The 288,358-nt window shown below is 41.4% G+C and overlaps 3 protein-coding genes and 1 long non-coding RNA gene across 11 annotated transcripts in view; 3 read left to right on the top strand and 1 right to left on the bottom strand.

Moving 5' to 3' along the window:
* Positions 1–48,096, top strand: part of ZNF423 (zinc finger protein 423) — a 333,988-nt gene extending 285,892 nt beyond the window's left edge. For all 4 annotated transcript variants that reach the window (XM_050922513.1, XM_050922511.1, XM_050922512.1 and 1 more), the window contains 3 exons: positions 19,953–20,084; positions 21,943–22,058; positions 47,470–48,096. In XM_050922513.1, coding sequence (XP_050778470.1) covers positions 19,953–20,084; positions 21,943–22,058; positions 47,470–47,499 — 278 coding nt within the window. In that variant the 3' untranslated portion in view covers positions 47,500–48,096. The remainder of the gene's footprint in view (positions 1–19,952; positions 20,085–21,942; positions 22,059–47,469) is intronic.
* Positions 48,097–70,147: 22,051 nt separating this feature from the next.
* LOC127034360 (plasmanylethanolamine desaturase-like) lies at positions 70,148–140,325 on the top strand. Its single transcript, XM_050923125.1, has 6 exons — positions 70,148–70,191; positions 105,810–105,929; positions 116,957–117,048; positions 127,597–127,741; positions 138,401–138,613; positions 139,723–140,325. Exons 1-6 carry the CDS (start codon positions 70,185–70,187, stop codon positions 139,842–139,844), a joined length of 699 nt encoding a protein of 232 aa, XP_050779082.1. The 5' UTR covers positions 70,148–70,184; the 3' UTR covers positions 139,845–140,325.
* Positions 140,326–142,433: 2,108 nt separating this feature from the next.
* LOC127034373 (uncharacterized) lies at positions 142,434–266,223 on the bottom strand. Of its 5 annotated transcripts, XR_007769369.1 has the most exons (6): positions 266,166–266,223; positions 237,338–237,451; positions 233,482–233,630; positions 153,653–153,799; positions 143,927–144,323; positions 142,434–143,250 (listed from the first exon to the last, which is right to left on the bottom strand). It is a non-coding gene; the product is annotated as an uncharacterized LOC127034373 (long non-coding RNA). The 5 variants fall into 5 exon arrangements; XR_007769367.1 differs by lacking the exons at positions 142,434–143,250; positions 143,927–144,323; positions 153,653–153,799 and adding exons at positions 218,272–220,401; positions 222,072–222,176; XR_007769370.1 differs by lacking the exons at positions 142,434–143,250; positions 143,927–144,323; positions 153,653–153,799 and adding an exon at positions 216,140–216,640.
* Positions 266,224–266,454: 231 nt separating this feature from the next.
* On the top strand, positions 266,455–271,266 carry CBLN1 (cerebellin 1 precursor). Its single transcript, XM_050923136.1, has 3 exons — positions 266,455–267,033; positions 267,581–267,700; positions 269,185–271,266. Exons 1-3 carry the CDS (start codon positions 266,776–266,778, stop codon positions 269,380–269,382), a joined length of 576 nt encoding a protein of 191 aa, XP_050779093.1. The 5' UTR covers positions 266,455–266,775; the 3' UTR covers positions 269,383–271,266.
* Positions 271,267–288,358: the final 17,092 nt, after the last annotated feature.

Here is a 288,358-nt window from a genome sequence, read left to right as displayed (position 1 = left end):
TATAGAAGTCTCTTATAAAATAATCTTTCAGTGAACACTACTCACATACACATCCTAAGAACCACCTCATCCCCATGAATCTAACGCCAGAACTAAAGCTGGTGTTCACTGGAAGATCTGTGACTTTCTATCTGAGAATTTTTGTCTTGTTTGATAGTTCATTCTTTGTGCCCTGCAGATCCATTTTGAATCATCTGAAGCAGGAATAAATCTAGTACAATAACTACTACTTTTTTTAAAATATAAGATGGATCTGTGAAGAGGTTTTAAAAAGTAAAAATGAAAGGCTGAAGTTGTAAGGCAAACCTGTTCACTGGACAAACCTGCAATGCAGTAAATAATAACCCCAGAGGTGAAAGACAGCCTATTCTAGAAAAAAGGCAATGGAAAAGACTTTTGTGTGTGTGAGAGGGGATAGGTCTAGGGGAGAATAGGTCCTTTATTCGTTGGTAACTTTTCTGATTTTAAATATGTGCTTGTCTGGTCATAAGGACCAAGGTCATTCCTACTGCTCGGGGCCTAGGCTTTGTGCCTGCTTTGGCGGTAGCTTCTCTCCTCTCTCTCCTTTTCCTCCCTCCCTCTATCTCTCCTTTTCTTTTTCTCCTGAGGTGCAGATGGCCACATTTGCAGGTTAACTGGAACAGCTGGAGGCGCATTATTAGCTTCCTGCTGCTAACTCATATTTGCTTAGATTTTTTTTTTAACAGCAACATAATTTACAACTAGTAGGCCAGTGACAAAGCTGGCATGTTCTAAATCCGCATCAGATTTATGTAATGCTGTTGCTTATCAGTGAATGAAGTCATAATTATTACTTTGTACCATTAAATAGCGTAAATATATAAACTGTTATACAAATTGCAGTGAATGTTTCCTCTAGGGAGCTCTAGACAAAATTTTAATGTAGTGCATTTGTCTGCGGTGGCAGTTTCTATGGTATATAATAATGTTGATAAATTTTACTGTAGCAAGTGACATTTTATAACATTAATCTTGGTGGTAAAAATCTGACGAATATTACAGCTATACTGGTGGGTGCAGTAAGAATGAAAGCTTTTGACACCAGCTGAATCAATTTTAATACTATTTTTTTTAAATGTCCAAACATGAGTATTATGCACAGATAACAGATCCTTAGCTAGGCTTGAAGATGACTCAGACAAGCATTAGAGCACCAGACACTGGGGAACTTTCCTTGATGATGGTAATAATTAATTTTTAAAAATCCTGACTTATCAATATATTTCTTTGTTTTGAAATGCAAAAAGAAAAAATTCAAAAGACACAATAATGAACTTAAAATCCTTACCAGTTATTTAAACTGTGTGCGTGTGATAAAGACCCTGTAATAATTAAAGATACAACACCTGGACTCAAATGTTATTTCAGATGTCTAACATGCAGATGCATGGCTTGCTAGAGTTATTACTGTCGATACTGACTACTGCTGAAAAGCTTTGCTGACAGAAGTTGAGCAGCCTCACTGGTGTGTTATCGGTGAGTGTGCAACCACAATCTTGTGTGTATGAAATTGAAACACAATGTCTCTTAAAGAAAGAAAGTAAATTTGAATTCTAAGAGTTATGAATCCATTTTTTTTTCATTTGCACCTTTCCTCTGATTTGGCCCGTGGTGTAGGAAGAACAGATCAATATTGCTAACATTTATAAAAGAATCTTCTGGTGGTGGTGTGTGTTTTGAGTTACTTTAAACACAGTTTTTACTAATGTTTTCAAAGACTGAAGCCACGATGTTGCAAACACTTAATCACGTATTTAATTTTGTTACTGTGAATGCGGCGCACTGTAGTAAAGTTAAGCCTTTGGGTAATTGCTTGTTTGCAGGGTTGGGGCCTTCATCATTTGGGCCCACTCCTGCTTCCACTGAAGTCGCATGCAGGATTGGGCCCATAATTGGTAAATAGTGAAGTCAGCCAGTCTGATTTCCTTCCCACAGAGGTATGCCTTGTTTTGAGGGAGAGGAGTGGCACTTAAGGATTATTACAATAACACATGCTGTATATATTCTGCCAGCTGTACAAGGACAGACCGTACTTTTTATTCGTGGAAATAAACACAATGTTCAAAGACCCCTGTTCAGAAACAATGGGCCTGATCCTGCAGGTCTTACTGGGGCAAAACTCAAATCACTGTCAATGGGAGTCTTGTCTGAGTTACGACAAGGGGCTGAATCCTTCTGTCCACTGGTGTGGGTGGAGGAAATAAAAACCTGGCAGATGCAAAGTCAGGAGAGTGTAAAGGGAAGGGAGAGTCAGTCTGGCATCTCTCTGACATCATATCCCTCTGTCTGGAAAGCCAACCACGTGAACGGGGTAGGGAGGGTGCAGACTATGAGTGTGTTTACGAGGAAGGGTACAGTACATGCATCGTACACCTCTTCCAGAAACCAGTAGAGAACAGCTGAAAATGTAATACAGACTCAGGCTCTAGTAGCTAGTATTTTTGCCATCCACTGCTCTGGAACCCTCCTTTAGGTGATATTGGAGAGAGAGAGAGATGCTAGCAGGGGGCAAACTCATGCTGACTCAGGGGACAGGATGCAAGAGCTACAGAGGGCCAGAAGGCAGCCTGTGGCTGGCCCTGACTTCTGGCTGTTCCCTTGAGATCTATTGAGCCCTTTGCTCATTCTGCAGTGGGAAGGGGAATGATGTGGTGGAGAGTCTGTGATGGGAACCCCTGTAAAGCTTCCTGTCTCCTGTATAGGTTGTGCCAGGGAGCGATGAGGCCTGATTTAGATTGGCAGGATTTTGTCTTATATAATTGTTTAGATCAAATAAAAAAGTGTTGCATGCATCTGTGCAAAAATTTTATATTCCTGGCAAAGAAATGACGTTGCTGGTGCTCAATTGTCTGTGTATTAATTATTCACGTGACTCCACTATTAAATAAAAATGCTAAGATGCTTCAGATGTCACTCAGTCTTTAACAGGACAGCTGTCAAACGCAGGTAAATCTATTCCATCCACGCTGTATTGATCATGGTGCAGAAAATAATTTAATGCATGAAACTGTAAAATATCCATTAAGGCAGCAATTTCTGTAACAAGCAAACTTAACTGAAATATTTAGTGTAAAATCTTGATGAAATAAACAATTTTCCCCCTTTTTTGCAACTTGAGATGAAATAGCAATGAATGATACAGTCTTTTGACTGATCATAAAGCAAATTAAGATATAAGAAAAGCATTGTTTGTAACACAGTGAGCGTCGCCGTTTAGCTCAGTCACTTCACTACTTTATTATTGAATAATCAACATTTCTCATCAAGCATGCAATAATTTCATGCATTTCAGTGCCACAAATGTTGTTTTTTTTACCACAGAACTTAATGTTGTTTTTTTTTAAAAAGCCTCAGTTTTCTTCACAAGAGCATGGATACAGCCCCTCGTCCTGAATTTGTTTTTTCTAGGGATTCCACCACTTTAGGAAAGTTTCCATGGTAATGAAGGACAATGTACTTTTAAAATTAAATCTAATTCTCTGAATGTTTTAGCTTCTTTTGGATAAATGTGGTTTTCTGTTAATGGTGTGGTTGGTTGTGTTTTGTTTTTGTTTTTGTTGTGTTTTTCAATCCCTGACACAGCTGTGAAGACATTGTGTATGGAGCTATAAAGTTGAAATCCTGTCCCATTGTCTTCCATGGGACTAGAATTTCACTCCTGGTATTCTAATCTTGAAAACTTTTAGGTATGTATATACATTTCCCTTTAGAGCAGTGGTTTTCAAACCATAGGTCGCGACCCAGCCTGGGGCACGGAATGGAAGGCACTGGGTCTCGGCAGCTCTGGTAAGCACCACCGACTGGGACGTTAAAAGTCCTGTCGATGGTACTGCCTGGCTAAGGCAGGCTAGTCCCTACCTGTTCTGACACTGCTCTGTGCCCCAGAAGTGGCCAGCAGCGGGTCTGGCTCGCAGGGGGCAGGGCATGGGGCTCTGTGCACTGTTCCCACCCCGAGCACTGGCTCCGCACTCTCATTGGCTGGGAAATGGCCAGTGGGAGCTGAGGGGCAGTGCCTGCAGGCAAGAGCCACGTGGAGCCGCTTGCGTGCCTCCTACTAGGAGTTGGACCTGCTGCTGGCCGCTTCCAGGGCACAGTGCAGTCCACGGTACCAGGACAGGTGGGAAGCCTGCCTCTGCACCCTGGCTGCGCTGCTGACTGGGAGCCGCTGGAGGTAAACCTGCGCCCCAGTCCTGAGCCCCACCAACCCAGAGACCCTTCCTGTACCCCAAACCCCTCATCCCCGGCCCCATCCCAGAGCCTGCACCCCCAACCCAGAGCCCTGACGCGCTCCTGCACCCCAACCCCCTTCCACAGCCCTGAGCCCCCTCCTAACCCAAAACCCCTCATCCCCAGCCCCACCCCAGAGCCCTGACCCCTTCCCGCAGCCCTCTTCCACACCCCAGTCCCCTCATCCCCAGCTCCGTTGGGTTGCGGGCATCAACAATATTCTTCAGCTGGGTCTCCAGAAAAAAAGTTTGAAAAGCACTGCTTTAGACAGTCCTCCTCTATGTCACTAGTGGATCTCTGAATGCCTAGATTTACCCCTACCTTAACTCCCCTCTACCAGCCATATATTTTTTCCTAACACGCTTCGTTTAGGGAAGGAGAAGTGGATGGGATTCATTGAAGAGCCAGTCCACAGCTCTCTCTTTAATAGACTGGTAACAGTTGAGCAATTTGAGGAATTCTTCCCCTCTGGGAAGTGAGTCCTTTGTTTCTCATGTAGCATGAGGAGCAAGAGGCTGAAATCAGAAATCCAGGCTTGTCTCCATATGACAGTTTAGGTCCCTGCCACTAAGAAAGCCCACGTGTGTTGACTGGATACAGATTGTAGTCCAGTATCATCTATTGCAGGTTTTATGCTTTTTGAAATTTCTGAAGTCAGTATTGCTTAAAATGTTGACAGGGGCCTTCTTAAATCCCTTAGTCCTGAGAGAGCTCATGATGCTGGTGTTGGTTCTGCTGCACTGTTCTTTTACAATATAAAACATAAAATATTACCACTTGTGCATACAAGCTATTTGAAAGAGCATAAAATGTCAGTTGACAGAGCAGTCTGCCATATAAATCCTCCATATCCCAAACTGTTCCCACTTCATGCTAGGGCTGTGAGACTATTTTACCCAGAATCCATCTGTGAGGATTTGGGTTCCATTACACCAGTTAGCATTAGCCCCTCTTCAAAACCTGTCAGCAAGACTGGCTTGATGATGATGGTATAGCCTACCCTTTTCTTATCTTTGAGAGGGTCTCCTGACCAATGCTCCATTTTGCTCCATTGTCCTACATTGGTGTCTTTCTCTCCATTATCTTTAGAGGCACCAGATAATGCTGCTTGCAGACCAGGTCATTAAACACATTTTGAAGAGCTGTCATATTCAGGGCCGGCTCCAGGTTTTCTGCTGCCCCAAGTGGGAAGAAAAAAAGGAAAAGAAAAGCTGATCGGCGGCACTTCGGCAGCAGCTCAATTGCGCCGCTCCATTCTTTGGCAGCAGTTCAGCAGCAGGTCCTTCACTCCCTCTGTTCCTCTTCGGCGGCAGGTCAAAGGGGAAGAGAGGGACTGAGAGACCCGTCACCGAATTCCCGCCGAAGACCCGGATGTGCCGCCCCACTAACGGACGGAGTGCTGCCTCTTTGTATTGGCCACCCCAAGCACCTGCTTCCTTCGCTGGTGCCTGGAACCGACCCTGGTCATATTGATAAGGGCTAGCAAGTTTTGAATGTGCCCCCTTCTCAAAATTGGCACCTTCCAGTAAACGTTTGTACCAATGCATTATGGCTTGTGCATGGGTTAAAAAAGAATTAATCTTTTGGCTGCTGTTATAGCTCTTAAGAACCAGCGTTTCTTATAATGCACCTCAGGAAATATTGACTCAGCAAAAAGGATTGTTTATTTCTGATACATTGAAGAAAGTCATCTTAGTTTGTGTCTGAATTATTGTAATGGTTCATTTACCTTGCAGTGTAGTGAATTCAGGCAGCCTCTGTTGACACTGGTATATTTTTAAATCATGCAGAGTAACTCATGGGTACCACCAGACTAATTTATACCTCAAGGGATTAAAGAAAAGTATTGAAGATTTTGCAAAATTGTCTACTTAGGTGGATTAGATTTCTGATCTGGATATAATTTTTGCACTCTACTCCTCTACTTTCCCCCAAACCTACAAAGTTCTCACTGTACATCCTCTGAAACTGGGACCTGGATGAGGGGAGGGGATTTGGGTGTATTGTAATGAATAAACCCATAATCCAGACATTCCACATCTCATGCAGATTACGTTTTGTAAAATAATCTGTGCATGGGTCAACGTAAGGCTATGGCCAACTAGAACACCGGCCCTCATTACGTTAACTTTTGCAAAGCTAATGTACATTGTGTCTGTACTGAAAGCGCTTATGCCTAAATTTGGCAAGTGATTTTCAACTACTGTAAATAGTTCCTCTTTACAGACCATAATAAAGTATTTGTGTAATGCTCCGCTTAATGTTTTAAGTGGACATTAAATACAAACGTATATTCTAATAGCCCAGTATTATTTCTATGTGGTCAAAAGCTGACTATCCCCATCACACCCATTACTGTGTACAATACTTAGCTACATTTGAAAAATGAGATATTGTTCTGTCAGCTTTTTTTCCTCCGCTTGTATTGCTTGCTGGATGTGAACACAGTGTGTGGACCTTACGAAACAATTACTTACAAAACCCAGCCATTGTGTCACACTTTGGTAACACTAGTATGGTTATTGCTAGAAGTAAAATGTCTAGCTCAGGTCTCCAGTGCTTGTGGCCTAGTGTGTTATTGCTTTGAGCTGGTGTATAACTAATCATATTTGGAAGGTGTAGGTGTTATATTGTCCACTGAAGCATGTTCCTGTTGCATTAAAGCATCATAGTGTTTTTTAAACTGGATAAAAGAGGTTTTCATCCAGGGTCGATTATTGGTCTGATGTACAGAGAGAACGTGAAGAATATTTCAGTGGTAATGAGGGCCTGTTTGGGAGAGTGTTGACACCTCATTTATAACACTGCTTCAGCTGATTTTCAAAGATACATTTTGCAGTGCCTACAGTTGAACTGAAGTAAGCCTCAGTACCTGTGAATACTTATAAATATATTGCAGAGTCAATTTTTGTGCATTTTGTATGGTGTCTTCAGTTACATTGATTTGGAAGCTAGTGCATATTTTCCCCAATCCCTCTTAAGGCTGAGCACTCATACTAGAGCTTCATCATTATGTAAACTGGCACAATAGTATTTGCTCCTATAGACACCTCTCCAGCCAACATAAAGACAGGAGGCAGCTTGAGCTAGTTGGATTCAGCTCCAGATCAGGGAAGCCATTCTACTTTGGTAGGGGATAGGGAGGAGGAGGAAATGTGCTTCACAATTACATGTATTCTTCCAGGGGAATTGACGTTTAACCCTACAACCATGGGTGTATGGCCAGGATGCATGGCAGGATTGAGAGGGTTGCAGTATCATTGAAGATAAAACACGAGGAAAACCATTTTTGAATTTACTCTTTGTGTATTGGGGCCTTTTATGATTCATCAGTAAGTAAATATAAGCTAAGGGAGTGATTTGTTTCTAACAAGCTTATAAAATACTAGAGTCATTTGTGAGTTTATTGGAGTGCTGATTATAAACATTCCCTCATGCACACTCCTTTATATCAAATTAACATTCAAAATACAAATATTATATCTTTGAATATTTCTGTAATCTCTTCCCGAGTGTTTGAATTCTGCACAATGAGAAACTATCTACGGTATGTCATGAAGAACGGTTGATTGCCCTGCAACTATTTTATACCCATTATTCATTTGTGGTGCATTTATTTTGCACATGCTGCGTGTGTGAACTGTTCCACACACTAGCTTTTCATTTATTGATACAACATATAATTGGTGCTCATCTGACTGCAAAGATTCAACTGTTCCCTGTGCCACACTGCCTGCATATGGCTTCTTAGGTTGTACATTAGGACTATTGGGAACAGCTAACCTTGTGAATGGAATAGGTATCCTGGGGCAGTCCTGTCTTGCTTCAGAGAGCCTTTGGCCTGATCTTCTCAGTGGGATTTGTGTGTAAAGGCTGCACCTGAGGCATGATGGGTCTCGTAAAGCACTCTAGAGAGAAGTGGAATTCTGGAGAAGTGGAATCATGGGCCTCTAGCCTAGCTAGAAATGTAGTCCAGGTCTCTCTCTTTCTCTTTGTGGTCTAAGGCCTGGTCTACACTGGCGGGGGATTGATCTAAGGTACGCAACTTCAGCTCTGAGAATAGCGTAGCTGAAGTCGACGTATCTTAGATCAGTTTACCTCCCGTCCTCACGGCGCGGGATAAACGGCTGCGGCTCCATCGTCGACTCCGCTTCTGCCTCTCGCCCTAGTGGAGTTCCAGAGTCGACAGCAGAGCATTTGGGGATCGATTTATCACATCTAGACAAGACGCGATAAATTGATCCCCAATAGATCGATCGCTACCGGCCAATCTGTAACACACTTACTGCTATTAAACAGGGGGGAAAAGAAAGAAACTCTTAAAAATTGGCATCGTCCGCAGTTAGTCTCCTTAGGTCTCGATCCTCATGCCCAATACCATTTGAGCAAGCAATGATTTAGCTTATTCATAAGAACTCCTAACTAGCTGAGTAGTTAAGATTCTCTGTACAATAAATTTAAAAATTAAATATACTGTACACTATGGGATGGAGTGTTGTCTTGTAGTTAGAACTAGGGAATTGGAAAACAGGGTGTAATGAGAGAAGACTCATCAGCGCGGCACCTCCTGCTGGTCGTCTTGGGAATTAGCTCTCCAGAGTGTGGAGTACCCTCTGCAGGCTGGTGTCTCGCCTGCCGCTGGCCCCATGTCCCTCCCAGACCCCAATGCCCTTTACTTCAGGGTTCTGCCCCAGCAGTACCCCCACTCTCTGTGTCTCCCCTCCCAGGGAAACCCGCAACTCTCTAAACCCACCTGGTCTCAGTGGCTACTGCCAGTCATCATCTAGCCCCTGCTCACTGGGGCAGACTGCATCTGTAATGGCCACTCATCATTAGCAAGGGGTTAGGACCAGCTGCCTCTGCCTAAGCCCAGGTGCAGCCTCTAGAACCCCAGTACCTATCTTTGCTTTTTTGCAAGACCCACAGCCTGGGGGTTTACTAGGCTGGAACTCCCCAGCTCCTCTTGCCTTTCCCCAGCTCTGCTCTGTTCCATGTATCCTGAGCGCCCAGGCAGCCAGGTCCCTCTCCCTCCAAGGCTGGAGAGAGATTCCTCCAGCTTCTGGCCCACAGCCCTCTTATCAGGGCCAGCTGGGCCCTTATTGAGCTAACCACAGCTGTGGCTGCTACTCCAATCAGCCCAGCTTGGTTGTTTTAATCCCTTTTCTCCAGGAGTGGGGCAGCCACCCCACTTCATGGAGCTTCTGGGTATTGTTCTTGGTTCTGCTACTGACTTGACGTATGACCTTGGGAAAGTCATTTAACTTCCCTGTACCTCAGTATAATTTTATCTGACTGTTCTTTTATTTTAGGCCCCACCCTAAGAAGAAGATAGCCATGCTAGGGCCAGTGAATGTACTGATTGATACATCGTCACATATTTCTCCTCTCATGGTTCTTTTGTTTTTACTAGGGACCTGCTGTGCACCACATTATGCATTAGCAAACCAGGAACCCAGAAGAAACATTAAGTTTAAAATACAATGATCATCAATAAGAAGTCAGCATTTGCCAATAGTCACCACACAGTAGACCAGAGATACATCTATCCGCTGAAAAGGAAACGGCTCTGGTAACTGTAGGCAAAAGTTAACATTTTAAATGGCAGATACTAGAGTAGTAGTAGTCGAGGACTACCTTGCAGGATTGTATTCCCCTAGTCATTTTCTTTTAACTTGGTTATACGTTAACTCTTTTTTGCAAGACTAGAAGAGGGTCAAAATCTCCTGCGATCAGCATTTCATCCTCCTTTAATTGAACAAAAAGGAAGGCTGTCCTCAATACTCTAGAATACTTTCTGCTGGAGCCCATCTATATCCTCTAGAACTTCTTACTCTTCAATAAATCAGTTTGCGTAGGTCTTCCTTTGGGGATTGGAAAGCTTGTCCAGACACTTAAAATGAAAAGATGATGGCTCTTTTGCTTAAAAAATTAAAGAAATAAAACCAAACTGTTTATCTTATTCAGTGAGAATGTACCACTATCAGCACTGTGTCTGACTGGACTACCACACAGCAAAATAAATACTTGAAAAAGGCAACAAAACCAAAGCAAAAACTTGGTTGAAAAGAGGATCCTGGGGGCAGGTTTCGCTATGTTGCCAGCCTGTTTAAGTTCAGAGCTGCTGTGCAAAATACACACACACAGCTGCATCTGGAGGGTTTACAGAACAAGTGTTTCATCACAGGTACTTCTAGGTCCTTGTGCTGGACAAAATCTGTGTCAGATCATAAGTGGGCCAACTCATGCAGAATGAAGAACAAATCTAAAGGTGGGGGTTTTTTATGTGGAGCAACTGGCCATGTGTTACTGAGAGTAAATTTCACATTTCATACTATGCATAATGGTTGTATGATGTTGAGATCTCTTTTAAGAAACCTTTTTGTGGGGGATTTTTTTAAGGCCAGGTTAATAAAAGATACATTCTCCACCTGATGTGTGATGCTTCAGTCAAGCAAATCCCATCAGCATTGGTGGGAGATGCTCTGCACATTGACTTGAGAACATGCCTCTAGTATGGAAATATAGAAATTTGTATAATGCAGAGATGCTTAAGATACTTTCTGTCCTCAGACAAAATCTTCTTTCTGATTGTCTTGAAGAATAGAATATGTTATTTGCTCTTTAGAAATCTTCACTTGTGAACATCTGTTTTTCCATCTACCCAGATATATATATGCACATGGCAGCTAAGTGATCGTTTAAGGTCCCATATAGTCATTGTTATCTGTCATGTAGAGGTGATTAGATAATTTTCATAATATTTTTCAGTGAAGAATATGACAATGATTTTGGTTTGGTTTGGTTTGTTTTTTTACCAAAATTGCTATACAGCTTAAAGCCATAGTGTAGAGTCAGTTATACTGGTGTAAAGGTGCCTGGTCCCTTCCTGTATGGGAATAGCTATACCATGAAGCACTTTTATACTGATCTAACTGTGCCCACACTTTAACTACATATAATTAAAGCAGTACAAATTTCTAGTGCTAACAAGCCCTTAACGTATGTGCTACAGTATACAGGCAAAATATTGGTGTTTAAAGGTTAAATTAATTCAATGGCTGGGAGATCCCTCTGTCCATCCAGTGAAGTAGTTTGTGTCACATTGCCTTTGTTTCTACATGTGTGTGTGTCCCTTTCCACACACACACACACACACACACACACACACATTATAATGGTTCTTGTTTTCCCCCAACACATATTGATGGAAGTGGTATGATACAGTTTTGTAAACTGTGTAGATGACAACAACTAGCTTGGAGCCTGTCTGTCATGTGAATTATATAATATTATAGACCATTAATCTGATGATTATTTACATGATAGATTTATAGATTTATAAATTTATATAAATAGATTTATAGATTTATTGTCTATTGTGTCAAAGTGTTCTTGGGAACTTTACTCTGAAGATCAGTGACACACTTCAGTGGGAGTTTAAAAAATTTAAAAATAATTTGTGTGTAATCCCAAGTATGCACTGTAAACCTGCATCTGGGACATTCAGTCTGTTAGAAGGGGCTGGGAGCTAGTGACTTAGCACTTTAGCCTTTCACCTCTCTATATCTAGATTGGATCACAAGCAAAGATGAGTTTGGTGGTTTCATCCTGATCCTCACTAGATGTGACAGTGTTAGGAGCAAATGAGGGAATTTTACCTGTTTTTTTCTTCATATTTTGCATTGGTCTCCAACTGAGTGCAAGTAGAGTTTAAGGTTTTGGTTTTAGTATCTCTTATATAATCCTTGAGTAGCTCCAAATTCCTGCAATGACCTACCAGCACCCTGTACATGATCATACTATTTTTATGGACACTGGGTTTATGGAGCTAAGAGTTTGCTAAAATAGCACGGGGGGCATTGTGTTTCTTTGCATCTGTGGTGGAATGCACTGGTCCTGTAAACTGAAAGATGTCATGGATTTCTCTTCATTTAGATTGGATTTTAAAACTTCCATATTTGAGATAGTACAATGGAATGCTATTTGGTTTTGATAAGACTTTATAGGAATTTGTTTTTATTTTTAATTTCCTTGGGGACATATATAACATAAAGGTGAGTAGATGCCATCTAGATAAAATTGATTTTTATGGTTTGTCCATAACACACAATTGTATTTGATACTGTCCAACTTGGCTCAGTGGAACACCAGGGCGGAAGTAGCAGGGGTGTTGCAGATTAGGAATGAGCTCCAGTGATAGAATAGTATGGAGAACAGACATGCAAAGATAGTAGACCATTTATTGATTGAGATGTATCAATTGGCAGAATTATTCAGGGGATACAAATACAGGAATTGTATAGATACTGCAGCTCATGGTTTACCACTGTATTACTTCAGTTTTAAAGTGATCTGACACCATTACAATGGGGAAAATGCCGTGGTGAATTGGGCCCATGACTAAAATACATAGGCAGAGATGTGCAGTATGAGGAAACTTGTCTACTGTGTTTGACTTTAGCCAATGTTACTGGTTTATCAATTTCATACAAATTAAGTTTGTGTGTGTGTGTAGGACTTCATTTACCTCTCATTATACCTGATTTGCACTGATGTCAGAGGAGACTCAGGCTCATAACTTCAGCCCAGAGGAAAATTTGACATAAACTAGAAAAAAGAAGTTTCTAGAGAAAGGCTGACAGAATTAACTCTAGATGCACTGTGATGCAGTGCAGCAATATAATTTATCCTAAACTTTATACAGTTGTGAGCATAACATTTAAATCTGAAATAAAGTTATATAGCAAGTAAATTGGGGGTGCACAACTTTGAACTTCCAAATTAAGTTTTCCTGGTAATATGAAAAGTAGGTTGGTAAAGAGAGAGGCTTGTAAGACACATCTTATGGGATTTTAACCTTTTCTTCCTTGGTAAAGTATTGTCACTAAACTTGCCACTGAAAAGTATCAATTCTTGAGTAACATTCAGGAGTCAGTCTGCAATTCCATTCCATAGGAAATCCCACAGCAATTTACACAGTATCATTCTCAGCCCCCTGGGAGCCTGCTTCTTTTAATGGCCATTTTAATTTTGCAATCTACTAACATGTACTGTATATAGTGTATACCATGAACTTCCATGCACCAAATAAATAATTTGGAATCTAATTCCCCTGCATGTTTTGAGCTCAAGAGTCTCATGGGATAATGAAAAGAGTTTAAAGTGTGTGTTATGTTTGGGCTAATTTACTCTGAAAAAGAATAGCTTTTTAGGAGTAGAGAGCCATGTAATGAATACAACAAAGGCAGTGTTAGAAAGTTTATTACCAGAGATCAGTAGAATGCTGCCTCTTAGTGAAATTTGAAAAGAGGTTCTGAGACTTTTATCTCTTCATATCTTCACTGCTTTCCAAAATCAACTTCATCAGCAGGGCTCCAGGAGGAAGGCATATCCACAATTTGTTTTTGTCAAACCATTATAAAGAGCTGTATTTCAATATACAGGAAAAATAAGGAAGATATAATTATTTTAATCAATAAACTTGGATCAAAGCCAAATATATGCTTCAAAAGCAAATGCATTTTGTTGAGTTTTCTTATGCACTATCTAGAAATATGAAACGCCTCGTGTTATCATTTTTCATTAAAGTGATTTTTTTAACCACTGTGGACAGCTGTCATATCCGTTAAAAACTTATAATAGTAAAATTGTCATAAGAATGAAGCAGAAATACAAGACTTTATTAACCAATCTTCAGCTCATAAAAAAAATCGGTTTTTGTGCCATTCTAGATCATAAAAATGTATTTCAAAGCAGAATCATATTTCATCTGCAAGATAAAGCACAAAAGAATATGAATTGCAGATGCCACGCTAAAATTTTAAACTCTGTAAGAGGTGTTCAGGTGTATATATATCTACATAGTCAAGTCTGTGGAATTGCATGATCTGGGAGCAATGGAAGAATTTGGCACTATATCAGTATAACCAACAATAAAGATACCTGTAGTTGGATTTTGTTACAGTATATAAGTATAGACTGTCCACATAAGTTTATTGAATAGTGTAGAAACATTAAGGGCCTCATAATGTAGCAGAGTTGTCAAAGGGAGAGATCAGCTTTACCTGGATAAATGGTATAAATAGTTTTCTTTCTGATATGTGACCAGATTATTTTCCAGTTGATTTCCAGCTATGGCCCCAAGTGTCCCACAGATCAAAAAAAGATAAGGGTCAGTTACAAGGTTGAGCTCATTCTATGTTGCTATAGTAACTGACCTCAAGCAACCCACAGAGGACTACACCCAGTTCCCCAGGTGATATTTCGCTGTCCATGCCATCAATCCCAAGCCTTTCAAAACCAGACTATTTAATTGTCAGGGTACTGTTTTGAAGAGTGCTTTGTCCCAGTGATGCCAAGGTAAGGCTAGCAGAGCTCATTTGTGTCTCCTGAAGACACTTGGGAGAAAAGACATGAGTCCCATCCCTCCAGACGGATATTGGGAAGCATTCTCAGGGGGTTTAAAGAAGGGTGCAACTATATCCTCCTGGATTAATTAAGAAAATATAAATGAGAACTATAGCTCAGATATTCTGTACAGTAAGACGCTTTCTTAAATAACAAATATTGGTGAAGTAACATCATCTCGCATGTCAAACGTTATAGTAACAATCTCATTTGAACATTTGTTGGTCCACTGTTTCCTGCTTGTGACCCTGTTTTGCTTATAGTCTACATGCTTCTTTGCTCAGAGCTTGGTTCTACGTTCTTTTTTGTGGCATTTAATGACAAATCAGTAGTAAAACAGTGCCATCCGTCTAGAATGAAAGTGTTAGTTTCCTTACACTGCTTCCATAGTCTTTGTTTGCTAATAGGCTTTCTTTATTGTCAGATCTTGTTTCATTTATTTGTTTTCCTAGTCTGTTTGTAGTCACCTACTAAATAACATCATGGTGTAAACGGCTTGGATTGTTTGTTTTAAATAGTGCTTTACTTGGAAATGAATGGCATAAATGACAGTTTATTCCATTTCTCAATTTATTTCCATGTGTTTATTCTAATATCTATTTATTTTTTACTATAACTAAAGCACCTCTTACAGGGCCCCATTTAATGTTGCCAGATTTATGACATAGAACATTAATGTTTGGTTACGCTGCATTTCACTATATCAAGATTCATTAGAAGTATAGGTAACTCCAGGATGTGCGCGCCTCATTGTAGCCTCCCCTTAACCTTAATTTGCTGCAATGAAGCAGAAATAATAGTGCTTTTTGGAAGAGCTGCAGTGTGGGATTTACATGCTGCTATCAAGAATGAGTGTCAGATTGTCTTAAATTTCTTCACAACATGGTCTGGGACTATTTTATTTTCTTCTGTAAGGGAGAATTTTGTTTTATTAAATCAAGTTGCAGAAAGAAGTTTTAACTAACAGTAAAGACAGTGCCTCTTTATTGTTCAAATCTCTCATTTGTTATTGGTTTGATAACGTCATTGCATGACAGTGTCAATGCACTGTTTTATATTGCCATAAATATAGTTATAATTAGAAATGAAGCTGATACAGAACATGGGTTTAATACAGCATTATTAATTATACTGCATCCTCGCCAGGAGGCTGCTATTGTCAGTTCTCTTAGTGGCTTAGAGACTCATTGTAATATGTATTAGATGCACATTGCTGCAACAGAAATAGCTTTATGGAGAAGCATATTCCCACTATAAAATGAGCAGAATGACAGTGTAAATGCTATTAAGCATCCTGTCAGCATATTTAGAACTATCACGTAAATGTGTTTGAACTTAAGAACAATAAACTGTGTGCTTCACCGCTGCAGTTCAGCTGGGTCGGGGCGACCCACTAATCCTCACTAACAGACAGTAAATTATGTACCTAAAAAATTATACAAATGCCTGCCTTTGACATCAGTGGGCACCACCCAGGTTTCACCTTCAGGATTCAGATAATCAGCTCTCATTCCTACTGGCTTCCCTCAAGACCAGTATGGAAATAAGTATGTGTCTGCCAGGGATCAAATGCTTTTGGAGACAAAAGTAGGTACTCAGAACATTACAGGATACTATCATCTCCCCATGATACTTTTACACAAAGCACTCTGTTCCTCTTTTGGCCTGACATAGTTTCAACCTGACAGAATCCAGCAGGCCTGCTTGTTTTAAACAAGAGCACATCCTATTATTTTTTTGAGAAATGAAGTGTAAAATTAATGCTTATTATTCTGAGCTGGGGTGGGGGGGAAGGAAAGAAACCTTAGAATCTTGTTTGGAGTGTATTGCTTGTTTGGTGTTAAAATCAATAGATCCACACACAGATACACTTAAGGAGAAATGGGAGAAGATCTAGCAAAGCAAGCAGCAAAAATCTGCATTTTATTTTACAAATGAGAAGGGCTGCATAATTCACTTGAGTTATGTGGGACTCTCTTATGGATGCCTGTCATGTTAAAAAATGGAATAAAAATGAGGGAAATGATGGCATGTTTTCTTTCACTAGCAGCACATGCTTGAATGGCGTGCTGGCTGTCAGACACTGTATTGTCACCATGAAGCTGTCTCACATGTACCTATGTGATCTTATATAATTCAAGAAAGTTATTCTCCAAAGATACACCTGGATCTCTATGCATACTCCGTGTTTCTATGTAAAATTCTATTAAATGCCATAGAGAAGAGAGTGATTGTAGCAGCAGTTCTCTCTGTATCTTTGGGCATTTTCATAGTTTGGATACACATGCATGAATAGAAAAATGCTTGTCGTGCTAACCAGGGTACTTTCCCTCCCCCAATACTCTTTTTTTCTTCCTGGATGGTTTTATAGACACAAGGAATACATGATGGACTCCTGTGGGAGTGGAATCAAAACCTCACTGGTGAGGAGAAGGCCTTACAATTTAGAAGTGGATTTGCAAATCAAAAGATCTTGCCTCAAGTGGGATAAATTTTCAGATCTGCAGGAACCTATTATATTTTATTATTTTTCATTCCAGGTTTAGTTTGTTATGGGTTTAACTATGTAAAATACTGCAGGGATCAGCCAAGAAAATATTCAATCAGTGTTACCTAATTAAATATCTGAAGATCCAGAGAATATAATTTCAGTCTCATATTGAATATTACATATATTTCACATTTTTAATTTTGCTGAAATTATAGGTATTTAGCCACAAAGGAAACATTTTTCCTAATGAGTGCTCACTCAGGACCATATGTTATATATGAATCACAGGTTAATGGGTTTCTGAATAATACAGTATATGGAAGTTAGAAAGTGAATGTCAAACATGATTTCTCTGATTTACTATTTGAAGGAATTCTTTCTATTACCATAGTATCAGCTTTGTACTTTACATGTTTATTATACTGCTATTTGGTTAAGGGTTCTACAGCATCTCCATCACAAAGCCATCTCCCTGCCTTTTTTCCCCCATGAGGTTTATTACTAAACTATGCAGATTTGCACAGGACTGAAACTGAGCACACAAGAGTCTCTTCTAGGAAGTCAAGATAATACAGGAGATTGGGGGAAGGGAAGTTTTAAAAACATATTCATACTTAAATGCTAAATATCTGCCCAGCTTCGGTGACTGTGCAGATCAGAAATTTTAAAAAATTCGAATTTAAAATCCTTGTGTTCTGACAAATATTCCGCCTCTTGGTTTTGGCTGTCTAGAGAATTTCTGGAGTAGTCAGAATGGAGAGTTGAAGTCCTGGGCCTCTGTACTCTCACCAGTGTTTTCTCTCTTCTCCTTTCTGTCTCCCTTTTCTATTTTTACTTCCTTCCCATCCCATCTGTCTGTCTTTTCCCCACTGCCCTCAATCTCCCTCTTCTTTCTCCATGAAACATTACAAAGAAAAAGGATAGAATTTCCCCCTCCAGTCTAAACTGTCTATGCACACTGTGGGGGCCTTTATTGCATATTCTGCAGTCATTTTATGAATAGAGGATCACAGTGCAGATCAGGGTAGAGAAACGTGCCCTACATGTTAGAGGTGCCTGGCATCCCCTCAGTGGGAGGAGCTATCCATTCATGCTTCACTGATGCTGCCTCTTCTCCTCAAGCATTTCTTGTCATCAGCATTCTGCTCTCTGCTCTGTATGTGTTACAGGCAGTATGGGGAACAGAGCACCAATTATAAGTGTGTCAGGAGCTTACCTGTTTTTGGAGCAGCATAGACAGCTCCTAATACAGGCAGTAGCTCACTACTGCACAGGGTACCACTTACAGATTTTTTTTAATATCCTCCTGGTGAGGCTAGGGCCCTTTAAGATACATGTACTCTGGGAATTCTCTCCAGCTGCATGCCACCAACCCTCCCCTGCTGGTCCTGTTTTCAACGAAAAGCCAGGTTCTAATATGCAGGCTGTGTGTGTGTGTGAGCTATTACAAGTGCATAATGGCTGCTCCATTTGCCTTCACTGTTACCATACTACTGTTATTTAACTTGTTACTTTGTAAGGGCTTTGAGATTCCATACGTTTCAGAGGCCTTATGGAAAACAATAATTTTCCTCTGTTCAGCCATTTTAAGGTTATAAAAAGGTAATATAAAAGCAATTATAAACAGAGATTTTCTATGCTCTTTCTCACATTATTTGAAGGATGCAAATACATTTAGCAGGAGGTTATTTCATTGTACACTATAATCACTTATTGCTATTCTGGAACTAAAAATGTAAATTAGATGAGATTTTGAGATGAAGACATAAAGTAGTGCATATCTCATAGGCCAGAACTTGATTTTTTTAAAATATATTTTCATGAGAATTTCACATATAATGTCCTAACGGGGAAGAAAATTTTCAGCTGGTATTCACAAAAAAACACTCGTAAAAACTGTGGGCATATTTATTGGCATGCACAAAAGAGGTATCTCCCCTGTTCTTCCTGCCCTCCTCCTTACAGATTATTTAATTTGTATTTCTGGGAGTCTTGAAATGTTGTTCCAATATCTCACAATATGTCCTAACTGCACAAAACACCAAAAGTGGCAAATTAATGCATTAGGTTAATATGCTGGTAAAAATAATAATATTAATAATAGTAAATGTTTATTTATTAATAAAACAGAATTTAAGGGGATTTTTAAATAGGTTCTTTGTATTCAGAACATCTCTATGAAAGGTCTTTTCAAAACCAATATATATGAAAGGGAAATTCAATTTAAAAATGCCATTTAAATACCATCAGTGGTCTCACTTCAACCTAAAAAAGGCATTACATGTAAAATGAAAACTGAGTTAGCCCTGCATTCCTGCTATTCTCTGTTAGTTTCCTCCTCTCTTCCTCCTATATACTTGCAATGTAATCTGAGGTGAAGATGGGATTTCACTCTGTTTCTGGTGGTGGTGGTTGAATTCACACTGTTCAATTTGTTTTAAATGCTGTTTGAGTGTTTAATAATAGATATCCAGAGCAACAATGTTCTGCCTTTATGGTAAGATGCAAGGTGCAAAGGTACAGTATTGTCACAGCCTGTAAACAGGCATATATGTTACTGGTGGTTTGATCACAGCATCACTTTCATCACAGCTGAAAATAAATGCCCCTAAATTTGACTTGCGGCTGTACACCTGAATACATTGTACAAGTGACTGTGTGTGCTTTTGTAATAGGGACACAGAAATTGTAATGTCTTTGGGTCCTTGAAGCTGTGCAATCCAGCACTACCATTTCTAGCAGACTGCTGCATTTCAGACACTAATCTGCTGTGTCACTAACAAGTTGTATCATTTGAACCTTGCAGAGGAAGGCATCAATCATGAGTGCAAGCTGTGTAACCAGATGTTTGACTCTCCAGCAAAGCTTCTGTGTCACCTGATTGAACACAGCTTTGAGGGGATGGGAGGCACATTCAAATGCCCTGTTTGTTTCACAGGTAAGACAGTAAGACCTAGACAAGCCTCAGTGTGCATGGCTTGATCCAGAAATGACACACAGGGGATTTTTAAAATACAGTATTCCATTCCTTGGGAAAAAGTGCTCTGCTTGGAAATGTTTAAAATATCACCAGTCTAAAACTGGAGCTAGGAATGAAGAACAGCACTGTGATTTTTTGACACCAGGCATCAGTTCTCAAGCGCAAGAAGCTAATTACAGCCTTTTTAAAGTGATATTTGTTGGGTAGAAAATGTGATACATTTAGTAGCCTGTAGTCAGTTCTCAGTGGAAGCACTCATGTGAGTAAAGGCTTGGTAAGATCAAACCCTAAAACTGTATAGTTTTGACAACTGCTGTATTCATTTTTTTCACTGTATGACCAGAATCTGCCCTCAGATACATATGCTGAGGTCTTGTTTTTTCTGTGTAGAGCACATATCTAACATCTTGCTGTTTATCCATCTTTTGTAGTTAACCTTAAGCTGTCTCCGCAAAGCAAATTTGGATGATCTTGGTTAAAGTGACTGTCTGTAGGATCTGTTGTCACCTGCTCTATATGCTTTTTAAAATTGCAATTAACATCTTGTATTTGTGAAATATGAAAGTAATGCTGGATGTGTACATGACTTCTGTCTTTCATTTCCTACATATGTGACTATGAGCTCAGAAAAAAATAAAGGGTTGAATCGTGAGGGGCGCTCAGCACTGGCAGTACCCCTTAACTTCAGTGGAAGTCGCAGGAAGACGCTCATGCAGTGGAAGACGCTCATGACGTCTCAGGTTTTGATCTGCAGTTTGAGACTGGAGTTTGTAGTTTTGGACTTAATTTGTCCTTTTCTGACCATGTTTACACTGCAAGCTCAGCTTGTGTACACATACTCTCTGTAGCCACGGGAGCTAATCCATGCTGAGTATACTCACTAGTTTCAGGCAGGTCTTTTGCTCTGCATGGCTAAGCCATGTCTCCGCTGCCTGTGCTACCGCAGCTGTTCATACCTGTGCTAGCTCAATGAGGTTCATGTGAGTACGTATACATGAGCAGGGCAGTCACACCACTACTTAGTAGTGTAGATCTAGCCTCTGAGACATGCTATAAAGTAAATCCTTAATAGTATTTCTTTAAATTCAGTTAATAAGAAGCTACTTTTGCATATTGCATAGGTCTAGAACTCATAAACATTGATCTAAAATGAGATGTGAAGTAGGCTGAGAAATTATCTTAACCAAATAAATCATAAACTCAGCATGCTTAATTTCCAAACTCTACTTGATAAAATCAGAATTACTTTCAGTTCAGAATTATAAAAGTGCTTAAGTGTAACAGTATTTATGGTATTGAATCTTATCTCTTCTATTCTGTATGGACAGAATAGTTATACAGGTTGTCTTTGCAACAGACTACATCTGCAGGTTCACACTTCCTTTGTAGTCTGCCAGAAATGTTGCATTGGTCACACATCTTCTAGATTAACCCCACAGGTCTCTTCTGGTCCAATTCTCCTGCATTATAAATAAATCTCATGCACTTATGATTGGCTCACAGCTCCCTGCAAAAGAGGTGACGCTTTTTTTCGATTATACAATTGGGTTCATCCAATTATGAACGGATAGCTGTGACTTTATGGTGGAATTTCAAAAATCGATATGATATTAACTAAGCTAAACATTATTCTTTAAAACTTAAATTATTAATATTGTCCACTTTTGCAGGATAATTGTACTGAAACACAAATATTGATGATTTATTGATAAATATCATTGGACCTTTTAGGATTACAACCATAATCAACGTGCAGCAAATATAGGGCAGAAGTTACCTAAAGCAAACAATTTCTGATCACATTGTATTATTTCAGTTTTTGTACAGGCAAATAAACTGCAGCAGCATATCTTTGCAGTCCATGGGCAGGAGGATAAAATTTATGACTGTTCCCAGTGCCCACAGAAGTTCTTCTTTCAGACAGAACTTCAGGTATGTTTTTGAAATAAGTAAATACAAACTGACAGCAATTATTTTGTTTGTATGTAATAACCCTCTCATCACTGCACGGCTTTTAGACCACTTCTTTAACCAATGCATAACCATGGTTTTCCCTCCCTCTTTGCAACAGCAGCAAACTCTCCTAGTCTCTCTTTCACTCTCTTCCCGTGGGTGCTATCAGGAGAAAGGGATCTCCGAGCCTGGCTGGCATAAAATAACACAAGACAGATATCATGATTCTTTATGAGTATTTCTCTTGACAGTAGCATTGCTACATACTGACATGTCTACATCAAGCACTATGTAAATAACTTCTTTTTCTCAATTAATAATGTAGGGAATCATTAATAGACAAAGACTAAACTAACGTTATGACATCCCCCCTTCCCCAGTGTTAAGTAAAAAGTTAAGGGATCGTAGCTATCTAGGTACCAGAGCAAAATGTACGTGCTACTTGAACATAGAATTCTAATCAGACCAGCTACAGCCACAGAGGCATAGCAGTGTGTAGCAGATTGTTAAAACTAGGCACTACAGTCCAATTTCACTGCTGGCATAAGTGGATGCAGCTCCATTGATTTCAGCCTTCCCAAAGTAAGCATGTGAGGGGTCCCCCATTCCCAGGGCCACCCAGAGGATTCAGGGGTCCTGGGGCAGGGCTGGGCCTTCAACAGCAATTCTGTGGTGAGTCCCTCTCGGAGGGAAGGATCTCCCACCGAATTGCCGCCAAAGAATGAAGTGGCGGCGGTAGAGCCGCCTAAGTGCCACCAATCGCGGCTTCCCCTCCCCCGCCCCTGGCCACTTGTGGTGCTTGTACTCACCGAGTGGATACCTGAGGCTTCGGAGGCACTTTCGCAGCGGGTCCTTCACTTGCTTCCAGTCATCCGCTGCACTGAAGGACCCGCTGCTGAAGACCCGGAGCAAGTGAAGGGCCCACCCCCGAAGAGCCGCTGAAAACCCGGAGGGGCTCATGGGGCCCCTGCGAGGCCCAGGACCTGAGGCAAATTGCCCCACTTCCCCCCCCCCCGGCAGCCCTGCCTCTTCCTGTCTCCACACGTGCAGACAGAAGTATGCATTGCACTTTTTCAAAAGACTATGCTGATCCAGATTCCCCTGGCCCTCCTGGAGGCAGTAGATCAGCCTCAGGCACAAGGGCTCTGGGAGCTCCCACAGGGGCAACTGCACCCCTTCTGCTGCTACTGCACGCATTGGCTGAAGAGATAAAATTTAGCACTTAATGTTGGAGGAGTTCTCAGAAGCAGTGTTGGGAATCATAGAAGTATAGGCCTGGAAGAGGCCTTGAGAGGACATCAAGTCCAGCCCCCTGCTCTGAGGCAGGGCCAAGTAAATCTAGACCATCCCTGACAGGTGTTTGTCCAACCCATTCTTAAAAACTTTCAGTGATGGGGATTCCACGGCCTCCCTTGGAGGCCTATTCCAAAGCTTTACCCTGAGAGTTAGAAAGTTTTTTCCAGATATCTAACCTAATTCTCCCTTGCTGCAGATTAACCAATACTTCTTGTCCTACTTTCAGTGAACACAGAGAACAATTGATCACAGTTCTCCTTATAACAGCCCTTAGCATATTTGAAAACTGTTATCACATCCCCCCTCAGTCTTCTTTTCTCAAGACTAAACATGCCCAGTTTTTTAAATCTTTCCTCATAGGTCAGGTTAGTGTTGAATCAATTATGCTTAAAATTAAGTTTTGACCTTCAGTGTTAAACCCGTTGAAATGCGGAGAACCTGCCATAGTGCTGTAACTTTGTGTTAATCTAGCAGCAAAGAAGAGCCCTGCATATCTAATTATCGCATAGAAAAATTGACTACCAGAGCTTTAACTTTTAAACAGATACACAGAGGTTCTCAATCTGGCCTTCCTTATCATACATATTTTACCTGTTTAGCATTTCTGCCAAAATACTGCTACCGTCCCCTGGTAAATGTAATCTTTTTATAGAAGATACTGTATGGCTCATTTAAATCTATTAGCTTTATAAACCATGATTTACTTAAACTTTGGAGGTTTTTTATTTATCTTGCTGAATTCCCAAGCTGATGCCTCTTGTGTCGTGCTGTCATACCGTGGAAGGATGGTTGATCTTTTCACTTTGTTGATTTTATATTTTTTCTCCCAAGGGAACATCTTCTTTCCCTTGTTCTAGCAACCTCATTTGCATAAGTGTACAAAAGTTTTAACTATACTTTGTTAATATTTTAATAAAGTCGGCAGATTTTGTTTTTGTGATTTCTCACTGTGTAGATTTTAGAAGATAATACTGGCTCACAAAGCGAGCTTGGATTTTTCCTCTCCTTTTTCATTTAAAGTGGTCTTTGGTCAAAATGCCAGCACAATTAAAATGGGTGCAGTGGCTTCCTAGGTCACTGCATTAACCTTTTAAATCAGATGGTCAAATACAGAGAACCGTGCTAAATTATAGTCCTAATGACCAACTGCTTTTTGCAATTAACCATTTTAATTACATAGTGTTCAACTTCTGAAGTGTTGTGCATAGCAAAATCTATGCAAATAGTAGCTTTCATCAGATAAATTTGAATCGTAATTTTCCAGTTTTTACACGGGATTTGTGTGCATTTAAAATTCCTGTGTTCATAATAATTATACAAGTAATTTTAAATGGTGTTGGCTGAATGAAAATTTAGTGTTTAACTACAGAGTTTTACTTGTGAATTTAGTGGTGACTCAGGATAAGGTGTTTACTTGAAGTAGGGGGGTTTATTGATTGAAATAACTGAGCCAAGCAAGGCACAGAGTATGTGAATAAATTAGTTAGGAAGACTTTTGAACTGGCAACCTTATTTAAGATGATTAACTCATCAGTTGCTTATTTGTAGGTTGCCTGTTTTAAATTCCTTGGCTGTTTATTAAATTTTTGTCTGCTAGTTGAGTAATGAAGATTTAGTATTACTAAGTGAACCGGTTGTTTAGCTGCTAATAACAGTTTAATCTGCATAGACCCTTTAGTCTCTTAGTTATGCAATTTCTCCTGTATGTTAAAGTCTCCGTCCATCAAACAGTTATGCTTGACGAATCTGACTTTTCAATTCTAATCTTGCATTCCCACTGGTGTAAATTAGGAATAACTCATTTTAAGTCAGAATCAGACCTGTTCTATTTTATTTTACTTACTTGTATTTTTTTGAAATCTTAATATTACATTACAAGGAGAAACTTTCCATTGTGCCCCTTTAAATATAAATATATGGAGATATACCTATCTCATAGAACTGGAAGGGACCCCAAAAGGTCATCGAGTAAAGCCCCCTGCCTTCACTAGCAGGACCAAGTACTGATTTTGCCCCAGATCCCTAAGTGGCCCCCTCAAGGATTGAACTGACAAACCAGGGTTTAGCAGGACAATACTCAAGCTATCCCTTAGGTTACAGAGGGCAGGAAAAAGGGAGCAGAGTGGGAGAAGGGCATATATTGGAAGAAAAAACTAATTAATTTTGCAAATGTAATGGCATGCTATAGGTTAGCCCTGCTGCTGTGTGACTATTTTTAAGCAGATTCCTTAGGTATAGTATGACATAAAGGGGCATATATGGACCATGTTAGGAAGGAGATTATCTTTTCAAATTCACATTTCAGTAGTTTGGGAAAAAATTCAAGTTACTGCATCAATAGCATGACATTTGCAGGTAGGCGGGTGGAGCCACAAAGACAAGATCCTGTTCTCAGTTACACTGATGTAATTCCAGAGTAATTTCATAGACCCCTGTGTAATAAAGAATAGAATTTGGTCCTGCTTGTTTAATATTGCGGAACTTCCACCATCAAAAGAAAAATTGAAAACATTGTAAGAATAAATACATTGTGATATATAGTGTGTAAAGATGTCCCACATAAGAGAAGGTAGGTACAAAACGATGGAACATGCCATTCTAGGTGGAAAACAATGGTGAAAGAAAATAGCAGATCTGTGGTTATACTGAGCATTTTGCAGCAAATTAGTGCAATATTATACATTCTGAACACTCAGGATGATAGCTAGTCTAGCTTAGATATCTATGAATGTGATGAAAGTCTTACGCCTTGTAAATATTTTTTACATCTAAGGACACTTAATAGAAGTAAATTTACACATAACCTATAATACTTTTGTTCTGTAGTACTTCATTGTACCTTCTGAAATTTATTTAATGAAACAAGTGTAGACTTATCTCAGGAGTTAAATGAAAATTGAATTTAGCCTTATTCATACTACAGAGAGACGAAAGAAGCCTTTGTGAAACAGAGGATGATCTCTAGGACTTATATTACAAACTAATCATTAGCTGCTGAGTGTGCCTTTAATGTACTGCCCTGCTGAAGCTGAAATAGTGTACAGCACAGCCATACTTTGGAAATGAACTAGTGAAAGTACTTTGCCCACTGCAATGGTAGTCTTTAGACTTACACTGAAGTAGGGAACCCTGCCAAGTTAGAAGACAGACTGAAATCATGACACATGTTGGGTGTTGATAGTTAAACTTGTGTTGTTAAGCAGAGTTGCGAAATCTAAATTCTTAATTGCTTGCATTAAGAATTACATTAAGCAAATTGTGAATGAATAGTGATTTTAGAGGAAACTCAAGGAGGTTTTCATCTGTGCTCTTTGCCCCACTGTTTTTCCAAGGAGCCGTGGCATAACCAATAAAATATTTGTATTTAAAGGATTAATTCCTGCTGTTTGCTTCTATGCTGCTAATCATACCGTTTCCCTCTAAATGATTGCAACTGATGAAAACTAAAGCAAGGGATATAATAAACAACACACAAATAATCCAGGTACTGAGAGAAAAGGGACCTGCCAGTTCCTTCCTAGTGCAGGTGTTCAGGTGCCTGCTAGGAAAGAAAGGCTTTCCTTTCTGTTCAGATTTGAAGATAAGTCAAACCACTGAATTAAGGGAGCTTCACGGGAAGATTTGGCTGTAATTTTAAGTGCCAAGTTTCTTTAAATGTCAACACATCAGAAAGAAAGAGGATGCCATGGCTCATTGGCTAGCATCATCATTTTTTTCCCTTTTCAGTGTATATCAAAAGCTGCAGATTTAAGCCATAAACTGGCAAAAATTGCTGCACACAAGCTGCACTCATTACATTAACAATGATTTGTCACTAATGTTGATCCAGTGCCCGTCAAAGTCACTGGGAGCCTTTTCATCGATTTCAGTGGGCTTTGGAGCTGGCTCTAAATCTGCTTCTTTAAAGGGGAAAAATAATGAGTCTTTGCATATATAATGGAGGGTGTTATCAGTTAAATATCTATGTCCTCCAAAGAGGGAATATATCCTGCCCCTGTTAATGGATCTACTCAATCTAATAAATCTCTGATTCCTATGATGCTAATAATCTTGGGCTTGATTGTGGCTTGGTCTAACTGGGCCAGATAGGGGAGTGTAGCTGTGTAGCCACATCAGTTTTCCTTCAGTTGCGGCTCTGGGTACAGCAGAAGATCGGGCTGAGGAGTGGAAGTAAGTCATGGCTTTACCCCAGTCCAGCAGCCAGTGGATCTGGCTAGGTTTTAGTGGGGGACCAGGTTTCACCCTGAAAAGAACTGCAGCAAAGTTCCTGCTGCCCTCCAGAGGAGGAGAGCAGGAATTGAACCTCTCAGAAGCCCAGTTTCTTCCTGTGGGAGCATCACAGCTGCATTCTGCCCCCTTCTCAGGGCTGAACCTTAAAGCTCAACTTAACCGTTAGTTATCAGTGCACAAATATAAGAGTTACAAAATCGAGGTTCTGTTCGTGGCTTTATCATTTCACTCTGTCCCCCTTGGGCATTTAATGTCTCTGTTTCAGGTCTGGAAAATGGGGATAATAGTATGTACCTACTTCCCAGTGCTGTGATGAGGCTTAATTTAACGTTTTGTAAAATGCTATGATATCCTCTTCCAAACAGCCCTCTCTATACATGCAAACATTTCAGAAATTGTCACTAAAGCTCCTGGTTACATCAGTGATGTAAATTCAGGCCTGAATTGTTGGAGGAGGTTTCACAAAATACCTCGTTGAAGTACCTTTTGCTCAAAAAAAAAATAAAAACTGTCCTAGAACCTGAGCTCTGACTATGGCAAAAAAGTAGCACTTTCCTTTATGATCCTCGTGCTGTGTTTTACAGTTTGTGCTTGGCTTAGATATTAAACCCCAGGAGACTCTTTCTGGAAAAACCCATAATAAATTCTTTCTTAATTTGGTGGAAAGCATCAATTAATTCAGTACATAATTTTGCTGTTTTTTCAAGTGAAGTGTGTGTTTCTTTAAAACAGAAATCCCATCTTTGTCTTTCAACTGTTGGTGGGCTCTCTCAGACCTAGCAATTCATACCTTTTTCCTGCTATCAGAACATCAGGCGTCCTCTAAAATCAGAAAAATGAACCAGACAGTACTCTAGCAGGCTTGGTTAGTGTTAAAACAAGTTGATTAGCAAATGTGCTTGGAGCGTTTTTAATGTTTAATCATTATTAGCTATAAAACTAATAAATTACAAGAAAAACAAGACCCATTCCAGTTACATCACTGGGCTTTCAGTCACATAATTATAACTAACAATAATTAAAAATTAAAAGTGCTTGAGGCACATACCCATTGTACTTAGTCTGTCTGACTGCACATCCTTTACGTATTGCAAAAAAGGAAGTTCTGCTTGTGGTATATTGTCAAGATTAGAAAGAAAACTGTTGTTAGGTCTCTGGTTTTCAGAATGCATTTATATGCTCAGTTGAAGAGGAGTGTGTCATTGGCTCTAAATTCTTATTTTGGTGCAGGTGAAGCCCATCATTAATTACCAAATTAAAGAAATATGGGCATGAGTTATTGAGGAGTATACTTATTGGCTCTGTACCAACTAATATGTAACTTGGCATCTAGAGTCTATGCCTAGTTCTGAAACTGAGTGCTTGCCACTACATCCCTCATTGTGGCTTGGCAATGTGCTTTTGTCATGGAACAAGACTTCACGCTTTCTGTGTGCACATCTGTTGCCAAGAAGGTAATCTGCTGAAGATGATGGACTGACTTGACGTGTTTAGAGAAAACATTGACATCCATGCAGTGATTGACTGCTTCTCCAGAAAGGTGCATAACTTGGTCCATATGTTATTTAATGCATTCTGTCTTGTTTTCTGGTGCTTTTTTTGTGTGCTGCCAAGAGAGTCTGTCTTCCGGATACCAGTGAAAGAGGAGGCCTGGCTTTGTGTCTTAGAATAAAACCTCACATCCTGGCTCCCAATTCCCCTCCAAAATCTGTTGCTTCGGTCTCTGTTCCTTTGTTCTCACTCAGTATGATGAGTTGATAATCAGGTAGGCATCATTGGGTGCCACTGTAACTCCAAGGATAGGGGATGGAGAGTTTAACATACTTCCTCTTTGGTCTCTGAGATGGCAGCTTTGATTTATTTTATCACTTGAATGGTAACATCTTAGGAAAATGAATGTATAGAGCAAGTGAATAATTAAATGGATGCCTAATGACCTCTCTGGCAACAGCAGGGGTCAACGGCAAAGAATCTTGGAACAAACAGATCATGTATTGCCTGTTCGCTGTCCTGGCCCTCTTTTAGCTGTGAACAGAGAAGGTTGCAAAGATCTTGAATTGTCTTGTGCCTTGATTTGGTTAAGGAACACATCATTTATCCTTTAGTTACTCAAAGAAGATTCTGATCAGCATATCAAAAAACTGCATCTGCATCATATGGCATCTCCTGTGTCATTTCAGCAAGATCCAGTGTCAGCTCTCAGGCTAACAAAGATTCACCTGAGACTGAGCTTGGAAATTACTGGTATTTCAGCAGTCTGTTCTGTACCATAAAAAGTCCCTCTGCTTCAAAGACTGTTAATGCTGTTGTGTGACTCACCCTGGGTAACAAAGTGTACATAACTTCACATTAGTATGTGCAGAATACCAAGCAGTGATGCAGAGTGGAAGAAAAGGGTGTCAGGTGAAAGCCATTGGTTGAGTCATTAATGCACTGAAGTGCACCCAAGTGTCAACATGTGTGATCAAGTGTAAGGAGGCATGTAGTTCCAATGTGGCAGTGCTGGCAGAGAGAAGGGACTTCCTACAGTAGAGATGGCACTTGGAACCGCTATTCAGGCTGCCCATCTAAACCCATTGTTGCCTGTCATCTATGCCCTAGGGCAAGGGTCCAGCCAACTTCTGAGCAGGCACCATGCCATCCTAACAGATGGCCATGAGTGTAAGCAGCCAAGACACAATGTATATGCATCAGTTGTGTTTATTGAAAGCCAATCCCTAGTCAGAAACGTCCAAATGACAATTCTGAGCTCAGATACTTTTAGTTAAAGGAATATGGAATTGCAAATCTGACTCTGAGCTAGATTAATTTATATATGTTGCAATGTAAACCCTATGACAGACAAGTGTGTGTGTGGTTATATATGTAGACGCACGTGCACACCCAGACAAATGTGTTGAATACATTGTCCAGTTCAAGGGCTCTGTCATGATGTTCACAACTCTCCCGGAAAGTGACCCTGAGTATGTGAGAGATCTTCTTTCCCTATGTGATCATGGCTTCCAATGATAGCTGTGTTCCACTAGAACTATGAAACTGCTAACCAATGAGAGAGGCACAGGAGCTCTGGAAAGGAACTTTCACAGGTGCTGGACCTAGACTATATAATTCACGGCCACAAGGGATGATAGTGTCCATGGATCTAAACACTTCAAGAACTAAGTACAAAATTTGTCTGTTTCCCTCACAAACACACATGCCTCTTACCAGGACTCCAGGGAGGGAGACCATGTGCTTACCTAGACAGGAAGGGTGTGTGTGTGTGTGTATGTAATAAATTCACCTAGCTCAGAGCTAGATGTGAGTTTACACATCCCTTTCACTAAAGGGATTTCATATATATGACAGAAAAAGAATAATATGATTGATGGAAAAGCCTCTTATTTTTAAAACATTGCTTACCCAAAAAAATATAATTGATGTACTCCTAACATGTAACATGGGGAAAGTGTGCTTGCATACTTTAAAGATTTTTTCCTTTGATAACTTACAGACTCTGTTCAAATAGGACTTGGTAGTGCTCTTGAAATAAGTGTTTTAGAGAAACCTTTGAATAAACAATTCTGTACTCATATCAGTGGAATAAAGATCCATTCATACAGTATGAAAATAAATAAATAAATACACTTCCAGGTATACTGTAGTTCTAACAGGATGGGAAGACATGAGTACATTGGACTGTTTTATTATTAAATATCCATTCATGACCAAATGGAGATGGCCCAGGAGAAGAAATGAAAGGTGGATTTTTTTTCTGGAAGACCAGATAGCACTCTCTGGCAATAACAATTACTAATGACATTTAGAGAGAAATTAACTATGAGAAATGCAAGGTGGCATTTCAGCGGTGCCAGTCAGTAACATTGCATCAGAGCTCACAGGAGAGAGGAGAAAAAGTTTATGGATGGAAAATTAATTTTGTTATGTCAACAATTAACCAACACCTTTTCTTCACTCTCTACCACATTATTACAAATTACAAGTGTGACCAAATACAGCAACTCAGCAGAGGAATGAAATGGTACTTTAAAAGCCATGCTCCTAGAGACAGTTTCACAAGCATGTGTTTCATTCCACTTTGTTCAACAATGAATGATAGCATTGGAAATCAGACTGACTGGGGAGAGAACAAGCTCTTGACTCTGTAGGGACAAATATTATCAGTCATCATCATCTATACCAGCGGCTTTCAAACTTTGTGAGCTGAGCCCCCCCCCTTTGAGTTACAATTTTTGTTTGTGCCTCCCCAACCCAGACAAAAATAGACACAATACCTTCCCCGCCCCTCTCGGGTTCTCAAGGTGTGGCAAGATGCATGCAACAGTCTCTTGGGGTGGAGCCAATGCTGGGTGCGGAGAATGCCGGGAGCTTAAAGTGGTGCAGCCGCAGCGGGTGTTGACACTGACCCGCAAGCTGGGTGGCCCACTGAGGTGAGTCCAGGGGTGGAGCTGGTGCCCAGGCCCGCCTGGCTTTGCCACTCACCTCCCTGAACATCCTCTGTGCCTCCCACAGTTTGGAAACCTCTGATCTATACAAAAAATTACCATATAGTTCTGCAGCACCTTCTATCTGCAGATCTCAGAGTGTTTTACAAATACTAATGAATTAAATTTCTCAGTACCTTTCCTAGGTCAGTGTTATCCCCATTTTACAAATCAGTGGGGGAAGTTAAGTATCTTGCCCAAACCCACTGAGGAATTTTTTTTGGCAGAGCCAGACATAGAGTCAGATCCTTTTACTCCCAGGCCTATGTTGTTAATCATAAGGTTCATCATCTCTCTCTGTGAGTGAAATAATACCAGCATCTGCGTGGAGTCACAGGAAACCCCTTTTCCTGACTGCGCCCATTGTACGTTCACACGGGAGACACCCATTATCCATAGCGGGGCTGTGAGTGCTAGGTGCAGGTGGGAGTGTGGGGATGACAGCTGGCATCTGCTGCTGGCGAGGGGACTAGCTTGATAAAACTGAATGAGCACTGGCTAGTCCATTTGAAGGGGAAGCAGGTCCTGGTACCCAGTGCTCTCCCTGCAGTACCCTGGAGGTAGTATGCCTTACAAAACCATAATACTTCCTGGTACTGATGCTCAGGCAGTGCATCTCCTCGCCTTTCCCAGTGTGGAGGTGTTTTGTCAGAGCCATACTTTAGTCCCAGACTATATTTCAAGTAGTAAATTCTTAAGACCTGCAATTAGATGACTGCTAATAAAACTGAACAGCCGTTTTGCCCCCAAATTTCTATCAATTGTCCCCTTGTGTCTACACCTCTGTCCATCCAGTGGGGGAAAGAAGAGGGAATATCTAACAAAGCCGCTGCTGTGATTTTCTGTTGCTTTCCTAGCTACTGTAACAAAAAGCTTGTGGTCTGGTAGCTGGTTAGCTCTGGTTCCTCCTGTAGGTGTCATTACAGTTTTTAAAAAACGATTTGAGATTTTTCAAGGATCATGGAGTGGTAAATTTGAAGGGGCAGAACATACACAAAATTTAAGCAACTACTGGAGCTTGTTCCACCTCTCGGGTTAAGAAGCTCATGGAAACTGGTGTGTGGCATGCTTCTGAATGAGCCATCCCTTCGTTTGCTTGCTGCTAGAGCAAAATTAGGTTGCTTGTCCAGACATAACAATATATGCCTGAGTGTTTTCACAAGAAACGTCTAGATCATTAAATATAATAGGTCTCAGCTGCAGTTTTGATCACTGAAGCATGCACACAATTCATCACAGCAAATTAGGTATGTCTTTGTAACTTATCTTTCTGCAATTTACTGGTGCTTTTGGAGAGCTGAAACTTATATTGTATGTGCTGCAGAAGCCATTTCAGATAAAATATACTGTGTTTATTGTAGGAGAACAAGGATTCATTAATAACAAACATGGAGCATTCTGTGTTTCTGTTCCAGCATCTTGCAGAACCAGCCGTAGTACCAGCAGAGATCCCTGGCCACATTCATTATTTATCTATTTTAGTGAATTTCTTGTCTGCAGTAAAAGAGATGTAAGCTTGAACATATCAGATTGTTTGTGCCAAGACCTATACTATAACCCTTTCAAGAAACCCAAGGCATCCTTCGTTCTAAATCATTACACAGGCCATTTATCTGATTGGCTTTTGTCCTGTCTGGCTTGCTAAAATGTTGCTTGTTCTTTAAAAAGCTCAATTTGGCCTTTTTTAAAGAAAAGGCACTTGCTATTTTTATTTATTTATTTATTTATTTTTTGGCAAAGTGAACCAAAACCAAACCTACCTTCATTGGAAATAGACATTCTAATGCCTCACAGGTACTGAAAAGCATTAACTTTATGTCTAAAAGAGGGCAGACGCTGGTGGACTCGGAATTACATTTTAGTGGATTCATCAGTATCAGTCAATAGTCTGTATGCAAATAGATATGTTTGTAATAGTTAGTATGAATGTATCCTCTGGATTTTTTACAGTAGCCTTCAGACCAGCAGCATTTGAACTTTTGGTTTGGGTTTGTTTTGTTTTGTTCTTTTTGGAAGAGATGAGGGAAATACTGGTTGTGTTCATAATTGCAGGATTTTCCTACATATAATAAGGTTCTTGATATGTTGCTGACTTAAAAGCAAGATGGCAAAATATTCTAGAAGAAATTCCCAACACTGCTGCGGGACAAAATAAACATCTCAATCTCCACATAGCTGAACCCCAGTGGACTGAGAAAATCCTTTTCCGTGGCCAGATATTTTTAACTCTGTGTACGAGACTGATACACACATACCTAGATATTTGCATCTATTGTCAGCCGCCCTGTAATTGGTTTTATTTCTTCCAATAGACTTTAAGATTAATAGTTAACACTACAACACATTAAACCTCCACCTCCCAAAATTAAAAGTGTAATGTATGCTACTGTAGGCACCACTATGTGGTATCTTCAGGGTTTGGGATTTCATTTAAATCTGAAATTTATATCCAGCAGAAATAAATTATTTTATTTAAAAACAGCTGGAGGGAGGGAAAACACTGTTTGTTTTGTCCTCTATATTATTTTTCCCAGTTTATGGCAACCATCTTCTTTAGCCCAACAAACTTTGAAAATAACGTGTATGTTTTAGCTTTGAGGCCTAAACTTGACACAGAAAATCCTGGATTGATCTCAGTCATATTGATATTTCCTAATACTGTGACATTCATGGGGATTTCAAATACCTTTACAATTAGAAGGTATTGTAAAAATAGTTGCATTTAAAAATTAAAAGGCTTTGGGTGTATCTCTGCACTGGTAAGCAAAAGACTTGGGTTTGAATGCCAGGCTGTGGCTCCCCAGGCTTTCATGACATGGGACTGCTATGGAAATAACATATTCATCCCTGGATGCTGGGCCGAGAAGACGAGAAAGGAGCTTCTTGTCTTGTGTCACATTGCTCAGGAGCAGCCTCGCCATCTGATTTAAAGAGTACAGATTGGCTTCAGAGAAGGTCCTATCCAGTTCTCATTGTTTGGAAGGATGGTGGCTATAGCATAGGCCTCCATGGTGAGCTGTGTGAAGCAGGCATGGTGGGAGGTCAGGAAGAAGGATACTCTGATAGATAGGGTCACAGAGAACAAAAGGAGATGGAGCAGTTAAAAAGTTGCTCGATAGCTTGCTCTTTTACCTCTGGGTTTTTATTCAGCCAGTGGAGTTGTTTCAACATTGAGGGTTTTGCCACCAAAGCTCTGTCAGTATTTCCATTTTTAACCATCTATTTTCTGGGAGTTTTAATATACCCGTAGACATACTGTATCTCCAGGTTAAAACTGAGCAATACACTTTTTTGAAAGTAACTTTAAATAGTTTGAAAGTGTTTGCAAATATGCTGATAAAATACTGTTTCTTAATAAATACTTTGTTGTCACAAAATACATTTTGGAGAGGAAATAGTTCTGTGATTCTTGGATCTGGTGGATGGTGGGGGAAATGGAAAAGCAGAAATAGTGCAGGAAACGTAGTTGGTTCGAAGATTGTGCTTACTCTGCATTGTCTGGTTTCCTTAGACAAAAATGGCATGGGAATGTTTCGTATACAGGCTTAGTGCATATGTGCAGTGACCTGGATATATACAATAAATTCTAATGGACTGATCAGTAACAACTTACTCTGTCTTTGCAAGTTTTAAAATGAATGGAATGCTTAGCAGTATTCTGTATGATATATTGTTAACCAATGCAGAATTGTTGTAACAACTCCAAAGAACATAGGTCATTTTAGATAGATAATATACAACTGGAATTTGGATATAAATGCAAATTATATGTATAAAATACTCTCTTGTTCCTCAACCTGTTTAGAGATTATTGTGTCAGTAGTGATTGGTTTTTAAAATCAGCTTTTCTTAAGAGTAACAACACTTGGTAACTTGACAGTGTTAGTTGGAAAAATGGACCTTTTCAAGGATACAATTGTACATGGCTTTGTGCCATCATGTCACAAGATGATATCTCATCACTGTTTTGTCTTGTGGTGCCTTGGTGGGAACATCTTGTCTCAGAAATATTTTTGCCCCATTATTAAACACACATGACCAAGTCCTGCTTGCCTTATTCACACAAATAGCCCCTTTGAGTTCATTTGTCTGAATCAGACAAGCAGAATGCTTGTCACAATTATGCTTGTAGGTTTCCATATCCATCCTGCACATACAGTAGTGGAGAGGAGTCATGTAAAGTACTTTATAGACTGAGGCCTTGTTATTTTGTAGCATATAGACTGTTTTATTCAGGCAGCGTATACCCCTTAGTACAAGAGACCTTTGAAGTTAGAAACTTGCAATTGTACTTAATTGTAATAAAAGAGCCCATATATCCTAGATGACACATCACATTCAATGGGAGGCTGATACAACAATACATGCATACCAGATTATATGGTTTCATGTTTATCTGCCTTCAAGAAAAATGTATCCATGATCCAAGTCAAGGGAGTCTGTCATATCAATATTCCATTAGATGGAGATTTAATTTAATTGCAGCTTTTAAAAAAGTTGCAGATGAAGGAACTGTGATGTTTTATAGCCTGGATGTAAGTGGACATAACTCTTTCAAAGGCCTGGTCTACACTACGCTGTTAAACCGATTTTAACAGTATTAAATCGATTTAACGCTGCACCCGTCCACACTACACTGCTCTTTATATCGATTTAAAGGGCTCTTTAAATCTATTTCTATACTCCTACAAAACGAGAGGAGTAACGCTAAAATCGATTTTACTATATCGGATTAGGATTAGTGTGGACGCAAATCGACGTTATTGGCCTCATTATTTTACAGTAGCTACCCACAGTGCACCGCTCCAGAAATCAACACTAGCCTCGGACCATGGACGCACACCACCGAATTAATGTGCCTAGTGTGGACGCGCACAATCGACTTTATAATATCTGTTTTATAAAATCGGTTTAAGCTAATTCGAATTTATCCTGTAGTGTAGACGTAGCCAAAGTCAGTGCTGTTGCACCTGCTTGTTCAAGTGCTGAATTTGTTCCCGTGGGCCAAATTCTGCAGTTCTCATTCAGACTAAATTCCCATTGACATCAATGAGGATACTGCCTGAGTGAAAACTGTAGAATTTATCTCTCTAACATTGTTTGTGACCAAATATAATAAATGTGTTAAAACTCACAGTTGAGGCTGAAACTCTCTGTTCCTTATCCTCATCTTCAGCTGAACGTTACCCAAGATTTGCAGCAAATGAGCTACAGTAAAATCAGCTGCTATTCAGCAACTCATGATACCCAAGAACAACTGAGCAGGTTAAGGATACCGTTTTAGGTTCAATGTTGAATTTCCTGGCTTTTGCTGGTTTCTATTCCCATAGAAATGTAACTTCAGCACAGCTATGAATTTGTCTATTTGTCTGTGCATTTCAACTGATGAGTTTAAAAGGTTCTCTGTAGAATGTTTTCCCCCTGCTATAAGTGTGGGCATAGCATGGGAAGGATCGAGTGGCATTGCCCCGCAAACTGCAAGCCTCGGAGAGGCACAGAATTTGCCGCCTCCCACACGTGGCCCATTGGCCTGCCTGGAGCTGCCCATCTCCCCCAAATACAGAAGTCAAACTATGCCTGTGGCTTTAAGTCTTTTTAGAATAAAAGGAGTATATGAGCACTGGTCTCAACTAAATCCTAAATTATAGAGCAAATTACTGCGTGTGCGAAGAAGATCCACCACAAAGACTACCGTAATGATGATACCAGCACTCAAAGAAATGAACAATGAACTGTCTTCAGCAATGTATTTTACTGTAGATCACAAAGACATTAACAAGATGTGCTGCAGATAGGTTTCAAATAAATCCACAAAGTTAAGATCCACAGTGACATATTTTGGCAAACAAAAGCTAACAAGCATTACAGGAAAATTAGATCCCTCCTCACAGACGATTTTGAAACACTGCTACGCGGAGTGGGACCTGTAAATGGATAAAAAGAAATCAGCACTGGAACTGCCACTGAAGTCTTTGGCATAATGCAGTGAGAGGTGTTGAGTGTCTGTCTGTGTCTGTGACAGTTTTAAGATGAGTGCATGGCCTCAACGTATTAGAAAAGTTTTGAATTAAGATATTGGCTTCATTAATACAATTTTGGAGGCTGATTTTCTTGTCTGAAAAACAAACAAGCAAACCAGGCAGGAATGGCTGCATGTTTAGTAGATGAACTGCTGTCTGTGCGAGCGCAGGAGCTGATGATTACAATGTGCACAGTGGTGCGTGCCCACATAGCTAAGATCGGAAGCCAGCTCTTTGTATGCATAAGTATTCCTGAGGACTTCAAACATTGGTGAAGAGGAGACATCAACAACTCCCCAAGAAAATTCTGGACTGTCCAAGTTGAGGTTAAAGGGCCAACTGTTGTCAACAGAACAGTGTGTTGGGATTCTGCATTCCCTTTTCTACACTTTGGATAAACAAAAGCTCCAGTACTCAGTCAGATGGAAATGATGGGGAGGGGAGAGTAAGTGTAGGAGTTCTAAAAATAGTCCATTTTCATGTGCTTCTGACAATAGTAATTAAATTTGTACACCTCTCTTTACATGTAAGAAGTGTAAGGTTCTTCCTACAGCTCTTTTTGATCTTCTGCATGGCAAACTATAGACTGCAAATCACAAAGTCATTGGCAAATTTGCATTTGTGAGTAGAATTCTCAGGGGCACGCAGTCCCCTAAGACGAGTATTATTAGCTCCCTTGTTTCATTGGGTGCCTGAGTAAATCATAGTGTTTACGGCTAGTCTCTCTAACAGAAGGTTCTGGTTATCACTTCATAGTGTATTCTCAAGTGGTCTTTATTTCCAAAGTGCTCTGGTAAAGACATTTTCCCATGGGCTTCAGTTTACTTTTTCACAACAGAATTTTATTGAGGGTTTTTCTACAGAGCACATAGACTTTTTGGTGAGATATTTAATGGAATATGTGAGACTGAGCCAGATTCAAACAAATATTTGGAGGAGTTCATTTTTTATTATTTCACCCTGCTTTTTTCTGAGCTTCCAGAGAAGAAATCTGCTGGGTGAAAAGTTTAGAAAGAAGGGACGCCACTATTTACCTAAATGGAAGGTTGAAAATGTGATGGGTGAGGTGTCAAAATCTGATTAGTTACAAACAATCTGAATTGGAAGTTTTTGAAATTCATAAATCACTTCATGTAATTGTGAATAAAATGCTGTAACTAGTGGAAAATATTAAACATCACAGAGAAAGTAATAAGTGGTACTGAGAATAAAATGGAAAATGTCACCAAACTGCAAGAACATTGTTACAGCAAAATGAGAAGCAGGGTGAATATAGAGGTAAAGCAGGATATACAGAGAGGTGAAACACTACCAGCTACTGAGACAGATGCACACAGGCCATTCAGGCACAAAATACACGTTATGAAAAGTTGCTTTTTCCTATTTTCTTTTAAGATTTAAAAAAAACATGTGCTGATACATTTCAATAAAGATTAAAACCATTATAGGTGGTATTTTTATCAAATGTAGATGGCAGATGACGTGTATAGAATAAGGCTTTTGTCTTCTGTTAATATTTTGTGAGTTCTGAATCCTTCCATTGACTACAGTCCATGAGCCTGATTCTGATCTCATTTATGCCATTCATACAGGGCCGGTGCAAGGAAGTTTTGCGCCCTAGACTAAACTTCCACCTTGCACCCCCACCCAGCTAACCCCCTCCCCATCGCAGCTAACTCAGCATCCCACCCGGGGAGCCCCCTCCCCCGCAGCAGTTACCCCCCGTACCGTGACAGCTAACCCCTCTCCCCCCGTCTCCCCATGGCAACTAACCCCACCCAAGGAGACTCACCCTGTCCCCCCACGGCAGCTAACCCTGCCTAGGGAGACTTCCCCCACCACAGCAGCTAACCCTGCCTGGGGAGACCTCCCCTCACGGAAGCTAAACCTGACCGGGTAGCCCACCCCAGCTCACCTCGGCTCCGCCTCCTCCACTGAGCACGCCGGCACTGCTCTAATTCTCCTCCCCGCCCAGGCTTTCGGCACTGATTGGAGGAGACTTAGAGCTGGGCTGTGTGCTCAGCGGAGGAGGCAGAGTGGAGGTGAGCTGGGGCAGGGAGCTGTTCCCCTGTGCGCCTCCCCACCCGTTACTGCGGATAGCCCTCCCTGCATGCCCCCCCACCCAGCTCACCTCCACTCCACCTCCTCGCCTGAGGGACTTTTAGGCGCCCCCAACCGTTAGGTGCCCTAGGCAGCCGCCTAATTTGCCTAAATGGTTGCACCGGCCCTGCATTCATACACTCAGTGGAGCTCTTGTACTTTTGCACTGGTGTAAGTGAGAGCAGAATCAAGCTGCCCTGTTCTGGTTACCTAGTGTGCACAGAGATGTAGATCACAACTCAGATTGATGGCCAGATTCACCTGGATGTAAACTGGGAGTAGTTCCATTTTCTGCTGGTACAACTGAGGGCTGAATTAGTCCATGAGGGTACGTAAACCTAGCGGTGTGGGGGGGGGAACACCTTTAATTCTTATTTCTCATTTGAAATATTCAACTTTGCTTTTTAACTGGTGAAGATCCTGCAGACCTATTTTCTTGAGTTCAATAATTTGTAAAGGATGGGCCCTAACTGCATTCATTCAAGTGCAATCCAAAAGTGTGTTAACCTTGAGACTGGCTGACGAATGGCAAGTTATCAGATTTCTGAGATGTGAAGGAAGCAGTAGCACAGGCAGACTTTCCCTTTTACAAAGGATATTCCACCTTCTGTTTGCCTCTACCACAATTTCAAGGGATTCTTCAAATGAAATGGGAACATGTGAACCTGTCTTACCTGACAATTTTTTTTATTGAGTGCCATTTTGACTTGGAGTTCACTTGTTAGAAACATTTCATATAGTGGGGAAACATCAGGGGAAAGGAAAGAAATAACACTGTATTTTCTGAAAAACAAAGATCTAAACACAGAAGTGTCACTGGATAAGAGTTACCTGAAACAACTGGAAGGGGAATTAACACCTGGTTCTACAGGAAACATTGGTTACCACTATCAGTTTTAATGAAGTGTATTAACTAAATTGTGTTCTGAGTATTCATTCAGCTCTGTTTATGGCACACTCTTGAGTACATTTACTGTTTGTCTGAAGTGCAAACTAGTGAACATATGAGGCTTTAAGACAGGCCATCTGTTAGTCTTAGACCCTTGGATAATTGTCAAACAGTTCTAAAAATAAGCACATACAAACTGTAAGGGGGTGCAAAGGTGATTTTTCTTTCAAGTACTAAAACACAGGGAAAAAAAGCAACCAATAAAATAAAATAAAGCTATTCATTCTGTGATCAGATTTCTTCTTCTGAGTAGTTTTCTGATTTTCCTCTGTGCTCTCTCTTGTTCGTCATGACATCCCTGAATGCCTCTCAAGTTTAGAGTTAGTTCAGCATCAATTTAAGACTCATTGTTTTTCCACGGGGAGCGATAATCTCTGATGGTTGAGGCAAGGGTCTTCTTGTGTCTTCTGTCTAAACTAATCTCTTTATAAAGTCAAGGCACAAAGATTTTGATCTTTATGGATGGATTGTTGTTAATTGAAAAAAACCCATAATTTATAAAATACGAATACATACATAAAAATGACATTTTCAGAAAGAGTTTTGGATCATTTTGGGTTCAGACAGTACAACAAAGGTTGTGATTAAAAAAAAAAAGACATTGCAGATAGTGTTTCCTAACTATTTAGACACCCTGGCTTGCGTTTGTCAGGAAGTTTAAGTATTCAAATGGGGACTCTTGTGTGCGTTTGCATTGAGGAGCATGATTTACTGGTAACTGAACTGGACGATTAGGGGTTTTGTGCATGTGACTCTCACCAACAGAACTGAATGCTATTAAATAACTGATTCTTTTCTCGGTAGTCCCCCACCCCTATAATGCCATAAAGGGTAGGTGAGGGAACATGGAGAGTAAGGGGGGGTGTTGGACTCTGAAAGGTGTCCTATGCAGTCCTCCTTGGCTACCAGGATGGTAGCATGAGGCCTCAAGCATTGGAGGAAGGAGAAGAAAATGGCCGGAGGAGGAATCCATGAGGCTCTTACAGAGAACTGGAGGACTCTCTGGTTGGGAGAAATACAAAAATTTATAGATATTATCTTCCTAGATGTCACAAGATTATGCAGTTGTATTCTTGCAGCATCAGTAGAGTCAACACTTCCAGTTTATGGTGTTGCCTGTAACTACACCTGGCTCGATGCAACCCAGTGTGCTGTCTGGTCAGATGATAATATGTTCACCAGGCTGAATTAAAGAGATGTGTGGGCAGTAAAATACTTGCTATCCACTTCTATTCAGAAATACCTGGGCCTGCTAATATTCATTGATCATCCAATGGGCTAAGCACCTGTTGAGTTTCATGTTGCTGTTTATTACACAAATCTGTTATAATTTCTGTTGAAATTATTTGAGGAGAGGTTGCTGTTCATCTTAATGGGAGTTAGAGTGAGAGACTTTATAACCTTTAATCAGAGTCCCCAGTCTGTTTATAAAACTGCTAGGAGGCTTATGAATTTCACTCCAGAAGGGCACATATTGCCAGTCTTGTGCCATCTCTTCACCCCGTACAACATACAGACTTTTAGGTGTATATGCTCAAATGTGTAGACAAAACAGCTTGGACGAAATACCTAAATATGGAACAGATGCACAATGCCACCATAGACTGGATGTATTATGGCCTCAAACCATCATCACACCCCTTGCAGTTGCATTTTATTTTTTTCACCTGCTCCTGTGTAGTACACCTGTGACTTATTGGCAGGGAATTTGGTTGCAGTGTGGGAGACTCCCAGCGTGAGTGCCAGCCTTGTAGCTCTGCTCCATCGTGTGCTGCTTTTGTTGAGGTTGTTCCCCCGGTCCTTATACAGCGTGTAAGAATTTCTAAGTTATTCTGTTTCGACCCTGTCTCCTTTCTTGTTGATCAAGTGCTCTGAAAATGGAGGTTGCTGTGCAAGTGCTTTGATTATAATGCACTGTGTACCCATACGATGACAAAGAAATTCTAATTCAAGATGTGCTGCAAAGTTTGCTTGAACCAACCACCAATGCAAGCACTGATGTTCCCAACTAACTATGCTGCGGGGAGCAATCACTGTATGTATATATGCCAGTTAATCCTTACAGTAAAACTTTTTATTGTCCACAAAACCTGTCACCCGGTTCCAGATGATTGGGGATGCCACAGTGAGTAGAAAACACCACATAAGCATCAAAGCACTCTTGGGGCCCAGGGACAATGCCCAGTTTTATCTGACATGGCTTTCAGAATTGGCGTCAGTTAAATCTCCCCACCTTGTCATATACTAAGGCAGTGACTTTCCTTATCTTGATAGGTTAGCTCAGTGCTGCTGCAGGTTTCCACTTGCCATGATGTCTTTTAATGGTTAGTTTATACATTATGCTCTACTCCCCCAACCACCAAACACACAAACCTACACATGCACAAAGGGCATGGCTGGAAGATGAGGAAGATTTAGCACAATTGTCTGTGACTGCTTCAATATTCTTTTGCACGTCACCTTTAAAGTTGGGTTTTTTTTATTGTTTGTTTTATGTTCTTGGTAGAGTGTAACTTGCTGTGTAGGAAAAACCCTTTGAAGCCATCCTGATTCCCACTGCAGTTCTGAACCAGCCCTCCATTGGTAGGAGATGAGAATTTTCACGCTGGTCAACAAACCGTTACTTAACGAAAGTAGAGCTGTAATATTGATATATTGGGAAATATACAGTGTTCACTGGCTTCAAATTTACACTTCTGCTGACCTGGTGTAATAGTTCAGTTTTAGTGCAAAGGGATGCAATGAAAAGGGATCTCTACTAGCTAATTTAAGATGTGCTAACGGCTTTTCTTACTGCCTGTGCTTTATTTCTCTAACTCTTGTCATTTTTTTTATTTATAATATGGTTAGCACATTTTCCCCAAAGGTCTGATATAGATTTTGAAGTTGGTACTGATAAGGTTTAAATTGTTTTGGTCTAAAAATCTGGTCATCTTGGTACACTGTTTGTTGCCAGCAGTGGGCATGCAAAAAGACTACTGTTAAAAGGTTTGAGCTCAAAAACATGAGATGATTGGATTAAAAATTTAAAAATGTTCATGTTGGGGAACAAAGTTATGAAATGCAAGGATTGAATGTAGCCGATTTTCAGCCTCACCAGAATGCAGTGGCAATAAGCCGCACACTCACACCTCAGGACGAGGCAGGGAAAAAAAGAAATGTAATCTTGCTGGTGAGTGGTAGAGGGTTAAAGGTCATCATGCTTTAACTGAATGGCTCATTTTTGTGGTCTGGAACATATTTTAACAAGTAAAAATGTATATTGGAAACACAGAAGATGAGCATATTTTCATAGGGCTTCCAGATATGCATCTGTGGTATTTGTAGGGTTAGCTGTTAGCATGTACAGAAACCCCACAGTCAAGGACTCACGGGCACTTTTATGTGCAAGTTTTACCCATTTAGCTTGTGTTGATTCAGTTTTCTCATAGATGGATGAAGGATTTCGTACACACAGACAGCTGTACCCATACATATTGTAAGTGCATTTTTGAGGCTCTTTAAAAATTTGGCCTTATATGTTAACTGTTTGATGCTGGGATTAGTCAGCATGTCAGTTGCCTGCAGTACAAGTGAGGGGAAGGGGGAACAGCACTTTCCCCAGGAAATCAAGATTTTCATATGGAAAGTGTATATCTGATCCATTCGACTGATGGCTTGTATATTATGTTCAGTATACGAGTCTTTACTTGAAAACAGATGACCTCGGCTCCATACAGCTGCTGGTTTGAGGTATAATTTGTTTGCATCTTTGTATAGACTCTGCTTACCAAAACACTATGTTTTTTATATTAGATGTGTGGCAGAACATATTATTACCCCATGTTTGAAGAGGGAGGGTTCACAATGAGTGCTTCATTATCAGATTTAGAGTCACATACCCTTCCTTTATTGACCTGCCTCGTGTAATCAATGCAGCAGCCACACAGATTTGAAATCATGTTCCCTGACTGTAGACTGTGCGCCCTGCATCAAGTGCTGATTGTGCATTATCTTTTAAATGACACTGCCTAAATAAGTATGGATTTGTCTACCATGAATAGTCCTTGCTTCGATTTGTGGATGGTAAACCCTTTTGCATTTTTTGATTGGTATTGAGGATGACCTAAAAATAGAATTACAATGAAGTGCGCTAGAAATAGCCATGGTTAAAATGCTCAGGAGCATGTTTGAACACAGGGATACCTATGTATTTTTCAACTTTTTAAAAAAACAATCTTTTCAATTGTCTTAATGTGCAAGCTCACTTATTGTGGTTTGAGCGTTGGCCTGCTAAACCCAGGGTTGTGAGTTCAGTCCTTGAGGGGGCCACTTAGGGATCTGGGGCAAAATCAGTACTTGGTCCTGCTAATGAAGGCAGGGGGCTGGACTCAATGACCTTTCAGAGTCCCTTCCAGTTCTATGAGATAGGCATAGTGTTACTGTTCCCCTATACAGCTACATTAGTCCTATTACATAACTTTGTTACTTGCTGTTCCCTTTGTGAATAATATGCAGCACTGCAAAGGTAGTTCTTCTGTATGATTGATAATCTCTCCATATTTAAAAAAGTCATAAATTGTCAGGTTTTATGCTTGGTTATGTTAAATCACTTAAAAGCAAAAAATACAGTTTCTTTTTACATTCCACAGATGTGATTCATAATACATTAGTAAGCTTTCCATTTCTCTGCACGGTAGTTTGGGTTATTGATCTCAAATATTTTAGCTTAATTTGTTGCAATATTCAGGGCATGGAATAGCCATGCTATGCGCTGTAGTTGTTACGCTAAGCAAGCTGTAGTTATTTTGCTATTTTATCAGTTGATTATTTAATTCACAAAATATAACCCTATGCATGTTTAAACTATAATATTTCCCCCTTTTCCTTAATCTTTCGTTATGTTGAAAGACTGATCATTGTGTAGAGTTTCATAAGAATCTGCCTGCCACAATATCTATTGCTGATAACTTTTGACATGATTTAGGAACTCAACAGCACTTCTGACACCTTGTGGTCAGTAGTTGGGAGTGCACAGTTCAGCAAATAATACCAGCTTTAAATGGGGTCACTGCTACCTAGAGAGACTAGGGCTGCAAATGGAAGGTTCATTAGTTAACTATTTCCACAAGACAGTTTTCATTAGACAGATGCCATTGCCATAATGAAGCAGAGGATCCATTTGTTTCTGATTGAGATGTAACAGTAGATAATTTAAAAGGAACAGATGATTTATGAAAAGTTAAAATATCTTCATGTATTTGAAATACATTGTACATAAATAATTTAATTCCAAATTAAGATATAATTTTAGAAACGTTTCCTTTTTCATTGGGAGACCTGCATGGTTCTATTACTAGGCAGATAGAAATTAGTAAATTAAAACTAGCATGAAGTGAAATGTGTGAATTTTTACTGGTAGATGTGGCAAAATTTGAAAACATTTAGGCCCCAATCCTACAAAGGCTTATGCACAAGTATATCTTTGCACAAATTATCCTTTTGACTACTCGTGCAAATAAAGTTACGTCCATGCACGTTTGCAGGATTGAGGCTGTAGTATGCAAGCAAAATGTATGGGTATGTATTGCACTGAAAATACTGCTTTGAGATTGCTCCTGGATTTATTTGGCTTCTACACAAAGTGGCATTACTGAACTGTAATGTCTCCCTCCTATGCTAAAAGAGCTGTTTGTGATTGCAGGTGGTGGTTACAACTCTCCTAAAAAAAAGGAGGGCTGTTCACAAAGATGTGCAAAATAGTCTATTCTGTAAAGAGATTGAACTTCTGGGGGACACATCAAGCACGTTTTCTGCAGTGTAAATTGCCCTGTTGCTAATACATGTGCTTCAGCTGTTATTGCTGGAGTATTCCTGGGATTGCGAAGTGTGTGTCACAATCTGGCGTCTCTTTCTGACAGTACTTCTACCAATGACTAGGGAGAATGAAGAGTAAAATATGGGAAGGGATCCCTCAGTGATACAGATTTTTTTTAATTGTTACAATTAAGTGAATAGCTGAAGGCAGATTTTTCTCGTGACGTGTTACCATTTTTTCTATATGTACTGAAAATCTTAAAAGCTGTACTTGGCTGGTAGAAAATTTTTTTTTCCCTAAGTTCATGCCAGCATTAACAGATCTATCAGTGCAAAGTAAATGTGTCATATTGGCAGCTGTTACTTACGAGTACTTTTTCTTTATTGCATTTTGTTTTGTAATAATTGAGAAGCTTTTATGTAGAACTCTGCATAAATGAGACTGAGTAGGAGGGTATGGGCATGCTTTCTATTATTCTGCCCCTCATGCATGTATCCTTTTTTCATCTTTCCAGAACCACACATTGAGTCAGCACGCACAGTGAGCCACTGGCACTACAGGACACCTCTCTGCAGAAGACTTGACGGAGGCACAGTGGGGAGGACCATTTGAACATTACATCCAATCAAAGTGTCATTTGCAACCCAGATGTAAAACTCTAATGATTTGGCCATGAGGCGCTGCTATTATAAGCAGCTGGAAATGAATATTAATGGAAGAGATTAAAAGTATTCCATGCTCAGTATTTTTTATTGTCCTGCTTCAGCTAGTGTACTTTAGAGCTTCTGCTTCTGCCTGAATTTATAGTGTTAGATAAATCGGCTTTGATGCTGTTGCCCTTTGTTGCTTCTTGTATTATATGGATAGTTAAAGATTAGGTGTGATTTTTTTAACTGCTTTTTAATTGCAATTTTAGGTAATTGTGCATTGTGGTGTGATTGCTTGGCTATTGTCGGAATATTTCTTTTGAATTTTTTAATTAAAGACTAATGCTTTGATTGGATTTGCCAGTTCACCGGACAGTGATTAAAACTATGTAATGAATATAATCGGTTTCAGTGCAACTGGATGGTCTGCTTTATAAATGTGACTTAATCTGATTGCAATAACTAGTACAGTTCAATAAAGGGAATACATGCGATCAGTGTCAGAGCTTCAGTGCATCTATCAGTACACGTTATGTCACTATCACCTGTACGTGTGTGTCAGAGGACTAGATATAAAATCATTTGTTGCCCTACACATGTAACCCATGAAGTAACCAGTGCTTAATTTGTGCCAGAGCTTGCCAGGGCTGAGCCCCAGCACTCTGGGCTTGGCAGTTCATAGCCCTGACTCCTCGGAACTTGCCACATCAGTTATGAAAGTAAAACAATTGCTTGAGCCCCGGCACCTCTTCCATTACACATTAAGCACTGGCAGTAACCCATGAAAAGTGAAGCCTTGAGGAGGGCAAAACATACTCTTGTGTTGAGCAGTGTATCCTCTCCTTGATGCATGCACAGAACTCCCTTTAAGGTTAATGGGAGTTAAGCACATGCATTATGATGGAACAGTTGGCACTTTAGAAAGTAACTGTATAAAACTTGTGCATAGAATTGTTTTGGGGTTGTTGGTTTTTTTGTTTTTGTTTCCAAGCCCTTGCCTATGGGGGGCTGGAGCACCCCAGCTCCTACTGATGCCAATGAAAATTGAGGGTACATAGCATCTTGCAGGATTGGATCCCTTCCTTCTGCTTTTTTGTTTGTTTCAACACAAGGTAATTAACATTCATGATTATATTCATATGCAGTAACTGCTGGGCCAGTTAGGAGACTGTCTGCATATCAGCCACATGAACTTCTAGACCTCCTGGTATGGGTTCTCTACTCAACCACTGCACATTTGACCTATCAAACTGCCAGATTATAATTAGGGCCCTACCAAATTCACAGCCATGAAAAATGTGTCACGGACCATAAAATCTGGTCTTTTACCTTATACTATACAGATTTCACAGGGGAGACCAACATTTCTCAAATTGGGAGTCCTGACGCAAAAGAGAGTTGCCGGGGGGGTGGGGGGGGCGGATTGCAAGCTTATTTTAAGGGGGTTGTGGTATTGCCACCCTTACTTCTGCGATGCTTTCAGAGCTGGGCGGCCGGAGAGCGGTGGTTGTTGGCCAGGTGCCCAGCCCTGAAAGCAGGACCCCGCCAGAAGTAGTGCAGAAGTAAGGGTGGTAATACCACTGCTGCCTTCAGAGCTGGGTGGCCAGACAGTAGCGGCTGCTGTCTGAGGGTCGGCTGTGCAGGCAGCAGCACAGAAATAAGGGTGGCAATACCATTCCATACCATCCTTACTTCTGCGCTGCTGCTGGCGGCAGCTCTGCCTTCAGAGCTGGGACCCCAACCAACAGCCGCCGCTCTCCAGCTGCCCAGCTCTGAAGGCAGCAGTACCGCAAACCCTCCTACAATAACTTTGCAAACTCTTCTCCCCCCCTCGCCCAACTTGTTTTTGGGTTAGAACCCCTACAATTACAACACTCTGAAATTTCAGATTTAAGTAGATGAAATCATGAAATTTATGATTTTTAAAATCCTATGACTGTGAAACAGACCAAACTGGACTGTGAATTTGGTAGGACCCTAATTATGATCTAATATTAATACTGCTAATTAGTAGATTCCTTTAACATACCAAAATTGAGCACAATTAGTTGTCATTGCCCTGTGTCTGAGCTTGGAGGATGTTACTAACACCTTGTAGAAAGTACTTTTCAGGGTCATATACCCTTCAGTGCAAAAACACTAGGTACCTAAATTGGTTTATGCAGTGCATTACAATTGGGATTGGAATACACTGTATAACAAATGCAAAGGCTGAAGGTTTTTTTTAGTACACCTCCTATACATCAGATTATATTTTGATGTTTAATTTCCTGCTAGTTTTGATTGTTCTCTGTTATGTTGGTGCACCACACCTTCAAGGCAGTGGGAGATACACTCTTGTAACTGAGGACAGAATTGGCCTCCTGATTATAAAGAGGGATTTGGGTTCATTCCTAAACTAGAAAGGACTAGGGCAGATGTAAATTATGCACAGCAAGAGAATGAGATTAATTTCCCTGTTTGGGCAAATAAGACCATTTTTATGTTTCCAGTTACTTTGCTGACATGAAATTGGTTAATTTTCTTCTTAGTGAAAGTTGACTTGGACACTGACAGGTAGTTTAGGCTCAAAATTTAGTTTTTATAAAAAAAAATTACAAAACTCAATTTTAATAAGAAAACTAGTTATAATTTTTCTTCATTTCAGTGAAAATGGGTCACTTTTTATTTAAATAAATTTTCTCTTGCTATGTTTGAAACCTAAGCACTGTTCTAAATACATCCAGTTCCAAAAATACTGCTGCAATTTTTAACCTTTTAAACAGTTTTTCTATGTAAACCACTAAATCGGTTTTAGCACTGAAGAACTGAATGAAAACTGCAGCAATTAATAATACCACAAATAATGTAATAATGCATTTCTAACCACACACTGTACCCACAGCCAACTTGCAGGCAAAATTTTAGTATGAGATTTTCTAAAGTGCCTTCGGGACTTAGACTTTCAACCGGCGTTGCATGCCTAACTCCATTACATGCTTTTAGAAAATACCATCCGTTAAATAGTGTATGTACCATACCTACTACCACTTTAAACTAAAACTTCTTATAGATAGGAGTTTAACCTAGGAGATCAAAAAAATGGTGTCTTCAGCCTGATTACTCAATTAACTAAATAAGAATGGTTTTGTACAGCCAATGTTTGAGTTAGTCTAAAAGAAGGCTTTTTCAGCTAGTAACTTTGTCACCTTTCCGATGGCGTAAAGAATCTGGCTCCTACCTCAAAACTGTCCAAGTCCCCAGCGCACAGCTCTCTTAAGCCTTAGCTGTGCTACAAAAATTACAGGTGCGGTTGATCTGGTGCTGAACAGGGTTTAGCTAAAAGTTTTTAGCCAAGGTCAAACTGTGCTCAATGTCATTTCAGAGAGTATGGTTCAAAGACGCTCATGGCAGTGGGATGGGAAAATTGCTTAACTGACCACCGCATGCCCTGCCACGTTACCCTGAGGAAAAGGGAACTATGAGAGAGAACTCTCTCCCAGCAGACGAAGAGTTTGTGTGTGTCCACATGCTAGTTTAGTTTTCCACTAAGTTAAAAGGGTAGGTATCCCCAATCCTAGGGATCAGGAATTGACTTTGTTCCATGCAGATTGACAAGGAGGTAGGTGTAACATCTGCTACTTCTCCTTGAAATAGAAGCTGTGCCAACTTGTTGTTCAGTGTTATCCACCAACCCACATGACTTCCTATACTGAATGAATCATTTTGGATGAGTTGCAAAACACGCCACAGTTGGATAGTCACCTGAATGTGTCTGAGAGCTTGCTCAGCACATTCTTGTTGCTCTCCTCCTGCCCCCAATCACAGTGGGTCAAGATGTAAACCATCTAGCAGGCTTAGGTCATCAAGAGAGACGTGATGAGCGTGCGATTTCCTTTTGCCTTTTCTGCCATCTGAGTCTTGTGGATGGGCAGCACAAGTTAGAAAAGAAAGGAAGGCTGCACTAGGCTGCACTTAGCACTCGAGGCTGGAAAAAATTGAGTTGCAGGTCTCTTCTCCAGTCTCTGCTGTGCCTTGCAGCACTTCAGTAGTGTCTGAACTCAAATGATCTGATTGCAAATGCTGACTTTTGTTTTCCTTTAAGACTCTTTCACTCCACCGCAGTGTGATCATGCCTACAAATGTCCAGTGACATTTAATGTAAATTACAGTCTAGCAAGTTGTTTTGTGGAATATTTGCCATAACCAGCGTTTATATAAAAGAACATAATGAAGGCACACACAATGACCAGCAATGCTGCCACCTCAATTACTGCTGTGCTTATGAACCAAATACTATGTAGGCAAAATGGCTGGAGTTGTTTTAATAAGTAATTACAAATTTCAGCCTTCTCTGAATATGAAAATGAAATCTGGTGCTAGGAAATGGAAGGAGAGGCCTCAGCTTTCACATTTACTGTCGTGATTTCTCTCTATGGGCTTGATCCTGTGAGGTTCCAAACCCCTGCAACTCATATTGACAATAGTTCTTAGCACATATCGGACCCTTCGTTGGTATATGTGTTGCTTTTATTACTGCATCTGCCTCTCATCACTGGCTCTGAGTCTTGTTCCTGTTTTTGTCTGTGGCCAAAAGGAGATATATTGGCCCAGAAGGTTATCTGAATCTATAATGTGTCATACTGAATGGAGGTGCTCTCGGAAAACCCCATGTAAAGTTTTATCTACTTGTCTATGTAACATTAACTTACTCTTCGAACTGGTGGCTGCTGATATGGATCAGGAGGATTCTGCTCAGATTCCAGTTAATGTGGAAGATGTACCGGTAAGTGGGAGCTCCATTGGTTAGATGGTCTGTAAACATGAGGTTGTATCAGAGAATTCACAAAACATGTTAGACTAACCACCCTTCAAAGTATCTCAGTGGTATTAGGGACACTGAGATATAAGCTATGAGAGTGTAAAGAAAAACTTTATTGCTCTTTTGTATATAAAAGTCGAGGAAAACGTTGACACACAGGTTAGTGGTAAATTTAGTTCAATGAAGCCAATACATTTGTAACAATTTAACATATTACCATTCATATATTGAATGATTTTACATTTTCCGTGTCTGCATACCTCCCTGTCATTAGCAGCGTTAAATACGCTGAACTAATCATAAGTTATTAAACAATGTTGCAGGACATAATTTTTACAGTGTCTGTATAGTCACCTTTTACATACAGTATTTGTGTTTTGACTGACCACAACTTCAGATCTTTGTCCGTTGACTAATCCTTAACCTCAAATATTTAAAACGTATTACTGCTAGCTCATCTTCTTCTTCTGGCCTCAGCCCAGTCCCATCCCAGGTTGGCCCTTTGAGTCCTACATTCCCAGCCTGTATTGAAACAATTCCTTGAAAACTCCATGGCTAATCAAATCCTTTTGTATTACATCCATCCACTTAATTTTGGGTCTTCCAGCCGTTCTCTTATCCTCCACTTCTAAGTTTATCACTCTCTCTTGGAGCAAATGGGAGTTTTACCATTGACTTCAATGGAGCAAGATTTCATGCTGCAGATTTACATCAGGGTGTCTACACCGATGCCAAAATCCTTAATTTAGAGAAGGTCCTCGGAGTTAAATTGAATATAACATGAACATCTCCTCGTCCTGATTTTTTCCCCCCTGCACCGTTTCTTTTCTCCCCAAACTCTCCTTTCTTGCAATTCTGTGTGCTCTTTAGTTTCACTCATCTTTCATCTAATTGCTATTGTCCTCATGACTGTAAGATTCTCTTCTTATAGTAACAGCCACAGCCTGACCTATGGTCTCTTTATATAGGAATTATTGTTACCTTTCTAAAGTTTAATAGGTAAAATGAGAGAGAGCAAGCACATGCCTATCTGTAGAAAGCATCCAAAGGAAAAAATAATCAAGCACTCCAAGAGTAAGATAAGATAATTACCACATCACCTACAGGATTCTTAACAAAGTATGAATCTTCATTGCCCTATTAATGAACTGTAATTTAATCGCTTGAGAACATCTCAGTACGGAATCAAAATGATTTTTTTATTATGACATTCACTACATGGACAGTTTTTATTTGAAACACGTGAAGAAGGTTTAGCTGGAGGTGTTTGGGAAAGCATTGCATGTGAATTTCATCTGTGTTTGGTTACTATGGTATTACTTAGTAAACAGATAAGATTAGGAAAGTCAATTTATTAATGAACTTTGTGTTTATTAAACCATTATTTTTTCTTAATTTTCTGGACAGAAATTTATTTTTCCTTTTGGTTTTAAGGGCCTGGTCCCACTGTAGTCAGATTGGCTCCGATTCAGCAAAACACTCAAGCACATGCTTTAATTTAAACACGCTTAAATTCCATTGGTTTCAATGGGATGTGAGCATGTGCGTAAGTGCTTTGCTGAATCAAGGCCTGGGAGTTTTCCATTGACCTCAGTGGGCTTTGGTTCTGTCTCCAAATTAGGGAAAGCAATTTTTCCCTGTCTGGAAACATTGTTTTAAATAATACCCTCAAGAAACTGGCTTGTGTGCGATGACTACTGTAACGGGGCCACTGCACCATGGATAGCCGTAAACTGAGCACTTCCCCCGCACCCCCTGTGCACCTCTTTGAGAGCCCCTGGCACTGCTGAGCAGTTGAGTGTCATCCGTTTGTTCTTCCTTCCCAGGGTGAGAGCCTTTCTAGTTTTCCAAGCTGTATAGTCAGCACTTCAGTATTAGCCAATCAGCGTTGTGTTTCCGCAAGATGCAGTTTAAAAAGAGAGAAAAGAAGGCAAGACGATACCTTGTGTAGATGCCACTGCTGGAAATTGTGCTAAGCTCTGTGGTGCAGGGACCAGCTCTTTGTTCTCTGTTCAGTGCCTAGCACAATGAGGTGCTGGTCCCTGAGTAGGTCCCCAAGGCCTGGTCTACACTACGCGTTTAAACCGATTTTAGCAGCGTTAAACCGATTTAACCCTGCACCCGTCCACACAACGAGGCCCTTTATATCGATATAAAGGGCTCTTAAAACCGGTTTCTGTACTCCTCCCCGATGAGAGGAGTAGCTCTAAAATCAGTATTACCATATCAGATTAGGGTTAGTGTGGCCGCAAATCGACGGTATTGGCCTCCGGGCGGTATCCCACAGTGCACCATTGTGACCGCTCAGGACAGCAATCCGAACTCGGATGCAGTGGCCAGGTAGACAGGAAAAGCTGCGTGAACTTTTGAATTTCATTTCCTGTTTGCCCAGCGTGGAGCTCTGATCAGCACGGGTGGTGATGCAGTCCCAAATCCAAAAAGAGCTCCAGCGTGGACTGTACGGGAGATACTGCATCTGATCACTGTATGGGGAGACAAATCTGTTCTATCAGAGCTCCGTTACAGAAAACGAAATGCCAAAGCATTTGAAATAAATCTCCAGGCTATGATACAGAGTCCACAGCACAGTGCTGCATGACAAGCGTAACAGAAAGCCAAAGAATCAAATGGACGCTCATGGAGGGAGGGAGGGGGTACTGAGGACTCCAGCTATCCCACCGTCCCCAGCCATCTCCAAAAAGCATTTGCATTCTTGGCTGAGCTCCCAGTGCCTGTAGGGTCAAACACATTGTCCGGGGTGGTTCAGGGTATAGCTCGTCAATTTACCCCCCCTCCCCCCCGTGAAAGAAAAGGGGAAAAAATTATTTCTTGACTTTTTAAAATGTCACCCTATGTCTACTGAATGCTGCTGGTAGACACGATGCTGAGACAGTGAAGAGCAGTATCCGCTCCCCTCCCCTCTCCGGTAGCAGATGGTACAATATGACTGCTATCTATCGTCATCATCAGCCCGTGAGTGCTCCTGGCTGGCCTCAGGTGAGGCTGGCCGAGGGCGCCTGGGTAAAAATAGGAATGATTCCTGGTCATTCCCAGTAGATGGTACAGAACGGCTGGTAACCGTCCTCATCATAGCAACGGGGGGCTGAGCTCCACCAGCCCCCTCCCTTTCATGTCTAAAGAAAAGCTTCTGTACTGCCTGGACTATCATAGCAGCAGGATGCTGGGCTCCTCTTCCCCGCACCGCTTAATGTCCTGCCTGGACTAGCATAGCAGCTGGAGGCTGCCTCCCCCTCATTTTAGCTCACTAACAAGTCACTGTTTCTTATTCCTGCGTTCTTTATTACTTCATCACACAAATGGAGGGGACACTGCCACGGTAGCCCAGGAAGGTTTGGGGAGGAGGGAAGCAACGGGTGGAGTTGTTGCAGGGACACCCCCTAGAATGGCATGCAGCTCATCATTTCTGCGGGATCTGACATGGAGCGGCTGTGCTCACTAGTTCTCTGATACACTGGTTCTCTAGTACACTTGCCCCATATTCTAGGCAGGACTGACTCTATTTTTAGATAAACCATAAAGGAGGGATTGACTGGACCGTAGGGGGACAGATACCATCTATCAGTGATGCAGTAGAGGAAGTGCCTGCATTGACTCCCTCTGCCTCCATGGCACCTGTGCACCTACATGGTCAGCCTCTTGTCTTGTCTCCACATGAAACTTTGTGAAATTTCAACCTAGAACTGGATTTCACCAACTGGCCTGTGAAAAATGTTAAGCTAAAAGCAAAATTTTGGGGAGGCTAAGCCGGCATGAACCCTGCTGGTGATTAAATTTTGTGCAAAGATTTTCACTAGTGATGTCCAGCTCTATTTGCACACACTTGATGTTCAGTAATGAGATTCTGCATTAAAAGTGACTTTAAAAGGGGGAAAGGATGCAAATACATTTGCTGAGTAACTGGGAAAACGCAAGAATTCACCTGCTAAATGTTGTTTCTCCTGGTGCCCCCAGAATGCTTATTGGTATTTAGAGTTTTGTACAGCACAGAGCCCACCCTTTGCACTTAACAAATAATATATGAAAAAATATGGCTTAGGGATCTAACAGTTCCAGAGACATCTCTTATGCTCTGTGTGGGAAACACTGCTGCACCTCAACCCAGAAGAAACTTTAAGTACAACCACCACACTTAAGCTCAAATAGTCACCTTGAATTCACCAATTATGCTGCCGTATCTCTTAAACCTTATGTGAGCTGAAGAGGTACCTGAGTCCCCAGCATGATTCTTACATCACAAATAAATACTTAAGCAGGAAAGCCTTCAAAACTTGGCATATCTGAGCAGCATACACTAGGTGTTTTTTTCATCGGGCCTTTAATTTAGAGACAGCATTTTTTTTCTTGGTTGGAAGTAATGTAATAAATAAGTTCATCTTCTTTCATTTGCAATTTATAGACAGTATCCTCAAGAAACTGGCTTCTGGGCATGAAAGCTATGAAATATGTATGTTGCTTGCAAAAGATATAGCTTCCATTGTATGTTTTCTGACTTATTCACAAAAGATATTAATATAATCTTGCCACAGAAGAGGGCTAAGGGAAGTGTGCAAGTGACCATGCTATAAAGCTACTGCTATTGTAATGAGACTAAGGGTATGTCTACACTACGAGATTATTCCGATTTTACATAAACCGGTTTTGTAAAACAGATTGTATAAAGTTGAGTGCACGTAGCCACACTAAGCATATTAATTCAGCGGTGTGCATCCATGTACCAAGGCTAGCGTCGATTTCTGGAGCGTTGCACTGTGGGTAGCTATCCCGTAGCTATCCCATAGTTCCCGCAGTCTCCCCCGCCCATTGGAATTCTGGGTTGAGATCCCAATGCATGATGGTGCAAAAACAGGGTCGCGGGTGATTCTGGGTAAATGTCGTCACTCATTCCTTCCTCCGTGAAAGCAACGGCAGACAATCATTTTGTGCCGTTTTTCCCTGATTGCCCTGGCAGACGCCATAGCATGGCAACCATGGAGCCCGTTTTGCCTTTTGTCACTGTCACCGTATGTGTACTGGATGCTGCTGACAGAGGCGGTACTGCAGTGCTACACAACAGCATTCATTTGCCATTGCAAGGTAGCAGAAACAGCCATTTGTGTGATGAAGTAATAAAGAATGCAGGAATAAGAAACACTGACTTGTTAGTGAGCTAAAATGAGGGGGAGGCAGCCTCCAGCTGCTATGCTAGTCCAGGCAGTACAGAATCTTTTCTTTAGACATGAAGGGGGGGGCTGATAGAACTCAGCCCCCAGTTGCTATGATGAAGATGGTTACCAGCCGTTCTGTACCATCTACTGGGAATGACCAGGAGTCATTCCTATTTTTACCCAGGCGCCCCTGGCCGACCTCACCTGAGGCCAGCCAGAAGCACTCACGGGCTGATGATGACGATGGATAGCAGTCATATTGTACCGTCTACCACCGGGGAGGGGAAGGGAGAGGATGCTGCTATTCATTGCTGCAGCACTGCGTCTACCAGCAGCATTCAGTAGAAAATGTCTTGCCCTGTGCGATGTATTGCTGGGTACTCCCAGATATTTGAAGTGAATGAAGTTGCAGCCTAATGAAACCACATGCATTGCCTCCTGTCTTTCTGCTGGCAGAGCCAGGCAATGGAGTCTAACAGATGGTGGATGGAAAAAGGGTTGATGAGTGAAACAGAGAGAGAGGCAACATCTGCATTGTCACATTTCACCAGAATCAGGAATGCTTGGGGAGTCCATGGTGAGTTTTTCCCTTTGCAGTGACTATCATGAAAATGATGGCTTAAAATACCAAGCACATTTTTTGTTTCAATCCAGTGCCATGGTCTAGTTCTGACTAAAGCGAACAAATCAAGGCCAGTTCAGAGTTTAAAGGCTGCCACTCAGTTCTTCCTTACCTCCTGCAGCTTTAGGCATTGCAGCCCCGGCACATATGGTGCTACCCACTGTACGAGACACAATGAGATGAAACAGCTCTGCAGCTCTCCACGGTTTGGAGGAAGACCAGCTGCCTGATTTCCTGGGTTGCCGTCGGAGTGCAGGGACCACTCCCAAAAGAAAGGGGCCCTGTTTAGTGGTGGCAGCTGAGAGACGTTTGGGGCAGGGTGCCTGTGGCTGTGTTTGCTAGATGTGTTCAGATCCAGTGCTGTGTTTACTCCTTTCCAACTTCCCCCCCAACAAAGGTGTCTTCATGTGTGACGGGGTTTGCAGTTTGCCAATGTTCTATTGAGAGTCTGTGCTAAGAGCACAGGCCATGGGTTAGGAATTAGTGATCTCCTTTTGTTCAGAGTATCTGGGCTGGGAGTGATTATCTGGGAAAGGGGGAGAAGGACTTGTGAGTTCACACTGCCCACGTTTGTTGTGATCTTTATAGCTAGGGCAGGTGGCTAGGAAGAGGCAAAGCTGAGACTAGGTTTTAACACATCCATCTCAGCGGGGAAGTGAGCTTTGCTGATAGAAGAGGGCACCTACTTTCTTCAGCAAATTCAAGTCCAACGTACCATAAAGTATTGAACAACCTTTTTCTAAGGTGTGTAGAACTAAGACAGGGCATAAACTATAAGCCAAAACTAAACTTTCCTGCATATTAGCCTTGCAGAAAGAATGTCTGATGCTTTAATTCTGCAGGGTAGCTCCAATTTTTAAGATACTGAACTCATCTGCTTTCTGGGCATTCTCTCCTTTTCCCTTTACCCTCCCCCCCACTACTGTCCCATGAATGGCAGCAAATTGCATTTCTCATCTTGATGCTGCAAACATCTAAGAATACGACTGGTTCTATTAACTTCAGTGGAATTGCTCGCATGTATAAAGCAAAGCCTCTGAGTAAGTGCTTGCAGGATCAGGGCCTGAGGCTGGAGAGTGATATTGTATATCTAGTCTGCTCAAAACCAAGTCTGAAATATGTTGGGGATTTTTGTTTTGGTTTGTGCTGGGGGTTTTCAGGGGCAAAATGAGGTTAAAATGCCTACAGGTTTTTAAATACATTTAGAAGGGTGTAAAATATTTTTTCTGTTGAAAATTATTCTTGAATTTTACATAATATGATAATAGAAAACTAAAAGAAGAGGAGATGCCAAACTATGTGATGAACCAAGAACATCCCTGCATTGTACATTGTCCCAAAGGATCAACAGGGAAAGAAGCAAGAGTATGAAAAATAAAGATTAAAAGCAAAGCTGACACACATGCCTACCTTGTAATAGCTGCACATTGGGCCTGAAAAACTGACTCTGCTTTCTGCCCAGTTCCATGCTCAGAAATGACATTTTGCTCCTTATTTGAGCCCTGCTGGTGCATTTCATTCACTCTGAGCTCCCCATTGACAGTGTTTTGCTCAATTTTGTGTTACTTTATCCATAAGGGTGTTTGAACAAATATTTTGTATCCAAGAGAGACTCATTAATGTCTTTCGAACCAGCTGCAAGTTTCTCATTATTCTTCTGCATAGCCCTGGTAATGGGAGTCTTCTCCAGAGATGTCTTTTGCAGTTGTCTTTCGGCAATGTTGATAGCATTGAGTAGGAATTGTATTTTGTTGAAAGGTTATCAACCTTTCCAAGTCCAGGACGTGAGAGTTAGTGGATTAAGCACCAGGAAGCAGGAATTCCTGATTTCTGATCCTGACTCAGACTCTGATACTGACATGAGAAGGTCACTTAAGTGTAAATTTTCAAATGTCCAATAATTCTGGGTGCCCAAGATGAACCACGTAGTGTCTGATTTTGTTACAAGTGCTAAGCACCCACAAGTCTATTTGAAGTCAATAGACTTCAAATAAACTCAGGTGCTGAGTTCCTCTTAATCAAAGGCCACTATGGAGGAAGTGGAGAGACACAGGCCATCTAATAGATCTCCAAAATTTGCAAGTTTTGGGGAAGAACCCCTTGATCCCAGATGGAAAAATACAGAGGAAACTGTGAATGGAGAGTCCCTCCCTATTCAGTCTCCTGATTGGCATTTTCCCGTGTAGAACATGATCTGGGCCTATATTTCCATCTGTTTCATAGAATTTATTTCCTTCAAGACAGGAACAAAATATATAAAATGGCTGGAGAATTCCTCTCTCGGATAACTGCAGAATGCAAAAGTAAAGGCCGACCAAGTCTGTGCAGGCGGAGTTGACACCTCTTACATACACTGATAAAGGACACCAAAGTTCAGCAGTGCAGCCATTACAGAATCATTTGTCTTTTCTGCAATGAGGTGCAGAGGGGCCAAATTAATTCCTGGAGTAACTCCACTAAAGCCTGTGGAGCTCCCCCAGGGATGAATTTGGCACATTAAGTATGATTTAGACTCCATGAAAGAAGCATTTCCCAATGATTCGTTCAGCTGTCATTAAACCAATCCTCAGCCAAGTCTTTCTGACAATTATCATCATGGACCTTTTTGTGGGCATCATTTTTTGTATTTGACCTGTGAATAAGACAAAGGAGGTAGGCAGGGGATACAAATAACTCTCCTGATACCCCAAGTGTAACTGTCACAGTGCATAACATTGCTGTGCACATCAAATGATTTACACAATAGTATTGATTTGAAGCTAGAACGCAAACAAGATAGGTTTGCCATACATTAAGATAGAAGTATGAGAATTGAAAAAATAAAAGAATATAGAGGGAAGAAGAGGAAAGAGTAACGTATGCCGATTCCGTACTGTCATTAGAACTATTTACTTCCATGAATTCTTTGGTCAGTAAATTTTGGGGATGGGAAAACACAGATTTAAAAAAACAACAACATACGTAATAAATAAAATAAACTGTAAACAACACCGAAGTTCCCACCAGCTCTTAAAAGCTGCGAATATAGAACTGTTTGGTAGAAATTGCTAAAGACAATGGCTTAGGACTTTACAAAGAAATCAGCCATTTAGGCAAATGTCCCTCCTGCAAGCAAATCCCTTTTCCAATGCAGTTCGCCTCAGTGCCAGGCTGGCTGCTGCCCAGTGGAATGAATGTGGCAATTTGCGGGCTTTGGCAGTGTGAGTCCCGCAAGCACTTAGCAGATGCAATTGTGTAGCTCTATTGAAAATCCCGCACAACACACCATGGGGAGGCAGCACTTTTTAGCTGTCGGCACTGTCGGTGACAAATATTAAAATAAAAAGCACGACAATATAGGTGCTTCAAAATTCAAACGGCAAGTTTCATACTGTGGGACTTCTAACCATGTAATAAAGTGCAGGGAAGAAGGCACAGTTCAGACCCCATGCTGTAATAAAAGCAAGAAAATCTTAAGTGTTCGAATACATAATTCATTCTATTCTGAGACTTTCTATCCAGTCTCTACTTGTAAAGATTTTAATTTGTGCCCTGGCAGATGCATTCTCTAACTTCTCTCTCCTCCAGTCCCTGCTCTAGCCAGAGGAGCATTGGGTGATAACTGCTTGTTAAGGTACAGGAGGGCAAGTGCTCCCAAAGATCATTTGCCACCAAAGATGGATGTGACTAATTCTGAATAGACAGTTCTGGGCAGACCATAATGGAAGACAAGGGTAAACCCCTGGATTCTACCAACACTATAAAGACACCTCCGATAAGTCATCCTTCACAACCATCAAGCTGGGGTTTTAAATAATAATAATAATATTTTGCACTTCAATAGCACCTTTATCTCAAAGAATTTACACATACTAATTATGTCCCATAATTCCACAGGAAGGTAATTATTATCCCCATTTGGGTAAACTAAGGCACAAAATGGTTAGGAGTCCCATCTCCCCTTTTCTTGCACTAACCACTAGACTATATTCTCTACTACTGTTTTGTTGAATAGATTTAAATAATAATTTTTAATTTTTAAAATATGTTTTTAAAACTCAATCATATTTTTACTTGATGAGTCAAATCCAATACATGAGCATTTACTGTATCTCTGTGCATTTTTTTTCTATTTTTGCTTTAATAGTTAACATACGTGTGTGCACAATAAAACACAGAGGGCAAATTCATCGCTTCTACAGTGATTTTAGTGAATTTGACCCAACTATGAAAAGAACAGGTTCACTTCACACAGTGTGGCCACATATCTCCCAGATGTAGGCAGGCATAGATTCGTAGGGTCAGAAGAGACTAGAACGGTCTTACCCCCGCCAAGATACAGGATTTGTTGTGTCTAAACCATCCCAGACAGGTTGCCATCCAGCCTCCTTTTGAAAATCTCCCATGAACAAGCTTCTACCACTTCCCTAGGCATCTGTTCCATTGTCCTGCTGTTCTTACAGTTAGGAAGTTATTTCTGAGATTTAATCTAAATCTGCAATGCTGTAATTTGAACCCATTGCCTCTTTCCTGCCTGCTGTGGCAAGAGAGAACAACTTTTCTCCATCTTTTTCAAGTATTTGAAGACCACTATTAGGTCCACCCTCAATCTCCTCTTTTCCAAACTAAACATACTCAGTTCCTTCAGCCTCTTTGTTGCTCACCTCTGGATCCTTTCCAGTTTCTCCACATCCTTTCTATACATTGGTTACCAAAACTGGACACAGTACTCCACATAAGTTCACTGAAGTCGATAAAGTTGCACCAAGGTTGAATTTGACCATTCCGGTTTCCTAATCTTTCCTCATAAATCAATCTGGTTACATGAGATCTACTGATGAAAATGCTATATAAAAGCTAGGGATTCTTATTATCATTGCATCCACCTATTCATCTCCCGGTACTGCTATCATTCTGGTACCAAAAAGCCAGTAACTAGCATTGTACTTGGTATTCAAGGTGTAGTCTCAGCAGTACAAAGATACTATCACCTCCTTTATTCATGGCACACGGCTCAAGCCTTCAAGGAGTGGTGTGCCCTCAACACCCATTGAAAAAATTGGAGCTCAGCATTTTCCAGCCCCTTTTCTAAGAGCGGGCCCATGACACATCTGTTTATGCAGGTCACAAAATCATATTGGCTCTTTTGCTACAACATTGTGCTACAAGCTGACACAATTTGCTGCCGTTTGGTTTTTGTCAGCATTACAGGTTTCTGGATAGCTCACTCCCATTGACTGACACTCCGCCCCCCCATATATACACAGACACACACAAAATATTTTGTCTTTGACAAAATCCTATTTTCTATCTGTCTTTAGGTCCCTTTCAATTAGTTCTGTACCCTCACAAGCACCTCTTTATTGTCATCTGAGAGTTTGTTTACCATGGTGTTTATCTCTTCAAGATAATTAACAACGATTTTAACAAAAAACAACAACAAAAAACCCATCTTGTCGACAACTGATCCTGGCAGCACGCTATTTGCCACCTTGCCAACCCAATATGCTGCATTGCATCATTACCCTTTGTCTGCCATCCTTAGCCATTTCTCATGCCCATATATGGCAGCATCCAGAACCAAGTCAATGGGAAATAATTTTGCCAAGATTTTGTGAGTCACTTATCAAGTGTGTCAGTACTGTCTAAAGATATCACATCAATTACATCCCTTCCTGCTTGAATCCTGTAACTCATCACACAAAACATAATCGTGTTCATCCACTATGCTTTGTTCCTTATGCTGATTATGGCAGTTACTTATGCTCTAGGAGTGAATCTCGCCCTGGTGTGGAGGGCCCTCATAGACCCCTTGGCTCTACTTATGCCCCCTGTGGGAGACGTTTGGGTGTGGAGCAGCTGCACAGAGACACCTTCAGCTCCCTGGGATGTTACAGAGCCTTTGAACAGGCTATTGGGGTGGGATGAGGAAGGTGAAATTGGATTCATGCTTACATGAACATGAGACTAACTGGTCCTGCGTAGGGGCCGAAAAGGGGCAGTAGCTGCTGTAACTTCTCTGAAGGCTGAATCAAACCCCATGTCTTTGTTGGTGCTTAAAATTCCACACGCCAAGCTTTGTGATGCAGTTGGCCGAGGGTGAGCTGCCGTTCAGTAGCATGACCATTTTAGAACAATCACAGATTTCATGTCCTTCATCCAGAAATGGGTGTAGCTAGAATCTCATGGTCATTCGTATGAAGCTGCCCTTGTGCACTCACGTTCTCAGTCAGATTAGTGGGGGATTGAAATTTGAGCTTCGAACAGGAAGGGATGGGTCAGTCCTCCTTTGCACTGGGGAGCCCCAGGAGGGACTTCCTGAGGCAATCTCCCCTGCAGCTCCCCCTGAGCTGGTGCAGCTATTCCCAATCCCCAAGTGAGGGCCAGTGCCCCAAGGCACAATCTGGTCCTGCTAATGCAGCATTCCGGCAATGCTGGCTGGTTTTTAGAAGCTTGGTACCTTGATTCCTGTTCCTATTCTACATTTAATCCTTTTAAGAAAATTATTATTATTCCACTCTTTTTAACAGTGATTTGGTGCTGGGAGAAGAGTATTTCTGGCATCTTACTGCAAAGGGCACGTGGTTACATGTCTGAACCCTGTGCTTCTTGTCAAAGAGCAACAAAATAAACATTTTTTAAAAAAAGAACCACCACCTCTCCTTCCCCCCACTTCCTGCTTTAGTTGAGGGGAAAGGGCTTGCTGATGTTACCTGCTCCAGTGCTGTGTTGAGGCTCTTTGACTCTGCTCTGAGACTTGCTGCCACTACCGATTCAAAACTGTATCAAGACACTCCAACTGTGATCTGAAACCTAGAGCGGAGTGGGAGCATCTTGACACAGTGTCAAAACAGTAGAGTCAGAGATCATGGATGCAGCAATGAAAAGGATTTTGTCTCTCAAATGAAAAAGATCAGGATCATTTTCTTTTTATTTTTAAGTAATAGCAGCTTCTCTTAATGCAATGTATTTGAATTTAAAAAGGGGGCGGACACACTTTCCTCCCTCTTGCCCCGTTGAATTATAGAGCACTGTGCTGGACAATAACTTCACTGTACTGTCCATGTCACGATATGAAAGTTATTTTGCTTTGGGGAACTGGCAATTGTTATGAAATTAAAAGGGCTTTAAGTCTTTCATGACACTACACACATAAAGGGTATAGTGTGTGTGTGTGATTTCTTTGGGGGGGGGGCTATATTTGTGAAGTGGTCCTTGTTTGGGCCTGAATCATAATTTAGGAACATAAAAGTTGCCTGCCACTATACTCTGTATCATTTTTGGGGCACATACAGTACTACTAGGTATCAACAAAAGTGATTGGTTTAATTGTCAGCTGATGACATGGCTTCATTTCTGAGACTGGTTTCTTTTCTAGAGATGGGACGGTGCTTGCAGTGCTATGCAGAATGATAATGTGAAGTGGGATTTCTCAAACATTGCACAGCATGCTATCCCTAGTATGGCAAAATAGGTGGCCCTTCCCTGATGTAAAGGCTTTTGCAAAAGGAACAGAGAAAACCTTCCCCTGGAAAAAAAAAGATGGTGCAGGTGTTTATAAATCAGGAGAGGGGTGCTTATTCATTTTTTCTTCTTGTTGGGCCATATTTACCTAGGAATTAACACAACCATCTACTGAATATTAAATATTTAATATTCAATACATGGTGATGTTTTTGCTGAATGTTAAATTAAAACAATCCACTGAAAATAAAAAATAAAAATTTTTGTTTCATTTTCTCTCAGGCCTTCCCAAAAGAGGTTGACACCGACCCAGTTTGAGAAACACTTACCTAAACCAATCATTGCCCAGCACGTATTCTCTGGGGCAACTTATGCAGGCATGATGCCATCCAAACAGATGGGCATTACTCTAGGCAACCAAGAGACCATGCATGTGAATCAAGTATGGGTGTTTACAGCATCATTTCCCCAATGAGAACGTCAACATGACAGTCCAGCCTCCTGGCTCAGTTAAAGATGTTTCACTAATTCAGCTCTAAGATGGACAACTCTAAAAAATAAATAATTCAAATCAGCTTGTGTGGGGCCGAGTCTATTTTACTTTGTTGAACTGGGCAGAATTTGGGTGGAAGGGGAGGGACTCATTAAAAATAACGTCTCTGACTCGTCTGCCCAAGGGAGGCTTTTACAGAATGAGACCAAAGAAGCTTGGAAAGCCCTGCTTAGTGTAATGTTACAAGTGAGCAGGGTGTGGAAAATCAGAGAATTGTTTAGGTCTGGAGGGTAGTCCTCAACTCAGGAAAGCATCTCTATTCAGGAGAGCACTTAAGTACACGCTTAATTACAGACAATGGCACTTAAGCACATGCTTAAAGTGAAGCACGTACTTAAGGCCCAGATTTAGCAAGGTCATGTGTTTAAAGGTAGGCACATGCTTAAACACCTTGCCGATTTGCTATCCTGAATAGAGATGTACTTATGTTCTTTACTGCTTTCCTGTATCAGGGCTTAAGATATTTAATTTATCCCCTATATCCATCTAATAGCAGGACTTCTACTGAGTTATCACTAGAAGTTATTTAACATCTATTACAAACAAGTACAGGAGCTAGGACTAGAATTAGAATCTCTTTCGTTGCAAACCAATGGCTTTATCGCATCTACTCTAACATAATAGACTTTGATAGATTGATTCTGGAATGCTTAGCCTGCTTAAGGGTATACCTCTGAAATGTCTGATCTCTGTCATTATGTGAGTTCACTTTGAATATTGGTTTATATATTTATTTATTTTACATTGAATCATGTGTATTTATGTAATTTTAATCACAGATATAGTCAAGCAACCTTTAGCTTTTAGGCAAAGTTATTTTTAAAGCCCTGCAAATCTGCAGATATCCACTTTGTATCCACGGATGCAGATATCTGCAGACCATGTTTGCAGATCACGGGTGAATGAAGATCCAGATTTTATATCTAGAGCCCTGAAAAGCTGCAGTTATCCACTTTATATCCACAGACTATGTTTGCTGATCAGATGCGAATACAAATTTTGTATCTCTACAGGGCTCTAGTTATTTTAATGTTATATATTTTGTCACATACCTCTGTGGGTGGCTGAGTAAACCCAACTTGAAGGATTGGGGTTTAAAATGTCTAAGAATATCAGGTATGAAATAACTGAACTAACATTCTCTTTCCTGAGAACCACAACAATACATATTTTACTGATGATAATAACTCTCTCTGTATTCTGGATCTGGATTCTTTGTTCCTGTGTTTCAAGAAATAACCTGATTTGTAGGAAATATATAGAGAGTTTCTTTTCCAGCCCCATTCCATTGTTTGTGAATTCATAGTCCATTTCTGTCATTTGCTTGGAACAAAGACAGATTATCTGAAAATGGTTTCTCTCTCACTCTCTCTCCTTCTGTTTGCAAAATATTTAATTTTTTTTTCATTTCAGACTATCAAAAGCAATCTTTTTATTTATCTCCTATAATCTGTTATAATGGCTCCGAGTCTGTCACTAGACTTGCTAAAATGTTCTGTTACCATGCATTTCATTTTCTATGGAGAGTAATGTTTATTTTCTTGCTTGATGTCATGGTAACAGAAATACTTAGATACAATATAAGGTAAGTTTATGTTTTAAATACAGACAATGCATGTTATAGATGGGTGTATATCCCATTTGAAACAGAGAGCATTAGCTAGGAGAAAATCCCTTCTGAGTGCCAGTGCACATTCCTGGCTGGTGCTTTGAGGCCACAGATGCAGTTAACAATGAGTTAAAAATACAGTAGCTGTGTTTAGGGACACCAGCTTAAATTTTCAGGGGCCTGATTATTCTGTCATTTGCACGTGTGCAATTCCCAGTGAAGGCAACAGAAGTAGTGCATATGAACTTGCCAAGATAATTGGGCCCCTGAATTGCACATGATTTGAACCCCAAAATGGCCATTGTTTCCTGTAGGTATCAGATCACTACATTTCATACAACTCCTTGACTTTAGGATTGAGTGCTATTTTTTCAGAGGACTAGGTGGGATCTCAATGAATCTGAAAACATTTGATCACCTGTGATGTATTACTATTGTGACAGACCCAGACCAGTGGGGTACAGGAGTCTGGTAGAGGGCAAATATAGTGGTCACTGGATGAGTAGTTTTCTGTTCCCTGAGTGACCAGAGCAGGGGCTGCACTAGAGTAATCAGGAACCTGCTAGAACCAATTAAGGCAGACAGGCTGATTAGATCACCTGCAGCCAATCATGGCAGGCTAATTAGGGCACCTGGGTTTAAAAAGGAGCTCACTCCAGTCAGGTGAGGAAGTGTGTGAGAGGAGCTGAGAGTGAGAGGGTGTGCTGCTGGAGGACTAAGGAGTACAAGCGTGATCAGATACCAGGAGCAAGGTCCTGTGGTGAGGATAAAGAAGGTGTTTGGGGGAGGCCATGGGGAAGTAGCCCAGGGAGTTGCAGCTGTTATGCAGCTGTTACAAGAGGCACTATAGACAGCTGCAATCCACAGGGCCCTGGGCTGGAACCTGGAGAAGAGGGTGGGCCCCAGGTTCCCCCCAAACCTCCCAATTCCTGATCAGACAGAGGAGGAGTTGATCCAGACTGTGGGGAAGATCACTGAGGTGAGCAAATCTGCCAATAAGCACAGGACCCACCAAGGTAGAGGATGAACTTTGTCACACTATCCACTAGTAGGAAGAAAAAAGAATAATGTGAGCTTAATTTAGAATCACAGAAACAGATGTGGTTAAAATGTTTTAAATCTAGGCTAAGGAATATTGCAATCTGTAAAATACTATACAGAGAAAAGGAGGATGAAATCCTGCAGTGCAAGGGCTAAGTAATAAAAGGAATAGCTAATGTACAAAGGTATAGTAAGAGAGCAAGGAATGACTTGGTTTAAAAGGTCACTCAGTTGATTTTCCTTATGGAAATATCCTACAGAATACAATAAATAACAAAATGTAATCCCTTGATACTAGATAATACTACACTTGATTTTAGTTAGAAGGTCAAGTTCAAACCAATTTGTCTATTATCATTCAGTTCCTGCTGATCTGAGATGACTACTGAGGTCCAGGTGAGAAACCATTACTTCTAATGTGGACCTATCTGGGTAGGGACACCAGACAACAATGTGAAAAACTGGGATGTGGGGTAATGGGAGCCTATATACGATCAAAAAATTGGGACTGTCCCTATAAAATCAGGACATCTGGTCACCCTAAGCATGGGAAATGGTGAAGGCTATGTTCTGGAGATTGCTGAAGTGCTAAAATTCATTAGTACTCTGTACAGTAGTTAGGAGTTGAAAGTACTGTCTCCATGATAAGTATTAGTAATGATCACTAGTTTTGGTCTATTTATACAAGTCCCCCGTACTCCTAGCAAAGAACGATGTCAATGAGAGGAAAAGTAGGAGTTTCCAGCCTTTGGCATGGAGAAATGCAACTATCTGAATTAAAGCTGTACCTAGAGGAGAGCTATGACACAAGAAGGAGCCCTCTGGTTCCTAACAAGAAGCGAGAGTTGTTTCAGTAGTTCATAATCACTCCCAAACCTGAACAGATGCTCCACAAATGGTACTTCTCCCCACCAACACATACACCTCCAGGCCAGGCCGCTGCCATATTTCGGAGGCCTGCTGCAAAGAGGGGCGGGTGACAGAGCTATACAGAATATGGTCCCAAGAATCTCAGAGTGGAACATGCCCCCCTCAAATATCTCCTTCCCCTGTCCAGGCCATTGCCCGCAACCTGGTCCCCACACAGCAGAGCAGGAGCTCTAGTCGGAGCGTTTCATAACCAAACCCTGCGCTCCAGCCCTGTCCCGGGGAGACCCGGGTTATTACCCGCAGCAGCGCGGGGGGGGGGTCGGGTAGCCGCGAGCTGCAGGCCTGGGGGAGCCCAGCAACGAGCTCAGGGGAGCAGCAGCAGCGAGCCGGGCCGGGCCGGGCTCGGCTCAGGGGGCGGCAGCAGGAGGACGGGACGGCTCGGCTAGGGGAGCAGCCGGGGTCGGGGGGCACCAGCCGGATGGCAGGTGAGGGGCGCGGCTGCGGGCGGGCGGGCGAACATTCCCAGCTAGCGAAGCGGGGCACCGCAGCCGCCCGCACCCCCCGGGCGCGCAGGAGCCGAGGCCGCGGGTGCCCCCCGCAGGGCAGGTCGCAGCCTGTCTCCGCCCCAGGCACTGGAAGCCCGGGATGCGGGAGCCCTAAGGGCGCGGGCCAGGGCGGGGATGGACTCCCCCAGTCTCCTCCCCCCCCCGCGCCTGTGCCGAGCCGGGGGGCTCCCCTAGGGCTTCCCCCGCCCCCGAGCACTGCCGCTGCCCCGGGCTGGGGACACGGACCGGGGGCTGCTCAGGGCTCCCCTGGGTGCGGGGGGAAACCCGGGGGGCTGCGGGCCCCTCCCCAGGGCTGACGCCCCCGCCCGGTGTGTGCGTGCGGCCGCTCGTGGGAGGGCGGCGCCGCGCTGGGCGCTCCCCGGCCGGGCTGCCGCCTTCTCAGGGGCGCTCGCCCCTCGCTTTGCTCCGCAGCGCCGCCGCCTGCTTCCCTGGGCCCCGCGCTCCGGCGGCTCTGCTCCGCGACTGGCGCTCAAGCACCGCTCCATGGCCGAGGAGGGGCCCGCCGGCTGGCCCAGCTCTACTCGCCCGGTAAGGCTGCGCGCCCCCGACCCGCCCGCAGCCGCAGGGACATAGCGGGAGGGGGGGGCGGATACCGTCACGGCCCCGGCTTTCCGGCGCTCTAATCTCCTCGTCCAGCCCCCGCCGCTGCTGCTTCATTCGGTTCATAGACCAGCGCGCTGCGAAGGGTCCGGAGCCACGCGGAGACCGGGGCGAATGTGGCGGTCCGGGAGCTCGCCCCGATCGCACTGATTTCCACAGCTGCGGAAAGTGGCTGGGCCTCCCCAGGTGCTGCACTCGTCTGTCGGCGTTAACTAGAGATTGCACTGATCTGGCCATTCCCTGAGCCCAGACTGGTGCTCTGCTTCACCCTGGCACCTTTTAGCTTCATCATCTAATATCCTTGCTTTCCATCCAAGCCCATCTAGGTGACTGTGGCTGCTTTTTAGTTCAGTGGGCTGAGTGAAACACTCAGGGTGACAGCTAGATGGACAGGGCTGCATTGTTGCATGTCCTCTGTAAAAATGTAATAGAACAACATATGAAGAAGTGATAGTGTTAAGGTGAAGTCTTTAAATATCATGTTAGGAATGAATGTTCAGGCCTGGGATAGAGGGATACCAAATCTAATTAATTTAAAAATAAAGAGTTAAAAGTAGTTTTGGATATTATAGCTGCCTCCGAGTCCCCATTAACTTTTGTGGTTTTACAATCATGTTTTCCAATCTTTTGAAAACATTTTTCTGTGCTATCTGAAAGGACCAGGCAACTAGAGTGGAAACTGACTATCTCCGTAAAGTGCTTTCAAATGCACAGAGTAAACTATCTTGGAAAATAGATTTGACATATTTTTCACCTTGTAATCGCTTTCTGTGGTAGTAACCTTTAGCGTCTAGGCACAAACGATAGTTTTCTAAAGTAACCAGTGATTTTTAGGTGCCCAAACTCATTGTCTGAAGGGGTCTGAGCTCCTGCTGTCTGATGTTCACACCTAGTATCACTAATCACTCCTGAAAATTTTGACTAGATGGGCTCTGTATCTTCAGTGAGAATTTTAGGCATTTTTTTCCATTCTTGGTCTAGCACTGGTACATTTACTTTGGTTCTTCTAGGAATGATTTAAGTACTAGTGTTGCTAATGTGTCTTCTATAGGATATTAATTCAGATTAGTGGAGCTGAATGGTAGCTTGTTATCGCATATATGGTAGCTCTTCAAATTGTGTGTTGGCTAACATTTCCTTTTTACTTACCAAAAGTCACCAGGCCTCCTTTTTGCCACTTTAAGTGTCAGACAAGTTGGTAGTGACTGGCTGCCATCTTCAGGTTGTTCAGTGGCCTACATGAAATGTATGTCTACGCTAACCACGTTACTGTGCGGCTGTGGCAGCACTGTGACATGGGCAGTGTGGATGCACTTTATTGCCGGGGGCAATAAACCCCCTCCCACCCCTAACGAGCGGTGGTAGCTTTATCACTGGGAGCATGGTTCCCAGTGATAAAGCGCAGTCTGTACTGGTGCTTTTCAGTGCTAAAACTTTTGTCGCTGGGGGGGAGGGTGTTTTTTCACACCCCTGAATGACAAAAGTTTTAGTGCTGAAAGTGGCAGTGTAGACACAGCCTTAGTGATCTCAGTCTATTTGAATGAGAGTCGACATGACAAAACCTAGCACTAATTGGTCTCCTTGTCAGCAGTCTTGACAGAGAGAATGGGGTTGAATGGTGCTTGAACTGTGGTCTCAATCAAAGAGGTGGTCCACCCCAGGAGTCATAGGTGAGACCTATTGATGTGGTGGTATACCCTGGCCTTGATCAAATGAGCTGCACACACACTCCCTCACACACTCTCTCTCTCTCTTCCCCCCCCCCCTTTGGCCTCAGGAGCACTCTGTTAGCAGATTACTGTTTGTTCTAACAGATTAGTGTTTAATAAACACTTGATAAATTGTTTTCAAGTTAAGTGTTACACTTGCTCAAGTTTTTTGGGGCCAATATTTTCAGGTTGGGTTTTTTATTTTATTTTTTTGGACAGTCCCAAATATGTTGAAGATGTAGAAAAGTTACTGTCATTTATATGGTGCATTAGTTATATATACCACTTTACAATTGCATAGGAAGATAAGGCTCTTTCACTGAAGAGCGCGTAATCTAATTTAGGCAGATACCACACAAATGACTGAGGATCAGGAACTGAGGGCTTTGGAGAAGAGATCAGCCTTTGAAGTATAAGTGAGAGAAGTAAGCACTGAGGAGGAATTTGAGTGAGAGTGAGGGTGCTTGCTTGGGGAAAGAGGGAAGCTGCTCAAAGTGGAGGGAACAACATGGAAATAGAAAGGTCAAGTGGAAGAGACAAGGGGAGCATTAGGGAGAGAGGATTGATTGGTATTCCGGCTTCTGTCTGGGGTGGAGGTGGAAATGAGTGCTGAGAAGTAGGCTCGAGCAGGACTTGGGATTTGAGAGTAAAGAGCATATGTTTGATAGGTGGAAGGCCTAGTAAAGTTAGTTGAGAGCAGAGGCAAAGTGGTTGGAATGCCAGATGATGTTCTTAGTTGCAATGTTTTGGATAAACTGGTGAAGTAGGAGGACAGAAGGTAGTTGCAGATCATGAGGTAAGAGATGATCATAACGTGGACTGGGTTTGTCATAATGTACAGAGAGGAAGGGTCAGATATTTAAATAGAGTGGAAGAAGTGACAGGACTTGGCAAGAGTGTGAATCTGGAAATGGGCTGAAAGAGAGCAGGGAGAACAGAACATTAAGGTTGCAAGCTTGCATGGTTGGGAGAGTAGTGGCTTTAATAACAGTGATAAAGTAAGTAGTGCAGTAAGGAAGAGGGTTTTGGATGGAGGCTAAGAAATTTGGCTTTTGTCATAGTGGGTTAAGGTAATGGTGGGACTTCCAGAAAGATGTGTCTGATGCAAGACTTGACAGGTGAGGAGAGGTGGAGTTGGGATTTAGTGGCATAAGTATTGTATCTGCATGTTAACTGTGGATATGTCACCTCCATAATTAGCATTGAAGGAGGAGACCGAAATGAGAACCCTATGGGTACCTACAGGTGTGGGGAGATGAGAAGATGAGACCTAGCTAGAGGAAATGCTGAAGGAGTAGTCCTGAAGTAGAGTGATAGCGCACACTGTGCTGGAAGCCCAAAGAGGGGGGAGTGTCTTTGTGAAAAGGCAATCCATGATGTTAAGGCAGGTAAGAGATCAAGGAGAATGAATAGAGTGAAGAGACCTTTGGGTTTGGCTCAGAATTGGTCACTGGAGACAATGATGACACTGTCAGTAATATGGAGAGAGCAAATGCTTTAAATTTGACACTCTCTGAAGAGGTTTGTGTATGTTTCTCATTAAAAAGAGATCCCATATGGTGGAGTACCCATATGTTTATTTCATGAAAAGCAAATTGCTAAGATGTTTGTAGTTTTAATGGAGATGGGGTCTGAAGGGTTAATTTTTCAACTGGTTTTGAAACTTTGTATTTTATAATGAAAAGGTCACGTTTGTGGATGGATATTAGGGGGTATATTTTTGGCACAGTGTGCCATGGATTGAGCCGCATGACTTCCATTAATGTTAATGTGAATAGCACAACTAAATCTATGTCCATTTTCCTAAAAATTTCTTGAGATGTAATTATATAATAGTAAAATCATTCTTAATTAGGCTTGAACAGTGACATTGTTAGGCTTCAGAGTGGTAACCAATTTATGTATGCAGTTTAAAACAATACAATTGTAATTTCAACATGTTTGTCACTAAAACATAAGAGTGAACCCTAGCAATCAAGAAATGGTGATAAGTTCTTTCTGCAGCTAAAAGTCTGGGTTGAATGTATATCCAGAATAGGAGAGTGTGCAGCTGAATAAATATAAGGTAAAAATGCTATTTTGTGAAGTCTCTCTTTGAATATTGAAGTTTTTGGTGTAACTTTTATTTTTGTTTAATACCACTATTACATATATAACTTGGAAACAGTACTCCTCCTCCTTGGAAAAATGCAGTTTGGATCAGTGTGTGGGGGGGTGTCACACTTCTGGAAGTTGTTTCAATGGCAGATCTCAAAGAAAAGGTGTGGTACTCCATGGAGCTAGGACCCAGTTTACAAATGCAGACTCTGTCTGCAAGTGGATAAGTAGTACAGACCTTTACACCTACACTAAGTTCTGGTGAAGCCAGTGGGACTCAATATATGTGAAAGGGTCAGTGCAAGTGCACCTGTTTGTGCAATCAAGGTCATGTTCTGCATGCACGCAGACACACAGGGGTTCTCTCTCAATCCGTGGGAGCCTGGGTTGCAGGCTTTGTAGACCCCAAGGACTGACTGAATTCATTTTCAGCATGCATATTATGGCTGTTATGTATAAGACGATACTCATTCAAGCAATTATATTCAAAACCAATATACCAAAGCTTTGATATTTGATTTTGAATTCCTGGTCTACTACGTTTACTTTGCACTGCTCAGGTGGCACCAAATGGAAGAATTCTGGTCATAGCCAGCAGGCAAAGAATTCGCCTCATGCAGGAGAATTTTCTGCTGGTATCAATGAGACACAGAAAGTGGAGCTGGCTCCTCCACCCTCTCACCTTTTTCCATGTCCAGACACAGATAATTATAATATCTTCAATAGTGGTTTGAGCACTGGCCTGCTAAACCCAGGGTTGTGAGTTCAGTCCTTAAGGGGGCCACTTAGGGATCTGGGGCAAAATCAGTACTTGGTCCTGCTAGTGAAGGCAGGGGGCTGGACTCAATGACCTTTCAGGGTCTCTTCCAGTTCTGTGAGATAGCATAGGTATATCTCACCCTCATCAGTAGATTTGAAAGCACTTTACAGAGGATGTCAGTATAATTATCAAATGAGCGTTTAGAGCCTACATGTCAAAGTTACCTTTCAGTCTCTTTCCATCTATTAAAAACTGCTGCACAGCTGGTTTAAAATAAGCTTTGTTGCATCACATAAGGAAAAGTGATGATTCTTAAGTTGGTAAATAAGTTCAATAAATGATCTACTGGTATTTTGACACTGGTTGGATGTTGCTCAGAAACGATCACATACACATTACACAATGACTCAATCAGTGCAGAAAAACTTGTGATTTTTTTGGTTTGTTTTTTTAAACCCCAACAGAGAAAATCCTGTCTGGCTACTCCCTGTGATAGTTTTATGCATATCTGTTTCAGTCAGTCAGTCACTCAGAAACAGCACAGAGGTATTGCTATCACCAGCACCTTATCCTGATTTCCTCTTCCATGTGTTTTTATGTACCTTGTGGAAGTAACTCTTTAATCTGATCTGTGTATTTACTTCTGAATCTTCACTGCAAATTTTTCACTAGTGTAGCTTAAATATCACCACATCTTCAGTGAGGGCCTGATTCTGTGACACATGCTCACACTGAGTAACTCTCTTGTACAAAAATAGTTCCATTAACTATGGGTGTTAAATGATATTCAGAGTGATAGCAAAGGTTACAGAGTCTCTGGAACTTGGTATTGGTTGGACTGGGTTCTGTTAAAAGTACTTGTTAGTATTAATTGCTCAAACTCTCATCACTTGCTGCTCAACAGCAAACCAATAAATTACTGTTGGATTACTTTCTTCTGCCTCTCATCTGGGTGTAGCCTTTTGCCTCCTTACAGTGATATTCCTAAAATCCAGATATATGCTACTCTTGCTCAACTCACAGCACTTCACAATGAAAGCAGTTATGCCCAGTCCTCTCCCTGCCTCAAATGTTTGGAAGTATAAGAGAATGGATTAAAACCCATTTAACATGGTTCATGAAATAGATGTTTACTTTATGTCCTTCTCACTTAGGTCCTGTTCCTTGGCATATGGTTTTAAAATGAATCCAATAACTTACTTTCTATAATTCCATTCTGGTCTAAGAGAGAGAGAGAGCAACTTGCATCTCAGCCTACTTTTTCACAAGTGTTAATTTTTTCTTTAAGGGAATTATATTCTTTTCTTGCTTTAGTTCTTCTTTCAATTAACATCTCTCCTAACAAGGTACAGTAGCATAATCTTCATAATAAAGATCAAAGAACAGATGCGCCTTCCTACTTTATTCTGTGTTTCCCATTGACCTCAAGATGTGATTCATTAATGTTGAAAAGAGTAAGTAAGAGAGATTCAGCACTTTCTATCCTCTAATCCTAACATAGGTTTTAGTGCCCTTGTTTAACTCCGTGAGTAACTTTGTGATCTTCCATGGCACATCATTTAACTCCAATAGCTTCCTCTCACCAAAGAAAATCATAAATGTTTAAAGTCCAGAAAACACGCCTACAGGTCAGATCCAAATTTCTAGTACTTCTCCATTATTTGTTATAGGTGGAAATTTAACTAAGTACTACTTTTTCCTTTCCTGGTGCTAACTTTATTCAGTTTCTTACTTATTTCAGGTGACCCTGTACCCTGTTTTACGTTTTCCTTGGAACCCTTAACAGGTCTGTTTCATGGACATTCTTAACACTTCTTTATGATTTCCTTGTTGTATGGTATAATAACTGCTTTTTTCCAGCCCTGTGTTACTACTTTTTTCTTTTTCTTTTTTTTTTTTTTTTTTTGCCCTTCAGGCTGCACAGATTATAAAATGAGGTTGCTGTGCCTCTTCTTCCTCTAATCTGCTGTCCTTTTAGTACCTCCACTTTGATTCCACATGTTCTTGGGTGGCCTTTCTTATCCCACCCCCTCTTTTGGATTTAGTGCTTTCTCTAGCTTTTTGGAAGCTGCTGCTCTCTCCATGTTCATTGTCTGTTTGGCATCAGCATGATCTGCAGCTTCGCTCTTTCTCTCTTTCATCTTTCAGAAGATCTCTGCTGCATATGGTGGCCACCTTTCTTTAAAACGACTTATGCAATCACTCTTTCAAACACTTAAGCAACCTGCCAATCTACCATCTCACCTATTCTTATCTTCAGTATCCCCCCCCCCCCCTTCAAGGTCTGTCACTCTGCATGATTAATTCAGAATAAATAGGATTGGCAAACAGTTTTGGTTCTTATATATTGGCTTTCTGTGGGTCCTAAAGTTTTTTTTTCCTCTCTGCTAGAAAACCTGCTTCTTTCTCTCTCTCGGCACCATCCCTTGAGCACTGTCTCTTTCTCTGCTTTTCTGTCTTTGTCTGTTGTCTCCAGGGCCTCCACTGTCACATCATACAGTTCTTCCATCATATCTGGCATTTCTGACCTGATCTACCTCTCTTGCTTGCCTGCATTTTTCTCATTAGTTTCAGAGCATCTCCTACTGATTCTGTCAAGCCATTTTTTTTAAACATTTCCCACAGCTTTTCTAATTTTTTTCCCAAGACTTTTAAAAATGTCCTCTAACAACTAAAGTGAACTGGTGGGGTTTTTATGTGTTAGCTTTCTTTTTTTATTTCCTGTAGTCTTTCTTAACAATCTTCAATCCATCACATTTGTATTACTTCCCACCAGTTACAGATGTATTTCTGAAACTACTGAGGAATGGCAAGATCCCATGTCAATTTGCTTTTACAATTTGTGATTTCAGTATGCTGTAGTTAACTGAGGGTAACTACCATGTAACTTTTGGATCCTGAGCTTTTAATGTGGTATGTTCCAATGATGCTTCACTAAGAGTTTATGCTGACAGCATGTTCTGTATTGCCTTGAGCTTCCAGTGTATAGTTTTAACAATTTTAACCTAGTGACATTCTCTTTCCCAAGGCCAGGTTTCCCGGGAGATTTTTCCCACATAGACACAATTCTCTCTAACTGGAGCACTGACATCTCTTAGCAAAATTAGCTCATCAGGCTTTACTACTATCTATGTGACACTCCCCCACATACAACACACACAGTGTTCATTGTAAACCCCTCCCTAAAATTGTTTGTACATAATCTAGGTAATTCTATTATTTTCATCCCCATGATAGCTGACCATATAGATTGTATTATTATTGCAGTGCCTGAATTTGATTTTAGTATACTAGATACATGGAACCCAAGAGACCAATGGATTCTACTAACAGTTTTGTAAACTCCTACTTCCCCCTTAGTTTTTCATGGGAAATGTAATGAAAGAACAATTCCAAAATATATTTCCAACTATAAAATGATTGAGGGCAAAACTTAATGTCACCAGCAATAGACCTTATAATGCATGTAAGATGTATCCACATTGGTAGGTGTAGACTATTTGACATAAAAGCAGGAATGTTGTTTTTGTTAAAATAACAATTTAGTTAATGTTTTTTTTTTATTCTGAGTAAACAGCATTAGGCAACTTGTTATAATTCTCTGCCATTGCTAGAAAACTGGACAATAGAGCACTCAGGTACCACGGTGATGAAAATTCCTACATAGTGAGATTGGGCAATAGACTATTGTTCATGATAAGAGACAAGCAAAGGAATCAATACAGCATACTCATGCTGTTTTTGTGAATACTTCCCAAATAATATATATATAACACTTTTATTGACTAAAAGTACAGTGCAACAAATAGGAACTGCAGTTTTGAGTATCTGTGCAAAATAATGCCCTTGGGTTGTAAAATTTGGGTAATTGTGAAATAATGCATTTGACATATATCATGATCTTTGTAATGTGGTACTGTAATTACAGTAGGACATAGGGAATCTGGAGGTGTAAGTTTTGTTACCAGCTGTGCTACAGGCTCTCTGTGTGACTTCAGGAAAATAACTCCTGTGTGCCAAATAACTTCTCTTTTCCATCTGTAAAATGGGATAATAGAATTTTTGAGGCTTAATTTATAGCTCTTTTGTGACACTGTCACCACCCCCTCAGCAGTCTCATGACAAGGCCGCAGACAAACTGCTCTAACCAAGCCATCTTTATAACTGTGTATGCCCTGCAATTACTACCTAACTGCATGTTGCAGTTCCAACTTCCTGTGCAACTGTTCTTCAGGTTGTTATTGCGAAGCTATTGTTAAAGGAGAAATCCATTTTAAAATGTAAAATGCTGTAGTTTTTAACTGGCACAATAACCCTTGTTCTGTCATGCTTTCCTCTTTCCTGCGTCTAATAACCCAATAAATATACATACACTTAATGGATTAAGAGTCAGCTGTTATACTTTCCTAAGTGTTTCACACCTGTTCTGTTTCTTACCATCTACCAAGTGATATAAAACAGCTTTTATGGGGACAAATGTCCCCATTCCTTTCCAGGAGCCAATCAGAATATTTATCATACACTGTGTTAGGTTGTTAAGTTCTGCCCCTCACTATAGTATCCAGATACTGTGTGTTGTCCTGTCCCCATCTAGCTAGTATGGTTAAAAGGTGATCTTAGTCAAGTCCTCACTGTTTCTAGTAGCGCTATTCCTGTTCTGTTGGTTAAATTAAACCAGAACTCCCTAACCTTGCTATCTTGAGTTGTAGGTATAGTGGTCAGACTCTGTTTAGGTGGTGCCATCCTCAAAGATGACAGAAGAGGTGGTTTCCCATCACAAAGGGCAAAGTTAAAAACTCCTATGAATCCCACCAATTGGGCTAGTGTCTTTGATTATGGCTGCAAGGATGCAGGAGTTATGTCAGTATATGTCATTGCTTGGGAGAATGGAAGGAGGAGGGAGTATACATTGGGATGCCTTTGCTTTGTGGCATCTGTATAAGAAAAAAAACCACTTTGCAGTTTTCCTTTGAAATAGAAATGTAGGGCTGGAAAAGATCTCAAGAGGTCAGCTAGTGCATCCACCTGCACTGAGGCAGGACTAAATATACCTAGACCTTCCCTGAAAGGTGTTTGTCCAACTTGTCTTAAAAACCTTCAAAAATGGGGGTTCCACAACCTCCCTTGGAAGGCAGTGCATAACTATCATTATAGTTAGAAAACTTTTCCTAATCTCTAACCTAAAATCTCCCTTGCTATAGAGTAAACCGATTACTTTTTGTTCTACCTGCAGTGGACCCGGAGAACAATTGCTTACCCTCTTCTTTGAAAAAGCCCTTAACATATTTGAAGACTGTTGTCAGGTTGCCCTTCCATTTTCTTTTTTCAGGATTACCAATGCCCATTTTTATCCTTTCCTCATATATCACATTTTCTAAAAATATTTTATTGCTCTCCTGTGGATTCTCTCCAGTTTGTCCGCATCTTTCCTAAAGTGTGGTGCACAAAACTGGATGTGGTAGTCCAGCTGAGGCCTCACCTCCCGTGTCATACATGGGACACTCCTGTTAATATAACCCAGAATGATGCTTGCCTTTTTCGCAACTTCACGTTGGTGGCTCACATTTAATTTGTGATCCACTATAACTCTGAAATCCTTTTCAGCAGTACTGTTGGCTCTCCAGTTATTTCCCATTTTGTAGCTGTGCATTTGATTTTTTTTCCCCTTCCTTAGTGAAGTGTTTTGCATTTGTTTCTAAATTTTATCTTGTTGATTTCAGGCTAACTCTCCAGTTTGTCTAGGACACTTGGAATTCTAATCCTGTCATCCAAAGTGATTGCAACCCCTCCCAGCTTGCGGTCATCCACCGATGATATAATTGTCATTCACACTAATTCATCACCCAAGTCATCAAAGTTCGGCTGACTTGTCTATAATTTTCTGGGACTTCTTTATTCCCCTTTTTAAAGATAGGTGCTATGTTTGCCCTTCTCCAGTTTTCTTGGACCTCACTTGTCCTGCATGAATTATCAAAGATAATTGCTGATGGTTCTAAGATTGCTTCAGCTTGTTCCTTAAGTACCCTAGGATGAATTTCATCAGGCCCTGCCGACTTGAATATGTCTAACTTATCTAAATATCCTTTAACCTGTTCTTTTCCTGTTTTGAGTGTGTGTTCCTTCACCCTTGTAGCTAATACTGTGTTAAGCAGCTGGTCATAATTTAACCGTTTTAGAGAAGACTGAAGCAAAACAGGCATTAAACACTTCAGCCTTTGTGATGTTACCCACTAATAGCTTTCCTTCCCTGCTAAGTAGTGGACCTCTGTAGGGAACTCTGTATTATCTTGCTTGCTAAATTCATTGTGGGGAACCCTGAAATGAAGAGGAGGATTAGGCATTATTTTGTGAAGGGGAGAGCGTCTTAAATGAATAGCTGAATAACCTGTTCCCTTATTATGTATGGATTTTTAAGAAGTTGTTGTGCCTTTCAGTGTACTTATTCTCACATAAAGGGGATATTTCTGAAATTTTGGGGGAATTTTAAAATCCTAATTTACTGAAAGATGTAATAAAAAGGGGGAAATAAATGCTTTAACACAGTCCATTGTCACATGCAAAATCCTTGATTTGTTAAAAGAGCCATGTAGAGAGGAAGCATTTTATCTTAATCTCACTGGGCTCTGTTCAGCAGAAAAGAACCACAGACTTTTGTGGTGCAGAAGTGCATACATCTGGCTCTGTGGTGGGTGTCTCCCATAGAGTTCTTGCTTAAGGTTGGAAAGCTTATACATTGAATCAGTAGGGCCCAATTATTAGCTTCCCCGCCACCCTCTTCCCATAGTACTGATTTTTGTGCAATCACATCCACAGTCACTAGTCAGGTGTGCCCTTCTGCTTGAGAGAAACACTGAAACTTTTTAATTCCGAGAGTTCTATTACTTGTGGTTTCTTTTTTAAAATATATCATCTTTCAGGGGTGTGTGTGTGTGTGTGTAATGCACAGCTATATATTCTCAAATAAAATACTTTAAATGAAAGTTACAGTTGCTTCAGTAAGTACTTTGAACCTTTATACAAAAACAATTCAAACAAACCTAAACGTTAAAGTTATCAAAATGACAAGTTAAGGTAATTTACAAAGCATATTCTAATACTACTTACTGCTGGTAAGCAAATGTATGAGCTGTGATTTACGCATTCCAATAGCCTTACCTCTGACCCATAAAATAGATGTATAAATACTTATTGGAGAGGCCTACACCAGGAGGTCTGCAGCAGGGGAGCATCCACTACATGGTTTGAAGGACAAAAAGAAAGCAAAGTAGTGCGCCATACTGCCACTTGTGCACCGTACCTACCGTAACTTTGAGATCTCAATTTTATTAACTTAGTCCATAGAATAGGGGTTTTACTATGCTTGGGAGGCTCTCATGTACAGGGACTGCACAACTACACAGATTGCTAAAGAAGTATTTTAGGGTTACAATCCTGGGACGCATTCATCACTGTATTCCACCAACTTCTGCTAGTTGCAAAAAACTGCCTGCAGCGGTGCCCGATAGTAGCGAGCCCGCTGCGGTGGGACAGAAGGGATCAGGAAGGCAAATGGCACAGTTCAGAAGGTGATATGGCCAGGTTGCCTGAATGTTGCTGAGTCATATATCCTCCATGCAGCTTTCCTTGTTTGGGCTCCTGTGAAAAATGCAGAACCAGTGTGAAGGGCAGCCATGAGAACAGCATATGGCCTCCCCTCGGGATGCATGCGCACATTATCACAGCTGCCTAAAGGTACAGTAGCTCATGTTTTAAATTAAAATGTGCTAGTCTGTATAGATATACATAGCTATCCCTCACCTGCAGACACTGTAGGAGGCGTGGCTGGTGCAAGGGTTTGTGTCTGGGTCTTCCCTGTGGTTTGCTGTTTCTCAGCTGCTCTGTTGGCCCTTTGGAGCAATTGGCAGCTGGTGCAAATTAGAGCAGTCTTCAGACTTTTCTATCTTATGCTGGCACACGGTCGTCTGTACAGTTCTCTTCTGAGTTTTACTGTGTGCTCCTTGGCCAGAGCCTGGAATCTGGACCTCTTAAGATTAATTTCTAATTTATGTTTCACCACTTCTGTTTGCTTTCTTCAGTTCATTCTGCCAGGAAGAACAAGGAAATACTCAGTTCTCTTATACTTATACAATGATGTAGTGTTTGGGCCTGCAAACATGGCAGGGACATATTTAAATTTAAACCAAAAAAAGTAGTTTTTATCTTGTGATTTCTGATGTTCGTGTGTTTTGTTTATTTTTTTCATATGCAAAACCCTAACTACATGATTGTGTCTCTTAAGTTTGTAAGAATGATAAGTTTAATTTAATTTGTCCTGTTTATTCGTTTATGCTCCCAGTTGTCAAAATACCTTTTAGTGTCTTTTCTTTGTCCTTTCATGAAAGCTCTTTTAATAGTTTTTAAAATAAAGATGTTACATTGATTTTTCATGTAATGGAAAGATTAGGTTTTTACTGTAATTCTCTTGATAACCCTCAGTAATGAAGTATCATATAAAAGGCTCTCATCTAAGAAGGCAAAATCTTCCTTAAAGTTAAAACACAATTCTTTTGAAGAACACTTATTAGCTCTTATACAAACTCTCTTTTCTTTATCTTTAGTGTCTTTGTTTGAGGTATGACTTCATTTTTGATCTTCTGTCATCTTTTATCATCTTTGCCCAAGCTTTTATATTGCAATTTTTTAATTCATACTTTCAGTTTTCTCTTATATGAGTGTTAAATGTATTAGATTTTTTTCCTCTAAGATTAGCTTTCTTCTCCCCACTTTTTAGGTCCATATGTTGTTTTTTTCCTCCTTAATTTAAAGCTTTACCTGCTTCAATGCAGTCTCTTCCTTGCATCATATTATTCCATTTCCTGCTAATTAGCATGGTGAAATTTTATTAAAAGTTTCTTTTTCCATCCACAACATCTCAAGGCTTGTGCCTATGTGAAACTGGCAGAGAACAGGTGTCTGGAATTAAAGCATACAGCTTTATAAACACAAACTTTTAAAAATGAAAAGTACTGTTTTTCAGGAACAAATCTAGATTAGCTTCCCAGCTGTTCTTTAGGAAAGAAATTCTTGCATAATTTTTGCTATTTTTGCTATACCAGATCTCATAAATCAGGTCAGTAGTTGTGGAGGAAACCTCTAAGAAACGGATGCTTTGGGAAAGTGTTGGTGATTCCTTCGATGTTGCTTTTCTCTGTTCTTCTGGAAGTGTCCTTTTTTGGATGGGACACAGAAGAGATTGTCTGAACATTTAAAGATACTATGGGACTTCTTGCCAAGGGTATGGGGTCCTGGCCAAATAACAGCTTGGATAATTACATGCCACCTGTTTGAATCCCCAGTGAAGTTTTCATTGGATGTGGTGGGTTTTGTTCACTTTCTGCCCTAAACAGTTGTGTAGTGCTGCTGTGTGTGTCATTAAACAGCTGCTATATTCCACCCCAGGGATGGCTGAAATTCAGCTGTGGATGAAGTAAATGATTCCTGTATCTGGTGGCTTACCTACCACTTCAGGGGCACTGTGAGGCTTAATTAATAAACATTTGCAAAGGGGCTTGAGATTCATTGATAGGTGAGTAGCTGGAGAAATACAAAAGTATTGATTTGAATTTTCGTTCAGTTCGGTGAACAACAGAGAGGCTTCTCCCTTTACATGCAGTTTTTGTGACAGGCTCCTTCCTTCTGCTGAAAAGCTATGTATTTTTAATATACAGACACTGCCTGGATTACACAAACCCAACTCACACAAACCTGTGCTTACAGAAAAAGTTCTGTAAGCCTTTTTTTTTTTTTTTTTTTTTGGTAATTGTCAGGTATACGTCCCCAACTTACGCAAAATTCGACTTGTGCAAGGTGTTCCAGAACAGAATGCTTGCATAAGTTGGGGAGCGTCTGTAATGGATGCAGTGTTAAACTCTCTGATGATAACCTATGCCAGATTTCACATGAATGAGGTCCCACCTGTGAACAATGAGGCTCAGCCAATTGGAAACTTGCTGTATCTGGCCTCTGTTCAAACAGCTGCTGCTCTGGTGGTGATTAAAGCAGAAGTGGTTGGGTGGTGATCATTATTTATTCATTCTTTTGGTTTATACACACAGCTATCTCTAACTTCCTAGGCACTTTTCAAACTTTAAAAAACATGTGCAGTGATCAGATTCATACTGACATTACAATTTTTCAGCCCCAAATACGATTCTCCATCAAGATAAAGCCCTCTACTCTCAATCATCCTCAAGAAAAAACTGTTAATGTGTCCTGAAGGTCAATAGATTCAAGCTCCGGCAGACTAAGCCAGGAAGCAAATTCCAGAGTGAAGGGCCCTCTGCTGAGAATGACTTGTCCACAGCTCCCAGATGAACAATTATCCAGGTGATCTCAAGTATTGAGATACCACCCAGAAAGAGGGGGTGTCACAGATACTGAGAGTCCACATTAAAAGATTCAAGATAGCAATTTGAATTGCACCTGGAAAGAAAGCAGCAGCCAATGCATCTTCTGGAGCATGGGTGTAAATACCTCCAAAGTAAGCTGGCAACTGCATTCTGCACTAGAGGAAGCTTCCAAGTGTGCCCTCATATAAAATGCATTTCAGTGACTTGTTTTGGAGGTGACAAAGGCACAAGTATTGATGACTAGGTCCACATCTGAAAGGATAGGTCTCCTTGCCAATGGCAGACTCAAAAAGTGTACTCAGCCACAGTTGCTCACCGTACAAACAGTAGCATCTGCAGGTTCAAGAGGGATCCTTAGTTGCAAATCTGAATAAAAAAAGACAGGCATATTCTCTCAATGGAAGGGTAGGTATTGCCTCCAACACTCAGGTAAGTGTGCTGGAGTGGTAGGGAAGTTAGTGGCTTTTAAAGAAGTCCGTGGGGCATGTTCAGCAAACCAATAGATGGTTGGGGAAGCAGAAATAGGATGAGGGAACTGTAGTGGTGGCTGTGACAAGAATAGGGGTGTAGAAAGTAGAACTATCCATGTATTAGATGAAAGAAAAAAGTGGAAAAATGTGAATGTTGGGGCTGTGCACCAAAGGAAAGAAGATGTTCTGCATAAATCTACACAGTCCATTTGAGATTCTTTGTTGTGCTTTTGCTGTGTCTCTACAAGATAATGTTATCGCTCTCATACTGGGGGTGCTTTAAGGGAAACATTCTAGACTTGTGGAATGTTGTAAAGGAGTGAAAGTGACAGATGATGGGTGTGAGGCAGGAGGCCAAATTATTCTTCTTTGTTGGTCCCTTTAAAACATAATGCTACTTTTTTTGTGCAGGTTTTATAAGTGAGCTCCAAGAGGAGAATTTATAGTTTTCAAAGTTACTCTCTCTAAGGACCTGATCCAAAGCACACAGAAGCCACTTGGAGTCTTTCCACTGACTTCAATAGGATTTGGGATTTGAATTAGGTCCTAAAATGCAGGAAAAGCCAATATTAGAAGAGGCTTCTGAACCAGATAGAAGTTCCTCTCATATATGCGTAGACAGAAAGCATTTGTTCAGTTGATTAATTGTCATTTATTTCAAAATCATATATGCCAATGGGACAGTCTTCCCACAGATTTTGTAGGAAGTGCATAAGGCATGCATTAAAGGAATGGCTATTACATAGGTGATGGAATCCAAAAGAACTCTTTTAGCAAACCAGTTAATCTTGAAAAAGAAACCAGAATTCCTTCAGCAACTGCTGATCTTTGGTGCTTCCCAAGAAAAGCAAGCTCAAACTGAATGATGATGTTTTTGTGGTACTACAACTACAACACTAATGTATAATATTGTGGAGGAATAAAAAAGCTGGCTTCAGCAACTAGCTCTATTCATGTTCTCAGGGGTGCCTCAAATCCATCAAACCACTGAACAAGGAAAATTGCCCATTTTCTGTTTTAAAATCCAGTATAGCTGTACATAGATCTGTAGGTTTTACCAAATTGGATTAATACATTAATTAATCTTGATGAATAAAATACTAGTGAAAGTCTTAGCACACCAACTGTCTCTAGCCCTACCACTACTCATTCATGCTGACCAGTCTGGCTTTATTCAAAGAGCAGGCACAATTCATAACAATTTCACAAGCATTTAAGCATATTGATCAAGTTAACCAAGTGAATTAATGTGGCTGCCTCCTAGCATTGGATGCAGAGAAGACATTCACCAGGGTTCTTTGGGGCTATCATACAGTCATAGTAGAGAAACTGAATTTTGGACATCAGTTTGTAACCTTCATCCAACTGTTCTACAGTTTTCCTTCATTTGAATGTCACCTAATATCAGAAGCTTTCTCCTTAAAGAGCACCATAAGGTGAGGGTATCCTTTGCCACCATCTTCCCTTTGCTGTTTCCACTGAACCAATTGCAATAGCTGTCAGAGGTTCTCTTGAGACTCAGGCCATGCCAAGCCGCTATAAAGAACATAAATTGTCCTTTCCAGTTGTGACCTCTTGCTTTATGTCTGGAAGTAGAACCTCTGTATTAAAGGCCTATGGCACTATAAATGTCCATGTATATTTAACCAAGGCTGAGATGAAACCATTAGGTACTAATTAAGCATATTCTAATTTTTCATGTCAATAATTCTGTCCCCACCCTTTGAGGGATTTGGACACTTGGGGATACAAATCTCACCCAATTTAATCAAACTCATCTATAACCCCTTTTATATAGCTTACATTGTGACCCTCAAATTATATGTTTTTTCTTTGTTTGCTTGATTCAACTTGATAAAAATGAATGATTTTCCTTGAATGTAACAGTTCCGGCAAATCCTCCCACTTTGACTACCTGCAGAAATTTTGTGGCATAGAAAGAGACAGATAATCAGCTTGTTGAGGTTGTCACAGTAGAAGGCAACTACACCTGTATTCCCCCTGCATGGTCTCTTGAGGGCACCCACTCTAGGCTTCTGGATCCTCAGCTGTCACTTCTCTTGGGCAGAGAATTTTTCAAGGACAAAGTTTAGTTATGGCCACATCCCAAGTTTCCCTAAGGTGGTGTTTCACATCAGCTAAGTCATCCATGTCCCCCCACCACCTTTTTTTCCCCCGAAGCCACATCAGATTAGGGAGGATGCTGCCTTCCATACTCTTGACGTCAGGAGAGCATTGTCCTTCCATCTGGGCAGAACCAAATCATTTAGAAAGTCTCCCAGGCTGTTCATCTCATTTTCTGTTACATCCAAAGGGTCCACATTCTTTTCCCAGAGACACTTGAGGTGGATTTTGGGGTGTATGATTTCTTGTTATGGATCTGCCGATATACAACCTCCTCCTAGGGAGTTAGCCCATTCTATGAGGTCTCTGTCTACCTTTATAGTATTACTTAAACATATTTCCATTGCTGAGACATGAAAGCTGCAACTTAGACTTCGATACATACTTTTCCCCAAGAATTATGCAGTGGTTCATTCTTCTAGATCGGATGCAGTCCTTGGGAGTGCAGAGTTGGCTTCAGCACTGGACTCTGCTCCAAAGCTCCCTACTGCAAGGATACTACTTGGAAGTCACCTGATGGGAAGCAGCCATAGGGACACTACTCGAAGAAGAAGGAGAGGTTACTCACCTTGTGCAGTAACTGGAGATCAAGATATGTGTCTTTATGGGTTCTCCAGTACCTTCCTTCCTTCCCTTTTGCTTCAGAGTTTCCTATGTGGTGGAGAAGGACCTGGGGCAAGTTTGCCTGTGCAGCCCTATCTATTTTTGATGCCAAGCATGAGGATGAGTTGGACGCATGCATAGGCTGAATGGCCACTGCTGTCGAAATTCTCCAATCAGAGATGCCTGGGGTTTATGTGCACCTGAAGTGGATCACTCACAGGCACATGCATCTCAAAGAACTCCAGTTACTTCACAAGGTGAGTGACTTCTCCATCTTGTGTAGTGAGTTCTATATATTATCTCCTTGCTTCCAGAGCAACAAGATGAGAAAATCCTCAAATACCATGAAAACTCTTAACATCATGCCTTCATCATTCACTATTCAACTAGTCTCCTTTTTGTTAAAAAATTATCTACAAGGTGAAAAAAAATGGTTTGTGCCCATTATTGCTGCTTTATCATGTAGAAGGTGCTTAAAAGGTTTGTTTTCTGCTTGTTTTTTACATTAGAAATTTGAGTTATGTTCTGTCTGGAAAACGTTATGATGACTAGAGAACTAGTGAAATGGTGACAACACAAGAGCCAAGAGAAGGAATGCGGAGTAAATGAGAGGGGAAAGGAATTTGAAATAGCTGTGCTAAAATTCGTGTGTGTGTGGTTAATACTTGTTCTTCAGCTGACATTTGGGAGAAAGGAATATTTTCCTTTGTCTTCCATTAAAGTGTTAAAGTTAAAAATATATGACCTATAAGTCATTCAGCAAGATCTGTGAAGAACAGACTTGAGATATCCCATGTTTCTCAAGTATAAAACAAGCAGGGAAAACCTCAAACCCATCGGGCTTTCTTTGATATATAAGCGAAGAAAAAAAATCTCTGCAAGTCTTTCAAATGGCATCTTGTATATTTATCTGGTCTTCCTTTCGTTTACATATTCCTAGGCTAATCTTACAGCCCTTGCAGCAGAAACTCACAGACTCTGTTTCTGTGGGTTATGTCCTGCATAACAGTATAAAAATAAACTGCCTTTCAGTTCCCCAGCTGATGTAGTAAGGGTGCAAGTGAGGTGCGCCAACTTATGTCAGAAGTGTAGTTAAGGTCCTTGAGCACAGTTATGGCAGTGTGGTTAAGGCATGGCAATGACCCATCTGGCACTCCCTTTTTTTCTTCCTTGTTAGTGTCTTGATATCTTTCCTTTGAACCGTGTAGTCTTGGTTTTGTTTTAATTTGTACTAGTCTTAAAAGAAAAGTCTAGAGGGAGAAAGGAGATGGGCAGAGGATTGTGATGGTGGCGGCAGCAGCAGCAGGAGGTTGTATTCAGAAAGGTCTGGATGCACATGATTAGAGCCCTGTGCAGATACACATTTGGTATCCGCATCCAATCTGTGATCTGCAAAAATGGCTCCTGGATATCCACATCTGCGGATATTTGTGGATTTGCAGGGCTCTGCACATGATCACAACCTGTTTTCTTCTCTGTGGACTCTAGCTATTCTTTCCTCCTCTGATTGTCTGATTGCTTTGACCTCCTCCCTCGCAATCTCTCTGCCTCAGGAAGAGTTTTGACCCTGAAAAGGGAGAAGTGGCAGAGACTCAATGAAATCCATGGCTATGGATATTGATTTTATGTGGAAGGTGCTTGGATGGCACTATAAAACCGTAGGTAGATTCAATCCCTCCACTGCCAGACTCCATGCTTCTTCCATCTCTCCTGTCTTTCTCTCTCGCTTTCTTTCCTTTTCAATGTCCCGTGTCTCTTCCTGCCTCATCCTGTTTCCTATTCATTCACCTGCTGCACCTCTCCCTGCCATATGTATGTTGTAGCAATGTGGGTCTCACCCCTGTGGCGCCTCCTGCTGGTCTCTTCCAGGAATTAACTCTCCAGCCGTTGGTGCACCCTCTGCAGGCTGGTGATCCACCTTACCACTGGCCCCCGTGTCCCTCCCAGGACCTGGTGCCCCTTTATCTGGGGTGCTACCTCCTGGCAGTAACCCCTTTCTCTTTGGGTCTTCCCTCCCCAGGGGCTCCCACACCCACTATCCCCACCTTGCCTCAGTATACGGCTACTGCCGGACATTGTCTAGCTCCCGCTCCTTGGGGCAGACTGCAGTATCAGCCTACTCATCGCTGGCAAGATTGGGTTTGGACCTGCTGCCTTTGCCTACCCTTGGGCTGCCCTCTGCAACCCCCAGTACCTATTTGCCTTTTGCTAGGCCACAGCCTGGGGCTTTCCAGGCTGGAGGTCCCCAGGTCCTCTGCCTTTCCCCAGCCCTGCTCCACTTAGGTACCCTGTCCCTGCAACCTGGCCCATCTCCCTCCACAAACAGAGACAGACTGTTGAGCTCCTGGCTCCCAGCCTCTTATATAGGGCCAGATGAGGCCTGATTGGGGCGTGGCCCAGCTGTGGCTACTTCCCCAATCAGCCTAGCAGCTTTTTCCCCTACCACAGCCCTCTCCCCGGCCTGTCTTTAAATCCCTCAGGGCAGGAGCGGGTGACCACCCCACTACATATATGTACAGTGATGAACATGGGACTAGTGGGAGTTGTTTGCCGAACTGTGCCCTAAATGAGACAGATCCAGTACATGGGCAAATAGTTAAAATGCAAGAAGGCATGGAGATAATGTTGGTGAACTGCTCAGTATGGGAAAGCTGCACAAAAATAGGCCTAAAAAGGTTTTAAGAAGGACTTTGAACCATTTTTGAGAACTAATTTTGATCTAGTTTGGACAGCACCTTCGGCTCACCCTCCCAAAGCACAATCCTATTGTACTTTCGTAGAATCATGGAATATTAGTGTTGGAAGAGACCTCAAGAGGTCATCTAGTCCAATCCCCTGGTCAAAGCAGGACCAACACCAACTAAAGCATCTTAGCCAGGGCTTTGTCAAGTCGGGCCTTCAATACCTCTAAGGATGGAGATTCCACCACTTTCTTCTAGTTCTTCACATCACTCTTCAAGGGCCTCCTTCCTGAGGGTTAGGAAGACCTTTACCAACTTTTCCAATTAAAAAATATACTATGACTAAGTATAGTGTACATATGCCCTTTACATTTTTAATTGTCTGGCTGTAAATCTAAATTTAATAGTGAATGAAGCACTTTAGGAGGTTGTGCTGGCTGTATAAATTAAAATTGAAATTTCTTAAAAAGAACGGAGAATGCGCTGATTGACATCGTTTTTGTATTTGACACGAGTTTACATCTGTTAGTAAATTTAAATGATGAGTTAAATGGTATTTAAATGGCAGAGTGCGAGGGCATATCCTCTACATAATTACTTTAAATACTTTTTATAGCTTCAGGATTTGTGCTTGTAATAGTAGCTTTATCACATTGCTACCTGACAGTCTATGTGCTGTAATCCTGCCTTCATGATGGCTTTCACCTTGTTGAAGAAGACATTCATTAGAACTCCCTTTTAACTGTTAATGATGATTTTATCAAAGAGGAGTGTGTAGTAACACTAAAATAACTTAAACAATACGAGAAAATGTAACGGCGTCTACAAGCAATGTTTACTTTCTTGAAACATCTTGTGACTGCCCCTAATTCTTGATCTCGAAGTACCCATTGATGAGGGTAATTTTAATAAAGTTGTGATATAATTTATAGGCCACTGTTAAAATCATGCATTTTTACATTTGAGAAAATATTTTTAAAAATATGATATGGTTTTGATGTGAAAATGTAATGGCACCAGACTGGTTAGAAATACCTTTCTAATTTTTGTCAAATCATTGTGTAGTGTGATGGAAGCTGAAGACTGTTAGTGATAGAGCCCAGATACTTTTGGCCAGCACTGGTTCCTATCTTCAAAGGTTGTAGAGCCCTGGAAAACTCCATGGCCTGCCTTGGAACACTGGCTCTGGGGACTGCTCCTTATTCCAAGGAACTTGCAGCCCCATGGCTCTCACTATATAAAGCTGGTTTTATTTTTATGTAGTCACCTGTGCAGGACCCATGCCCTGAAGTGCAGACTGCACATCCTCTACTCTGGCTGCTGTATATGGTAATTACACTTTGGGGAGCATTCTCCAGGCCTTACGGATTTCCCAGCAGTGGGGGAGGGAATACTGCTTTTCATAGCTGACTAAGTCTGTTGCGGAAGCCTTAAACTGAGGTCTCCTAGCTGATCATTTTGAAAGGGAATTCATTGTGTCAGAGCAAGTGGGCAATATACAGTCTCCAGCACCCCCTCTTCCGTAATCCAATGTACAGGTGAAGAGACGGGTGAAACCTCCCATTTCTTAAGAGAGCTTCCATCTGCAACTGTGGTGAGTAGTAGTAATAGGTATAGTGCTGAGGACCACAGTAACAACATATACCCTGTGCAGCCCCACCAGGGACCAGAGGAATGGGCTGTGAATTGGGAATAGGGCTGTTTTGGTGGGTTGGGAGGTTTATATATGAGCTCTGCTTTGTTACCCATGTTACAGAGGGGTTGTTGATTTTGTTGAATTACTTGTGCACAGGACAGGCCTTGGAGCAGAATGACTCTGTGCTCAGTTTCTTTACCGTATATGTCCCATAAGACCAGACATTCACTCTGTTGCTTTCAGTCCACAAGTAGGTCCTGCACACATCCTAGAGGCACATGTGTTCCATAAAAACCATTTACACCTCAGGAAAGTTACTGAATTTTCCAGAACCTGGATGTTGTAAGTGCACTAAATGCAAGTATATTTTAACAACTCTCTAAACGGTTCCTTCTTATATGGGGTGTTTCATATCAGATGCCCATATCAGACTACCTTGATACATATAAAGTTGCTGTTCTTTCACATTTGAGAGTGATTACTATTTCAAAATTGTGAATCATGAAATAATGAATTTATGGGAGAAGTTGAGCATGTTGCAAAGTGTGGTTCTACTAATACTTTGTTTTCATCCTTGTCCCACATTGATGCCTTAGCAGATTAAGATGTATATATGTAATTGGTATATAAGGGACTTGCAATAGCTTGTTGTACAGAAGAAAAATGCACTGACTAACCCTCTAAATCAGAAACGATGTAGCCTCAGTCAGCAATTTAAATCTTTTCCATTAGGGTGAGCTGGTTCCAGTGACTTTTGCTCCACTTTTCTTCCCTCTGAGTAGCCCTGCTGCTAGGTTTGAAAAGTCCTATACTGTAAAGTTGGAACCCTGGAAAAATAAAGACAAAAACCGCAAGAAGAAGTTCAAAAGAAGTAAAGACTAAGAATGAAGTTTTCAAGCTATGTTCCAAGGCAAGGACTTTTCATCTTTAAACCTTTGAATTGTGAATCAAGGCAGTAAAACTTACTACTAGGTTAAAGTTTAAATGGCATAGAAAAGGTAGGAAAAAGATTAAACATATTCTGTCTGGACAGTGGAACAAAGACTTTGAATCCTTGTCTATGCACCTGTCTATAGAGTATCCAAGTTCCAGGAGTCCTACAGAGGACATGCAATGAGCACTCTTATTGTTCGTATTAAGAACTGAAGTAATTGAAAGGAAAAGTAAGCTAAGGAAAATCAGAAATCAGATGTGACTGCCTGTATGGTTAAAAAATAATTTAAAGGGAAAGTGACTATCAAGCAGTTCATATTATGGAAATATGACCATTGAAGATAAAATAAAAAAAAGTCTATTATTCTTTAAAAGAGTTTTTTCTCTCCAAGACTTAAATATCATTTGAAAGCCAGCAATGTTCACTGAGTTCCTTACTGGTCAGTTGTAAGAGAATCTTTCAAATATATATTTTTATTTAGTTTTTGAATTGATAACGTCCTAGTTGGATGCTGAAGCATGGGAGGAGGGTTTTTTTTTTTTTGAGTAAATTTAAAAGTCTTTGGAATTGAGTAAACATGTTACAATTTTATGTTCTACTGCATTAAACTTCCTTCAGCTGCCTTTTTAACACAGCTTTCTAATTCCAAATGTTCTTTTATGGAACAGCTCCGTATTGAGAAAAGAGTAATAAATGTAATCTTTCACAATCTGAGTTAATAAATTGTGGCATTCACTCAGGTCTGAGTTCTTCTGGAGTTGTCTATTTCACAAAAATCTCTTGTCTGCCAATTTAACTGTCTGCTGTGTGGGAAATGGTTATTAGAACATGCATTAAAGAGACACATGGACATAGAGAGATTTTTCTTAAATGAGGACTTTGAATCATGATGAATGCAAAGCTCCTAAATTCTGGAGCACATCTGTTTAATGGAGAAAAAAGTAGTATAAAAAGAGAGAGGCAGATACACACCAGTATCTGATGTCAACTTTAAAAGTATCTGTAGTTTGCAAAATCAGCTACTCTGACAATAGTCACTATAGATTTACAAGATGTTTGGAGATTTGGAGATATACCCCCATGTATCTAAGATCCATATTGAACAGTACATGTTGAATAAAATCTTATACCAGGTAATGATGCATGCTTGGTGTTTGGATCTTATAATATATTCTGTTATGTGGTGGATTTTATTTTTCCTCTTTTTTTTTTTGAGGAGTAAATAAGGCCCAGTCTACATTAGTGAAATTTGCATTGCTGTAGCTATTTTGATGTAGTTACACTGATGTAATTCCCCAGCATAGACATGGGCTTACTTCAGTGTGAATTACTTGTCTACTTTAATTTAGGGATGTGCCTCAGTGTAACTACATCAATAGTTGCTTCAGTGCAAATTTCTCTAATGTAGACAGCTTGAGATTTAGCATGGAAATTTAAAATATTATAGAATTTTAACTGATTACCAATGAAACTTTTAATCAACTATTAATACTTTGGTTAACCATTCTGGGGATATAGATATGTATTATGGGTGTGTATAGTTATCTATAAATTAACCAAATATCCTTTTTCAAATGTATTTAAACTTTTTATTTAACTGGCATGCAGATGTTCAATTGAGTTTTGTCAGAAAAATATATTATAATGTTGTTTAAAATCTGGTTGCTTTTCATTGGGGGAAGAAGGTGAATTAGTCCATCTTAAAAATTACCGTGACTAGCTTTTTATAAGCAATTGTGCCTTCCAGTCTACCTGATCTAAGTCACACTGCAGACTTTCTTCATTCATTTAAGAGTCTTCAAAATATAAACTCAAATTAAAAAATACTGTGTACAAATGAGGGATGCTGGAAATAATTTTCCTAATAATTTTATTAAGATTTTCCGTGACTCAGTTTCCACACAGGTATTCCTTTATTAGTCCAAAACCAAGTGTTGATTACATCCAAAATACCAATATAAGTATATACTTACAGTCTTATATTCTATATCCTAGCCACGATACTGGGATAAGTATTGGCCAAAATAGTTGCAACGGGATCTGGTCTGGGAGATACCTTCCCATCATGGTGTGATTCCAGAGGGGTAAGGAAAAGCTCTGACAAAGAAAACTTTGTTTTATTTTTTACATTATAACAAACAATTACCATCATTGCTAGTTATCAGGCCTTAGCGAAGACCAGATGAAACAATGAAATCTGCTCTCTTTGTGATTTTCTTCTGGTCTAACTTTGCCATATTTCTGCCTAACCTTGGACTAAGCAATTCTTTATAATAAACTAAACGAGCCAATTAGTTACTGCACTTGGGGGTACCCAATTAACCATTTTTTAAAATTTCTATTTCCTACACCCAAACCTTAAATAAGATTACATCGATATTCCCAGGGTCACTAAAATTTTAACACAAACAATCCTCCTTTCTCATGAGTTCATTCTTTTTTGGTCACGTTTTGAGCCAATTATCCATGCCAGCATCCGATCTCAATTTAAAAGCATAGGTCACCCATGCCTAACATGGGACTATATTCCTATAAGGGGATTTTGTTTCAGAAGTCCAGTATTTCTAAGTTTGAACTCAAATGAATTTAGTTCCACTTGAAGCTGAAGTGCCTGACACACTGGGTCGATTCTAATTATGTAGATTACATGTGGAACTGGATTAATACATACTCATAGAAATTAAAGATGAAAAGTCAACTCTGCTAGTGCAAATTTCTTCCCTTCTTTATATTCTGCAGCTTTCCATCTTCTGATCAAGTTTTGTCAGGTTTTGCAAGCTAAGATCTGGATAAGAATGCTCTAGGGCAGGGTTTCTCAAACTCGAGTTGCCGCTTGTGTAGGAAATGCCCCTGGTGGGCCAGGCCGGTTTGTTTACCTGCTCTGTCTGCAAGTCCAGCCGATCGCAGCTCCCACTGGCCGCGGTTCACCGCTGCAGGCCAATGTGGGCTGCTGGAAGTGGCAGCCAGTAGGTCCCTTGGCTCGTGCCGCTTCCAGCAGCTCCCATTGGCCCAGAGCAGTGATCCGCAGCCAGTGGGAGCCGCGATTGGCAGGACCTGTGGACGGGACAGGTAAACAAACTGGTCCAGTCAGCCAGGGGCTTTCCCTACACAAGCAGCGACCCCAGTTTGAGAAACCCTGCTGTAGGGAGCATTTAAGGTGATTCTTAAGATGGAGCTGAATGGACCATCTTCCTCCAGGCAGTGCCCTACAGTGATGCTATTGGGTGCTGTGTTGCTGGAGGTGCTGACTGTCAGATTAGAGAGAGAACTTAAATCTTAATGATGTGTGATAATTATAGATTTCAAGCTGTTTCTGGCAAAAAAACAACAAAAAAGGTGTTTCCTATCCCATGTGTCTTGGCCAATATCCAATTTGGGAAATTACATTCTTATCAAAATTCCCAATAAAATTTGTTTGGGTAGATTATTCTTCATATCTGGTCCTAACCTGTTACATGTTACTGAACACTGTTAGCTGCTATGTTTCGCTTCATAGGTATCTGCATTTCACAGTTGGGTTAAATTATTCTTCCTACTCAGTCATTTTTTACAACAGCGGTTCTCAAACTATGGGTCAGGACCCCAAAGTGGGTCACGGCCCCATTTTAATGAGGCTGCCAGGGCTGGCTTAGACTTGCTAGGGCCTGGGATCAAAGCCCAAGGGCTTTAGCTCTGGGCATCGGAGTTCAGGTTACAGGCCCCCTGTAGGGTTGCCAACTTTCTAATCACACCAAAACCAAACATCCCTGCCCCATCACTTCTCTGAGCCCCTGCCCACTCTCACTCCATTCCCACTTGCCTCTGTCACCCACTCTTCCCCACTTCCACTCACTTTCACCGAGCTGCCAACTGGGGGTTGGAGTGTGGGAGGAGGTATGGGCTTTGGGTGGGGCTGCAGTCTCTGGGGATGAAAGGTTTGGGGTGCAGGAAGGGACTCCGGGCTGGGGCAAGGGGTTGTGTGTGGGATTGAGGGCTATGGATAGGGGTGGGACTGGGGACAAGGGGTTTGGGGTGCAGGAGGAGGCTCCGGGCTGGGCCAGGGGGTTTGGGTGCAGGGTCCAAGCAGCGCTTACTGAGCTCCGAGGAAGTGGCCGCCAGGTTCCTGCAGCCTCTAGGTGCATGGGTGGGCAGGTGGCTCTGTGCGGTATCTTCCCACCTGCAGGTGCCGCCCCCTGCAGCTCATATTGGTCGCAGTTCCTGGCCAATGGGAGCTGCAGAGCTGGTAGTTGGGATGGGGGCAGTGCATAGAGCCTCCCAGTTCCTGGCTGCCCTAGTGCCTAGGGGGCTGCAGGGTCCTGGGGGCTGCTTCTGGGAGCAGTGTAGAGCACTGGGCCCCTGCTACACTGCCGACCAGACTTTTAACGGCCTGGTCAGCAGTGCCGACCAGAGCCGCCAGAGTCCCTTTTCGACTAGGCATTCCGGTCAAAAACCAGACTCCTGGCAACCCTAGCTCCCTGCGTGGGAATGAAGCCCTTGGGCTTCGGCTTTGGCCCCTTCCCCACCAGGGCTTGGTCTGGCTCAGGCTTCAATTCCGTCTCCTTGGGTCGTGTAGTCATTTTTATTCTCCAAAGGGGTTGTGGTGCAATGAAGTTTGAGAACCCCTGTTTTACATCAACCAAAGTTTCTAAAGTACTTTGGGATGAAAAGTGTTATTTTTTTTAATGTATTATTCATTGCATTGTCTAGTCTTAAAAGCTTAAGGTGGGTAAATCAATTAACAAGCAATTTGTTAGATATTGTATTTTGTGTAGTGGTAGTCTTGTACAATTGGCACCTTAAAAGACATGGCTGAACATTCATGTTTTTAAAGCTATTTTAGTTTATTTTCAGGTACAGTATATTCTAGACACACTATCATTAATTTACAGAGTTTGTTTGTGTATTGTACATCATGTCACTTGGTCTTCATTTGTTAGCATGTGCATGTTATTTGTTGTTTGGGTCTCAGCTCACTTTGACACTAAATACATGAATGTGAAAAAGTACTCTTTCCAAACCTGACACTTTGTATTGGGTTACGTAGCTGATGCCTATTGGACACAGTAATGGGCACATGTTTTAAGGAATCAACGTCTGCGATGTGGTGTCAGATATAAGAATCTTAGAGCAGTGGTGAGCAACCGGCAGGCTGTCAGGGTAATCCTCTGACGGGCTGCAAGACAGTGTTTACACTGACCGTCTGCAGACACAGCCACCTACAGCTCCCAGTGGCCGTGGTTCACACTTGCTGGCCAATGGGAGCTGTAGGAGGTGGTGGCCAGCATGTCCCTGCGGCTCACACAGCTTCCCACAACTCCCATTGTCTGGGAATGGCGAACCGCAGTCACTGGGAACTGTGGGCAGCTGTGCCTGCAGGCGGTCAATGTAGACACTATCTCGTGGCCCACCAGCGGGTTAACCTGATGGGCCACTTGCCGCAGGTTGACCACCATTGATCTAGAGAGAGAAATAGGTAGTAGCATTCACCAATATTATACAGTATATCACTTCCTGCTCTTATGCAAGGGAGTATGTTGTGCCCTATCTCCTTAGTATAAATTTATTTCTCAAAGTCAGCTGGAACTGGCAGATTAGACTGTTTAGTCCATTGGAACTGGCAGATTAGACTGTATTAACTTCAGTATATCTCCTGAGCAGAATGTTTTGCCTTGCATGCAGTTATGAATGTAGGATAATTAACCATTGCAACAGCTTACCTAGGGATGTAGTGGATTCTTTGTCACTTTACTTCAAGACTGGATGCCTTTTAAAAAGATATCCTAATTCATCCAAAAGCTGCTGAACTAGATGCAGGAATTGCTAAGTGAAATTCCGTGTCCTGTGTTATACAGGAGGTCAGACTAAGTGATCTTCTGGAGAAGGTGCTTTAAGCCAACTGGAGGGAGTTCTCCAGTCTGCTTAATAACTCCTGCCTCTGTGTGAGAAGTGGTAGCTATGTTGATGGAAGAAGCTGTCTTGCTGACATAACACTGTTTACACAGACACTTAGGTCAGTATAATTTATTTCACTTGGGGTATGGATTATTCACACTGCTGAGCAATGTAAATTATACTGAAGTAATTTGCAATGTAGACATAGCCTTAGAGAGAGAGAGAGAACGCTTCTCTGTCCTGTCGCTTGAGGTTCAGAGACAGGTTTTGGTGCCTAGGGCCGTCACCCAGGCTTTCTGCTTTCAGTGATCTTTTTGCTTCCTCCTATAAAGTCATTCGTACCCTCTTCCCTCACGCAGTAGAGCAGGAGACTGGATCTTAAGCAGCTTTTGCACTTGCATAGTTTAGGAAGTTTCTTGCAGTCTCTAGCATTTGGTTTGGCTCCATAAAGGACACTGGGATATGCTGGTTTTGACAAGTCATTTTAGCGAGGCTTGCAACCCTGTGACTTTGCATGCTACCTTCTGATCTCAGTCCAGTTGTGACACAGGCCCATTGTTTAGGAGCACGTCAGTCTGTGATCGCTATACATATCTGCTCTTTGTTCACATACAGAACGCTTTAGGTACGGCACAGTCAATATAGTTGTGTGGCCATAATGACCGCAGCATGTACCAGTGGTGAACCCTTACAGAGATGGAACTGTAGAGACAGTTCTACTCAGAGAAAACAGTCCTGTGCCAGAGCACTGAGGACTAGAACCAGCGACAACACGTAAGGTTTTTAATTCACATGGGATGAAACTTTTGTATTGCAGAAGTTAGCTTGTTTTTTTATATGTGTATATACTCAGTTAATCTCATGTCTATGTACAATCCATAGCAGAGATTAGTACACTGCAAAATAAGTGATTACAAAAGCATACCTGCACAGATTTATTTAGGTTAAAATGCACCACGGGAATAGTTAGAAATTATGGCTCATTTGAAAGGAAAGCAAATGGTATCTTAAAGGGAAAAAAAATTGCTATCACTTAGACATATGTGAATTAGAAGTCTGCAGTTTGCAAAATTTGATCATATTTAAAAAAATTCATATGACTGGGGTTTTTTTTAAGCATCTAGCTGAGTGACCGTACACAAATATTTGAGATTTAGCCTTTTGTGATACAAGTGTAGAATATTGTGCTCTTTCCTATTATTTTGCTTCAATTGGAATTGATGCTGCTATAGAAGCACTGTCGTTCCTTTCTACATTCCGTGCCTGGACAGTTCTAAAGGAGCCCGCAGGCTATCTATTGTAGTTTGCCTCTCACAACACTTGGGGCCCAGTTTTGAATGGCTTGTGCATTAAAGAGACATTTTTCTTATTTCCTACGTGTTTGCAATGTTGCTCCATGAAGATGTTTATACATTTTATTTTAACATGGCTTAATACTATTTTTTAAAAAATAAAACTTATTGATCTTAATAGATGACACCTGGTTTTGTATTTAGTATGTCTGCTCAGATTGTATAGCGTGAGTCTGCGTGGGTGTAGGTAATGCAATAAATTATATAATGTTTTGTGTCGTGCCTATCTTCTGTTTTCTGAAATTGACTAAGGCTTGCAACTTCAAAGGTAAGGTTAGGCTTCCCTTTTGTGTTCGGATTGTGTGACTAAACTATTACGGCTGGCATTTCTGTGGAAGACTTGTGAGGCTTGTCCTTTGTTTTAATCTTTAAGTATCTTAGGAGTCATCCATAAAGGATATAGGCAGCAGGGGAGTTGAGGTCTTATGGACAGTTGGTGGAGGGGGCAGTGTGAAAATTCTGGAAAAATCTGCAGAGATCCTTTCAGGATTTCCACTTTGTTCCCTTTGGCTGTAACAAATCTTTGAAAATGGTGCTGTGGAAGTGGGTAAATGAAAGAGAGCTACATGGGGCTAAGGAATGGTGATGTTCTTTTGGGAGTTCAAGGCATTTATACAGCTTGAGAAAGAGAGTGGAGAGCTCAGTATTTGATAAAATCTACTGGAGCCCTCTAATTTGTTGGTAATAAAAAAGAAAAAAATGGGGAAAAAATTAGGTTATTCCCTTGTTTAATTTGCTAGACTGACACTAATTCTTCAGTTCACTTACTGTATTAGTTAATTTTAATATCTACCCTGCATTCTTGATTTCAACAGGGGAGAAGGTGGATGCAGAGGGTAAAAGGGTACACGATTGGAGGGGTGAGAGAAAGGAGCTTGGTAGCAAATTGTGCAGTCCCCTGTTCACAGCTGTACTGGCATCCTGTGTAATTCTGCTATTTCATGGGCTTTCAGTTGTGGGTTTGTCACCCCGTTTTATTTTATTGTAGCGTCAACAAAGTCATTTTTATTGGAAACTTTATGAAAATCGGTGGAGACCCTAAAATGAGAGAGACACGTGTTTAGACAAAATAAAATGGAAAATATCTCTTGACAGGTTCTATTTTTAAAGTTGCTGGATGTTTCAAGATGACTTAAATGTACAGAATGGTGGAAGATAGTTTCTTCATTGTTATAAATTCTACTTGCTAACAAACAACTCCATATTTTTGTATCTGCTTATTCTAGCAATGTTTCTTGAATTTCTGTTACAGCCATAAATGGTCATATGAGTACCTTGTATCCGATCAGGATATCAGTGGGAAGTTTTGAGAGCAGACAGTCTGCAGAATCAGGCCTTTCAAACAGAAGTTCTTCTATATTTCCAAATAGGAAACACAAAAATGTTTTCAGTAATTTTATGTACTCTTTTCCCGGATGAAACAGCAAGCCGAAACCAAAACAAACCTGAACATATTTCCTTGTAAGTATTTATTTTTATGTAGTAGAATAGAGACATCTTAATCATAAGTGCTCCTATATTAGTTCATCAACATAATGACAGGCATGCAGGTAATCTGTTAAAACAAACATCATGAATACGGTGAGGAGGGAAGGCGTTGCTGACTGTGAGGGCTGAAAGTGCTTCAATATGGCAAAATCATATTTTAATCACTCTGAGGAGTAACAGGTTGTGTTTTGGCAGGTCTCTTATTTAATGCTGGTGAGGTTTTTTGGTGATGTGATTGCCATAAAATATATTTGTTTGTGCATAAGAAATGGTATACATTCCATATAGTATGTATGTTGTCTTTTTGCACTGAAAGTTTATTTTAAAACTCTAAATCTCTTACCAGTTGAAAATCTGCCCAAACAGCATTTGTACTACTGACTTGAATGACAAGAGTTCTTTGTGAGGGAGCAAATGTGCAGCAGTCTCCCTACTGTACAGTTAAATTTTCTGTGCATAAATCATTTTAGTAGATTGGGCCAGTAGAGAATTGCTTATAGTACACTGTGAGAGATTTAATGTTATGCTATATATGATGTCGGAACTGAATTCCAGATCCAAAAACTAGTGTAATGTGCATTTGAAGGTTGATTCTACTACACTGTGTTTAGCCCAACATTAATGGTCCCAGCTTTCTATGCTAAAGTGCTTGTAGGTTCTTATGGAATTAAAAGCTTCTAAATTTCTTAATAGGTATCTGCAACATTGACATTTTAACTTGGCATACGACAACCTTAAAAGGCTTGATCATGAACCATTGAAGTCAATGGGAGCAGAATCAAGTTCTCAATTTCTATGAAGGCTTCTTTAAATAGCCTGAATACAGTAACTGGGGTTGCACGAAGAGTCAGCTGGTGGCACTGTAAAAAGGAGAGGTGGCTATTTGGACATTTACATTTCCAGCAAGTCAGTGGAAGACCATCTGAAAAGAGTTAACTAATTTCTGTGCACTTCTTCAAAGTTAATACTGGCATTAATTAATAGCAGTTTCACTTTTCCTGTGTGGTGTGGTGATTTTTCCAGAAGGTGCAAGAAGAGATGCTTTTGTTAGTCGAGGCCATTAGTCCTTACATAACCTGAATTATAAGGAATAGACTAGTGTCTGCCCTCAGTTTGTCATCACTCTCTGAGTCTGCCTGAGAATTAAGTTTTTTTGATGATTTAATCTTGGGGCCAGATCGTTGGCTGGTGTAAATCGGGCTAGCTCCATTGAGTTCAAAGATTCCATGCTGATTTTACACCAACTGTGGTTGGTTTCTAAATTCTATGCCCCTTTTAAGTAATTTAAATCATCTAAATCGACTGCAGGCCTTAATATAGCTAACTCCGCTGTCTTGAATGGCTTGGGAGATGTATCTGACATGGAAGTGGGAAGTTTAGGGTTGGGCAGTGCCTTTTGGATTGGTGAGCTGAATCAGTTGAGCAGTGTCTGGTCAGCAGACAGCAGTCTGGGGAGCCTGCTAATGGTGGTCATTATGCTGCTCTAAACCTCCAGCTGAAGAGGAGGATGGGCCATAAACCCAGGAGGAGATTCCGTGGCAGTTAGGAGGCCAGGTGGGAGAAGTGAATCTCAGAAGCAGGATGTCTGTGGCCCAGGACAGAACGTGGAGTTGAAGGCAGTGGAAGAGTGTATATTGGGGTCGGCCAGGTGCTAGAGCAGTGGTGGGCAACATGTGGCCTGTCAGGGTAATCTGCTGACAGGCTGACAGTTTGTTTATATTTGCACAGCCTCCTACAGTGGCCGCGGTTCACCATTCGTAGCCAATGGGAGCTGCGGGAAGCAGTGCAGGCTGCAGGAATGTGCAGGCCGCCGCTTCCCGCAGCTCTCATTGGCTGGGAATAGCAAACCGTGGCCACTGGAAGCTGCGGTCGGCCATGCAAATGTAAACAAACTGGCGGCCTGCCGGCAGATTACCCTGATTGGCTGCAGGTTGCCCACCACTGTGCTAGAGTCTTTACAGCTGAAGTTTGTGGCACTTGCCTCTGCTGTAGGTAATCTGAGGTGATACTAAACTGTGGCAAGACAGGATTTGGTACCATGACACTGCAGAAGACCCCATGTGTGGCTGACATTGATACTTAGGTTTGTCCCAGTGCACTGTCTCACACGCTAAATTTTATTAATTTAGGATTTAAATTATTTAAAAGGAGTAGAAAATTTAGAAAACACAATTTTAATGAATAAGTCCTAGCACTTTCTTCCCATGACCTCCTGAGAGAGATGATAAACTGAGGGCAGAGGCTAGTCCACTTGTATAACAAGATGTCTCTCTTCTCACAGCTTCTTGGAAAATACCTTACATATGGAGAAGATAGGAAAAGCACTTTGGATCCCTCAGCAAGGCTGAGGCCTTATTCGAGATCTTCTGACGGATTTCTTGAGCACTGCCTTGCTCCTCAGTGAACAACAAGTTAACTTCAGCTCTGCTTAATCCTTTCTTTATGCAGGTGCCCAAAGGAAAGGCTAGTAGCTGACTGCTTTCAAGATGGAAGGGTTCCTTGGGATGGTCAGGTTCCATACCCAAGCATTATTTTCCTCATTATAAACATTAGTCCTTGAGCAGACTGCAATTGGTTATTTCTTTTTCTTATGATCCACTCACTTGCATACCTTTAACGCCTGTGTTCTGGGCAAGATTTACTAAGGAATCACAGTAGAAGGACAAATAGTTTTTTAGTAAGACAAATAGTGTTTGTAATTAGTTTTTCCTTCTTTTTTTCCTTCACTTCTTTCCCACCACTTTCTTCCCCGGTGTCCTTCTCATTCCTCCTTTCCAGTCAGTTTGCACTAAATTTATTGTTTCTTATTTTTTCTCTTTTGTAGGTAAACGGTTGCAGGAATGGGTTTCTGTTATCCTTTGCATAATCTTGGTCACAGTTGACTTTCTGCTCCTGTTAATCCATTTTTCAGCAAATCATCTTTATAAAATAATAGCAGGTGTAGGTAAGTATTTGTCTTTTAACCCTCAACATATTTTAAAATTATCAATACGCACAGTTCACATCTTCACATTTTGCAGCAATATGGCAGATATTGTTGGAAACGTGTTTTTAATTTAGCTGTAAGAATTGCAAAAACAGAAATGTAGAAAAATGCAGAACTAAGGTTGGTATCACAACTACCCATGTACACAGGCAATATAGCAGTATTGTTCTAGGCCAGAGGATTTGAATAAGCACCTATGTTTTGTATTTTTGAAATAGCAGGATATAGAATTATAGGCCGAATCAGCAAAGCACTTATGTGCTTAACTTATGTATGTGTATATATAATAGGGTGACCAGATAGCGAGTGTGAAAAATCGGGATGGGGGTGGGGGGTAATAGGTATCTATATAAGAAAAAACCTCAAATATCGAGACTGTCCTTATAAAATCAGGACATTTGGTCACCCTAATATATTAAAAAAATGAAGAGAGAACACTGAGAGAGGATCAGTGGATTGTATTATCACATTTGCTACTTGATGAATTGGTGTCCATATAGTGTCTTTTCCACCATAATTGGCATTCACTTGGTGATATTACCTCAGGCTTATAGACTTTCTGGACATGGTTTTAATGCCATGTCTAAGTTGCTCTTTGTAGCATATGGTTTGTGAAATTTTCATCTGTAGTACTTAAATATATTGAAATAATGAGAAAAAGAGGGAAGAAATCTTAAACTTTAGTGCCATCCTGGAAAAAAATGTTTTGCTGATATTTTCGTCAAGGGGAAAAACTTGTTAGAAACTCTTGTGTAGTAGAGGAGGACTGTACTCTTAAAGATGCTTTTGTGTGGAACAGATCTGCAGGAATATTTTGGGATGAACGTGTTAAGGACAGAATTACGTTATTGCATCCTCTTTTTATCACTTTTCTCACCCTGCCAGCTTAGGTGTTGCAGATCTGTGACATGCTGGCAATGTACTCAGTTGCATTGTGGGGAAACTGTCAGGTTAAAAGCTAGACTTGTATATTTAATCCCATGTGTGAGCTATTTTATTTTCCTCTCTTCCAGTTACTTAGCTTCTTTGTGGTTTTATAAATATTTCACCAGCATTTCTAAAGTCTATTTCATCCCTCTTTTACACATATTAAATATAAATGCAGCAACAAATTTATGACAAGTCTGTCTGTAGCAACACAAACTCAAAACTTCCACTGAAAAATAAAAGAATTGGTTTATCACAATTTATCTGTATCTATTATTTGTTTTGCCACCTGTAGTATCTGCACTATCATACTCCAAATACTAAGGTACTTAGAGTGCCTAATTCCACTGTCTAGAAGAACCAATCAACCGTGAAGTCTATTTTAATGCCTCAAATGTAAATAAGAACCTGATGTACAAACATGGGCATTCTCAGGGTGCTATACAGATTTCATTTCAGGTGTCCTGTTAAAGCACTAGCTATTCCTCTCTAGTGAAGCCGACTGACTTTGCAATTGCAACGTTAGGTTGTCCAGCCAATTGAGCTGTGGAAAAACAGTTTAGGACCAGATTCAGTTGAAATCTCCATTCACCTTGTATCCCACAAAAGGCCTATCAAGTGCTGGGTATATGAGGCAGGGATGGGAGCACTTTATGAATAATGTAGTGCTCCTGTAGTGCTGGTATGAATTTAATTCACAAGGGGAACTTGTACAGAAGTTTGTTCCAGCCACACTCCATGAGTGTTATACATGGGAGAGCACAGTCTTGAGAAGTACGGATATATGAGTACTTTCTGATGAATACCTTATGGACATATCACAACCATAATACAAATATTTTAACAGCTCAGTTGCATTCTCTTCACCTTTTTCTCAAACAACTATAAAGACATTCTTGATTTAATTTCTAGTTTTCATTTCCTAAAATATTCTGAAGGCACTTGTTTGCTTTCAGAGACCAAAGACCTGATCCTGCAATCTGATCCACACAGCAGAACCCCAGTGACTTTTCTGGGTCTCCCTGCAGGCATAGGGGCCCAGCTCCATGGATTCAAGTGCAGGAATTTTTCCCATTCAATCTGTAATTGACACTGATTACTCACTCAAGCTCATGTAATCCAGTTGAGTGCAGTGGTATTTGGAATCGCATTACATGTCACTGAGGGCAAGTCTACACTACAGCACTACATCAGTACAGCTGCACCACGTCTGGTGAAGACACGCTGTACCAATAGGAGAGCGCTCTGCCATTTGCATAATTACTCCACCTCAGTGAGAAGCGGAAGCTTTGTCAGTGGGAGAGCGGTGTGGACAATTCAAGACTTGCATTGCTCAAGTAGGCTAGGGCTTTTTCACACTCCTGAGCAACATAAGTTAGACTTAAGCAGTTGTGTAGACCTGCCCTTACTTATACTGCTCGTCAGCAGCTTTTCCAGATTTTCCAGGTTGTTTAAAAATGTCCTTTCCACCCACTTCCCTTAGAAATTGGCAATATTTCCTATGTAATAAGCTGTAAAACAACTGCCTTGGGTCTTTGGGGCACTTTGGTGCCGGGTCCCTGAGCGGAAGGACCCCCCACCACTGAATTGCCGCCGAAGACCCAGAGCGGAAGAAGCTCTGGGGGCCTGGGCCCCGCGAGAGTTTTCCGGGGTTCCCGGAGCGAGTGAAGGACCCCGCTCCAGGGGCCCCGAAAAACTCTCATGGAGGCCCCTGCGGGGCCCAGGGCAAATTGCCCCACTTGCCCTGCCTGGGCATGTTGGTCTCATGTTTTTTTGTTCCTTTTTTTAGTTAAGTCTCTTTCCAATTATCTACATGTAGAGTTATAGGAAGGCAGTGTTGTTGTAGGTGAAGCATGGGAATGCCTTAAGATATTTTAAATCAGTTGTAATTATTGCTAATAGGTGAATAGCTCAGAGGTTTATCCCAACTATCTAAATCTCTAGAGCCTGCTGAAATAAGTGAAAACCCCTTATAGAAATGCTTTCTTGTACTTCTTGCTTCCACGTTGACTGTTTTGTGAAGTATTTCCAGCCCTCCTCTCAAACCAAAAAAGTGGAACTCACTAATGCAATATTTCTGAATCAGCTTATTCACCCAGCGTGGGGGTCCATTAGGGTATATGGAGGCCACAGACTGAAAAAGCTATGGCTCCATGGATATCTAGGGTCACAATCCCCATATCACCTTACTGGCTCACTCTGGTTGTACTTGCCCTTTGTACTGTATCCCAGCTGTTGATAACACACTATGACCTCTTGGAGGAGTGTGGAAGCATCACAGAGTGATATATCCTTATGTAGTTTCTGGAGTGGAATATACCTCTCCTGTGTGTCTCTCTCTCCTCCAACTCCCTCTCCAGTCCTAGCCATGTCCTGTTTTTGTCCTGCATGGCAGAGTGTCTACATGAATCTTCTTCAGAGAGGAGAGAGGCTGGTATGTGGAGTAGGAGGATTCCATTGCTATCTTCTCCTGTGCATGGCCCAGCAACAGTATCCCATCCGTGTCCCACAGTAGGAGAGGAGGGGAACACTGGAGTCTGTCTCAGGGGTCATGCTTTTAATTCTAGCAAGGCGAGCTACTGTGATCTGAATGGATTTGCTTTATTAACACCTTGCAAGCATCAGTGCTTTTGAACGTTTTAGAGAGTGAAGATTTAACATAGATTTCAGCTGTGCTTTAATAAAGAATGATTTAAAAATCTGTTCGGTTTTGTAAACCTTAGAATTTCGCAAGGGTTGTGCTGCTCACAAAAACCTGTGATGACTGAAGTACATTTCCTGGAGCTCTTTGTTTGTGTTTGCATTCAGTCATAATGAGAGATGATGGAGAGAGATTAGGTTGTTAAGAATATTGTATATACTGTAAGTGAATGCTGCTTTCCTTTCCTTTTGACCCAGGTAGTTTGTAGTTGTGAAGTTTTCTTCTTGTTTTGTAATTTAATACACTACTATTGATTTGGTTTGATTTAATGCATTTGAGTGAAGAGGTTCTGAAACAAGAGGTAGTGAGTTTTGCTTGGTTTTGATTGTACAAGGCAAAATAGAAGACTTCTGTAAACTAGTCTGCAGACTGTCAAGCTGAGTTTACAAAGAGCATGTAGGAAGCCCAGTATTCACAGAACATTTCTCTTTGGAAAACACCCATGTATGTGTTTCATTACTTTTCCTGCTAAGTGGACACTTTATAAAGTTCACACTAGAGGGCTTGGTACCTCCAAAAAGGATCCTCGCAAGATTAGTCCTAATAAGCAAAATATGTAAATTTAAATGTAAAATATTTTCTTAATAGAAGGTGCATAAATTATTCCCAGTGGGCACCTGCATGACAATAAATTTCACATGCTTGGGAATTAATGCGCCCCACTTATAGTACTTTGTTCCATTTTTAAAAAAATACATTATTCATTTAAACTGTGCTCTGTTCTACTTAGCTCTTTAAAAGGACATGCAACCATTTATTTTTTTAGCCCCAAATTTAACTTATGGAAATGTAAATCTTATCTAGTACATATGGAATGCCTGGATATATGATATATAACACCTTTACTGAATTCAGTGTAATTTAAAAATACAGAATAAAAGAAATGTACAAAAAGCGATACCACTTTGGTTGATTCTTATGATTGTTTGAAACAATATATACATTTATATAATAAAACCATGTTTGAGGGTGTTCAGAAGCTTTCTGTTTAACTCCTGATAAATTATTTCGGTCCCCAGTAACCCAGACAGCATACAGGCAATGTGGTTGTTCTAGCATGTATGTACCTGTTCCTGCTAGCAGCCACAGAGATCTGTGTTGGCTGTCCCTTGCTTGTCTGCGCAGCTGCCTCCGTAGTAGCTCCATCTAATTCTGTGCAGGGGCTAGACAACCTATGGCATGCGTGCCAAAGGCAGCACACGAGCTGATTTTCAGTGGCACTCACACTGCCTGGGTCCTGGCCACTGGTCCCGGGGGTTCTGCATTTTAATTTAATTTTAAATGAAGCTTCTTAAACATTTTAAAAACCTAATTTACTTTACAAAGAGCCATAGTTTAGTTATGTATTATAGACTTATAGAAAAAGACCTTAAAAGGTTAAAATGTATGACTGGCACGCAAAACCTTAAATTAGAGTGAATAAATGAAGACTCAGCACACCTCTTCTGAAAGGTTGCCGACCCCTGGGCTAGAGGGTAACAAGGTTGCTAGAATTTAATAATGATCCATATAAAAGTGATCTGTCAAGAAGGATTATGAAATCAGGAGCTGAAGATAGGTAGAGGGGAGACACAGAATCAGCAGTTGATAGGGATGAGTTTTTGGCCTTTTAATCCCTTCTGGCAGTGTCTGGTGACTGTTCATCTGGACGACTGTCAGTTTCTGAAAAGAATAAGGGCCAGCATTGCTGCACCCATCCTTGTGCTTAGTTAAACAGGTTCTAATGCCAAGGGTTTGTGCAAGTATAATGAGTATTCAGTTGGAGATACTTGGAATACCTAAATTGTCACACAAGCTTAAACTGTCTTCATGAAAACAATTTAGAGTGGGATTTTCAAAAGCATTTGGCACTGGCCTAACCCAACTCCCTTTCAAATCAATTATAAAGCTCCTGTTGACTTAATCGGGAGCAAAGTTAGTCAGTCAAAAGCTGAGCACTTTTGAAAATCTCTCCCTAAACTAGTGGTTCCCAAACTTTTGTACTGGTGACCCCTTTCACACAGCAAGCCTCTGAGTGCGACCCCCCCCTTATACGTTAAAAACACTTTTCATATATTTAATACCATTATAAATGCTGGAGGCAAAGCGGGGGTTGGGGTGGAGTCTGACAGCTCGTGACACCGCCCCCCCCCCGTAATAACCTCACGACTCTCTGAGGGGTCCCGACCCCCAGTTTGAGAACCCCTGCCCTAAACTGTAAATGAGAATATACATTTGAGGATATCACAACATAAATTTTTATACCATGCTTATGATTGTGCTATTTGAGTGACTTACATTTGTCACTTCCTCTGCTTGATGATGTCACTTCATCCGTTTGATGTGGATTTGGCACTGTAATTCATATTTACATATCATTTACTCTTTGTACTCATATGCTGTATCAATGGAGGCCCATATCAGTTGCCATATTAAAACCTTTCTGAAGCTCTCTAAATAGCGTAGTTATTTCATTACCCTGAAGCTTAAGAAGTTTTCTCCATTTTTTTCTTTCATGTCTTATGTATATGGACAAAATGGCTATCGACTAAATAAAATGTGATGTTATTTGGTTTGTGAATTTTTTCCTGATACATTTGACTTGATATTCTTTTTAAGTCTTTTGATATACGTCATTGTTAAATGTCATTCTAATAATGGAAATACTAAACTCTGACAGGTTTCAAAGAATATTTCAAATACTAAGTCTAGAGGTAACAGCTTTATTACTGCTTGATGGCTTGATCCACGTTTCCTAACATGATTTCCCTGCTGTAACTTGAAGTGAGTTCATGTAAGTCTAATGATGTCAGTTGACCTTGAGAGTAAAACTCAAAAGCTTGTGGGCGGTTTTAGTTTCTTGCACTGTTGTTAAATGTTCTTGCACTTTTTTTTTAAATGAAGTATTTAAAAACTTCCCATATACTAAAATATATATGTGTACAATTTATTTCAAACCACCAGTATTTTTTCCAGTTACTGATAAATCTCCAAATAGTGTGTTTTACAATACAGATGCATAGTGTAAGAATTAAACAGCATCAAAACACAATTATGAGAATACCTTCTATAACACACATGATGGTGGTAAATTGAAAGGCTGTGTGATAATGGTTATCAGACACCTTTGGCCAACTCACCATCACTAATCAGTCTCATCTGGGGCTACTTCAAACATTTAAATCCCTCCAGACAGCTGCCATTTATTTTTATTTTTAAACAACTTGCCTGTTTCCTCCTGTCTTGTAAATGTGGAATTTCCCACAGAATTACATTAGCCTGAAGCGTAGGAACAATTTAGGAACAGTGACAAGTTTAGAGTCAGATATCTATCTTGAAACCCATCAGACTAGAAACGTGAAACTTTATACCAGCCAGTGTGATGGGGACTTTGCCAGCATTCCAGTGCGTAAACCACTGGCTTTTAGCTCTGAGATGCCCAATCTTAAAACTTGCTTTGAGTCCTTGAAGAGCAAACCTTAAAAACCACATTATTCTGAATAGAAAATCTATTGTAATCACGTTTTAGAGGTTTCTAAAATGTATTTGAGAATCTTTATCATTCTGAGGCCTACATCATTGAACTAAGGGTTCTAAGAGAACCTGACCTTACATATGGAGAGAGATAAAAATTTTGAAAACTCCTTCAAACAGTTTCTAAAATGTTTTTTCTGTAAAGGATGTGGAATGTATAGAATACGTGACTGTATGGTATAAAGATTTTACTGGCACTGTTGATGTATTTGAATAATTTTCATGTGACTTTACCACTTGTCAGTAATGTGGCCATCCCAAGTTGATGTTGATACAACCTTCGTGCCACACCATCATGCCTTCTCTGTTTCCCATGGTGTGGCACTTCATCTCAGAATACATCACAGATCTATGGCATTTTCTCACTGAGTTTTCTTGGTTAAGTGCAAGATACAGACAAATAGGCATGTTTCCAGCAACTCTAGGTGTGGCAGTACATAGCCAGGCACCACTGGGCTTGCTGCATCAGTTATGAATGTTAAAAAAAATTGCTTGAACCCAGTCACCTCTTTCATTAGTAATTAAGCACTGTCTGTTTCTATACTACGGTGGTACTCAGTCGGGATACAGAAATGTTCCTGTCCACTCCAGCTCCTTCTCCCCTCCATGCAGCCAGACTCCCCAGCTGACTCTTGCCTGTGCTGAAGAAGCAGCAGGTGCTTCATGCTGAGGTGGCACCTTTTCAACCTGCTTCATTCTTCAGCTGGGAAAGAAAAAGAAGCTAGCCAGGAACTCAGTGCAGCTCCACTCTCCAGCACTTTATTGTGAGCCTGATGTGAACATGGGGCACTGGGTCCCCTTCGCACGTGGTCACTGGTTCACCTGAGGCAGGGCTGATAAAGGCACTTTCACTGTGCTTCAGACCACTTGTCACAGGGCTGGACAAGTCTCTTAGCTGCCCTGCCCCTGAGGTAGATGAAAGGAGGAAAGCAGTGTCGAGGAGGTTGTCGAGCCCAAGGTAAGGGGATCATTTACCCCTTTCTGTGCCCCCACTTTGAAAAAATTTGGTTCTAGAGGCCATTGCCTGTATCAGCGAGACATATGGAGCTTCCTTCATAGGTCGCCTTTTCTCTTTTTCACCTGCAATCTCCCTAACTGAGGGCCCTTTTCAGCTCTCTGACACACCTGTCTACTTCTGATCTTGTCCCAAGACTTCTCTGTCGTGGGTGGCAGAAAGGTGCTGTCTCTTTTGCCTCTTTAAATGGGATAAACTGGTTAAGGAGGTTTTTGAGCTGAGGTTATTACTAGTCAAACCTATTTGTGTAAGGCAGTGACAGTCACACCATGGGAGTGGACAGAAATGGAAAAAACATTTGGAAACTTTCACATGTTTAATTTGTGTTGCAAAAAACAGTTTAGTTGTTTTGACTATCCTGATGGTTTTCTGGTATGTGTAACAGCATACTGACAGAGAAGTTAGATAAAATACTCTTTATGGAAGGTTGCAGTGTAATGCTACTCTTTTCTTAGAATTCAGAATGATGAAACACAAAGCAGGTTGCTCCCTAAAACAGAGGCATAACTTGCCCCACCTTACTCTAGACTGTTTGTTTGCTGCTTTCATGCTTCCCTACAGAGCTCCCTAACCTGCAAGCAGGACCAGGAAACCCCTGAGCATTAGAATGCTAACTCTACAATTTTAATACATTTTCTGTACATCACATTTTCCAGGGCATGACCACAGAGGTACAGATGCCCACAAAGCTGTCTAATCAGATGTATAGCTTGGGCTGAGTGACTAAAATTAGGAAGTCAAGGCAGACTAATGTATATTATACAGACTTTGCAGTCATCAGCTGGAGAGTTTGCCTGCATGGAAGAGGAGGTAGAACTGTGCATAAAAATTCCTGTACCTCATGTGGGCACCACTGCTTACCTGACAGAAGACAAGGACTTACCCATTTGTCTGTACCAATGGTAGTCATGCCATAAAACAAAATTAACTATCACATTTGTTGTTATAGTGCTATTTTTGTTAATTACGCCCAGTTTGCATGTTAGAGGAAGACTGAATTAAGGATATAATCCTGCTCCCACTGAAATTATCTACATTTCTAGATTTTGACAAATAACATCTCCCAGAAGGAGGGAGAAATATTTTATGCAACATAGAAGACACTATTAGAAGGCGAAAATTTGAAGTCCTCGCTCTGTTTTTATGCCAGCCCGTGCTGAAGTAAACAACTCCTATGAAAATCCATCGGACTCTGGGGTTTAGCCCTTAAAATAGACTCTGAAATTAATGGCCCGTTTGAAATATTAGGATAAGTGTGGTTGACTTTAGGAAAATCCTTTAGTCTGAATACTAACATGCTTCATAGTGTTAGACTCAAGGAGCTCAATTTATTTAGTTTAACAAAGAGACGGTTTAGGGGTGACTTGATTACAGTGTTTAAATATCTTCCTGGGGAACAAATATTTAATAATGGTCTCTTCAGTCTAGCAGAGAAAGACATAACATGATGCAATCCTGGAAGTTGAAGCTAGACAAATCCAGACTGGAAATAAAGCATGCATTTTAAATAATGCAAGTAATTAAGTATTGGAACAGTGTACCAAGTGTCATTGTGGATTCTCTATCACTGACAATTTTTAAATTGAGACTGGATGTTTTACTAAAAGATCTGCTCGAGGAATTATTGCGGGGAAGTTAAATAGCTTGTGTTATATGGGTTGTCAGACTACATGATCACACTGGTCCCTTCTGGCCTGGGAATCTGCGAATACAAGTTCAGGGTGGTTATTAAATCTAGTTGTTGCAGTGACATGTCATACTGATTTAAATATATATTTTTTTAAATTCAGGACAAAGATGGTTTGCATGAAGAATTTATTTATTGTGAAGGGGAGTTTGTTTACATGGTAGCTAAGGAGGACAATGTGAAGAATTGATGGGGGAAAAGTAACGGGTACTATGTTTGTTTTGAATTGACTGCTGGCTTTAATTTGACAGGCAAATCGTGAATCTTGGAGTTAGATAATTAGCCCATTTAAAAAAATCCTTTCAGTTGTATTTGAATAACTAGAATTGAGTTTTATGGACAGTAGATTAGGTTACTGATATGCTGTATATAAAGCTTATGAAACAGCAATACAAATCTTCAGCATTTTTGCTAGATGTTAATATTGAACCAGCATTTGAAAATGAGGGAATAGTTCAATATAAGTAGCTCTCGTAGTTTGATTACAATAAACCCTGATCCAGTATTTTTGAAGCCTTGCTCTTGTTGAGCTAGAATATGAAATTAGGCATTCAGATCTGGAAACCCCAGTCTCGGGAGAATTTTGCTCTTTTGGAAAAGGCTCTCAGCACAATGGAACCATCTTATGTTGCTGGAATAAACGGCATTTCTGGAAGGTATTTCAGTGAAGATATGAAACTGTACAGGCCACATAGAGAAAGGGAGAGAGAGGGAGATAAGGAAGAATATGGTTGAAAAAATGTTGGAGAAACACTGGGCTAACCCCATTATTTTGTGCTAGGTTGGGTTAAGTAAACCTACAATAGAGAAACCTTTAAAAACTGATTAATGGATTACTATTAAAATGAAGTTGGCTGCTGCTGACTTGCTGCAGTTTTATATGTAAAACAGATTTTCTGATTCTGCATGATTCCAGAAGCAGCTTTTTAATATGTTTTTAAATAGAGACTTTACATTTCTTTTAATTGAAATTGATTTAAACTGAATTTTGCTAGTTTTGTGTGGTCTTATAAAAAATATTTTTGCATTTGGGAATCAGTGACTTTTTTTTTTTTAATTTTATCTGCTGCGTGGGGTAAGTGGTTGATGTAACTTCAGTGTGTAGATTAGCTTCTACTGGTAACATTCTTTTTTATTTCCAGTTGCTGGAATTATTACAGCTGATTTTGCCTCAGGCATGGTTCACTGGGGAGCTGATACCTGGGGTTCCGTTGATATCCCTGTCATTGGCAAGGTAAGGAGAAGTTGACTTGCATTCAATATGAGCAGTAGACTAGAAATAAATCATTTTAATATGCTTTCTGAAAATAAAAAAATTAGGAAGGGTTGTGGGTGTCTTTCTGGTTTTAAGCACTCATCCACCAGCAGTACCTGGGAACCTTGACCAAAACTCTTGAGACAGCGTTCATTCTTTCTTATGTATTGAGAAATAGATCTCACTTACACATTGAAGAAATTAACTTGTTTCAAAGAGAGTATTTTTCTGTGTACCCACCCAAAAAGAATTAATTTTTTATAAAGCGAATGCTGTAAAAGCATGAAATTTTAGTGCTCAGGTCATCCATTGAACAAGTTTAATCTGTGACATATAAAATGCAGTTCAGAAAAGCTTATGCACTGAATCTAGGTATTTGTAATGTGCCTCTTACTATAGTATCGGAGCACCAAAGTAACTGTTTAATTTTTAGAAATGCTTATTAGTACCTTGTATTGAGATATGTGGAAGGAGGGGTGTAATTGAGTGACTTTTGTGCAATTGTATAATATATTCATTTAAAAAAAAGATCAGCACTGGAAAAAAACAGATCTTATTAGAAACGTACAATTTTATGAAGTCTGCCGTTAGTGTCTGAACACCAGTGAAATAAGTTATTTCCTTGTGACAATGCCATATTTAGCACAGTAATAAAAGAGGGGAAAGAAAGTGATCTTTGATACGCTAATTATTTTTGATACTTGCATCAGAGTTTAGTAAATCAGCATGCTGCATCTGCAGTGCTAACCAAACTAATCTAAAATACTGGCCTCCCTGTGGAGGTATAGAAATGTCATAGTCCATGGAGACTTGCACTGCATTTATGCAGGTCTGCCTTTTCTGTCATAGATTCAACAGCCCTTCCCAGAGAAGATCTACAGCGCTTTAAACAACCTTAACATGGGGTTTAAAGAGATTAATGAATATCAGCCTTGTACTAAATAAATCTTTATCACTTGCTTTACCTACTACAGTAATTGCCTCAGTGCAGTGTAACACATTCAATCTGCCAGCTTGCTGTTAATCTCAAATACATCTTTGACAAAAGAATCCATCTTATCTTCATTTTTGTATGTGTGTGCGCACAGTTGCCAAATCTGGCACTTAATCAGGTCATTGAAATACTATATGTGAAGCTGTTTAGTAATATGAAAGTAACAGGGTTGATGAAACTGTTCGTATGATATACATTACAAAAGCTCCGTCTTATCCTCACTCAATTTTATATGTGATATAGCATATATACCTTCCTTTCACAAAACACAATATTAATAGACATAAATGAGGCATGGGCTCAAAGTGGTGACATCTGAGGTATATACAAATAAATAAAGTGTAAGAATGTATATGTGTATGTTACACACGGGTACACACACTATTTAGATATCAACAAGTTTGGTCATATATATCAGAGAGATGTTAGGTTTTGTTTGCCTATTTATGTTTTCATTTTTCCACTCTGACTTCTGATCTGAATTTTCAATATATGAATGCTTCTAGTTTTCATTAAGAAAGAGTGGATTATTTTAAAGGACTAGTCTCAAAATTATTAATTGCAATTTAGCAACACCTAGGAACAATATATAACAATGTAACTAGTGGTGTTTTGTACTTAAAATAATTTAACCTTTTTATTTAGCAGAAATGGTACAATTAAATTAATTATCGGTCTCCATCTAAAGTCAGTCCTGTCTAACATTATCTGGTGAATTTTTAAATGCATATTATTTATTTATATTTAGCTATTTGGTAGCCCTCACAGTATATTTTCCATTTGTAGTGCTGTAGCCGTGTTGGTAAAGGGATATTAGAGAGCCAGGCAGGTGAGTGAGACCAACTTCAGTTGGTGGAAGAGGCAAGTCCATCAGACTTTGTGTTAACTACTTATGCTAAACAATCTGTTCCACCTCGTGTTTAGCTGTGACACTGAGTTCCTTTTCTAGACCTGAAGAAGAGCTCAGTGTAGCTTGAAAGCTTTTCTTTTTTTTAACAGAGAAGTTGGTCCAATAAAATATATTGCCTCATCCACCTTGTCTCTCTAAGGTATTTTCCAGACATTCAAGAAGTTGAGAGAGATAAGAATGATTCTATAAGTCAACTAGATTCATGATAGGAAGGATGGAAGAAGTGGGTCTTAATTCTGGACATGGAAGGGGTCCTTGCAGACCAGCTTAATGTGCCTGCATAGATAGCTGCATGGCAGATGTCATGGAGGTCAGGTGAATTTGTGAGAAGCAAATGGCTGGAGACAAGAAGGAATATTGATGGAGTGGATGGTCTAGGGGTAGTGCTAAACTTGATATAGGTGGATATAAGTGAAATGGGCAGAGCCTTGAAATAGATGATGAGCTTATATCTGATGCAATAGTGGAAGAAATTCATACTGAAGAGTGGCATGCTCATCAGCTGGATCAAGGGAGATGACTTTAACAGCTGCCTTTTGTATGTATTGAAGGAGCAATATGTGTATGATCAAGGCTAGAGAAAATGGCCAAGATTTTTAAAAGTGCAGAGCATTCAGAGCTCCTCTTGAATTCAAGTCCCTAAATTCCTCAGGCCAAGGTAAAATGAATATTGAAGTCAGTGAAAGTGTTAGGTATTTACCACTTTTGCAAAATCAAGTTACTTATATTTTGAAAGTGTGTGTGTGTTATGTATATAATATCTCTGTTAAACTGAGAGGCAGTGTAATCAGGGCACTGGATTGAGAGTCAGGTGAACTAGGTTTTAATATCTGTTTCTGCCACTGACTACTTATGTGACCTTGGGCATGTCTCTTTATCTCTCTGTGCCTCAGTGTCCGTCCATATCTGTAAAATTGAGATTATATTTGCTTTTCTTTTTAAAATGCTTTGAGATAAGTATGTAAAAATAACTTATTCCTAAATTCTGAAGTACAACCCGGATTTTTTTCCCTGCCCTATTATATTCCAAATTTTCTTAAATCTTTGGGAAGATAGGCTTTTGTATGAAAGGGCTAGAAATGCATTGTGCATAACTATATGAAAGAGCTGTACCGTGGGTTTTAACCTCGCATTTCAGATAACCTGAGGTTGGATAGTTGAGACTGAACTGTGCATTTATTTTAACTGCTCTTGATTGAGGGGTGGGAATTTGCCCTTTACATTTAAGTGATAATTTTTATACCATATTTCTTGACCTTTCATGGCTGTGTTTGGAGCTTGTGGTTGCTAAGCACTTTTTACCTCCTTCTTTAAAAATCAGTCACAAGACAATGACGGGTTTGAGGCTGTATTTGAGAGGCTGGCAAAGTGGTTGGATTTTTCTCATACTCTCAGCAATCCTCACATATTTCTTGCTGCTGAGCTGCTAAGACCGTGACCTATCTGATGCTGTAATACTTCTTCCCTTTTCTCCTTTGACTCATTGTTTTCAGAGTTTCCTTAGAGTCCTGCCTGTGAACCACACATACTGCAGCTTGATGCCTCTGTGTGTAGCTTCTGGGTTTGCCCTTGCTCTACAGTTGACCTTGCAAGGTCTTTCTTTCCTGTAATGTTTATATTTTATTCATTTTCACGGTAGAATCCGTACCCTGAGAGTTGTCTTTCACATATTAGTAACAATCTCCATAGCAAAGAAATTTACAGTGAAGCTGTAATACTAAGACTATACAAACACATGAAGCTTAAATGTCAATCTCCCCATTTTTGAGAGTGTATCTTTTTCTCTTATATAATGCCAGAATTGCAACCATTAATTTTACTAATATCTCTGGGGAGGCACATCAGATTACAGGAAATATTATACCAATATTATCAGAAAGAGATGGGATATTATTTTTGAACCATTTTCCCGCTCATAACAATGTATTTAGGATCTAGCTAATTAATAACAGGCTATTTAAACTAAAAGAAGGCAAATAGCTATAGAACATTCCAGACTTGGGTGCCTAAAGGTTGACACCTAAATCCATGTTTTGGAACCTAAAGGAAGGGGGCTTGATTCCCAGAAGTACTTAGTTCCTACTGCTCCCATTGAAGTCATTGTGCAGAGGCAGGCATCATTTAGCAATTGGCTTGGAAACCTGACAAAGAACAGAGACTAGGAGAGAGAGGTCTCCAGCTTCCCTGAATGAAAGACACACTGAACAAAGGGACAAAAGATCTCCCCAGACTCCTCCCTGAAGCAGCAAAGGATTAGTCTGAAGTAATACTGGACACACAGGCCAGGGTGAAGGTCTATGATTTAGTGCCAGAATTTCATAATTCTGTTACACACAAGTGCACATGCAGTGACAATAATGTCATATTGCAGATGGGAGATTAGCCCTCTAATTGGCTGATATACAGACTCAGTTGCGAACAATGAGATGTGCAGTTATGGAAGGAATCTGGTCCCAAAGATAGACTTGGAGACCAAAATGTTCTAATTTGTCGTTTTAAATTAGGGGCCTGGTTTTCAGAGGTGCTGATGCACAATCTTTTCCCAGGGTTCTCTTGTGCAGCATAGTTTCTTGGTTTCCACCTCCCCGGCCTGTTTTCTAGCTGTCTAGCCAGAAGCATTCTGGAACTACCCATCCTGCAGATTCCAGGATGGAAATCTCAGGGCTTTAACCAATACAGCTCTTTGTCACATAGCTATGTCTTACAAGAGGAATTTCAGTCTTCTGCCAGCACAATGTCAGTTGTATATTTTGCTTGCCCTACCAGGATTGTTCCCCTACCACATCTTATCTTGGTGGTTACTTCTCCTGCAGCTCCTTGGTTATTTTGTTTGTTCACTATGTCATCTGTATCCTCTCAGGGCACCAGCCAGATCCTATTTTACAGGGACCCAACATGACTCGAGTAAACAGGGAAAAGGGCCTTGGGACCCAACAAGGCAAATTACTGTTTGGTTTTTTTTACTTTAAAAAAATTAATTGGAACTAGCCTATGACTTCCCAAGGGTAGCTAATGGGGAAAATTTCAAAGCTACCTAACAGATTTAGGAGCACAAGTCCTAGTGAAAGTCAGTGGGGATTGTGCTCCCAAATCTCTTAGTGCTTTTGAAAATCTTCCTCCTAAATTACCTTTCTAAAAGATTTTAAAGGCTAAAATCCTTTCTTTGCAAAGGCTAGAAAGCATTGTGCCCTCATACTTTTCATAACAGTTGTCATTGCGTATGCTGTGTATTTTAGCCAAAAGAAATGCCAAGAGATTTTATTAGTTATTTTAACACATTGAAGCTATGTCTCCCACTTAATAGCTATCAGTTAGCTTATTGATGCAGTTTGATTCCGGCATAGCTATTCAGATTACATGTTTACGATTCCCAAATTTATGTATTTATTCAGAGTATAGTCTTAGCAGTCATTTTTATCATTTGCTGTGTGATAGATATTCCTAGCCCGGTGGTCAGTGTTGACCATGGATCCATCCGTTCTTCCAGAGCCAGTGCAATAATGCTATTATTTTAGAAGGAGGTGGTATAGTTCTAATAGTGCCTCAGTACATAATTTTCTTTTTGTAGCAATTATTTTCATCTTCTGCTAAGTGGCTACTATACATCTTCTTTACATAAGTAGCATTGTTATCCCTCCATTGGAGGAGCTGTGGAGGATATGAGTATTTTAAATTTCTTACTGTAGAATTCCATATAATTACTTGGTTTAAATCAATTTTGTCTTCAGTTTTCTGCAGATTATTTATTCAAACAAATGAACGCTATTTTGTTATGTTTCCTTTTGTGTTCTTATTGTTCACTTTTTTCATGCTTCCTTTTGGAAATGTAAGAACTCTGAAATCCATCTATAGAGAAGGGTCTGCTGAAAATATATCAGTTTGCTTGTAACTTGCAGGACTTCACATCAGCATCATTGCACTTGCATTAAGCAATCATTTCAATATGTGCTCTTTCATGGTGACGTTTTGTGCTTAATTGAATACTTCCCATTAGCTCTCTTTTCTCAGATTGATTTCTGTACTTCCTTAGCATAATGAATATAGAGATTTGCAAGAACAAAAAGTGTTACTGCCCTATTAGCCATACCAGGAAAATAAATTGACACATTTCTCCAATTAAATGTGCTGGGGTTTTTTTAAGTTCTTTAAGAAATTCCTTGCTTCTTACACACCAGATAACAATATCTCTTAATGCCATAACCTCTTAGTAATGTGGGATCTTTCAGGTCTGAGGCTAGACTGTTTTATGCTTTCAAAGCATGAGTTACCAGAAAGGGACATTCTTTCCAAAAGACACAGTTTTTTGAGTAATGTCCTTATGGATGCTCCATGTCAAGTGTGTATGTGCTTTGGACTGGAGATTTTCAGTAGTAATGCCCGTTCAGCGCACTCATGCCCCCTACTCATCCTCGTGCCATGCAACAAAGGCTATGTAGGGCTGCAAGGATGAATCCCCCTCAGTTCCTTTTCAACCACCTTGGCCTGAGACGGTGATCCAGCATGCCCACTTCAATCAGCCAAGCCTGCCTCAACTAGTCTTTAGTTAATAGTTAGTTTTATTAGTTTAGTGTTTAGTATTGTTGAATTTGTTGGTTCTGCAGAAGTACAATTACTGTTTAGCCCTTAAAAGCAGGGCCAGGAAGAAAAGGGAGATGAAGCTGAGGAGGTTTTATGATGGAGTGCTTCCTCTGCCTCACCTCAGACCCAGGGCAGGAGATTTCCCCTCTTCCCTCCCACACCCACACATCAGTCTCTGAGCAAACACAGCACCCCGTCAGCCTCAGCCCAGTGTTCACCTCGACCTTCCATCCTAAAGTGACCCTTTGCGTCATCTGGATATGTGAAAATTAGGATTAGAATTTGGTAAATGGTCAGATACAGGTCAGGATTTTATTTTACGTGGAACAGTGTCTAGTATCAGAATGCTTGTTATGGACTTATACATTAGCTTTCAAATAATATTCTTAAATAACATAAAAATAATATAATATTCTTTGTGCAATTGATATTGAATATCTTATTTGTTAATGAGCTGGCAATTACAGTACCACTTAAAAAGTCACTATTTGCTGCTTGGCAATATTTTCAGTTCATGAAGTTTGTTCCACTGTTGTTCCACTATTCATGAAATCCCTTTTCAAGCACTTGTGAATACAGATGGTTGAAATACTATGTAAAATGCTTCTCTTAGATCCTCCTGAAAGCAAATAGCTCCTTACATGTGCAGTACTCCCATTTGGTCTGAAAGCATGGGATTTCTCTTTTAGAGTTGGACATGTGTTGCAATCCCATTTCCATGAAAGAACCTCAACATGGTGCTATTCTCTTCCATTTGCTTCTATAATTATGCATAAATAGCTGTATTATTTGTGCTGTACTATACATTTGGTGATGTTTCTAATGACATTCAGAAAGCTTTGCAATCTTTTAAATGTTGTGGGGTTTCTTTCTTTGTTTCTTTCAGCAGCCCACTTTGATGAATGACAGGTTTTCATCCTTTTTCATATGTGGGGAAAAAGCAGCTTTGATTCCCTTTCTCCTGAGAAATTTTACAAAATATTTCAAAATCATCTTCAGACCAGTGGTGTTTCCTTCTTTCAAGATTCTTGGGATCATTTTCTTTTTTCTGAAGTCATATGCCATCTTGTAAAGATACATAGCAGTCTTCAAATTCACTTTTGTGTCCTGGAAAGTTGATCTAAGAAATATATTTTTCTACGAGATGATAAACTTGTCATCAAAATGTAAAAATTGTCTTTCATCCAATCAGAATTATTTTTCTACCAGCTGAGACACTGATCTTGCAATTGACCGCATGCAGATGCACCGCTGTTCTTTCATTGCAATGGGTGGGGTTCCATGTGGATGCACATCTGTGCAGCTGCGCGGTCAGTTGCTAGATCAGGGCCTTAAGTAATAAACTGCATTTGTCTGCCTGCAGTTTTCCTTTTAGAGTCTACTAGTAACTGAAAAAAATATACTTTGGGAGAGCTCAATATACGGTTATAATTAACTTAGCGACAGTGACTGTCACACACAAATCTATTACTTATTTTGTGTACAGGATTCTAAGAGTTTTATAAAAATAAATAAATAAATATGTTAGTCTTTAAGGTACCACCGGACTCCTCGGTTTTTTAATAAAAATATAGCAGTTAAAATAAATTGAATGATTAGCAACAATCAGAGGAAGCTTACAGTGCTTGCTGGGAAAACGGATCCAAGATACGTTTATACCTCAAGCATAAATTAACTCTCCCTTACTTGTGAGAGCCTTCTTTTTATGGTTATTTGTATTGAGTGGCTATTTGTTCACTAGTCAGCCCCAAACGTGTTCTGGCTGCTTGACAGACAAGAAGGAGAATTCGTGTGAAGAGATTAGTATGGCTTTTTTCATGAGCACCAATACATGAGATATTTTGATGTTCTCTATCTGTCTGAGCTATGCCTACACTTGTGGTGCCATGAAGAGTACAGACTCTGCATGCCCCCTAAGCATGGGTAGAAATAAGCAGTGCTTCACCATCCACACTGCTGGGTGAGTAGAGCGAAGACATGCCAGAACCTTAGGTATGTACCCTGCATGGCTCTCGATATGCCTGAGCAGTGCCTCTCCTGTCTATGCTCTTATTTTTAGCATGTAGCATCCTGCTTCTGGAGCCTTTTCCTGCCACAGAGAAAGGCTTCAGCAGTGGAAAACTGCCAGAGCTTTTCCCTGCTACCTCTCCCCAGGCAGAGCTTTTCACTGCTACATGTAGCTACGTGCCACAGTGTGGCTGCAGCCTGCTTTCCTATATAAATTGTAGCTATACGTACCCTACATGATGCTGCCTGTGTAGACAAGGCCTAGGTAATGTTGTTACTGGTCAAGTTTTTATTGGAAATACACTTTGTTTAAACGTTGAATTGTACTAATTATAGGTTGGTTAACTTATTTTTTTAATAATCTAGTTTTTGTACCAGAGTTTCTCTCTCTCTCATATTGTCTTTTCTCTAATGAATTCCTTCCTTCCTTGTTCCATAGTGTCAGTCAATACCCATGTACCCATAGAATGTAAAATCTTGTAGTTGTAAAAGAGTGATATTAAATCTGGAAATTCAAATGCAGAAGTTGTAATTGTAATGTCTCTAGGGTTCTTTGTGGTTGTGTTAAGTAAACCTTAGTTTTGTTTGTGGAGTTTGGCTTACTTAGAATTTGCTTATTCTGTAAAGTAAATTATTCTGTTCATTGTGAGAATTCGAGTAGTAATCCTGCGACATGATATTCATAGAGAAAAGTATTTGAAAGTCTTTCTAGTGAGAGCTAGCTGTTCTGAGTTATAATACCCCTGTTGTCATTTAGGCCATTGTATAAGTATTTCCTTTGTAGAAGTGGGGATCCAAAAGAATTTTTACCATGTGTTTTTTTTTTAATGATTGCTTTCTTCCCACAATTTTACTTACTTAGCTTGCTGCAGTACAACAAATGAACCTGCTAGCAGCTAGTCTAGCATATGAATTGATATAATTACAAAACCTCCACAACCATGTGAGTTGTTAAAAAGCTAGTTGTCAAAGCAAACATTTTTCTAACTGTTGCTTCAGTTCTGTGGTTATAGGAGAGGAACACATGAAACCTGTAACTGTAGCAGTGTAGATGAAGTTCTCGCAGTCTCCTGAAGTAATGATATTTGTTGTCTTTCCACAGACATTTGATGTGCCGTTGTCTTGTCTGAACAGAATATACCCACACAGAAAATTGGGATCTTAAATGGTCACAAGTTAAGGCATTGCTCCAGTAGCAAATTTTCACCAAGATGTTCTTGTTCAATAATAACAACAACAATCCCTTGCTCTCATACAGGAATGCTAGTGCTTACATCCAAACAAAAACACAAACTTCTGTGATTTCTGTCACTTGTAGTTTTTGTGTTACATGCAAATTTATGTGTTCAGATTTGTGTTGTCATCCAAGATATTAATGTATGCTGAAGAATACCAGACCCACAATCAACCCCTTAGGGATTTGATACGTGTTCTGCACACACATGCCATTCTAATGTAACACCATTGATTACTGTGGCTTGCTATCTTTAGGCCGTATTTTTACCCACTTAACAGTAATTTGTTTTTTCTCCACTGACATTAATTGTGAACACAAAAATTAAAGCTGGACTTTGAAAATGTGGCCCATTTTGTCCTCTAGATGTGTTACACTCCTGCCTATTGGTACATAAAGCTATTTGCTGTGTTTGGCATGGCATCTGCGTCACGTATCTGTGTTGGCTATAACACTAAAGGTTCCTCTGCTGTATTGGGTAGGTTGTGGCTGGTTCTAGATGGTTGCAAACTAGGAAAATGTCTGCATTCCTGCACCATCACCCAACCACAGTCCTTGGGCTCCATAAAGCTTCTTAACTGTGAACGCTTTGAGTTCTGGTGATAATTATACTTTTTTTTTTAATGCTCTCAAGCTCCGTTTAATTGATAACATCATACTTTTAGTAATCTTTGTTAAATTCAAGGTTTTTCGTATTGGTAGGAAAATGGATTGTGTGTTCACACTGAACACACAAACTTGGGAAAAAGTCTGTAGGACCACTCCAAAAATAATTAAAATAAATCTTATTTTTTCTACCAACAGGCATTTATCAGGCCATTTAGAGAGCATCATATTGATCCAACAGCAATAACCAGACATGATTTCATTGAGACCAATGGAGATAACTGTTTGATAACCATAATTCCACTGGCCTTCATGTTACATAAATTCCTTTCTCAAACACCAGGTAAGCTTATATTATTTTTTTTTCTTGGTGGACAAAGAGGGGTGAGCACTTCTTGTCATAGTCAAGGGACTTCTGAGGTCTGGTTCTCTGCTGCCTTGGAACTTGTATTGTCGTTGACACCACTGAAAAGTTTTAATGTTTGCAAGTTGAAATTCTCCACTCACTCTGCACAGGTGTAAATGATGAAAAAAGGTGTGAGGCAATGGAAAATCAGGCCCTTGATTTTTACCACTGAGAGATTCTAAAGGTAAGGATTGTCTTTTTCCAAAGTGCAATCCCTTGTTCACAAGCTGTGGCAGCTGAAAGTGTGGGCTGGAGATACGTTTTGTCTTTAATGCTCAGCTTGTCGCTTGCTGTTCCTTTTTGCACAGAGTCTGTGCTGAAGTGCACTGACTGTGCTGTTGCGGGTGTAGGAGAATGGTGAACCAAGGATCGTGGGCTAAGTGAGCCTGGGAAAGTTCAGGTTTTGCAGGCAGCCACACAGATTGGTTTCAGATTCTGCAAATTTACCAATCTCATTCCTTTGCTTTGTGCTCCAGGGACTGAGTCTTGGAGAGCCAGACTCCTCTGGGACTCAGTCCGCGCTCTCCTCCTCTCCACGGTTCAGGGACAAGGACTGCTGCAGTGCAGGCTGCTTCTTAACTGACCTCATCTCTGTGTCGCAAGAGCTCCTTACCACTGAGGCTTCAAGGACCTAGTGTCCGAGACTGAGGCTGTCCTGGGCCAGTGTCTGAGAATTTCCTCCCTTTAGCCTGCAACCAGGTGGCGAGTCTTTGCTTGGCCAATTGATGCAAGTTGCAGTGGAATATCACAACATTCTCTGCTGAGCTGAACTCTGCGTTCAGGTTTATTTGGGTTAGGTTTGAAAGGTTTGGGTGCGGCTGGCTCAAATTTCCACTCACACATTCACCTGGCCGTGCTAATAATGAGCTGAATTTCATATTGCCTGTACTGCACAGCCAGCTTTCTGCACAGAATCTTAACAGCCTTAATAATTCCCCTAACCATCCAATTAGACTAATAATAAAGGCTTAATTACATATCCAGTTAATCATCAGATTTGTTCACGGAACAGCTTTAATTGGTAGATATAGCTGTTACAATTTTCCAGTTTGAAAGCTATCACCCATTTTTGCTCACAGCTATATTCATCCAACTGTTTTTATGATTGGGACTTGACCGGCATTATTAAGACAATAAAGAGGCTCAGGAACTAAGAAACCTAACCACCCACTGCTATTGCAGCACCCTTCTACCAAACGGTGCCTGTGTTCAGGCCTGACCCTCTAATTTATAGCGCTTTGTTCTGCACACGTTCAAGGAACTCCAAATAGCAAATGGCTTCTTTACAGGTTTCCAAAAATGAAGCTGTTCTGTATTCTGCCCAGGTAGTTCCCACAAAATGATTGTTAAAGACTTTGGGACATGGAAGCCCCTTGGCTTTGTATGATTCAGTAATGCACCACCTAAGCCATTTTGTAATAGATCCTTCAGTAGCCCTGAGTCTTTTCTTATTAAGGAAACACATAAATTGGCTCATCCTGTAAAACCCTTCAGTTTTAAAAATGTAAAACCTAATTGCCTTATGGACATTCAAAGAACAGAGGCGCTTCTCTGGGGAAGTTTTGCGCTGAACCAAAAGATGACAGAACTAGTTACTGATTAAAAAGAATGGAAGAGTTAACCTCTTGATGCCAGTTGTCAGGCTTCCCCCCACGTTCATATTTTCTGTGCGGCTTTAATTGCTGCTGTGTGTTTTTACACCACAAAGATCTGATTCTGTTTTCTTTGGGGTTCGATGGGGTGACTTTTTACAGCAACTTCCTTGTCTCAATCAGTTTTTCCTTTGTGTTTTTTGAACAAGTGATCGGTCCAACTGAGACTAGCCTTCCCTCATTTAATAAACCTCCTGATATCCCTTCTGTGCTCCGAAGAGCCATGTGTAAGGTTCAGCCTCGGCTGACAATATTGGTCTTTGCTATATGTTCCAAATGTGTCTCTTTGAAATCACCTTAATTTAAAAAATAAAATAAAATCTTCCACGTCCAGTGTGTCCAGAATAATGAATCTGCTTTTACATAAATAATTTTCTATCAAAGTCTAAGAAATGGCCATATTTTTAGGAAGCATTACACCCTAGGGAAGTAAATGACATATAAAAATGAACTTTCAAAGTGTTGGTCTATAGAAAAAGGAGCAGTGTGTGATGGCAAAAAATGAATTTCTGTGAATTAGCACAACTCATTATTCGTGCTACACACACCTTACTGTCTTACATTCCCTGTACTTAGCTGGAATATAAAATAAAAAACTGCAGCCCTTCTCCCTGGCCCTCAGTGGCGGTCTCTCTGATTGGATGCCACCTACAGCATGGCAGAGAGCATCAAGGAGCTAGAAGCTGGGAAACATGCAGAGTAACCGTTTCTTAAAGTGCATGTCACAAGTCAGCTTTATATATATTTTGTTAACGTATTCTAGATTTAACAGACACTTCAGTTTCCACTAACAGCTCATTTAAGAGGGGGAAGAAACATGCAGAGCAAGAGCACTTTGACAAAATGTGGTTCCATAGCTGAATCCTTTTAAAAAAAAATAGAATAAAAGATTTCAGAAAATACACAAATGGATAACTTTTCAAGTGAGAGGAATTGAGAATTATGTCCTATATAATGCTTAAATTCAAAGCTTTTTTTGGCAGGGGCTCTCTGGATTTTATCAAGTACAGCGCCAAGCATATTGCATTTAACAAATAATAAATGTGGTGTATAGATTTCCTATTAATTTTCCTTCAAATAATTTGCAGAGCTATCCACAATGCGCTTTTATTCCTGCCACCGCAACATTAACTTCTGTAATCTGGGTCGGGGAGATAGACACTAACTGAATAATCAATTCACCTCTCTGTTCATCAGCACTGTATTTTCGAATGTACATATGCAAACCAGATGTAGGTAATTTGGTCCAGAGCTTGCTCCTGCAAAGTGCTGAGCATTCTTGCAAGGTGCTGAGTACCCATAACTAACCCTGGCCTTAATAAGAGAATCTAGTCATGCCATGCAATCTTCATTTCCCCCCAGTGTCCTTTCCGTCGCACTCATGGGTATCCTTGTTAGCCATGTTGGAAGATTTTCGACAATGTCCTTCTTTAACTATGTTTTTAACTAGCTGATGGTATCTGAGCAGCTGCAGCTCCAAGTGGAAGAGTTAACTACTGAAAATCTTGGATTCGCATTTATGCAGTTTCTCTATCGTGGGGCTGTGGGCAACAATGTTATGAACCTCTACTAGTCATTAAAAATCTTTCTAACATGTCATGTTAGGTTGTTGACAAACCAGTTCAAAGGCTGAAAAAGGGACAGTGTGAAAAGGGGGCAAACAGAGAAGAGGCATTTGACCTCACATTCCACAAGGGATAGCTAATGTGTTTGAACTAAAACATCAGATCCAAACCCCCTCAAACTCGGGGGAAGTGCAGCTCTAGAACAGAACTTTGCAGGTCAGGCTCAGCTCTTTGGCTTAAGGTCATGTTAGAGAAGCTGTGGAAACTTTGGAAAGAACCTGTCAAGTCTTGGGGGATTTTTTGTAACCAAAATAAATCGCTCCCCTTTCCATTTTAAGTGCAAATGGAAAGAACCATGTGTGCAGTATGTTATGGAACAGTTTTGAATGCTGAGCCTCCTGTACCTTTAACAAGCCCAAATCTCACCTCTTTTTTATGTTTGGCCTTGTGACTGAGGAAGTAGATGAGACCAGCACTTCCTCTCCATTAGAAAATTAAAAATCCCCACTAAAGCTCTATGGTTTTATGACCCTCTGTGTTACTTCAGTGTTATCATTGGATTCTGTAGGAGCTTAACATGAAGCCCAATTTTGAGGTCCACAATCCTCCATGAAGGCTGTTCAACTTTTGTCCTCACCCATCATTCACAGGGATCATTTTTGTCTATTTAATTTTTAAATAGAATCTGTTTGTTTTTTTAAATCAAGCACTTAGAGTTCATTGGTTTTGAATTTAGCACATTGTTTTTATATCTGCTATACCCTATTCATTGTGACTACCAAATCATCAGGCTGAGATTCCGTGAATTATCCCTGCCATTATACAGTATAGTACCTGGCTTACAATCATATCAGGAATCATCTTTGGTTTATGATGGTTCATTAAGTGCCTACTATTAAGCATCTTTTCAAACTAAAATGTTAATTTTTTATGACATTTGGGTTCAGTACAAATGTCACATTTCAGTACTTGGCTCTTAAATACTTTATTTATTATGACTTCCTAAATTTACCTTTTTATCCCCTTTTTCAGCAGTTATTCTGTTGCTCGCTCTCACTTTTCCAAAGCTATCCGCCACTCTGCTATGCCTCTCTGACCCATCGCGTTTTCTTGCCCCTTACCCCTTTTGTTTCCCTCTCCCAGCTGCACCTCTCTCCTATGCACGAAACATGCTCTCTGAATCCCCGTTTACTGAGCCACCATTTAATTGAACTCACTTCTGCCTTATCACCCACAAGTGTGGTACTTTAAAAAACAAACATACATATCGCATGGAATATGACACACTGTGCATATGCCAAAATGAAGTTACCATGTGATCCTATAACTGTGGCTCTTCCCTGCCTCTCCGCTTCCACCAAGACACCTCCTACTCCCCCCCATTGTTCGTCTGTGTCTTGTCACTAATTAACATGTTAGTTCTTTGGGGCAGGGGACAGGTGTTTTAATATATTTCTGTACAGCACCTGGCAAGCTTTTGTGCACTGCAAGTACAGGGGAACACCCAGAGTCAGTCTAGTAAAATGAGTCTAATGGTCTCAAAATGTTCTCTCACTCTTTGGGCCAAGCTCTGCTCTGCACAGAACCCAGAGCAGGCAGGATATAGATGCAAAAGTGTCTTTATGCCATTTCTCAAACTTCATGGATTCTGGAGCTAATTAAAACTGCCACAGGACTGGTTTAACTTGTGCCTAGCTGCCCACAGGCTCATTCCAGCCTCAAGGAATAGCTGGCATGTAGAGGTACTATAGCTACTCCTTTTCTTCCTAGCCATGACCCCCATACAGCAGGCTGTGAACTGGAAATACTTAGCTGGCCAGATCCAGTGGAACTCCAGTTCTTTTGTGCCTTCAGAACATACAGGAAGTCCTGGATCTGGCTTCCATGCTTAGTTCATGCAAGAATAGATTAAGATAGTGTCTGTGGTTCTGGGATGAGAGGGACCTGTGGAGCCACAACATTTGGATTCTAGGATCCATGTAGAGGGAGTGTTGGTATTCACCTTGGATGGGGGAGGTAACATCAACTGGGAGAGCCTGGAGCAGGTTGAACACACCTTTTTTGGAGTGGGGACCTGGGGAACCTGGATCTTGTCTCAATTTTGGCGTGCTGCAGAGGTGTTATTTCCCTCTAGGTATAATGTGGGTCTGGGGCATAGAAAGAAATGGAAAGGAAACTTAAATTGAGATAAATATGTATTTTCCTTCTGGTATAAAATGTGTTTTCACAGCTGTATAGAGTGATTTGAAGTCAGAGCTACATTAACCAGGGCATGAACTGCAACTGGCCAATGGTGAATTTGTACAATTTCAAAAATTGCTTTGTCTAAACCATGAACACCTAGCATTTCCATTGGTTTGTTTTAGGACATGCCCATATACAAACTTCTAAATATACTGTTGTATTGCTATTGTTCTGCCATTGCCAAGCTACTGTGCTTACCACAGGGTAACCTGTCCTACTCCCTCCAAATTCCATTGTGATACCAAAACATAAAGTAGTAAAACAATGTTAGTGAGGAAAGTCAATCGGAAGTATTGTCTGCCCATTTGCACTGACAGTGAGAACCTGAAATGCCCTAGATGGATTGGCCTGTCTAGGAATTTATACAGCACTCTTCAATTCTACAGTTAAAACTAGTATTGCTTTGGGTCCATTTAAAAACAAATAACCAAAACCCTCCAATTTTTCCTTTTTAAATAGTTCTTGCCCTGCCGCTAGGACTAGCAGGAGAAACAAAAACATGAGCTGCTCAGTTTTACAAAAACACACATAAGAACGTGCAAAATGATTTATCAAAAAAGCTGAGAAGCTCAAAAGGTTTGGAGATTGGGCTTGGTAGGATAAGCACTTAAAGCTTTTACACCAAGCTCACCCAATCGTTCTGAACCTATGACCAACCTACCCCATGTCCTATGGTAACACTCTACTTACTCTCACAGTCCTGCAATGGGCCCCCTCTGTCCTTTCTTCTCCCTTTGTGTGGAACGAGTAGCCAGGTTGGCTACTTGGGAACATGTTTGGAGTCAGAGAGCAGGAGGTATCTCTTTTTCTGTCTTTCTTCCCCCCCCCCACCTTTTTCTTCGAAATTGTGAGTTCCCTCCTCTCTACCTCTTTCCCTTGTTTTCCCTTCACACCTGCTAGCCTTTCTGCTCCTCTCCTGACCATCACCCAAAGACGACATGTGCCCTAAGAAGGGGTGGGAACTGATAGTACTAATGCCACTAGATGTCCGGCTTCACTGTCTGACTCCTCTCCCTGGTGGCCTCTGGCCACTCCGCTCTCGCTGCCCATGCTCCTCCCAGCTGTGACCCTGCAGTCAAATACACAGAGCATGGATGGAGGCAGCATGTGTACAAGGAGCTGGCTAGAGAAGGTAGCTGACCTCCTCTCTGGCCAAAAAAAGCACATGCAACATGGAGTGGAAGTGAAGATCTAAAATACCGAAGGGCTGTAGCAATGCTAGGCAAAAGACAGAAATCGGGACATGCTGTCAGAAAAGGGCCCTGAAAGCTCATCGTTGTCTCCAAGAGACTGTGTCATCTTAACTTTCTGGTTGCAGTGTGCTTAAGTTCTTTTTTGTATACTAATAATATGTTGGAATGACACCATGATCAAAATGCCATGGAAACAGTCCTATATTCCCTATTTGGAAGTTTTGCAGATGCAGACTGAGATTTTAAAAAATGGGTGCCGAAGGTTAGGCTCCTAAATAAATGACCTGGGCTCACAAAGGTTCAGGCTATTTTGTTTACAACTGTAAAGAAGGATTTAGAATCCCATCTTTAGGCACCCCCTCCCCTTTTATCAGTGTTTGGCTGACTGACACCACGATGTGTTGCTATTGTTATATAAAGAGATACCTCTTCCTGTGTTCAGGTTTTATTTAAAAGCCAGCTTATCTTGAGGGCTAATCAATTGCTAGCTCACTCCTTGTTTGAGAAAATGCCCTTGTGACCACATCTGTTGGGAAATATTGATGTGGAGCTGCAGTGGAAGGCCCCATGTGAATCAAGTGGGTGCTGCCAAACCCCTGAGTCACAGATGCTCTGTGAGGGAGGAGTGTTGCTTTTTGCTGCAGAATCAGGATTAGCCTCCACAGGAGCTGGGCTTGATAAGCCTCCTGGAGTCTTCAAAGCTGAAGTAATGGAAGTTCATTTTTAAAATATTGAATATGGCTCTAAATTACTAATAAGGGAATGGATTTACAGGCATGCAGCTTAATTTTAACTTGCCCCTCCCACCACTCTAGTGAAGCATCTGGAGGATATGCAGTGTTTTCTACCATTTTGTGATTTTTATCACTTGCTTTTGGCTGCCATGGTGCCACCTCTTTATCAAACAGACATTTGAGGTCCCTGCTGCTACTGATCCTACTTACAGAGTGCTGCTGATTGACATGGACCAGAGTGCCCAGCATGGCTTGCCTAGGCTGAGAAAATGGGTGAATGCCCTTGCTCTTGCTCTCTCCCCCTTCAAGTCAGTCCTGAAACATTTGAGTATCTAAAATGGAAGCTCAGTTATCTATGGGAATTATTGCTCATGTCAACTGCGAAGGGGAAAGTTAAAATAACAGCAACAACCACATAGTAAAGGAAAGCCTGCAGAAAGCGAGAAAGTAGGTAATAAGAATAGGACATCTCCCATACTGAATTTCGAAGCTGTATGACACAAGGTTTTTTCTTTTCTTTTCTTTTTTTGGTAAAACTACGTTTTATAAAGCAAAAGCAATTCTGGATTGATTGTAATTGATTTCCACCTACAATTAATATAATTGCATCTCATCATGCTGCCACCATTTAACCCGGAACTAGACAAGGCACTGGTATGAGAGCAAGCTTTAAAGTACTCACAGTGATTTCACAACAGGCAGTGAGAGTCTCCATATGTTATAGATCCCAGCAAGGCAGAAGCCTGCTACAAAACTAGCACTGTAATTCTTGAACATACTTGCTCTTCTTATTAATACAAACTTAATCTAAACAGGGTATGCAATGTAGCAAATAGTTTTTGCGAGTATTGTAGGTATAATACTAGTTATGTTGGTAATTAAAATATGTATTTTTGTTAAAGGAGAGAGTATGAAACTATAATATATTTTAAAATTATTAATGTGGATAATATAAATTGGGTGCATATATAATATAACATAAAATTATATAATGATAAACTAATTCAGCTATAATTGAGCCCCATCTGGTGGTGATATGAAGGAACAACTGATAAATTATTGCAATGGCAGAGAGAGATTGTTCACGCAAGAGTTCAAACCTTTTTTCAAAAGGCTTAAGTCTTAACTAATAAATGTGAGGCTAATTATGCAGTATCACTTTTAATCACAATATTCCTGTCTAATAGTCATATCTTAAAATAAGTGTCTTTATAATTGTTTGTGTGTGTCTTGAGGGTTTGTGAATACGATCTCTTCTGTAATAAATACAGATTTAAGAGCCATGAGTAGAATTGCTTGCCTGTGCTGCACTGACTAGGAAGCCTTTTTGCTCTCTCTGATCCAAACAAATGCTCAAGAAATTGTTACGTATTACAGAAAAGAGATTAAATTATTTGTGTGGACTCATTAGTGTAATTGACAAAGCTTGGCTATCAAACTTTTTGCTCCTAGCTAATCTTTCACTTTCATGGGACTTTTCCCACCATCAATGTCCAAAAACAAACACACAAAGAAAGAATGTGGATCTCACTATCTCCCGAGTTGGCTGCTAGAGGATAGTAAGTAGCAGTCCTCTATTAAGACCTCAGGGTGCAACACAAACTGCTTGAGTTATTATTATACAATATGGTAACAGTGTGTAGCCACTGTGAATAAAAACAACAAAACAGGGCCATAAAATGGAGTATATGCCCAGGGCATTTATGTACACAAGCAAATGGCTGGGTGTCTCCATCTTACTTCTCCTCAAGAAGTAATCTAGGCTGACCTGACATCAAGGCCAGAGCGCTGTGTGTGTGTGTTCATGTGCATGCACGCACATTATATATTTGTGGGCATACATCCAATAGTCACCGATTAGCGTCAACAGTTTCCACAGTGGGATCAGGGATTCCACAGTTCCTTTCTGTTCTAAATATACAGAAAAATTGTTACGTGTAGGTTATCGCAGAACGGTAAATGTTGCCTTGTTGTGCTGAGCTGTGGCATGTGAAGTAAGCACAATAAAAGGGTAACGAATGAATGAAGTTTGTGAAGAGCAAAGAATGGCAATGTGGGAACGAAGTTAGGCTTTCCTATCTCCTACCCTTGTGCATGTTCCCTTGATGAAGTGGGCTTTGGCGGGGAATGGGGCAGGATGTAGATTCCTTTTACCGAAACCATTGGGAAATCGCTCCTGTTAGTTCAAGGGACTAAGAAATTGAGTGTATGACTAAATTTGCTATGCACACGCAGTACATTTCCTTTGTCTAATATCCAGCCCTCAGTACTGGATAAGAGGTAGGTGGTATCACCTTATTATCCAGAACATAAGGGAGGCAAAGGGGAGCAATACCCATATGCTGTTCAGCAGCTGCTAAGCCATTTCACGGAGGCTGCTTTACGAAGAGGAATGGCTGAAGTCGTTTATATGGGAAACTTATCCGATCCCCTGAGGAAATAGTGGGGAAAGGAGGAACCGCACAGCACCATAGTCCTACAATGCACAGTTCCTACATGCTTAGCTCCCCTATCACTTTGCCAAAAAGGGAAGGGGGGGAGGTGCACCGGTTTCAATGCAGCGGGACCTAATGCAGCCCTAGCTGCTGGATTTTTAGGAGTTTAGCACAAACTCTATGTAAAATCAACTACATGTGCAGTGAGAGTTTTGGTGAATTGTGAGTAAGGCAGGATTGAAATCATTTTCCGCTGCAGGACTCAGCACTTCTCTGTGAGACCTATTTCCATGCCAGCATTCAACGTTTTTTCCTCCCAGCTGTTTTGACTGTAGACCTTTTTTAAAATTTATTTATTTATTTTAAAGCACATGTTTTCCTATGCGGCGTGTCTAAGTTAATATGTGGTGTCATGGACTCACTGCTATGGTGTCTGTGTGGTTATGTCTGCTTTTCATTAATGTCTTAGGACCCTCGAAATGAAAATAGCATAGGTTGGCTGTCTCTGTAAGCCTGAGGGTTGTCCACCTCTGGTTTGGACCTATTCAGGAAAAAACAGCTCATGGTTTATGTCATAAGCATTGTTTAGTCAGCAAAGCTATTGTATAAGGGTAGCTATCGAAGTCTGAACTGTTCTCTTGCCTATAACTATATCTCTGTATTACTGAACGACATAATCTTAGCTTTCTCATGCACAATTTGCTTTTAAAATTGAATGTGTTTGCATAGTCTTACAAACTGCTTACTAATCAAACGGTTTTTTCCCCGTGCAGAATATATACATGAGACATATGCTTGGGAGTGCTTTGTGTTTGCACTAGCTATTTTTGTCACAATGACTAATCAGATTCGTAAGTGGTCCCATTCCTACTTTGGGCTGCCTCTGTGGGTCACCGTTTTGCAAGATCTGCACATCATTTTACTGAGGAACCACCACAGAATCCATCACGTAGCACCCCATGAAACCTATTTTTGCATCACTGCAGGTAAAATAAAAACTCTGAGAACCAGGACATGTCTGATGTTGTGACATGGGGTGAGAGGGGAAGAATTTGGAATGTTGAAAAAATGTATTGCTATTAGAATGGATTATTGCAAACTGGATGTTTTCATTTTAAAACTGGAGTTTTAAATAATAGAGTGCGATGCTGAGAATTCTTCATCTTTCATACTAAGTTAGACTGTTAGAAACTCTACTCATAGAGGAGAGAGCTGTTTCAGTGTAATACAGGACTGTCATATTACAGGAACAGTTTTAAGTAATAGCATTCAACTCTTCATATATTGTATGATGTGTGTACCACAGATAGTAACATATTTGCATAACTGAATGTAACACACATCATTGACAATCAAATATTACAGTAATGTAAAAAAAGTTTTTAACATACCTGTGCTTATATTAAATCTCATTCTCTGTAAATTGTTCGCTGTAATTTTAAATTGACTTGAAATTCTATAAAAGGAAATCATATATTTTTAGATTGCTCGTGGCTTCAAGGAAAGAAGCTACTTATGATTTAGTGAAGCTAGTTTGTACCGACTCTGTGTTGATGATTCTTTGAGACTGTTTCAAATGAATCCATAATCATCTACTAAGTTTTTTTTATTTATTCTGTTATTGATGATGCCTTTGAAAATTTGTTTTGATAGTCCATAATTTAAAAATAGATCTTAAATAGGGTAATTTAAGTGGAAAGTGTCTATAATGCCCACAGAAGGAGTATTGAGATGGTGGTACTGAACAGAATACAGATCTCAAAGTACAGCGATCTAGTGGTGCATAAAAGATAGTGAATGAAGTTCAGGAGAATGATTCCCAAGCTAGTAAAAGCTTGTCTTCTCAAGGATGTGATACACTAGAAATGTAAGAATGCATGGCGGGGTTGGAAGACAGAGAATGGGGGCACAGAGTATTAACATTACTTTGAAACAGCCCTTTGACATGTACATTAATGTATGGGTTGGCAATAGCTTTAGGTTATGCTTAAGAAGAACAGTAACTAGCAAGTTATAATATTTTAGCAAGGGGAAAGACAAAAAAGAGACATGATTGAGAAAATATTTTTAACTATCAACACTTTTTCCCTTCCAGGCTGGCTAAATTACCCCTTGGACAGAATAGGATTTTGGAGGAAAATGGAAAATATTATAGAAGCATTAACAGGTCAGAAACCTCAAACTGATGATTTACAGTGGGCATGGAAGATGCAATAACGCACTCTTAAAAAAAAAAAACTAATGTGTCATCTACAGGAAACAAGCATCTCTTTAGCACAATGGATTTTAGCACAATGTATTATGAAAACTTTGAAATTCTGCAGAGCACTGTTTGCAATGTCACAGAAGAATTTGATGATTTGCCAGCTTGGATATCTTTAAGAGTTGAAACACAATGATATTTGGAACATACAATCATTGAATGTAATTGCTAATCTTGATTGGTTTTAAGAGACTATTATGCCTGATGTTGTATTTATTAGGATGTGTGTATCCTGTTACTGTACTTGGGTGGATACTCACAATGCATCAGACTTCATAAATGTACCCAGAAAAAAATAAGATATTTGGCTTCAGTGTAAGTAAGATACATAAATTGTCTTTGTGCCATTGTTTACTGAAGCGTTTGTATTGTTTAATTTGCATGATACAATGTTTCGGGATAGGGCTAAGGATTAATTTGACTAGATCTTTATTTTTAAACAGCCACATTTTAAACTTCTGTGTTTTGGTCATGATTTTTAAACTGAGATTCCATTTTTGTTGTCATAGTTTTGCAACCCGCAATGATTTGATCACTCAGTTTTCCCCTTTAATCCATTCCTTCATCTATTTTCCTACAGGTATAAAATGTGGAGGCAATCTACTGTAGGTACAAAATTGCACCAATAGAAAAAAAGAAGCTCAGGTTTGAAAATGATACCTTTTACACTGTTTAATGCTAGGAAGTCTTAACCACTGTTGTTTGTTGTTGTTAAATATTTATATTTCAGAGGCTCTAATCCAAATTAGTGGTTTCCGTTTTGTAGGATCAGCACAAGGACATAGTACCTACCTCAATGATCTTATGATTTGAGTAGACAAGCAACATACAAATAATAGAGTCCGTAACTGTGGTTTTAAATTCTTTATATGCCTTTCAAGACATTAATTTTCGTTAAATGAAGATTTCAGTGAAAGAAATATGTGTATCTTAAAGCCTTTTGTAATATACTTATCAATTGAAAATCCCTTACCAAATTGCTAGAGTGAGGCATATTGTAGGGTGGTTGCTGGTTTTTTTTAATGCTAGGAAGCAGATTTACCATGTGTCCTGATTCTGGTTTCACATTTTTATATGCTGGTATAATGCCGTTGATTTCTATGGCGTTGTATCTGACTGATCCTTGATGAAGAAATGAGATAAAAACCAATCTCTGGTTCTTAAACTTGGAATCTACCTTTCACCTGCTGTCCCAACCCCCCAAAATGTTTTTTTTAAAATATCTTGGGAATGGGGCATAATTTATATTCAGAAAGAGCTGAAATTTTAGTGTCAATCTAGCTACCCTGGTTGGTAGAGCCCCTCCGCATCTGATCAGCGATCCGCAAGCATGATCTGCGGATACCACCGATATAAAGCAGCTATCCGCAGATTTGCAGAGATCTACTGATTGGAAAGGGGCACTCTTGTGTGTGTTAAATCATTAGGAGGAGAGAGTAGGGGATTTTTCATTTGCAGAACCTTGAATAGTGTTCATCTGCAAAATGGTATGGTGCTAGATTAACAATGCTGAACAGTTAAGAACTTTGTCTCTCCTTAAAGGCTAATCATCAGCAATACAGGTTTGTGGTAATAATTCAGCTGTTCATTTTAGGCACCAGCCATCCATGATCATGACCGCAGCCAAGTCTCAGACTAAACAAAAGTGCCTGTTGTTTATTCCTGTTGTCCTGCAAGATTTTTCTCCCAGTAAAATGATCTCATATAAATTGTGAACTTGTTCTGAATACTAGGTACAATTATCAAAAGCAATTAAGGTCCCATTGAAAATCAATGAGACTTAGGCACCTATGTCACTTTGGCACCTTGGAAATTTTTACCCACTGTGAACAAGTGGACAGGCTCAGTCTAAGTACATGCAGTTAAAAGTGTTAATTGACTAACAATCTCATATAGAAACTAAGGTGGCCAGGTGCCCAGTTTTTGACTGGAAAATCTGGTCAAAAAGGGGGCCTGATTGTGTCTGGTCAGATCTACTGATTGGACACTCAGTCTGGTTACTGCAGGTGGGGGATGCAGTGGGTCGTCACCTGCGCCATCCCCTACTCAGCCAGGGCTGCTCCCAGTCCTGGCTCCACAGGTGAATCCCTTATGATCTGGGTTGGGGAGTGAAAGGGGAACAGTAGCGATAGAGAGGACAAGGAGTAGATGGAGCGGGGCTTTGGGGGGAAGAGGCGGGGCAGGAGAGATTCTGGCACTCCTGCTGGAGTGTTGGGTTTTTATCTGCACTTAAAGGGGCAGAGCAGCCACTCTGGCTAAACCAGGAAACGGGTTACTAGGATTTAGGAACGCTGAACTGTGATTGACACAGCTATAGGGGCCTACTCCTGGGAAATGCAGAACATACGTGATTCCTATTAAAGTCTTTAGGAGACAAAGCAGGAACTTGACACATTGCAGGATGGGCCGTTGGAGGGTAACAGAATGAATACAGTCCTTATGACACACACAGTGTGGTTTGTTGAAGATGATTTTATTTCCTTTAGGTATTTATCTACTATGTTAACAAACATTTCACATACAACAATTTAAACTTTTTGGTGGTTTGTGTGTGTGCACGCAGCAGACTGAACATACTGTATACCAGGAACTATAACTCATATTTATGAGGAAGAGGGAGGTAAAAATAAAAAAAAAAACTTTTTGTGAAAAAACTAGTTTCCTTGTATAATTAGGACCAAATCTGGAGGGTTAAAGAAAGGGGAGCTAAAGCTATTCAGCACCGCTCCTGATCAGGGCACAAGCATGTTGCGCTGCCTTTGTGAATGTGCGATGTAGCATAACGCCAATGGCTGGGTTGGTACAGTTATCTTTAGGGTTCCCTCTTACGGCTAGATGTTGCTAATACAGTTTTGTTTATTATTAATGTGCTGATCAGAGATTCGAGTGTAGTAAAAGGGGGTTAGATCTAACAACAACCAATTGGGGAATCCAGTCTGAGCCTGTGAAATACAATATTACAATAAGTGGATCTAATTTTGGTTATTCAAATAACATCTTTTGAGTCCAATTGGTCTTTTTTTTTAACTAACTATAACATTTTGAAAATCTCTGTAAGTTGATTTCTCTTCTTTTTTTTTTTAAAAATCAAAACATGAGAAGCTTTAAAGGATAGCAACAGATGGGAATTAATTTAATGTGCTGTTGTCATAACTTCGGAAAATTACAAACTGATCTAATGACAGTAAAATTTAGGACAGGGAATTTAAGCTCTACACTGCCCTACTGAGGTTTGAAGAGAGAACGGTATTGATGTCGATTTCAGATTCCTTCATATGGGGGTGAATGTCTATATGAACTCCTGATTCCTTACACAGCTGTAGCAAGGTGTTAATATTGCTCTGTGACAAACGTAGGTATCTGGATAAAAGACAAAAGAGAGAGCAAAAGTATCTTGCAAGTATCTCAAAAACATTGGTCAAAATTTCCATATGTGGTGTATAACTATAGGCACATAAATCTACCTTTTAGAAAACGAAATAAAAACAGTTTGAAGTCAATGGGAGCTTGAGTGCTCAGCACCTTGGAAAATCAGGTCATGTATTAAGTTCCTGATTTTAGGTATTTGTATTTCAAAATATTGAGCTGTATTTTTATTTTTATATATACATAGTCAAATGAAATAATTTGCAAACTACAGATTTGCAGGGTAAAGATGTTTACTCTGTATGTCTACAAGTTATTTTTTGTCTTGGTTTTAAAGATTTCCCTGGATTGCACTCTCTAGCAGTAAGGGTATTTGATATTTCAAATGGCTTTAAAAAAAAGTAAGTATTTCTCATTATCATTCATCATCATTTTGAACCAACCCACATTACTAGTCACCATTAAAAGGTCATTTGCTAAAAGCTAGCACATAATGCTGCATGCAGGTATTTCCTATGCAAGCTCCAGAAAATAAATATTTTGTGCAGCATTCTATGCTAGCTGTTGTTGGGAGAGGGTGACTTCTTAATGACACCCATTATACCTATTTTCACATATCTGTAAACTGTGGGGGAATTCTCTTTGCTATTTTCACAAAACATTTTCTAACCTGCAGCTCAAAAATTCTTCAGGTCTGATCTGTGGCAGAGTCACGGTTTGTTTGAATGTTTCCTCTTCCCGAGCTCTTCCAAGCATGCCCTTCAGCCTTCTTTCAGATGCTGGGGATCCAGAGGCTGTTTCGTGCAGATGAAGTTTAGAAAAAAAGAACTTCTCTCCTGTTACCGATAGCTTTTGCAGGGAGGGAATCATGGATATTGCCTCTTGCGTGGAGAAACTGTTGTTATCCACGTAAAGTTGTCTTGCACTGATATCCTTCCTGGAGACATTGTCAGCTGGGTGAGGATTGTAAAAGCTGTCTCTTGAGCCATGGGAAGTTCTAGCAAATACCGTCTGCATGGACAAGTCAGTTCCACTGAAGGGTGTGAAATCCTTGGAGTGTTTCTGGTCTGAAAAACATCAGAAATATTAAACGTCTTTTCTCCCTCTCTACTCAAGGTGCTTATATGGGCCCAATTACCATAGTAGTTGAGCACCTAACAATCTTTGATGTATTCATCCTTACAACACCCTTGTGAGGTAGAGAAGTAAGATTATGTCCATTTTACAGGTGAGGAATTGAGGCATAGAAAGACTACATGATGCACCCAAGGTCACACAGAAAGTGTGTTGTGGAGCAAGGAATTGAAACCAGGGCTCCCCAGTCCTAGATTAGTACTCTAACCACTGACCCATCCTTTCTCTTTTATTGCTCAACAACTATTGTCCATTTTGAGACAATTGTTGTATGTTAATTGCTGTGTAGAGCTGTAGAAGTACAGATTTCTTGGCAATAGATGCCTGTTGACTATTATAAAATATTTTGAAAATAAAATACAAATCTGATATTTGAAGCATGCCATCTCCAGGAGGAAATTGACTAAGGCCTTGTCTACACTATGGGGGGTGGGGAGATCGATCTAAGTTGCGCAACTTCAGCTACATGAATAACATAGCTGAAGTCGACATAACTTAGATCTACTTTCTGTGGGGTCCACGTTATGCTGTGTCGACTGGAAACATTCTCCCATCAACTCCCCTTGCGCTTCTTGTTCAAGTGAAGTACAGTGGAGTAGATGGGAGAGTGATCAGTGGTCAATTTAGTGGGTCTTCACTAGGCCCACTAAATCAATCACCAATGCATCGATCGCCGTACGTCGAAGTTATGGTAAGTGTAAACAAGCCCATCGAGAATCTAGTTTTGCTTCAGTTTTGGACCTGGTCTTCTGGATCTGTACTACTTGGGAATGGAGCTGCTTAAAGATGAAACCTCCAAAAAACTCTAATATCAAGTAAATGTTTTCCATTAAAAAAAAATCCTGCTTTTTGTTGTTGCTAATTCAAAGAGAACTGTGTATATTGGTTGCTGTTAAAAATATCAGAATTCTCACTGTTTATTTACTGTTCTAAGTTTGACAAGCTATGGTATCCGATAGCAAATGCTGAGGTTTTAGTGGTAACCACTATTACCTGTTAGTTTGTAAATAAGAACAGTTTGTTTTTCTAAAGTATAATATTATATGAAATTGAACATGAGGGAGATTTTTCTCTGATTCATACAGAGGACATTAAATACAAAGCTCTGCCTTCTAAAATATCCTTTGTGGTAGGAAAACAATGAAAGCTACGGAAGCAAAGTCAGTGCTAAGGGTAATGTTGCCATCTGAACTCTCACAGGAGCTCATCTTGTAAAAGTTATTTATGCAAGAAGACTTTAGTCACACAAGTAGTCCCATTGACATTAGTGGAACTCTTTGCCTGAGGGAGGTCTTCAGGATAAAGCCCATGGTTCATAAAGTTAAGGGGAGCATAGACGTTAGCTTTGGGAAAAACATTGGGGCCATCTTTTCCTACCAGCTGTGAACATTCTGTATGCAAATAGGGAGTTAAATGAGCAGTTACCTAATTCGCAAGAGCCTTTGCAGTGCAAATGCCAGACTTAGTTGAAACCTGTCTCAGACTGGAACTGTATACTTTTTTAATGTTGTCCTATTTCCTAGTATTTCATTAGACAACACTATTTTAAAGTTATGAAAAATGTATGTTGTTTTCCTAAGGGACCAGAATGGCTGCATGTCTTTCAGGTTAAATACTGAACATAGGAAGTTTTTAAAAATTAATCTTATTTGTCTAGAAGACATTCCAGTCTATAGGCAACACACAAATACAGTGTTTTGTTTGTGTATACACATTTTTTTAAAACAAAGATGTCTGGCCTCTCAATCAAATACATGTTAGCTCCAGATTTGAGCCATATCTTATTAATATATTAGCCAGGAGGCCCATCTGGGACAATGGTGCTCTGTTTGGTAAATATGTGATTAGAGAACATTAAAAAAATAACTCACTGCTGTCTTACAGTGGTTCAGCTCTATCATGCAATAATTTATTGAGGGGACATACTAACCATAGAAACACCTTTTAAAACTGGTAGACAAAATATATTGTATAAATCTTTTTTTTACTGCATCATCTCAATGGTTTAGGATCTTTTTTTAAAAGAAACTGAATTGGATCATTCTGTAGATTAATTGCTTACTAAATGGAATGTTTAGCTGTTTAAGTTTTACAAGACAGTGAGTCTAAAACAAATAGGTTGATAATTTCAAAAGTGGCTGCCTATAAACTTGGACACCTGAATACATGTGCAGGCACCTCAATAAAAGGACTGATTTTCAGAGGTGCTGAGCACCCAAATATGAAATGTCTGGCCATATTTTTTAATTTTAGACTATTATAACTTAACCAGTTTGGCTGGTATTTAAAAAAATAATAGCTTAACAATTCCAATGATTTTTTTTGGTTGAGGCCTCAAAGTGGAGTATGTTGTACCAAAGTTGCAAACATAAAGCAAGAAATCAGACTTCAGACAAAGTGCAAATCTAGAGCAGTGCAAATGACAGACTGCAACAAAACCACTTTCAGCTATAATCTAGCCAGTCCTCGATGTGAACAGGATCAGGCCTGGGTAGTGCACACCTGGAAGACCTTGGTACAGTTTGAAACAATGATGATCTCTTAGGTGGCAGCTTGATCTCTGAACCGACACTGAGCCGTGTGTTAGTTGAGGCTAGCCGGCACCATGATCCTGCAGGTATGTTTTGGATGAAATGGAAACCATTTGTCAATAAAGATTCCAGGCCATTTTTTCACATTGGTATTACCCCCAATGTCCAGATCAAATTCCAGTTTGTCTACTTAAAATCCCATCTTCCTCCTACCAATAGTGTCAGCAGGATAACTGAAAAGGAACAGCACCTTGCAGCCTGAGCAGAATGAAGAGTTTGGGCCGGTGACTGAGGTGAGGCAAGCGGGGAATATGATGATGGGCTTTTAAAGTATCTGTATAGACTCTGGCAAGCTAGAAGGGCCTCATTAGAAAAAGGGAGGGTGCTTTTCTGATGGCAAAGAGAGAGAGAGGAGCTGAGTGAGTTTGTCTACCATCCCACAACTTTGAAACCTGGGGGCTTCTTTGGGGTTCTGAGGGTTTAACTTACATTTGCTTTACTCTTAGTGATCTGAAATCTTTGCAGAATATCAATAGTGATCCACTGCCTCATTGTGGTTTTCTGTATCTCAGCTCCACCTCTCTGGATTGATGTGTTAATCTGCCTCCAACCCCATCTTCAGTAGACAGCCACACCATTTCAGGTCACCATCATGGTCTCTGCAGTCATCTCTCATCAATCCTGCAGGTCTCATTCTGTCTCTGATGGACACAGGTGCCTTTCTAAGTCTGTAGATATTTCCTCTTAAATGCACAGGACTTGCAGGCTACCTCCATTGCAAATGTCAGAGAGGATGAAAGACAAGAAGATGGCACAAGTACCTGAAATGTGATATTTGATCTGTAGTGCACATAAAAAGAATCCTTCTCATCTAGGCTTCTCCCAGGACAAAGGGCTGGTTGTATGTCAAAGAACTTTCCCTTGTAAAATTATAACTAATGTAAGGCGGTGGGACGTATTCTCATTGTTCCTATCTCTGGATTAGATAGCAAATGATTAGATAGCAAATGAGTTCCTATCCCTGAAATAGACAGCAAATGAGAGCTCATGCAACAGGAGTTTCATTTGGAGCAGCTCCCCTTAGTTTTCATTCCCTGTTGAATCAAGCAGATGTATGGAAGGGAAACCACTGAGTGCACTGGGTAAGTATGTGGGTTGGATCTTATTCACTGTTTGCAGAAGGTGCAAAAATATCCTTTGAAATAATACTGTTAGAAGGAGGAGAGAAATCTAAGTGTGTGTGGGGGCGGGGGAGAACAGGGTGTACCTCTATTTGGAGACAGTGCTACCTCTCTGCTAGAATTCGTGATGCTGTGTTAACACATTTCCGTATGGCAATCCTACTGTGTACAATGTCTTCATTCTTCATGTAGTTCTTATTAAAAATCAGATATTTGATTGCACATCTGGAGAAAAATTAGTCAACATGTCACACCTGACACGGTGGGGCTGTTCACTCCTGGCAACGGGTAAAGTCGGAGAGGATTTTGCAGTGATTATTCCCTCCCTGGACAGATTGAGTGAAGTGTGGGGGAAGGTGCATTTCTGTCGATAGAGAAGAATTGCTCCCTACTACAGTGAATTCATCCACTGAGGCTGAGGTTGGAGTTAAGAACTCTTCACTATAATCTGTCTTACATTTTTCCTTCCTTAGCTTCAGGCCATTGCTCCTTGTCCTGTTATCTTCTGAGACTGAAGAATTCCCTTCCTTCATTTATATTACTATCTTGGAGGTATTTATAGACTATGATCATGCTCTCCTGAGTCTTCTCTTTTTGAGACCATGTAAGTTTAGTTCCTGCAGTCTCTCCTCATATCTCTTATTCTATAGTTCTTCTATTACTTTTGTTGCCCTTTGTATTTTCCCTAATATTTTAAACACCCTTCCTAAACTCTAACTATCTGAACCAAATACAGGGTCTAGATGCTGGAGCACTGAGAAGCACTATTATCACCCTACTGTACACTACTCAGTCCCACTATATATTCATCCAATATCTGCACGGACTCACACCCCCCCCTTGATATTATGCTGTAAGCTCTCAATTTGCCACCTACCATCAATCATTAGATGTTTGTTGCCTTTATCAGCCCTCCCACCCCTGGAGAAGTTCTGTTTAGTTCCAATCCTTAAAGCGGTAATGTGTATTTTCAATAGAGTTTCAGCCTGTTGCTTACAGCATATAGTTCCTGTCTTAACAGGCCCCGTTGTTGTTTGGTATGCTCTTCCTATGACGTGGCTATCCCTCAGATTTAGACATCCTCGGCCAGCTTGACTATGATGGTGACTATGCATCACCTCCTGGGTCGTTGATGAAAACATAAAATAATATTGCCCAATAAAAAGTCCATAGAAGATAACTCAGTTCCCTAGTAATAGGCTGGACACTCTGGGCCAGTTTTCAGAAATGACCTATATTGTGGGTGCAATCACCCACAGGCAGCTGAAAAATGCAAGTGTGAAAACCTGCATATACAAACCCAGCAGGAAGGTGTTAAATATTTCTACTGCACTCACTGGTGTTACTGCTTGAAAAGCGTATGTGCAGATATAAGCATGAACGAAGTTACAAGTGCACAAAAGAAGGTCAGATGAAGAGGGTGCGGCTTGCTTGTAAATCTTCTTTAACTACTCTTAACTACTGTGATTTAAACCCATTAGCCTATTTATTCGTAATAGTAAAGCACTACGTTTAGGGGGAAAGATTTCTCATTGGCTAGTGTGTCAAGGAAGCTTATTTTCAAAGACAATGAAAATGTTGTTTTTCTCTTTGATGAGGACTTACAGCTTTGACTTTGCTGCACCTGTCTATTATGGTCTGGGTGATGATCAGTAGCTATAATAGTAATTTAAGTCAAAGAATATGTATATATAAAATATAATTTCCACTAAATGCCTCCTCACTTTGCCATTTGCCTATCAGCAGGAAATCATCCTGTCACCAGCTCTATTTCATTGACATTTTCTCTTAATTATACTTAAATGACAGGAAGAAGAAAAACTAATATTTTACTGTTCAGGGAAGCATTTTGAAAAGAATCAATTACACGGCTACATCAATAAAGTAGAGAGGGAGTTCTGTTCTTAGCGGAGTCGGAGAAACTCTAATTATTGCAATAAGAAAAACTGATTATGCTGCTTAAAACCTGGAAAGTAAATCAAGCCTCATAAATGCATGAATGTTATCTTCCCTACCACAACCTGGTCTTTTTGTTGGTAGGCGCAGAAAGCTGACAAAGTTGGGCAAATGGTCACCAAACTGGCTCCAGGGAGTTTCAGCGGAGCCTCTCTCAGAGACTTGTTGCACTTCTTGGTTTGCCTCTTGGTTCACTTCACTGGATGGTATCTTGTAAAATAAATATTTATTATTCATATTAATTGCTGGTGCAAGTAGTTTTTTTTCTTTTTTTTTTTAAAAGGTGGTTGTGTTTCAGCAGCGCATGGAGTTACAAACCCAACACAGTGCACTTTGGACACTGCCGTTCAAAGGAATTAAAAAGTAAATTGGGAACAGTTTTTGAATTCTATCCAGCACACTGGTGTAGATCAGAGATGCTAAATGACTGGCCAAATTATTGGCCCCTCTGTAGCTGTAGGTTCAGGAAAAAAGCAGGGATGCAATATATGTTATCTTCTCTATATGTATCTTCATAACAGTGGAATCTGAGTGATAACCATGTTTTAATTGCTGGTGAACTCAAACAAAAAATAGTTCACATTTACCTATCAAGGAGGAATCTCAAACAGAAGCAAATTTTAGAGGGGTGTAATCTACTTTTAAAAATTATGTTACAGAAGAGCTAGTCCTTAGTTAAGGGTGGGTTGAATTCTGCATTGAAAGCAGGGATTCTCAACCATTCTTTTTGTGTGTGAAGATTACAGTGTTTCCTACCACAAATTACATCACTTACTCTTGAGCATAGAGTGAATTTAGTTAATAATTTAAAATTAATGTAAAATGATTCCTTTAAGAAATTTAGCACTGTGTATCAGATCATTTTTTGTTTCTAATGGTCTTAATAGTAGTCTAATGTAGAACCTTCAAAACTCCCATACAGATAAAACTCACTAAGATCTTGTGCACAGGCAACATTTTAAGGTTTTGGGGCGGGGGGTTAAAGATTTTGCCATAATTCTTAATAATTGAAAGATTTTTTTTCTGCAGAGGCTGACAAATAATTTTCTTCTACATGGATTTCCATGAGGAATTCCTCTCTTAAAATGTCTACCATCTCCTATTGTTCTCAGTGGGAGTGACGCCAATGGCTGGTGACCAGCAAAGATGCCTTCTTTTTGGATGATCAGTAGCAAAAGAAGAAAAGCTGCCTCATCGCCTACACTGATCCTATTATGTACTAATCATATCTGTATGGTTATTGCATGGTGTCACTACAGGGCAGAAATAAGGTTGGTTGGGTGCCTACACTGTACATTTCCGCTCTGTAAGATATTTGGATTTTTGTTTTAAGTTTAACCTTACCTGGGTTTTTTTATGCTTGGTGTGTTAGATAATTACAACATCCCTATAGCTTTTACTCTTACCTTGCTGATATGTACTCAACCTGAACTCCAATTTAAGGTAGTGTTATCTAGCAGTATGTTTATAATGATGAGTGCAGCCTTGTGTGGGGCAAAGGTTGGACAGTCCCGCAGTAGGTTTATGCAATACTTGGTGGTGTAATTTTTCAGGGCTGAAGTAGTCTGCTCCTGATTAGGCTACTTATTTTATTCTCAATGAAAACTCATCCCAGGTAGACACAGCTAGCAAATGGGGCTGATTTAGATGGTCATATAATTTATACAGTGTGTATCTATAATATGTACAATCTGGTACAGTGACTGTGCTTAAACTTGCCAATATCAACTCAGATAAACATAAGTGTAACAGATTTATAATCCCTATTAGTATGCATTTTAAATTGAATAGCAGAATAAATAGGCCCTTAAAAGCTATGTAACATATTGGCATGTTCTTCCTTTCATTAACAGAAAGTGGGTAGACATATTGCTTAACAAAAACAACAATAAAGTTCTTTGCCTCTGTGTTCACAAGAGAGTATAGGAGACAGATGCCAGAAATAGTTCCCAAGGGATGCCGAGCTACTACTTAAGGACACTAGGATCTGAAGTGTGAGAAACTCTAGAGCCAGATGAAATCCAACCCACAAATTGGAATGAAGTGGCCAAAAAGGGGAAAATTTAGCTGTTTCTTTAACTCTTTCCCAAGAAGGATGGACCCATTTATAGTTGGAAGTGGAATGTTAGGGGATGGAAGAGAAGGAAGTGTCAATTTATTTTAATTGGTGTATTTTAATAACCTTCCATACCCCCACTATTGATTGATGATGAAGCTAGGATAATGATAGGTTTTGCTTTTTAAAATCTTCTTCTCCACCCTTTCTTCTCATGCAAGTCTCTAAATGTCTGAGGGGGGTGTTAATTTAGATCCAATTTTCATGCACCCGTCTTATCCTTCAGGTGCCTTACTCTCATTAAAATCCACAAATGCTACCAAAGTACAGCCAATAAACTGTAGACACACACACACACAAATAACTCCCCCAGACCCCCTCCATAAAACAACAAAATACCTTATAAACCTTCGTGACCCAGTGCAGCCCCAGTTGCACCCTCAGTCACTGATAAATGAGCAACACCCACCAGTACAAGGGGTGTGTTTTGTTTTTCTTTTTAACATTTGCATATATCTTCTGGGTCCGGGTCTTTCTTTTTCTGCCAAGTGGTAGTGTTAATACAGTAAAACTTGAGAAACATTCCTCTGTTGCAGTGTAATGCCAAAACTACAGACAACTGCCAGAAATTCATGTCCAAGCCAAGTTTATGGGAAGCCAAAATTCACTAGTGTTTGCTTTCTCCAAACATGGTTGTTTTTGCAGTGTTTTAGAATCCATGAATTTAGAGGCATGCTCATGTAATTTCCATGTATTTGGAAATTGGTGAAATCCTCAAGTGTGGTCATAGGAGGAGGGGCAGATAGGGCCGGTGCAACCATTTAGGCGACCTAGTCGGTCACCTTGGGTGCTGGGATTTGGGGGGCGCCATTTTCTTTGGCAGTGACTGCGGTGGGCAGATCTTCGGCCGCCCCGGTCGCCACCGGCATTTAGGTGGAGGGAGCTGGGGCAGGGGAGCGCGGGGAGAGACGCCTGCAGCAAATAAGGAGGGGGGGGTGGCATGCAGGGGAACTGATTGGTGCCGCAAGCCTGGGAGGCGGGAGAAGTGAAGCAGCCACGGCGTGCTCGGGGTCCTTGTGCTTGGAGCAGGGGTGAGCTGGAGTGGAGGGGGTGCCTCAGGGCAGAGGGGGGAGCTGCCGTGGGGGGGACGCAAGGTGGAAGTTTCACCTAGGGAGCGAAACATCCTTGCACCGGCCCTGGGGGCAGATGCTCACAGGTGCCAATTGTCACAGGGTTATTGAAACCAATTACGTCAATGGAGCTATGACAATTTACAGCGACCGAGGGTCTGGCCCAAAGGATTATTGGTGGCTACTCAAGTTGTCATGGTGGGATAGAATTTTTGGAGGGTGGAGCAAGACTTAACTTGTCCCGCTATCCCCAGCCATGAACTCCCCTCTCATCCCCTGGCTTGCCTGACCAGCATGATCTGCTTACATCTGCAGCATGCAGAGCTCCTCGTATAGAAACCACAAGTCTTGTTTTATTATATTGTTTTTATGTATTGCATGGTGTCCCTTGGAAAAGCTGTTCATTACCTTGTATAAGTTCTTATATGACGATGATGCTGATGGTGATAATTCAGCTTGTTTTGCTAGCCATCTTTTCACTTTTCTTTCTTCCTGCTTCATCAGATTATCATTCATGCTCTTCATAGTCTCAAGTGATCTTCGAATCCTTTTCAGCTGAATGACAAGAGAGAAATTGCACAACCCTTAACAAGTTAGTTTTCTACAATTATGTCAGTGGTCTATGTACATGTAGGGGGAAGAGTTGACCCATTGCAAAATTATCTGACTCACTGGAGAAGTTAAATCTTTTATCTTATTTCATAGAGGTAAGAAATCCACAGTAGCTTTCCTAGGTGTCTAGGAGAATAAGAATATTGTTGTTGAACTGCTGCCATTTTCACATGGCTCTTATTTAGAGAGAGATCTCCATTAACCTTTTTTTTGTTACAAATTTGTACCACAAACTGCCTGGACATTTAAGGGAAATAAGTATCTTATTTTCTTTCTCCATACCTGAAATGACTCCCTATCATTGGAGACCCTCAAGGTCTTAGCTCTTTTGTTGTCCAGCCAGTCCATAACACCACTATCCATGGCCTTCCAGCTTGTGTCAGCCATTTTTTATCGTGCAGGCGGGGAGGGGGCGAGGGGGGAGCCCCCTAGTGTGCTGTCAGAAGTAATTGGGCCTGCCAGTGCAAAGAGATTAACTGCAAATGGCTTACATGATTGCCCTACATTTTATCATAAACTCAGCAATTCTATGTAAAGGCACCTACTGCTGGCCCATGTTAATGATGATGTAGACTGTGGATACAGAACTGTGAGGTAGTAATGTGGGTTTTCTTGCATATGACTTGGAATGATTACCTGGCAACCAGAATGAAAACATTAAATGGACAGTGACCTCAGTAAAAGAGCAAAGCTCGCTTACCCAATTGGAATTTTGTAATGTACTCATCTTCATCTGATTGGTACTGATATAAAAACTGAAGGCAATTAAAATAGAGTATTTTAAACAAGGGAATATTTTAGGGAACAACACTGACTGTTGTTTAATAAAGGCTCCTAGTGTATGTTTTACAGACTGCAAACTTGAGGTACTATAAAAGACCTCAGTGTGTTTATGTGATCGTAAAAGCTTTTTCAAAATAATACTGTGGCTCCTTTCTCTTACCTCGTCTCTTGCTGGACCATTGCCAATCTGGAAAACATTTTTCCCTAATGTATACGTAAAATTAGAAGCATTTTCTCCTTCCATGTAGCTGAATTACCAAAAATCACCCTCTTGGCATAAGAATATCACCTCCAACCATGGGGATATTACATACACCTCTCCCTCGACATAACACTGTCCTTGGGAGCCAAAAAATCTTACCGTGTTATAGGTGAAACCGTGTTATATTGAACTTGGTTTGATCCACCAGAGTGCACAGTCCCGTCCCCCCCGAGCACTGTTTTACCGCTTTATATCCAAATTCGTATTATATCGGGTGGCATTATATCGAGGTAGCAGTGTATATGCTTTCTTTCCTGTAGCTTGTGTCCACAAGGTTACAAGATAAATTTGTCCATTGGCTGTGATAAATAGGCAATTTTCTGCATTTTTAGGGTACCGTTTTCAGAGAGGTTTTAAAAATTGCACATCTAGGCACTTCCATGGACAGATCAGGTACTTAGCCAAACAGCTGAACATACACAGTTGGCTGTGAATGCCAAGATTCCAGGTGCAGATTTCAAATGTTGATGTTGGGACCAAAACCCAAGCTTGAGAAGCTGTTACGTCAGAAATGAACTCTCATTGGCAAGTATAGAGAAATTAGCCCCTACTGCATGACGTATTCCTTGAAAAAGGTGTGTATGTGTTCTGGGAGGAGGGGAGAGGTTGTATTGTTTTCTGTGGAAAGTGGCCTGAGCCAGAACGTCAGATCTAAACACTCCCAGACTAATCCAGATCCAGCCTGGGCGCATGGCTAGGTTCCAATGTGTGCTGCTCGCTGTGTTTGCATGTCCCTTTTTTTATGGAGCTTCATTAACTCTGTGTTCCAGAATATCCCGCTGAGCTAGCTAAGTAGTACTCCCGGTAGGTAGAATGAGAGACTGGGAGGTTAAGTGATCTGTGAAAGGCCACAAAGTGAGGCACTGGTGGATCCTGGAACACCCAGTCACCTGCTCTAACCACTAGAGCTTAGTCTCTTTTGTGATTGTAATGAAGAAGTACAGGAAAGATATCTCCTTAGCTAGTCCTCCAAACTTGCAGCCTTCTACCCTGCAGTGTTGAATTCATAGCTATAGATTGATTATAATGAGTGTGGTTTTGGTTTTCATATGGGGGGGCGAAAGGCGAGAGATGAGGGATTGTAGGTAACAAGGTAAAGGTAGGAGCTTTAGTAGTGTTCACAGATGGTAACTGTTCTAGGAAAGGAAGGAGTCTGAGTCTGTTTTCAGAGCTGCATTAAATTAAACCAGTAAATCTTTGGAAACTGCAGAGAAATCATTCACCTACCAACATCTCTCACAAAGGTGAAAGTCAAAACAAAAATACACAAAAAGTTCAAATTCACTAATCTAGGACTCCAAGGGATTTTAGGACATCTAATAGCTTGATGAAACAGGGTACTCAAAGGAAAGTGTTTCCACTGGGAGGTGGATATCGATAGCAACCGACCTACATTAAAACCACTGGATGAGGAAATTAACTAATGGTTGGTGAGGCAGTGTACTGAAAGCAGGCTTAATGGAGAGACTTGTGGTCTTTTACGATTATAGGATGTGCTAGATACCAGACCAAGAGATTAGGTAATGTATTTGTTATTGAATGAGAATTTAATAACATTGTCTGAGAAGTTCAGTTCTCATAATATCAGCTGGTATAGGTTTTTCTAGGCAGTGTGAGTGAGAGGATCTGGACATGAATTTCTGTAGCTTTGGCTGATGTGACATTTAAATACAAGAATAGATCATCCTGGAGAAACTTACCATAGAGAAACTTCAGTATGAATATGTTCTCCTGGAATATTTTTTGATTTATAAAAATCTACTGTAAAAGCCACGTTTGAGAACTCCTGAAGATGCAGTTACAATTTTACACATAATTACCATACTATTACTCTCAATTGGCCATTTAGACATGTTGTTGACAATTTGCCAGCATGAGCACAAATCAAGTACTTGGCACCTTAATAAATTTGCTGTTAATTAATTAGACCATTTGAGTCTTAGACTGTCTAGTAATGAAACAACCTTTACCCTCTAACAGGCAGTGAAGGAACAGTGTGTTGAGCCTGCACCCTTAGGATTCTGTCAAAAGGGTAAAGACTAGGGAGTCTTCTCCCATAAATCGTGTCACCCACAGGGCCATGGTTCAGCGGACCTGTGGGAAAAGCTTAATGGCCCTGTTAAAGTTGACAGATTCAGCTGATTTGGCTACCAGGGTGAGTCCTCAGAATAGCTCTGCATCTCTGCACAGGGTCTGAGCCCCAGAAAGCCTATCACATACCCAAATCCCATTCATATCAGCACTTAAGTGTCCAAATTAAGACACCAGTGTCTGAAATTGCTTCCCCTCCTGACCCCCAAATTCCACAGCACAAGAACTTTAAAATAGTCTGAAATGTTGCTTCTGTGGTTAATGTGTCTGGCTGTTAGTATGGTAGTACCCCTATAATTTAATTTAGAAAAACTAGGGGATGTTTCAGAACTAGCAACATTAGAAATTGAAGTCTATTTATCTCCGGCAAACATATAGCTCAGACAATAACCGTGCAGACTTCTCCCTATTGCTCCCTCATGTGATATTAACCCTGGGTGGGAATAAAAGAATTCATTTTGCGAACCTGCTTCAGAGCAAAGATTACCTATTGTACTTAATTGTGTCGTGTGAGTAGAAGGACTGGGTGCAGCTGGGAACCAAGCTGAGGATGCCAGACCTGCTGCTCGCAGGACTTCACGATAAAGTATCAGCATTCATCATTTTCTAGGCAAAACAAGAAGACTCCTATAGCTTTGTTTTTGGGTGTTTGTATGTTATGTGCTGCATGGCATTCACTGTGCTCAGTTAATCCAAGAATTACAATTCTTGAGATATCCTGGAAGCACAATGTCAATGTGTACTATGGCGTCCTCATAGAAACTTGACATATTGCATCATAATGGCCCTATGCCAACACGTACCAAACTCTGGTTTTCTAGAAGACATCGTATATATTCTGGATATTTTATATCTAGAAAATAGAATCTTCTTCTGCCTTATGTTTTCTAATCTAGATTTGAAAAGCCACCTTTTCTAAAGGGTCTTCATCCAGCCTCTAATTTTGTCCTTGTAATCAATGGAATGTGTTGCTGACGCATGACATAATGGATTTGATTTTATTGGCACAAATGTTGGTGGAGGTCTCTGATTTGCAGGTGAAATTAATTTCTCCTGTAAAATTCCAGTCACAAAGTGAATATTTTTGAAATTTGAGCAACACTATTTTACTGCCACTAAGAGTGATCCTCTAAGTACCTCAGGACTCTAGTGAAATATTTTTAGCTCTGACTCCATCACACACGCTCCTTTACTATGCACTTGAAAGCTATTGCTCCAATGGTTTGCAAAACTTGAGGCTGATCCCATTCTGGAAATTCAGTTGGGGGCAAATTCCTTGGAATCTGTTGTCCCAGATCGTGATGTCATTTTAAAGAACATTTTAAGGTAGGAACTGCAGTTTAGATAACTGCTAACAGACTCTAAAATTGTCTAAAACCCCTCTAACTTAAGCTTTTTTTCCAATACTTTGAAGCTTAAAATCATTATTGAATCAATACAATGTATTATAATGGATAAGGCTGTGACCTAGTTTCAGTGCATGAATTTTACAGACCTTGAAGTGGTGATTAATTTCATTTCTCAGGGTGTAGCCCTTTAGATTTTTGCTTGGAGTCTGAGTGACACCCCACACATACACTTGGCCCCACCCCCAGTTAACTGAAGGCTGAATCTTGCCCAGTCCAATTCTAAATTAACTGTAACTTCTCCTGCATTTTTGTTTTGTAACCATTGCTATTAGTTAAGTTACTGGAATAATAATGAGGATGTGGTTGGATCCCATTCCCTGACTTATCTCATTGCTTCCCAGAGAGGGCAGCTAGGGAATTATTTACCTTTTAATTGTAGTTCTCTGAAGGTGAGAGCCTCTAAGGATTCATGCTCGTGGGTCAGCTGGTGTGACCTTGGGTACTGAATAACTAGATTAAATGGTAAAGTTTAGAACTGGTCATAATGAGTTAGTACAAAAATATCCCCTGAGGGGTCTATATGGTATATCATAGCCCCCAACTCCCAGATCCTTTTCAGACTAATTATTATAATTATAACTTAAATAGGAATAAAACCCCAGCTCTCAAGGGATGGATGGATGAGTTGGAGGATGAGTGTGGCTCTAATAGCGGACACCATATTCAGAGAACTCAATTATAAGCAAGTAATTTCCTTGTCTTCAAAAGGTAATTGGCCTTTTCTACATCCCTGTTCTTACAGATGATGGGGTAGTTGTATGTTTCTGCTGAGGAAGGCACTGCGCTGCCAATAGGAAATTCACAGTGTAATACAGAGAAATGAATATTAGCATTGGCCTGAATCTCTTTTTATTGCAAAAAAAAAAAAAAATGGCCTGAGCCCTCTGAAACACCTAGTAGGATACATTTAAAAAAAGAAGTTCTTTCAGATCAATGTAGCTAAATGGGTGCTGGATTTACAGCCCTGGAAATGGAAGTTTTTCATTCTCCCCAGGAAGGTACAACACAGTTGTCTTATAACATTGCTGCTTGCCATTGCATCTCATTGTCCTATTGTTGAGAGACCACCTCCAGAGGTAAGTGTGTAATTTGGTTCTAACTGCTCTGCTGAGACGGCCAGCAAGTGGGCTAATTAGTGCAAAATGTGGCTGTAGATTCACTATGAAGAATTTTATCCTTCACCTTTTACATTCACACTCACATTCTATTTTTACTACACAATTTAATTCAACTGGCCTCAGAATAACCCTCACACATTGCCATTAACAAGATTTCCATGAATTACTCTGCATAGTTCACCCCCAATTCTTAATAGCCATATGCTGTGACCTGTACATCACCCACAACACTAGCTTATAGCGCAATAGCATTTTAAAGAGAAATAGTCTGCCAACGTTTATTCAGATTCAAGAGTGAATTTTCATCTGACTGTGTTCATGACCCTTTCCTATATATTTCCCTCTAATATTTGAGCGCTCAAGCTTTATTAGCACAAATATCCAGAAATGGCAAATTTTGTGCTTGGATGCTTACCAAAGGAGAGCTAGCTGACTGTGTACTTGATTGTAAAAACTCTGTGATTCATGCTGTGTTGGCTAGTTGCATAAGACAGTCAGGTAACAGAAACAATATCATATGGCTTACACAGCTAACCAGCCTAATTAGAATAGCAAATATTAGCAAATGATTTGGTGGTCCTGCAGGCGGAAGGGGATGGTGAAACTCAATGGCTTCAGTCTCAGGTTTTTTTTTACGTTTCAAGGTTTGACTGGACCTAGTAAGAAGCGTAAACACATTTGCCCCAGACCTGGCACTTCTTAATTAAACTATAAGCAGTGTGGAACTGGAGGGTTTCACCCAATCCCAGTCTGGACAGCACTGCTGACGACAAAAACAGAAGCTTCATTCCTATGCCCTCTTTTACATCTCCACAACTCTTCACAGCCAGCTGACATCAAGCGCCCTTCTTTTTCAATGCACTGCCCCAAGTAGAACCAAGCTGAATGCAAATTTCTGTCCTCACTTACCAGAGGGCTCTCCCTAGCTATGAGAGAATCAAAATTCCAGATCTCATGACCTGCACATGTAGCAGCTGTTTGTTTTTTCTAAAGCAGGGGTAGGCAACCTATGGCACGTGTGCTGAAGGCGGCACGCGAGCTGATTTTCAGTGGCACTCACACTGCCTGGGTCCTGCCACCGGTCCAGGGGGGCTCTGTATTTTAATTTAATTTTAAATGAAGCTCCTTTAACATTTTAAAAACCTTATTTACTTTACATACAACAATAGTTTAGCTATATATTGTAGACTTATAGAAAGAGACCTTCTAAAAACATTACAATGTATTACTGGCTTGCGAAACCTTACATTAGAGTGAATAAATGAAGACTCAGCACACCACTTCTGAAAGGTTGCCAACCCCTGTTCTAAAGCAATCCCCCAGATCCTAACAGCCTTGCACTGGGGGAAAGGGTCAGGGCTTAGGCCTGTCTCAGGTTGCTGTATTGTTTAATGCCATTACGGGGCATCCTGGAATATTCTAAGACCATTACAGTTTTTGAACGCAAAGCTGCATTACCCATACAAGGATGCCCATTTTCAAACTCTCAGGAAGGTCAAAAGTGACTTGCTACCCCGTATATCTGAAATAGGCTTGTTGCTTCTGCTTGCTCAGTATCAGCAAACATTTAACTAGCAAATCTCCAGCTCACGTTTTTAACATCTCGGTCAGTGTCCTTCAATAGCAGAGCTGTAAAAGATGAAGTTACTATAGTAACACTTTCAGTTGCCTAAGTGACAGTGTTCTTATGATGTCATCAGAAAACAATCTGTTCCAATAAACACCTTGAACTCAGTTTATGTAAGTGCTGTGTCCTGATGTAGTTCAGACAGGAAACAATGAGAAAACCATGTTTGCTGTGTAATTCCTAAACACTTCTTTTCTCTACAAAATGGAACACCTTCACACATTTTAAAAACAATTTAAAAAAAGAGAGAATACTTTGACCTTCTGTTCTAATGGAGCTTTTTATGTAAAAATAGCTCCAGCTACAGTCATTTAAATCACAGTAACCAAATGATCTCATGCCTACTAGCTATACACTTTCTATTGGTGTGCTATAGTGTCTTACTAGACGTTACAATAGATGAACCTAGCAAAACTCCACTCCTTCAAAATCTCTTAAAGCTTAATAATGTTTCCTCTTCCTTCTGTTCTTAGTGCTGGAGATGCCATACTGATGTGTGTCTTGCCTTCTGATAAACCGTGGAATATGTACAATATGGAGAGAAGCAGCAATGGCCCCTTTACTTGTGAGCCTTTTCCATGGGCCAAGCTCAGCGCTAGAGAAAGTGGGTGCTTAATTGAATTACACCTCTTATCAGACCCAATTCCGAGCTGTTGTGTACCAACCCTGAGCTGGACGGAGTAGGACAGTATGGGGGAGGGATCCAGTGACATCAGGTAGGCAGCTGCAGTGCCCTGATTCTCACACTAGCCATAACACCACACTGCGGGAATCCCTCAGCAAGGGAGATGGGGGCAGTTTCTGCTGCTTTTGCACCACCTGAATTTGGCCCACAATTTCTAGGGGAGAGCAGTGAAGTTTGGTTTATGTGCCCCCAAATCCTTGGTCCCTTGAGACTTCCATTAAGGACCAGCTGTAATCTGGATGCCTGCCCACAAGAAAATGGACTGACCCCCTCATCCATTTCCAAAATGCCGTCAAATGGCCACAGCCAGCTTTTACGCTACTAGTTGGAGTCAGCTTTGAACCAGATCTACAGTAGCAGTGAAAGTCTCCGTATCACATGCTTTCCCAACTCTTTTTTATTCTCCAAGTTTTGCAGTTTTCATCTTACCTTTAAATCAATATGTGCTTTCTTTAAAAAAACAAAACAAAACAAAAACCCCTTCTTATTCATATCATTCCCCTAGGTGTTTACACTAGGTTTGTTGTGTTGTTTGTTATCAACTCATTTTTAAATATATCCTCAAAACGTGCCTTTTTTAAAACAGTGAACTGTGCGAAGATGTAGCTTCAGCTGCTAGAGAAGTGCGATTGCTGAATCCAGCTAAACCATGTGGCATAAACTGAGTGGGTGTGTGCATGTGCCCCATACATTCCTGCCTTTCTTTGAGTCTAGTGAAATGGCTCGGAGGTTGAGTTATATTTGTGATCTGTCTTCTTTGAAAAACAGAATTTTTTTCCTAATTTTAAAAAATTGTATAGTATTTACAAAAACTGTGTAATGGGAGTAAAATATGAAAGTATTCTTACTTTATTTTCCACCAGCAAAAATTTGAACTTCTCCAAAGTCTAAACTGGCTTTTAAAAATTAGTTTTCTTTTACCATTTATTCAAGAATTTTTTAAAAATTTTTATTTATTACTTTTCCCATCCACTACTACTAATTTATATTTTAATTCGTTGCAGTGTTCTCTGGGCATGAGCTCTCTTGCAGCAGGGAGAGATGAAGAACGGAGCAACAATTGTATTATTGAAGAGCTCCACAACCACAGAGTGGGAAAAGCATGATCGGATGTGATTTTTAGAACAGATGCCCAAGCAGAGCTGGCAGTTAATTAAAAGCACCATGTACTCAATGATTAACTAATCACAGCATGATGGCATTCAACAGAGATGCAAGAAACTTCTCTGCTGGATTCAACAGAGAAACTCCTAATGTCTGCCTTCAGGGTACCGTACTTACAACAGTTTGCTTTTGCATTACCAGCAGAGACGACACAAGCCGTTAGTCTAGCAAATTTCATTAAACATTGCTTAGTTAAAACTTTAAAAATGAGAAGGATGAGCTTAGTCAATGACTATATGAGCCATAAACGCCACAATGTTTGTCCTTTAGAATGAAAGCCATAGCCCTTCTGTAAAACCTTCCTTCCAAGGATTTCAAAGCACTTTGCAGACATTTAATTAAGCATCAAAAATGAGTCTTGTAAGTGTTTCCATTGTGCCAGTGAGTAAATTAAGACAGATGGGTTAAATCACTTGCTTAAATTCATATTTGGAGTCTATGGCATAGCAGAGTCTCCCAGTTCTCAGTCTTGGGCTTTAACCAATGAACTATGTTTCCCTTCTTTGTCATGGAATTGCAGAATCCTTCTCTTTCAGATAAATGATGTGGAAAGGATTAACTGATTCAGTTAAAGAACTGGCTTGAACCTTAGTTTGGAGTTGAAATTGAAAATGTTTGGCTAACGTTGTACTCCGTGCAATTGTAGCCTTGTCAGTCCCAGGATATTAGAGAGACAAAGTGGGCGAGGTAATAGCTTTATCTAATATCTTTATCTAATATCTTTGGCCCAACTTCTATTGGTCAGAGAGACAAGCGCTAGAGCCACACAGAGCTCTTCTGTGATGCTGGGAGTACCATTCCCAGGCCTGTTCTAGAGCTAATCAGTCCACTGTAGTGGTAATTATCCAACCTCAACCAAAGTCTCCGCTAGCTGTTAGAGTACATGATTGGCAGTCAAGAAATCTGGGTGGTGTTCTTGGTTCTGCCAGTCATTTACTGTACAGCCTTGGGAATTAAAGTTACTGAACCTTTGTTCCTCAATTTCCCAATCTGATACAGGGGATAACACCTGCCTGTTAGGGATGTTTGTTAAGGTATAATTAACTAAAGTTGGTTAAAGCACTTTGAGATCCTTGAATGGAACAGGCTGTCATTCTAAACCAAACCTTCAAATACGGGCTACAATGCTTATTCTTTTGCTATGTTTTAAAATTGTTTTCTTCCCTGCAGGTAGGCAAGTCTAGTTTAGGAGAAAATAGCATCTATTACCTCCTTTGTCACTATTATCGTGGTCAGCTGGACTGCCCATACTGCCTCTCAGTGTAAAATTAGCTTTTTGTTAAGCAGGGCTTTCCTGGAAGGAAGAGAGAGAAATATGAATGTGCAGCACTGGATAAAGTCTCCATGGTGGTAGCCTGCATTCTGCAAGCTTCCCTGCATAGCACCCCTCCACTTCCCTTTGTTCCTCTTCTCCAGTGGTTCTCAACCTATTTTCCATTGTGGGCCACCTATGCAGCGCTCTGTGTGTTATGTGGGCTTGTATCCACACAATATATATACTACCTGTATGGCCCTGAGGATATTGCATGGGCTGCAGCTGGGTGCTGATTGGGCTGTGGGTTGAGAACCATTGCACTATTCATTCTTGCTGTGCTACACGCTGATAGATGAAATAGAAAGGTAACGCTTTTCCAGCCAATGTCACTCTGAAATGGCCTACACAGGGACAGACCAGCAATGCCATCTAACTGCAGTGTCACATTCCATACGGAACATGTGACCAGCTGGGTAATCAATTCCATTTGGCTATAGTTCAATATTGGTATGCGAAGCAATGTAAGAGACAGGTGTTAAATAACGGTCCCATCTCTTTAGGTATTTGTCCAAAATAGGTACAATCCACCAACAATAGCACTTCCTACTATGGTTGGGGGGGGGGGGGGTTATTCCTTGTGTCTGTCATGAGTGTCATTTGCTGAATCCACTGCAGACAGAATTAAGTTTGTTCTGTTGTGCTTGCCACATGGTGGTCACAGCACTGTAATGACTCAGCAGTGACTCAGCGATGTGATGAGTGGCCCGGTGCAGCTCAGGTAGCACCTGAGAAGCTTTTGGTGACGTGAGTAAAGCAAAATCTCTTGTTTCTTGTGGTCACTGTCGTTCTAAGGGAGTGAAATCGAAGCTGCTCTCTGGCATACTGCCAGTGGGAGGAAAGAGCCAAGAGCTTTTCTCACTCAGGACTGTTCCTTGACTCTTACAGTGTGATCATTAATACAGTGGGGTGAGCTACCTTGCTTTCCAACAAGATATACTAGGGAGACAGAGAGCCCAATCCTGCAATTTTTATACACAGGGTTGGATCAAGACATAGGCATTATAGGCCTATGCCAAGGGCTCCTGAAGTCTTGTAAATATACTGGAAATTCAGCTTCCACGGGGGGGGGGGGGGGGAGCCTTAAAATGTGAGTGGAGTGTAACAGTGATGTAAACCTGTGTCTGAAGACAGCCCGGAATAATAACTCTGAGTGGGGCAAACTGCACCAGGCATCTCAATGGGGTATTGCCTCCAACATGCACTGCTCTGGGGACCATGCCATCACCACCTCCCCTGAAAACTCTGGGCGACAGGACAAGAAGAATGAAGCAGGTCCAGCCTCTCCACCCTCGCAGAAACCTCAGCAGCTAGGATGAAGCATAGGCAGCAAGTTACATGTGCCCATGCTCCACCAATATTCAGGAACATGGGCCCAGCCCCACCAATGTTTGGGCTTATATATAATTAGGGCTGTCCCATCCATAGGACAGACTGGGCAACCATCCTGGGCCTTCACTTCAGGGGGATGTGGGGTCCAGGGCCTCGGGCTTTAGCGGGGGGCCTGGCGCCAGCAGCAGCACGTGACGTGGCCCCACCCCACCCCTGCTCTGCCCCTTTCCCACCTCTTCCTGCCTCACCCCACCTCTTCCTGCCCCTGCTCTGCCCCCTCTCCACCCCTTTCCCCAAACCCCCTCCTCGCCTCTTTCTGGCTTCCACCCCTTCCCCAAAGTGACGCCGGGAGCTGGCGGGGTTGGCTGGGGCTGGGTCGCTCACTGCTGCCGGTGCCAGACCCCCTGCTTAACCCCTCAGGCTGCCCTGGCCCATGTGTCCACCTGAAGTGTGGGGCCTGGGGCAGGTGTCCCAGTTCATCCTATGGACAGGACAGCTGTGCTTGGACCCATTCTGGGCACCACCAAAAATTATACAAACCTGGCACCCATGAATGTAAGTAATAGCCCCTTGCTATCCCTGCCTCTCCAAAGGGGAAGGGTCCCTTCTTGCTCCTGCAGGTAAGTATTCCTGCATCCAGGGTGCATTTACTTGGTGACATTAAAAACATGGAAGTATTTCCAAGGAAGAGCCTTGAAAGAGAGAAGCCCAGTACAGGGTCCTTACTGCCACTCCTATGGGACTTCATGACACTGCCACTGCTTCATGGGGAAGGAAGAGAGCCACTGCCCCTCCAAGTGGGAGCAGGGCCATGACATAGGAGTGAGGTCATGAAGGCAGAACCACAGTGGCCCTGGGAATGTGGTGTGCCTAGGTTTGCCCGGGTGGCCCCAACCCAGGCAAAGTTCCTATTGATTACAATGATAATTTTGTCTGCATGAGCATCCCAGGATGGAGATTGTAGTGCTACTGTTATTTCCTTTGTGCACATGCACTCAGATGTGTGCATGCAGGTTCTGCCAGAGAAAAGACTCACAGTGGCATAATTCAGATCAGAAACTAGACTAGATCTGCTGCTTCATCCCCCCGCTCCTGACTTGTATGTCAGTTGTAGTATTTATTGACTAACTGCTGCTTCTAACAGCTGGTCAGACTGAACTTCAGGTAAGTTTAATAAACTCAGTGTATACATTGTCCCTTGGGTTTTTTTTTTATCTTCATCCTTTTGCCCACACTGTGATAACTACAGGTGTGCTCACTCAGTCTCTTTGTAAGTATAAAAAAGTTGTATTTCAGGAGCTACCCCAGACAGAAATATGAATTTTGTTTTTAAAATAATTCTCATTTAAAGGCCTGTGACAAAAAGGTCCAGCTTGTTCAGGTTCGAATTCTACTTACCATATTTCTTATTGTTACAGGTCTTCCACTAGGGGGTTATTGGTCTCTGGGCACAAAGGAATAAACTCTTCATAAATAGTCACGTGCCACTGACAGCCAGAGAGTTGTTAAGGATATTGTGTGGGTTAAAGTGCACTTGCAGTGAAGGCTTTCAGCTTGCTTTGTACAGCAAAGCGGCTATACAAAATGAGGGTAGCTGCCCAGGCTCGCCTTTCCAGGCCGTGACATCTCAGTGAACAGCTTTGGACTAGGAGTTTCTTAGGTGTAAAACACAGGGACTGGGGCAGGAAGAAGAGGCTGTACATTAAGCAAGAAGGGTTGGTGGTGGGATTTGTGAGAGCCCTGGGAGAGAGTGAGGAGCAAGACAGCTGTTTCTGGGGACAGGGCAGTTGTACCTGACTTGAGGTTTCCACAGAAGGGAGTTGCCTGTCTGTTACCACCTCGGTTTATTTCCAGGACTCATGTACATTTTGTAAATTAATAAATTACACTAAGAAAATCTCTGATTCCATTTTACCAATTGCTGTTCCAATCAGTCTTCTATTGTGTATTGAAAACTGTGTTACAATTGTAAGCTGTCACTTTAAATTCAATGGGTTGTTTCCTGGTCCTGCTTGTAGACTGGAGGACTCTGCAGGGAAGCCTGCATCCTGGGCCTAGCAACAGATAGTCTACAAACAGCCAGCGTAGAGCAGGGTGGGGTGAGCTGTGCATCTCTGCCGTAGGGAGCAGCCTGCTTTTTTGTGTGTGTGTGTGTATGTGTGTCTCTCTCTCTCTCTCTCTCTCTCTCTCTCTCTTTTGGTTTGTCTGGATTTTAAGAAATAAGGTAGTGTTTTGTTGCAGCCTTCCTGACAGAGTATTTTCTGTGTTTAATCTAACTCCGCTGTATGATTACTATGAATGTAATACTTTACAAGGCCCCAAATTCTGTTATTGCTTGGCAAAGGAGCAACATTATATAAATAATTTCTATCTCCAATTCCACATCCAAATAACTTTTTGCAGTTGGGAAGGAGGAGTCAGCTGGGAAGGAGTGTCCAAGAAACTGTTAATCAGGACTTATCTGCCTGTTTAAGATAGCAAATTGAAAGTTCTGGACTCACTGAGTGGCTGAGTTAGAAGGGAATTGGGTGTTGGTGCAAATGGGGTGAACTGGTTAGTACTGCTGGAGAGCATTCTCTTACATTCGGAACAGAACAGTTAGTCAACAGTCATATGTTCTAGGTGCTTTCCAAATCAGGGATGGCTCTAGGTTTTTTGCCGCCCCAAGCAGCAACAAAAAAAAAAAACCCTCCGAGAGCGCAACTGCCGAAGCAAAAAAAACAAAACAAAACAAAAACTTCCCGGAATTGTGCCTCCCCAAGCACGTGCTTAGTTTGCTGGTGCCTAGAGCCGGTCCTGGTCCAAATGCAGAAGACTGCCCTGTCTCTGCCTCGAGGCCACATGGACAAATGGAAGAAGCATAATATAAGCAATGCATGAAGGTGGTTGTTCTCCATGGCAACATATTGTTTGAATAACAGAAAACTTTCTGTTACAAGATGTATCAAATACTCTCAAGTTCCAGCGTGAAAGAAGGGTCTTACCTGACTCCCTATGCACATCTGGGGACATGTTACTGAACACGGCTAGTGAGAGAGGTCACTTTAGATTATATATGGTTTTCTTGGCTGCATGAGCATCCAGGTTGGATTTCAATACATTGTAACTAAAGCTTAGTGCAAGTCTAGCAGTGTTTTCCACAGTGTCTGCAAGGACATGTTTACTTTGGGCTTTACATTTGTTAAAGAGTCATTAAAATAAATCAGAGGACAAAAGGGCTGGATTGGAGACAGTAATCTGGGCAGTTGCCATCTGATGCAGAGAACAATGGTTATTGTGGGAGACTGAGAAAGGGAGGAGCTAGCTTCCTCATTATGATATTGGCACAAAAGAGACAGATCTTCCTCAAAGGTAGTACCATAAATTGACTGATGAGATGCACTGTAGACTTGGGGAGAGCCAAATAAGAGATACTGTCAAGTAAAATTTTGGTTGATCTTAGCTTGGATTTCATATCTTAATGTTGATATTTATTGGGATTGTCTTCGGAATTTTAAGTCTCTTTTAAAACAACAAAACAAAACCGCACCACAAAAAGCTTCTACCGCTTTGGTGCAAAGAAATAATGAGAACAGAACTGTTTGTGGTAACGAAAATGTTTAGTCCTCTGCTGAGGAAAGAGCCATCCAGCTGGCCAAAAGAGCACAACTTAACTAACAAAACTTGTTCTCTGTTTGATCTCTGCTCACACAATCACTGATGAAGTTAATTCCCAAAGATGGAACTAAAACACAACAGAGCTGTGATGGTGTTGGGTCTGACCCCTTTAGTTAATACTATCTGACGCAGTCTGACGTGGAATGAGCTAGCAGGAGCTGAGGGTCTTAAAGTGGGCTATCATTCCTGCTGATAGTTGTATATTTGCTTTCCATCCTTTTGAGTACAGCGTCTCTTTCTTTCTTTCATCAGACGTAGCAGCTGGCTTGTGTTCTGAAAGAAACACTGATAGAAAATCAATGTTTGCCAAATGGAGAAAGTGAAAACCACCCATGTAGCAGCAAAAGGATGTTTATAGTTCAAATCTTCTAACAATGGAGAATAAAATAAACTGTAAAAAGTATTTGAGTTTCCCTTTTAAATTCTGAAGACTCAAAGGAGAGGAAAATTGTATTGTACTGAAAGCTCTGAACTAGGACTAGGGATATCTGGGGTTGATTTCCAACTCTGCCACAAACAATCTACTTTGGACAGATGTATGAAAACTGATAAAGGTTCATCTTGTTTGAATAAAGCAGATTTAGGATTTTGGGATTTTTCCCTGCTCCTACTTTTTCATACTATGGATTAAGCTGATTTTAGCACTCCATAAATGAAGTTATCACTGAATCTTTCTGATTTGTCATGACATTTCTGAGGGTGGCTGCTTATAAAATACCTTAAAGCAATTCTTTTAACATATGTAGCTGCACCTATAAGTAAGACACTGGATTTTAATTCTCCTTAAAGCAAATGTATTGAGGAAGAAAATAATGGAGCACTGAAGGCCTGGAAAGTGTTTTTAACCTGGTAAAGCATTGTCCTTCCATAAAAACAAGTGAAAGACAAGAACTAAGTAGAAAAAACATATATATTCTAGAGCCTGATCCTACATTATTCCCATTAGGGAATTTGCCACATAGAAGACTTGCATAATCAGGCCCTTAATTTGCAAGATACAGAACTGGATTAGATATATTACCTTGTTTAAAGGAGGGGACAGGTACTTTATGCTTCACATTATACGTTACCTTACAGTTTGTCCACCCTCTTTATAAAAGAAATGCCATAGTATTCTATAGTAAGCACATGCTAGCAACTGCAATGTTCTGAAGAGGAAGTATCTCATATTCATACCATAAAAAAGTGCTTTTTTAATAATAGAAAACTCCAAAAAAGGTCACTCTGTTTAAAACAACCCCCCTGAGGCCTATCCAGGGGATTCAGTTAGCCATGTAATCTTATTACTTAATTTTTAAAATAAAAAAGAAATGTAGAGGTTGAATTGACCTTGTATAAACTTAGCCAACCTCAGCAAACGCCTGCCAGATGTGTGTTCCATTATTTAAGTGATACTCCACTGTCAGGCTGCTTCAGAAATGAAGTGGACATGCTGACCCAGGCACTGGTGTTCATGTACTTAACTACTGTAAGAAAAGAAAAAAAAAAAAACTAAAACGGTACAGACAGAGTGCTGATTCCAGGCTCCAAGAAGATATTCATCTTGATTTGAAATGTCAGTCAGTATGATCCAAATGTCTCAGAGAGGTACAATCATATTTACGGAAAAGGTAGCACTTCAGAAAATTTGGCTAGCTGATCTCTCTCATTTATATTTCATTATATAGATATATATTTTAAAATACAGTTTTTAACTACAATTGCTATATTTCATTAGGCTTTTAGCATATGAAAAAGTGTTAACTATTTTTATTTTCCTACATTGGTCTAGCAATTTAGGCAGCAAATACTTTAAGAACCAACAGGCTCTGAAAAAATTTAAAAAATGTAAAGATATTAATGAATCATATGCTAGAACATTAGCAATATATTAAACAAATGTAATATTTGCCAACTGCCTCCTTGTTTACAAAGGATTCTCCTAGCAGTCAGGATAAATGCCAAAGGCATCCCATTCAATGTCTACCTTCTTGCCTGGACAAGCCTGAGACGGTGGTTTCGCAGCATGCCCTATGTGTCAGTAAACACAGGTGATTGACCAAGGGGGTGGAAATTCCATACTCGAGGGGTCTCACTGAGTCTCTTGGGTTAATCACAATGGCTGTAGAATTGGAGGAGAGTGATGTGAATATGTGGGAGATGTTTACTGAAAGTAAGCCGGTGGAGAGTTCAGAATGGAAAATGTTTTCTATGTTTCCAGAATTGACACCTTGAGAGCATTGTAAAACAATCTACCAGGCCAATGGTAAGCAAATCACCAAGCCAGAGCCTCAGCTGGCGTAAATCAGTATAGCTCCATTGGCACCTCGCTGAGGATTGCGTCTGCCATGTGAAGATGGTGAGCGGAAATAGCTAAATAGAACCAGTGCAATCTACATAATGAATTAGTTTCAAAACAACAGTTAAAAAACATTGAGGCCTGTACAGAGATCAGGGATTTGTACTGTGCTGTGTTCTTGATAATTTGTAATTGATTTCTTTTTCAAATACAGCTCACGTGCTTGAAGGCAACATGATGGCAGCCCCTGTATGACCCTGATGTCTCCTTTTTTTAGGAGCCTGCTTAAGAATTTCACACCTCACTTAATGCCAAATTCAATTTGCTGTTATTTATAAAGATTACTTGCACAAAGAGGCGGCTGCTGGTTGAAGCAGGGCCTGAAAGAATTGGAACATTTAGAAGCGTGCAGCAGAGCATGCGAAATTAAGCTGGTTTTCTAAGGATGGGCAGTTTCTTTGATTTTCACTAATTTATTACATGTGTAATTATTTAAAGAATTACACATAGAGCTAAAGGAAAAAACGTTTGAGCTAGTTGGAAAAAAATCCATTTTAGTCTTAACAAGGGTGCACAATGATGTGACAATTATTTGGACAATAGCACATCTGGTTATGTGAGGGACATTCAATACATTTCTGTCTCTGCTCGTTTTTATTCTGGGGACTGGCTCCTTTAACTTATTATATTTTGAGCTGTTAAAATCTTTCTAGACCAGTTCTGGTTGGAAACATTGACACTTCTTATAAATTGCTTTTATTTGCTTCATTATCACTATTATTTGCATGACGGTAATAATAACTAATAGGAGATATACCAATCTCCTAGAACTGAAAAGTCATCAAGTCCAGTCCCCTGCCTTCACTGGCAGGACCAGTTTTTTGCCCCAATTCCTAAGTGGTCCCTTTAAGGATTGAACTCACAATCCTGGATTTAGCAGGCCAATGCTCAAACCACTGAGCTATCCCTCTCCCCAGTCATGGACTAGGTCCCCATTGTGTTAGGTGCTGTACAACACAGAACAAAAAGGTCCTTTCCCCAAGGGCTTGCAGTCTAAATCTAAGGCAAGAGACAGTGACCTGCATTTTTTCTTCATCTTCACTCCATTCCTTCTGCCATCACCTAGCATCTAGTATCCTAGTACTTCCCTACCTCAGGGGGGTATTGTGAAGATAGCTGCGTTAATGACTATAAGGTGCACAGATGTTACAGTGATGGGGGCTGTAGGAAGTACCTACTATGAGGAGAAACCTTGGTGGGTGGGTGGGTTTGTGTCTGGCTTGCCAAGCCAGGTTATTCAGACACAAAGAAGAGGGAGGCAAGCATGAGCTGTGCTCCTTAATAGCACTGTCAAGTACTTTTTTTTCCACTTTCTTCAAAAGTATTTCAGAGGGGAGTGGAGGGGACAGCTTAAAAGAAAAGCCACTCTGATGGAGCAGAGGGTGGGAAGGGAATATCAACCTTAAATTGCACTTCAGCTGTATGTTCTACCACATGGCTTGAATTCTCCTCCCCCAACAGACTTCTTAGCTCTTTAAAAATCCAAACTCAATATGTTTAGCTTGAAATTATTTAACAATATTTTTGAAGTCTTGTATTTTTTTAATGTTAATACGCCTTGGTCCTCAATCTGTGCTGATAGTATCCTTGTGTCTTGCACTTGTAGACTTCTGACCCTCCATTGTTTTACGATATCTGCTTGTTATATGGGGTTTACATCTCTATTTTTTTACCCTGATTCTTGTGAAAGGTGCTGTTCTCTCACAATCAATTTGTCAAATGGTCTTCAAGAGTCTGGAGAGCAGAGAGCCTATTGAATGTGGAAAAGCTTTAATAAGGTATTCTTAGATGTCAGTGGCATTTTTCCTAACTAGAAGGTAAATAGGTTTTTGATTAATTCTGTTTGGAACTCAGCTAAGGGCCTGATTCTGTGGTCCTTAGTAAAGCAAAACTCCCTGTTGAGATCACATCTGTGAAAAACAGTTACAGCCTGAATTGAATGAGGTTTAGTAGGCGTGGGCATCGGGTGGCTCCAGGCACCAGCATGCCAAGCACGTGCCTGGGGCCGCAAGCTGCGGGGGGTGCTCTGCCAGTTGCCGCGAGGGCGGCAGGCAGGCTGCCTTCGGCGGCATGCCTGTGGAGGGTCCGCTGGTCCCGCAGCTTCTGCGGACCTCCCGCAGGTGTGCCACCAAATTCGCAGTACCGGGGACCTCCCGCAGGCAAGCCGCCGAAGGCAGCCTGCCTGCCGTGCTTGGGGTGGCAAAATACCTAGAGTTGCCCCTGGTGCGCATTAACTAGATATAAATTCTCCCTCATGCTTATTCTATCAGGGGAAAAAACACAAAACATCCCAATGCCTCTAAAGAACATCATTCCCACCCTGAAAGAGCATACTAGAAGAACCTGAATATTAGAAGAGCCTGAATGTTAAAATCTGATGTACAGAGCTGGACATACAAAGTGTGAAATTCACTCCAATGCGAATTCATCCCAGAAAAGGCATATGCCCCGCTTAAGATCTCAGAATACTAGGATTTAAGAGATTATATACCTGGCACAGAAACTGTAAATTTTACCCACAGTGCAGTATTTGCCTAATTTGAGCTGGCAGGTACCATGATTGTGGATGCAAACTGTCTTATTACATTTCTGTTATGGCCTGCGGTTTGCAGGCCTTAATGGTTACATGTCTTGATTAAACTTTTGGCTTCTTTTAACTATGTGCCAAAACTTTTCAAGAACTTTCTCCATAGATGACTGATACCTTGATTCACAGACCTTTGTACGCTCCTCTCTCTCTGTTGCAACTTCAGGCTTTCTTTTCAATTGAGACTTTTTTGATGCAGTATTTGACCTGCGTGAATTAACCTGCACATGATACTTAATTATCTTTGACAGCTAATATTACGTTGCATCTGATCTTTGCAGCATATATGTGTGGCTTGCAAAATGAATAAAACTACAGGAGACTGAAAAAAATGCTGGGGAAAGATCTAGACACATGGTAGAAAGTCTGTTTAATCTGGATCCATTAGTATTAGTCACCATATACAATTAACATGATTCTTATTCTCTTCTTGACAAAGAATCTGTTTTACACCAATGCGATTCAAATGATTTAAATAGCGTTTCCCTGAGCTACACTGAAAGAGGTGGAAAAAGAATCGAGCCAAGTATGTATGAAATGGCCCTGTTCATCTCTGTAGCCTATAGTAATATTAACATGTAGGCTACCTTTTTAAATGTGCCAGCTCCTTGTAGATGATGTTAGTATTTCAAAAGCTGCTGATGAGAGATTTTGCTCTGGATCTTACGCTAATCTAGGGGCCTCTGATGCTGTGCAGACATTAAGGAGAATATATTTTCCGTGTTCAGAACATGCACTGAAATTGTTTTGTCTGATTTAACAATGAACTATGATTGCAGATTTATCGATTGCAAGGGCCTCCTGTTGTTGACATTGGCAAATAGGTTGTTTATTATTAACAGACTAAGAATTCTACAAATTTAAATCTCCTTTGCTTTCACGCCAAATGAAAGTGAAGTACATAAGACCCAGTAGCCTACTTCTCAGAGGCTGTAAAGCAGATGTGGACCATGAGGAGGAGAGCCAGGGTTTTGGCATGATTAGTTAGAAATTGGTCTGCTTGAAGTTTTTCAGCTGAAACTTTTTTTTTTGCCATAAAATGCAGTTTCCAGTCAACTGAAACATTTCACCAATTTATGTCAATTTTTGGCCAATTATGTCAGTTGAAACATAAAAAAAGAAAATTTTGGAAATGTCAGAACTGTTCATTTACACATTAACAAATTGTCTTGTTTTTATTTGTTGGGCGAGACTCACACAATGGAGATGGAGATGGTGGTGTGGTGCCCGCTTATAATGTTAGCCCAGTGGTTGGGGCACATTCCTGGGGTGTGGGACATCCAGGTTCAAATCCCTGCTCCGGAGTAGGGACTTAAACCAAGGATTCCCATCGCCAGCTGAGTGCCCTAACCACCAAGCTATAGGATATTCTGGGATGTGGGTCTCTGAATCTAAGCTGTTCCCCTTTGTATGAATATTGCAGTATTCAGTGGACCTTGGATAGAAACCTAGATGAGTTCCCTAACCACTGGGCTCTAGAATCATTCTGTCTCTGGCCCAATGGCTATTCAAGTATTTCCTACAAGAATGTAATGTTTTAGGAGCCCTTAAAGCCTGATGACTGTAGTCTGAGACTATGGCGACAGGATAATTTTATGTCTGAGCTCTCCCCACCGGCATCATCGTACTGCACAAACAAAATAATGTCATGGGAACAGCTGACATCATAATGTGGATGTGCCACTAAATTTAGGCGTGAGAGTGAGTAAAACAGCTTATTCCTCTGGAAAAGCAGGGCTTTCAACCATTGTTTTTAAAGTGTCTGTACGTGGAGGTGTGGTCGGGAGAGAGTGGAGAAGGGTTACAGCACATTGTCAAAGGAAGCCCTAATAAGCCCCTCCAAGCAAAGCCTTCAAACACCAAAGCCACTACAGGATGACCTGGCTACACTCATTTCCCCCCACAACTTTGCCTTTTACTGGCTACAGGAGGGACTGGTGGTGTATACAGTGCCAACATTCCAGGATTGTTGTGGAGTCTCCAGGAATTAAAGATTAATCTTTAATTAATGATTGTCATGTGATGAAACCTCCAGGCATACGTCCAACCAAAATTGGCAACCCTACTGGTGTAGGAACCGCTATGAAGTAATCCTCTTATGGGCAGCTTCAGTTAGCTTTAATATAGCTTTGGGCCAGCAGAGTTGTGTAAAGCTGTCCTAACATGGGAGTGCCTGGCCCCAAACTTTTAAAATAGTGAGAGCAGGTTTAATCATGTACATCCATGAGCTTTAGCAACATGTGTCATGCTGATAGTCACTGAATGGAACTGAGCTGTACAGCATAATGTGAGCCTGCTGTGCTGTATCACCTCAAGAGATACCCAAAAAGGTTTATTTCATATAATTAGAGCAGGTCAAAACTGGGAATTCCCATTCTGGGGCAATTTTGACATTTAAAAAAATTGTTCTGAATCAGAATACAAATTTGAGATTTCCTATTAAATGACATTTTGAAAAATAAATAAAATTCTTGTTAGGTCAAATAAATGAATGTTTTGTTTGATTTAAACTTTTTATCTATTTTCTTTTGATTTTTGATTTTATCTTTTTTATAAAATGATATAAAATAAATTTCAAAACAAGTCATTCAAAATGACAAATGGAAATGTTTCCTTCAAATGTTCGCTTTGTGAAAATGCTTCGATTCATTTTTTTTCCAAAATGTAACGTTGACAAAATACACATGTTCCTACAGAATGTGTTTATATCAATTAATGAGCATTTCCTGTAAGAAAAATGTTCTGTTGGAAAATTTTTGACCACCTCTACATACAGTGTTCAAGTTGCAGTCTGTGCAGTCAGAGAAAAAGAGACAAGATTGTAGTTTGCTTTGCACAATCTCTTATTTTCCAATCCTATTCTGACATACCGTAGTTCCCTTAGGTGGCACTAAATGCAGTGTTTTAGCTGAGAAATGCTAGGACATGTCACTTTTATTAATCCACGCCACCAGGTACCATAGAAGCAACTCAGATGCAGACCACGCTGTATCTGTGCATGCCTTGTGGCTGAGCTTAGTGGTGATTTGAAAGGTGAAAGTATGGTTCAGTCTTCATGTTAGTGCAGTCTTGGACTTCATGTGTGAAAAGGGCAAATGTAAAAATTGCAGAGATGTTCAATGAATGTGACATATCTAATAATAAAATAGCCTGTTAGGAAATTATTGGCAACAAGAGAACCATTTTTGGTCCATTCAGTGCAGTTTCCTTCACATTTCCCCAGAGGAAATGGGACAGAATCCTGGCAATTTTATTAAGTGTTGCATAATTTTGCAAATTACTCCTGTCCACGAGTGCTTTTCATTCAGCCTAAAGTTCTTCTATTCTTTCCAAAGCAAGCCCTATACTTATAAATCCCAAACCAGACCTTAAGGTTTTTAGGTCAACAGAATGTATTTTCCTGGTTTTAAAATATTAAAAATATAATGCTTCATTTTGCAACCTCTTTGTAATGCCAGTAATTTTACCTCATATGTACAGTCCTATTAAAGCCACCAGAACTGCTAGTGTAACAGCTGTAAGAGCAGATGAAGAATTCGAATCAAGAACTTGCCATTTATTATTTTTTCCTGTTTTGATTGTTTTAGTGAAGACTAATACACAATGCAAATGATCAGCCTCTCTCAGACTGAAAATTAAACACAGGGTGATTATTTGAGTATTTTCTATTTCTTTTCAGGAAATCTGTGTCCTCTTGTGGAATGTAGTCCCAGTGGGAGGTTACTAAGGTTATTATTGATTTGGCAACACTGTAGTTTCAGTCACAATTCCTTTTGCCTCATTCTGCCATGCACCTTACAGTTAGTACTTTCCTCTTCAAGGAGTCCCACTGATGTCAAACATGGTGTGAGTAAGGCCAGTAAGAATCAGGCCCTTTACTAGTACACTGTAGCTGCACGTTCTAAGGAGAAAAGCTTCAGCCTTATTCTAGCTGCTTCCATCACAGAGACCTCTCGTTGGATGTACCAGGAATTTTACCCATCAATTTTTGGGTCAAATGACCAGTTCTTGGAGGCTGAACGCTAATTCAAAATGTTGTTGGTTTTTCTTTGGTTAGAAAATGTTGACTTACTGAAACCGAAACTTTTCTCACAAAAGGTCAGTTTAAATGAAATGACCTTTGGGAAAGTGCAGAGGGTGGAGGAGAAAGAGACACCTTCTCTCTCTACCCCAGTAGTGTGGTGGTTATGGTGCTTTCCTTGAACATTGGAGTCCTGGGTTCAAGTCGTGTTCTAAATCAGGCAGAGCAGGAACTTGACCAGGCCTCCTATAACTGGTCTCAGGCTTGCTCTGTTTTTGTAAAATATTTGGAAAGGTCTTGAGTTCATCCTGATGCAGAACGGGACAATTTTTGAAATCTCATAGTTTTGTGAGAGGAGAGAACAGTTTCTGGTCCAGCTCTGTTTGTGGTGCCCATCTTACTGGCTAGCACACACTTCAAAAAATAGCTTTAACTTCATTCTGTAATTACTTTCTAAATGGGAGTGAAAGTCTCTTCTCGGTTATACTGCAGGGTAAATGCAAAATAGCTCCATTCACATCAGTGTGACCGGGAGCAGAATTTTTCTTTCTTGCTGCCTCCCCACATAAAAATCCAACTGATCCTTTAGGCCTTGATCCAATTCACATTGAAGTTAATGGAGAGCCTCCCACTGACTTCAGTGAAGAGCCAAGTTCTTCTAATGCTGAAGAATTGCAAAGATTTGAGTTGATCTAAATGTGTCATTGTAAATAGTGCAATATGGGTGGAAGTAAGAGAAATGCTGTGTGACATTCCGCAATTTTCAAAGCAGATTTATTTTTAAATTATATGAAGGCCTCCAATAAAGTATCATCCAGGGCCTCCTGCTCCATCCAGCTGCTTAAGCTATATATCCTTGAACTATCTGCCTGGCATATCTGTTTACCAGAAAAAAGCGTCCCTTTTTACAAATGCACATGCTGTCTGTGTGTATATTTGCCTCTCTGTTTAGAAATTCTAGTGGTAAGGGGCTGCCTGTAAAGGAAATAACACTACACAGTCTCTTAAGAAACCAACCAAAGGTTACTCAGTAATATCTGAAGACTCTGCACTCTCTTTTCTCCTGCAAAATGCAGAGACAATGCTTCTTAAATATGTTAGCAGCTGTGGTAGCAGTCTTGAACAAAAGAAAGGGGCTGGATGCACTTCCAGGAGAAACGGTACAAGAGAGAGAGAATGGAGCATTTGGTTGAGCAGTTGGGAAGGGAGGTATTTCAAGCAATAGAGGGTGGGCTATAGTGTTTCAAAATTGGTCAAAGCATGGAAATGGAGCTAGTGGTAACTCCCATGATGATCAGAAAAAAATCAGTGAAAGCCTGGTTTGAAGCAGTTGTTTCAGGACTCTGTTAAATAAATTTGATCTGAACATTTCTAATGCTGATGAGAGTGGACATTTTTATAGGGCTATTCCAGGCATCATTTTATATTTTAATCATACTAAACTTTCTGGCAGCAGGAAAACAAAGAGCAGTTACTCTGCTTCCACTGTACAAATATGACAGCGTGATAAACTTTGGCCTCTACCAATTTAGAATTCTGGAAATGCCCAAGTGTTTTAAAGAAAAGAATGGCCACTGTATCATCATGGACGACTGCCTCCATTTTTACTGGTTGTCTTTATCCAAAGGGACAAAGCATTGCAGAGGGAAATTGTCTTGGCAATGGATAATTTCACTGGCCATCCATCCATTGCATTTAAAACCTGTAAATGATCTTTCTACTCCCTATTCCTAATAAACATCACTTCTCATTTTCATCTACCCTGCCTGGCAATTGTATACATTAGAGGACACTGTTTAAACATCCTGCTATGGATTCAATGAAACAAAATGAATCCATGGTGCCATAGGAAGTCTGCACTGGAAACTTCTCCCAGGGTTATACATTTAATCACAAATGTTGGTCCTCATGCCTCAAAATGGTTCCCTGTGTGCGGATTTCTCCCGCAACATCACATGGACGGGTTTGGGAAGGACTAGCTTTTAATTGGCCCATGCTTCAGTCATCAATTTCTTCCACTGTTTACTGAAACTTTCAAAAATGTAAGTGCAATGTCTATGATTTTCATCATCTTTATTCTGATGAATGCAGGAAAACTGTTGCGTTCATTTGTGCTCAGTTCTATCTAATGTTCAATTCTGAAATTGATATTATGAGATATGTCATTCAATATTATGGTTTTACATCAAATCTGTTATGAATTATGACAGCTGCCTTTGTTAGATTTTATATTAAAAAAGAACATCCAAGTCTCTTTTGGTGCTTCCTCATACAAATAAAAAACATCAGAAAAACAAAGAAGTGCTTGAAAGTAAACACTGTTATTAGCTGTCGATAATCATACTCAATAAAAATCAAATCTGTCTGAGCCCTCAATGTACAGTAACCACAAGGAGCGTTTAATGGAATGCCCATCAGAGAACATGGGAGAAGACGGAAGGAGACTTTCGTGGATACTGCTGAGGTCTGTAGCCCGGAGAGGAATATTGCAAAGAAGGAGGAGCAAACTCTTACAATTTTCTGTCTCTCTCTGTTAGTTGCGGAAAGGGATGGAGGAAGAATTAAATTTCATGACTGAAACCAAAGCCCTTTGAAGTCAGTGAGGGGTTTTCTGTTACGATCAATGGACACTGGATCTGGTCTATAGATTTCTAAACATAAAATGCGTTCACATTATGTGTTGGAGAGTGTTTCAGTGCATTGGATCTGTGTAATGAGATAATTTATTCTTTCTTTTTCCCAGAGATAGACCCAAGTCCGATTACATGGACCTGAACATCTCTGAACTTTGGGAAAGTCTGGATCATGATCTGAACTTTGTGGATTGAGCCAATCTCTAATTTTTTCTGTTTGCACATTATTTAAATATTTTTATTTCTCATTTACTTTCCCAAACACAGTCGGCTATTTTCTTAATACCTATCGTGTAAGGTGTATTTGTGCATGGTGCTCTTCTCTGTCTGTAGTCTTCCCTGAGAAACATTTAGGGGCAAAACTGAATGAAACAAATGCTGGGAAATCCTTCATTCCATCCTTATGGAAACTGCAATGTCCTTTCTGTCCACTTGTTTAACCCAATTGACAACCAGTTTCAGGTGCTAAGAGCAGTTGCACTTTGCTTTTATGAGGGTAAGTTTAGTATAAAATCAGACTAGAAAAAACTGTGTAGCTGGGATTTTTGTCCATACCAAGGGTCAACATATGGCAAAAATGGTTTTCACCTTGTTATTGCTGCACAATACCAGGAACATTTGAAATGAATAACAAATCTTTTAAAATAAATTAGGAAATGAAACAAATGGAAGTGCCTTAAAAACAGGCTTGTTCCCTTCACCTTTCCAGAGTAACGCATGCTTTTTAGTATTCTGCAGCACTAAAATAAATAACAGTTAAAACTTTTATTTTTAATAACACCATCTCGGTGTTTGTCCTTTTAATATGCTGACAGAATTTAATATACTGTAAAATGAAAAAATAAAATAGGTTTAATTTTTTTATTTACTACTAAAGCAACACAAAGGATTAAATTCTCATACAGCCTCAGCTTCACTGGGTTGCTGAGGTGTAACTGAGCACAGAACTTGACCAAAAATATTTAGTATCAACTGAAGGAGAAAAATGGGCACTTCCTGTAGTATGAACAAGCCAAATCTGTTTTTTTGCAAAATACAGCATTAGCTGCACGTAAATAATACCACAGCTATGTAGAACCTGACTCTTCCCATTTGACAAGGCAGGTACTTAAGGTACTATTCATTGTGAAAATATTCCTTCTATTAGTTAAGGTTGGGGTTTTCAAAACATCCTAAGGAAAATTCATACTGGAAATTCAATGGATTTTGCATGCCTAGTTCCTTAAGGCTGTTTTGAAAATCCCAGCCTAAAGCAGGTTGGATCTTACTGAACGTGCAACATGCCAAATAATTCATTGAACTACATGCTGAGCTGTGTGCAGGCAATTGCTGAACTGACTCTGGCAATTATTATTTCCCAGCAAAAATGTACAGGGAAGAAAAGTGGTAGCTCATTGTTCCCCTGCTTTTAGTTAATTTGTGTGTGAGCAAATCGATGCATCAGTCACCTTCCCACTGGTTGATTTCATCATCTGTTGTTTAGCTTCTTGAATGGACCTTTGTGCGTGCACAAACACCTACGTATCTCAAGCATTTAAGTGTCCAGAAATGCAAAATACTCCATTTCTATTTTATTGATGAGAGCATGATTCATACAAGTGTTGAGGAATTTTTTTCTGTACATGGTGATTCATTTCTGAGGCCGAAACAAGTGCATTGACCTCTCTGTAGCTGGAAGAGAAATCATTCTTCATTGTTTTTCTAGCACACAGGCATTAACTCTTTGAATGTATTCACGGTGTTTAGGGGTGGGGCCTCCCTTGTCCAGGATTGTGAGAGTGCTTGGTCATTGGTTTCAGGGCCATCTTTTAGGATGGGGCCTGTGGAACTCCACGTGTTCATTCACTGACCATAGCTTTTTCCCTGTTTTATTCTAGGCTGCTGGAAATGTGACCATCTCTGACCAGGAAGTTGCTTGAGCAGACTACTGCACAGACCATCTGATGCAAGATGATCATGCAGTGAGCACCCAGTGTGCTCTCACCTTCTCTTGCTCCCTGGAGTACAAGCCCAGCCTGGAGGTGATGTCCTGGAGCTGCCCTAGGGAGCAAAGATTCCAGGTTACGCTGGAACCCATGAGGTTAGTGTGGTGTCAAGTGAAGTCCTTGCTGCCAAGCCCCTGGACCTGTTGCACTCTCCTTGGCAAATATATGATGGGTACATTTTTATTTTGTTATTTGTATTACAGTAGTGCCTAGAGATCCTAGCTGTAATCAGGGCTTTCCTGTCCTAGGCCCTGTCCAATCGTACGGAATGAGACAGCCCCTGCCCTGAAGAGCTTGCAAGCTCCTTCAACAAGACTGATAAAGGATGGGAGGGGAAACCAAGAGATCATTTGATTGCTCAGTCACAATGCAGGTGGATGGCAGAGCGAGCTGTGAACAGCGCACAGGTCTTCTGTGACCCAATCCAGTGCCCTGTCCACTGGACCATGCTACCATTGATAAATAGATATGTTGAGATGTAATATAACTATGTAAGAGATGCGACCTACCGTAAAATGCCTTCATTAGGAGCACAGAACCATAGCAGAAAGGCTGTGTTTCCACAGAGGATGCTTGAGCACTCTAAAATTAGCCTTGAAAAAAGTATTTCCGGAAGCCCCTTTTTGAAGGAGCCAGTGCTTTGAGAAATGGGATTTGATGTGGCAGGGGACATGGCGCTACTCCCATGGCAAGCAGTGACAGTGGAAGCAGAGTACAAACCTTGCTTATTCCTGGATCAGCATGTAGCTCATATTTGGAAGTACTTTAATCTTTGGGAAGATTCAGAGACATCTCTGCTAAAGCAGCTCCCAGCAGACAGCTCTTTATCAGAAGGGATGGTTGTGGTGTATGCATAATTCACAAGAGGTGGAAGGAACAAATATGTTTATATTTATATACTAAAGGGGGTTGTGATAAGTAGATGTTGACTTGACATGGTTTGTGTTGATGGTTAGTAAATGGAACTGAAGCACCAATTTTCTTCTGCCTTCTGGTAAGTTTTTCTCAAGTTCTTTCTGTGTGGTTGAATGCAATGAAGTATATCAGGCATTCTCCAGGTTTGCAATGACGCTCTCTCAGGCCACTGACTTTGAGCTGATAGCTTAATACAAAATTCTGGTTTGAACATACTACTACTCACTCTTAATGTTCACTTCTGAAGAGCTTGCTCTGAGAGGCAGACCACCTGGCAGTCTGATACTGCATTGTCAATATAATCTAGGGTATGTTCCTCTATTTTAAGGACTTCTGGGCATCTGCCCCATCGGTCTCCAGGAAGCTTATTGTGGGTCAGATTATGGCATTAGGCAGTGCCCTGAATGTCATGGGATCATCCCAACTTCAGCAGGGCAGTCCGCCAAACTGGGTACCTGAGCCTGACCAACTATTTGGAGATCAATATGTTCAGAGCTGCAATGCACCATGGGGACTCAGAGAGAAAGTGCTTGGCAGGGACACAATTCCTTCATGCTTCTCATGAGGACTTTTCAGGTCAATGTTTGGGGTCAGGATGTTTTTTCCCTGCTTCCCCCTGCGGTGCACCAACAGACTGCAATCTGACAGGTCATGCTTGGACTGTACGAGAGAGTGGAAGATTTATTACATGTTTTCCCCTGCAAACTTGCTGAATCACCTGTCACAATGTGGCTGTGTGAGACTTGGTTCTATATTAAAGACTCTCGATGAACGCAGCATTAGTCAGTTTGTAAGGAACTGTAAATGTCCATATTCTTCTGACTCTGCCAGCTGCCTCTAGGATGTAGGAAAAATAATATCTACTTTCAGTGATGGAGCCAACTTTTCCAAATCAAGATGTGAGTCTGTGGCTGCCAAATAACTGCTCGCACTAACAGTTACCTATTAACTGTGCATTTGCACATGCTAAGCCAGGGGGTTGTGCACAGATGGGTGTTGAATTTGCAGTGCAACGTAGCCACAGATATTAGAAAATCTGACCCCCAAAGGCTATTTAGTGCAGTAGCTCTATCACTAGTACTTATAATGAAATTAAATATCCACTCTGATTCTCAGTTCCATCCACTGCTCTTCATCTCTGTGTGCAATTCTCACCGTGAACCGATGGTGACTCTGCAAGATATTTTGAGCTTTAGGACTTTTTATTGTGTAGCAAGCGATGGCTTAATCCTGTTAAGTGCTGGGATCTGATGAAAATGCTGATCTCCAGATAGTTGGTTCGGATCAGTCACCCAGTTTGAGGTTGTTCCCATGACATTTAGGATGAGTGGCACACCTCCTTGCACCTGTTCCTTTAGCTGCTGAGTGGATAACTTTAAAACATCTACTCTCTGATGGGGTTTCGGATGTAAAGTAATGAGTTCAGCAAAGCTGGGTTTAGTATTGCAAAGTTTAAATGTTCAAAAATAATGAGTTAGGCCTCCAGAATCATGAGATTAATTTCCAACTAACTTTTGGGGGCATTTTCATTTCTCTTTTGGTGTTGTAGTTTTTCAGGGGCCGCATTTTCAAGTTTTCTCCTCAACCAAGAGGACTAGAAACTTACTTTAAAAATAGAAGCTTAGAGTCTCCCTAATTACATGTCTCTGGAGCATTCAAAAAGTACCATATCATGAAACTTGGGCTCAAACTGGGAAAATTGCCAATAGTGCGGGCTCTCCACTTTGCTGCCCCATGGCATTTCAGAGGCTGTTCGCTTGTTAAGTTGTGCTTCACACTGAAAGCACCTTCTCTGGTGTTCTGTCATTTGTATTTGCTTCTGAATAGCTTCTGGTTGAGATTAAGGCATAAGGTTTGACCTACAAAGCCCTACCATGTTTAGGACCTACCTGCAAGAGAAAGAGGGTCTCTCCATTTAGTGTCACTGCCATGCAGAGGTGCTAGAGCAAACTGCCCCTGTGTTAACAGGGACAGGGCTGGTGGCAGGTTGTTGCCTGTGCATGGTCCTTGGCTCTGAAGCTCACTCCTTTGTTTGAGCAGAGCTTGGCTTTGTTATTAAGCAATGCTCATCTGTTTCCCGGCCATTTGTTGAGGTGCTGGGTGGACTGATGGGGGTAGTCAGAGAGGTGTGGGATTATTATTATTTTGGGTGAAGGTTAGTTTAGTCTGGGTTGCTCAGTTCTGGTGAGGTTCACGCAATCAAAAATGGGCCAAGGCAATGAGAGGTTTGTGTCACCTCACTGTGTATTTGTTTAATGCCTCCCCTACTTTACACTGCAGTCCATATGCTGATACAGCAGAGGTTTTATTTCCAACTGCTTGTTGCCTGACACAGTTCCAGGATGCTGCTGAGATTTACCCTTAGATCATATGGGCAGTTTCCAGTCAGTGCACATCAGGACATAAAATGAAGGGAGAGCGTTTTCCCAGGCTCTATTTGATACCATTGACTGCTCTCAGAGTCAATGAACTGTAAATCATTTCTAATGACAATTTGCATTTCTGCACCACTTTTCAGGCAGATGGCCCAAAATATTTTCCTAAGCAGGCAAGATGAGATGTGATCATGGAGGTTGTACACATGGATTGGGTAGGGGGTGGCTTTCTGGGGATTGAGTTACTATTTCGTGTGTTACTTGCTTTGCAGAATTGCAAGCTACCATGATAGTAAATACGGTAGGCATCCATTTGCCCAGCACGAAATATGCAAAGAAATCAAACTGATATTTTAATAGAGTAAAAATATGTTGCTAACAATCAGCTTTTAAAGGTCTTCCTTGGAATTTAGGATGAACACGACACATTTTGCCCAATTACTGTACATTAGTGTGCCCAGTTAAGCATCACGTTCACCATGCTGAATTCCTCCCAGCAATGTTATCAGTCCATGGGACGTCATTATGACGTGGCTTGTACATAGATCCAGTTAAGTTAGACAGGGCTCTATCTTACCTTTCAGATGATGCAGAGGGAAATAAAAGGGGTAGGCAGCCACAAAACCCTGTGTCAACAGCATTGTGTGAGTTTTTGGATGCCAGGCCAAATAATCTCATAATAATTGAGAGGCTGCTGGGAGAGACACCTGGTCAACACACCATATCTCCAGGGGATTACACCTAGCCATGCAAGCTGATGTCCTCACAGAGTGCTAGTCAGCAGATGGGGGCTGTACATGTTGCTTCTGCTCAGAGAAGCAGCAAATGATATTCCACAGTGCTCATCCCTAGCTTGCCGTTTGGAAGTCCACCCTGGACCATCAAGGTTCTTAATGCACAGGGCATGCCTGCCAGTACAGTCTCTGCTTTGCTGTGCTGTCCAAGATTGCTAATGGCATGGCAGGTTTTGGTGCTTGTTGTTGAAAGCACTTAGGTGAAGTTTTGTGCTCTGATTATGTGATATTGTTAACATGTTGGATCAGGCATTATGTATTTTGCCCACTCATTTAAAACAGTTCTTTGTGTTCTTTATTTCTATGCAGGATGAATGAGGGGAATCAAGAAGGTTGCACCCAGAAGCAGAGCATGAAAAACAGTACAAGGAAGGAGGTCTTTGGTGAGATAACTTCCCAGTTTTGGCAGATGATGAGAAAATTAAGGCACAGGTTCTCAGGCTCCTATGGAACTGAAGCAGAGTTTTATTGATGCTTTCTTGAATAAAAAGTAGAGATGTTCAAATAATCATCAAATAATTTATATCAGGAGCTTCATGATATTTTTCAAATACATTTGACAAATAATTTGTTTGTACCCTTTGCCTGGCATACAGACAGACATAGATACTATGAGCCTTATTTACTATTGTCCTGCACCTCTTGTAGTTGTTCCCAGCAGTGCAAAGTGGGTCTATAAGGCTACCATTCTGACCTGATAGCATTTTATACCCACTTTATGCTGGTGTAAATGACGTGCAATGTGCAGGGAAATAGAAAATCATACAACCCCTAGTGTTAATGTATATATACACACATACATCTAAGATAAATCCTGTGTGTGGCCCCCAAAATGTATGGCTCCAGGACAGCAGTCTGTGAGTCTGCAAGCTTGGCCGCATGAGTCTAGTTGCTAGAGATGGCTGACTCACTGCTGCTCTAGCAACAATCCGTTTTAATACCTGAAGTAGTTGTAATTCACTTGGCCTTGTGTCTGATCTGCATTTTGCAAACTGTAGAATGATTGAAACATTTTGTAATTGTGTTGTTTGGTTTTGCCTTCACATTTCAGCAAGCACTTTGCTGTGACATCCAAGCAGCCAAGCAGCACAAAGGAAAAGTTCTCCCTAGCCTGCGAGCATGTGTATGTTTGGAGAGGGCATTATCAAGTTGGCATCAATGAGGGCTGGAAGGAAATGAATTCTAGATGTGTGGCTTGGTGACTGCAGCAATATGTTGGAGAGTAGCTGTGCCTGAAATCCAAAGCCAGCTTCAGGGTCTGATAAAGACCTGAGGCTGAAGGCTGGAGATCCTGGATTGAGGAGGCTCTAGATGTGAAATCAACGAGCTTTAATTAAATAAAAGTAGTCAGTTCCAGTTACTGTTCCTGGTGATATACAGAATGCCACCACTCTAACTGCATCACTTGTCACAAAATGTTATTTTATATTATATATATCTTTTCGGGGGGGATTCTCTCATGAAATTATATACAAAGTGACAAAGACAAACAGGTCAAATCATGTTCTCACATGTGTGGGGATATAAGTCACCTAAAATGCTTTGAAGTCCTTAACATTAGTCAGCATTTTGGTAAATTGTCATCTCCCCCACGAAAATAAGGATCAAGGCCCCAACCCTTTGTGTGTGCAAACATGCATTTGCACAGCTAACAAATGCAGAGATACAGCATTGGGTCCTCCATGTGAAAATGTGTGTGCTTGATGCACCCCGATGTTGTGTGTATGGAAATAACGTCTCTGCTGTTAAGAAAAGTGGCTGTAAGTGGTAAGCTCTGAGTGCAGCGTTTGAAGGCATGGAGGGGAGTTACAGATGCACAACTCAAACCAAGACCAGTAATGTATATATTTGGTGCTTTAAAAAGGGCCAATTGTACAAGGCTGAAAACAATTAGGAGCCAAATCAGCTGGGAGCAAGAATTTAATCAGAAAAATGTGAATGACAATTGGAATTGCTTATGAACACTTAACTAGAAGCCCAAAAGAAGCCACAATCCTACAATTGAGGAAGAAGGTCGTACTGGGTAAAATACTGGCCTGGTTTAGAGGAAAAGTGAAAGCAGCTATAAGATATACATATAGCAAATGGAAGAGAGGGGAAGTTGATAGTAATCGGGTATAACCAGTAGCTAGTGGAGTCCATGGAGATTGACCATTGCTGTGAGAAGAGTATCACCATTTGTAACCCTGGTTCTTGTTATATAGGGAAGGTCAGGAAATAAGTGCTGGTAAGAGACTAGACCACGTGTCAGACTCTTCTTACACAGTGTCAGGAGAAAGCTAAATCTTGGCAAAAATGGAGTGAATGAAACTGTCCGCATCTCTCAGTGTGGGGCTCAAATTGTGAAAGTTGGCAATAGTGGAGGCTTCTCACTTTGCTGCCCCATGGCATTTCAAGGCTGTTCATTTGTTAAGTTGTGCTTCGCACACAAAGCACCTTTCCCGGTGTTCTGTCATCTTTATTTGCTTCTGAATAGCTTCTGGTTGAGTTTAAGGCATATGTTTTGACCAACAAAGCCCTCAGTCTGGAGGCAAAGAACTGGAGATGATGGCTACAGTTCCAAATTTTCCTGCAAGCAAGATGAGTGAAAAGAAGTCAGAGACGTTGAAATCCGCTACCATGCCACACGGAGCAGACCCAGAGTCAGTTGAGATCTACAAAACATTCCAATGAGAGTATGAAGTAGACTGCAAACTGCTTGTCAAAGCCATTTACAAACTTCAAGAATACAGTGATCCGACCAAGAATGTCCCTTAAGAAAGGTGCTCTGTTTTTTTTTTAACAAGAAACCAGCTACCAAGTAAGACCCTGGAGCATTTATGTTATAAATCTGAATAATAAAGCGAAGTCATGTGAATTTAAACAGTTAACAGATGGACTAATGAAAGACTGAATTATTTGTGGTATAATTGATTGGTAACAATGTCAAAGCAAGGTTATTGCAAGAAATACTAACTTTTGTTTTTCGGTTAGAAAGCAGCTTTATATTTTAATTCATTCTATTGTGATGTGAATTATATGAGCCCTATCTTTGCTTTTCTTCCATATCAGCACTGTGTTGACTTCATAGGCTCACAGTTTTTCGTATAACCTATCTATCCAGCATTATAGTGCGTTGAAGCAATCAGGGCTGTCTCTAACACATCAGATGTTGTCATCAGGTTTTACAAGTGAAGGTGATATTTTTCTCAAAACCTCCTGAAACAATTCATCTTACTTAGCACCAGGGTAAGTTTCTGCATGAGATTAGAATACATTTAATTATTGAGAAATGTCATGGTAAGTGCATTCTCCTAGAATTTTTACGCAGACTGGCAAAAACAGTTCTCTGTGTTGGTTTGAAAGCTTTGTGTGTTCAACTCATTTTGAAACTGTTACAACATGATGAAAGATTAATATCTCTTTCTGGGATTTTCCACAAATGAACGCAGGGCCAGAGGGTAGTATCTGACCCATAATACATAGGTTGACAATTTTAATTGCTATGGAGTCAAACACACACATTCTAACTTGAATCATGTAACCCCTAATGCCTTCACAGGGTTCCAGAGAGATTATTATGAGTTATTCTGTTTCTTCTCCTTCGCTGTAATGCGCCATGTTTTCCTGGGGTCTCCTTGGGCAGATTGAGCTGTCTGTGGTCCCTTAGAACCTGATCCAAAAAGCCAACTGAAATCAAAGGAAAAACTCCTGCCCTTAAAGAATGCAAATTCTTGTTACTAAATCACTTCCAAAACTGCAGTCTCAAAACAAATATATAAACAGATCGCTGGCTAAAGTTTAGTGTGTGATCAGCTCTTGTGGTGATCAGAGAAGACAAATCAGTGCTTTCAAATCTTTCAAGGAAAAAGGAAATATTGGCGAAATACATCCCTGATGTACCTTCATTGAAATCATTAGAACGAGGTGGAGTTGCGCCTGTGATGATTTGCCCAATATATCCAATAGTGTTGTGTTACTGACTGTCCATCCTGCTGGCCCTTCCCCAGGAGTGGCAGCAGAGCTAACCAGGAGTGCCCTGCAGGAAGGATTATACCTCCAGGACGCAGAACCCCTCCTAGAGGCCATCCTGGGATGCTGCGGCTCCGCCCTTCCTTAATTCAAGGCTCCATCTTTCTGGGCCCTAGTGCCTCCTTCAACTCCAAAAGAGCAGGTTCTGATCCTGGGAATGTTGCTCCCTGTTGATTTATTCCTAAACCCACCTTTCCTCTCCTGGTGGGAAAGGAATTGATGAATAGAAGACCCTGAATAAAATGACTTGGCATTTGTTTTCTGATGTGGTAAACAACAGACTGTCCTAGCCATGCTCAAGGCCCTCTTATTCATCAGTAGCCTTAAACTAGCTGTGCCCTGTCATTATGAAACACTGCGGATATTTTATTTCATCACTTGCAAAGTTGAATGTGACAAGAGAAATGCTTGGAGAGTGACTAGCAATAACATGCGTCTTGTCCATTTGAATAGGGCAATATAGATTATTTGTTGTCATCAGTTTTTCTCCCTGGCAGCTCACTCTATAAAAATCTCAGCACCACTTCAGACAACAACATCATGCTCAATGGACATCATCATGAGATTTGCTCGGGGACCAGCTTAATCCCTTCACCCCTGAATTGTTTGCTACCACATGCTGTGCAGTATGTGGCTTTCCACATTGGAAAGGCTAAAGAAGCCCCACAGTGCTGATTGTCTGAAGACCAGGGTCCAGTTCAGCACTGCAGTGTATTTGAATATTCTCCTCTGCACCCTGGCTGTGCCCAGAAGGGAGTCAGTAAATACTTACAATGCACTTCTCTTTCCATGTGATTCCTGAATTGGGCGATGCTGTGGCTAGTTCAAATGCAGCATGTCTGATTATGCAGAGCAGCTTTTCATTGGTGTTGCTGAAAGCATTGTACCTGAAGTTCCTGCTAAAGTGAAAACCCCCCACTAGATTTTTCCATGTGTATCATAGCATACGGCTATGACTACCCTGCAAATGGGGGTGTTTGCAGCTCACAGAGACATGCTAGCTGTAATCTAGTTAGCTTGCTAAAAACAGCAGTGTGAGCCTCAGCACAGGCTAGCAACGTGAATACACACAAGGGAGGGTGGTGCGGTGGGCTGTGCCACATTCTCACTGCTATATTTAGTGAGCTCGCTGGATTAAAGTTAGCACAGGTAAATCTCTGCAAGCTGCAAACCAGAGCTCCAGTGTAAATGTAGGCGCAGGGTGAAATAGAATTAAAATCCTTTAGGGAGAATGAAGACAGAGTCACTTTCCCGTTTTAAGTTACTGTTTCTCTGCAATGCTTTGAAAACGTGGTTGGGGTGTCGTCAGATCAAGGTGTGGAGTATCTCAAACAAGGAGAAGTAGGAATGTTAAGCTACAAGTTGTCTATAGTTGATAAAAATGTAACATTTATATTGCATTTTACAATATATCTTCAAAGCGCTGGACAACACCTCTGCAGGGGATATAAGTAAATATTAATATCCCCATTTTCAAGGTGGGGAAACTGAGGCAGTGAAGTGATTTGCCCACTTGAGCTGTGAATCAGTGGTAGGGCCACAATTAGACCTGAGGATCCTGTACTTCTAAATTCAACCTACTTTACTGGTGCCATTAAAAACATGTGGGAAGCAAAGCACTATACTTATTGTCAGTGCAGCAGAAATGAAATCAGTTGTGAATTCTTTTTTCTATATTTACAACATCCCAGAGATAGTGTTCTGGGATCAGCAGCAGGAGCATCATCCAGCTAAGGAGGTTAATTTGTGAAAACAGTAATTTTAGGAGGCAAATTCTACATAGCAAGAAGGTGGTGTAGAAGAAAGCAGGTACAGGCTGAACCTCTGTTTCTACGAGGTGTAAACCTCCATATGTTTGGAATAAAGAAACCAAGACATACAATGTGAAAACGTACGGCTTACTTTCAGACAAAAGACAGTTGGTTTCACTGCACTGGCTTCTAATGGCAGTGTCTTCACAGAATACTTCAGAAGTGATGGATGGAGGCATACATATAATGACCTGTTCAAGTCAGAAATTGAGACAGTCTCAAAGGAAGGTGCCGATCTATCGAGTGAGACATGTGAGCGTGTTCAGGAGCTGTGCCAGTTCAGTTTTACATATATATCTTCCTGACAACCAGGGGGAGAGACTAGATTGCACATTTTCTGAGGATTAATAGTTTCGGGTATTTCTTTAATTTATTACTTTCAGGAATAATGTAGACTTTGTTTCCTTTTTAGCAGGGCACCCGCACAACCTTTAAAGTGCACAAATAAAATTAAGTCCACATAGCTTCTGTGTTCGTGCAGCAGCTGTTTACATGACAACATATTTTATCTACATACATTTAATCAGTTTCTCCTGTGAAACTGTCTCAATCCATCAACATATTTGTAAATTGGTTCAGTTTCCAATGCTGGAATTCGCCTCTGCTGGCACAACAAAGAGACAGGGAAGACTTATACCTGGGGGATGGGGGCAACAAAAACCTGTTTTCCATTCCAGGTTGAACAGCTCCAAGTTCTAAGGCATTTGCCAGAATGATTGTGTGGAGCTGGTGATCTCACTTAGCAGATGTCATAGCGAGGTTTCATTTCAACAGATAGATTTCTCCATGGAAGCACATGTATTCAAAACTGTAGACAAAATAAGGAGGCAGTGTATTCCAGTGAATAGGGCATTTGACTGGTGACTTGGGAGAGCTGGTTCAATTTCTGGCTCTGCCACTGACTTGGTGTGTGGCCTCAGACAAGTCACTTTGCCTTTCTGTGCCTTAGTTTCCTCCTCTGTAAAATGGGGATAATGACACTTCCTTCTGCTGTAAAACTCTTTGAGATCTAAGGATGAAAAGTGATAAAACTGAATGATCAAGAGCCAGTTCTTTGGGAACATATCAGTGCCTGAAACATTAGTGCTTCACTGCACCTGGCCCCTTGTGGGTGTGCAAGTGTGGGAGGGAGATGGCTCAAGGTATCTATTCCACTCCAGCCTTAGACTATGTAAGTAGTCCCAATGCCTGCACTATGCTCTGTAGAAGGGATGGGAGGAACACAAATTGCTGGGGCGATGGCTAACAGCACTAGAAGAAATTCACACCAGGTCCTCCTAGAGGGCAACTTGTGGCCTCCCTCGTGGCTCCCCTGGAGCCACTGTGCTTGCTTGAAATTGGGTTGTGTTTGTACAGTGCCTAGCACAATGTGGCCCTCTAGGCACTGCTGCAACACAAATATTTAATGATACACAGTTAATAGTGCCCTGGATAGCATTATTTCTTCTGAGGTCACTGTACTCTCTCATTTGTTAATACAATATTCATGGTTCTCCAATATATTAAGGATAGTTTCTCTCTACAGATAATCATAATATAGAACTGCATTGGGTCTTGATAGTATTTATATATTTGAGGGAAAACATGCATGAATGGGAGAGTAAACCTCTTGGCGTACGCTGTGAAGCCAAAAGATGTGGTGGAGAATGTGGAAAAAGAGACCGTGGTGGCCCAGGCAAGCAAGTTGCATGAATATTTTCAAGCAAAATTGGACCGTTTGTGAAAATGCCCTATGTTATTGGTGCTCCTATGTTGTTCCAGCTCCACGTTTGCTAGCACATACAATGGAGGTCACCCAGAAATGTAATTGTGCTATGGCAAATTCATTGCAGGACTTGCCCCCTTTCACAGAGCCAGGTGCACTAGAGCCTAGCCGTCATAGGCAATGATACTGCTCTTACGTTGTTTTCCTGAATGTCTCACATTTCTCTTTCCAAAACAAGGTATCTGTGGCCAGTGTAAGAGAAATCCTGCTTGTTTATCTCTGAATTTCCTTGTGTCCATGAGGTTATAATACAGGACCCCAATTCTGGGTTTTGAATGTCCCTGGCTCTGGGGCAACACAACAACTAGTGGACCAACTAGTGTTGCTGTGTGACTTCTATGCTAGTAATTCTATTGTTTGTGCCCTGACATCCATTTCCCTCATCTTGGCCGCTGAAGGCTTGGATTGTGCCAGTTGTTTCATTACCTGGGAATGGCACAATCAAGATGTTGTGAGTGCCCTAGTGTTAAGAGGTCTAGAAGTGACAATGTCAGCTTGAACAGACTAGTTTGAGGCAGTTCTCCTGAAACCTAACCAGTTTCTTTGTTGCCAAATAGAGTAGAACTTCACAGATCATTACACCTTGAGCTGTTTTCTGGTTTGGTCAAGAAAAGGGACGGAATCCCTTTGCTGTCCTCTGACAGTTGAGCTTGGTTGTGTACTGAGCAAACCTTGCAAATGTACCCAGGCAACGTGGGCTGGTAGCTTAAAATGTTCTTTGTACTGAATATGGCTGTCAGGGCAGCGGTTTTCCCCTTAGATAAAGACTGATAGGCAAGCATGAGTACATGGTTGCCAGCACCTGTAGAATGCTCTCACGACTGGCAATTTTTCAAGATGGTGATGTGCCCAGCCTGGTGATAGCTCACTTTTCTCTTTCCAAACCAGCCAGTGTAAGAAAAATCCTGCTTGTTGTGTGGCAGAAGACTGCTGGTCTGTTTCTCTTATCTGCTGTGGTTAAGAGAGGCCACGAGGCCCACTCTTGTTTCTAGCCCGTTCAGGAAGGAAGTTGGCATGAATGTCTACGTGGGGCATCTCCCTGTCCTGTAGATGTCCCCGATCTCCTCTCTCCACCTATTGTTTGTCTTCCCTGAGTTCCTCTCTTACTGCCCCTAGGCAATTTTCCCTCTTCCCTTGATGTAGCCTCCCCTGGGGTTTGTCTCTTCCCTGTCTCCATTGGTGAATTCCCTTGGTGTCTACTCTCTTACCTTCCCCTCACTTCTGTGGACAAGGAGCTTGCTAAGGCTGGTGCTGTTAACTCCTCCTATCCCCTGTCAGAAATCAAGGGTGGGCAAAATACAGCCCGCAGGCCGGATTCGGCCCTTCTAACATTTCTGTCCAGCCCGCCAGGCTCTTTGGCTGCCCCCTCATGATCTCTGTGCCGCTCAAAGTCCCGCGGCACAGCAGGACGCTCAGGCAGGCTGCCTGTCTGCTGTGGGCCGACGCTGCTCCCAGAAGCAGCCAGCTGCTGCTGGCATGTCTCTGCGCACCCCTGGCGGGGGGGAGTCGACTCCACTCACTGCCCCCACCACCGTCCTCACAGCTCCTATTGGCTGGAAACTGGCCAATGGGGGCTGCGGGGGTGGTGCTTGCGGGTGCAGAGAGCACAGGGAGACCTGCTGCTCCCTCCCCCCAAGGGGCGCACAGAGACGTGCCATGGTGCCAGCAGCTGGCTGCTTCCGGTAGCGGTGGGGGGCTATTGCAGGCAGGCAGCCTGCCTGAACCCCGCTGGCCAGGAGCCGCCTGTAATAGTGCCTCCCAGCCAGAGCCTGCACCTTGCATCCCCTCCTGCACCCCAACCCTCTGCCCCAGATCAGAATCCTCTCCTGCACCCAAACTCCCTCCCAGAGCCTGCACCCACTCCTGTACTCCTATCCTCTGCCCCAGCCCAGAGCCCCTTCCTGCACCAAACTCCCTCCGAGACCCTGCACCCCAATCCCCTGCCCAAGCCTGGAGCCCCCTCCTGCACCAAACTCCCTCCCAGACCCCACACCCCTCCATTAATATAGTAGAAATGTGTGGTCCATGATGACTTACCAAAATTCGTGGAGTGGCCACCCTGCGAAAATTATTGCTCACCCCTGTGTCAGATGCTACAGCTGCTTCCCTTTTTTTGTCTCTGCTCCTGGTGAGAGGCAGTTGGCACTAGTGGCTCTAATCAGGTAGGAGGAAGAAAATCAATGAAACTTCTGGCCACTCCCAGAACAGAGGGAAGAAAATCAGGACTGTCATGGCCCAAATGAGGCTGTTGGCAAGTATGTCAGAGACAGGGGCAGCTCTCGGTACTTTGCTGCCCCAAGCATGGCAGGCAGGCTGCCTTCGGCGGCTTGCCTGCGGGAGGTCCCTGGTCTTGTGGATTCGGCGGCACACCTGCACGAGGTCCGTCGAAGCCGCAGGACCAGCGGATCCTCCGCAGGCATGCCACCAAAGGCAACCTGCCTGCCGCCCTCGCGGCAACTGGCAGAGCGCCCCCTGTGGCTTGCCACCCCAGGCATGTGCTTGGCGTGCTGGTGCATGGAACCGCCCTGGGTCAGAGAACAAAAAGTAAGAGCATCAGCAGTCTTTTGTCTGTCTCTGACAAAATAAGTGGAAGACCTGTGGATACTGAGTATATACATTATTTTCAGAAGTGAAGGCATGCAAAGGTACCTGTGTTCATGCATTGAAATTCTCTGTGCAGATGTCTAGTCTAACAGGTTATTTATACATACAATTGCTATGATTGTTGTGGTATTCTAGTAACTGCACGTGCAATTTAGTTGTGCAAGTGTGTGCACATTTGCCCACCTAAACTTCTAAAAATCAACAGGCCTATATTCTACACTGAATGAAATATGCCATGCACTATTTGTTAGTTATGAAATGTTACATCTGCTGTATAAATAGAAAGATCAGACTTCCAGGCTGCTGTTTTAGGGCACAGGCCAGCTGAGTAAAAAATAGACTTTTATGTGGGTTCTGGGGCGGGCAGCTCGCTGCCTACGCAGCATTGTTTAGCTTTGCAGAAGTGTTTGCATTGCAAAAGAATCAGCAATGTTTAGGTGTGTAACAGGGTACGATGTTCACGTTTGTCAGAGCTGCTTGCAGAATATTTTGAAAGATGATTAGAAGTCCAATCCCCCAACAGCAATGAACATCAGAGCTTTATGTAAAGTCAAACCTGTGCGGTGACTAATACCTGCAAATTTCATGGGGACTGGTTCTTATTTACACTATGGCCCCTTCACGTGGTGCGACAGTGTCAAGGAGCCTTAAAGTGTCATGCAGTTCAGACCCCCTGTGCGGCCTCTTTACACTACCAGACTGGGATATGGGGCCCATAGTGTAAATGAGAATTGGGCCACTGTGTTCAGTTTCACTGAGGGTCCCTCCTTAATTCAATGCTGAACTTGATCCTACTCGGTTCAATGGACAGATCTCATGATCCTGTGGTCAGATAAAGTCAGATTACAAATTTCATCTCCACACTCAGACAGTGCTTCAGGTCTTACAGGCGTCACTCAGACAAAGCTCACATTGCCATCCACTGGTGTTTTGCTTGTGCAAGTTCTGCAGAACTGGGCCCAACACACACGCACATCCCAGCACTAGACATTAATCCACTGTAGAAAGACAGGGTTAATTCCAGAACTCAGAACATGTAGCAGTTTAGTGGGTACAGAGGAATAATTATTTTCCATATTAATATGTTTATATCTGTCAGTTCATTGCTAACAGCTGACAATCTTAGAGTTTTGATAAAGTACATCACCTAAAATAATTACACCTAGTTTGACACACATACCACATCAGCAAGTCAAAGCTTTTGCTGTCTGTGTGTAGGATATGATTTTATGGACATATTTATGGAGTTTGATTTATATACATAAAAGCACCTATCACCGACTCCAGGCTCTTTCCCAGCTATTAAAACTACAAGCTAGACAAAAAATTAACAATGTCAGTAGCACATAACAACCCAAGTCAGATGACTCAACCAGCTGACAAAAGATATATTCCCCCTCCCCTGCCCATCTTCAGAGATTCCAACCCCATTGTCCCCAGCATTTCAGTTCCTTCCAAGTATCAGAGGGTTAGCCGTGTTAGTCTGGATCTGTAAAAGCAGCAAAGAATCCTATGGCACCTTATAAACTAACAGACGTTTTGGAGCATGAGCTTTCGTGGGTGAAGTGGGTTTTCACCCACGAAAGCTCATGCTCCAAAACGTCTGTTAGTCTATAAGGTGCCACAGGATTCTTTGCTGCTTTTACAGTTCCTTCCAAAAGTTCCACATCTAGATGGACTTGGCAGGGAGGCTTTGGAGCTCAACACATCTGATCTATATCATGGCCAGGGGTGGAATGCATTCCAACAGCACAGTGCTTGAGTAGAAACAACCTGCCAGTATCACCCCACCCTTTACACAGAGGAGTCTATAGTTCCTCTGCTGATCAGAATTACAGGGGAAAAGGGGTCAGGCTCTCAAGATGGCAACTCTCAAGTCACTTTAGCTCACATGTGATGGGGTTAATATGGATATGAGAGGCCAATTAGCCCAGTTGGCTGCACCTGGAGAGTGGGCCATCCCTAATTAAAGATGAGGCCCAGCTGGAAGAGGATCTGAGTGGTTGCTACAAAGGCAGATAGTCTGGAGAAGAAGGGGGTTGCTGGGAGAAAGTCTGTAGTCACTCAATGGGATGAGAGAGAGCGCACATGCAGATTAGGAGAGATCAGGGAGGAAGCCCTGGCGCTGGGCTCTTCTCCTGAGTTTGTTAGGGGATTTCAGGAGGGTGCCCTGGCCCTGCAAGAAGGGTGAACTTGGAGATGCAGTGGGAGAGGTCTGTCAGCAGGCTTGGTAGAGAGAAGTCTGGGGGATGGCATCAAGGAGTCAGGTAGAGTATACCTTGACTGCATGTCCAACAGTCCCTGGACTGGAGCCCAGTGGAGAGGGTGGGCCTGGGTTTGCCTACTAGCAACTGGTGGCATGAAGCCCCAGGAAGGGGATTTGGACTACTGGAAACCCTGAGAAAATGGGGTAGGACCACTGAGCTCAGAATTGAGAGCAGCAGGACTGGACATTTGTTTTCGTTAGACTTTCTGTTATCCTTGGAAATATGGGACTGTTTGTAGCTTTGCAGAAGTGTTTGCATTGCAAAAGAATCAGTAGCGTTTAGGTGTGTAACTGGTAACCTGCCCTTGCCTGAGGGCTGAGTCATGAGAAGAGGTGGACCACAGCTGCAGTCAATCAACCTCTGCATGGGTGCTAGATGTGGACAGCTGGCTATATCATTCTCAGCCACTGAGAGGGGGTACTCCAACAGTAAGTCCATCCTTCACCATAATTTTATCTAATCTTTGTGTGATGTCTATCACTGTGTGTTAATATTAAAGACTAAAATTATAGGTAACCAAATCAGTTATTGCTGCTTCTGGCCTGTATGCTCTCTTTTTGCAGTGCAGAGGGAGGCTAACTCTTGGAACAATTTTGATGCTGGAAAACTCCATGTAAATGTTATTTCTACTTGAAATCAGTGGGAATACTGCCAGATGAGACTCTTTACCAGACTTCAGACTGCAGGAAAAAACTGGCATCAGAGGTCCTGGATAAAGTCTAATGTAAAGTTATTGAAAGCCTTCCTGCACAAAGCTACAAGGAAATATTGTTTGCACAAAAAACTTTCTTCTTATGGCTGCTATACCATAGTTAGACAGTAGATGGTGATAGTACTACAAGAACTACTGAGTCTTTTCCCACTGCACCCAGAAACACACAGTCATTTCCTAGACAGCCAGCTGACTTATTAAATTTGGTGCAATCCCTTCAGTTATTTTACTGAGCAAATACTAAAATAGCAAGTTTGTTAAATACTGTCAAGATTGAAAATAATATTGATTAGCAAAGGGAGAGAGGCAAAAATACTTCAAAAGCAATGGCATCTCACTTAAATGCAAAGAATGACCACACTAGCAAGAGAAGCAGTGCTCTGGTTACTGCAAATTAATAAGCAGTTTGGAAAAAAGGACAAAACACTGAGATCTATCAATATCACAATGTCATTTAATACAAACAAGTGCACTCTCTAACTAAAAAGTATTACTGAGATTCACTTTAAGGCTTAGGATCAGATAGTAATTAAAAGTATTCTAGCTCCCCTTTACCTGTTTAATATTCATTTGGATTAAAGAAGTAGTTTCCACAGCATTTAGTGGAGAAGTTCCTCTGTTCAGTTGTCTAACATGTAGGTGACTCTAATAGTTTTACACAATGTCCTAAAGAACCTGGCATTTATTTCAGTGCCATAAACATGTCGCCTTCCTCACTGAGCAGGCAGGGCAGGAGGTATTTGTATGATGGTGTTGCTGCAGATCTTGGGAGAGGGGTGATGCATGAGCTTTAAGGGCAACACTTCATTTCCAACAAAGTTCCTTATTTAGTGTTGGAAGAAGACAACTTCCAGTGATTCTTTGTCAATCTCTTTGGATGTCTAGATACACAATGGGCACAGATGCCAAGGGGTGCAGATAATGAGCTTTTTCTAGACCATCAACACACATGGCCAAATTCTTCTAACAGTTTCAACGGAATTACATGGTGAATGATTCAGGTCCAAATTCTTACACGTGACAATATCTATTTTGGATAGAAACATGCTAGATTCTGTTCTCCAGTAACACTCTAGATAAGTCCATTGCAGCTCATATCTATACCGGGGGTGGCCAACCTGTGGCTCCGGAGCTGCATGAGGCTCTTCAGAAGTTAATACGTGGCTCCTTGTATAGACGCCAATTCCGGGGCTGGAGCTACAGGCGCCAACTTTCCACTGCTCAACCCCAGGCCCTGCCCCAACTCCACCCCTTACCCCAAGGCCCCTGCCTCCTCCCCTGAGCACGCTGCACCCTTGCTCCTCCATCCAAGAGCCTCCTGTACACTGCGAAACAGCTGATTGTGGCAGGTAGGAGGCCCAGGGAGGTGCCAGCCGGCAGGAGGTGCTGGGAGTGGTAGGGTCATAGGGGTGGGGCTGATGGGGTCTGCCAGCGTATTACTGTGGCTCTTTGGCAATGTACATTTGTAAATTCTGGCTCCTGCTCAGGTTGGCCACCCCAATCTATCCCAATACAGTTACTATGTGTTTACACCAGTGTCCCTGAGAGCAGAACGTAGTCCTACAGCATTACTCTTTTTGGTACCTTTCTGCTTTACATTTTTTCTTAGGGTTCACCTCTGATGCCCTTATTTAATATCAACATTATAACACATTCTTTTGGATGACTTTGGTCTTTGTGACTGTAAATACGCATGTTAGCATGTGTTACAGTAACTGGGTAAGCCAGGCCTTAGACCCCTTTTGTCTCGGGTGCACTCCTCCCTCATCTGATAGGTCTGGCTTCCTGCACCTCACTTTGGGTGGAGCTACATGGTCCAACCACACCTAGACTGGATGTATGAGCTGTATCATCCTGTTTATCAACCTTGGTAACCTGACGGGCCTAACTGAGTTTGGCAACTGTAAGCCTTCTCCTCTGGGACCTTGTGATAGAGGCTGATTAGTGACCTCAAACTGTTTCTTCCAAACAAAGCACTACAGGCGAGATGAGGCGAGTCTCATCTTACGTGGGGGTTCCGTTCCGCGGTTAGCGCGTAAAGCGAAAACCGGGTATAGTCAAAATTACATTGAGTTGAATGGCGGGTGGAATCATCTGCACTACATGCACATTATTAAAATTGTTGTTTTTCTTTTCTTTTTTTTTTTTTGCCAACTGCATAAAGCTGAAATCACACGTTAAATGCGCGTTAAGATGCGACAGACCTGTATTTATTCTTTCACCCAAAGGCACAAAGCACATAGAGCAAAGGGTTAAAACGGAGGCCTACATGCCTAACCTCACCCTAATCTTTCCTTGCAAGCTTTGGTATGTTTCATCTAGCCCAGTTACCTCCCTCTGACTGAGAGATGCATACTGTCCTGCTTCTAGCATGCACGAGCTCGCTCTCTTTGTCTCCTTGTATGCTTGTCAGCTCTCACTGAACTTCCCTGGGCAGCCCCCTTAGTTCACCAACCCTTTTTCTAGGCCCAGGTCCTATAATGGTTTAGCATCCTCCTTGAACCTAGGCTTGGCCTTAGAGCAAACCATTCATAGCCTGACTGTAGCCAGGTATGGAGTATTCTCTAATAAATAGTTTTCTCAAAGCCTCTTATCTGTACCATTGTTCTGCCTTTCCTGTGGTTCCTTTAACAACCCTTTTGAGCAGGAAAATACTGCGCAGATAATCTGAAGGACATATATTTATAAAATACACTACACATAACTCATTTTCCACATCGTGTTACTGAAATATTTATTCCAGAAATAAAGGAGGATTTTAACTGGCCATCTCGTAATTTAACTTTCTGACCCGGGCAACTATTTCGCCAGTAGCCACAAACTACTCTTATATCAAAAGTAGTTCACAAATTAGAATGTGTAATGCATGTACATGTGTTTGTAGAGCCAGGGTGCAAGATTTTCAAAAGAACGTATCAACCTCTCATGGATCAGTAACTGGTTAAAATATAGGAAATAAAGTTTAGGAATAAATATTTAGCTCTCACAATGGAGAGAGAGAAACAGTATGGTCCCCCAAGGATCTTTAGTGGGACCACTGCTGTTCAACATATTCATTAATGATCTGGAAAAGTGGGTGAACAGTGAGGTAACAAATTTTCAGATGATACAAATTTACACAAGATAGTTATGTCCAAAGCTGATTGGAAAGAGTTTCAAAGGGATCTCGCTAAACTGGGTGACCGGGCAACAAAATGGCAGATGAAATTGAGTGTTGATAAATGCAAAGTAATGCACATTGGAAAAAATAATCCCCACTTTGCATTCAATATGATGGGGTGTAAATTAGCTGTTACCACTCAAGAAAGAAATCGTGGAGTCATTGTGGATAGTTCTCTGAAAACATCTGCTCAATGTGCAGCACCAGACAAAAGAGTTAACAATGTTAGAAACCACTAGGAAAGGGATAGATAATAAAACAGAAAATATGCTGCCACTACTTAAATCCATGGTATGCCTATATCTTGAATATTGCATGCTGTTCTGGTCACCTGATCTCAAAAAAAGATATAGTAGAATTGGGAAAGATGCAGAGAAGAACAGCAAAAATGATTAGGGGTATGAAATAGCTTCCATGTAAGGAGAGATGAAAAAGACTGGGACTGTTCATCTTAGAGATGAGATTACTAAGGGGAAATATGATCGAGGTCTATAAAACTGTGAATGGTGTGGAGAAAGTGAATAGGGAACTGTTATTTATCCCTTCACATAATACAAGAGCTAGGCATCAGATTTAAAACAAATAAAAGGGTCAACTTGTGGAACTCATTGCCAGTGGATGTTGTGAAGGCCAAAAGTATAACTGGGTTCAAAAAAGAATTGGATAAATTTATGGAATATAGGTCCATTAATAGCTATTAGCCAAGATGGTCAAGGACAACAACCCCATATCCACAGTATCCCTAAACCTCAACATGCAAGAAGCTGGGACTGGATGATGGGATGGGTCACTTGAAATTGTCCTATTCTGTTTGTTCCCTCTAAAGTATATGGGACTGGCCCGTTAGAAGACAGGATACTGGGCTAAATTGATCATTGGTCTGACTCAGTACGGACGTTATGTGCTTAAAGGCCCCAATTCAGGAAAGTGCTTATCAGCAACATATTTCACCCAGAGGGGCTATATTGAAAACTGTGAGGGAATATTTATCTTTTATAAGATTTGCTGCCATTTACAGATTTGATGAATATTTATTTTTTGGACATCTTGATAGCTAAAGTGACCTTTCATTTGTACTTTCTCCATCTGTGTCTGTGTTTACTTTTAGTGTTAAGGTTTTCTCCTGTCCATCTTAGACTAACATGTAATATTTAAATATATGCAAATTGCCCAATTTTGCTGATGTCTAAGGAACATTTTTAAGGTCACCTTTTTTGATCTATTTTACAGATATAATAAATTTATGCACCATTTTTTGATCACTGCTTGTTTTTATCTACATCTGTCTTCTCTGATTGTATTTGAATGGGTTTATTTTCTATTTTAAATAAAAGATTTATGCCTTAGCTGTCAGAGTTTGCCTTTATGTGAAAATTTAATCTTTTTTTCTAGAAGTCTAGATTAATTTATTAGATTAAACTGTCCCTTGTGGTTCTCAGATGGCAGAAGTATACATTTCTCTGTGGGTACAATACATAAACACAATACACTCATTTTAAAATAAAGGACTTTATTAGTCTGCACAATAAAACACAAGATGGACAATGAAAATACACTGGTGTTTTTAATCTATGACAGTGAGTAATGGAAATTCCCTGACAAGTAAACATGACATGAAAAGTCAGGCAGCAGTAGCCTGGAAAATGTTTCATGACGAATTCTGTGTTTTCATAGCACATCCCTCATATTTAGATTTAATAAATATGGTTCTGTACCAGTAGGCCACATTCTGATATTTGATAAACTTGAATTTGCAGGGATGTAATACAAACCAAAATCTGGCCCAATGTTTCCAATAAGTCAAATTTTGTTTATTGGGTTTTTTTTGTTTTTTATTTTTTGGGGGTGGGAGGGTCTGGTATTTCATGTGCTCCAGGGTGATATTTCTCCAATATCACCTAACATCAATTTTACCCAGTACTGAAATATCAAGGTTTCTCTTCTGATTTAAATAAGGAAGAAGAAAAATGCCCATCCACAGGTCTAGTTGCCCTGACAATTATTCACAGTCCGCACAGGAATAGCAGGTTTGTGTCATGAAATTCTCCAAGCTAAACTTTACTTAGTCTCAAGCATTTACACACGTCCGCAACAAGTTAGTAAAACACCCCCAACCCTTGATAATTACCAAAGCTGAGTGTGGCTTTCGAGTGATACAGCGGCAGCCCGTCTGCCACTGGGGAACACAAGATGCATCCAGAGGGAGAGGTCAGTCCTGAAATGAGTCCCACCTATCTCAAGCTTTCCCCTCTTATTTATACATTAGTAATTAAAGAAACCTTGTTAAGTAAGCAGTTTTAATGATCAAGCAAGAGGTTCCTTCTGATTATTGATTAACCAGGTGTGGGTCTTTCCAGAACTTGCAGCCTTGAGACCTCAATAGACATTCCTGGGGCATATCCTACTCTTTGAAAACTCATGTATCAGCAATTTCAACCCAATTCTTATCAGGAAGGACGTGGAGTCAAGCGACCCTTTCGGTGGTGCCCCAAATCCCCCTCCCCTCCTGCCTTGGTCAAGCTGAGATTTGCTTTTAACAGCTTGCTGACTAGGCTGTCTTTAACAGTAAGCCATAGTGGTTTCAGGCACTTTACTGGTTTGCCAAAGTCTCCCCGTACAATTGTCACGAAATTCTCCAAGCTCCTGTATCTCCGTAAACAGAGGTTGGGACACCGAAAGCCTAGTATTTGCCACACCGTCTCCAGAATCTCTCTCGTCCATCACAGATTCAGACACTTCACTCCATACCTAATTGTTTTTATCCCATTAGGTCCCAACTGGTGTGGGAACAACTCTAGGATAGAGTCCTACATGGAGGAGTGGACTAGGTAAAGCCACAGTGGAGCCTCCGCATTATACTGTGTTGCATCTGTACTTTTACAAAAAGCCTCATCTTAAGAAACATGCCTGACCATTCAGGCCTCGTTTGCTAATACCTCAGGTTCAACCAGCCTGATATTCTGCAAATGCTTCCACCTTTCTTAGTTGCTTAAAGACATCATAGATTCTTATGAAGAGCCATATCTTTTTATCACATTTTTTTGAATGTTGACATGAGTGCCTTCCTGAATCTGAGTCTTAGTGCAGGTGCAAGTGCTGTCTTGAACAGGGATGCTTTTCCAAATGGGGCCAAACTATCACCTTGATCTGCTACCCCCAGGGGTTTGCATTTTAGGTTCATAAAAACTGCCACTCTGATTAAAAGCAATGAACCATCTTGTCCAGTACCCTGTTTCTGATACTTTCCATTTCCATATGTGTCACAGGAAGGTACCAGAAACCCCACTGGGGAATCTAGTCTTTAAAGCTCCTTATTTCCTGTGTTCCGGGGCTTCAGCAGTACCCATGCTCAACAGCTGAGTTGGCAGGAAATATGATGCCAAATTCCACCTTTTAAAAACACGCTTGAGGTGAACGATTTATTTGTTCCAGCAGCCACACAGAACTCTAAAGAGCTACCTGAAGGCCGCCTCATGTACACACACCCCCACTTCTGAATCTGTTTGACATTCATCGATACTCATGAACACTAAATTTAATTCCTGAGATCTCACTGAAGCTGAGTATTACAGTCCCGTTGATTAATTGCTGAACAGCAACAAAGCCTGAACTCATAGCAAGCTGCATTGGTGTCTTATTTGTGTAGCCCAGTTCTTTGCAATCATGTGCTAAAGTTAGTTCTGTTTCTTCATGCATTATAACTTTAAAAAAGAAGAGGAAGGACAGAGCTCTTGATAGAACCTTTCTCTGATAGATTTTATATGATGGCTACATTACAATTAAGGGTATAATTTGCAGCAAAAACATGCCTGCGCTATACAAGAAAACCAAAATTAAATTGAATGAGTTGCTAACAGTCAAGGTTGCACCCATTCATGCTAATGACCTTCAATTAGTGAAGCACACATCTAGAGATACACCTATTCTATCAGATACACACTATTGTGTTAGGAAACATTTGTATCCTAGTAACAAATACTACTTTGAGATGACCCTCTACTCAGTCAGGCTCATTAGGCAAAACAAAAATAGGTGATGCTACTTCCTTGTGTATGTTTTAAGGGCTTCTGGAACTTATTTTAATCCACAGATTCAGGACTAGTGTTAAATACCTTCTTATCGCTGCTTCATGTACATATGCTATTGCATCTCTACAGAGGTACCAGCAAGCAATACTTTCTAAGCAAAATCACTTGAGGCTACATTTCCAGAAATGCTCAGGTCTGACAGCTAGTATCAAATTTTCAGAAAAGCTCAGCTCTCATTTAGGAACTTAAATGATACAGGGAAATGCTCAAAGAGGTCTTCAGCACCCAGCAGCTCCCCATTTTCAAGCCCTGTGTTTCCAACGGGAACTTCTGGTTGCCAAAATGTAGTTGTATTTTAGGAGCCTAAATGGGACCAGAACTTTTCTGAAAATCTAGCCCACAGTTGTAGATGTTTAAAATGGGTAGTAAGAACATAAGATTGACTGTCTAGCTAGCCCAGTATCCGGTCTTCTTACAGTGTCCAGTGCCAGATGCTTCAGAAGGAATGAACAGAACGAGGTGATTTTTTTTTAAGTGCTCCATCCCCCATTGTCCCGTCCCAGCTTTTGGTAGTTTGAGGTTTTGGGACACCCAGAGCATGGGGTTGCATCCCTGACCATCTTGCCTAATAATCCTTCATGGACTTATCCTCCAAGCAATTATCTAAGGCTTTTTGGAACCCTTCATACTTTTGGCCTTCACAATATCCCATGACATCGAGATCTTGGGTGACTACAAAATAAAAAGGCGTCATATAAAAAATGGAAACTAGGTCAGATTACAAAGGATGAATATAGGCAAATAACACAGGAATGCAGAGGCAAGATTAGAAAGGCAAAGGCACAAAATGAACTCAAACTAGCTATGGGAATAAAGGGAAACAAGAAGACTTTTTATCAATACATTAGAAGCAAGAGGAAGACCAAGGACAGGGTATGCCCACTGCTCAGTGAGGAGGGGGAAACAGTAACAGGAGACTTGGAAATGGCAGAGATGCTTAATGACTTCTTTGTTTCGGTCTTCACTGAGAAGTCTGAAGGAATGTCCAATATAGTGAATGCTTACGGGAAGAGAGTAGGTTTAGAAGATAAAATAAAAAAAGAGCAAGTAAAAAATCACTTAGAAAAGTTAGATGCCTGCAAGTCACCAGGGCCTGATGAAATGCATCCTAGAATACTCAAGGAGTTAATAGAGGAGGTATCTGAGCCTCTAGCTATTATCTATGGGAAATCATGGGAGACGGGGGAGATTCCAGAAGACTGGAAAAGGGCAAATATAGTGCCCATCTATAAAAAGGGAAATAAAAACAACACAGGAAACTACAGACCAGTTAGTTTAACTTCTGTGCCAGGGAAGATAATGGAGCAAGTAATTAAAGAAATCATCTGCAAACCCTTGGAAGGTGGTAAGGTGATAGGGAATAGCCAGCATGGGTTTGTAAGGAACAAATCATGTCAAACTAATCTGATAGCATTCTTTGATAGGATAACGAGCCTTGTGGATAACGGAGAAGCGGTGGATATGATATACCTAGACTTTAGTAAGGCATTTGATACGGTCTCGCATGATATTCTTATAGATAAACTAGGAAAGTACAATTTAGATGGGGCTACTATAAGGTGGGTGCATAACTGGCTGGATAACCATACTCAGAGAGTAGTTATTAATGGCTCCCAATCCTGCTGGAAAGGTATAACAAGTGGGGTTCCGCAGGGGTCTGTTTTGGGACCGGCTCTGTTCAATATCTTCATCAACAATTTAGATGTTGGCATAGAAAGTATGCTTATTAAGTTTGCGGACGATATCAAACTGGGAGGGATTGCAACTGCTTTGGAGGACAGGGTCAAAATTCAAAATGATCTGAACAAATTGGAGAAATGGTCTGAGGTAAACAGGATGAAGTTCAATAAAGATAAATGCAAAGTGCTCCACTTAGGAAGGAACAATCAGTTTCACACATACAGAATGGGAGGAGACTGTCTAGGAAGGAGTATGGCAGAAAGAGATCTAGGGGTCATAGTGGACCACAAGCTTAATATGAGTCAACAGTGTGATACTGTTGCAAAAAAAGCAAACGTGATTCTGGGAGGCATTAACAGGTGTGTTGTAAAAAAGCCACGAGAAGTCATTCTTCCGCTTTACTCTGCGCTGGTTAGGCCTCAACTGGAGTATTGTGTCCAGTTCTGGGCACCGCATTTCAAGAAAGATGTGGAGAAATTGGAGAGGGTCCAGAGAAGAGCAACAAGAATGATTAAAGGACCTATGAAGGAAGGCTGAAGGAATTGGGTTTGTTTAGTTTGGAAAAGAGAAGACTGAGAGGGGACATGATAGCAGTTTTCAGGTATCTAAAAGGGTGTCATCAGGAGGAAGGAGAAAACTTGTTCACCTTAACCTCCAATGATAGAACAAGAAGCAATGGGCTTAAACTACAGCAAGGGAGATTTAGGTTGGACATTAGGAAAAAGTTCCTAACTGTCAGGGTAGTTAAACACTGGAATAGATTGCCTAGGGAAGTTGTGGAATCTCCATCTCTGGAGATATTTAAGAGTAGGTTAGATAAATGTCTATATGGGATGGTCTAGACAGTATTTGGTCCTGCCATGAGGGCAGGGGACTGGACTCGATGACCTCTCGAGGTTCCTTCCAGTCCTAGAGTCTATGAGTCTATGACAGTGAGCTAGACAGGTTAACTATGCATTGTGTGAAGAAGTACTGCCTAATGTTTGTTTTAAACCTGATACCTATTAATTTCATCGGATGCCCCCTAGTTTTTGTTATGTGGTAGGGTAAATAACACTTTCCCATTCACTTTCACTATACCGTTAATGATTTTATAATCCTTTTATCATATCGTCCCTTTGTTGTCGTCTTTTCTATGAACAGTCCCAGCCTTTTAATCTCTCCTTATACAGAAGCTGTTCCATACCCCAGTCATTTGTGTTATGTTTCTCTGTACCTTTTCCAATTCTAAGATCTTTTATGAGATGGGGTGACCAGAACTGCATGCACTATTCAAGATCTAGGTACACCATGGGTTTATATAGTGGCAATAATATACATATATTATCTATCCTTTCCCCAGTGGTTCCTAACATTGATAGCTTTTTTGACTGCCACTGTATATTGCACAGATGTTTTTAGAAAACTATCCATGATGCCTCCATGATCTTTCTTGAGTGGTAACAGCTAACTTAGATCCCATCATTTTGTATGTAGAGTTGGGATTACATTTTACAATCTCCATTATGTTGCACTTAACATTGAATTTCACCTGCCATTTTGTTGCAGAATCTCCCAATTTAGTGAGAGCTCTTTGTAACTCTTTTTTCAGTCAGCTTCGGACTTAACTATTTTGAGTAATTTTGTATTGTCTGCAAATGTTGTCACTTAGCTGTTCACCTTTTTCCAGATCTTTAATGAATATGTTGAACAGCACCGGTCCCAGTACAGATCCCTGGGAGACCACACTATTTGCTTTGCTCCATTGTGAAAATGGAACATTTATTGCTACCCTTTATTTCCTGTCTTTTAACCAGTTACTGATTTATGAGAGGACCTTCTCTATTATCCCATGACTGCTTACTTTGCTTAAGAGCCTTTGGTGAGGGATCTTGTCAAAGGCTTTCTGAAAGTCCAAGAATACTTTATTAACCGAATCACCTGTCCTTGTTGACATCCTCAAAGAATTCTAATAGATTGATGAGGCATGATTTCCATTTAGAAAGGCTATGTTGACTCTTTCCCCAACATACTGTGTTTATCTATGTGTATGATGATTCTGTTATTTACTATAGTTTCAACCAGTGTGACTGGTATTGAAGTTAGTCTTTCCAGCCTGTTATTGCCAGGATCCCCCCGGTGCCTTTTTAAACAGCATTATGTTATATACCCATCAGTCACCTGGTATAGAGGCTGATTTAAGTCGTAGGTTACATAATAAAGTTAATAGTTCTACAATTTCATATTTTAGTTCCTTCAGAACACTTGGGTGAATACCATCTTAGTCTGGTGTGACTTACTACTGTTTAGTTTATCAGTTTGTTCCAAAACCTCCTCTAATGGCACTTCAATTTCAGACAGTTCCTCTGATTTGTCACCTCATGAGAATGGTTCAGGTGTGGGGATCTCCCTCATGTCTGCAGTAAAGACCAATGCAAATAATCCATTTAGCCTCTCTGCAATGGCCTCATCTTTTTTGAGTGGTCCTTGATTGTCCAGTGGCCTCACTGACTATTTGGCAGGCTTCCTGCTTACAATTTTTGTTGCTGTTAGTTTTCATGTCTTTTGCTAATTGCTCTTCAAATTTTTTTTTGGCCTGCCTGCATTACACTTTGACACTTGACGTTGCCAGAGCTTATGTTCCTTTCTATTTTCCTCACTAGGATTTGACTTCCAATTTTTAAAGGATACCTTTTTGCCTCTAACTGCCTCTTTTACTCTATTTAGCCATGGTGGCATTTTTTGGTGGTCTTACTGTTTTTTATTAAATGTTATTTAGGGTATATATTTAGTTTGAGCCTCTATTATGGTGTTTTTAAATATCTCCAAGCAGTTTGCAGACATTTCAACCATTTGACTGTTCCTTTTAATATGCCTTTTATTAGCTTCCTCATTTTTGTGTAGTTCCCCTTTTTGATATTAAATGCTACTGTGGTTGGTTTCTTTGCATTTCCCCCCCCTACAAAGGTGTTAAACTTATTTACATTATGATTGCTATTGCCAAACAGTTCAGTTATATTCACCTCTTGGATTAGATCCTGTGCTCCACTTAGGACTAAATCAAGAATTGTCACTCCTTTTCCAGGTTTCAAGACAAATTGCTCCAAGAAGCAGTCATTTATGGTGTCTAGAAATTTTCTCTCTGCATCCTTTGCTGAGGTGACATTTACCCAGTCAACATGGGGATAGTTTAAATTCCCCATTATTATTATTGTATTTTCGGCCCTTATAGCCTCTCTAATCTTCCTGAGCATTTCACAATCACTCTCACCATCTTAGTCAGGTGGTCAGCAGTAGGAATATATTGCTGATTCTCTTGTTCAAGCATGGAATTTCTGCCCATAGACATTCTATGGTACGACATTCTATGGTACTGTTTGAGTCATTTAATAATTTTATTTTATTTGAGTCTGCTTTCTTTCACATACAGTGCCACTCCCCTGACCAGTGCAACCTATTCTGTCATTCTTACATATTTTGTATCCTGGTATTTTGCATCCTGGTGTTCCACTGATTATTCTCATTCCACCAACTTTACATGATGCCTTCTATATCTAACTTCATTTAATGCCAGGCACTCTAGTTCACCCGTCTTTGTATTTAGACTTCTACAATTTGTATATAATCACTTGTCCATTTTGTCAATGTTCAGTTGCTTGCCTTCATGTGTTACATTTAAATAGGAGGCTCCTGCATTTGACTGTTCCTCACTAGCTCCTATTGTACTTTATCAACTTCTTTCCTATCCTCTTCACTAGGATATAATGATGTCATTCCATATCTTTATGAAAATATGCTTATATGAATGACATAACTGAGATACTTTATGCCAGATGGATCATGTGAGATATCATTGGAAAGGTTATGATTTACTGAATGTGATTATCCAATTTGTATGTCTGTATCATTTCTGTATCTGAAGTTAGGAATATTGACTATGTATCTGTATTTCAACTATGCTACTTTGGGTGACGCCCACTGCTAACACTTCAGGTACAACAATGGAAAAGGCAGACAGGACGGATGGCCCATCAGCGAGGACAACAGACTGTGAAAAGTTTGGCCTCAATACTGTCATTGACTCGTGGATGCTGTGATCCTACAGAGTCAGGTGGTCTTGTCACCTGATACAAAAACATTACCTGGGATGACTTGTAACTTTTCCACTGTGGGGAAAAGGGGGTCAAGTTTGGGAAACAAAGGATTCCTGCCTTATGTAAACCCTATTTAAGGGTGGGGAGGAAGGCAAACAGGACTTTGCCTTCCTCCCCACCTGCCCAAGAAGAAAGACTGAAGCCAAGGGGGGAGTCCAGGCTGAAATGGGGGTCCAGTCTGAAAAGGAATATAATGGGAACTCTGAACCACAGAAGCTTTACAACCTGCCTGCAACAATGTCCAGGATGAGAAATATTACTTGTAACCAATTTCTTTAGTGTATTAAGCTTAGTTTGCGTGCTCTGTTTTATTTTCTTAGTAATCTACCTTGTTCTGTCTGCTACCTTTTTAACTACTTAAAATATACCTGTTACAGTTAATACATTTATTTCTGGTTTACAATATGATCAGTTTGTGATTTCTAACTGGGAGGTGGGGGCGAGATGTTGTGCATACCCTCCTCCATGTTGAGGGAAGAGGCAAATTCCATATAATGTTGGGTTTGTACTCCAAGCAGGAGGTGGACATCTGGGTGCTGTGGCAAGCCCATTAAGCTGAGCCTTCCCAGAGTGGATCTCTGTCTCTCGGTGCAGCTGGGTGTGGCCCTGCCTGTGTGCTTGGTTGGAAAAGGCTAGGAGCCCAGCAAGACCAGCTAAAAGGGGGCCCAAGGTGGCAGAACAGGTAGAATCAGTGATCCAAGGGGTCCAAACTGTCACACAGAGTTTCCCCCTTAAATAAATTCATCCCAGAGGGATGTCTCTGCCTGAATTGTATGCCCATCTGTTCCTGTTGGCTTTCCCCCAGACTTTAGTTTAAAATGCTTTATTTCAAACACATGCTTAATTCCCATTAATTTGAATGGGATTGTTCATGTGCTCAGCTTAGTGTTTGTTTATTATTATTAGTATTATCGTAGCACCTAGGGACTTCAGTGGTGCACCAGGTCCCCATGGTGCTAGGCACTATACAAACATGGAACAAAAAGATGGTCCCTGCCTCAAAGAGCTTAAAAACAGCTATAGACTTGGGAGGAATATAAGGAAACAATCAGACAATATTGGTCAGTACGATGGGCTGTGATAGCAGCACACCAGCAGCCTAGTAATTGTGAATTTTTTTTGTTGGCCTTTGCTGAAGCAAAGTTACATAGCGCAGCTTTGCCTTTTAAGTTTTTGAGATAACGTATCTGGATAGGGATCGAAAGGTTCCATCAATTTCCACTTGTTCACTAATTGATGGGAAAACTGTGTATTTTGACATAATCTGCTGCTAAACTGTGAAGGGCCACCAACTTAGTTGTAGCTGGAAATACTACTCTCTGCTGTAGTAATTGGGCCTACAAATTTACCTTAATTGTGAGCTCAAACTGTGAAAAGTGAGTGAAAGTTCATAAAAATGTCACAATAACCTAAAACCGTAACTATTGATAGGAAAAGATGCTCAAGGATAACAGACTGAATTAATCCAAACAAAAAAGCCCACTAATGTAACTCCAGGATCATGTCTGGTAAACAAGAAAAGTGCAAATGGACTAGAAATTAATGAACCAAACTTGATGTGTCAGAAATTAGGCCTAACTGTTGAACAAAATAATGAGTGGATGGGCTATTCCAACCATCACTATCTTCTGGGGCTTCCTATGGAAAATATGGATGGACAGAGGCGAAGCAAAGGGGAACCCTGGCTGACCGAAAGACAAGAGAAAGGGAAGGAGCAAGCTTCACTATCATGACTGCCTAGGACCCTGACCTTTATTCGTCCTAATCCTGAGGGATGTCATGACCAAACTGCGGCAGAGAGAGAGACCTAGACGACACCACCAGCTCCAGCTAAACCCTGAATGCCACCTGGGATGTTAGACTTTTGTCTACTCTCTGACTCCTCAGTGTGTCCTTTTCCTTCCCTATCTAATTTCTTTTTTTTCCTCTCTCCCTTTTCCTTCTCTCTAATATAAGTCTGGCTCAGACTGTATATTTTGTAAAACTGCTGTAAACCTGTGACCAGAAAGATGATTTAAAAGGGGTCCAGCTGTGGCCGCCGCCATTGGCAGCGCAGTGGAGCTAAGGCAGCTTCCTGCCCACCCTCGCTCTATGCCACTCCTGGAAGCGAACGGCATGTATGTGTGCACGTTGCCCCCACCCCAAACGCTGACTCCGCAACTCCCATTGGCCAGGAACTGTGGCCAATGGGAGCTGCAGGGGCGGTGCCTGTGGGCAGTGCCATGCGGAGGCACCCCCCTCGGCCCTCCTGCCTAGTAGTTGCTGCCAGAGGGGTGTTCAGGTAGATTTTGGGAGCTGTCCGAGGTAAGCACCACACCCCTCACCTTCTCCTGCTCCCCAACCCCCCTGCCCCAGCCCAGAGCCTGCATCCCACACCCCTCAGCCCCTCCTACACCTCATCCCAAAGACCACACCCAACCCCCATCCCAGAGCCTTAGGCAGGTGTGGGGAGGTCGGGACTTGGACCCATTCTGAGCACCACCAAAAATTATACAAACCTGCCACCCCTGAAAGGCAGCTAAATGCAATGCCCTAAACAGCCCAATACTGGTACAAATTTGCAAGGTGACTGATAAGATCGTATGTTGTGCTTCTGTTTTTTCCAACTTAGTTGCAAATGAGAGTCAACAATGAAGCAAGAAACCCTTTGCCTTTCTTTGTGTGTGTGTGTGTGTGTGTGTGTGTGTGTGTGTTTTTGTTTTTCTATGAAACAGGATGAGACTTTAACAGTCACAACACCCCTGTCCATCTCAACCAGCTTTTTGTTTTCTCTAAAGGACAATTACTACCCTCTTTAACACCATCTAACAAACTGTCAAAGTCCCTGCCCCCTCCCCTACAAGTCTCTCTTCAACTGAAGGGAAAAGGAGCAAGACATTAAAATGAAAGCCTTACTTAAAGCATTTGAAATGTAAAATTTTAACCTTTTATTAAAGATACAGAAGAAGAAGGAAAAGTGGTTAATAGTGTTTAATGGTGTTTGCCACGGTAATAAGCAAGCTGAGATCTCTGTATCCTAAATCTTGTTTAAGGCTGTTTAATGTAGGACAGTGACAGGATCGTGTTAACACCTCTGACTCTTTGGGCCTCTTTATTACATTCTAAATTAATACAACACCTCCAGGCTGGTTATGTGGGTGACACTGAAGGACATTCATGGGTCCCAATTATCCCTAAATTTAGCTCATAGATTAATGGCCTTTCCAGAAGTAAAACAGATTTAGTTCCTTTATCATTGTAGAATAAAGGGCCTCTCTGTATCAGAGCAAGTCTAAAAGGAGAGAAAGATCAGTTCTGCACAATCGATCCATCGCACTTCACTGATGCTAGAAGACAAGATGCGTTGCACGATAGCAAAGTTGTTCAGCACCTTCCAGCAGCAGAGCTTGACACAGGGAGAACTTCTCACCGAAATCATACTGTCAGTAATCGTCAGTTAAATAAGCTTCCAGGTAACACCATGGGCTTTGTACGAAGAAAGAAACATGTTCTTGGGCTAAAACAATATCAGTCTTTCCAGCACATTATAGAAGTCTGTTGTATTTACCTGCTTTTGAATTGACTGGTCTGCTGCCAACCCAGCTCTCCTTTCTATCAATCGGAGAGAGTTTTTTTTGTTGTGTTTTGAAATGGAATTCTCTGCTTTAAATCCTTCCTGACTGAAAGCCAAATCCTGCGTGTGTCGTCAGTAACTGGGAGGTGAAGATGCTCAGAACCTCTTGGGATTTGGCTACAGGTCCTCACTCAGGAACTCTGACTCCTGATAATCCCACTCATTTCCATTCATTCAGGTGTGACAATTGGGAGTGTGCTACAAAGAATGAACTTCCTATCTACCAGTGCCACAGCAGGGCTCCTTTTTATGTGTATCAAGCATTTACACAACATCAGTGATCTAGAGCACAAAGAGCAAATCAGCATCTCTAAAGTAAAATAATCAATTGTATGGTAGGGAGCTGAACGCATGCAGTCAGGAAACACTGCTATTAAAATTTAACTTTTATCTATCTATCTATCTATCTATCTATCTATCTATCTATCTATCTATCTATCTATCTATCCGGTGTGTGTGTGTGTGTTTGTGTGTGTAGGAGGCAAATTGGCTGTATGTATTGTATTGAGATTTCATGTGGCACCACAATGAAAATGAATTGTAACGTAGAAACTAATCAATGAGCCTTCTTGGGTTGTTTTTTTAAAATGGAATTAAAAATAAGGTTCTAACTGATCCATTTGGTGTCCTCCCATTTACAAAATAACTGATTAGTGAGACCTGCCCAATCAACTAGGGATTCTATATTCAGAATCAGTTGTACCTCTTAAGAATGCAATGCTCTGCCTGCCTTCTTGATTGGCCCACCACAGTCGTGAGCAGACAAATTGTCCACTAGTGATTCCGCTCACACAATGCTGGGCAAATGACCAATTGCTCTTATCATTTTGCAACTAACAGGTACTATTGATTCTTTTTCTCTTTTTATTTACGTTACCTCATTTTTCTTCTGTTCTTTGCTCTCCTGTTACTTTGTTAGCTACAGATTTGCCTTTCCTTGTCCTTTACCAGAGCAATGAACTTTAACAGAAAATTGTAACTGAGTTTAGTACTTATAAGGCCTTATTAAGTGGAGGACAACAATAGCACTGTCTTGAACCAAGTATAATATAGGTTTGCATTGTTCAAGCTTCCTGATATCTCTGCCAGTGTCACTTCAGTATTGCTTGGCAAAATTCCTGTTGTTCTAGTCAATAGGCTCTTTTTATAGACTGCCAATAGTACCAAAATAATAATACATAGCATTCAGCATGGATGAAGCATATTTACAGAGCTTTACAGATGTAATTATACCACCCTAAAACATAATTCAAACGTGAAGTATTTTTGCAAGTATCACCTGTGATCCAAGCTATAATTTGAACCCACACATGACAGTGTCAGATATTATGGCAATGGTGGTTAATATCTTGGCTATAAAAGCAGCAAAGAATCCTGTGGCACCTTATGGACTAACAGACGTTTTGGAGCATGAGCGTTCGTGGGTGAAAACCCACTTCGTCAGAGAGATGCATCTGACGAAGTGGGTTTTCACCCACGAAAGCTCATGCTCCAAAACGTCTGTTAGTCTATAAGGTGCCACAGGATTCTTCGCTGCTTTTACAGATCCAGACTAACACGGCTACCCCTCTGATATCTTGGCTATAGCAATTCCTAATATCACTTTTCCACATAACGAATTGCTGCTGTTGGCCAAGGTATGTCACTAGACCGCAAATAGGAGAAGCAGCGGTCTTCACAGTCAGCGTATGTCTGCACTGCCGTTGAAGGTGTGACTTCAGCTAAAAACAGTATGTATTTAAACGATCATCTTTAGCATGTCGGTAAAAAGAGCAGTGAAGACATAGCAGGGTGAGCTATTCAAGCCCACTCAGACTCCTGGATATATCTTTGGCTTCCTAGCTCATGCTGGGGTCTCTGTCACTGCATCTTCACTGCTATTTTCAGCTATGCTAGCTACATCAAAGCTAGCATGGGTATGCCTGTGAGCTGCAGTCACAGCTCTGATTGCAGTGTAGACATACCAACAGATAGGAAGGACAGACACCGTAGCTTATGCAATCAGGGATGTGCAGGTAGGTGTTCATAAGCCAATCTCTCTTAAGATGTGGCCCATGCTACAGAAGATTTGAGAACCCCTTGACTAATAGAATATTTGAAAATCAAGAATGGTCATTCCCAAATCCTGCAAGCGGCTTTTAATCACTACAGATCTCAAACAATTAAAAACATTAAAATCTTAAAATTGTAGGTACAGGTAAACAGAAGTCTCTACATAGTCAAGTGCTGCATAAATATTTAACATATCAATGTAAAACCTTCCTTTAATAATAAATTTTCCCAGGGGTAAGTTGTTATTATGCAGAGGATCAGAGCTCAAACACTGAGTTGGCTTTTCCTTACTCCATGGGCCGGTAGCAGCTGGGTGGGGGAGGAGGAAAAATTTGTGTCTCAACCTTTGGCTTGGTTTGCAGAAAGACACACAATTCTAGAGGGATCTTGGCAGCTTTCCTTTGGATGATGGAGTGTGCTAGGAGATTTGAATGACATCTGGAAGACCTATAGTCTTAGTACTGTCAGGCTTCCTGGTGAGGATAAAGGAAAATGTCTTTTCGAGAAAGCATGATGTTAAATTGTTGGAAGCTCTTTTGAACAAACCTTTTCTCCAGCAAAGGTATGGGACTAAAACTTGCATGAGTTTTTGGCTCCCCTCTCCGTAATTCTTCTTGACCCCATACCCACACCAGTGTTTAGACATTGCTGCTCCTGGCTGCTCTCCTTGACTTTGCTTAGACCTTGTTATCTCTGAGTGGAGTCTCCTTTCACATGGCTACAAAGGGGCTGAGATCTATTTACTCTTTCTTTGGATTCTGTACAGTGATCTCTTTTCCAGCTCCACAGGCAACTGTGTATAGGTAGCATTGGCATTATTTCTGGTTCTATCAACTGGCTCAGATCCAGATGCACTTTAAGAGTTTTTGAGACTGGTATTGGTTTTCCCGGAAAAGTATATTATAAGAAGACTTCTTGATTGCTAATACAACTGTGTTTTCTATAGATTTACATTGTAATTGGAACCGCTTGTTATTAATATAGCGCAGATTTCTCATAGAATTCTGTTGAGATTAACCAACTCCGAAACAACCAACTCATTCACAGCACAAGATGTTTGTGAGTTTGCAGAAAGAAAAAGCATGCAATGTTAAAAACATACTGACACAAGAAAGGAAATATATTTCTTCATTAACTGTATATCTTCCAACATGTAGGCATAGGAGGTGAGTGAAAATATGGCTTTCTTATATTCCTCAAGTAGACCCGGGTTTTGGTGGGCATATATTTTCCCCTCTCTCTAATTTCGTTCATTCTTGGTGTGGGTGAATGGGTATGTGCACACATACATTAGTCCATTTATGCTTTTTTTTTCTGGTAATTTTGGTGTGTGATTTACTTCTAGAGTGGAGTAATTCTGAAAAGTCTTCTTTGTATTTGTTTCTGGGAGGAGTATAATTTGTCATTGATTATTGATAAACTACCTATTTAGAAGTTCTCTTAATTTTTAGTATGTCTGTTCTGAAGGTCACTTCGTTTTTTTTTTTGTTTTTTTTTGAAGACTTGCAATTGTACATGTTTCATGAATTTTCAGTATTGTTTCTGGCTTTGTAATGTTTCTCTATTAAAAAGTCAAATAACAATGAAGAATAAAGTAATCTATATTATATGATGCCTGCATTCTCCAGAAAGCTACATTCTGGTTTAATATATTGTCATAGATCATGTCAGGTTGTTACTTATGCATCTTTTCACATAGCAAAAAACAGTACAGAATTTGATGTATGATATGGGGCAATAAATTAACAAAATGTCTTTTTTGAGCATTGATTCCTTGCTACCTATGATAATTTGCATTGTATGTTCAGCCTTTATATAACACCTTTAAAATATAGGTTAATAACACATACACCAGTGGAATTATAAAAGGGCCAACAACAGTTACAATCAGTTTGTCTAAAGACTGAGCATTAGTCTTTGCACCAAAATTAACATGCTGTGGGTCAAAAGTGGTTCCTGCGTCTGCTGTATTTCCCAGGAAGGTGGTTCTCTGTATAGCACACTGGCTGGGGTACATAGAAGATATGAGACTATTCATATAATACTATTCAAGTGATAGATGCCTGTGCTTTTGGTGATGAAAGTCCCAGATTCAGTCCTCATTGACAGATGAGCCATATTTAGGGTTGTTACATCTGTACTATCTTGCTTGAATGTTGGATTGGCTGCTGAAGTTGAAGTGAGGTTCCTTGACTCTGTGGTATTAGAACCAGGCCATCTCCAAAGGATTTGGTCTAAGGTAAAGACTTTTCTATTGTGTTATTACAAAATCTCATGCTTTGCTACTATCATTTAAAAATTCTCTCTATATATATCTATATATAGATGTATATAAATAATATTTAAAATTCCTACCTAATTTTTAATATAGGGCAATTTTTAAGCCCCTAACTTTCAGGATTGTTGAACAGCCTCCTGTGAAATATTTTAGCTACATTGTCAATTAAGCTAGCTAGTTTAGGGGACTTGAATTCATCAGCTCACAAAGGGCAGGCTCTGAAAATGGTGTGCTGCAGAGTTGTGGTCCTTCCTTTGGTTTAGTCATTAATCTAGCGCACACATAGGATCAGACCAAATTACATGCAGAAAAGTAGCTACTATACTAGGGACTAGTTTTGTTAACATTCCCTTGATTTGACAGCTGGAGTAGATGAATGTCATTCCTGACCTTTTCAATGTTACAGCTTCTTCACTCTCCTATTCAGACTCCTGCAGCTGTGGTATGGAAGTGAACTTTAATAATCTTTCCCAACACATTACAAACAGTTATTGTTTAAAGTAGTATAAAATTTAAGAACCTTTCATTTCACTGCTGTTTAAACTATCAAGTAAATGTTAGCAATTAAAAATGGTGGGTATTTTCTGACTGCTTTGGTAGAATAATCTGATATTAGGTCTCCAGATTTCATTGTGATTTTATGACAATGGAAGAGAGCATACTGGCCAGACACCATAATTACTGCTGGAAGTTACTTTCCAAGTTCTCCTATTAGTAACTTTTATTTAATATTATGGGGTCAAATCCTGTGGTGATGTGAGGACTTCTATGGAAATTAATATAAGTAAGTCTATAAAAGCTGAATTCTGAATACATATATTTAAAAATGATTGGACCAGATCTTTAGCTGCTGTAAATTGGTATTGCTTCGTTGAAGTCAATGGAATGGTGTCAATTTACACCATCTGAGGATCTGGCCATCTTCTAAAAGTAAATATGGTAAAGGAACTCACCCCTGTATGGGGATATATGATTTAGGGTCTGTTCAAGGTGACTGCACTGTCCTTGTGCGATGGAGAGGAAGCGGCCCCTCCTCTCAGATGGAGGGGGAGTGACAGCTGGAAGAGAAGAGGACAGTTGAGGGATAGATGCAGGCAGGGGGGAGCTTAAGAGAGACACAGATAATCTGGGATTAAATGGAGAGAAATGTGGCAAGGGAAGGGGGGCAGCCAGAGGGATTGAGTGGAGAGGCTGATATTGGGCAGGACAGACTGACATGCAGCAGAGGGGCCCGTCAACTTAAAGCTGACTGGTCAAGTCAGTCCGTGTCTGATGGATGTTCCTAAGCATCTGCACCTAGATGTTCATGCGCATTGGATTCAATCATCTCCTGTCATTGATACGTGTTGTCCTGGAGAACCAGAACATGAGTCCAAGATCCCATGGGTCTGATCTAATGTGCAAACCTGCAAACAAGTATCACTGGAATCAAGTCCATCTCTACAGAAAGTTGAGAGGTGCTTTGAGGTTCAAAGACTGACTTGGGCACTAGACAGAACCCAGTGAGAGATCTGGGAAAAGGGGAACCTTGAACTAAAAATAAATAAAAAATCATGATAATACGTACAGAGATTCAGATTTTTTTTTAATTTAGAGGGTTATATTTAGTGAAATACACTTAGTGATAACTTATAGTCAGTGTGTGTATTCAAAACTTTATTATATATTCATATATTTAATATTATTGTAGGTAGGTGGAATCCAGTTTCATTTGTTCCAGTTTAAATAACATCCCAGTTCTTTCGGGTGGGTTTTTGTTTTTTTGTTTTTTTTGGACAACCAGTTGTATTATCTATTATTAAACAACCTTTTATCACAGTGTAACACCCCTTCCCCTCTGCTTTTGCCTACCAAGTACACTACACCACCACTGTGAGATACCATTGCTAAATCTTGGTCAGTGGTTTTGGGACAGGGTGACCCTCAGATGTTTTTCAAATTATAAAACAATAACCCTACTCTGAAGTCAGTTTACAATAAATTTAATAAATCAGACATTTAGAATAGCATTTAGCATAATATGATCAAAAACATCGGTTCTGATCTGAGTTCAGAAGACAGCTAATTTTATTAGAGGAAAATATAATGTATCCACTGTACTATCATGGCAAAGTATTAGAATTTAAAATAATTACTCTGTATTGTTTGTCATGTGTATCATTTAAATAGTGAAAATAAAGAGCTGTCTAAAGGGAGGTACTGGAGCCTTTCCAAGGAAGTTTCAGTATGGTATAGTTGTTTTGAGCCTTCTGGACTGGAGATAAAAGTGCAGTGAAGATGACTCACCCTAGCAAATGGTTTGTAAGAAAACTATGTAACTGACTTCCTTAGCTTCAGAGCATGCATGGAAACTGTAAATCCGAAAGGTGTCAATTTACTGTTCAAATGCAGCTTCTCACTGCTTTGCTGGAACCAGTGACACCTGTGACAGGGCTGTTTCTGGAAATGCAGATTGCCTCTTAATACAAGCTTGGAAAAAGGGGGAAATCATTTATAATTATTTGCATTGCAATAGCAGGTAGGAGCTGTGGTCACGGACAGGGACCCCATTGTGCTAGGTGCTGTACAATTGCGGAGCAAAGAGACCTTGCCCCAAACTGTTTCAGTCCAGCTGGGTTTGTCCTCAAACTATGAATGGGCTACTTTTATGCAACCAGTGTCTAGTTAACAGAATATAGAAGAATCTTAGTGCTAATTTTGACTGATAACTGGAAGATTGGTTGTGAATGCTGAATTTGGGGAACTAGAGACTAGGTAGAGCTGGTGAAAATTTCTGAATGTTTCCCTTTGTAGATGAAAATCTTCACTGAAATTTGATTGAAAAAAGTGGATGACATTTTTGTGAAAATGTTCAGATATGATGATCTCTTGTTTACTGACCAGCTCAAAGAATGGTTGAACAAACATGAATATGAAACCAATAATGATGATCACAAAATACACTCTACTTGTGTAACCAATTGCTGATTAGTTGTACTTACTTTCTAATGTGCTAGTAAATGTACTATATATTTTCTAAAAACAACTCACTCAGCCTCTGCTGGTAAATCAGCTGCTGAGATTGTCAGTTTTGATGTGAACTGACTATTAGGAAAGAGCAGGTTAGAAAAGATCTAAAGATGGATGAGAGGCAATGTATTTTAGAAGAGAGGATAAATAATTTAGAGCATTTTTGCTCCTGGAATACTATTCACTAAAAGCATTATCTACAATGAGGGCTATAATCTGTTTTATACCAGGTCCGTCACCACAGCATAAAAGCTGTTCTGACGGGACAACAGTGGAAATGTCAAGTATTTCTCTCCTACGGTGTTCTTCAGTGTGAAGTCTTCAGGTGAAGTTTTTTCTGTGTGGACTTTGTCCAGTCTGCTCTTCTTGTAAATATGGCCATTGTTGTATGTTTATATGTACGAAAAGAAAATACATAGGCCAGGTTGTGGCTTTTAAGTAACAGCACTGAATAGGCAGGTGTTGTGGAGCCATGCTGCTCAAGGAGGAGGACAAGAGATTGTGTCCCTGCAAGATCACACCCTGGCCACAAGTGAGGGTCATAAGCCAACAAGAAGGTGGAAAGGTGAGAGGAAGGACAAAGATGACAATGACTGGAATGGGTTACCTAGGGAGGTGGTGGAAACTCCTTTCTTAGAAGTTTTTAAGGTCAGGTTTGATGAAGCCCCGGCTGGGACGATTTCGTTGGGGATTGGTCCTGCTTTGAGCAGGGGGTTGGACTAGATGACCTCCTGAGGTCCCTTCCAACCCTGGTATTCTATGATTGGATCGTGTGATTACTCAGCAAGGCATGGGTATATTAAAATTAGTTTAATTTTCTCTCATTTGTGGGAGATATGGCAGAAGTTTTAAGGAGGTATTTTAATATAGAGAAGTAAGTGGCCAGGAGAACTTGTTTGGGGAGGGCATATCATGAGCTGGGGAATGCACAGAAGAATGTAGGTGGAAACAGGAGATGGCTGCTAATGGGCATTATGGATAGCATCACTGGTGCAGAGGAGAGAATGGTGGGGTGAACATGAAAGGAGACAGAAATGGAGATACCACATGCTAGTATTTTTGTTACTTGAGTGAATGACTTACAAAACTAACCAACAAAGCAGGGGACCTAGATTGTGAATTGCATCTATTACAATCAGCATTATCATTCAAAATTTGCTTTCAATTAACATTTAAGCATTTGGGCTCAATATTTGCTTTTCACAAAACTAGCGCACTTAAATGTTTGTCAGAAAGGTTGAGAACATGATCAAATGGAAATGTGACTAGATAGTCAGGGGAAACTTTTTTGCCACTGTTTATTGGCTCTGCATTATCTGTTTAGGAAATATGTGAGTGAGCTAATGTGCAGCTAGATGTAAATCACTGCAGCCAATAACTCTCTTTTGAATTGCTGTGTGGAAAGAACAGTAAGATCAAACTTGTGAAATGGAGATCCAAATCATCACTGATGTATCTCCACTGATACCAGGAATAATTTATGTAGCCCAGTGGCTATCTCAGACTTGAGTGCAGTAATTACAGAAGAGCTCAACAATAACAACCCCCCTGCCCCTCCTCTCATTACTCACCAACCTGATCCAGATGGGAATTCTGGTAAAGTTCAGTTTAAATTAGCTGCTTTTTAATATATTCTTATTATCATTTGGAAGGCTCATTTCAAAGATATCACATAGCTAACAGGGTGGGAGCCCTTCTGAGAGTTCAAATAGCTCAGAGAGATTAACCCATTAAATAACTGCACATCACTCACCAGCTGACTTTCTTGAAGAATGTTTATGGCACTGGGGAAGAATCTTCCCTTTGAAAATGCTCCTGTTCTTTAGACCATTTGCAGCTGAATATTTTATATACTGGTATCCTTTTTTTAAATTGTTGAATATCCTTATTGTTGCAATTCCCTTCTGAGAGGATTTTAAGGTCCTTTTGTTATCAAATGAATTGGAGTGATAAGAAAAATTCTTTTCTGTCCACATACAGGATATTCAGATACCTGTGGCCAGAGTTGGTGGGTGGTGTTTGATTTTTTTGGGGGGGTGGGAGAGTTGGTGTGACCTACACCATTGCCTACCTATCATAAGGTGGGATGGCCTTTTCAGGGAGCTGGGCTTAACTCCACTCATGACTAATTAGCTACCTCCTACATGATGGATTTATTTTTTTGATACTCTCATAACCATTATATCATAAAGGCACTGACAACATACACAAGGTTCCCTACAGCTGAACTTGAGAGAAATTAATTGCAGCACAGATGCTTACAGACCAGCTGCCAAACCAAAACATTCTGAAATATAGACAACCCTAGCAGATAACTTAGAATCAGCACAGCTACCACCAATGCTAAACCTGCATCACGATGTAAAAGGGCAAGATGGGGGGCAGGATTTGATGCCACAAATAGCCTGCAGGTCACCTGGACTTAAGATAAAAGACCAGCAAGGAACTCGGGTTGGGGAGAGACGCCTGTTGGGAACATGCAGGAGGCTGGCTCGGGAAAAAGACCTGGGAAATAGCCACGCAGCACGATCTATTTTATCTGTTTGATTTATGTTGAATTGTTTTGGTTTTGAGAAATCCCTGAAGAAAGGGACTGCAATTCTGCCACTGTTTGGAACTTTATTTGATACACCGGCCAGCGAGTTGGCTCTCTGGCTTATGTTACCTGTAATGAGCCTTCTTTTTTCCTCAAATACATTCCCCAAAAGGCAGGGTGACCAGATGCCCTGACTTTATAGGGACAGTCCCGATTTTTGGGTCTTTTTTGTATACAGGCTCCTATTACCCCCTACCCCCATCCCAATTTTTCACATTTGCTGTCTGGTCACCCTACCAAAAGGCCTTTTTAAAAGAGGTACCTCCTGCAGTTCCTGAGAAGGATGAATAGCTGCTGCTGTAATGCCATATGCAGGCACAAGCACTGCCTTACGGAGGCAGTCTGAAAATAACATCAGGGTGCCCCATTTTCAAACAAAGGTGTCTAAAAGCCAGCACTGAGACACTCAAAACAGGCACATTCCTTCAGTGTGATGCGCCTGAACAATGAAATGAAGGATCTGTCTGTCCATTTGTACATCTATTTACTGAAGGCACAGAACAGTGGTTATTAGATACTATGCTCTAAAATAGCTTCACCAGGGAGGATGTCCAATTGAAAATGTTTTTCTTTATAATTAATGCTTTACACACATTTTTCTCATACAAAGTTTTCTTAAAGGTCTTGCCCTCTATAGGATTGTGTTTAAAGAATTCTCTAATGGTTGGTAGTCAATCCTCCAAAAGACTGCTCTGATTTAAAGGATGCCCTGTGAAAAAATTCTTCAGATACCACAGGCCTCTGATGCTTCTCATTTTTTGTGCTGAGCAGAGCTGGTCAAATTTTTTCAAGTTTCACAATGTTGATTGAAAAGAATAATCCGTTTTTAATTTTGATTGAAAAAAGTGGGGAGAAAATAGACACATTTTCATCCTTAAGGAAAACATCTGAAGCTCTTTGCTCAATTACAATAAATCGTTTCTAGATTATTTTTTAACTATTTTAACTAAACTATCTGAAAACAAGTTTGTTTATATATATATATATATATATATATATATATATATATATATATATATATATATATATATATATATATATATAAAATTAGCACTGTCATATGGCTTGTTTAGTCAAATTGTTAGACATACTCAGCCTTCTAGGCAGTAGGTCACTAACTACACTCCCAAATTCAGCACAACGATTACATGAGGCCCTGAACATCTGGCTTTTTAAATACTGGCTTTCAGTTTGTTGTTCTACTTTTTTGATGTTACAGCAAATCCCCACAGTCTTGGGAGACAATAACAGCAATGCAATGGCAGAAGTCCCTAGTGGATAATGAACAATACATCCTTGAGATCTGGGCCCATTCAAAGGAGGTCCAACCTTTGGTCAATCAAACTAGAAAGCAGGGGTGCAGTAAAGGTGTGCTTCAGTGCTGATTGTTTCTGGCTGTAGGTTTGCTTTTACAACACCACAGTGAAATGGGGCCAGAAACCATCCCCATCCACAACTGTGTCTAATATCACCTATGCCAGATCATACTATACCCCAAGAGAAAAATAACATGAGCAGAACCTCATGGTTACTTGCTGCCCGTTAGTTGCTTACCGCTGCAAAGAAAATCAGGAGGAGCCAGAAAGAGGAAAGGTCCCATGCATGCCGGATACCTTCCCATTTCTGACACTCCCAGGTAACATCCATGTTTCAGGATAGTGCAGAGTGGATAACAGGTTAGGGTAACTAGATGATACTCATATGTCAGTGATTCAGTCACATGACTGAATCATACAGAACATGCGGCCTTCAGGGAGATAGAGGGAAGTGTGGGTTGCGTGAGCCTGTGGGGCAGAGGGGAGGAAGCAGAGGTGTATCACAACACTTACTCCAAAGAGTGAGTTATAAAAAGTGGTATGATGCTGGCTGGTGAGAGAGAGGAAGACAGTCCTGGCAGGGTCCCAGGAACAGAGTAAAGAGTCACTATGTCCAGATGGGATGCATAGGAAGAAAATCAGCCTGTCTGGTGTCAGAGGTGGATGACTACATCTAATATGGGAAAGGAGAAAGGAAAAATCCACTTGGGGGGGGGGCAAAGGTAATCGGGTGGGCCAGGGCTGGGATCGAGTGTCAGATATCAGATATTGACTTCTGTTGAGATCAGTGACAAGATTTATTGATCCTGATGAATATTTACTTTGAGGGACTCTGTCTTGTGTTGAACTAAAACAGAACTCAATGTGTGGTGGTAGCTGCAGTCTATTACAGAAATTAATAATGACAGATTTAACAATATTCTTCTGATACTGGTAGAAAGTAAAGTATGCCATACAGTAGGTAGTGGATCTTCATCTACCAATTTGAGCACTTTCATACTGAGGCATATTGCATTATATGTGCTCTAGAGATGAAGAGAGTAACATAGCTTAGGTTAGTGGCATAACCAATTGATTAAATAGTGCTTTGATGTGAAGAATTGCACCAGTTATTGATCTTTGAGGTCATATTATAGTTGAAGTCTAGGACTGATTAATCAAATGGTCATTTTTAGCCAACCAACTTTTGAATCCTGGGTCTTACAATTGCTTCAGACTCCTGTTATTGATCTCCCATGTCAACATAATTGAACTTTATGGCTGACCACTGATACTTCTTAAGACCACATAATTACTCCCAATCAACCATGAGCCAATAGAAGCTGAGTATGTGCAAGTCCTTGGAATATCCTGCATATAAATATTCTTCCAAATGAGCACAAGTCCTACAATGTGGCAGCCTATTCTGTAGTACACATGCACAGTCCAAAGTTTAAAGATAACTACATCACACACTATTTAATTCTAGATAGATACATTTTTATTTTAGCTCCTCCTATAAAACATGCTTGGTTATCCTCTTAGTCACCAATCCTGCAACTTTTTCCACACAACTTGTTCATTCTGTGCCTTCACTTCCACTTAAGGGCAGCAGTATGTAAAAGTTGCAGGACTGTGGGCCTTGTTTTGTAACATACATTTGTTTGACCCAAGAAGACTAATGATGATGTTTCATAATGCTGGGACTGCCCAGGAGAATGGATTGATTATATGTGCTTTAATACCCAACTACTGCCAAAATTCTTCTCTCCTGTTCTTGCAGGAGAGAAAAACATTGCTCTATGCCATCATCCCCTCCTTTATTATCATGAATAATATGTTTGTCTTGTTTATATGAATAAAACAATGTCATCTCCATGGACATGCTCATACTTGTTCTCTCCATCTGAGTGGTCCCCGAGAGAAGATACCCTAGTACCAAAATGCATGGCCAATCTCTTCGTCAAAAAGCTCATGCTCTCTGGCCTCACAAAAAATCCCAAGCCTTTGTACTGGAAAATAAATAATTCAAATTCTTGTCCCAAAGAATGTTTCTGCTACTTCTCTTTTTTAAAAACTCCCCGGCAATCTGAAACATAAACAAGTGGTGTTTTGTAGAACGAGTTCAACAAGTCAAGAATCTTCACATCCTTTCCCCATTGTTGATAGAAAATAAGATCTCTATATATAGATGGCAGGGTACTTATGTGATAAATGTCCTAAATGTAGGTAATGAAAACTTCATGATGCCTTGTTGATAGCTTTTGTTGTCAAATTCATATATCAACTCTACTTGAAAAAGTGCATTGGCTTTACTGGATCATGTTTGCCAGACAGTCACGGTGCTGCTACTAGTGCTTTTATTCACTGCATTTTTTACTAATATACTATTTTAGTAATTGTTCTTTCCTTCAGGAGAAGGGAGACTTTAAACAGCTGGTGTAATTTGTACTTGATTTTAATAGCTACATTAATATCCAGGCAATGTAGGGACTGTAAATCCATTATGCCTTTTGAAGCTTTTTCACTCTTTTTTTTGAATATCTCCCAAACACATTTCTGCATGACTCTTTATAAGAGACCTCCACAAAAGGAAGCTTCCTTTGAGACCTGGATATCAGCCAAGCTCTTCCTAATCTTAAGAGGGCAGTGGCAGAGGAAACTCCCTATAATTACTAATACTCAGCTGTCTTTATGGCCAAACCATATTTCCCAAATGTCATATGAGACAGATCAGCCCCTCTTTCCAGACTTTTTTGTTTTTCCTTATCACCATGGTTCTCTCTTTCAAGTTTGTGATTGTCAGCCATGGATTTTTCTATACCAATCTCTTTGCTCAGTTTCAACCCTACAACCACCATCTCCAGCACAGACCGAGGCTAAGATTCTGTATGTGACACTGCATAGTAAGAACACCCAACCACTGCTTTTCCTAAAGGATAACTACAGAGGTTATAATGTAGCTAAAGTAATATTTAGTAATTAAGAATTTTATACATTAAAAAAAATCCAAACAGTTTTTTAAAAATACTGACCTCTTCCAAAATGTCCAACACTGATTTGTGCACCACAGTGAGGGCTGCCATTTTCCTGATATTTCCTAAGAAGAGGAATGGTCAATGGATTTATCCTGTCTCCTTAAACAGGGGCTGCTGTGAACAATGTCTTCTCCGAAGTTATATGGAGCTTGATCAGCAAAGGATGGGGGACTGGCTGTATTTTTGTGCTGTTTTCTCCATTTTTGTCTCTCAGGAAGCTTCTCTAACCTCCCTCTTCTCCCATTTTCCAGAGGTCTGGCCAATATCAGAGCCCACCTGCCAATGGATCTCTGTTTTTAATCCCCATTTTTAGAGGGAAGAGACCAGTATGCCACGCAATATGTGGACAGGCAGTGGGTTGTAGTTTGGCCTCAGGCCTCTCTGCATGTGTAAGTCTTCCAGCTCTGGTGCCCCTCCCTCATGACTGTCATGGTGACCCTGTTGCTCCATGGAGGAGAGGGGTCCTCAGAATGTATCCCATTCTTCTGGCTTTGCTTCCTGCCTCTACTCCTCAGTGTGGAGGCATTAGGACCAAATCAGTGGAAGGACGGCTTATTGCAGGCTCACAGCAAACTGCTGAGCAGAGACCTATTCAAGCACATCTTATTCTTCAACCAAGCTTCCCTGTGGTTTTGCAGGCTGCTCAGTGACACATTCTAGCAGCCTCTTAGTCAGCAGCATCCTATCTGGCCATGATCTGGTGATATGAATAGCTCCTGTTTTGAGAATTTCTGCAGCAGGCATAGATACTTACCCTTTATGAGAATATTTTCAGTCTTCCAATGATTTACCTGGGTTCTAACCCCACTGCTGCTGTGGAGTGCTACTTTGCTGTGGGTGTTCATGGCCTCTTAAAATACACCCTTTACATTTTTAAATTCTACTATTTAACTTAAAATTTGGCCAACCCCTTGCCACATGCCCCCCTAGAAACTAAATGAAGTTATACTGACTTTGATTAACTAATTGATAGCTATTGGTGTGGATAGAATGCACATCTGCACAGGCTTAATTTTGTGCAGCTTGAAATGGTTGACACATTGCAACTTGGAAATCCAGACAAATATATAAGGTGCTGATGTTACTTAAAATGCTTGTAAAAATAGCTGGTAGACATGTTCGGTACATATTTTTGTTATATGAAGATACTGTGACTGCTCCAAAACTGTGTTTTTTCCTAGATAGTAAAAGGCACCAGATTTTTTTCTTCCTTCCTTTTTCTTTTGCAGCCTCTTACAATTTTTGTACTTTTAATTAATACTTATATTTAGCTGTGTTTCAGAAGAACATGCCAATGAAATTGCTAAAACTTTATCCTTTTGATAGTCCCTTGATTAAAAAGTTTAAATAATTTGTTCTCCCTTTTTTTCTATACAGAAAAAGACATCTGAGCCACTAATTTGTTTGCCTTCTTTGAGGCTATTCAAATGTAAAAGAGACGAATTAGCGGCCTCTGGCAAATGGGGGCTGTAATAGAGATACTGACAGACTATTTATAGTTTGGTGAGGCTATCAGGCACTGCAAATAACACATTTTACTCAAAGTTACATTGACTTCTTTAAGTAATAGCTGTAGCTAAAAAGCTTTTTAAAGCATATATTAACACAGTTCATGTGTAGATGGGTTTATGTTAGTCCTAGCCAGGATACCATGCCAGTGATTGCCCAGATATTATTCTGCTTTACTTCAAAGACAAAGCTGTTTTATCTAATCGTCTGCCTTAATCACTTTAAACATACTGACAAGCACAGTTGACCAATTAATAACGCTTATGCTCTTCTTGTATCATTTGTTATCCATGATGCTCTTCCTTCTTATAATTGCCTTTCCATTTTTCATGACTCAAAAATGGAGGCTATACATAATGAATACAAATAGCAAATTGATTAAATGTAATGTACATTGTAACGCTAGCTAGATTTTTGTCTGTTGTTAATTATAGAGATCTGGTAAATTCTCATGAAAACACTCATGTCATAGAGCAATTTAGATCTAACAGCTATAGCAGTACAGCTGACCTTCTTGCTTTGCAACAGAAAATAGAAAGGCCAACATTGTCAAAAGTGGCCACAGATTTGCGGTTTCTTGGGGTTTGTGTGCTAATCGGAGACACCATCGGTCTGATTTTCAGAACATGGTGAGCACTCACTAATGAACTCACTCCTCAGCTGCTCTGAAAATCAGGCTCAACAGTGAAAACTTGCCTGTAATTTCCCACAGGTCCTGCTTGAGCCAGGAAATCCAAATGAGTTGACAGACCTTTTCAGTGAGATGGTGTGGGTGCAAAGGGGTGTCTGCTCATTTGGAATCCACAGCTCTTTGCAGGAAGGGGCCTTTGTAGGTACTAGGAACATTAACTGAGGAGCTGGCCCTGTAAATATGTAGGGATTTTTATTTGGGTACATTGAGACAGAAGTAACTTACTTCAGATCATGCAGTGAATCAATGGTAGAGCATGGATAGCCCCCAGCCATTCCTTCCAGCAGTCCTCACCTGGGGTAAATTTTCATAGCTGTCTTGACTTCAGTGCCAATTTTCATCAACTCAGAGTCCGTTCCCCCACTGGAACACAACTGCCCGATAAATACAAAATAGTTTATTTTCTTTCCATTTAAATGTTATAGTATAGACAATAAGCATCAGTATTACTAGCCTCAATTTAGAAAGTTAACTGACAATGAAGCCCCATTAATTCCATATTTCTGCTTTCAAAAATAAAAATAAGACTACTATGGGCATTATTTAAAACAAGATTTTGATTAAAAACCTTTGAAGAACTAGACGAAAATGTGCTGCTGTTGTTACACATCTCAAGATGAGAACCTTTGAAATAATTGTTAGCCTGAAATGATGGACTTTATTCTGTATGAACTTGCATATTGAGAAGTCATGAAAAAGACAACAGTTAAAACCTGCCTCTTAGCAACAAGTAAGGAAACAAAGGTTAGACTCAGGTAGAAAAACGGTGTTATGCATGTTATTTCCTACATATTTTCCAAGGACCTATTTATACCGGGTACTGAGGAAATAAAGGAAAATTGACAAAGCAATTATCATTTCTAAGTAATGGTTCTTTTTTGTTTTAATTATCTGTTATGTCTGGCCATGGATTCAGATTTCAGAACATTTCTCATTGCCAAAAAAAACAACAAAAAAACAAAAACAAACAAACAAAAAAAAAACAGCAACTTTCCGACCGATAGATAACTTTGAGACCAAGAAGGCAGGACCTTGGCTTCTATAATGTGCGATTACGGACTCTTGTACTGGAGATCCAAACGTAGGTGTTAAATAGCCAGCTTAATATGTTAATTGGCAAGGGATGATCTTGGAAGGTTCCGAGGCTTGGTCTGGATAAACATGTAAAAACAGGGGCACTTATCCTAATTTGTTCCCCCTTCAGTCACCTTCTCTTCCTGTTTCTTAACATTTGCAGGAGGTGGGGGCTTCTATTCTATTCTCTGGCAACCCCTTAGCTCATCAGCTTTCCCTCTTTCCCCACAATCTGAAGAAATAATCTTGAGCAGCTTTTCAGGCTTTAAAAGCAGTCTGATTGCTTATTGGGGAAGAGGTTGGTCGGTCTGTCTGTCTGTCTCTCTCACACCTGTAGCAGTCTTCAAGGGGAAAATGCAGAGCTTTTTGTGCCACTTCAAAATTTCTATTGACTCATTTCAGATGATTTTGTGGTCCCTTCTCGCCTTAAATGCTATGACTCTATTCTAAATTGTTTGGGGTAGGGGCTGTCATTTACTATATATCTGTAGACCACCTAACACAATGGAAACCTGACTTGATTGGTCTCTAGGGACTACCCCACTATAAATGTTAAATAACAACATATGGGTTTGGATGTGTAATTTCAAGGTAATAACAAGTGGGAGTTAAATGTAATTACAATGGAAGACTAGTCCTCTGTTATCACCGGTAATGTATTTACCTGCTGGGCTGGATGGGCTAAGGCCTAGATAAACAATAAACAAAGGACAATCTCCTTTGGTCAAAACAGAGAGAATATCTTCAGTGACTTCCGATTATACACAGATTTTTCCATAAAATCTCATTTGTTAAAACTTTTTTACTTGTAAACATAATGTGTTTCTTTGAACTGTAATTTTTCTACATGTTTTCATATGTTCATCAGACTAACACTGCCATGGCATTCATTCACTGTGTACTCTAAAAAGAATTGGTTAGAGGCATTTTTCCTTACTCCTTGCTATTAGATGGGTCAATTTGGTGAAGCAACATATTTAACCTCAACCCAGAACAAAGAAAAGGGTCAGCTGGACACTTGTCATCACTGTAAGAAGTTGATTTAGGTTGTTACTGGTTTTTTCCTATTGGAATCTGGTCATTCAGTTAGTGAGTGTCAGTGTGACATGGTATGTAAAATCTATAAGGGTCACCATTACTGTGCTGGACTTCTGACCTCCAGTAAAGTTATTTCAAGTCTAAACAATGATTCCACACAGAGAGAGAGAGAGAGAGAGAGAGAGAGAGAATGGATAACTTGCAATGTTACCAACTCAAGAACAGAAGGGAATATAATAAAAATAGATTACCCTGGGAATAGGCAGGCAGCTTCAGAAATGTTAAGAACCCTCAAACCCAGCTCATGTTCCCCAAGATTTCCCCATTCCTAGGACCCAAACATTCAGTTAAGAGCCCTGTACCATCCTAGAGGGAGATGAATTGAACTAATCATTCCTCAACCTTCCACCTACTCTTAGCGGATATGGCAGGTTTTCTTGATGGAAGGAAGGCCCAGAAGCCTGGTTCCCTCCTCTGAGGCCTTCACAGGAATTTGGGAGGTCTGTTTCCTGAATTTTCAGTTGGATCCTCTCCTCTTGCTTTCTGAGGTGGGATGATCAGGAGGTTTGTTCCCTCTCCCCAATTCCCTTGAAGAAAGCCAACCCCACCTTAGAAAGGGAGATTATATTGTAGATTCAGCAGGGAGTGCAAACCACCTGATTGCCTTTGGAATATCATGGAGTGAGATTCCCAAATAACCCTGATGTCAAAGGGGTAGCAAGCACTGGGATCCTTCCCACTACAAGCAATAGAATATGGTACTGGAGGAGCATAGGCTGAGTAGCTTGGTTTGGGTGTGTATGGGGAATTTCCACAGTTTTGATTATTTAGCTAACCATGCAGTCCTTTGAACCTTTGGAGGTTCATTGTTACTAGCAAAAACCAGGGCAAAGGAGGAAAATACAGTAAAGGGAAAAAGTGCTGCCTCCTTTGGCATGTATTTACTTTCTATGAACAAATGTGAGATACAAAAGTGAAGCAAGCTGAACAGAACGTTGCATCTCTGAGCACATTAGCTTCTCAAACTACTGCATACATATCTTTGTTTACGTTCAATTCTGTAGATACAGATCTACATATAAGCAGGGTGCTGTGTACTCTGTGAAAAAGGGACCAAAATTTGATGTGTACACCACTCAGAAACTGAAATGCATCCAATGTTTGGTACAGATACATTATAAACTGATCATTGATTAATTTCTGTAATTACATTAGATTCTAATTCTCTATTAAACATTCTCTGAGTGACTTTGGACTAGATTCTGAAACCCTTACTCACAGTATGCAGCACCTTACTCCACAAATTGTTCCATTAACTACTGTGAGATGACTCATTGACATAACCCAGGGGATCAGAATCTGACTTTTTTTGAATTTACCTTTTAAACATGGCTTGAAGAAAACTGTGGATTTTTATCCATCTTTTTTCTTTTGTTTGCTTATGTATAAAGAAGGTCTGAAAGGTGGGTTTTTAAATTAAAATTTTAGGAATATAAATCTGGGTTTTCCTGCACATTTTCTTGTAGGTAAAGAGCTAGAATTAGCTTTTTCTCAATTTATAATTGAGAGTGTGAAGTGATTTGTTTTAACAATTTTTTTCCTCCCACCAGTTTGACATTTAAATGAATAAGAGTTAACAAAAAAAAAGCCAAGCATTTTAAAACAGTCTGTCAAACTATCTTCACTTCTCAACTGCTCATATTTTCACTTTTCTTGGTACAGTACTTGTGAGGTCATAATGTTATTAGTTCTGTTTTGGTAGAGTTTTTCAGGGTGAAATAGGGTAAACAAGGCGACTTCTAATGTAAGAAATACGCAGAAATGAATGCACTCACACAAACATGTTCAGGTCTCCTTTATACATCACAATGAAGCAAAAACTACAAAACAAATTCCCCCCCTTTGCCTCTCTTTACAATATACTTACAATCAGAATAATTCTATTCTATTGTATGTTAAGACATATTACCTGTCTATCCAGCCATTCATCCAGGTACTTCTGTCGCCCCCCATCACCATATTCTCTGAGCACTGCCCACATATTAAACAGAAATAATCTTGTGCTCTTTTATCTCTGCCCAGCCTGTAAACGAAATAGCTTAATTAGTTATAGAGGTTTTGAGGGCAAGCATTGCTTTGTTTTTATTGTTGTGTTTGGTGGTTATTTGCTGCAAGGGAGAGAGAGTTGTTCAGTTTTTGAGAAAGTGAGAGATTTATCTTTGGAGAACCATGTCATATCAGAATGAAAACTATTTTTAATACACATCATTTGAAAGGCAGAGTCCCTTTTTAAATGCTTTGGAATTCATTCTATTTTTTTTTAATGGCCTGGAATTCATGACAGCTGTATGGCAAAGCCATACACTTCTACAATTTTAAAAACACATTTAGACACCCCAAGCAAAATGGATGCCACATTATTTTAGTTTATTATTCCTAGTGGAGTTCAGATTGGTCTTCCTACTTTGATATTTATTTATACCAAAGAACTACAAGAACATAAATGCCACTCTTGGGATAATCCTAATGCTGGGGATCAGATAGAAAACACATTGCATCTGCCTTCATTAGCAATAAAATGAAGGAGTGTTTAGGTATAATCCTCCTAATAAAGGACATAGTTGAAGGTCAAGTGTAGTCTTCAGAATGAACGTGTCAGGGAAAAGCTAAAAGAGTTGTTGTTTTACATAAAGGTTTTCTTGAAATAACTAACAAGGGAGAAAATAAAACAATTCCTTGGTTCTGTTGTTCCTTTCTCTTCAGGACCACTTACAGGTGTATTCAAAAAGATTCTGTGCTCTTCAAGACTTTGGTGCTCACATGAAAAATTAATTATTGTTTTGTTGCTAGACAGAAAGCCTTCTTATTTTGCACTCAGTGAAGTAGTGAGATAGATGGCAGGGGATGGTTCTCTGAGGCCAGCACACAGCTTCGCACCAGAACATTTACTGATATGGGAAAATACTCACTTTTATCTAAAGACTGTTAAATAGGTAGGATATGTGCAGGGCAGTACATACTGAACAACAGGAAACAGAATCTTGACAAAGGAAAATGTCAACCAAAATAAATGCCTAGCTGTAGGCTGACCCTGCACCATGCCCACAGGCTGCTGCGAGATTTCCACAGAGCCCAGTGTAATGTTAACTTTTCTGCTAGTTATTGTCTGGAAGTAGATCATCACTTGAAGGGCCAGAGGGTGACTTCAGACTGTCTGTATATAGCAGAAGGCAGACATACAGAGAGGATATTACACCTGTGCTCTGAGATCTACACTGGCTGCCAGTTCATTTCTGATTGCAAATTTAAGTTGTTGGTTTTCATCTCTAGAAGGCCCTCAATGATTTGGAAGCTGGCCACCTGAGAGATCACTGCTCTCCTCCTGTGGTACCATGGAGAGTATGTTCAGCTGAGGGGCTCAACTTGACAGCACTCTGGTTTAATCACATGGCAGTTGAGAAAAGTATTTTCAGTGTAAGATCCTTGAATTTGGAACTCTCTCGTCTTAGTTGCCTGGGTCTAAAAGCACCCAAATCTGGGTCATTGTGGAATTCTATAAGGGCTATCTGCTACTCCAGCCTTTCAAGAGGGGGTGTAATTCAAATAAGGTAGGACGGTATTTACTAATCCTGACAGTGAAGAGTGAGGCTAGTCTGTTACTGACTTATTTCTATGATTCACCATGCATACTAACCAAGACCATTTCAGGGGCTCCTATGAAAATCCTTAAATGTACTACTGAAACACAACAAAGTGAGCCTAGTAAGTGGTAACAAGCCTATAGTCAAACCTTACAGTCTGGTTCAGTTCTGAATGCAATGCTTTATTTAATTAACAATATGAAACCGAGCAAGTCAGTCTCAGAGACAAACTGGATAGAAATGATTCTTTTGAACATAGTTTTCAGATTACTGGAGTGGAAAAAGAACGATCCCCAAAACACGAGGCCACTGTCAACTGTAACCACTATCTATCATGAGGTTTTAAAAAAGGCTGCATTCCAAGGTATAACACACAGAGATGTATGGAAGATGTATAGTTTGGTCTCAAATGCAAAGGCAATTCACTGTACTTTGATTTCCTTATGCATCACTCCCAAGGAAGAGCAGTGTTAACGGGGGGCTCTTGCTTTTGTCAGAAGTTAAATATAGTGAAAGTTGAAGTCAATGGGAATTGAACCCCTGCAGCAGAGGGCCGGAATAGGCTTCACATTATTTGATTTGGTACGTTTTGGCTTACAAGTTTTCTTCTGAGATAGGCCCTGAATATAGCTGATTGATTATACCAGGTTTCAAGAGGCCTGAATCCACATGCAGATCTGGTAATACCTCTTTTTGCGAATTTCTCAATCTCTTTTTATATATTTTTGGGTTTGATTTGACTTTAGTTGGTTTGCACAAACACTTCTACAGTTCTTTTGAAGCTCTCCCATCTGAAACTGTGGCACCAAAATACCTTGACTCTTGTACCTTTATCAAAACCAGGGATCATGAGTGATTGAACTGGCTAACTGCCATTCTTGTAGCAATTATATTTTTTCCTTGTGGATTCTTAACTCATATGCCTCTAGGAAGAGTATGTGCTTTTTTAATATTGTTGTTATGAATGTTTTGATATTGCAGTAATGATTTTTTCATATTTGATAATAAAACTTTGATATGATAGCAGTGGAAGCCTTGAAGTAGCTTTAATAATCTATTGATTTCTGGGGGTGGTGAGAGGTAAAGTTCTGAACTCTGCAACCATCAGATTTTTATTTTGTGGGGGTTTCTCCCAATGCCTTTGACCACTGCTGTGTGCTGAATATGTATCTGCCTCTTAAAAAAGTATACAAGGAAAAATGTTTAAATGATCCTGTCCAGGTAGCACAAAGGGACTTCAAACAGCACCTCCTAGGTCTAATTCTGCACCATTAAAGTCAATATGTGGTTTGCCATTGATTTCAATGCTCACAGGATCAGGCCCTACTCGGGGATAGCGAGGATGTTTCTAATGCATGGAAGCTATATTCTAATCTAGAAAGTAAAATTTGAAATGAACAGTAGGTTCAGAAATTAGTATAATTTATGTCATCCAGACTAATTTCTTTGGGGCAGGGACTGCGGGTTTTTTGTTGTTGTTTTTGGCAAAGTGTCTTGAGCTTTTGGGCACTGGTTTTAAAAAACAAACCAAACCAAAAACCAATCTGAATCAATTTGTGGAAGTCCAGTTGATGATCGGCTCTCAGGGAAGCAGGTAGAATCCATTCCACTACCTTCATCATAGCAATATTCCGTAAGAGATTCATAACTTCCATAGGGGAAGATTACACAACAAGGTTAGAAAACTAGACTGCATTCAGAGCTTTGGAAGACAGGACAGAGGGACATTATTATGGAAGCTAAATAAGGAAATGATCTGCAGTATTAAATTGATCACCAATAAAATGTTAACATTTACCCAGAACTATCACATAGTAACATCTATAATTCTGCAGTAGGACCTGATCTACAGGAGTAATTCCATTGATTTAACAGGCATAGTGTACTTATTCCCTATACGTAGACTTGGCAAATATTCCATTTTTAAATGGTGTCCCTGGTGATTTATGTCATCTCTCTGACAGAGAGGATTGTTCCTGAAGTATTTTTCTTCTGCCTTGTCTGGCCTGCCTTTGCTCACACCTTTTGATTTGGGATATTAGATTTTAACAGGTAATTAGATTTTAACAGGTAATTATCAGGTATTGTGGTTAAGACATATGACTGATGTCAAGAGGTCTAGATTATATTCCTGTCTCTGACAATCAATTAAACATGCTAATGACAAGTACTGCTTCTCAGCTTTGTGTTTGGAAGTCTCGGGACAAGACACTCTGTAGCAACAATGTATTCTGCAAGGACTAGGGCCCCAATTCAGCAAAATACTTGTTTTAGGCACATGCCTAAGTTCCATTGAAGTCTTAAAGATGAGCTTAAATGCCTTTCTGAATCAGGGGATGCACTAACCCCTTCCACATATCTGAGAAAATCAAAGAGCACAATCTGGTAACATGCTGAGATCTGGAGAAGTGTTCAATTTATGCATTTTTTTTTTATCTTTGAAAGGGCAGCAGTGTTTGGCCCTTAGAGCACATTCTTTTTTTAGCTTCTTTCAGTATTTAACGCTATAGATACAAATACAAATATTTCTAAGGGAGAAGCCTGTTCAGTTGGCCAACCTATTTTAGATTCAGAGCACCGTTGGCAGTGCCCATATTTCATTGTGATAGAGGCAGATTGCCTTTCAATAAAAAGGTTCTCTCCTTTGAAAGAAAGAAGAACCATAATCAAGCCCAGAAAACACATCTGAGGAAGCTACTCAGTCTCACAAGGTTAGAAGATGTGAAGGGAGTTTAGAAAAAAGCAGCTCACTGTGCGTCATCAAGTTTGGTGTCCTTTTTCTGTATCTCACACACCAGATCCTGGGACACAGCTAAACCAGGGGGTTTGTGCACACGACAAAGGTGGCTTGCAGCTCATCACTGCACTCCCCTGATCCTGGTGCTGCTCTTTGCTCTGAGCTGTCAGAACAGACAAAGCTGGGCTGCTTTAATTTAATCTTCCAGGCTGCATACACTAGAGAGATGGAAAAAAAGCAACCAAAAAACAGATTAGCGCAGGCATTCTGGCCATGCCATTTTCTTCCAGCCACACTCCCTTTACCCAAGTATGTTATGCTGGCAACAGGGAGGGCAAACAGGATGCGTTTTCACTTTTGTATAACATTTGTAGAGCCAGCTTGTGAAAGCGATGCTTATATAAATACAATACATTCTGCTGGGCCAGCCCCACCTACAAACTATAGCTACTTGTGGACAATTTGTAGACATTTAAGGGGTTGTTCTATTTCTGCATGACTTGACTAAAAGCTTTACAGAGCTCTTCGGTCAAGTCACTGGTGACCTTGAAAGGTTCTACCACATGTGCCAGTGATTATGCAGCATATGCATTACCATGCCAGGCACTAAAAACCTGACATATTGAAAAAGTCATTTACCCTGTTAAAACTCACAGGGAGAAATACAAACATTTTGATATGCAAAAACAAGGAAGAATATTTTCAGCCTATTGAGTCTACATTCTGGGCTGCTGAAAATCTAAGTAAACTTCCCTATTGGTTAGGCTTGGCAAAATGGACATTACAATGAGAGACTTTGCTGATTTATTGATTGAATACACGAACTTTGACCAAGCTAGAGCAATGAAAAGATTGATTTTTTTTAAACTGTTGTTGTTTGCTATTTGTATTAAAAAGGTATCACTTCAATAGGGGGAAGCCAAATCACAGGTTGTGCCTATCCCAGGGCTATTCTCTTCATTTGCGATCACATTGTAACCCTTCAGGTACCTGACTTTCTGCCAATCTGCCCTCGAAATATTACCAGTGGGTTATGGAATACATACAGCACAATGTATGGACACTGGCGATGGAATGCTAGTCTCCAACAGACTACAGAATTTTTTTTTCTGGGAAATAGCTGATAAATTTTTTCTTTTAGAACGTAGCTAATAGCAAACCGTCCACCCCTTACCTTACAGCTTGGTCAGTGAGTGTTTGAAATGGCTAATTTTTTTTTTTGTTTTTCTTGTAAATGTTTAGACTTTCTCCTTCCTGAAGTGCCAATATTGCACACCTAAACATTCAAACAGCATTAGTCAGGCCCCTAAAAATCATGAATAGGATTAAAATCATGAGGTTATTTAAAATTTTGGGGGTGGGTTCTTTTCATTTACCTTTGGATTTTTGAACCATTAGAGTGACATTTTCAAGATTTTCCTCTACCTATGAGGGCTAGTAACTTACTACTTTTTACAATGAAATGTGAGACTTCACATGACTCCATGAGGGTGGGGCTTTAAGAAAAACACCAGATATCACCACAAAAGACCAAAGGTAGGCAACATTGAGTACGTTGTAAATGTTGCCACAGGATTTGGTAATAAAAGTACATATAACAGTGGAGAGATTCCCTGAGATAGCTTCTTAGTATGTTCATCCTGCTTTGTAACTGTGTATAGCCAGAAATCAAAACAAATTAATATAGGCCAAAGAACAGAATACGTGAACCAGGGATAAGAACTGCCTGATATGTGCTGTCCTTTGCAATATAAAGCCCACTGTAACAGAGAAATTGTCTTTGGGCATGTGGGCTCAGCCCACTGTGTTATGGGGTCTGCTAAAACTAGGAATTGTAGTCTCAGGTCACGTGTCTGGGAGAAGCATGTAACCTATAGAAAAATAGTTATAACTTAGGCTTCCTGCCTCTAAGGCATAGAAGAGAGCCCTCTGTGTAGGTCAGGTGACTAGCCTAGGAATTGGTGAAGTCTTAGTGTGGATCTTTCCATTCTAATCCATCAGCCCTCTGCCTGGTTATGGAGCCTGCAGGTGGCTCTACTGAAAACTCTAGGAGAAGGGCTTCAGAGAACCCTGCATCAAGGGATAAGAGACTATTTGAACCAAGCAGAAGGCTGATTGTAGACCCCAGAGGGGGCTGAGACACCCTTCCAGGGGAAAAAGGACTCCACTTAAAAGGGCAGATGTGAACCCCCACTTCTTCCCAACGAGGGGAACTGCATATATTTGTGTGTGTTTAATAAACGAATGTCCAAGAAGGGCCAGTTATTTGAACTACATGGGATTGCGTGCATTCATAAGGGAACCAAATGGGGGGAGGAGGGGATGATATGTAGCAGCAGATATATGAGATAACAGGGTAGGATGATACCCACAAAAAGAGTAGAAGTATGATTTCAAAATAAAGCCTTTTAGTAATAAATGAAGAGAATCAATGATGAATTTTGTTTCATGCCTTGAGAACACATTAAACTAAATGTTTTAGTTCCACGTGGTTATATTTTATAGCACAAAGTGTCAGAGAGGAATAACTCTTTCCTTTATATAATTAAAATGTAACATGAAATCCATACTAAATCCTTGCATTCAAAATGAATTGCAGCATCATAGATAATGGCCACCAGCAGTGTGCACAGTAAAGTTGTGTTAACTCTGAACATCAGCTGAAGCCACTGCAATCACCATCTCCCACTCACAAATTCAGGACTTCCCTGGAAAGACGGGCAGCCTCCCAAAGAAAAAATGGAATATGTTGGGTTTCAATATGTCCTAAAGTCAGCACTGATGATAAGGAAAGTAGCTACAGCACAGCTCACAAAGAAATGGCAGAGCGAATATAAATGTTTTCAATTGGAGTAGAAAGACTCAAAAATAAGCTAAGGGAGGTTTTATGGGAATAGGCACAGATGGGTGGCACAATCCACATGAGGTGAATAATACAGCTGGAAACTCTGAGGTTCTGCTCATGGAGTTTATTCCACATCATCTCTCTGCTCCAGTGGGCGTAGTTTACTACCATGTAAGCCTGCAAACCTCATAGATCCATAGGAAAACGATAGATTCCTGAGTTCATGCATTTGACCCCATCCTTATTGCAGGGTCCTCTCTTTTCCCGCAGAAGCCTGACTCCTTTAGGAACCAGACTGATGGTAGAATCCTCCATGGCTGTACAATACCTGACGAGAGAGAGAGTGGAAGACATGGGTGCTTATGGGAAGAAGTTTGCAAGCATTTTCTAGTGAAAAATCCATCAGATCGGCTGGCGGGCGGGGGGAGAGGGAGGAGTTATGGAGAGTGGTTCCTTTCTCTATAACAGCATCCAAATCTGCAGATCCCCATTTACCTGGAGTTGCTGTAGAAGTGCTCTATGGAGTCTAAGTGTGCAGGGGAATAGGGAGTCAAAGAGGAAACAGCATGAATGGCTGTTCTGCTCTGCTCTAGTTTGCCTGCTTTTATAGCCCTCTGCTAGTAGACTGGAGGGGGAGCAATGGGCTGAATGTTTTTAACACAATAGCTCCAAAGTCACAACCACCACACGAAAAACCAAAGTCAACATTTTATGGATATAAACTAGAGAGTAACAGTTACCTGTGTCTAATGCCTTAGGGCCTGATTCAGCTGCCATTAATGTCAGTGATGAAATTCCCATACTCTAGGTCCTGATCCTGCAATCCAATCCACGTGGGCAGACACTTGCATCCTTGCAGAGTCCCACTGAAGTCCATGGGGCTCCTCACAGGCATAAGAATCTGCCTATATGGATCTTGTCACAAGATTGGGCCCTTAATATTTGCACTTCAATATCATAAATAATTGTATCCAGTTGATATAACCTATACAGATAATTTCAAGTTTCAATGCACTCGCTCATATAAACCTTAAAACAGACCTGACATCAGCACTAGTTTATGGAGCTCTACTTGATTAATAGATTATAAGGACAGAAGGGAATATGGTATCATCTAGTCTGACCAGCTGCATAAACACAGCTCATACAACTTCCCCAAAATAATATATAGACAGAAATGAGGTGCATTATAGTGATGTGTCAATGACATTTGCCTTGCTACTAAGTGTCACACGGCATTATCATTAGTTTACACACCTACATAACCTACATTTTTAAAGCTATTAAAAATCTTTAAACAAAAATCAAAATTATTTTAAAAAATTTAGTGCCTACTTGGTAAAACAGTCACAAAAGTTTCAAAAGCATCTGCTCTAACAACACAAAAAAACCCTCTAGTTTTAGTTCATCTAAGAACTTGACACATGGTATTTTCATCACATTGTGGAGTATAGACTTGATTTTTTTTTTGCATGTTGTGTCAAATTAACAGCTCCAAAGAGTAATTAGAAGGATCCAGAAGTAGATATTGAAGTATAACAGACATTAGTATATCATTTACAAGGTGTTAGAGCTGTAGATTATTACCCAGTAAGAGACCTGATTTACATGCAATTATCATTAATTAAGTGAAACACATGCAAGTTGCTCTGACGGACATCATGTAAAAGCAGCAGAGTTATTATCTCTACATTTTGTACTGTACACCAAAGCATGCTGGCAACAACAAATTCAGAATAAACATAGTAAGACACTTCAGAGTGCAAATTACATAGTTATTTAAGAGCAATTTGCATTTCTTTGGTTAGGTGCAAATCAGAATGAGCCAGATTTTCCTCTCCTTACTCGGGCAAAATGCCCTCTCATTTAGGGGATGAACCTGCAGGATAGGGCCAGATTTTTAAAGGGATTTAGATGTTGCTTGGTTGAGAAGAGCTGCTCAGCCTCCCACCTAGTAGAATTTTCAGCCCGGAGTTAAGTGGCTCCATGCTGCAGAGTGCAGAGGACAGTTAAGCATCTAAGAAAGATTTTCAGAAGCTGGCCAGCTGAGTGAGGAAACTGCCCAAGCTAGTCAGGAGTGAAAGCCAAGGAGAAGTGGGGACACTAGAGGAGCTTAGGTGATTAACCAGTGCACCTGGCTGATGGGACCAAGACAGGTGCCCACCTCTGCTTGTGATCCTCAGCTGCAGACCCTCCCCTGGAGTTGGGCACTTAAGCCAGGTCAGTCGCCTAGCTAGTTCATACCCTAGCAGAGAAAACGGTCAGTCTCTTGCTCATGCTTAATACCTCTCTCAAGTTCATCCTATATTTCCCTGTGCCCCTGATCTTGTGGGTGGGTGCTCTGCTGCTCCTACTGGCAGCCTGTCTCTAGATACCAGCTGCAGAGTCTGACAGGTAATGCGGTTTTAGGCATGCTCAGAAAGGCTGAGATCAATCTACAGCAGGGATCAGCAACCTTTGGCACACGGCTCACCAGGGTAAGCCCCCTGGTGGGCCACGCCAGTTTGTTTACCTGTCACGTCTGCAGGTTTGGCCGATGGCGGCTCCCTGCTCCAGGCCAATGGGGCGTTGGGAAGGGTAGCCAGCACATACCTCAGCCTGCGCCGCTTTCCGCAGCCCCCCAGAGGGCTTACCCTGGCATGCCGTGTGCCAAAGGTTGCCGATCCCTGAGCTACAGGATTGGGCTTAAGTAGAGAGAGAGGTGTTCCCCTGCCTAACTTAAAAATCCCTTGTCAGAGCTTGGGCTTTGGCTAAGGCTCTGAGCAGCTCATTAGCAGTACCACTTAGGCTGTGCTGGAAATGCCGAACAATGGAGACTTAGAAGGATGGAGGATGTAGGCACCTAGAGAGGGTTAGGCAATGCTTGAGCTGTGCTTTAACAATGTCAGTGGTGCTTACATGGTGGATATAGGTGCTTGTATACCTGTTGAGGTGCCTAAATCCTTTTAACAATCTTGCACTTAGTGCCCTCAACTCCCATTACCTGAGGGCACTTGGCTGCCTGCACCTCTGATTCAGCAAGGTATTTGAAGCATGAGAAGTTCCATTCAGTACCTTACAGAATTGGGGTCTGAAAGAGATTGGGCCCTTAATGTAATTTTGCCTGAGTAGGAAGTGCAAGACCAGATCAACTTTGCATCTAATGAATTACAAACTATCCAGAGAGTGGACATATTGAGGATGCAGAGCACTGCACTGATTTACATGCTTGATGATCTTGTCATTAAATTTTACAAGCTTGATGAGCATTGGATTCCAAACCTCAAGGCAAATTTAAATGTAACCACCAAAATGTGTTATTTTAGTTTTTTGTAAAAGTATTGTATCAGCAGGATTTCAAGTCATTGCAAATGGCTTATTTCTACAATGCTTGGGTAAATCTCAAAACTACCAGAAGCTGCATGTAATTACAGTTATGGGTATGCAAAGCCATAAATAGAGCCCCATCATGATTTTGTAACAATGAGTGTGGTTTATGACTAAGATGGCTTTCCTGTTGTGACTAAGAACACTGCGATCACAAACAGGCAGCCCTGAGCCTGCCAGAAAATAAAGAATACCTTTTTTTTTTCAGAAACAGAACACTTTGATTCAATTACAGTAATATGTGGATAATTTTCATTTTCCAGGAGTCACATATAATTCAAAACAGTAAGGTGGGGGGAGGGAGAAGAAAGAATTGGAGCAGGGAAGCGCTAAATGTGAACACAGTGGTATGTGTTATTTATTAGGACATTTAAATACTTTATATATTAAGAATTTCTATTTGTGATTTGGGGCCACGACTCATGCCACTGTTTATGCAATGTGCCAGTGTAATGAGAGAGGAGCTTCTAAGGGCTCTTGGATTTGTTTAGAACGTATCTTTAGCAGGTTATCTGATCTAAAGGAAGTCTCCCCATAAGTAACATTTCAACATATTAATGAACATCAAAGGTAGTTATTTGTTCATGATAGGCTTTACTATTGTAACCCTTCTGCCCCTCTAGTTGGCAGCAACAAGGGCCGGGTTCAGTATCCAGGGATTCCGTTTCAGTAACACAATGCATAACCGGCTCGAGCCCCCACCCAGTGACCTGGGACACTCACATACCACACCCCCCTGGGCGCCTCTAGGAGGCAATACTTCCCCTCTCGCAAGCACGGAGTCTGAGTGTAGCAAAATCTTTTTTAATAAAGGAAGGAATCAATGCGGCATCCCATTGGAGAAACACCACAAACAGGGTTATAACACAAACCATAAACAAAAACCCACCTCCAAGTACGTTTGGCACTGTCCTTTTTCCGCTTAGGGTTTTAAGTCCAATCACCCCAAAGTCCAACAACCCAAAAGTCTCTGGTCAATGCCACCCCAGAGTTCGAGAGTCTATCTGTAGAGGTCCCTCCCCCCAGCCTGGGTAGAAAGGGGCACCTTACGTGGTCCAGGGCCAACTGCCCTGCCTCTCCGTGGGTTCTGCTTCCGCCTTCTCCACGAACTGCTCCGCTTTACCAGCTGCTCCACTCTGCTCCTCCAGCCGTCCTCAGGAACTGCTCCGCTCCACCAGCTGCTCTGCTCCATGAGCTGCTCTGCAAAACTGCTCGGCTCCGCTCACTCTGTGGGCCGCTCCACCCGTCCCACAGCTACTCCGCTCTGCCAGCCGCTCTGCTGCCACCAGCTGTCCCGTGATCCGCTCCAGCCGTCCCCGCAACTGCTCCACTCCGCCAGCTGCTCTGTTCCACAGCATATCTTCAGGCTCCCCCACTAGTTAGCACAGTACTCAGTGCTCTCAGCTCAGTCATTTCAGCTTTTTTGTGATTTCAACTCTTAGTGATCTCAGCTCTTAGTGGGGGAGCCCCAGTGCTAGTGCACCATTAGCCCAAAGTGCATTCAGCTCAGCAACCTGTATTTAGATTCTTGAGGGAATAATAAAAATCAACTCTGACATTCCACAGTGGAGAGAGGAGGGGGTGCAACTGGTGCTTCTGGCTCCACAAGGAGACTGCACCACCAGGCACAGATACCTGTCCCCAGCCTCTCTCAATTCTCTGGGTTTTGGAACCCATGTCCCATGTCTAGCCAGTACCACCCAACTGAGGGTGACCAATTTGTCACCAAGCAGTCCCACAGCTTGGCAGTCTGGGATAGGGTGGGCGTGCCTATGCAAATACACTCTCTCACATTCTTTCCACCAGATGTCAGGGTAGAGCTTATCCTGACTCTGCTTACACTATTTTAATAAAGACTTATTTGACCGACTCACTCCAAAGCAATGCTTGCTTGGAATAATTTATTAAAGTAAAACAACAACAACAGTGAACAGAACTTAGGAATTCATCCACAGAACTCAAAATGATTTATACAGGTGAGTAAGTGAAATGTAACCCCACTTTGAAATTGGGAAACAAAGGCACAGAGCAGCTCAGTGACTTGCCCAAGTTCATCTAACCTGTAAATGGAAGAATTAGAGAGACACAAGACCACATTGCCTCCTAACCTGTAGGTCTACAAATTCAGCACAATTATTAGGTCATATCTTCAAACATGTGAAAAACATATAAAGTATCCAAGACCACCAATTGGCTTGCATTTTAAGATTTCCATCCTTTAATAAAGGTACATATTGAGCCCTAAACAGACTGGCAGTGTCCATTTAATTGCACAACAAACGACTGCAACACTGTTCTCAAATTGAAAATAAAAGCTAGTATGTATGTATGTATGGTGTTTTCTGTAATGGGGATGAGTCTGGGTAGCGATGTAGATTTCCAGGGAAGAAATGTGCACTTCTGAACTACTAGAACAATAATTTTCATAGTCTAGCATTTCAGGTTTGCGAAGGCCATCTCATAGCAAGAAAGAATATCGTATTATAGGAACAAAAGTAGGATTCTGTAGTGTCATGGAACACTGCTACAATTCTCTATTGGCAAATATTCCCTGCAATCTGAACGACAAAGAAATCCCTGATCACTTGAACAACAAAGGAACAATCACTCATTCAAAAGCAAGTACAAAAACTATTTCTTTAAAACTCCAAAATTTAAATAAATGTTTGTATTCCCTAAACCTGTGCTGAATGCTGCCAGCAAAGAGTGGGTTATCTGAAAGGTAAGTGAGATTGCTGAGTGCCTCACAACAGGGCAATATTTCCCTAACCTCCTCTTTTGACCCTCAAATGATCTTTGCTATAAATACCCAGCCCAAATCTCCTCACAAGTGCTGCATAATCCACAGTTATCATTTTTAAAAGAACCTGTTAGCAGTGCTAAGACTTAGCCCATCCCACCCCACAGAACCAGCATCTATTTTATATAATTTCTTGGGCTGCTGCCATACCACGTAGCATCCCTGTTACTTCCAGACATTGAACACATGTATAATTAGATAATGAGATGTCATATCAACAGAACCTGAGACTGAGAAGTATAATGCACAAGGTATAGATCAGCGGGTCTCAAACTGTGGGTCAAGACCCCAAAGTGGGTCATGACCCTATTTTAATGGGGTTGCCAGGGCTGGCGTTAGACTTGCTGGGGCCTGGGACTGGGGCTGAAGCTGAAGCCCAAGCCCCACCACCTAAGCCTGAATCCAAATCCCAAGGTTCAGCCCTGGGTCGTGGAGCTCAGGTTACAGGCCCCACCACCTGGGGCTGAAACCCTTGGCCTTATCTCTGCCTGGGGTGGTGGGGACTCAGGCTTTGGCTTGTGCCCCCTTCCCTCTCAGGTGCGGCTAAGCTCAGGCAGGCTCAAGCTTTGGTCCCCCACCTGGTGTCGTGTGTAATTTTTATTGTCAGAAGGGGGTCGTGGTGCAATGAAGTTTGAGAACCCCTGCTACAGATAAGTATAGCTTTATAGATATCAATACGTAATTTACAGATTTTTTGTTGGTTTGGGTTGGGTACTGTATTTAGTAAAGTTTGGTATAAATGACAATATGCAGAAGGTGAGCCCTTTGACCTATGGGTAGAAGCAGAACCAAACATAATTCTAATTCCTTATTATGAATTTGTGGACTATGGAGTTAAGTGGAAACTAGTGACAGAAAGCAGTATTCTCTAGTGGTTATAATGGAGAGGGAGTCAGGAAATGTATGATCTGTTTCTAGTGCTGCATCTGACTCACTGGGCAAGTCATTGATCTACTCAGTCTCAGCCCTCATTTGTAAAACAGGAATGACAGTACCCACCTTGCTATCTTAGAGACCCTCAGATGAACAGTGTTATAGAAGTATTACATTCCTTGAGTAAGTATTTGAAACAGCATTCTGCCGGAAATTGCTGGAGGAAATAACGGCACAATCCAGTTTTGAATATATTTATAGGAACTTCTAAATAACTGTGATGTTTGTGAAGGCCCCAGCTTGCCATTTCCCACACCCCCTTTAGGGCACGGGATTTGCAAAACCATAGGTACTGCACATGTAGGGTTCGACTCCTATATACACAAAGGCCCCTTTACGCTGCTCTTGTAGGAGTGTAACTTATACCCACTTCAAGACCCTTTGACACTGAGTAGTGCAAAGACGCCTTCATGTAAGAACAAGGCCATACAATCATGCAATACAGTATCTTCAAGTTCACATGCAGCCACAATTTTTAAAACAATTAGCCCCATTGGGGCAGTTGCAGACTGCCAGCTTCTCTCAGCTACCCTGTAGCATAGATTTGTCCCCCTATTTTTCTTTTCAATTTTGGAGTATTAAATGTAATATCTGAGAAGTTTATAATACACCGCTGCTTCAATATAACGCTGTTCTTGGGAGTCAAAAAAAATCTTACTGCATTATAGGTGAAACCGTGTTATACTGAACTTGCTTTGATCCACTGGAGTGCGCAGCCCCGCCCCCTCCCGGAGCACGGCTTTACCGCGTTATATCCAAATTTGTGTTATATCGGGTGGTGTTATATCGAGATAGCAGTGTATTGTTATAAATATTCTCTCCCCCATTCCCCAATATGAGGGTTAGTGTTCTTATTGCTACATATAGGAGTTTTCCTATACACAGTGAGCCTTAAGAAACACAAAGCTACAAGTTCAGGTTCCAAAGGTGGCAACACCAGTTCTTTTTCAAAATAATCTCAAGATGAGCCTGCAGTAGTTTGACAAATGACAGAAAGGGCCCAATTTGGCAGACTACAAGTTAGATTCAAAGCCCGCTGAAGATGATAGAAAAAAAAATGCCATTGACTTTGATGACCTTTGGCTCTGATAATATTTGCAACCAAAACTCAAAGTATATGAGTGAGAGTTTTGCCTTGTGCCCATCTGGCTATTGTAAGATCTGAATTTTGTGTGGAGGAAAAAGAAATGTGTTGCTTGTCCCTAGTCGAAAGCAATAATCACATATTAATGCAATTAAGTTTCATGTTTTAATATAAAGTGATATTTAAACAATATTTCTCTTGTGAGCTTAAAATATTTTGGTCTTTCTGGCACATCAACAAGATTAGGATATTTTACTTGCATTTAATCTTTCTTAGCAGTTTATTATAATGCTGAGTACTCATACAATTCCATTTGAAAGGCTCTTTAGTTTGTAGCAAGAGTCTTTACTATTACACTATCACTACAGTGAGCTGGCTTGCAGCTTTAAGCCATTGCCAGCATTAGGGGTCAGTGCAGAATCACCGTATCCTGGTGGCATCTCTTAGAGGCGTTGTGAGGAAGCACTCTGCATAATGCCAACAGGAGTACTGGAGGCGTGTCAATGTGAACGGCCCCTTCTTCCCCCTCTGGAATCGGAGTGTTTTGCCTGAGTAAGGACTGAAGGACCAGGCTCTATTTTAGGGCTGCATATAATTTTGTAAAATACTAAATGTGCTTAACCTTTAGAAGTTTGTCACGTTCAAATCAAGCCCAAACATCATTAGCAGGAGAAGCCTTTGTTTCAAATGTGAGAAATACGATGTTAAAAGAAAAGAAAAATAACCCAAGTTGTGTCACATTGGTAACAGCCAGTGCAATGCTGGTAAAGCTAAACACAAAGTGAATGACATGATCTGGGTTCTTCAACCTAAGTTTTCATCCTTATTAATTAGTGTTATTTTACTATACTGTGAGGAGAGCAGGATATCACAATATATAAGAATGGAGCACAAGTAAATAGAATAGAACAGATTCAAATAGAAGTTTATTTTATGCAATGTATTAGTGCACAATTTATCTTAAGATGGCTTACAATTATAATGACTTAGCCTAGTCGTTCCCTAGCAGCTTAACTCCTCAGGCTTTTAGGACTAGTACACCAGGGTCCCACTATCTTAGGGTATGTCTGCATTTTGACTTGGGGATGCAATTCCCAGTTCGAGGGGAGACATAGTAGTTTTCATCAAGCGAGGATGCTAAATACAGAGGGTAGGTACAGCAGCATGTGGGTATTAGCGATGCCAGGCATGTACTTGGGGCAGCCTGCAGCAGTAGCTACACTCTATTTTTAGTGCACTAACTTGATCAGAGCTAGCCCAAACATGCCTCCTTGAGCTGGGAATCATACCCAGTTCAAAGTGTACACGTAACCTTAGGGCTTGTTCCTCTACCACTAAATGCAATTGGAGTTTTGCCATTGTTTTCAGCAGGAACAGGATCAGGCCCTTAATATTATCTCTATTGCTGTTACTGGGGAGGGTGACATTTCCTGAGGCTTCTGTTCACTAGCCAGCGCTGGCACTGTAATGTGACTTGACAGTTTGCACGGCCCCAGCATGGTGAGGCACAGTCGCATACTGAGCAATATTAACACTATCTGAATGGATTAAATAACACACTTCAAATATATACAATAGATAATGCTGCCATATCATGGGGGGAGGGAGTGGAGGGGAGGAAGAGGGTGTCGGTAGTTGCCTCTCCTTTTATTTAGAGATACCTTTTTTTTTTCCCCTCTAGACAATACCCAAATCAATTACAGCTGCCCCTTCAAACACGCTCTGCATCACACTCCACATGTCCACTCGCTTCACAGATGCTGATCCTCATGGAAGACTTCCACAAAGTTAGCAGGCAAAAGAAGCATGCCACAGAGTCAGAGCCTTCTCTTCCCAATCCGAGGTCTGCTGCCCTGTGCTCCTCTCTACAGTGGAATCTCAGTGTTATGAACACCTCAGAAATGGAAGTTGTTCGTAACTCTGAACAAAACCATATGGTTGTTTTTTCATAAGTTTACAACTGAACATTGACTTAATACAGCTTTGAAACTTTATTGGGAAGAAGAAAAATGTTGCTTTTAACCATCTTAATTTAAATGAAACAAGCACAGAAAATTTCCTTACCTTGTCAAAAAAAAATTTTAAAAAAAATTTCCCTTTTTTTAGTAGTATATGTTTAACAATACTGTACTGGATTTTTTTGTTTGTCTGTTTTTTGTCTCTGATGCCATTTTAGATTGGGTTTTGGTGAGTAGTGAAGACCTCATAGAAGAAATAGTTGCAGGGGGCAACCTTGGTTCGAGCGATCACAAGCTAATTCAGTTGAAACCAACTGGAAGGATAAACAAAAATAGATCTGTGAATAGGCTTTTTGATTTCAAATGGGCTAACTTTAAAAAATTAAGGAAATTAGCTAGGGAAGTGGATTAGACTGAAGAACTTGTGGATCTAAAGACGGAGGAGGCCTGAAATTACTTCAAGTCAGAGTTTCAGAAACTATCAGAAGCCTGCATCCCAAGAAAGGGGAAAAATTCATAGGCAGGAATTGTAGACCAAGATGGATGAGCAAGCATCTCAGAAAGGTGATTAAGAAAAAGTAGAAAGCCTACAAGGAGTGGAAGATAAGAGGGATCAGCAAGGAAAGCTACCTTATTGAGGTCAGAACATGTACAGACAAAGTGAGAAAGGCCAAAAGTCACGTAGAGTTGGACCCTGCAAAGGGAATTAAAACCAATAGTAAAAGGTTCTATAGCCATATAAATAAGAAAACAAAGAAAGAAGAAGTGGGACTGCTAAACACTGAGGATGGAGTGGAGGTTAAGGATAATCTAGGCATGGCCCAATATCTAAACAAATACAGGTCTGTTGCCTCTTAGGCGCATTTAACATGCGCAATTTCAGCTTTACGTGGTCAGCAAAAACAAGAACCAAAAAAAAAAAAAAAAAAAAAAAAAAAAAAAAAAAAAGAGAAAAACAATTCTGCCTGCCACCACACTCAATGTAATTTTGACTATACATGATTTTTGCTTTACGTGCTGACTGTGGAACATAACCCCAGAGTAAAATGAGACAGACCTGTACTTTGCCTCAGTCTTTAATGAGGCTAACGAGGAGGTTAGGGATAATGGGAGGATGACAAATGGGAATGAGGATATGGAGGTAGATATTACCACATCCAAGGTGGAAGCCAAACTCAAACAGCTTAATGGGGGGGCACAGATAATCTTCATCCAAGAATATTAAAGGAACTGGCACATGAAATTGCAAGCCCATTAGCAAGACTTTCTAATGAATATGTAAACTCAGGGGTTGTACCGTATGACTGGAGAATTGCTAACATAGTTCCTATTTTTAAGAAAGGGAAAAAAAGTGATCCGGGTAACTACAGGCCTGTCAGTTTGACAACTGTAGTATGCAAGGTCTTGGAAAACAATTTTAAGGAGAAAGTAGTTAAGGACATTGAGGTCAGTGATAATTGGAACAAAATACACATGGTTTTATAAAAGGTAGATCATGCCAAACCAACCTGATCTCCTTCTTTGAGAAAGGAACAGATTTTTTAGATAAAGGAAACGCAGTGGATCTAATTTATCTCAATTTCAGTAAGGCATCTGATACAATTCCACGTGAGGAATTATTTATTAAATTGGACAAGATAGGGATCAATATGAAAATTGAAAGGTGGATAAGGAACTGGTGAACTGTCAGGCTGGAGGGAGGTTACTACTGGAGTTCCTCAGGGATCGGTTTTGGGACAATCTTATTTAATTTTTTTATTACTGACCTTGGCACAAAAAGTGGGAGTGTGCTAATAAAGTTTGCAGATGACACAAAGCTGGGAGGTATTACCAACACAGAGAAGGACAGCGATATACAGGAAGATCTGGATGACCTTGTAAACTGGAGTAATAGTAATAGGATGAAATTTAATAGTGAGAAGTGCAAGGTTAGGGATTAATAACAAGAATTTTTGTTATAAGCTGGAGACTCATCAGTTAGAAGTAACAGAGGAAGAGAAGGACCTCGGAGTATTGGTTGATCACAGGATGACTATGAGCCGCCAATGTGATATGGCCGCGAAAAAAGCTAATGCAGTCTTGGGATGCACTAGGCAAGGTACTTCCAGTAAAGATAAGGACATGTTAGTACTGTTACACAGGGCTCTGGTGAGACCTCATCTAGAATACTGTGTGCAGTTCTCATCTCCCATGTTTAAGAAGGATGAATTCAAACTGGAACAGGTTCAGAGAAGGGCTGCTAGGATGATCCGAGGAATGGAAAACCTGTCTTATGAAAGGAGACTCAGAGCTCAGCTTGTTTAGCCTAACCAAAAGAAGGCTGAGGGGAGATAGGATTGTCCTCTATAAATATATGAAAGGGATAAATATCAGGGAGAGAGAGGAATTATTTAAGATCAGTAGCAATGTGGACACAAGAACAAATGGATATAAGCTGGCCATCAGGAAGTTTAGACTTGAAATTAGATGAAGGTTTCTAACCATTTGAGGAATGAAGTTCTGCAACAGCCTTCCAAGGGGAGCAGTGGGGGCAAAAGACATATTTGGCTTCAAGACTAAGCTTGATAAGTTTATGGAGGGGATGGTATGATGGGATAGCCTAATTCTGGCAATTAATTGACCTTTGACTATTAGTGGTAAATATGCCCAATGGCTTGTGATGGGATGTTAGATGGGGTGGGATCTGAGTTACTACAGAGAATTCTTTCCTGGGTATCTGGCTGGTGAGTCTTGCCCACATGCTCAGGGTTTAGCTGATCGCTATATTTGAGGTCAGGAAGGAATTTTCCTCCAGGGCAGATTCGCAAAGGCCCTGGGGTTTTTTTGCCTTCCTCTGCAGTGTGGGGCACAGGTCACTTGCTGGAGGATTCTCTGCACCTTGAAGTCTTTAAACCATGATTTGAGGACTTCAGAGGATCAGACATAGGTTAGGGGTTTGTTGCGGGAGTGGGTGGGTGAGATTCTGTGGCCTGCGGTGTGCAGGAGGTCAGACTAGATGATCATATTGGTCCCTTCTGACCTTTGTCTATGACTCTATGCTGCCTGATTGTGTACTTCCGGTTTTAAATGAGGTGTGTGGTTGACTGGTCAGTTTGTAACTCTGAGGTTCTACTGTATTTGCAGTCTCCAGTCTCAGATATCATCTGCTCTTTTCCAGTCCCATATTGCCACCGTCCAGCTGGACCCAGCAACCTCACGTACATCTGCAGTAGCAGAGGGGAGCATTTTCACTACTCTATGGAATGAATTCCTCCATTGTTATAGAGAGAGAAAATCTGCTTGGTATATTAGAAAATATGCTGACTTGGAATCTGAGGTGAGATTTCCATCATTTATGTTAATAAGCTCACTGGTGGGGATTATGTAGAATGTTTCCTTAAAAAAGCTGCTGCAGTCAGTGTTTGATGGAACTTAACTTGTTTTTTTTTCATGAAAATATACAAGATTACCAATAATTTTCCCATTCAAATAGAGAGAGGAATAAATATAGCGAGACCTGTCCTAAACAGGAGCCCAAAGGACTATCAAAAAAAATTGCCTAGAAGAATTGCACTTTAACTACAGTTTCATTTCAATGCTCCTTAAAAGGTTGGGGATACTTTTAACTGTTGAATAACCAATAGGATGCTTATTGGAATGGCTCTGTAGTGAATGTTTACTGGTAATATTTTAATTGCTGACGAGTTGCTCTACAGTTAAAAAAATTAAAGTTGAACTTTCAGAAATTGTAGGGATCAGTATATCAGCTGAAGACTGAATTACAGTGGCATTTTTTTTTTATTTTAGCCTTGATAAGCACCTGATTCTCTTCTCATATCCATGTAATACAGAAATAATTCCATTAAGATCAGATTGTCAGGTCTGTTCTGTATATAGCTGTGCTGGCCTAAAGCACCCATATAATGAGAAGATCCAGCCCAACCACTCATGATTTCCCCATTGTGGGGGAAGCCACCAGGTGAGCAGGTATTGAGAGTGGCACATGCATACAGTTCCACCATTTTCCCCCGTTGCTTCTCCCCCCACCCCAAAATTCACTCCTTGGGTGTGAAATGTTCAGATTCCCTGGAGCAATGGTTTCAAAAACCAGAAAGGCTGACTCTGGTAGATAAATTGAGATCCATACAGTTTCCTATATGCAGGCCCTCACTGCTCCATGTGGAAAAGAGAAAAGCTCCCATAAGAATAGAATCTCCCTCTTTTCACAGATAGTGTTGTGTGTTCAGGTTGTATGTCTACCTACTGCTTTACACCCTCAGGTGGCTGCATTTCTGTGGTGCTGTGTATGTACCTTAATCATCCCCAGTGTTGCTAACGGTGGTGGTGGACTGGCACATCACCTTGGGAGTAGTATTGTGTTAACAGTCACCAGGCTCATTGAGGGAATAATAAACACATGGAAATTGGGATCTGGGACTGTCACTGCTGAGGGGAGATGTTGGGTGGGGAGGCAGAAATGAAGGATTAGGAGGAGATTTGCAAGGTTGAGCTGGGCTGTGGACCTGCTACTGCGGATTGATGTGAGGTTGCTGGGTCCAGCTGGACAATGGCAATATGGGACTGGAAAAGAGAGCAGATGGTATCTGAGACTGAAGTATAGCTCAGGTCAGAGGAGCCAGCTCCGCATCCGAATATTCACAGTTACTATCACACTTCCTCCAGAAAGAAGCAACAATCAGATACTTTTTTGCTGGTTTGGTTGTTTTGTTTCTGTACCATGCTCTTGTGAGTGCATTCATTTAGGTACTTATATGGCCCACACACCAAAGTAGTATTTGAATGCTCAATGCAAAAAGCATAGTACATGACATGTCTCCTTCCCACCTAGCCTTACTCAGTCCTGCTCCCACCTCTCTGCACTGAGTGAAGCAGAAGAAAAGTAAAGTGGCAACACTCCTCAGCAAGAACAGCAGCCTCTGGGGAGGGAGGATGCACAGGGAAATGTCACTCACCACCTTTGGCACAGCGTGACAGGCTTCCTCAGCACGGAGGGTGACTATAAGGTTTAACCCATCATTTGTAAACCAATTTGGGATCCTTCAAGACAAAACACACTAAGTTACTATATTATTATTGCATCTACTATGTGTGGGATGCATCGTGAAACACATCCAAAAATAAGGGGGAAGAACCCAGTCTAAGCTACATGAAAAAAAAATCAGTGTATATGTGATAGTAAATCTGCTAAAATAAAGCCATCATTTTAGCATATAAACACAACCCTTAAATATTGTGAGTGGGGAAAAAACCAGCAACAGCTAACACCTTCTCTCTTCTGTCACTAGACATCTCAATGTAATTTGTGCAGTAATTTTTTTAAATGTTTATTTTTTGAGTGAAACCATGTCCTGAATAGCTGTAGCTATACGAATTACAAAACACACTGCTCTTAGTTCACAATTTGTTGGCAACTTGTTTCTTTATATCATTAACATTTAATTACAAGTTTGATTTATTACTAATTTTCTGTTTATTGAGTTAGTTTTTGTAACAGTGCACTTCCGTTTTCACGAGGCACTATGACAATGGAAATGTGTTTAAACCACCGGGTTCAATGGCATCGTTGACTTATGAAGTTGTTTGTATTTAAAGGGTGACATGCTAACATCGCAGCTAAGTTATGCATGAAGTCTCAAGTTATCAGTAAACCCAGCAGAGACCCAGTCACGAGACAGACCAGCTGATAAGGTGAGCTTTCATCCCAATATTGGAAAAATATTTTAAGAGCTAGACACCTAGTTGTTACAGGTAGCAAATTCAGTCCATGTAACTAGCTATGCTTGGTGGTTTATTTGTGAAGGGAAGGATTTTCAAAGCATTCAGAGATGACCTACTTTGTTCCCACTGAAGTAAACGAAAGTGTGTTTAACATCCACCCAGAAATGTGGTAAGTAAGAAATTAGAAGTGAAACATGGTATATTTTAAACAGCCAATAAAAAGTAGCACCAGCCATTACTTCCAATTCTTTTTGAATAGCATTACTTTTACAAACAAAAAACAGCCAACGTTGAGCCCAGTGTTACTTAGATTTGGATCGTTTTATACTGAAATATCTCCTGTAGTATTATAATAGTGGCCACCATTTTACTCAGGACTGCATCAGAAGTTTTCCTTCTAACCTCCTGTTTCCAATTGCTCATAACTTTCTGCAACTTTCACCTTTAAGAATGAAATTTTCCATGCAGGAATTTTGCATAAAGGTGAATTTTTCTTCCAAAGTCTTACCAAAAAATTGTTCAGACATTTCTGAACATGAAGAGAATGATTTTTTTTAAAGTGTTAAATTAATTTGACGTGTTTTTCAACCAAACTGGCTGAGGTTTGAAAAACAAGTGTGGAAATGTCCCTCAACATGAAGCAGCACAAGACTGTTCTGGAGGAAACGGGTTTTGATTTGACCAAATCATATGTTGAAACTCAGGTTTTGAACATACCTATATGATAACTTTGGCCATGTTCTTTAGGTGCATACCTAAGATAGGATGTGCGATGCATGAGCTATGCATATTGCTGGCCAGATGCTAAGCCCAGTTATTGCACCTTTGTGCCAAATTATCAGCCTGGCCTAAGGCAACCACCTTTTGGCGTCTGTGCCTGTCTCTGTGCACCAGCCTGGTTAGGCTGACCTGCTGCACAGTGAGCATCTGTGGCCTTACATATTCTACAAGGCATGGAATGTTGAAGATAATTTCTGCTTGATAGGGCCCTAACAGTTCATCTGCCCCTGCTGTCTACTCTCCTGCCGAAGTCAATCTGTTCTCTGAGAGATCATAATTGCTCACTGTGGAAGCGAACATGACACCAGAATTATCATAGCTTCATGCAAACATCTCTGATAACAAAAAATGAGGGAATCTTATAGACCGCAGTGTGGATCAGCAAGAGAATTTTGCTCTAAATTGAATTCTTACATTTCTAAAATTTTGTATAAAAACACCCAACAGATGCTCTGGGTGAAAAAACTGTTTCTATGGATAGTTACGGATCCCAAATCATAGACTGAGATTTATCAAACCTTACAGAAGAATTGCTTTTTGTTATTTATCCTTTGTAACACAGCAGCAAACAAACTGAATTTCATACAAATTATCCAGTTCTGGGCAAAAATCTTGTGGTCCTTACTCAAGAAAGACCAAATTGGGAAGTAAATATTCTTTGAAAAGAATATCACTCATAGCTAAACTGTTGATAAACTCAGTTTGAAGGCAAAAATAAGGTTCATCATGGACGTCTGTGTTTGTTTGGGGGGGAAAAAACCCCACAAATTTGACCTCTTGTGGGCCATCTCTGTAGCAAAGCTAAAGTTGAATATCTATGGAGAGTGAACTACCTTCTCAGCCACTAAAGTTGATCCTTCTAGATCAGGATTTAGGCTCTGTGAGGAAGAGAAGCTTGCATTGCTGCTGTTCATGATTAACCTGCCTTGCAGGTAGACCAAATTTTTGTTTCTAGAGATATCAGTCTAATACCTTTGATGAGCATTAAACTCGCTACTAAAGAGTCAAACATGGTATTTTTTGGCCTTTTATATTCTTACTGAATAAAATAAACAAGCCACTCGGTGTGAGTGGTACAGTGATTGCTCCTGAAGTGGTTCTTCAGAAACTCAAGAGGATCATTCAGTTTCAAAATATATTTTTCCAAATGATTTTCAAAGTGTTTTAAAACTGAGGGATGGGAAGGGTGGGGGAATTGTAGATGTTCTACAGACTTGAAACCAGCAGCAGCTCCTCCAAAACCTGCTCCTGGGTAGATACCATACACACAACATGCTTTTACCTTGTTCTCGAAAGCATGATTTTTAAAAGACATGACTTCCCTGGAGGATACCGCAGCTTCAGTCAGTAATGGTTTGCCAATACCTTGACACCATTCCCTCCAGATACAGCTTTTGGTGCTGTAGATCTTCAAATGACATACGAGGGCAATGGCCATTGTAGTTTTGCAGGCAGATGAATTAATCTGTTTCCTGAATCTCTGTAAACTTCTGTATTTGCAAGTATTCACAGTTTCGATATCTTACTCAACACTAATTAATATGTGTCTTTACATCTCATTGCTTACATTCTTCCTGCTGATCCTTCTTCTTTCATACTCAGAGCCAGAGTCCTCTGTCCATACACAGATTTTCAATATAGCTACCAAGTTTTGGGCAACGCCGTTTAACATTTTATGCAAATTATGTAATGAACTAATTTGCAAATAACCAAAGCTGCTTCTTAAGAAATTGTGTGGCTATAGTGCTCGTGGAAGGTATCAGACCAACAGACCTGTGCATGATGCAGCTGCAATGCAAATTTCCCACACACACTTGCCTCAACCATGAATTTGGAGGAGAGGATTTAGCTAAGAGTAACAGGGGTCATTTACTTTCCATGCCCTGTGCAGTTCTTGGCCATCTGCTAATTAATTCAAAGCTTGATGGTGAATTTGTGATGTGGGACCAGGAATGGAGACCCACCAAACTCATCTCATAAGGGCCACCAGACATCCTTTAGATGGAAACAACTTGTAATCCCTTCTGATCTGGGCTGGACTCAAATTGGTGAGCCACAAATGAATGGCTTTGTAGTTCACTGGTAATGACCTGAGGCATCCAGTCCCCCAAGAAGTGCTAAATTAAGAGGGAGACCTATAGATAGATGTTACATTAAAAGAAGAAAAGTTGAGAAACATTAACGTTACAAAGTTAGAACGTTAAGGTTATCCACCAAATCTTAATTTGCATCTTTGACATTTCACCAGCAATCTAGGAAGGTGAGACAAGGCATGAGTGTCCTATGAAATGGAAGATGCTTGGCTCTGTTTCAGTTGATGCCAATAGGTGAGTTACAATTCCTTTGCTTCAAGCATGCTGCTTTCTTAAAGAAAAAAAATTGGCTTCCCAACTTCCAATCCCAGTCAAGAGGGTCAACAATACTGGCAATATATTTAAATTAAAAAAAAAAACCCAACAACCTATAAATCACTTCCTTGAGGGCTTCCCCAAAAACATAGGCTGGCATGTAAAACTTAACATTGTTTCTGGCTCCTTTATTCTATTTTCTGTCTTCAAGGGGGTATGCTTGGGGTTTTGTGTTTTGTCTCCACTCCATTTGACTATTCTTTTTTTGACGCCTTTCCGTTTTATTCCCTTGAGCCAACATTTTGGAGGATGCCATACCGTTTCTCTTCCCACTTTCTGTAAAAGAGTTTGGGGTACTTTGGTGCGCCCTGCAGTATGATGCTATAGGTTGTCATCTGTGTCCCTTACCCTTAAACCAAGCCCTATTTCAACCTTAGGCCTCAATACTGTAAGTAAAGTTATACATATGTAAGTACTGACATTAGCACCAACAGAGCTAGTCGTGTGAGTAAAACTGTGTGTGTTTACAGGATCTGATCTTTATAAAATAAGACTTCACAATTATGGCCTCAAAAATGAAGTGATTTAAAATCAGTAGTTACAGAAACTCATAATGACCTGCATGGAGGCTTTTTTTTTGGGGGGGGGGGGTGGGGGCGGGAGACAATGGCATCAAATATTACAAGAGCACAGCTGAGTTTTGCTATGAAATTCCACTCAAGATTTTACCTGGGAATATCAAATCAGTTTTGAAAACAGATCTGATAGTATGGTCAGACGAGTAAAGAATTTTCTTTGGTCTGATTGTTCACTTCAAATACTTCATCAGTGAATGCTTTTCTTTTGCAGTTTCAGATTGCAATGTTATGCTATCCCATCCAAAATGGATAGTGGTAACATACCCAGCTAGAGCAAGCAACGTTTGATATTACTGAATAGTACTAAATGTATGCTCCACATTAGTGCTACTCCAAGGCGTAGGGAATTGGAACATCCAAAAGCAACAACACAGATGCCACTGCAACTCTCCTTAAGATCCATTTCCTGAGCAGTACAATACATTGAAAATCCTGGAAGCCTAAATATATGCTTTTAAAGTTTCTTGTTTAGTAAGGCTCAACTGAGATACTGCATCTGTAGATAATAAAATCCTGTTCATTTCCCACAATTTTTACATGAGAGTTGACACTAAAAAAATGAAGTGAGCTAAGAACTGGGTCTCCTTGGATCTCAGCCCTTTGCTCTGATCACTACAAAGAAGATCTTTAAAAAAAGGCCAAATTTCAACCACAGTAAAGATGAAACTGAAGTTGATACTCTTTCTGTTCTGTTTTTTTTAATCACGTTAACTTGTTTCATTTGGCAGCACTGATCATTGCACGGCCTTTCAGGGAATGTGAAGGGACCTGGGCCCTATTAAAACTTTTGACATCTGAACAGCTAACCTTTAGAATAGCATTAAAATGCCAACTCCTTACAGCTGAGTTTGGAAAGATTTTATTTTAAACAAAACTAGGCTCCCAGCTCTTATAGTCGATGGGAGGCGTCTGAGCCTCCCCTACTACATTTACCTCCCCTAGCCCAATGTCATGGGCTAAATCCTGCTTTCCTTACTTACCCGTAGTAACATAGAAGTCAGTGGACCCACTGGTGTGTCACAAAAGCACATAATCTTAAGCCCCTTATAGCACCAGTGCAGAAGTCACTCAGCTAAGAGTCATCTGCACTGGGATATAGATGAAACCTCAAGTAGGAAGACACTTTTACCTGGCAAGTAGCTGCAACTTTTCCAGTGCCTCCGTGCTTCTAGCTCCTGCCCTCGAGGGCAGGACGTGCAGTAGCAAAGGGGGAACTTACGAGAGCAAAGAGCCAAACGATCCAACCCCATAAGGGACCCCAGAAACGCTCCCTCTCTCTCCCACCCCTATCTTTACAGGAAATAAAGAAGGGGCGTCTGTAAATGCCTGCACCACCAGGCTCGACCTGGATTGCACCTTGCCTTCACCCCAGGCACACGCACCGCACCTTCCCCCTTGGCGGGCACAGCCCAATTCATCCCCGGGGCAATCCGCTGAAAACTCGGGAATTCCACTAAGGATGAATTTGGGCCACACAACCTGCAGCTGAGCTGTACCTCCCCCTCCATGCACGCTGCCTCTGCACAATCCGGAGTAACGTCACCGATTTTAGTGGCTTAATCCGGATTTACACCGCTATAAGGGAGAGCAGCATCAGGCCGCACTTGCTTCCCTCTTGCACAGACGGACTTCCGCTGACCTGCACACACACGGCCTCCCCCCGCCCACTCAATCCCTCTATCTACTCACCCCAGCCCTCGGGGCTCTCGGGCCGCAGCCGAGCTCCCCTGTCCCCTTTGTAAGCAGGCTCCCGCAGGGCCGCCCCTGCAGGCGCCACAGCGGCTCCCAACCCCCCCAGACGGGGGCGCACGTGCCACTAGGCACAAGGGGGGGTGTATCTGGACGCGGGCAGCGGGGCACTGCAGGGAGCGAGCCTGGCGGCGGAGCCCGCCCCTACCTGCCTCGCCGCCCGCTGCACGAAGTCCTGCCCCAGCTCGGCCCGCCCCTACCTGTCCCGCGCGGCCGAGGCAGGTCCGAGCTCCCCTTCCAGACTTCGGCGAGTCCCGGCTGCGGCTCCGCACCTGCCTCTCGCACCTAATAACAAAAGCCCGGGCGTCAGGTGGCAAGAGACGGACTGGCCGCCCATTGGCTGGCCCGGCGAGCGCCTGTCGCTGGTTGGCCAGGGGGCGGGCCGGGGAGCGCTGACGCCAGGCCGGGGCTGGCGGGGGGCGCGGCGCGCGGCGCCTTTGTGTTCTCGGGCAGCGGCGGGGACATTGGCCACATCCATCATTGCGGGCGGCGGGGCTGGCAGGAACTGCCGCGCTATGTCTCCGAGTGCTCCTGTGCCTGCTCAGGGGCCGCTGCCGACGCGCCGCGGGGCTTTCCACCCGGCTCTGGAATAGAGGGCGAGGGGAGCCGCCCGGGGCGGGGCAGGGCTGGCCCGAGCGCGGGGGGGCGCCGAGAGCCGAGCGGGAGGGAGCCGGGTTTGCAAACCACCCAGGACGCTGGATTTGCTGCTGGCCCGGTAGAAGGGGGCGGGGGAAGCCGGGAGAGGTGCCTGGGCTCGAAGCGGAGGCTCCGTGGCTTTTTTGAGCGCGCGGCGCGGTGCGGCGCGGCGAGATGCTGCGGCTGGAGCTCTTCCTCGGCGTGGCGTGGCTGGCCGGGCTGGCGTGCGGGCAGAACGAGACGGAGCCCATCGTGCTGGAGGGCAAGTGCCTGGTGGTGTGCGACTCCAACCCCACCTCGGACCCCACGGGCACGGCGCTGGGCATCTCGGTGCGCTCGGGCAGCGCCAAGGTGGCGTTCTCCGCCATCCGCAGCACCAACCACGAGCCCTCGGAGATGAGCAACCGGACCATGCTCATTTACTTCGACCAGGTAGCGCGGGTGGGGCGCAGGGGCGTCTGGGCGGGGGCTGCCCGGGGATCCGAGGGGCGGGTTGGGGGGGGGGGTCCGTGGGGAGAGACGGGGGGGGGGTCTGTGGGGCAGTTGTTGGCCTGGTTGAGGGAGGGGATAGACGGCAGAGTGGTGGCTTGAGGTCTGCTGTAGCCGCGTCCCGTAGCCCTGCGCCAGAGACAGGCGGGCGGGCGGGCGAATGGCAGCGTCCCGCTGTTCCCCCGGGGGAAGCAGCTCTGCAGAAATGCCCGTTAACACCCAGACGCGGAAACTTTCCAGCAGCGCAGAGGGGGGGCAGGCAGCAGAGACGGGGCTGCGACCCAGAGAGGCGCGGGCAGGGAGCCTGCGAGCCGAGCCCCCCCCCCCCCCCCCGGGGCAGCCTGTGCCCAGCTGCGAGGGGTGCAGAGGGTGGGTGAGCAGGGCAGCTCCGGATGCTGAGCCGGGAAAGCCCAGCCCGGTGCCCTAGCACACGCCCCTGCGGGTCCCTCCGCTCCCCACTGTGATGCTGATGTCCCCGTTTCCATTGCAGGTGCTAGTGAATATCGGAAGCAACTTCGACTCGGAAAGAAGCACTTTTATCTCGCCCAGGAAAGGGATTTACAGTTTTAATTTTCACGTGGTGAAGGTGTACAACAGGCAAACCATCCAGGTCAGACTCCGCTCCTCTCTGCCTTTGCTCGCTGGGCGCGTTGCTTGGGGTTAGGCGCGCCCGTGCCCAGCGCCAAAGGGCCCCAAACGTCTCTCCTCGTGCTTGAGCTAGAGCTGGTGAATTTATCCTGTGGCTCTTGGCAGCGTCAGGTGTGGAGCGTTTCATGTCAGTAACCCAAGAAAATTCAGAGGGAAGGGGAAAGTCAGGAGACTAGATAGTGTTTCTTGTATCGGGGTGGCTCTTTAGGAGCTCTCCTGTTGTGGGGTAATATACTGATCCTTTCTATCATGAGCTTGGGATGAGGCGTTTTAGACAGAAAGTGCTGAACTTTCCCTAGCAATATTTTCAAATAGAGTATCGTTAAATCTGCTCAACGCGTCTAGGGCCTTGCCGCGGACCCCTCTGACGCATTGCTTGTCCTGGGATGGCTGAGTATATACTGGTGACAGATGAACCGCCCAAAATGAGCGCTTAGTAGTACAAGCAATTCATGCTTTTCCCATTCCCGTTGCCCGTGTAACGCAGGGCCGTGAACACTGATCCCAGCACTCATCTCCAGGAAAACCTAAACATTGTTCGACTAAATGCAATTTATCTTTAACCCAAATTATGAAACTCTTTAAAAAAGAGAGATGGAAAAATTATATCATGATTATTAGGTTAAAATCAGCGTGTCTCTCTCTCTCCTTTGGCAAGGTGTATGGAACGGATTTTTTTAACATTTGGTAGTTGTACAAGGTTTAACCGGTGATGTAGAAGGCTGGGGACTGAAGCATCTAATCTTGATACCGCAGATCTATTGCTGAACCTGTGTGTATTGTATATGGTATATATACCATATGCATTTATACTGTTATATGTTACCTGCCGAGTAGCAGGTCATATAATCTAAATAGCAAATTACAGTTTATATAGGTACAGAGCAAATTATTGTGTGTATATATTTTTTATGCATGACCAGATTAGGCATGTAGTACATTATTAATATGATGTGTACAGTGCTGGTATTATTAGTGTGAGATATACAGTGCTTATTGACTCTGTAGTGGTACATTGTTTTTGCTGCCTAACAAAGGAAAACTATCTCCTGAATACACTTCAAAGCCATTGACTGTAGCTGCAGTGGCACTTCTCTTCATCCATCTTTCAATAAGTAGGGACAGACCTCTTCATACCCTTAAAGCAAAGGCATCCTATTGAAATTGTTCAAAACAGGATCAGTGTCCTATTTTATATGTGTGATGTGTTTTGATGTAGGCAGTCAATCCAAAGCAGAAATAAAAGATCCCCTTTCTTTAGAATTTGTACCCTAGCTGACATTAGACTTACATTTCATTTTTAGAAATATCTAGAGTTTCATGTGGCAGAAATAATAGAGTGACTATTTTGCTTGCTAGGTGATACTGGCAGCAGTTATGAAGCCCTGGCTGTTATCCCTGTCTGATTTTAATTTACAGAGGGCTTTGTTTTATCTTGCTCTTTAGGTGAGTTTGATGCTAAATGGGTGGCCAGTGATTTCCGCCTTTGCAGGGGACCAAGATGTGACCCGAGAAGCTGCCAGCAATGGAGTCCTGATTCAAATGGAGAAAGGAGACAGAGTTTATCTAAAACTGGAGAGAGGAAACTTGATGGGAGGCTGGAAGTATTCAACATTCTCTGGATTTCTAGTGTTCCCTCTTTAAATAACTTATCATCTGAACAGAGAGAAAGCAGCGAGTCAGAGAATTTCTTACAAATTCCCAAATTGTAGCTGGTTATGAAAAGCCTTGGACAGCAAACTTTTTAACATTCAAATATTAAAGAAGCTAAATCCTGCTTAGGTTTGTGTACATCTGCTTTGAACAAATATTTTTGTTGTTGCAGCCAACAGATAGGAGACAGTGTAATTGATCATATCTCCATTTATATTCCCCTCTTTGCACCCCAAATTAGTTAAAATCTGTGTATCACTGGTGTAATTTGCCATCATTTCCCCAGTGGTTCAGTATTTACACTATTCTTCATATTTTGTAGTTTTGTTTTTAAAACATGTTGTTCTTGACTCTTTATCTGAGTTTAACATTAAAAAAGCAAAGTATTTTTGAGTATATAGATGCCACAAAAGATTAAATGCAAATCTTGCTGTATACTGGCTGACAAAAGTTTAAAAAAAAAAGAGAGAAATTTATACATGAAGAACTATTCACAGCCAAGGCTGACCAGAGTATTTCAATATTTATATGTAATTCTGAGTGATTGTGGAATTTAAGGCTGCTAAATGTTTTGATGCTTGTTTAGCTCTTGTAAAATGTGGCCCAACTAAACTCCAGGAAGTATATTGAACTTTTACTATTATTCTGTAATATATGTGTGAATATCAAAAATTAATTTTTGCTTTAATTCAATAAAGTTTAAATGGGCTTTTATTATTCTGGCACAGAAAATACAATCTCTCAATGGAATTATTAGCCCCTTATCAGGTTAGAAAAAGTTTAATAAGCTGCAGGCACAAACACTTGTAATAGTGATGATCTGGACAATAAGTGAAGCAAAATGTAATTTTGAAGGTATCTTGGCTTGTTAAAATTTTCCCCTTTTGCAAGGGTTAGTCCTGCCTTTTTCCCCACCTCTAGCGCTGTATCCTCCATGTGTTACGCGCTATTTTAAATTGTATTAAAAGAGTTAATTTCAGCAGATCATCATCAACCAAACGCAATTTAAACTCTGTGGTTCAGATCACCCTAGTGATTAAGTACCTCAAAGATGAGAAAAATGAAAACCAAACTCAGATATTGCTGAGAAGTCGCCCACAGAATCTTAGATCTGTATTGTTTATACCATTATCTGTATTATATTCTATAAATCAAATCTCATTTTATACAGCCGTCTAAAAATCTAACAATGTATACTTCAATGCTAGTATTATTTATTTGCTAGTATTATTTTGTTTACAGTCTTTGAAAGATGTAAATGCTATAATTTTGCAGTACTCAAAGAGAATACTACTTTTATTAAAAAGGTACGTAAAGAATTTTGATTGTATCTAAACCTAATGTGAAATAAACCAGTGTAATAAACAAATGGACCTCTTTTTGACTGGAGGACTATCCAAGTCAGGTTGATTCTGTGATGAGAGGGTGCACATCTTGGATAGAATAATCAATAATATTAATGTAGGCTACGTTAAAAATATATTTCTCAAGGCCAAGCTGATATGGGCTTGGCTGCTACACAGTTCAAATCGTAGGCTTTTGTTGTTGTTGTTCAACCCTGGGTTTCAGGAAGGAATTTCATTAGCTCCTGAGGGGCGGTGAAATTAATACTAGCATAATAAGCAACAATTTATTCATATTTTTGTCTTGGTAATAGTTTCATAGAGCGGGTGGCGACTCTGTAAAACCTTCCTAAAGTCCAGGCGACTCCCTTATTTTGAGTTTGATTGTTTTTATGGAGGTCTTTAAACAACTGACAAATGTGCCTTCTCCTAGTTAGGAGAGCACGTTCGTTTATACTAGAGATTCTGCCAAGTAAAACTGAAGGGGCGGATAGATAGATTAGGCAGACAGTCAATTTTCTTTCTGAATTTGAGTGAGATATCTGTAAGTCTTTTATTTTCAAATAAAACAAATCATCAACTACCTGACATCACCAGGATTTATTTTCTCTAGAGGTGCAAAGAGCTAAAAGTGTCTTTCTTCCCCCCGAAGCCGGGGTTCTGGTACCGGTGTTTATAAATTATGCACAGGCTATCGCTTCTGTACAGGTGTTACATAACAGAAAGGAAGGCCCAAGACACAGCGGTCTAGACCGATCGATTGGACGTTAGAAATTGCATGGATAAGATTTGGCTGGAATAGGTGCAGATATCTGTTCGATTGTCTGGGATGTTGCTCCGTTCTGATGCGATTATCCACTTTACAGACTAGTTCTGAGCGACCACTGAGGACACCCCGGCCCTTCCTCTCCGCTCCCTCCCCCTTCTCACCACGTGTTATAGAAATGATGAACATCCCTAGCCTGAGAGAGACAAAGAAACTGGCTGGTTTTCATCCTGTGGTATAGGGGAAAGCTGCCACAAGCACTTCATTATAAACCCATCCAGATTCCTGGCATCAGCAGCCGCTGGCGAGGAGCCACAGAACGGAACAATTGAAATTTATGAAGAAGGGTTCGTGATTGGAAGGCAATTGAGTTGTTTTCACTTTGAGTTATAATTTGCACCAAACCGGTCTGTCTCTCGGTGGCGGGGGGCTCCACACTCCTGTCTTTATGAAACACACTGTATTGCTTTCCCCGGAAGCTTTAACTGTTTCCCTGCCAACTTTCTCTCCCCTTTCCATTCCACGCCTTACACGGGGGGTTGGTATCAGTTTTTAATACAGGAGGACCCTAGAAGCCTACCCTCCCCACTTTAAATCCCTGCATCTTGCTTGTGATTTCCCTACGCTTCTGATCACCTCATCAGCCTGCTTTTCACTTGACTTGGGCTACAGATAAATAATGGTTTTATATCAGCGCGTAAATCCATTGACGACAGTAGCTGCTCCTTCACCCCTAGTAAGAGGAGAAGGGATTCTCTTTGGAGTCTTCCAGCAGCGACCTAGATGATCCAAAGGGAAAACAAGGCAAAAGTCGTAGACATTCCGGATAAAATTAGAGGCCTGATCCTGCAGCCTACACTCAGGCAAACCTCCCTTTATGCCTTATGGGTTTGGGGTGTGTAAAGACTGAAGGAGCCGGTCCTGTGGCTCATATGTGCCTCTCCTTTGTATGCGTCATAAAAGGAGCCTGCCCACACAATACAGAATTGTTCCACAGGAAACGCTACACATGCAAAGGCTGATGCGGCTGTTTTACTCTAAGAAAATAAATCACCATCTTCCCATGAAAGTTTTCCCCCTGGTTATGAGAGCCGCGTTAATATTGTACAGTTGGAAATTCTATTTCCCTCATTGCAGCAAATCACCGAGCTTCTGCCATTAAAAACTCCACAGTTGCTGCACGGAAAAGTCTTGCTCAGTCAGTTTCCGTGTTATGAGCCCCTCAGCTCCCCTTCACCGCGAGCCCCCTCCTGGCAATTGCACTGACATTCATTAGGCGGCCTCGGAATGATTATACCTTTATTAGTCCAGGTTAAGCAATTCACAAGCTCAGCAAATCTCATTTATCCAGGGGTGCTATGCTACAAGGAATGCTTAATGGGACAGGGCAGCTGAAGGATTCCCTTGAAGCAGCTGCTGAGAATGGACTCACTGGAAGAGAGCGGGAGGAGGCAGGAATCTGTTCTAGTCTGGATTCTGGACATTTTTATAAGCCAAGGAGTGGCAGTTGTTCAGTGAGCTGAGCAAACTAACACGCACTGTAGTGGGACTCAGCAACCCACCTGAGCCCCAGGCTGGCGCCGCCAAGCAGGAGGTCTCCGAGCTGATTGGCAGCCCCACGTTGTAAAGTGGAATGCTGATGTTTATGGGAACTCGGACCGCATACTCCTCGCAGAATAATATTGACTTTCTAGTTCCCTGGCATGACTATGGGACAACGTTTCTGGCTTCTGGATCAGCAATTTGTAAAATAGTCTGGGCTTTTTTCTTTCCTTCCCTTCGAATGGATTTTTGTAGTATTTTAGCTTGGCAATAATGGAAGGCGAGTAGCAGACGCTACTTTCTAAAGGTTGATGTGGGATTTTCTAAAACGCCCTTTTGTAGGGCTTGTGAGTTGGATGGACTAGCAGAGTTTCTGGGAAAAGATTAAACTATAGAAATCTCAGATCATTCCAGCATGCTGACTTTCTCCCTGATCTCCATATTGCATCATATTTTACTCTCATTACATTTCTGGGGCTCGAATGTATGGTATTTGATTGCGGCCATGTGTACTGGTGTGATATGGATGTAACTTATTAAAGAGCGGTGTGGGTAGAGGCATATTATTTGCTCTGATTAGCTTTTAATTGATGTAGTGGAGACGACTAGGAGCTTAGAAGCACTCTGAGACCTACTCAATGGATCAGCTAAAGGGACATTGAATTGAGAAGCGAAAAAGGCACCCTGCAACCTCAGAAAAGTGCATCTGCCCAAAGCATGTAGTAAGATCAAGGCTGAGGTGCTATTTGAAGGCCAGCATGGGATCCATATCTCTACTATTTTCCTTTTGTAAAATGTTGGGTCGTTTGACTAATTTCTCATGCCAGGTTTCCTAAACCCGGATATTCTGAATCTAAGGGAATGCATTTCAGAGTAATGCAATGATAATACTTTCCAAAAGCTTTACCTTACAGCCTAGGCTGTAAAAGAAAAATCCTTTCAATGATCCAATGGAATGCAACAGGAGCTGGATCAGCCCTAAAAAACCCTCCAGCCTAGGCCACTGAAGTCACTGGGGATTTTGACATTCATTTTAATGGAGACAGGCTGCCGCCCTAAACCCACCCACCTGTTCTTTTTCACAGACATTAGGCTGTGGAATATTCCTCCAAGGCTAGGGACGGTAGGCACGGAGTCTAAGAGCTACAAATCACAGTTCAGTCTGGACATATTTTTAGTTCCTATGGGTAAAAGTAACACCAAGAAGAGTAGAGCTGAAAGAGAACAGCGATTAGTTTGTCCCTAATGTTGCTTTTTGTACTTGTGCATTTGACAACACTTTTTGTATAGACAGCTCAGACTTTGCCCTACACAGTTTGGCAACTTTTCCCTTCTGTTTGTGTGTGCGTGGGGAGGGGCTATCACACTGCAGCAGGGGAGAGAGGAACATAAAATCAACTGTAGTAACCGAAACTACTTGGAATTCTCTCTCTCTCTCTCTTTTAATTGACTAGATGTCAAGAGGAAAATGGCCCTTGAAAACAGGAGACCATATATTATAGGCACACTCCCTCATTGGCAGGATTGACGAAATGTGTCTTGCGTTTAGTCACTAAGTCAAGGGGAGTTAGGCGCTTAAATACCTTTGTGAATCCCACCGACTGGTTAGTAGGACTAGAAACCAGATTCTAAGTCATAGTCCTCAGGACATACTATCTACTCTCCAAACGCCTATCACTATACATGCATCAGCACACTTACCTATAATTGTCCATCTGCTCAAGCTATAGCAATTGCATTTTGAATTATAAAGAAAAGGCATGTGGGTCCAGAGCCATAACGGTATTTAGGCTCCTAACTTCCATTGACATCGATAGAAGTTAGGACACTAAATGCCTCTGCGGATCTGGGCCCTGGTATCTTGTGCTAAAGCCTGCTAATTTTCCTGACACCAGTTGTCCCATTAAGTCGTAATGCTGTCGTGTCGATCAGCCAGCTTGTGATGAAGAGTGTATTGTCTGGCCGCTATATATCTTAAAGTGCTGCAAGTCCTCTGAGAGCCATTAGATGATAAATGGTACTAGCATGCAAAATCACACTAATAATATGCATTACCATCATGTCCGTCATTCATTATACAGTGTCGCTTTAGATGTATGCCACCAAAGAATCAAGTAAGTGGCAAATTAATTTGTCTGGTTTGAGAAACATCTTTTTTTTTTTTCTTCTGAAGATGAGATTTGAGGTTAGTCTGAGGAGGGCTCAGTCTGAACCAGTTCATCAGGGCGTGGAGAGGCTGGCACGACCTGGAAAGCAGTATTTCGGCTCCCACTGTTCAGCGCTCAGCTAGTATATGGGGAGGGGCGACAGGGAACAATATAAACTGAGGACAAGTATTGATCAGATCAATCTATTTTCTGTAACATTATTTCTTAGTTCAGCATTTCACCTCTGAATAATATACAACCGTCTAAAGTGAGAGAACCCCAGTTCTGTGCTGGACAGGACTGGCTCTAAAGCTGAGGGAAGGAACTATGTACCCAGTGACAGCTGAGCAGTAAGGTTTGATTGAGTGAGCATGGAGTCTCAGGCTGTTCTCCTTGTTGTGGTCCATGATGTGCTGGTTTCCTGCGATAATTGTTTCATTTGCTCGTCCTGCCCAATCAGTTGTATTTATTGAGAACTGTCAAAGTTCATTTCACAGCTAAGGCAAGTAGACACCGCGCGATTAGATGACTTGGCTAAAGCCTCGAGCCGGGGCAGAGCTAAATACATTTCCTGAGCTGTGCTCGAATCTAACCACTAGACAAGGCTCTCTTGCTAGGAGAACAAACTGCGTATGTGAGACAGAAGCTTTTGTTTAAACACAATGATATCTAATGAGCAGGAGGAAACGGTGTGTAAGCAATATTAAGGTCATGGCACTGACAGCAGTATCTTTGGAAAGGACAGCTCGCCATCGCTGATTGTGTCAAGCCGTGCACACGTGAAACAACATGCTATGACCCCTGCACATTTTGGTCACAACTAGGTAAGGATGTGTGCCAGCCTTCACGATGATTTTCCTTTCTATTAGCTTGTTGTTATAGCTGTCAAGGGGCAGTGGTCGGCATATGGTGTATGGATCTGTCACCACCTTTAAGATCACATTCATGTTAGAAAAGCAGTTGTGTGGCTCGAAGAACTTTTTCCTCCCCAACAATTGAATTAAATTATAAGGAGTTTGTATCTTTCAGATTTATGGCCCAGTCATTAAAAAGTTGGGAGAATTAGGCATGAATACTTTACTTTTTCGTGAGCATCGTACAGTATTATTGTGGGTTTCCCATTGGTATTTCAATGAGGAAACACTTAATGTTTGCAACAACATTTCCCTTGGTTGGGTGGTTCTTCGGTCCTTTAACAAACTATATTGAAGAACTATAAGTTTTAAATACAACCCAATGGGAAGAGAATATTTTCCAGGTTCAGGACCGGAGCTCTCCCAGTGTTGGGTATAACTGCGGAATTATTTCACACTGGAATAATATTTTGGATTTGATCTAACGGACAGGTTTTTTTTTTGTTTTTTTTTGTTTTTTTTTTTTTGCAGAACATATATGAAGATGCTTTGAGAACCAGTCTCAGCGAGGGTCAGCAGCAAAGGAATAATAACAATAATAAACCCCTACAGCTCAACTTTTATTTACAAGTTATACACGAGACGTATTTTAATAGAAGAAAGTGGTCCGCTATATCCAGACCCTGAAGAAACTTTTTTTATGAGAGTTCATTTGATTGTTCTCGGTATTGAATTCCGCGCCCCAGTACAATGAACGTGTGCGTGTGTGTGTAGAGCTCACAGTGCACCCGATTTGTGAGCTTATCGTGCTGCCATCAGCACCACCGCCGCACCGCAGAGCGAGGGCCGGATCTTGCTCCAGCCCTAAGGAACAGCTCGTCTGAGCTCGTTTGCTGTCTTTATGAAGGGGATACGAACCCACTTTAAACTGTCACCCTGATTTCAAATCCCGTGTTAAATCAAGAGAGCGGTTTCCTGGAAGCTTAGTTTACCCAGAAACGTGACTCCCTGTGTGTGTGTTACAGGTAATGTAAGCAATGGAATGTCTTCAATGCAATCTGCATCTGGGCTGGACATACAGAAGGAAAGGTGCCTTCACTTTGCAGTACACAAAGTACTCCCCGTACAGACATCTCCCACCCCATACACCTCCCTCTCCCTGCTACTTAAGCTCCTACCGATGATACATTCTGTTAAAGTCGGAGGAAAATCCCCTGTAAGAATTCAACCAATATTTACCCCCATCCAGAAAATATTCACGTGGATTCTATGTGCAAACATGGCATAAATACCAAGCACAAGCGTTTAAGTGTTGCATTCGTCTGCAGATCACACAGAGCAAAGGGAAGCCTTTTTAAAAAAAATTTATTAGTCTTGGTGAATCTTTTTTCCTATCAGTTATGGCGTCCTAAAATATTTCTTCCTTGTGCTTTGGGTCCCACAAACCGCTGATCACCCCCTTTAACTCTTTGGCGGACATCAATCATTTTCTTGCAAAGGGCTCAGCGAGTTGCACTGAAACACCCCGTCAGATCGTTTGATTTCACTTGATCCTCGTTAACGCAGGCAAAGGCGAATCCTTTCGCAGTGGATTTTGCCAAGAGCGTTACGTTAGAAACTCTGATCCCTGTTAACATTCGCCTCAGGGTAAATGGCCATCTTCAGCTGGTCTGATGTGTAAAAGTTCTGTGCACTTTCCCCACTAATTTTCTAGAACGTGCAGGTAGCTTCCCTCACAGAAACCGAAGAGTCCCCTTTAAGCGAGACAGGGTGGTATGCAAGAATACCCGGGCGGAACTGTATCAGAAGCCTGAGTCAGCCTTTGAACAAGGAGCTCAACTTTTGTGAACCTTTCTCCCTTCTGAATTACTCAGTTCCATCTCGCGGCAGCGCTGCCGTTAGGGCTAATTACTACTCTTTATTAGACAGCTAGAGACTGGATTTAATTTACTGAAGACGCACGCGACTAGGTTAAACCCCCCAACATTAGACACCAAGCCACAGTTAACAATGGGATCGAGCCTTGCGCTCCCGCCCGGCGTGCAGAAAGGAGGTCATCGTTGGCTACTTCATTGTGCAGAAGTGGTAGGCGGCTGATTCCCCCCCCCCCCGCAATCCTGCTAAAAAGTGCACGAATGAATTTGGTTCAGCACATGTCTAGGAGTGTGAAACAGGTCACTGCTCCTGCCGCGGCTCTTTAGCTGCAGGGCTTTGACAATTTAGAATCATTAAGAACAAGAAAAAAAAATCTCTAAAACCCCAGCTCGGGATTTAAACCTGCGCTTCTTACACAGGCCCGAGAATATGTGGTTGACCGCAGAGCTTAACCTCCTAGGATTTAATTAGACTTCAGTTGTCTGCCTTTTCCTTTAACATCAGAGCACCACCCCGCATACTTTGCGTTGAAATTGTGTAACTAGCTACACACGAGCTACCCCTGTAGTAACTGAGGACAGTGTATCAGGTACACCCCCAGTTCAGCCCACAGCTTTCTGCTTGCTCCTGTTTTAACAGGCCGTGTGTAGGGACAGGGAGAGGCTTCAGCTGCCGCAGGACAGAGCTTTGTCCCGAGCAAGACTCCAGCACTCTCTAGCTGAATAGCTGGTTAGGGTGAGAGGCCTTTTGCCATCGGACTGCGCGAAGCATTTGGCTGGACCTGGGAAGCAATGCAAAGGGGCTAGATAGGCGCTGGAGGGTCCGGGAATCCCCTTCGTGGGGCTGTGTCTTCTCTCTACCGTTCATAACAACGCTATTGCTAATAACTAACTAGTAGTGCCACAGCATCACCTGCCCTTCTGCTCGCTGGTCTCTGCTGCCCACCTGCAGGCGGACTACAAATTGGCATGAAGAGAGGCAACATCCATAATTATAGCGGAAAATCGAACCGATTTCAGAGCGAGGAGATCGTGACACTCCCACGCCTGCGCGTGGTCCGAGGTCGCCAAGGGCCCTGACGTCCAGGCTCGATGAGCAAACCCCCAGAAAATAGGGGGCGCGTTAATTTCGGGTTTCTCCCAATTCTGCCCACCCTCAGCACGTGCTGGGGGTGGAGAGTGGTTTCTGCAGGCGCGTCTCGAGGGGACCTTGGTGTGTGAGACGCGAACTGAACCCGTGAGCCCCGCGGGGAGACGCTTCCAACAGGGCAGTGGCTGCCTGGCTCCCAGCAACTGGAGTCTTGGGCTTTCTGGCAGCAGGCCTCCTCCCGCAGCCCCGACTCAGGCAAAACCCCAGTTCTGTCATGCCTAAGGGCTGCCCGGGGAGAGCGTCAGGCCAAGTCTCCACCGTAGAAGATCAAAGCAGCCTAGCGGATGAAATCACGGGACATGTTCAGGTTCCCCTTTCACGAGACCATCTCCAGAGCTGCGATCCCAAGTAGGGTACCGTGGACACGCCTGGCATTTTAATATGGGTGACTGGATAGTCACATCCTGGGGGAGGCGGCGGAGGTGATTTTTTTAAAAAGCTGGTGCTATATTTTACATTATCTTAGACGGAAGAGAGGCCCTGAACTAGAAGACACTGATCACGTTTGAGAGCGCTCATCCTTTCCGTTCACACGGGTCTCAGTGATGTCTTTTCTTTCCTAATTCACACACTCCCCTGAATTGGTTAGGAAGAGCCTACAAAGCGAAACTGCTGATTTCCCCTCCCCTCACAGAGATTACACCTTTCTGTTTACACAAGCCCTCACACCTACTTCATTACGGATCCGGTTTGCCTGTGGTTGGCACTTAGAACGCTCAAATGGAACAGTTCGCACTTTCTAAGAGCCTTTAATATATTTTCAATTGCTGTAAGTAATGTCTTGATTGAATTTAGCGCTGATTAGAGTTTAGCATCAGTTTACGCAACAAGAACTTATGTTTCATTCAGCTAATTAGCATGACGTGTTCGGTTTATGAGCCATATAGCTAATGGTAATGACCAGAGCTGATTGATTTCTAATGTGATTATAATTACACAGATGTAAGGGAATTCAAAAAAATCCACACATGGTTAATTAGTTTTTTTTGGGGGGGAGGAGAAGGGGAGAAACAAACCAACTCCGCTTGTATGAACAATACATGTGATACATAAACTAATAGCTCTGGTAAGAGAGCAGATTTTGTTTAAATGAAAAAGTCCAATGCAATTAACTCCCTGAACGGTTAATCTATATATCCTGTATTGCACCATATTACTTCCTCTCTGCTACCCCTCAAGGCACTTCCTAGATGCCAGTAAGTTTGCTCAGAAGCCTCACAAACTTGATTCTCGAAGAATATGCACGCAAAGTATTTCACGGGTTGGGGACTGATTTCCAAGGCAACTCCCTCCTAGCCCAGGTGCGCTGTCTATGTAGTTTGCCAGCCCGCTACAACGGAGGTCTCCCAATTCCACTCTCAGTAGGACTCTGACAGCCACCGGGAACCAGGGCTGCCTGCTCCGGGATCAAAGGAAGGGCGGGGCCGTGTGAACGCTCGCGCCGCAGCTGCCCGTGCTCTCTGGGTGTGGAAGGGCACCTCGGCGAGCAGCTTCCCCTGAGCAGAGGCCTGGGAGGGGAACCTCGGCCAGCGTCAGTGTTTTGGGTCGCGGAGCGTCTGTATTTACAGTCAGCAAGGCTGCGCCTCTCCCGCCCGCTCTCTCCGCGGGAAGCACCAAGATAACCCGCAGCGAGCTCTGGCTTGGAGACAGACCCCGCACCAGCCTCCGCGTTCAGGGCCGGCAGAGACTGAGGTGGATGCTGGATTTGCAACAGGTAAGCTGGCGGGGCGGGTCTGCAGGCTCCTGGAGTTGGAAGCGGGGTGTGGGGGGTGTTGCTGAGGCTGGGTAGCCGCAGGGCGTTTCTCGTGCTTGCAAACAGAAGAGCCGCCGCTAACGGGCGCGGTTGTTCCCGTGTCAATGGTGCGGGGGCAGCTTTGGGGCTACGTGCATCAAACCCCGGGTTCTAGCGGCCCCTCCGCGTCCCGCAAACTTCTCGGGCTCGCGGGGTGCGAGGGGAGAGCAGGCTGTGGGGGCCTCTCCCGGCAGAGCTGGGGCTGGGGAGTCTCCTGGATCCGCGGCAGCTCCTGCCGGCCCTTCGGGGGTAGCTTTGCACGGGCGGTGTGTTCTCGGCTCCGGTCGGTGCTTTGGGGGGCGCAGTGGGCGCATCCCCAGATGCCACAGCCTGTCCGGTGTTTGGCAGGAGCCCAGCGGGGTGTGGGCCTCGTGCACACCTGGTCAGTGTGTAAAACACTCAGACCGACTGACTGCTACAATAGTGGGTGCCTGAGTTACTCCGCTACGGCGCAGCGTCTTGTATCTTTTACCACGACAGCTCACAGTTTCTAGGGGAACAGCAAGTAACGCAGCGGGGCAGAGTTTGCCAGTTTCCCGAAGTTCCGCTAGAACGGGCCCTGGGGCAGGAAAGATAATGGCACAGGGCAGGCGACAGTACCAAGCTGGGAGGGGTTGTAAGTGCTTTGGAGAATGGGATTAAAATTCAAAATGATCTGGACAAACTGGAGAAATGCTCTAAAGTAAATAAGCTGAAATTCAGTAAGGACACATGAAAAGTACTTCCCCTAGGAAGGAACAGATCAGTTGCACACAGACAACATAGGAAATGACTGCCTAGGAAGGAGCACTGCAGAAAGAGATCTGAGCAGGGGTGAAAGTGACTGAAAGGACTTGCTGGAGGTCCTGAGTGGGGGCATGGCCTCAACTGGAAGAGGTGGGGCCTTTAAAGATATAAAGGCCCTGGGGCTCCCACTGTGGCTGGGAGCCCCTGGGCCTTTAAATCATCCTGGAGCTACCAGCTGCAGAGCCCTGCCCTTTAAATCTCCACCTGAGCCTGGCTGCTGGAGCTCCGGCAGTGATTTAAAAGGCCCAGGGGTCCCCACAGTGGCTGGAGCCTTGGGCCCTTTAAATCGCCACTGGGGAAGCTGGTCCAGTCTGGTACGGCATACCAGCTCTTGCTGGACCGTACAGGCTTACTTTCACCTCTGGATCTGGGGGTCATAGTGGATCACAACCTAAATATGAGTCAACAGTGTAACGATGTTGCCAAAAAAAAAAAAGCAAACATCATTCTGGGATGTATTATCAGGAGCATTGTAGGCAAGACAACAGAAGTAATTCTTCCACGCTGATTAGGCCTCAGCTGGAGTATTGTGTCCAGTTCTGGGCACCACATTTCAGGGAAGATGTGGACAAATTGGAGAAAGTCCAGAGAAGAGCAACAAAAATGATTGAAAGGTCTAGAAAACATGACCTATGAGGGAAGATTGGAAAAATTGGGTTTGTTTAATCTGGAAAACAGAAGACTGAGAGGGGACATAGGTTTTCAATTACATAAAAGGTTGTTACGAGGAGGAGGGAGAAGAATAATTATTCTTAACCTCTGAGGATAGGACAAGAAGCAATGGGCTTAAATTGAAGCAAGGCCATCTTAGGTTGGACATTAGGAAAAACTTCCTGTCAGGGTGGCTAAGCACTGGAATAAATTGCCTAGGGAGGTTGTGGAATCCCCATCATTGGGGATTTTTAAGAGCAGGTTGGACAAACACCTGTCAGGGATGGTCTAGAATGATGATACTTGAGTGCAGGGGACTGGACTAGATGACCTGTCAAGGTCCCTTCCAGTTATATGATTCTATAAGAGACCCATTTCTCATCCTGCGAATTAGTGCTCTCCCCTATCCACCCCGCTTGCAGATTTAGGCTGGTGTTTCCTCCTTTCATCCCCTGCAGGGATTCCAGCAGCCAGGGCCAAAACTGTAGATGCTTAACCCTGCAGATGATCACAGGAAAGTTGTAGCCCCTGTAGGTTCTCTGGCCTTTCCTGGTTCAGGGCAGCGTGCAAAATCTGGCTTATGTAAAGGAGACATTGTCTTTGTCATGAAGCCTCCCTGCAGAGCTGGTTTAATGTATTATCATTCACCTGCAGTGAAAGAGGCACCGTTGTTTTAAGGAAAATGAAACAAAGTTCCTTTGCCCTGACCTGGGTATGTGGGATGGCCGATTGTAGGAAAATACTTTTATTTCTAAGCAACACCTGGTACTCAGCACAGAAGGAAAAAGAACAGACCCCCTCTGCACACACTCAATGTGTTTAGAGAGGTCTCCAACTTGTACCATAACCAATAAAGGCTACAATCTTTTAAATGCCCAAATAGTGATACCTGCTTCAGGTGCATTTCACCTGCAATGAGACTATCAGGCCTTCCTGTGAATGGAGTAGGCATGCCCCAAAATAAACACAAACAGATGCCAGCTTGCTTGTTTTCTCTTTGAGCTTAAAGCCCTTAAACTCCTCCTCCACTGTTTCCCCAAGACTCATCATGGCTGGGGTTGGTAGCAGTGTTTATCCCACTTAGAGAGCTGTGCAGATCTGTGTTACATGTCTCTCTTCGTGCCCAAGATGAGTTTATTGCAGGAGTGGCCAACCTGAGGCTGAGGAGGAGCCAGAATTAACAATGTACATTGCCAAAGAGCCACAGTAATATGTCGGCAGCTCCCCCACCGTTCCCAATGCCTCCCACCCACTGGCAGCCCCGGTGAGCTACACCTCCTGATCAGCTGTTTTGTGGCATACAGGAGGCTTGGGGTGGGGAGGGGGAGGAGCGAGGGCACTACAGGCTGAGGGGAGGAGTTGGGAAAGGGTGGAGTGGGGGCAGGGCCTGTGGCAGAGCCGGGGTTGAGCAGTCAGCACCCCCCCAGCACACTGGAAAATTGGCGCCTTTAGCTCCAGGCCCAGAGTCGGTGCCCATACGAGGAGCTGCATATTAACTTCTGAAGAGCCACACACAGGTTGGCAACCCCTGGTTTATTGTATCTGCTGCTGGAGTCTCTGCAGATGAGTTAATTGGGCTGCTTTGCTGTCACCATATCCAAGAGGTGCTGGAACAACTTGTATAGTGGGGGTGCTGAGAGCAATTGAACTAAATTGTAACCCCTATATGTGATGGAAACCACTTCAAGTCTGGGGGTGTGGCAGCACCCCGAGCATTCTTGATCACATCCTTCCACTGCTTTAGAACTGCATCCCAGAGAGGGAGTGGATACTTTTTAATTAGTTACGTTTAGCTGAGTTAAAAACATCAAATATATAAACCCTCCATCATCAAACATTTCTCTTCTCCAGAAAGGCTGAGGTCACAGATGCTGAGAGTCATTGTTTGTGTCATTTTCCTCTGGGAGTGGGCTTTCTTATCTCAAACGCTGACTAGACGTTGATGTCTTTGAATAACAATGGCTCTAGCATCAGACAGACATTTAGACCTGGGAAGGAAATTTACAGACAGCACTCGGTAGTTATCCTGAGAAACTCTTCAGGGTAGGGAGTGTCTCTGATTCTATAATTGTACAATGAGGTCTTGATCTTCGTTGGGGTCTTCAGATGCTACTATAATACAGAAAGGAACAATGGAATTACCATATTGGAACAGTCGACTGGGTCCTGCGAGCGAGCACGCCCCGCCCACCCCAGGCCCCGTGGACATTTTTATTGGGCCCCTGCCCCGTGGACCCAATCGGCCCCCTCACCCTTTCACTGCCAGCTGGCTGCATGATCTGCAGCTGGTTCTGTTCCAGACTGCACCACGGAAACATCTGTACACGCTCGTGCTCCACATCCTTCACTACCTCACCCTCACGTCCCGCCCCGATACCAAATGGCGGGACCTCCTGCCACCTCTCGAGGGTGAGAAGCCCCGGTGGGCCAGCTTGTACTCTGCCCTGGTCCCGAGGCCCGCCGGGGATGTCAGTTGGTGGCTCCTTCACGGGGCTGTGAGCACGGGCATGTACTTAGCGCGGTTCACCTGTCCCTAGCACCTGCCCTTTCTGTGGCGAGGAGGAGACCTTGGCGCACATTTATTTGGAGTGCACCAGGTTGCAGCCTCTGTTCCGGCTCCTCTTAAATATTTTCTTGCGTTTTTGGTTGCACTTTTCCCCTCACCTTTTTATCTACACGCTCCCCATCCGTGGCCCCACGAAGTCACGGGATCTCCTTCTCAACCTCCTCCTGGCCCTGGCGAAACTGGCCATCTACAACACCAGGGAGAGGAAGTTGGCCGACGGGATATCCTGCGACTGTAGGGCCTATTTCCGTTCCTCCGTCTGTTCATGCATCCGGGCAGAGTTCCTCTGAGCAGCGTCCACTGGCTCCCTTGATGCCTTTCAGGAGCAGTGGGTGTTGTCCGGGGTTCTCTGCTCGGTGTCCCCATCAGGTTCCGTTCATTTAGCCCTATGACCTCACTCCCGATCCAGTTTTTTCCTTAGTTGTCCCACGTAATTACTTGGTGTCCTAGACCTGTGGGTCCTCCCCTTAGGCTGGGGGGAGGTCCTTTAGGAGTGGGCGGGCTTTGCCTGCCCACCCCCGCTGGGTGCCAATAGGACCATATTGGAACAGACCTGAGGTCCATCCACTATAGTCCAGTATTCTGCTTGACAGTAGTACCTTTCTAGGAAGGTGTAAGAACTCAGCAATAGGCAGACATGGCCAACCATGGATATTAGCTTTCATCCTGGTCTCTAATAGTTAAGTCAGTTTCTAACTCCTGACAGATGAGATTAATATCCCTTCCAGAATATGAATAATTCTGATAACTTTGAATATTCCTTTTATAAATATCCATTCTCTTTTTGTTAACTTTTTTTTTTTGCCACAGAAAACCACTGAGGCCAGGAGTTCCACAGTCTAATTACATGTTGTGTGGAAAAAGTATTTCCTCTTATTGATTTTGATTTTTCTACCTTTCATTTGGTTGATTTTTCTTTTTGTTCTTGTATTATGAGACACGGAGAATAGATTGGTAAAGTGGCCATGTAGTATAGTGACATAGCATTTGCTTATGGTGCCAGAAGTCCTGAGATCAAATCCCAGGGGAAGCCTGCCTAGGGGAGTGATATTTTATTCTTAATAGAGCCCTGTAGCTTTTGCAAATATGAAATAACACAAAAGAAAATGAAATAGATCATACAGAACAAAAAACTCTCCTTGCTGCTAGCAATGGCACCTGTGGCTTCAGTCACATGGGGCTGCATCTGCTTCCTGATTTGCACATTGCAACATGGCATGTGGAGTCACAGCATTGTTCAAATTTGGCCTGGCTTCCCCTTCATCATCTTTTAAAAAGGTATGCTGTAATTCAAAAGGAATTATGTTTGGGAAGTTTTATGGCCTGTGTTGTACAGGAGGTCAGACTAGATGATTACAATGGTCCCTTTTGGCTTGGGAATATTTGAAGTCTCCTGAGCTACCTTCTCTATCCTATTCATTATTTTATAAACATTTATCGTATCCCCCATTCTCATTCATCTCCTTTCAAAAGTGAACAATCCCAGTCTTTTCAGCCTTTCTACATGGGAGTTTTTCCAGGGCCTTGATCATACTCGGAACCTCTCTACTTCTGGGATATCATTTTTGAGATGGAGTGACCTGTTCTGCTCCAGTATTCCAGATGAGGCTGCGCTGATTGTATAAAAGCATTATAATATATTCCCTATTTGCCATCTCATTTGCTATACATCTGAACATCTTAAGTTTTTTTGACCTCAGCTGCACACAGAGAGCAGAAGTGTTAACTGAGCTGCCTGCAGTGATGCCCATGTCCCTCCTGGGCTAATACAGTTAATTTATATCCCAGTAAGGTGAATGAGAAGTTTTAAATTTTCTCCTCCAAAGTGCATATCACTGCACTTACCAATGGTGAACTTCATTTACCACTGAATATATAACACACAATAGGGTTTGGTAAAATATTAACTGGGTTCTAGCTGTGACAACTGCCAGTGATGAAAGGTTCTGAAGCACACCAGACATCCATGTTACCTGTAAAAGACTCATTTTCTGTCCAAAAGTACATATAAGGCCTGCTCCAAAGCCCACTGAAGTCACCAGGAGTCTTTCTGTTGACTTCAGTGGACTTTAGGATGAGGCCCATGAATTGAAATATAGCTTCTGTCTTTAAGTGTGTATATAGAAGGGTGGTTCTTTGCTACTAAAGGCAAAGAAGCCAGGGCTCAGGATTCAGGATAAATGGTCGCTTTCAGGCCATATCTTACCTCTTGTAGGGTATTAGGACAAATTCTCAGTTATATGAAATTTTGCCAGTTGTTTTTCATAGAGAAAAGCAGAACAGGAGGTCATGATGTAGATTTCTTAAAGTATTTCCTAGAATGGTGTTGCAGATGTATAGGCCAGTCCTGCTGCCCTTAAACACACAGACAGTTTCATTGAGTTTAGTAAGTCTGCTTGCATGGGTCAGGGATTACTCGGATGCATAAGGATTTGCAGGATCAAATTCATATTGACCTTTTGGTCTATTTGCCCCCTCCCCCTGTTTGACCATTGGCCTACATATCTGTTATGTGAATGACCAGAGTTTTCCAGATCATACAAACCCCATAACCACTTCATACAGCCATGTAATATATTGACAATGAATATCCGTGAGGTGGTATATGAATATGTAATAGGAAAATATTTCCAATGTAGTTTCAAAACTGTTGAGTCCACAAACTAGGTCAACAACATACTTATTTTGTCTTGGGCAATTGGATAATCTGGAGTCAAGGCTAGTTGCTCTTTTTCTGCAACAGCAGATTATGGTGGGTTTTTATGTTTAAAAAAATATGTTGTTCATAATATCTCACAAGCGCAGTAGTAGTAGTAGAGCAACTATCTTTTGTAACCAGCAGTATAAACACTAGCTATTAAGGCCTGAGAGTGGTTCTGTAGGTGGTAACAATTCAGAAGATATTTAGTCTGTCTTGTGTTCCTCCTCCCTGCCAGAATTACTTCCTTGGGCAATGTCTGCATATTCATTTGTATTTCTTCAGTTTATCTCTGCTGAAAATTGCCTTTCAGGTATTGTAGAATTTCAGGATCTATCAGGAGCTTGTATATAATTATCTATTGACACTTCTGTGGAACCAAACACAATGAATATCTGTGTCTATTTTTTGGGTTGGTATAGAAAGTGCTGCAGTACAGGTGGAAAGGAATTGGCAGATTTTGGAGATGAAGAAATAGTAGGATGTAGCAAAAGCATTGTTCAGGAGTGAAGAGAGCAGAGCTGAAAATAACACTGTTTGCAAACCTGATGATGGCTGAATTGGCAGTGGTGATCAAAATGTGGGTGGGGGAGGAAGGCTAGGGAGAAAAGATAAGGAGTTCACTTTGCCTCATGTTTAGCTTGATGTGATGGTGAACCTTCCAGGCGGAGAGAGCAGTCAGAGATGTGAGTCTGACTGGAGGGGGAAGGTATCACTGGGAGTTCTCCATCATCACCAATGCATCTTTGTACTATGACTCTGCTCGTTCATTAGTCCTGTCGGGGCAGTGTGACTATA

Source organism: Gopherus flavomarginatus, chromosome 14, assembly GCF_025201925.1.
Source record: "Gopherus flavomarginatus isolate rGopFla2 chromosome 14, rGopFla2.mat.asm, whole genome shotgun sequence".
NCBI lineage: Eukaryota > Metazoa > Chordata > Testudines > Testudinidae > Gopherus > Gopherus flavomarginatus.
Note: the sequence above shows the minus strand (reverse complement) of the source record. Positions and strands in the feature narration are given on the sequence as shown.

What these genes read in the sequence shown, in the direction of transcription:
- LOC127034360 (XM_050923125.1), top strand. An exon ending in ATATCCCTGTCATTGGCAAG is followed by an intron (nt 117,049 to 127,596) that starts GTAAGGAGAAGT and finishes TTCTACCAACAG; the next exon opens with GCATTTATCAGGCCATTTAG. An exon ending in CTATTTTTGCATCACTGCAG is followed by an intron (nt 138,614 to 139,722) that starts GTAAAATAAAAA and finishes TTTCCCTTCCAG; the next exon opens with GCTGGCTAAATTACCCCTTG.
- CBLN1 (XM_050923136.1), top strand. Translation starts at nt 266,776, where the DNA reads ATGCTGCGGCTGGAGCTCTTCCTCGGCGTGGCGTGGCTGGCCGGGCTG. An exon ending in TGCTCATTTACTTCGACCAG is followed by an intron (nt 267,034 to 267,580) that starts GTAGCGCGGGTG and finishes TTTCCATTGCAG; the next exon opens with GTGCTAGTGAATATCGGAAG. An exon ending in ACAACAGGCAAACCATCCAG is followed by an intron (nt 267,701 to 269,184) that starts GTCAGACTCCGC and finishes CTTGCTCTTTAG; the next exon opens with GTGAGTTTGATGCTAAATGG.